The 274,820-nt window shown below is 33.0% G+C and overlaps 1 protein-coding gene, 1 long non-coding RNA gene and 1 pseudogene across 7 annotated transcripts; 1 reads left to right on the forward strand and 2 right to left on the reverse strand.

Moving 5' to 3' along the window:
* Nucleotides 1-19,826: 19,826 nt before the first annotated feature.
* COL11A1 (collagen type XI alpha 1 chain) lies at nt 19,827-219,543 on the reverse strand. Of its 6 annotated transcripts, none has more exons than XM_074318650.2 (67): nt 219,404-219,543; nt 197,523-197,690; nt 191,508-191,721; nt 188,645-188,807; nt 157,895-158,023; nt 151,568-151,720; nt 151,286-151,378; nt 149,073-149,327; nt 148,235-148,297; nt 146,746-146,787; nt 145,708-145,770; nt 140,231-140,305; nt 139,074-139,157; nt 136,953-137,009; nt 133,556-133,609; nt 130,929-130,982; nt 130,757-130,810; nt 130,524-130,577; nt 129,403-129,456; nt 129,238-129,282; nt 127,944-127,997; nt 127,494-127,538; nt 127,221-127,274; nt 126,527-126,571; nt 122,524-122,577; nt 121,318-121,362; nt 119,954-120,007; nt 119,829-119,873; nt 115,941-115,994; nt 114,225-114,332; nt 110,851-110,904; nt 105,837-105,890; nt 105,669-105,713; nt 105,465-105,518; nt 105,287-105,331; nt 101,821-101,874; nt 95,998-96,051; nt 89,302-89,355; nt 86,485-86,592; nt 86,029-86,118; nt 85,732-85,785; nt 72,886-72,993; nt 66,942-67,049; nt 65,995-66,048; nt 64,863-64,916; nt 64,252-64,359; nt 60,643-60,696; nt 58,999-59,052; nt 57,624-57,677; nt 53,481-53,534; nt 52,754-52,861; nt 52,412-52,465; nt 51,725-51,778; nt 50,657-50,710; nt 40,328-40,381; nt 40,089-40,196; nt 39,547-39,600; nt 33,051-33,104; nt 32,038-32,145; nt 31,492-31,545; nt 31,354-31,389; nt 31,218-31,271; nt 29,393-29,642; nt 26,381-26,493; nt 24,873-24,941; nt 22,761-22,994; nt 19,827-21,543 (listed from the first exon to the last, which is right to left on the reverse strand). In XM_074318650.2, the coding sequence occupies exons 1-67, from the start codon at nt 219,507-219,509 to the stop codon at nt 21,397-21,399; spliced, it is 5,457 nt and encodes a 1,818-aa protein (XP_074174751.2). In that variant the 5' UTR covers nt 219,510-219,543; the 3' UTR covers nt 19,827-21,396. The 6 variants fall into 6 exon arrangements, with proteins under 6 accessions (XP_074174751.2, XP_074174747.2, XP_074174748.2 ...); XM_074318646.2 differs by lacking the exon at nt 151,568-151,720 and adding an exon at nt 151,985-152,101; XM_074318647.2 differs by lacking the exon at nt 151,568-151,720.
* On the reverse strand, nt 211,570-213,080 carry LOC109459337 (superoxide dismutase [Mn], mitochondrial pseudogene; annotated as a pseudogene).
* Nucleotides 219,445-222,519, forward strand: LOC141568505 (uncharacterized). Its single transcript, XR_012491659.2, has 2 exons — nt 219,445-219,584; nt 222,200-222,519. It is a non-coding gene; the product is annotated as an uncharacterized LOC141568505 (long non-coding RNA).
* The last annotated feature ends 52,301 nt before the right edge of the window (nt 222,520-274,820 follow it).

Here is a 274,820-nt window from a genome sequence, read left to right on the forward strand (position 1 = left end):
GCCCATTCTAGAGAAAAAGGGATAAAAACTCCAAGTCCTTGCCAGTCAGGCCCTTTTTTGAGCCTAGGCTCTTGGTCCTTTGGGCCTTTTTACTTTCTGAGTCTCTTCTTTTGTTCCACTTTGAGCCCTTGAACCTTTTTGCCTTTGAGCTCTACTGCTCGGATCCACTTGTATTTCTCTGAAGTGTACCTTTTCTTCTAATAAACTGCTTTTTTTCCACTTTATCTCGGTATGTTGTTCAACTCTTTGCTCTAGAAGCCAAGAACCTGGACACTGCACCGAGAAGAGCCCACCCTCCCATAACAGTAAGATATAACATGAACATGTTCTTTAAATATGATCCCTTGTCTCTCCCAAAATATGGAAGTGAGATGAAATACAGGAAATACTGGAAAGATTACAGCAGTTATACAGATACACACACACATACACACACACACATTGAAGGCCTTGTATGTAAAGAGTGCCTAAGGAGGGTAAGGTGAGCATAAGGAGGATAAGATGAGCACTAGGGCTGCTTAGATAACTTGGGAGGTTTCTAGTAAAGTCAAGGTAGAGGTATCAGAACAAATGGTAGGATGATTGATCTAGGGCTGGTGAGTGGTCTGCAGGCTTTGTTCATAGTTCAAAAACAGTGGTGAGCAGTTATCTTGGTATCTCTACTGAAGTAACTGAAGGTCCGTAACTATCTGTCCAGGTAATTGAATCAGATCTTTGATTTCTTATCACTTAAAGAAATCAACAGCAACTCATTTTGGCTCAGAGTAACTTTTCTTTGTGCACGATTTTAAATTAATATGGCTATTACTACACACTCACACACACACATAACCTTGATTATTTAATGAAGTTTAAACTTAACAAACATTGTTGACCAAATCACCCCCTGGAAATTACAATTTGTATTTGTTCTAAAAAAATATTTTAAAGAAAAATCTCCCTTATTGAAATTACATTGAGAAAGATGACTACTTTGGACTATATTCATGTCTTCCAATATGTACTAATGAAGTAAAATGTATTGAATTTTCTTCTACAAAATTGAACACAATAATGTCATTTAAATTAAGAGTCGAAAATATTAAATATCCAAAATACCAAATGTTCCCCCGCCCCCCAAAAAATTATCTTTAAACTCAGGTTTTTCTTTAATAGAAATGTGTGTTTCTGAAAATAGATAAAATGGAATAAAACATTAAAATTCTAACCTCATTCCCCAATTCCTCAAGGTTCCTGAAAATCAGCTCTTTAACTAATAATAGAAAGAATATAAGTTATAGTCTTAGTCTTTTTTATGTATGTAAGTCATAAAAAAGTCATAGTCTCCTTTATGCATGTAAGTCTTTAAAATGAAAATCATGTTTTAAAATGGGACAACTGAAAAAAGGCTGACAATTTTTAAGAATAAACTCTTAACAAAACCTTACTTCCAAGGTCACTAAAAATTACATCACAGGAAGTTAACCATTTTTTAACTCTGAAGAAATGTTAGAGCAGATTCTTGTCATCTTTAATTCTATGAAGCTGCAGTGCCCCCAGTACTATTTCAGCCACCATTTCTGGCCAGCCTTTTAAGGCATTTTGGGTCTCTGATCACTCTATGAAATACTCTTAATCCTGCATACCAGAGAAGCTTCCTTAAATCAAACATGCTACATTGGAATGAACCCATTTGGATTGTGAATGTTTTAAAAGTTGGCAGTTGTTTAATCATTATAACGTTATAGCTCTCAATTGCTGGTTTATTGCATTTCTATTGTCACCCATTTTTTACTTATTGTTTTGCAGATAGTTGGCTTTAAGTTTTGGATTTCATCAGAAAGACAATTGTTTCCCACTACTTATAATTTCCATATTGATAAACACGGATTATTGTAGATTTTGGACACAACTAAAGGCCTGCTAGTTGTCAGAATAATTCATTTCTTATTTTACTTTAAGCACCTTTCTATATTCCTAGAACACAAGAAAAATCAACATCGCAAACCAGGGCTCATGATAATGAGAAAATTTATCACTTTTAAAAGCTGTACATTAAAATAGCTGTGTTGCCAAACAAAAATAATACAATAAGTCCTCCCATAAAGCCAACAAATAAAAAGGAGACCATTAATATGAATGACATTTTAAAGGACAGAATTTTAAATTAATAGGGATAACCAGAAAGATTATTTGAAAATGTGCAAATAAATTCATCATATTTTCCATAAAGAAAGAATGAGATTGGACAAGAAAGATATCAGATCTGTTCATTTGATGTGGTTCATTTGTGTTCATTTGTCACGTTAAATACAATATTGCTCATTTATTAACATCTCAATAGGAAGGATAGGAGAAAGATCATTTTAGTAGACCTTAGGAAAACAAAGACAAAATAAAGAATCCATGCAATCTGAAAACTATTCTCTCCACTGTCACACACACACACACACACACACACACACACACACACACACACACAGAATAAACTTAAAAGGCAGAATTCAATAAATGACAGACAAAGGTGGATTGCAGATCACTGTTTCAGACACCTACTTGAAATCTGAAATGTTCCTTTCTGAAAATGTGTATCCTAGTAAGTCAATATTACCTCTATATTTCCCTTTTGATTTGAAATCATAAAAAATAATAGGTCAAAGTTGTTTTCAAAAGTATAAAAACAGCTCTACCTTTACTACCATCCTTTTAAGATCTTAGTAACTTTAATATTAGTTTCTACAACAATTTAAACAAAGGATATGTGCTGTTATAAAATCACCCCATTTCCAGTCATGAAACAAACAAGTGAACCAAAATCCTAGTCAGTGGACCGTTCTCCAACTTAATAACTTAATCCTACTGGAACTTGTAAATCCTGTATTGAAATATCTGCAATTAATCCATACCCAATGACATCGATTAGAAATATGAATGTAAACAGCAAACATGTATCCTAAATTAATTATCTATAGAATAGCAGATAACAAAGTGAAAGATCCTACAATGAAATAATTAAATACACACGAAATGATGCATTACAAATAGAGAAACTATGACTTCTCTGTATAAGTTGGAGAAATCTAAATTGAATTTTATAAATAAATTTCACTGTGGACATTGAGCATATTCAAAAAGAAAACTTCCTACTTGAAACATCAATCAATTAATATTCAAGCACTATTCCTGAATGTTGCATTTTCCTCCAGGGCTTCCTTCAGATGAAAAGGCAGTTGTTAAACAAAAATGCTAACAAAGTGTTATGATAAACCCATCTGTGAGAATTCCTCAGTTGCTAGTACAAGAACAATTAGAAGAGCTCATGTGAGCCCTCTGCGTCATTTCTTGGCTTCAACACGCAGCCGTGCATTCAGTGTTTCAACAATATCCTCAAAGGGAGTGATTTCAGAAACAACTGGGAAATACTCACCAAAGATGAAAAGTCTGGCAAAAAAGTACTCTGACTCCGGAAGTTGTTGCTTTGGACTCTGAGGCATAAAACATTTTCAGGACTTGTTGGACACTATCACAGCAATAAAAAGTGGCGGTAGGCTCGTGCATTCGTGATGTCATTCATGTCTCCAATTAATTTATTCTTCCCGTTTACGTTGGAAATTATTTTTAAATGCATTCATAGAATAAGAGGTGAATAGTTAATAAGTTGCTTTCCCCCCAAATCAATCTCAAACTGTGAAATAGATTATGCAGAGCTGTGGTATGCTTAGGAACAACGGATGATGAAAGTGTAATGAAGTGAATAAAACAGCTTTTACAAATGAAATATGTTTATGAGATGATGGGGTGTAAAGAAATTAATGTTTTTTCTTCATCTGAAATGGTTCTGCTGATTTTTAAAACTGCCAATATGGTAGCTCCTCACACCCCCACCCCATCCTGTAGGCCTCTCCTCTGGAATTTGAAATTTACTAGAATCAGGAATATCATCACCCTAATCATAAGGTGAAAGTAATTTTATTTCACAAAGCACAGGAATCTATTTCATAGAGGATAAAGTACAGGGTCAGTTTTGTATTATATCATGAAGAGAAAAATTGATAAACTCACATCATTTGAGATTGAAGGTCAAAGCCAGTGTAAATGAGCAAAACTGAAGGTGCTATAATGAGTTCTGAGGTGATTGGGAATATTAGGTTTGCCAAATTTTTCTACCTCAGTTTTTAAAAATGATATGGCAATAAAGCCAGTCTTTTATATAATAGCTTATAAGCATCACACTCAGTAGATGATTAACAGGAGCCCAACTATTTAGGTCAAGATTATATTCAATTCTCTTGATGTTTAATAACTCTTAGTCAATAACCTGTATTATAGATAAGGCAATAGCAAATTTTAAAAGTTATGGATCTTTCCATAATGAATCTTGTGTGGCTGTCTTCCTGAAATATTCTCTATAAAATGGTACATTTGTTTTCCCTTGGAAAGTTCATTTAGATTAAATTTTACTCTTTATTTGCATTTTTTCATTTCCATGATAACCTCTTCTGTTTATGTTTTGTCTCCTTGGCCTCTGCGCCACTCTTCACTCTCCCTGATCTCCTTTGACAGTGGATTAAGGGAGCCCACATTCTAGCTAACAGCAGTAAGTGCTAATGGCACTTGAGTGCAACTTCAAATGAAGATGGATCACTTGAAGCAAATTCAATGTCTATATAATCTGCAAAGCAAAAGACTGTCCTAATGTTTCAAAGTGAAATGAGAGAAAGCATAGATAATTTTTCTGCAATCAAACCTAGGTGGTACTGATTGACTCATCTTAGTGTTTGCTGAAGGTACCATATTATTATCATTTCGGTTAAGACGACATCTTAAAGGCTGACTGCATACAATATCCCTAACTGGCACTCATGCTCATAAAACATAATTTTATCTCTCGGTAATTAATTTAGTTAAATTTATTTCCTGCGGCATATGGTCAGCAAGGAAAATACATATATTACACATTTGGCTTATAAGTACTTTTGACTCAAATTAGATCTCTCAAAACTACTATAAAAAACATATCAGCTAGATCATGAATAAATAGTTCACACAATTATTTTCAGTATGATATATTTTAATATTTTTATTAAATCAAAATGGAATTTTAATTTAGCATACGTTCATCAGTTTTACTACTTAAAACAACAGTAATTCAACCCATCAATAAAAGAGCCAAAAGATTTGAAAAAAGTATGACTTTGGTTTATGTTAGTTTTTTTCTCCAAAGTTTATTGTGTAGATATGCTGTAAAAGCAATAGCTGGAGGCAACGGCTCTGCCAATCTACAGGGTAGGAAATTAAGAGCAAAACATTTGGCTACTACTTAGCAGTATGATATCTGGGGACAGAAGTAAGAAGAATTTGCAGTAGAGATTACCACCTTAACAAAGATTTAAAATATAACATAACTTTAAAGAAAAAGAAAAATTCCAACAGTAAAAATATTGATGCATTGCTTTCTTTGAATTTTGTTATGATTAAACTACTCAAAAGTAAAATAATTGATCACAACTATTAAGTATTTTGGAATATGTAATATCACCCTATTATAATGGCTAATGGTAGTAATTTTTTAAAAGTATGTTGCTGGAGAGATATTATATTCTGTGAAGATAAAGAGAATCAATTTTGCAGACTTATTTTTCAAAGTTTATCAGTAAATATTATTGTATATCTCATTTCATTTGTTGGATATGATAAGGACCTGGTCAACAGTCAGTTATAGTTCTTCAGGAATTAGGAGATTAACCAGATTTCCGTAGAGGTAGAAAAACAAGGTGCAGTCATACAGCTAAGATACAAAAAAAGTATGTTATAAAATATTTAAAGAAAATCAGGAAGGCAGGAATATTATTTGAAATTTCAAAAAAAAAATTCTGTAACTATGTATGTTTACGAATATTAACTAGACTTACTGTGGTGATTATTTCATAATATACACAAATATCGAATCATTATGTTGCACACCTGAAACCAATATTACTATAATATTGTGTGTTAATTATATCTCAATTTAACAAAAGTTAAGTGTGAGGATCTTGTTGAGGAGGATGAGTAGAACTAAATTTTACACAATCTTTTGAAATCATTTTTCAGAATATAGTTTCTAAATGTGGGTTAACTGGATCTAGCCTGCATTATGTACAATTCTTTTGGGAAAGGGCTAAAAGTTTTGAAGCTACTTTATGTGCATTCTAGGATTAAGAAAATAAACAAATACTTTGTGGCTCTGAGAGCCAGGATTCTCAGTGTTAGAAAACATAGTCACAAGTATGGAAGGAATAAAAGGCTAGAATAGATATTGTCCGGTTGAGTACATAATCCCTTTCCAATCAAAGAAAAAGGACACACAGTGGAAGTGAGCTAGGAGAGGATCCCATTGGTCAATTCTGGGGAATCAGAGCAACAAAAATAAATCATTATAATTATAATGGTATATTATAATCCATAGAATGAAATAAGTACGTATGAGTTTATATTGTTATAAAAAATAATGGAGGATAGGGAAAGCCCTTGTAGGAAGCATGATGGAAACAGAAAATAGCAATTTGGAATCCACCAAGGAAATAAATAATTGTTCAGATGAGAATCACCAATGGAAGCTAAAATTAGTGGGTAAAGGTATGATGAAAATGGAATATTTCTGTTGTTTCAAAGTATCTCCCCACAAGATGCTTATTGATAAAGGGAGAACAGAAATTCTAAATTGGAGACAGAGGGCAGACACCAACTTAAGAAAGAGATTACATTTAACATTACCAGTGATGGAGCAAATTGACACAATGTGTTTCCTGACATGATGTACTAGAAAGAACACTGCATCACTTCTGTGGGAATCCTGGCAAATATGCCTAACTTAAATATAATTATAAGGAACCATCAAACACAAGCAAATTTCATGGTAGTCTACAAAATAACTGCCTTGAATTCTTCCAAAGTATAAGATTATGAAATATAAAGATATGTAGAGGAATTATTGCAGATTAAAGAGACTAAAGAGACAAGACAACTAATGTGATCCTGGAATAATTGGTGATACTTTAATAAGGCCTGTGAATTATATAATAGTACTGTATCATTATTAATTGCCTGATTTTTGTGATTTCACTGTTGTCATGTAAGAGAATATCTTTGTTCTTTAGGAAATCAAATTGAAATATTTAGAGGTAAATGTGTTTGAAACTTACTTTAAACTGTTTTAGAAAAAGAAGCCTAGTATATCTAATGAGAGAGAATGAGTGATAAAACAAGTGTGATGCTCTTGGCAAATTTGGGTGAAAAGAATTCGTACATTATTTATGTTATTTTTATAAATTGAAAATAGTGAAAAAGCTACTATTCTGGGAGACTGAAATTGGTATACCGTGGACCATGTTCTCTTGGCAGGATTACGACATGGTTGTGGGAAGACCTGAACTGCCAGTGTCCACAGTGCTATGTGGAATGAGGAAGGAGTGGTTCCTGATGAGATGTACAAGAGCTATTTTCAATGGGTGGAGCCACTGATATTTCTCAGGCCAAAGGGCAGATGTCTGTCACAGAGAAGGTTTCTTGATTTCAGGTACTAATAAACATTGCCAAGATATTTATCTTGTGGACAACATGTTTACAAACCACAAGTATACGAGGTCGGACAACTAAGTTCGCGAACTCATCCTAGAAAAAGTGCTACATACCTCATTGCTGAATATCACTATGGTCACCTTCGAAGTACTCCCCTTGGGAAGCTGTGCACCAATGCCAGTGCCTAGTCCACCCTTCAAAGCAATTTTGGAACTGTTTTTCTGGAATGGCCATCGGATTTGTCATCGTCCTGAATGTCATCAAAATGTCTCCCTTTCAATATTTCCTTTATCTTCGAGTAAAGAAAGAAGTCATTGGGGGCCAGATCAGGTGAGTAGGGAGGGTGTTCCGATACAGTTATTTCTTTACTGGTTAAAAACTCCCTCACAGACAGTGCTGTCTGAGCGGGTGCATTGTTGTGATGGAAGAGCCATGCATTGTTAGTGAAAAGTTCAAGTCGTCTAACTTTTTCATGCAGCCATTTCAGCACTTCCACATAGTAAACTTGATTAACTGTCCAGTTGGTACAAATTCATAATGAATAATCCCTCTGATGTCAAAAAAAGGTTAGCAACATTGTTGCAGCAAGTTTGGGAACTTGTTAGACCTTTGTATATCTATAATTTACTAAAAATTGAGTTGTAAAGTGTGTTTCTTAGAGTAGTTTTTAATCTAAATTGAGTCTAAATTCAGAGACTGATTCATGTGCTGTGGCCAAAACTCTGAGTTAATACAGAGGTGTTCCAACATTTTTACAATTTTGAAGTCCAGAATGAAGACGTGGCCATCACAGCAGCTCCTGATGAAAGTTTGGTTGAGGTAACTAATATCTTTGATGACATGACAAATCTGAAAGGCTCAGAAGGTTGAAATTGTTGGATAAAATATATAACTGACTATGATAATAGAGATAAATATAATTATTGTTTCTAGATTCAACATAAGAATGAAGTAAATACAGAAAGAGGGATACAAACAAGACCCTGATACAAAGATGACTAAGGGAGGGAGAAAAGGTTTTGTAGAGGTTAAATACCTAAACAGCACACTTTATAATAAACAACTAAGAAAAAATGCGTTTCTCTTGATTTCCCTTAAGTACATTCATACCCTCTTAGGTTTCTGAAAGAGCTCAAGGAAAGACAAAACCAACTTGGCTTACAAATGTGAGAAGACCATTAATCTTCGCATTTTTGCTCATGGAAAAAAGGTATTTCAGAATGGCTGTTTGTATCTGAGTTCAGATCCTGTGTTTCCCCGAAAATAAGACTGGCTCTTATGTTAATTTTTGCTCCAAAAGACACATTAGGGCTTATGTTCAGGGGACGTCATCCTGAAAAATCATGCTAGGGCTTTTTTTCCAGTTAGGTCTTATTTTGGGGAAACACGGTAGTACAAACAGAACTCTCAGTTCTATTTTCCTTCACCTTTCATGGAACTGCTCATGTGAGAGCTTCTGTCACTCTGGCTGTCAAAACAAGAGACTATATATTTGGATGCAAGATACAACCTAGGAAACAGGTTATGTAATTTTATGCTTCCCACCTCATTGCTTGTCCTTAGCCCAGGTATCTCCAAAGCTCGTAAATATTTCTAAGGCAGAAAGGATGAATGTGAAGTGAACTTCAGAAGAGGTACCTTTCAGATATTAGTTTGGAGGAATTATTGATGACTACACAGCTCTCAGCAGCACCACTCAGAAGATCAAGGAATGCAGGCCTGTCCCCCATCAAATGGAGCTGGGGAGCTGGTTTGGCATGGGGACTTCACCATGTGGACACTGATTTCTTCATCTCAGAAACGGAGTGAGCTAGTCAGATAGGATAGCTTGTAACTTCTCTAAACTTCACAGTATCTTTGTAGTATCTGAGTAAATCTGACCACATACCTAGGAAATCTGTATATACTCAACTATCAAACACTCAACTTGCTCAAATTGATATAATTCTAATGCAAATGATTGGATTATATGTTTCTCATCTAGGAGACATAATAACATCTTCAAGGGAGAGTTCAAACCAAACACGATTCCCCCTAAGTTTGTAAAAATCGAAGGGTTAAAGATAGAGCTGTGCGGCTTGAAGATAGTCAATGACTACAAAGCTTTTGACTTGAAACTGGATATTCAGTACAGTCAGTCTCACTAGATTTCAATATTTTTCTGCTAAGCCTTTTCATATATACCAGATGATGTTTACACACACACACACACACACACACACACACACGCACGCACACACACATTGCAGGGTTAGCCCTAGAGAACTCTGTACAAAGGAAATTTTTGCTCTATCTCACTAAGACCAGGCATCTCGCATGCTGCCCCAGGCCTTTTCACAGGCAAAAAATTCTGCTGCAGGATTTAACTACTGGAACTAGTCTGCAGGATCAGCTTTTAGTAGCAAGTCACTGTCAACGTAATTTAACCATTTGGGAAATATGTTATTACTTCTTACTCTTTTTTTCTTCTTCAATGACAATTCTACCAACTGAAACTTGTATTAAAATTTATATATATCCTCACACCAGGGAATGTTATTTGCTAACCTCGTGTTTATTAGATATTCACATTAGAATGAAGGAGAAAAGTGTCTCACTCCTTAGCCCATATAAAACTAAATTATTTCTATTTTGTAGAAATGGGACCTGTTAGAGTCTTCCATGCTCTAATATCCTGGCAAGTATTCACCAATGACCAGACCTGCAGGCATCCTGGTAATGTTCACTAATTGTCATTCTGAATGTCTTCCAGTTAGGTCTTATTTTGTAAGCCCTAGGCTAATTTTAATTGTTTTGTATGTCCTAAAAATAAGATATTCTCCTTCCTCTTTTTTCTTGGTTCTCCTATTTCCAATTTCACTGAGAAACACAAATTCTAACAACCTCTTTGTTCCTCTTTCACTGAGGAAGTGTTAAAAATGAAAGAATATGACTCATTAAAAGTAAACATTTAAGAGCTTGGTAAAGCAGTTTTCTATTTTTTCACAAAAGTTGTTTCATGTAGATGTATTAATTAAATATACAGCAGCCCCATGGAGCGCCTCTTTCAAAGATCAATAGTGTACAGCACATTTGGTGACCTTCTCCTTGAGTCCTGCCAAACATCAATAGAGATGGAACATTGAGCATTGTCTAGCGGGGACAATTGGAAAGGGCATAGATAATAATTAATGCCACTGTAATCATTCTATCTTAAGCTAAGAACCTGTCAGATTACTGAGTATTGCTAATTCTTTGAATGTTCAGATTCTCTCTCTGTTCAAGTACAGAGTTAATTGACACAACAGACTGCTATCCAATAAATAAGATGGAAATCTATCATCTGACCACTTAAAGACATTAACATTTTGTGAGATGTTTAAAATTTAAGAAATAAATGTTAGATTTAGATCTAAAAAGAGCTCACCTAATTTATGGAAGTTCTCATATCTCAAGCTTTGACACCCATTTGTATACCTAGAAGCTAATTAATGGAAATAAGATAAATGAGTCCAAGAAAAATGACACTATTTTAATCTAATGCAATACAGAAGTCCACTCAAATATATTAGAAAAATTTCCACCCTGCAAAATTACATCCAATGATGTAAACAAAATTTGATGAGAAATACTTCTGAAATTATGTAACAATATATTCTTGTTTTGCTTGTAAATAAAAGAAAGCATAGCACAGTTGATGCTTGTTTAAACTTTGCATACAAATATACATGATGCCAACTGGATTCAATTTATTTTGTCTTAATTTGAATTAACTTGATGGATCTTTTGACACATGCTGAACAGACTAATTGTTGCTTATTTGGGTGCACTGAATCAGTGAACGTGGCAATCAGAATCCAAGCAGATGTTCAGAGCTTCTGTGATTGCCCTGAGCCTGAGGGTGGAAAAAGAGGGAGAATTATTTTGCTGATTTACTTTTGTTAGTATCTGTCAGGGCATGGGCTGCATTACAAATACAACTGTTGCAATAAGCAGACTCTGCTAAAGAGTTGTGAAGAACAGATTGAATACTAATTATAATTTTACCTTTTGACACATTTGAACTTACATAGTTCCTGTAATCAGAGTTTGGCAGTGGTAAAATTGCAACAGCACATTTATCTTCTAGTCTTATTTTTTTCAGTATCTTTATTTTTAAAATGTTATTAATTTATTATAATTAGTTTCAAGAATACTGAAAACTGTAGAGTAATAAAGCAAACAGAAGTGCATGTACTACCCTTACTATCCACTTTGTCAAATCTTGTATTATGTATGCACTGTTTACTACATTACTTTTAAGAACGGGAACATTACTGATGCCATTAAATCTTCCTGTGAATAAATGGGACTAATAACAACAGTTCAATCAACTCCACACATTCTTCAAACTTTTGTTACATAGTTTTGAGTGTTATCAATTTGAAGTAAAATTTGTTGCATAAATTAAAAAATAATAACGAATTATATTAACAGAGTGAAAGAAGCCAAGAGTTAAATAGTTCAGAAGTTATAAAGTGATTTCACACAATTGTAAGGAATCCATTCTTTCCCATATTTCTTGTTCAACGGTAATTTTTCTTTTTATTTTCTAACTATTGCCACTATATAAACTGCAATATTTTTGTATATTATTTTGTATGCAATAGCCTATTATAATATTTTACTGTGAATTTATATGGATATCTAAGGATAAGATTGTATCACTTGTGATAATAAAATTTATATTTTACATATTGTTCTTTGTCTATTTGTTCATTTTATCAATTATTCTTTAATTTGTCTTTGCTGCTTTGCTGAGGAATCCCAGTACAAGAACAAATTGTATTGTATATGTTTTGACAGTTTAAGCAACATCCATTCCATTTTTATTTTGCAGTAAATAATTATTACTAGATATTGAATTTACACAAAATGAGTTTTTATTCCTCAGTTGAGGAAATCATATGGGTTTCACCTTTAATATGCTAATGGTGTTGATGCATTAATTGATTCTGGATATTAATACAAAGTTGGATTGATGAAATATTATAATATATAATTTACCGTATAATATATGTTTGGTGTGCTAACATTTTATTCAGGATTTTGAATTCATATTTTTAAGTAAGATTGACTTGTAATTTTCTTTTTAAATGATTTTTGTTGCATTGTGGTATCAAAATGTATGCTAACAATTTTTAGAATTATTACTTTCATATAAATTTGGAAGTTTTGGCTGAATATTTTGATTCAATTTAATTTATTTGTTATTTGACTGTTCTCATTTTATATTCTTTACTGAGTTAAATGTGTCATTCATTTCTATTTTGGAATGGATTTATTTCAAAATTTAAAATTAATTGACAATATAGTCCATAATATTCTATTATTGAATACCTGAAGCATCAATAATTTTTGCCCCCCTTTCTCTTTTCTACTGTTGATTATCTGGGGCTTCTTTCATTTACTTGGTAAAAGCAATGATGTAGTAATTGCTAAACTTTGTGCATCATTTCAAAGAACTTTCATTAAGTGTGAAATATTAATAATTGCAAAAACATTGGTCTCTGCCGCCAATTTCCAACACAGAGCTCTTAAAGATTTTGTAATTTCTTAAATGATGGTGTCTAACACAGAACTCCTAAATCCGTTGGACTTCTTGGTGATAAGGGATCCTTTTGTTCTAGTGAAGCAATATTCTTGGTGGTCTATTGGATGAGGGTTGGTCACCAGAAAGACCAAGCCATGAGTAGAAGAATCTTGGAACTTTCAGCCCCACCTCCTGTTTTCTGGAGAGGGGAGAGTGGCTGGAGTCAAGTTAAGTCATTCCTTTGTGATGAAACTTCCAAGAAAATCCCAAAAGTATGGGGTTCTGACAGCTTCTAGATTGGTGAACACATCCATATGCCTGGAGGGTAGAGCGCCCCAACTCCACAGGGACAGAAGCTCCAGAGCTCAGGACCCTTTTGAACCTCACCCTATGTATCTCTTCATGGGGCTTTCATCCTATCCTTTATTATATTATTGAAGTCATGAACGTGGGACCCTCCTGGTGAGATTAGTGCTCTTAAAAGAGACAGCAGAGTGCTTGCTGTCTGTCTCTCTCCACCATCTGAGGGCACCGTGAGAAGGCAGCAGGCCAGAAAGAGGGCGCTCACCAGGGACCAACCCTGGGGGCATCCTGATCTTGGATGTCTCGCATCCAGAACTGTGACAAAATAAAAGTCAGTTGTTTAAGCCAGGCAGTTTATGGTACTGTACACAGACTTACTCTGATGGGATCTTTCTGGGTTCTTGGATACCTTCACTATTTGGGTTAAAAGAGTATAAAACATCCCATAATGTAACCTCTTTTATCTCCTTGCTTTGTCTCTTACCTTTCATGAGATCTGACTCCCTTTCCTTGGTATGTGGGTAATCTTTCCAATTTCTTCTGAATTGATTAATATAATCACTATCATTAATACAAAAAGTCCTTTGCTTTTTTTCTGGACAATGAATTTCCTCTCTGATCAATATTTCCTGATCTCCATTCTCCTTTGTCTCTTCTTATTCAAGATGTAAATCCTGGGTTTAAGACTCAAATGCCTAGAAGGGCCAAGCCACAGCAAGCAAGCCCAATACAGGCAAAACAACGGGAGTGCTTGAGGGCCCAGCAAATTGGAGAACACATGCCTCCCAGAAAAGATGCAGTGAGCACTTATTACATTGTGTTAGATCCTCCAAATTTTCAAGAGAAGCCAGAAATTCAAGTTATTAAAGGTTAGCAACTAATTTAAAAATATTTTAAAAGGATGTGTATGAGCCAGCATTATTCAGACCAAACAACATTCATCTGAGAGCCAGAGTTGGCCCTTTGATCTCCAATTTAGGACTCTCACCATAATCTCCTTAATGATTTCTTCCAGGGGCACTAGGGGTTATTATGCAAATAGTTCTCCTGGTGGTTCATATTAATATGCCTTAGATGGCTTTGGAGATCATGCCAATTTAAGGCCGGTTTATGGTGGAATCACGTCTCATGTCTGTTTTCAGCTCCGTCTGGCAAACAGCTTCCCGTGGCTCAAAGAACCACTGCCCAGCTGACGGCTGGCAGTAGAGTGGGGCTCCCCAATGAGCAGACCATGGGCTAATTGCCCAAATGGCTCCGTCCTGGGGATGAGTTTGTCTATATTAATAGTTTATGATGCCACAAGCTGGTTATAGCTCTGCAGCCTCCTCTGCTGTGGCAGCCGGGTGCGTCTGTCATGCAGAATGCAGACATCAATACTATTGTTATCTTAGGCGCTAGGATTTTATTTTCCTCAATATTTATTTACTTCAATGAACAATATTGAATTTTCTTCTGCCTGAGGTGGGCTGTGAGACTAAATCATCAGCAGGGGCTTTAAATCCATCCTGCTCTTGATGATTGCTTGTTTCTATTTCTGGTATCGTTTTATCTCTGAAGTTCTGCTTTGGATTTTCAATTTGGGTGGTCAGACCTGTGTTTTCCTTCACTGCAGAAGTTTAAACAAGTCTCTGAGGCATGTCTTACTATTTTATTCCTTGTTTCTAATGTGTCAGTCCAGGTTGGGCAGCAGCCTGAGGGAACTGCAGCCTGTTTCACAAAGTTTCAAAACTGCACCAGAGAATTTGTTGGTGTGGCAAGAAAAGGAAGAAAAATTAAAAAACAAAAACAAAAACAACAAACAAACAAAACAACTTTTTTAACCATACTTCAAAACTAAAGAATAATGCTCAGTCTTTTTTTAATTCCGATATCTTTTTTTTTTTTTGCCCAGCTTTATATAATTATTATCTTTCCTTTACTTAACACACTTTCTCCCTTTCGCTGTTATTGAGATGGAAAACTTCAGTCTTTGGGTCTCATACCAAAAATCATTTACTCACAGATACTCTCCTGGGTTCCTAATCAAGTTTAGAATCCCTGCCACAGATTGCCTAAACTCCCTATATTTTGCCTATCACAAAATTATTTATTGTTATTATCAATATTATTATCCATTTTTATTTTGTTAATATATGGCATACCTTTAAAGTATCAAAGTTGAGGGGTTTAGTCTGTCTCATTCACCACTATATCCCCAGGAGAAGAAATAAGTATGTCTCAGCTAAATCTATTATGCTTTTATATGCCCTTACTCATCTTCAATTTTCAATTCCACGCGCTTCATTAATATTTAGCCTCTTTTTGCCAGCTACTATTTTGTAGTTACACAGAGCAAAACAGCCCACTTTACGTTTCAAATGCATACTTGTTGGTCATCTTTTCTCTTTCCATCTATATTAGCTTCTTCTCAGATAAGGTAGATATAATTAGTTTTCTGGTTAATAATTTAATAGTTGATGATAAACACTGGAAGAAAAATCCCCTATTTTATATATTGTGAATATGTGATCCAGAAATTTTCAGTTCCTAGCAATTCAGTCAAAATTTCTCTCATCTAAGAACACAGAATTATTAGTTTATACTGAGTCATCTATTCAATTAATCAAAACAATACATATTTGATACCTAATATTTGTTTGCTAAGGGTGTCCTAACAAAGCACCACAAACTCCGTGGTTTAAATAACAGAAGTTTATTGTCTCACTGTTCTGGAAGCTATTACAGAAGTCTCAGATCAAGCTGGTGGTTTCTTCTGAGAACTATGGGTGAACAACTTGTTCTAGACCTCTTTTTTTGGCTAGTAGATGGACATCTTCTCCCTGTGTCCCTTCATATTGTCTTCTCTCTATATTTGTGCCCAAATCTCTCTTTTGTTGGGTAGAAACCTGTCCTCGTCATAGTGCCAAATCATATACTTGGTCATTATTAATTAACAAACAAATGACCACCAAGTTTTCTATTTTCTGGCACAAGTGTTCCATGAGTCAGTGATTCAAAACCACTTGGCTTTATCTTGAGAAAAGATTTACTTAAAAATTCTGCCCACCCATGCCCTGCCCACTGCAGAGCTCTTCACCCCCGCTCCTTGTTCTCGCCCCTGCTCTTTCCTTTCCTGGGTTGGGGTGGGGATGGGATGGTGGACCAGGAGGCAGGGTAGGTCTCCTGCACAGAGAAAAACATTCTGATGAGACTGTTAACTATTTCATCAAAAATCTAAGATAAAAAATTTACTTACTTAGTCATTTCACTTTCCTACTTTTAGTTAAATAGTTCCATTAGCATTTTCCTTGTTGTTATTCTCTCTTTTCCCACTCTTATTTCTATGTAGAAACAGCTAGGTAATATTGTCACCTAAAATATGAACTCTGTTTCTTTCTATATAGCCAAGAATCTTTAGTTACATAAAAATGCAATTTGGGGTTTTTAAAATACATTTTACCTTATAGAATGGTAGCTATAATAATTTTTACTCAGTAATTTCAGTTTCTTGAAACAGATAAGATGCCCAAACCTGTATTATTAAGGAATTGTTTACACAGGCCTTTCCACCAGGCTGACCCGAGGAATCTGCTGATCAGTGTCTTTCTTAGAGGACTTGTTTGGTCCATTAAATTCAGTCTGGCCAAAGCCACATAGGCTTGAGCACAGAAGTGCACGTCATGTCAGGTGAAACTGTCTTTGTGTCTTAGAAATAATCATTTCTCTCAGTCCCCAAAGAGCTGGTGAACATTTTATTTACACCAGAGACCCTGATGTGATGGTGAATTAAGCTAGGTGACTCATTAGCTTACTTTTGCCCGAGGTTGTCACTGGAATAAGATCTGCTCTTAGGACATAGGGTTTGCTTTTCAATTTTTACAAAAAGCAAGTCTGCCATTATGGAAAGAGGCCTGCTTCTCCCTTTCTTTATAGACACATAGAGGTAATTTAAAAATAGGTATCAGTGTATTTGTGTAACTTTATGTGAGTAGTACTGTAAGCAGAAATGCCATTATAAGGTTATATAAAATAAATCCTAGTACCATGAAACATTTCTGAAATTACTTCAATTTACATTTTTGGAAGGAAATAGTTAACAGTGAGTCTGTATCTCTTTTCTTCCTCTGTTTGACCCTGACCAATCTCCTTACAAATATTGAGTGATGGATTTACTAGATAATAAATGAGGAGACTGTAGGGGTTGCTGTGTACTGATTACTGAACCTGCAACACTTTTAGCAGGAAATATTTCAGAAATATTTTAAATTGTGAATAATCCTGCCATCTCTAGATATCTGGGCTGCAACTGCACTGAGGAATCATTAATTATATTACACTACAGAGATACGGGGCTAGCAAAGTATTAAATTTGAGACCCTAAAACTTACTGAACTCATCCTTCCGGAGAGCAAAACACCTCTTGGTGAAAGGAGACTTGAGATGTTGTGTCTGATGAATTTGAGATTCCTGGATATTTGCATAGCTGATGCTACTGCTCCTTTTTTGTATATTTTGTGACTCATTCATAAACTTGTATTTTATGAGTCTGTTTGCTGATTTGGGCCTCTGATCATACAATTTGTATAAATTAAATCTTTATAAAATTCTGTGAGGTAGGTAGCACACGTGTTATTGCATTTTAGAAAGGAATTTACGCTATGGTGATGACAGCAGTAGTAGGAAATTAGAGCAATAAATACTGGCAAGTATTTATTTAGCTCTTAGTATATGTCAATATAATAATTTATTTTGCAATTATCCAGCATGCAGAGTATTATTTACTGTGAAACTAATAAAGTTTAACTTCAGTTTCCTTCTTTCATGAGCCCCGTCTAAAACCTTCAAAGAGCTCTTAGGAATATGTTCACATAGTCATGCTGTTAGTATAATTTACCAAGGTAAGATTCTTTAACTATGATTAGTTAAGAACATTATCTTTTCACATCAACTTCTCTTTGGCATTTTCTTGTGTTACGTGGTGTGGAAGGATCCAGCAAGCAGGAAATTTGATTTATTTATTGGGGGTTTGTGGAATATATTTTCATGGTGGGATACAATTATATGGCTTGCAGTTAATTAATGCCACTAATCCTAGTATAGAAATGACTTTCTAGAATAATCCTATCACCACCAGTTTTATGATAATGAAAAATGTATGGCAACAGAAGCTGTACTATAACATGCATGTGTCTTGTGGTGCCCAGAACTTGTAATCTGATAGTGGAGGAGAAGCAAGATATAAAAGATACAGAATTATGTTAGTCTGTGGAGAATTCTCACAAATGTATAGTGAAAATATGAAAGAAATGTAACCGCTTCTCCTAAATTTAAAATAACCTAAAAAACTAAAAAAATACTTACCATTAAGATGTGACTCTGAAACATCTCTAAGGTATTGATAACAAAAAAAGTATTTTTTAATCTAATGTGCTAGAGAAACTTACTCTTTCTATAGAAAATTAAATGATACAATTCTCATATGAAGAAGCAGAGATTACAGCCAAAAAATAAATACGTAGGATAAAAGTATTACAGAAGTACGTCACAAAATTCATAAAAACATTGATATTTTTGGATAATTCTGCTCTGGGACCATTGTTTAAATTAGTAAGTTGCTGTAATATCTTTATTTATTCTAAATAGCAATGTCTGTATTTTTTTTTTTTTTGTATTGATAATTTTACATTATTTTTCTTAAGGTGAGACCAACTTTTATGTGTATCAGGCCCAGGATCCACCCATGCCTGCAAGGTCAATATTATTCTCCTTAGTTTGCACATGAATAACTTATATATGTGGGCCAGGACTACAACATAACACGCTTTTTCCATTCCACTAAGCTTCCTTTCATCCAGATTAAATCAATTATAAGGGAGAGAAAAAAATATGACACTATGCAAAAGAGTATATCCATACATAAAAGGAATAGAAGAGGCGATTCAGTTATTTATTCATTAATTCTGTTGAAGTGCCAAATTTGAGGTTATTTTGTTAAAATGGACAAATAATGAAGCTTCCCCAATGCAGATCAATATGAAAAATAGTCTCTCTTATTGATATAAATTTATTAAAATAAATTGTCTGATGTATGGGCCCCTTCTTGATACCAATATTATTTTATGTATGATTTAGAGACTATAATTCAAATAAAAGTTCTGGAAATGCTTCTAATGCTGGAATTATGAACATATGTTTCAGAGTTTGTAAAATGTTTAATTATGAAAATATCTTTTTGAAACTTTAAATATAACCTACCTTTATTTTGTAAACAGAGTATTACCATGTGGTGATTTATTTTAGACATGTGGAGAATTTAGACAACTTATCTTGGAAGGATAATATTCTTTTTCAAAAATGTAAAACTATTCTAATCTGGATGGTCAAGAAATAAAATCAAAAGCCTTTTCTGTAGTAGAGAGTATTTTGGAACCTATTTAAGAAAGAGAATGACCAATCCAGGTAGACAAGACTTGAGTTTATTTATACGATTCATATCTCCCTTCTTAAAAGGACATTTACAAACTTGATTTCAAAAATAAAAGAACTTCTGAATGACAAATGTTCACGTTTTAATTTCAATATTACAGGTATGCTCTTTTGTGATAAATTATCAGTTGAAAATGTTCCAGTGAAATCTGGTATCAATTAATTTAACACTTCATATAAGAAATAATAAAACATTTATATTCAAGTCTTACATATATTACTTAAAATAGATACAAAGTTCAATTTGTTACTTTTAAATTTTACTATTTCAAGCTACCTGAAAGAAAATACCTTAGTGGAAAAAAAAATGTTTTGATTGTTTTTAATAAGTATGACTTTTAAAACAAGCTCTGTTAGTAACAGTCCACCCATATGTTATTTAGCAATTAAGTAGGTCAAATAATATATGATATTATCTTCAAAGGAAAGAAATAATATAAGTTGGGCAGGTGCAGGTAAAATAATTTTTGGAGACTATTATAATATGCAACTTAGAATCAAATTCAAGAAGTTGATTGATTGAAAAGTATTAACAGTAAACATATTCATAAATAATTGCTTAGTTTCCAACTTTTAAAATTAACCTGCATGAATGAAGCACACTGAAAACCAGAGATGAGATAAGGTAGTAAAGAATTGTACATCTGATTGTTTGCTTGACGGAGGCATCAAGCTATTTGTTAAAATAGCTTCTCATACACATTTTCTTGTCCAAAAACAGAAATTTGCTTATTTTCCATATATACAAGTATCCTGTGAAATCCTGGATGCTGAAAAGAAAAAGGTTGAGGTATAGCACTGAGTGAAGCATCAAAATGCATTTTTTTTGGCAGAAATTCATCAAAGTTACTGTCAGCAAAGAGTTGATTGGAGTGTGCTTCCGAAAGTCTTCCACGTTTTGCCCTCTGAGAAATTTGTTTGCGACATCGAATAATTGAACTCTTCAACATCAATATATACAAAGGCATTTTATTATTAATCAAAGAAAGGGAATTAGAGTCATCAGAAATTACAACTTTATTTTTTCATAATACATATATTTATTGCCATCATAGTTCTGCAATTGTCATAAAATTAGAGTCAGATGGAATTCAAAGGCACGTGCAAGTTTTGGAAATGGACACATAGATAACAGTATAGAACTGTACATAAAATAATTACAATTTATTAAACACACTGTTTTAGCACATTCTTCATGGATGGAAATGAGCACCATATCTTTTATGAATATATATTTTTCTCTGTTTTTTTCTACAGCACCAAAGAAATCCAAATAGGAAAAGGAGAGATGAAATTGGGAATCAAGAATAAGGCCTGTTTCCATCTCAGCCACACTATCTTATTGTTTTTAATGATTTTCAAAACTTTTGTCATGTGATTCTGCCCCCACAAGGGCATCAGTATTTCCTAACTGGTACATATATACATAACAAGTTGTTTTCTGTACCATCCTTATTCAAAACTTGCATGTGGCATAAAATGGGTTGGTGGCACCAAGATATATTTTCTGCTGATTTCATATGGTCTTTGTCCTAATCTTAGCCAAGGAAACAAACAGGACCGACTTCAAATCCAAACTTCTGATTCTGATCACCAAAGTCATTAATCATTACATCAACAATAGGTACTTGATCAATTTTCGGTGTATTGATTTCAATCACAGTCTTTTCATAGCCTTTTCTGGACTGTAAAGTTAAGCAGAAATAAAAACAAAGTTATACAATCATTTCATATTTTTAACACATATGTTATTTTTTTCTTAAGCCTCTAAATGGAGGTAAGAAAGAAGAGAGTAGAAAAATAACTTCCATTATTGATGTAGTAATTAACTTTTCTTATTATCACTGACGTCATATGTGGCTTTAAATTTTGAATGTTGACAACCACATTTAATATTTAGCTGTTAATTACCCAACTATAATACTCTAATATACTGCACAGTTGAAGAGAATCTTATTGAATTGGTTAATACAGTTTAATATGAAAACTGATGTTGGCATTGGATCATACCCCTACATAAATAATGTATCCTTACCATGCTAATCATAATGAAGATATATATTGTCAAATTTTCTTAAGAAAAACTTGAATACAATATAGGAATTATAATGCAAGAGGTCAAAAGTCAAAATATTTCTGCTGGTATATATTAATTTTGTGAAAAATTATCAATACATTGCTATTGGGAAATCTAAAACATTTGCTCCATTTCATATGATTTATTTTCTGGTCTTTATGTGTACTCCGTTTATTTTATTGAAGGCATAGGTCTGTTTATTTGTAATTGTGACTTCTCTTTAGTCATCCACTAAAACAATGAGCTTTTCAGGGTGTTCTATGGGTCATTTCCTTATATGAAATCCCCATACATGTGAAAAAGACAGTTCCAGAGGTTAAAAATAACAATGATAGTAGTTCTCTAAACTGGTTTCACAGAATACCAATCAACTAGCTCTTATAAACAAAATACAGGGGAAGAATTATCTATGGTATAAATACTATAAAGGTGATTCTTTTATCTATCATTTTAGAATCATGGATTAAGGGAGACAAATGAAATAAGGTTTTTTATTTTATTTTTATTTCAAGAATAACTAACTGTAATAGTATTCAAATATCAGGAATAATTCCATAAAAATAACACATGATCCAATATTACCTTTTGTTATGGCTTTAAAAATGTGTCTATATTATGTTTCAGAGTTCCCATGTTTGTGTGTGTGTGTGTGTGTGTGTGAATATTAGTAGTTTCTAATACACTGTATTTTAATATGTCAGTGTTAAGCATCAAATTTTAATAACTGACATCTATTTCATGAGACAAATCTGATTTAGGGCCAAACTGGTGGTTACATGCTGTCTCGCACCTTTGTGAAGGAAGGCAAGTAGAGATTATACTCACCGCACAGCCATCATACAGTGCTTTGATGTAAGGGTTGTTGTCATAGGACATCTCCTCATCATTTGATCCCAGGAACCGAAGTGCTTTGTCATATCTTCCTGATGACATATCATACCAGGCTGCTGACTGATGACAGTGGTATGTGAAATTTTGCCGAGCAGAAGCAGTCAGCAGTTTCAGGAATGTCATTTGCACCATATTAATCGAATTGCCTTCAACATCTAAATATGAAAGCTGGGGATAAAAAAATAAAAAGACACATAAAGACTCTTCTCTTTTATTTTACAAAAGAATAAAATCACTGTCGAAGGTGGAGTGTAATTCCAGAAGCATGTGGATGAATCAACAGACCCATTTTTACTTAATGAAAGAAAGTGTGCATTGAGGGTCAGAAGACCCAGGACAGGATTTTATGAAATCAAGACTGTATTCCCACCTGCGTTAATATAAGCACTACTTATCTTTGAGAAAAAAAAAATCGCTTTATTTCTATGCATCAGTTTTTTAATCAGTAAAAATTGCAGAAAAAAACAAAATGTTTTTGTTTCCAAGAAATCTTTCATTGTTTGTGTATCCTTTTAAATAACAGAGTGGTTAAATAGTGAAATAATGAAAACTGAGCAATTTCAGTGCAATGTAAATTAACTATTTTTATGTTCTTTGATTTCACTTACTCCTTTAAAAACTTCATAGTATATCTACTTGACCCAAATATTTAAACATGTTCCTGCTTTTTTCATTTTGGGGCCACAGTCTTCTGAGGCATTTGTGGTCTTCTAATTTTCAGCACAGACCTGCCTGTTTGTTCATTCTTAGATGATGCACTTAGTCTTCATTTTATCACCAGCACCAAACATAATGCCAAGACAATGAAAGAGAATGTGTGTTGAGTCAGTAAATATTTACTTCATATGTAGGGCAGGAAAATAGTCTTAACTGCAAATTATTAAAAATTCTCTTTTATCAAATTCATAAATTGTTTTATGAGGTATAATTTAAATATATGGGAATCAGCTAAAACATATAAGCTTAGTTTTAAAAAAATTAAGAGATTCATTCAGATTATAGATTAAGTCAGTGTAAAAGGCAGTTTTCTGTGTCTTTCTTCCTTATGCTGATTTTACCTCATCTTTACTGATGATGAGATTCCTTGTGAGATTGGAGAAAAAGCTATTTGGGAAATGAACTATAAGAAAAACAAAACGAAACAAGAAAAAATAAAACCACACAAACAGCTCTGTGCATGTATTTTTAACTCATAAACAGATGAGAATGTAACATAGCTATTTAATGTGTAATTTGAAGCGTGAACTAGAGAATTATGTCAAGTGAAGAACTTCACTAAAAGTTGCTAATTAATGTGTAGATTTGCATAGGATAATAACTGTATAAATAGTCATCAATGGAAAATAATAGCTTTTTAAAAGAACATGAAACAACTGAATATTTACCTGGATAAGTGAGAAACTTTAATTTGAATATATTCTAATTAACATTTAACATATATTTATTTATTTATTTAAACAACTTTTAAAAACAAATTTAGTTTTGTCATCTAACCTTAAAATCTCTCTAGAAAATTAACAATGGACTGGTAATTGTATGGAAATATCCAAGTAAACTTGTGCTGTAGTACAAATAAAAGGTCAGGTCAGTCAGTTCATTTTAATTTCAAATGTAACAACCAGAAAAACCAAAACAAAAACACATTCCAAAAGTTCTTATCAAATAGAGAACAAAAAATAAATTAGGTTTCAAGCAGAAAGAAAATGAAATAGTTGGAGTCAGAGATACTAAATAGATATTATATTCTCTATACATGATTTTTCTAACATAATCCACTTTTATGATGTCTATCTCAGGTACTCAATGAGATGCATACTTTATTTGATCATATATATTTAGTAAATTTAGTATATTTCCATTTATTATGATATAGAAATTTTAGATTTCTCACACTGATCTAAGAGATATAGGTAGAGCAATGTAAGGAACACACTGAATCCTGTTTAGCATAATTTAGATTTTCACAGTCAGGATCCAGAAATATGTAATTTGAGCTTCACTTATGAAATTCAAGATAAACCATTTTATATTGAGATAACAACATACCAGTTTTCCTCTCTTAAATTCGCTAAACCAGCTTCCTGGTTTCTCTTTTGGCCATGATGAAATTCTTACCTGTTGCAAAGGAACCGGAAAATTAGAAAATAACTAAAAATTATGACTAGTAATACATATATATATATATATATATATATATATATATATATATACACACACACACACACACACACACACACACACACACACACACACACACACATACTAAGAGCTTTTCAAATGGTCCACCCTGGATTACACAAAATGAGATAAAGAGCATAATTTGAGATAAATGGTGTGAATTCCCATTTAGTGAAGACTGAGTCATTTTCTTCCTGTTTTCTTTAATTGTTCAAAAAGAAGGGGGGGAAATAACCTGGAAAATGCATACTAAGGGCTGTAACATAGGTGGAATTCTTAAGTAACCCCTTTGCAAAGGAAACATTCATAATGCCAGCTGGCATGAGCCATCAAGACAGGTACTATTAGCATTCCACAGCCAAGGGAGGCATCCTGAAAGTATCTGGCCAGTACCTAAGGGTGGGATGCTATGGAAAGAAGTCATTGGCAAGAACACTAGTCATTCCCCACTGGGAAGAATATTTAGAATTCTTTATAGATCTGCATTTATTGTTTTGCTTTGCAAAGATCAGGAAAATATAAGGGTATATAAGGCCTCACTATAGGGAAATTGAGTAATCAGTGTAAGAGGAGGCATTTTACATTTTCCTACATGTCTTTGGGAGCTAGAGGAGTTTTACTGAGTGTGGTTGGGAAACGGAAGTTGTTTTGTCTCCTGCCCATACTCCCCACACTTTTCTTTTAAACTTACTTCTCTCCTAAAGAGATTAGCCATACACATAAAGCTATTTGTGCCTCTGTATGTCCGCACCATTTACTAAGAATGTGATTTATTCAAAGAATACAAATAAAAGCAAAATTTCCCACCTATATAATATTTGGAGAATATAATTATGTTAGTGAAAAATCTTTCCTTATATTACTAATTTGCCTTTAGCTTAAAGATAGACCTCAAATATATTAATACTGCTAGGTGAAAATCAAGAAATGTGTTTGAAGAGACTCAACATTTAAAAAGTACACAAGTACAGAGAATACTCTTATTTTATGCAAAAAATAATTCTTTATAAAATTGTATATTTTCAGCATAATAAACAGCTGTGAGTTCTACCACATGGTAATTGAAATGAAAAATACTATACATGCACTAAAATTTGAGAATCAGCTATGCTGTGTCATGGAAAGCCATAGAGTTTTAGAGAGCAAGCAGGTGCAAAAATAATACATCTGGGTAAAAAATAAAGGAGAGAAGTATTTGTTAACTCCATGCATCACTTTGTGCCTTATTCATATTTATGCAAATGAAATGCTCTAATTACCCTGTAAGAAAAGCAGATAAGTGAAAATATGACAGTATAATTTTCCTGTTTAGTTCAATATTGCAAAAACATGGCAGGAACTGTCAACAGTCACCACCAAAACAGATTGTTACTTACTCCCTCAGATTTTCTGTCTGGATAAATGCACGTCTCACCACCAGACGTGAAATTACAGTAAACTTTGAAGGAATCTCCTGAGCAACCTTGGTTAGGATCAATCCAATATTCACCTAGAAGTAGAAAAAATATGTCATAGACAAATACATTTATATCACAAATCAAATGCATTATACATCAAATTTTATTAGAAAGAGAAATAAAGTAAAATAAATATTCATAGATCTTTTTCCTCAGGCATTCCTTTTATGGTTTTGGTTATCTTGGAGTATATGTTTGAGTAGTTAAAGACTGACACTTTGTCTTATCTTACTCAAAGCTGTGCAAATGTCCCCAGACAGTCTGCCTGGAAAAACTTTTTTTATTTTAGCATGCCTATTACTTTTAGGTTTCAACTTCAATATCACCTCCTCAAATGTTACCATTCTGTTTATCCATGTATAATGAATTGCATGCACATTGGAATCAGATATAGTGGACCAACCCTCTATCCCATGTGTGTTATTTACTATTTGTCATCTGAGAATAATGGCCAAATATTTTATCTTGTTTTATTCATTTGAAACAATGAAAGTGATAGTATCTACTTAGTCTCAAGGACCACTCTTTTGTATTACTCTACAGCAAAAATTTGTTGCAGTAAATGTAGTCCCCCTTTCAATGAATGGGATACTAAGAACAAGGTCAATTTCCTATATTTAAATGCAGTTTGCTACTAATGCCATTATCTAAATGATGCAAAACAAATTTTATCATGTGAATGACCATGACTACTAATTTGGTGTTAGGTGAGTAAAACTGGTAAAGGAGAAACGTAAGGTTATTCTTTAAATAATTGGCAATGTGGTTTTCGTTAAGAGTTATTGGGAGTCAGAATTGATACATGTGATGATTACTTTGCTTCCCTCCTACCATTTTTCACACTGCTATTTCATTTCAAATATTAATTTGAACTATGTTAACCCTCTGGTTACAAACTTTTAACATTTTAAGAGCTCCCACTGCTTAGCTTAGTACAGAAATATATTATTTAACAAAAACATTTACAATTTTTCTGTTCACATCATTAACAAATTTACATCTGGAACAAACTGAAATTCTCAGGAAAAAAAATATACTAGGAAATAAAAAGAATCCAAGATTATAACTAGGATAACCACTCTTAATCTTTGATATTTCTTATGGTTTTTAGAAATATGTAATTCTGAATTGTATGTTAAGAATTATTTTTATCTTTTATTCAGTTAATATTGTCATTAAGTGTTCTTTCAAGTAACATTAATAGATTAATTACTAAGATACCTTTGTTCAATAAATTCAGTATATTATAGACACTATGTTCAAAATATCTCTAATTTATTCATCTCTTATTTCTACCGTCACATCCCTAAAACAGGCCACCATAATCTCTTGCCTAGATTAGTTTAACAGCTTCTTAACTAGTCTCTTTTGATTCCATCTTGCTTCCTTCCATAATACTTCAAGTCTTTTCCCATTTTGCTCACTATTGTTCAGCCAGAGACTTTTCAGTTTCTTGAAGACACCAAGACCTCGTTATCTTCAAAGCTTTGCAAATGTCCCATATCCTCTGCCAGGAATACCCCTTTGATTCTTTGCATGACTGGCTATCTCTTTAAAGTTTCAGCTTAAATGTCACCTTCTTTAATATTAACATTCTATTTATCCAAAAATGGAATAATCCTTTAGTTATCTAAATACTCATTTTTTCATACTATCAATCATAATACGCTATTATTAATACGTAGAGTTTTCTCATTGTTCCTTCTGCTTATCTGTTAATCTCTGCATGAAGAATAGCGCCTGACACCACTAAACAAATAAATACATAAATGAATATAATAATAATAATAATAAACACATTAAAGAATTAATAAAGTAGTTATTCTATGGAAAATACAGGGAATTATAGTCCAGAGTGAGCTTTCCATTCCCCCAATTTTTTCTTGATTGCTCAGGTTCTAATTAATCATACGTTTTTTTATGTGATCTTCTCCATTTGATTTTCAATTATATATGATTACCTTAGTCAGCTAGATCAGAAGTCTGAGCTATTTTCCTTATGAAGCACTGAATTAATATTGAACTAAACATATATCTCTTTTGAACAAACATTATGAATTTTAAGACCCTGGATATCAGGTTGTATAGAACCATCAATAATTACTTGTGCTTTCATTTTAATGTAGAGTAAGATAGCAGGATTTAACAACATTCTTCCCTTATGGTGGTAGCTGTTTCTGAATCGCATTCAACTTTTCTATCTGTACTGAAAAGATTGACAAGGTATTTCCACATAAAGTGGGAAATTTAAAATGAGATAAATATCTGCCTCTTATTAGTTTGGTAATTGTGTGAATTTAGTCAACTAAGAATAGTTGAAACTGTTTCCTTCTTAGAATGGGTATGTAAAGGTTTTGTCAAAAGTAGGTATGACAAATTATCCTGATTATTATTACAAATACATTGTTCATAATTGTTCTGGTTATTTGTGGATCAATAAAATAAATTTTTACTCCAAGCTAGCCTAATTCTCTAATATTCTGTTCATACAATCATTGCTAAACTAATGGGTCAAATATGATTCAGTTATGCTCTTTAATATGTTAACTTTACTCATATTAATGTAAACTAAGTTGGGATATAGGGTATAAATACTGGTATATAATAATACACACGTATGTGTGCATACATAAAACCCATTCTACGATAGTTATTACAAGGAAAAATGCATTTTTGTTATCTGTAATCAGCCAAAATGATCTTGTCATAATTTAATGAAACTTTATATAACAAACACGGATTTTCCAAAGTAGACCTTGCATTATGCAATGTAAATGACTTTTTCTATCTACAAGTTTGGAATTAACAATTGTTTGCTGCGGTTTTATTTGGAGACTATATTAAACATTTAACTAGAATTAATGAGCTGACAGTGCACCTCAGTAACTTAGAGGCTCGGTACATTTGCTTTGTCATGTATTATTAACATACCATCTGGGAAGTCAGGATGGCTAAGTTGCAGATCTTTGCAAGTTCGGGCTGGGTTGGTCTGAGTGCCCATTGGAAACTTCATATGCTCAATGTCTTGTTTCAGGGAATTGAGGGAACCAAATATTTCTTCCATTCCATCTGAGTAATCAAGAATATTATCACCTGCATCTGCTTGCATACTTTCAGTATGTCTTCTTGTTTTTTTGGGTGACAGGATTGGTAAAGGCTGAATGACTTCACCAGGTGGACCCTGTAAAAGAGATGATATGCATATAATTGTTTCCTAAGGTAAAATATTCCGCAGATTTTATTACTGGTTATGTCATAAGAAATTATAGTTGGTTTAGCTTTTCAATGTTTTCCCTATTTTCAGTGTTTTCTGTAATTACTACTACAATATATATATATATCTATACATAAATATATATAGATACATATAGATATATATATTATAAAATTTGTAAATTCTTTTTAAAAATCTAGTGGAGATACTGGGGTAGGCACACAAATCAGATGATTTCTGGACCTTTTTCTGTATAACTAATGTACAGATTTGTGTAGACATGTTATATGCATTGCTTTCTTATTTATTAATTAGTCCTCATTAATTAGTCCTTAAATTCACAACTAGATTTTAGTCTCCAAAGATTAAAACACTATTTTAAGATTCTTGTGTTTTCTAATGAGCTGTCTACTATGCTTGATAATAATTTGTATTCTGATACATTCAACTTTTAAAAATACACATTAGCTTATTTCAAATATTTATAACTTAAGTCTTTATAAATTAACAAACTTAAAGAAATGTAACCAGACTAGAATTTACATATGTGTAAGAGTAGAATTATACTAGATAGATAATCCATGCAATTACGGGTTGAAGTGTGTCCCACAAAACCTCACATGCAGAAGTCCAAAGCCCTAGTACCTCAGATTAACACCTTATTTGTAAACGGGGTCCCTGAAGATATAATTAATTAAGTAAATATGAGGGTATTGAGGTGGGCCTATTCCAATATGACTGGTGTCTTTATAAAAAGGAAAATGTAGGCACAGAGACATGCATAGACAGAAGATGATGTGAAGACACACAGGAGAAGAGAGCCATACACAAGCCAAGAAGACTCGTCTCAAATGTATCTTCCCACCCCCGCCCGCCCCCCCCCCGCCCTCAGAAGGAACCAATGCTGCTGACACTTTCAATTATGGGTTTCATCCAGGCTTCTAGAACTGTTAGACAATAAATTTCTGCTGTTTAAACCACCTGGTTTTTGGTACTTCGTTTCGGCAGCCCTAGCACACTAATACACAAAAAGTTTGAAAACAAGCTCAAGACAGGAGACTAAAGCTTTTTTCACGTGGATCTATCACTTAATAGTTCTGGGAAGCCTGGAAAATGTCAGCATTAATAAGTAGTAGTTATTAGTATTGCTTTTATTATTATCATTATATGAAGTAGGAAAAAATGCCTAGCATCTGAACTCTTTCTTTATTCCTAGTGTCAGATATAAATGTATCTTTGTGGCATACAATCAGTTGCTTTCACGAAAATGTGATATAAAAAATATATGACTTTCTTGAAAAACTAACAAGAACAAGTTATCATAATATATAATTAAGGTATCTTTATATTCAAAGAGTGAAACCGAGTAAAAGACGTGTCTCGGCATGCAGACCTGAGTACTTAATTAATGTAGTTGCTAGTTCCTGGAAAATCAGCACTTTGACAGAAGTGTCTTTTCATCCTTCTTATAAATTCAGGGAAGTCACTGGCCATCTCAGAACGCTCATTGCCAGAACATCACTCTTGTGACTGTGCACTTACCGGAGGCCCAGGAGGCCCTGGAAGACCGCTGTCACCCTTCTGGCCAGCAGGTCCCTGTTAAAGAGAAAAAGGAGCAAGATAAATAGAGAACAAGGCTTCCCTGAAAAATTAAAATGCCAAAGGGAAAGGTACTTACAGTAGAGCCTTTGTTACCCTTTGGACCTTGAGGACCCTAGAAAATACAAAATCAAATTACAGATAAAAATATGGAGAATTTGTCTCTTCGGTATATTTATAAGTTTACTTTATAACAATTCTTTTTTATTGTACTTACTGGCAAGCCTGGGGGACCAGGTGGACCTATGGGACCAGCAGGACCTGTAATTCCCTATGGAGAAAATCATTCAAATCAAAGAGTTGTTCTCAGCAATTCCATTTTCATGTTTTTAAGAACAACATACGCTGCAAAATTTAGAGAATATAAAAATATATGAGAATAGCCTAAAATTTTCCATTGTGAATCTTAAGAAATACCTTTGCAAGATTATCTGTTTGTTTGTTTTTTTTCAATTTTGCGCCAATGTCTATATACCTTTATATTCCTGCAACCTTCAGCATAATGATATGTATGCGTTAGGGATTCAAAAAAATGTTTGTATAATTAACTAGTGAATAGTACTTTTTGTGATTTTAACTTAAATCATGCATTTTTAATTTATTTAGTCTAAGGTTATGTAAATTTCTTTTTGAAACTATGACTGACTTAAGGAGATTAAAATAAAGAGGCTATAAATCACTTCCTTGGTCAGTTTAAGGGAATGTGTGCAGGTATCTGTGTGTGTCCAATCGGGAAGGAGTAGAAAAATAGATCTTTCCTTACCCCATCACCCTTTGCTCCGGGAGATCCTTGAGTTCCAGGGAGTCCTCTGTCACCCTTCTCACCTTGTTCTCCTGGAGGACCAATCAGGCCTATTAAACCAGGATGTCCCTTTGGAAGGCAGAAAAAATATATATCACTATATAAATTACAGCCATATATTAAATTATAGTCATAACAGAATTGCACATTAAATTTATAAAACATAAAAGTAAAAAACTTAGATTAAAAAACTAACCTTTCTGAATAGAATATAGGATTAAGAACCTCTTTCATGTCACCTAACAGGATCATTTACTGCTTATGTTAAGTGAGATCTTTATTAGGGTTGGGAGTATTATGGAACAAAATGCTTTCTAAAAATACCATCTGCAGTGTTCCATTTATTTAAAGGGAATTCCCTCACCTTAAAGACCAGTAATGACCATTTGTAATATTAGTAAAATAAACAACTTAAAATTCATTATTTTAATAAGCATCTTATTTTATATGAAATAATTTCTATTTTTCAGGGAACATGCAGATTTTAAGAGACATTTGGAGGCTTAAAAATAATCCAAAAAACTTAATGCCATTCTAAAAAAAGGTTTATTTTCTTTAAATATTTGATGCAACTCAATATACATTGTGGGAAATCAAATTACTATTTGAAAGATATTCTAGTTTAAATTCTTTTATTTTCATGTTTAAAAACACTTTTTATAAAAATAGGCATTTTGTTATTCCCTGTTTATTTTCTGAATGGTTATTTTGGTATAAACATATGCTTTCTCCATTAGGTTCCTACAGCGGACAATGAAAAAATATAACACTGGTTCTGGTACATTTTTCACTATTACTATGTATAATTTATCTTTTCTAAATTCATCTGGGAAGCTAAAGAATGACATCTTTTTCCTTGGTTAGAACGACAGACATTCTATGAAATTTCCTTTTGAGTGATTTTAATCTGCAAAATTATTGCCTCTGCTGTTAAGTTTTACCAAAATTGTAATAACACAATCTTTTATTCTCACCTTCTCTCCCTTGGAGCCGGGGTCACCTTTGAGACCAGGTAATCCAGGAGGTCCCTAAATAATGAGAAATAATAAACATAAATAAAGTAGGTATGGATTACAGAATCATATTACTATACACAAGGCAAGTTTGGTTTTGATAATATGATAAAGTTAAAAAATAATAAGTAATGATCAAGATTCTCAATAATTTTGTGTGTTTAAAGCTACATGGTTTATTATTTAACCGTAATAATAAAATACAGTGATAATTTTGATTAAATGAATATGAAGTCAGAAATATAACATGATTTTTCAGTTGAGAAGAAATGATAAAATTTTAAATACACTAATTTTAGAAGAAGGGGTTTCCAAATTATATATCCAGTCAATCAAATGCTGTGGTACTAAATTCAAATTCAAAGGTTAAAATTTTTCCAGTGAAATTTTAAAAAAAGCCTCAATACACTTTTGATAGTCAACTGACCTTTGATAACTACTTCTCCTAAGTAAATGCCCAAGATAACACACACACACACACACACACACACACTCACACACACACACACACACACATATATTTAATTATTCATTTTTTTTCAGCTACAGTTGATGTTCAATATTATTTTACATTAGTTTCAGGTGTACAGAATACGAGTTAGACATTTAAATAATTTATGCAGTGACTACCCCGATTAATCTAGTACCCACCTGCATTATAAATAGTTGTTGCAACATTATGGACTATATTCTCTATGCTGTACTTTACATCCCCATGATGATTTTGTAACTACCAATTTGTATCGCTTGATCCTTTCATCTTTTCCACCCAGCTCCCAAAGCTCCTCCCCTCTGGCAACCATCAGTTTGTTCTCTGTGTCTGAGTCTGTTTCTGTTTTGTTTGTTAATTTATTTTGTTCTTTAGATTCCACATATAAATGAGATCATATGGTATTTGTCTTTCTCAGTCTGATTTCTTTCATTTAGCATAATACCCTCTAGGTCTACTATGTTGTTGTAAATGGTTAAGATTTCATTCTTTTATATGGCTGAGTAATATTCCATTGTGTATATATACCACATCTTCTTTATCTAGTTGTCTATTGATGAGCACTTGGGTTGCTTCTATACCAAGATAATATTTTTAGCTGTAATTACTGAGTTAAATCTCTTATCTAAATGATTTGTAAATTTAATAATAAGGTAATTTATTTTTTTCATAAAATTCTATCTTTTAATAATTTAACCTTTTTCATAGTCCAAGGTTAAAAATACCATTAATACTAAATTATATTTTCATGAAAACTGGGGCATGACTTTAGCAACTCTTAGTCCTGACTTCTATCCATGGACTTCTACCCATGGATTTTTATATAAAAATCTGTGTATTCCAGGTTGAAGGCAATGCAGAATAAGATCCTTGTTCTGAAATTACAAGTGAAGCTTTGCAGGCAACAGATTCTGTCAGAAATCTAACTGACACTAAAAGATGGTTTGTAAGTATGTGATTGATGAAACGGGGCCAAGATAATGCTACAAAAAGGAGATCACTACTCCCTGTAGCAAAGTAAGGCATTAAGAAACAAAGACAAAATATCCATATGGTTTCTCTATGAGTTTGAATTATTTAAATTGAACTGAATTATTTGAATTATAATTTAAATAATTATTTTTAACATGTCACTTGGAACAGACATTGTTTAACTTTTACCCAGCTATATTATCGTGAGTCTTCACTACTGTATCTTCTACAAGGCTACCATGAGTAATGATTTTCCCCTTCCACCTAGATACTTTAAGTCTTCAGTCTGAAAGAGCATATTAAGTCCCAGTCCATCATTTTGTGAATTTGAAGTATTAAGGGCCATGGTTCTGATCCAAGCAGCATGATGTAATATGAAAAGGATGGGTTCAGAATAGAATAGACTTGAAATAGAAGCCGGCCTCTCTTAGTGGCAATTTAAGTTAGCTAATAAAAGAGCTTTGGTTTTCTCATCTATACACCGTGGATTATAATTCCTATTTCAGGGGATTACTGTGAGATTGAGTAGATGAACCCTTTCCATTCCATTCTTAAATCTCTAATCTACTTCTCAAACTAAATTCCTGAACATCAGCGGAAAGTAAGAATAGTAACACCGTTCTTGTGTTAGTATTGTGTAATGACAGTACTTAGGGCTATAATTAGATATATTTATATTTGTTTCAATTAATGAATGAATTTGAAACTTTGTAAGTAATGATATAAAAGTGGACAATTTCCCCATATCTTTCTATTAAGAATAGATAAAAATTATTTTCATAAAAGGTATGTACAATTTTAAATGTAAACACACCTAATAATATGCTTCTAATAAGGAGAAAATTATTAATTCTCAGATGTAAACTTATGTCAATCAGTTTAGATTATCTTTTGCATAAAAATAAACAATCATGCACTTTGTTAAATCTCTGACAGACAAAAAGGAGACGACAAAGAAATTACCAAGTTCACTTTCAGGTATATGCTAAGGCTGGGTTTTAACTCTAAACTTTCATCTAGTTTATTAATACCCTGACATAGTAGAGCTCAAAGTGTGGTCCTCAGACCAGCAGCATTAGAATCATCTGTGAATTTATTAGTGAAGCAAATTCTTAGGCTTCATCCAGAAAACTGTATCTGAAATTCTGGAGTTAGAGATTAGCAATCTGTTTTATAGGTTCGATACTCATTAAGGTTTGAGAAACATGGCTCTGTGGCATTAGGTCCCAAATCCAGTTAAATCAATATGTAAAATCAGAATAGCATAAAGGATCTCATTTATGTTAAAAAGTTACTTATTTAGTCGTACTAGTTTAATCACTTTAAAATTAAGAGAATATATTTTGTATCTACTTTTTTTTTTATCTCATCAGATAGGCCTGGTGAACCATCAGTTAGGAAAACGACATTGCCCAATAACACATTTAAAAAGAAATAATATAAATGAGTGATGGAAACAAATAATTTCTTGAGGTCATGTCACCATCAGGATAGATGCCAAATATTTTATGTTAGAACAAGATGGAGTAAAAAAGCATGAAAAAGTAGTTCTAATAAAAATGTAATTGCATGAAAGAACCATGTGCTTGAAACAGTAGCAGAAACCACTTAAGAATATTGGTTAAAATTGAAACATGTCAGTTAAAAGTAAATACATTCTTTAGATTGAAAATACAAAACTCTTTAAAGAGGCCAGATTGTTTTCTTCCTTCACTTCTCACATTCTATTCAAACTCTTTCAGAAATGTGATATAGTTTATAGAAATTTGGCTGTATGTGGGAAAATGGATAGGGACATCTCTTCCTGGGCATTAATATTTTAATCACTACTTCATTCAGTCTCAAATCTACCACACATTAGTTGGGTAATGTTTGATCTATTACTTATTATCTCTGAGCTTTGTTTATAAAAGTATTCTAATAATAACAACTGTGTCATAGTATTGTGATAATGAAAGAAAAAACAAGCTTACAGAAACATTGCATAAACACTGAACTTAATGTTAATGTTAATCATTATCATTTGTTTTTGAAATGCTAGACGGCTATTAATCAGCTTTCTCATCACATTCTAAAAGTACAAGCTAAAATGGCAAAAAAAAAGAAAAGAAATACTAGGAATTCTAATTGCTCAGGCTTAATGAGAAACATGCTAGACGTTATTTGTGTTTCTAATGAATTTTAAATTATTTCTATAAATATTATTCATGAACGAGTTAGAGGAAATGATGATTAATTCCTCTATGCTACTAATCTCTTAAAAAATTACGAACTATTCCTAAGGAGAAATTTGCCAAGTAAAATCAGGTTCTTATCATTTTCATAAGTTGGAAATAGAAAGTGGTAAAGTGATGATATTAATAGTAGTTATAAATAACCTTCTGAACCTGGAACATATCAAAAATATTAACTCTGCATATAAAAATGTTATTCCAAGTATACATATTTTCTATTCCCCCTTTCGGATACTGTAAATTGAAAAACCCTAGGGAAATACATAATTCATAAGTAATAAAGTGAAAAGGAAAGCAGGGATGATACATTCTTAAGTGTCCAGAATACACAATTGAACATTTTCCCCTGCAGAATTATGCTTTACAGAATATTTGCTTTGATATACATCTCAAAACTCTAATGCATTAAAGTTTAAAGAAACTGCAGATCCTACACTTTATTCAGAACGCAATATTGTGGAATAATATTTAATTTGGTGAAAAGCAAATGCTTTGTTGTTTAAACCTGCTTAATCATTATGGGTTGCTACCTATCTCAACATTGTTTACAGATAGTTTAAATGTCGCATTAAAAAAATCAAACTGCAATGTGGTAATGCATCCTACCATTTACTCAGGTATTTATGGTTTGAAAAATAAATCTATCAGATCTTTTATTTATCAGTATATGAAAAGAAGGAATGTATGATAATACTAAGGTAAACTTGTCCAAAGATAAATAGTGAACAATTTTTTGTCTACATTGGAACAGATTCCTAATATGAGAGAATATAAAACAAAGCAAAATACAAGCTTAAAACTAAAATAGAGGCTAAACCTGTCTTCAAAAAGGAAAACAAATTAATTCATTTAAACTGCATGGCATCCCATAGCAGATGTTATTAATGTTCTTATATTACACATGAGGAACCTAAAGCTTAAAAAAATTGAGTAACTTTCCAAAAGTCATTCAGGGTGCTTGTTTTTGAAATCAGGGAGCTTGGCTTGAGAGTCAATGACCTTAACCAGAGAGCATGATATACTACTTCTTGCTCTGCTCTCAAATTATCTACTAAAATACATTTTCTTAGCTGAGTTTAAATTGCCATAAATGACATCTTGAAGATGATTTTTCCACCCATCCTCACCTCATGAGGACCAAGTAGCAGTTTCGTTAAAATTACGTATCATAGTCAAATTATTTGACACTATGGAAAAGCTACAATACGTACTTAAAACAAGCAGCCAGAGAAAGGAATGGCCCCCATGCTGCTCAATTCTGATCCTTTTCACTTCACTCTACTTAAAAGGCTTGTTCAGCCCCTCACTTGCTCTGTAAACACATTTACCTAAGAGTCAGAAATATAAACTTTTGCAAGTCGGAATCAGGTGGTATGTCTGATGGTTTTATTTTTAATATTAGTCCAAGGAAATCTCCAGCATGATGTTTTTTATTTCGTCTGGAGAAAGGTCAGAATACTTATTGGAAAATCTGAAGTAACACGAAAAAAAATCTCTGGCAAATTTTAGAGTGACATTAAGGCAAAGTACTTTGTTTTTCCAGGCTCTGACTCGGTGCAGTTAGGAGTTTACCATATTTACAGAGAATATTCTCTAAACAGTGGTACAGACGTCGAGCTGCGCCTGCTTTAGCCAGGCCATGGTTCCTGTGATGATGGGCTCATGTGCAGATTTGATAATCTCCTGTTGGAAGTCACTCAAAATTTGATAACTTTTATCCAGTTACTAAAAAATGATCTTTAACTTTTCAGTGAAAGGTAAAAAAAAATAATCTCTGTAACACTTACGAAATATTTGGTATGTTAGAGAAAATTTTTGTGACATTTTTACTAAAAGGAATGACCAAAATTACTCTTGAATAATTAAGATTGTGAAGCCCAGTTTTGATGGCTTTCTGAGTACAGCTATATCTCTGATATAATTAATATATTCATGATAAGCAGTATTTTTACAAAATTTAAGTTACTGTACAGGGGAACTTAACTATTTAAATCACTATGAATCACATAGAATAGTGCTTTGTTTGCTGCTTGGAATAATTCCTTTATACATAACTATTTTTGGACAATGAAGTTCAAATGAAGTTTAAAAATATGTCACCGAGTAAGCAATAATTTTAAAGGTGAGACTTGGATTCTCCCTTTCTGCCCAAATGTTGTAGTGAGGATAGCCTTGGCTTCTACAATGAACTCCATCTATGACCATTATGCTGGTCGGCTACATGCTTTGTTGCATTTGTCAAGCATGTTGTTTGCACACAGTGTATGATGGTAACCAAGATTCACTGATGTAATAATTATGTCTTTCTTCACTAATGGGGGGCGGGGGGTTAATATTTTATCTTTCAGCCTGCGTGACTCATGAAGAGAACAATTTATTTGGTGAACGAATCACTGTAGGCCTGTGCCAACGTTATTCTTTTAAATGAAGTGCCAGGAAACTAAGTGCAATTGCATGCACTTGGGGGAACTATCCACATTTGGAAAAGAGCTGGCTGGGCCATTAGTGGCATTTTGTTCAGAGTGGAAATATATTTTTCATCCAAAGGACATAAGAAAGATCTTCTGATCAAGAGGGATATTTTCCAAATAACCTATCAGTTAGGATTACTTTCCTCTTTTTAGGTCTGAGTAATACACTTCCTTGAACATTGTACAAAATATAAACCAATTTGTAAGATAAAATTTCAGGAATTCTAGCCTATAAACAATTTTGTTCCTGGAATTCTCCCTTTCTAAACAACAGAAAAGATGCTACTCACCAGAGGACCAGGTGGCCCATCCTGACCTGCAGCTCCAGGGAGCCCTTGTTCTCCCTGTGGAAAATAAACATGATTAATGTTTTTAAATTAATGAAAGAATGCATATTTCTTTTTATTTTAATTTTGGAAATATAAATAGAAAGAAAGCAAACATCATCTGTGAATTTCATAACATGGGAAATATCTACAAATATTGCAAGCAATTTTGAGTACTTTTACTTTGTATTTGTCTATATGCACATACATACACATATATGGATGGATGGATTTGTGTATAAACATTTTACATCTTTGAAATTTTATGGTTTAATATTCTATTTTGCCATTATAAGTGAGAATTTCACTATGAACTTGTTAAATAAATGACATAACTTAGATATTTTAAGACTTTAATTATTATATAATATTTCGTGAATTCCTATGAAACATCAACACTATAATTTATGAAATGATACTGACATAAACATTTTCATTTATAATTTTTTTAGAAATAAAAAGTTATTTTCACAATGGCCTTTTCTTTTCCTAGCACAGATGCTCACCACAGGGCCAGGGATTCCCCGAAGACCCTCTGGACCAGGCTTTCCGGAAGGTCCCTGAGGACCAATTGGGCCAGTTTTTCCAGGTGGACCTTCAGCCCCTGCTTCTCCCTGTTATAAGACACAACATGTGCATACTTTGGTAATGAAGAAAGACATTTTATTACCTTATAGACAGTATTAATATAGAGGTGCAATGTATGCATGAGCTTTTCACACAATACCTATAAAATATGTTTTACCTTAGCACCTTTTTCACCTTGTCTTCCTTCAGCACCTGCAGCCCCAGGAGGACCCTATAAACATAAAACCACATTTAAAATATATATCACATATTAAAGTAAGGTAACTGAAGACTTATTTACAAATGCTCCAGTTTAATTTGTAATAGATCTTAATAAAGGGTGGCTTTCTGCAGCTATGAAGTTTAAAACACAATGAGAAAAATCAAAACCCTTTTTATACAGAAACTTTGAGTTAAAATATTAAAAATAAATAAAGTGAAGATTGAATAGAATACAGATAATTACATAATATCAATGTAAAGAAACAGTAAAGGTAACATTTTTAAAGAAATACTGATTGTCATCCTTAGCATATTAAACACTTAAATATCATTTATTATGTTTTACAATTAGGAATTAATTGAATGTATCAGATTTCACTTTCATCTTTATATACTTTAAGCCTGGCTCCTTTCTTAATCTTAGAACATCCATGTTACACGTTCTCAGCGGATCATGTTTGACCAGCGCAGCACACCATTTAAAACCTTGACGATCAACAGACTGTATTTTCATTTTCTAGAAATATGTAATTCACACAAATAAGTGGTATAAAAAAATAGTATCACTTTTGAAAACCTAGTATTAGAACAAAGGAAGAAAAAAACATGTCATCCAAAAGGTTAAGAGGATATTCCAGCATTTGCATGACTTTTGTTTAGGTGCATGGATTGCGATGGAGAAATACTAATGTGTATATAATACATACATATATATATATATATATATATATATATATATATATATATATGTATTTATTTATATATTTATATATACTTATATATAATAACATTACATATAAATATATATATGTAAAAGCTATTCATAATATTATTCCTTGTATGTATGTATGTGTGTGTGTGTGTATCTACTATGTATATTTCTAGACTATATGCTTATTTCTATCTTTGTAGGGTATCCATTTACCTAATTTCCTTTTTTTATTAGCTGTGTGACTTTTCCCATAAACTTCAGTTCTTTTTTCCATAAAACATTACCAATAAGAATTTTCTTGCTATAGACTTGCTAAATTTAAATAACATACACATGCGTAAAAGTATTTTGGGAACTATCTCGTATAGCAGAATCAAATACAGGTATGAAATCTGGTGCTTAAGAACATAAAGCCTGGACTCAGACTGCCTGGCTTCCCATCCTGGCTCTGCCACTAATTAGAACTGTGATCTTTGGCAAGTTACACACCCTGTCAGTGCTTCAGTTTACTTTTCTGCAAAATATGAATAGTAACAGCAGCTATCTCCCTGAGTCGTCATGAGAAGCCAACGCATTGACAAATGTAAATGGACATAAACACTGCAAATATTAGCTATTGTTATTATCATTACTAAAATTATCATTCTATATTGAAGTATTTTACCTATGCTTTTCACCATATTGGCAACCTAAGAGTCAGTTGCAACAAAAGAGACTTTCAAAATACATTTGTAGACACCATGTCAAAAAATTAATTATTCCATCCATGCTGTTTATAATATCTGAAAAGTATAAATGCCATGTTTGAAATTGTTTTAACTAGAAAATTTAAAGTTGGCGAAAAATTATTATATAATGTGATCCTGTAATATATAATCAGATCTCGAAATATGATATTCAGATTTCCTTCTTACATTTACAGTCACGTGTGAAATATAAAACTTCACATTTTTAAACCTTGTAGCAAAATGAAGTAGCAAAGAGTAACTTATATTACATATATATAACATATGATATTCAAGTTGTCAAAGAAAATAATTTTTCAAGCTAGAAATAAGATGTTATAATACCTGTTATATTTAAATTTTGTTCCTAATAATTATACTCGGTCCTTGATATCTTCGCTTTTGGCATTTCATAGAAACTTGTCAAACCAACATAAACAGGGTACTGGGTTTGCTAACCCACTAAGTGTGCTTTTAGTCTATAGAGCTACACAATATATATTCATAATAAACTCATTATAATACATATAAAATTTATAATTTTATTATAAAATATTAATGCAGTTCCAGTAATTGAATTTTTACAATTACTAAACAAACATTAAGATTCAATCCGATGCTGATAAATTTTCTGCACAAATTCAGACACAAGTACAGAAAGTTTAAAAAGGAAACTTAGTGATCTCTAGGAAATTGCATTCATTTCTCCCCAGACTCTCGTTTTCCATTTGTTTACTTCAATTTTTGCAATGAATTGTGCTCAAAATTATGAACTGAGATTGAGGTTGGGGGTCGGGGAGAGTAGTGGAGATGGTGTTAATTGGTGAGAATAAGGCAAGGCAGGAAGATGACTTTCTTTCAGATGCATTATTAATATTCCAATAGTGAGTACAGGCTAGTTTTTCATATGGTCTTTTAAATCCACATTTAAAATGAGTATCAAGCACTTCATCAAACTCAGACAGTGCCGTGAACTCATTTATCTCTGAGAGAGTCAATGAATATATATCATTAGTATTTATTTTCTCAATATCATCGCTGTGACCCTATATATTATTAGGCATTCATTGTGCCTCAACCCAAAGATAAGAAATGTATAGATTCTGCAGTCCCTTGAAGCAACAGCAATAAGTTAACAGTAATATATGCATTTAAACTTAAGTGCGTCTTTTGAATTTCATTTTATCAATGCAAGAGGGTTTCTGTATAGAAGCAAAAGCTCCAAATATTTCCTCATGTTAACATGCTGAGTCATAAATTATTGTGGTGTGATATTGAAAAGATCAACCTATGCAAAGTGGATAAAACAACCATAATGAATACAATTTGGGGGATAGAAATTATGAGATTCAACTGAATAGTGGGCTTTTCCTTATTCTCTGAAGGTTTTCCTCTACACTAGTGACATAAAGGCATGGGGTCTTAAACTCAAAAGATTGCACTTATACACGTGAACTTTATAGTATAGAAGATTTATAAATATCTGGCTTTAAAAAAAAGCAAGGCATCAACAGTCTAAAATCATAACAAAAACACTGCTTTTACTGCAATGGAGAAAAGAAAATCCAAGTTTAAAGAGCCTAGAGAATTTAAACAAAACTAAACTACAGTAGTCATAAATTTGTGATTCAAATAAAGGGTTTCTCCATCCCCAAAAGATTTCTTTTCTCTTTGAGTGAATGTCTGATGTCTGTCATAGTGGCAATGTATGTTAAGTGGCTTTGGTCTGTTCTTTTTCTCCCCCCCCCCACCCCATTTTCATTTATTCCTTATATTTTTTTCCAAATGGCACAAAAGTTTTAAGAAAAATTCAAATGAAAAGAGATAACACACTTTTTTTTTTGGTAGGAGACTAGAAAGTTTCCTTTGGGAAAAAGAAAAACTAATAATGCCTATGGACAAATTCTTGTCTTAGTCATTTATTTCTCATATATCTGTATACACAGAGGGTCAAGGACTTAATCTAGTGAACTACTTGTTGTGCTTTCATGAAGTAAAGAGTGTTCTGATTGAAAAATTCCTCATAAATCATGACATACTATAACGAACTTCAGTTACTTCTCTATAGTAGTGACTGTCACACGGAATTTTCCTCCCTATGAGAAATATACTCTATATAAAATACACACATCCTCTCTTCAAAACTTATACTTTACAATACTATTCTATAATATACCCATTCTCCCATTATGTCTCAATAATTGATGTCTTCCTTATGTGTCAGAAATGGGCCATGCATGGAGTATACAAAAAAATAAAAGTGAAAACCTAAGGAGTTCACAAAGTTTAGTTATGAAGCTAAACATCAAAATTAACATATCCAATACACTATAAAATGTACAAAAACGAAATAGTTGGACAAAATAGGTACATTGATCTAGTTTGGCAGTAAGGAAGGCTTTCCTAAGAACTCAACCTCTGATTCTGAATCTTAGTGTGGGTAGATGTGGGAAGGGTGTTTCCTTCTAACACTTTACCTTCTCATCATTCACATTCGTGCATAAAGGCATAGGGATCTGAGAATATATTAATATATTTTATATGGATATATTCATATATATGTATATATCACACATATATACATACACACAGACACTATCAGTATATATGGATATATATAGTAAGTTAAGCTTTCCTAACTCTCAATAAAAAACATCAGTTATTGTTTTAATTTTTATTGTGAACTTTTGTTTGGCAATATGAGCTGGATGCTTTAAAATTCCATTTAATAAGTGCATTTTCCAGTTATAATGTTTAAATTATTTTAGTCAGCTCTAAAATTTTTTTCAATATAAAGGCATGGCTCTTGGTTTCAAACAACTATAATGATAACTTGAGTATTAAAATTTCATGGCTTATTTACACAAACTGTACAATCTTCTAGTGCCCGAAGGAAATATACATTTATTCTCAAGTATTACAAATGCATGACAGAATGTACATGTACTACAAATGACAACTTAATTTTCCTACTTGTTCAATAACTGTCAAAATGTTGTTTCTTGGCATCAACACCACTTGCAACATTCTGATCAATATTCTATTAGGAAGGTTTGTTTGTAAGATTCAGTCATGGAAAAAAGTGTAATACTTTTGAACACATTTCTAGTCATTGTTACTTCTGCAATGAGATGTTGTAGCAAAATTCTTATTGGAACACATCTTTAGTCATTGTTACTGCTACAATGGGACATTATAGCAAAATTCTTGTTGGTCTACCCATCTGTGTCTCCAATATGGTGAAACTAAGGATAGGAGAAATGTTAACTTCCTCAAAATATATACAAAGCTTACTTAAGATTACCTGTTGTAGATAGACTAAAGGGAACTAGATGGTAAGGCAATTCTGTATTCAATCAAATAATAAGTGTGTAGATCAGGTATTATAATTATTGCACAGGAATATGTTTTTGTTTTTTTTTCTTTTTTCACAACAGTGATATTAAATTGTCTGTTGCATGAAAATACATTGCTGCCTCCTGACTAAACACAAAGTTTCAGTTCACAAAATTCACTCTGCACCGTATCCCCTCAGGCTCCAGGGTTGTGTGTTCACCTAGTGTATAAACAGAGTGACCTCACATGTGTGCAGTACATATAAATTCTTAAGTACTTCTGTCTCAATTGACTCAGTTTAATCACATTATTTCTCAAACTAGTTTTAAATCCTTGTTGTTTGGCAAACCCATATTATTAAAATTATATGTGCTCATCATGAAATTAATGCTCCGTTTTTTTGGCAGTCCTTCTCATCAGAAATTATTTTACAATACGTCTTACAAGATTTTACATGAGTTTATACCAAAGAATAGATAATACAAATATGTATAATTTCAACAGAATCACAGTGTACTGTACTTTAAAAATGTAATTAATTAATATTTTACAGACTTTTGTACGTGTCACCCAGTTATTTCAGTATTGAGCACTGAAAAACTTTAATGGCACAGCAAATTCAACATTAAACAAAACTAAGTTTACTATGAAGTTACAATGAATTTATTGCTAATAAACTTTCATTTTAATTTATATAACTCAGAATTAGAAACAATGTTTTAACCTTTTTTTACCGATATACTTATGTTTATTTCACTTATAAATGATGCCATAATTAGAAACCTGTATTTAATTCCTTAAAATAAAGGCATCTGTTGCTTGAGCTGCTGAGAAATCCAGATATTAGACTAGGTGTTTTATATATACATTTTATTAATTTAATTTAGTCTTATCTGTAACATTGAAAATTAGATACTATGCCCAATTTATAAATGAGAAACCTGAGACTCAAAGTAATTAACTTAACCCAAGTGATATTTCTAGGTAGTAAAACAAGAATTTGAAACCAGGTCTGTTTGATTCTAGTGCAAGAGCATTTGGGCTACTTTGTGCAGAGAATAAGCTATAAAGAATACCAGTTTATAGGATGAGAAAGACCTAAGTAAATAATTTGTATTTTTTCAGCTAAGTCACATATCTTCTTAGGTTAAGATAGATCTCTTACCTAAATTAACTAGTTTGGTTGGTTATAATTTAAAAGAATGCTAGTGTTAAATCAGAGCAAATGATAATTTGTTTTTAATTTGGGGAGGACATTGGTTGATAAAACTATATAGGTTTCAAGTGTACAATTCTATAATACATCACCTGTATATTGCATCATGTGTTCACCACCCAAAGTCAAATCGCCTTCAATTACCACATGTTAGACTCCCTTTTAATAAGATTGTTGACACTAGAGTGATCATTAAAAATATATTTTACTCTGGTGAAAAAAATAAATTATTGTATAAAATAAGGCCAATTAGGCCTGATAGTTTACCCAAACCTAATACAGGACACTATTGAACACATTTTGTTAAATGTCTTTTGGGTTAGAGGTAGTAATGCCACATGTTAAAAAAGGAAAACCTGGAAAATACTGTTCAGTTGAGCTGACCTAAGGTTGATTTTTCTGCCCTATCAAAATGGATGTAAACAACTTTATAAGCAATGCATAGTCATCACCATTCTTATGTCCTTAATAAAAAGCCTTCTAATCTTGTTAGCAAAAGTTACTAGAATGGATTAAAAATAGCTCATCATATTTGTATAAATTGTTATTTAAAATGGGAACCTAGAACATTCCTAAATTTTTTGGTGAGATTATTTTTAAATAATTCATCAAAAATCAAAAAGGGAGAGCTCCACTAAAGAACTTTCTAACAACGCTAAAGAAAAATATAACACAAGGAGTATCTCTGTATTTTAATATCTTCGTATTTAAATATCTTAGTCTCTTAACATATAAATATATTACTAACTACATGTCACTTGCAAATATTGCAACCGTCTTTCTCTCAGAGAAATAACTACCATCCTACATTTTGATTAGTGATTGCCTTAATTTTCTTTATCATGTCTACCACTTGTATTTGAATATTAAACATGTTTTTAAAATTTGTTTTGCATATTATATAAATATTATCTATCTTTTCCAGCTCAACATTATGTATATTTATTATATATATTTTCTTCTTAACACCAGTTATTTGAGATCCATCCACATTGATTCATGCATCTGCAATACATTCATTTCTTTTGCCATATAATATTTTAGCTTATGAATATATCTCAATGCACTTATCTTTTCTATATGTGTCTCTTGGATAAGATGTGTCAGGTATCATCTAGGACATGTACCTAGGAATTTACATTTACAAGACGGTAGGAAAAGGACATGTTAAATTTTTACTGGGTAACATGGAACAATTTTCCTAAAGCAGTTGTACCAGTTAACTCGCAATAGCTGTATACAATAATCCCCATTATTACTATTATTTTAAATGTTTCCAACATTTGGTGTGTCAGACTTAAAATTTTGTCAATACATGGATGTGGGTGGTATCTCAATGCCAATTTGAACACACATTTGCCTGACTTCTACACATCTTTACATGTGTTTGTCAAGCATTTGTGTCACATACCTTTTCATGCCTTTTGCTGATTTATTCTATTTGTTCTTTGTGGTTTTCTTCTTAATTTGTAGGGCATACTTAGAAACCTGGAAAACTTTGCTCTGCAAGTTTTCTATATGTTACAAGTATTTTCTCCTATTTGAATCTTTTATTTTCAATGTCTTTTCAGTATTTTTATATAAACAGAAACATTATTTTCCCCCAGGAACGTCTATTTGTAAAATATTTCATACATCATACATGATTCCATTCTGACACACCAATGTGACCAGAATTTATGACTAAGGTTATAAATTTAAACTCCATTAAATTTTGAAAATATTTCAAGGTTTTCTTTTTCACATTTAATATTTTAACTCAACTAGAATTAATTTTTTGTAAGTGGAGATAAAGTCCAATTTTATTTTTTCCAAGTAGATATTCAACTGCCCCAGCATAATTTATTAATAGTCTATCCTTTATCCAATGATCTACAATGTCTAATTTGATCTTATTCTCATTATAAAGAGAAAGGAATTAAGAATCAGAGATTAATTGTTCTTATGTTATACCTCACTTAAGTAGTAAATGCAGATATTCAACTCAAGTGTCAGTGAATAAGAAGGCAAATACATGGGTTTTCCACTACACAAAACGGTCTTGGTGTTGTAGAATAGAGTATAATCTAAACCTCTGTATATGGGCAGACTTTTCTAGGACATTTCCTCAATTCTTGAATTAAGTAGCGGTTTTTCTAGAAGCTTAATCATTAAAATTATGATTGTTAGTAATTACACATCCTAAAGTATTCAGTACAAATGTTTTTAAAAATTTGTTATAATAAACAGAAGATTTTGTTACATTGTATTAACAAGATTTAAAAATTAGTGAATATGAATGGATATTTTGAAAGTATATAATAGTATCAATATTAACTACTATACTGAGATAGTTTCATATATCGCTGAATAGATTTAAAATGTATTTTTAATTATGTTATTTTTATTTTGCATGCTCCCATTCATACTCGCTAGGAAATTATTTTTATTAATTACACTTTTATATTTCAAAATCAGTTGTTTTCAAAATTAGTAATTCATGTGATCAACTACCGTATAGCTAAAGAAACTAATTCATTTTATAACTCTGTCACCATATTAGGAAAATTCATCCCAAATACCAAATCGTACTTATTAGTTGAATTTTTCAAAGATGGCAAATAATTTGTTTGACATATTTAAAAATGAAATTAAACTGTATAGCACTTGCTGTTTGAATAACAGAATAAACTGAGAAGCTGCCAATATATACACTAATATATTCAAAGTAGATTTTGATACAGTCTCTCCTTCTTTAGTGGCTACCACACTTTGAAAGGAGGTTTAATTCCCTCTGTATCAAAAGCCTTATAATTTATACCTATAAGATGATAACTTTTTTGTGCTCATATTCAGTGACTTTCATTACGAGGGGCTAACAGTTATTATGTGAACATATATTATTATTTTGTATTATATAAGTTATCTTATGTAGTAAGCGCTCTCTGAAAAACAGGATAAGGAACTTGCTCAAGGTAATACAGGAAATAAATGCAGAGCTCAGTTAAGTCAGGTCGTCTGATTCCATTGCCTTCTGAGCCACTACATTAAAGAGCATCCCATCAGTTGAGGCTGGGAGAAAGAAAACATAATTTCATATTTTCTCAGAAGAGATTTCTCAAAGACATTTTATACAATTGTTCTTCTAAAAGGTCTGAAATGACAGAATAGTTATCAATCTGGAAAGTTTTAAGGGCATTCAGACTGCTGGCAGAAATAGAGAATAGATTTCAAAATCATTTTATACTTTGTAATTACTTTGGAAGAATAATAGTCCAGTGATTGTTTTGGAATACATTTTTTCTACCAAGACCATGCTTTGGGGCTCTGACATAAAAATATAATAATAATAATAATAATAATAATAACAACAACAACAACAACAAAGGTAAAAAAGGCAATTAGTTAATGAAGAGAAAATTTTATTCAGGGAAGATACTTACTATAAATTCATTTCTGTCAACGAAAAATGTTTGTAAATATTTACTCAAATTCATATTACTGAGAGACAAAATTAAAACCTGTTTACGTTCTATGAATATGAGGATGTATAGTGTTAAAATACCCCTATAATAAAGCTAGTATTGATAAACAACAGTGGTCACAGTCGCTTTATACCTAAGAAATATACTTGTGTGTGTAACACAAATTTTGTTCATGAATAGGTTGGAAAACAGGCGAAAGGAGGCGTAGGAGAACTCAGCGTATGGATGTAAGTGCTGTAGGAGGCAGGTCAACAGAGATTACTTTATTATAAAAGCAGTACACTAGTAAGAAAAAGACAGTAAAGTCAAGCTCCTAGCATCTGCTGTAGCCAGTATTTTGAAGATCTACTTATTTATATTTTACTATAGTCCTTTGTTAAAATTCTGCCATCATTTCCAAATCAGAGAAGTTTGACAGTATAAAGCAATCTGACATTATTTGCTGATTCCTGAGCTCATTCGTTGATCCTGCATTCTGGTTTTGAGAATTTTTTCAGGCAGCACTGGACTTTTGACATTCCATCTCCCTGTAGCACACTAGGAACCAAAGTTCAGGGAACCATCAGTCTTTTATAACATGTGTACAGAGGGGAGACCGAAGCACAGAAGTGGGAAACTACCTTTCATTGTGACAGATTAAACCTGTCAGTTAAAATGTGATCTATTTTAATAAGTATTTCGACAAATTTAAGAAATTACCCTATTCTCTAGGACTTATATATTTTTTAGCATCATTAGAATGTGCTGCCTACAACGTAACATAAATTATATGAATGTATACACATACTGGATAATGAGTGGATGTTTCAAACAAAGAATTTTAAACACTTACTCTTTTTCCAGGAGGGCCTGGTGGGCCAGCCTCACCAGATGGGCCAGGAGGACCCTATAAAACGTGAAAAATACTTTTTAAGCAATTGAGTGTTATTTATGGCCCAAGCATTTTTCAAAATCTAGACTGCAGCCAGTCTTTCTTCATTTCCCCACATCTATCTTTCCTGGAAAAACTCAGCCCTATTTCAGACAACTAACCTTTCTCTAGATATCTATACTTAGAACTGCTAAATTCATATTGAAAATTTCATAGCTGGAAGAAAGTGAATCAAATTCCGTCTACTTAAAACTGTTCTTTAAAAAGTGCTGATTTATATTTGACAGGTATCCAACAGACATACTAATTAATAAAATCATTGTTAATAATTCTACTCATATCATACACATTTGTGAAACCATAAAACTATTACCTTTAAATTTCTTCTTGTGCAACACTAGCATTTTTATGTCAAGGAGTATGAAACATGCTGGGATATGACCCGCACGTCTTATAAGCACAGAATAAGCCTATATCTCTCCAGCTGCAAAATTCCCAGTGGGGATGGCTCTATAGACAAAGTTATGATAGGGGTGTGGTTTGTCTTTGTCTCCTAATTATTAATAAGTTAGTGATCTCCCTAAATACCCCCAGGTGGCCAAAGTCCACTACTGTGTCATTACCAAACTGGGGGGAAAAATGCCAATACAACCTGAGTTCATTTAGGTTAGTAACTGAAGTAATTCATGTTAATGATACGTAGCTTGATAACCTGGCTTTCTTCGTTTCAGTCTTATTTGTGATTTAAAAATATTTTTTTATTTAACAGAAATGGATAAATATTTTAATACGATATAGTCTGACAAAATCATTAGTGTGATATGACTACATTTATTTTTTATTATGAAGGCTTTGCTTATATTTCTTAATCACATCAAATAAAAAACAGTCCACGTAAATTTGACTTTGAACTGGAATTCAAATATATTTTCTTTCAGAAAAATGTGCACATACTTTGCTATGCTTTTGAAAGGTTTATTATTTCCGGTTTTGTAAAAAAGATTAAATAAAAATAGTGTGCTTCCTTACCGGTTGACCAGGATCTCCATCTTCACCCTTGTCACCACCAATACCATCTTGACCCTGTAACGGGCAACAAAAAATGAACTGAGGTATTTCTCACTATTCATTCACTTTTATAAGAAAAAAGATACAATATATTATCTTAGTCCTTGAAGTAAATTATTACCAGATGGACAAATAAAGTAGCATTGTATTCGTTCAGTTGTTCTTTTAAGGATTGTGGTATCTCTCAGTCTTTCCATAGAGATTTGTGAAATTGCTACCACATCAAATTTAAAATACAGTAAACTCTTAATATAAGGAATAGAAGAGGATATGATCAGTATACAAGGCCAGTGCATCCTTTCACCATGAACAAATAGGGTGCAGTTTGAGACAGGATTTGCATTACACAAGAGGCTGAGACCAAAGCAAAGATCCTGTAACTTTGAAATAACAGTAATGCTGCTACTTAGATAATTCGTTTGTACAACCCAGCAAAGTCTGAAAAACTAACCCAAATGAAGAGAATTATCGTGCAACATAGGGCTAATAGCCTCCAACTACATGGATTTTATTGCTACAGTTGTGATTGCAGTTTGTTTTCTATTTCTACTTCTTGAGGGTTCACTTAACTAAGACTTTTCTTTAATTATTAACAATAGGCCTTGGGAACACCCCCACCAAAATAATTTATTTATCCATGATACTTACTGCAGGGCCAGGTTCCCCAGGAGGACCAGGATCTCCAGGAAAGCCAACAGGACCCTAGAGTGATGTTTTTAAAGGAAAAGAAATAAATGAAAAATATTTTTTATAGAGTCATGATACTCTGAAGTTTAAGAAGTAAAAGTCATAATAAAACCATATGAGATTATTTCACTTCTGCTGTGAAATTTTAAAAAGTGAAATCAATTGATAATGCTTATGAATATATGAAATGATTAAAAATCAGTCTCATCAGCTATGGGACAGAGTCTCATGATTTCTCATATATGAAAACTTCCAAAGTGGCTTTGATGTAGGTGCCACTTGAAAGAGGACAAGCTGACTTACCGGGTTGCCCTTAGGACCGTCGTCACCTGGTGGTCCCTTAGCACCGGCAGGTCCAGCAGCACCAGGTGGACCAGCTTCTCCTTTCTCTCCTCTTTCTCCTTTGGGACCCTAAGAGACATAAGAAAAAGAATGATTAACATACAAACTTTAGATCAGAGTTTCTTAACCTTGGTATATTGGGTCAGACAATACTTCTCTGCAGGGGGCTGTCCTATGCCTTGCAAGATGTTTAATAGCACCACTACTTTCTACTAATTAGATGCCAACAGCTACCATTCTTCCAAGTGTGACAACCGAAAAATGTCTCTAGATTGACAAACGTTCTCTGGGGGTCAAATTCACTCCTGGTTTAAACCAGTATAAATTAGAATAATACAATCCTAATACAACTCTTTTTTTGTTTGTTTGTTTGTTTGTTTGTTTGTTTCTGTAGCAGGGTTTGTTTGTGTCTTTCTGTGGACAGTCCACCAAAAAAATGTATACAATAAACAGCCAAGCTTTAATGCTCTAACTTATGCAAGTGGGATTTTTGCAAGTTCTATGTTAATCAAAATATGCAGAGGATATGTAAAATGATTAAACAAAAGGTTCTGCATTTGTGATTATTCTTAATAGGTTGGAAAGACAAAGCAAATAACTAGGAATTATAGCTAGGACTTGTTACATGTGTAAAATGCCCTAAAAGAAAATTCGGAACCCCCTACATTGCCAATAAGACAGCACTTACTCCTGTGCCTGCTTCCCCAGGAGGCCCTGGGTTTCCTGCTTCTCCAGGTTCACCCTGTAAAGAAATCAAATGAGTATCAGAACACAGAAATGATGTCTTACATTTGTAAAAGTGCCTTCAATGATGACCATGGAATTTTAGGCTCGCTCTTAAATCGTTATGTGTTTAAAAGGCAGTGAAAAACTTTAATAAGAGGGAGGAACTTCTCCTATTGCTAATCTCAATATTGTTATTTCTCTGATACGGAGACAAAACTGGATTGGCTGAATGCTATGATTCTCATTAGTTAGTTAATGGCAGGAGCATTAACCAAAATTACCATCAAAACACACGAAACAGACAGCTGCATGTTTCCTAACAAATTGTGTATCTGTGCTGCATCAATATTCATATCATAATTTCAATCAGTTTATTGAGTAAACAATTTCAATTGTTTTTGTACCAAATTATAAATTCAACTTATCATGATTATAACAAATAAGCAAATAATTTGATAGTATTTTAATAATACTATAAAAATATGTGCAGTCTCAAAGTAAAAAAGGGTAAGGCTAGTATGTATAAATAAAATTTTAGTTTGAGACTATGGACATATTTTTATTTCTTGAATAATCTGCATAATGATGGATAATATCAAGTGTTTCTAGAAATTTATTAGTATTATTGTGTGCAAATTATTTTTTCTCTTGAGTACCAAATATCTTGTTATCTTTGTCAAACCTTATGAGTAATATATTGCATTTACATTGTTTACAAAGCAATGACACCTTCAGCATCTGAGAATGATATATGTGATATTTTTGTCATTATTTACATCTTTAAAATAAAACTTGTCATTTGTCATTCATATCAACTGTAAAATGTCCATGTTAAGTGCTGTATATATAGGGAATATATACAGTATACTACATGATCTTGCTTAGATGTGAGTTTTAAAGTAGCCAAATTCATTCAAGCAGAGAGTGGAATGGTGGTCATTAGGGGCTGAGGTTGGGGGGGTGGACATAGGGAGATGTTGGCCAAAGGGTACAAAATTTCAGACACACAAGATGAATAAGTTACTGAGATCTAATACACAGCAATGTGACTATAGGTAACAACACTGTACTGGATGCTTGAATTTTGCTAAGATAGTAGATTTTATATATATATTCTCACCACACATTCAAAAACAGATAACCACGTGAGTTAATGAATATGTTAATTAGCTTAAGTGTGCATATTATTTCACAATGTGTATGAATATCAAAACATAAAGTTGTACACCTTAAATATATATAATTTTTATTTGTCAATAATACAAATTGAAATTTCGTGATGTCACACATTGCTTCTGGTATGGAAATTTCTGTCAAATAAAAATATTATGGTGTGTCCTCATCTTATTCACCAGATCTGGCACCGTGCAACTTCTGGCTCTTCCCCAAAGTCAAAATGACCATAAAAGGTAAACCTTTTAATTGATTCAGGACATCCAAGCAGCCACGACAGTGCAACTAAAGACAGTCACAAAAGAGGACTTCGAGAACTGCTTCAAAAACTGGCAAGAACAATGGAATAAGTGTTTTTTAAGTGAGGGTAAGTACATTGAGGGGGGTTAATGGCAATGTTTCTTTTACTGTAATATATTTTTTTATTTAAACATTCACCATATATTTTCATCACACCTCATGTAACACACTTGTTCAGGCTAAGCTCCCTTCAGAAGGGACAGCAAATTACTCTGTATGCCTAAAGTCATAAAATATGCATTAAATCTTGAGGTACTGTTCTGATATATATATCTGTGTTTTGAGGTGATGATTGAAGTGAAGAATCTATAGTAAATATATATTATATGGAAAACGGGTTAAACATATTTAAGCAAAATACATCATAACTAAAGGATATTAGCCTCTCTCTCTCTCTCTCTCTCTCTCTCTCTCTCTCTCTCTCTCTCTCTCTCTCTCTCTGTCTCTGTGTGTGTGTCTCCCTATCTCTTTTCATTAAATTAGTGACTCGCAATAAATGTTCCAAAATAGAATTCGGGAAGTATTCAGCTAGAATTAAAGTTGATTTCAGAAATCTGTAATATACAGCAAATTATATTACCCCAGATTCTGAAGTAAAAAAACATATATTAGAGTTGTATTTCTATCCTGCATGTCATGTAGAATTTTACTATAGAGAAAAATGAAACTTTAATTTTTAATGTAATAAATTTAGAATCTGCTACATTTTAATTATAAAAAGTCGAATCACCATCCTGATTTACTGAATCATTCTCTTGAGATTCAGAGTTGGCAAGGTGTTTCCAGATAGGGTTTAAATAAATGGAATCAATATGGAAAGGGAGTTTCCCAAAACTCCAAGCATCTGGCATCCATGTTTATCCAAGAATTACACAGAAGATAAAACGATAAAAGATATAACTAAAGTACTTAAAACTGTTTCTACTGTACCCAAAAGCTTTAGGAAACCAGTAAGGAAGCTGAAAAGGCTGTTAAATGGTTTTAGAATTTGCTACGTTGGTAAAACTAAAACTAGAGACTAGTTTTCACAACTGTGTAGTCAGCATTAGAGCCAAAGGGGGCTGATGCAAAGATAGAAAGAGGAAAGGTGTGAGGCTGTCTTCACCTGTCTAACACAGTGACACCATCAGTTCACTGTTCTTTTTTGCTGTTCTTCGTATTACAACTGAACTCAATGAAAAATGTTCTTTCAATTCCATCCCCCATCTCATCTGCATCTTTTCAACACAAAACTTTGAATTTAAGAATATAAACAAAGAGCTCATCAATCAAAAACCTAGGCAATGCTAGAAGAATTAGATAACTTTAAAATGTTTCAAATTTAGTAATTACGAAACTATTTGAATAATCATTCGTCAATCAAAATACCAAACTGTGGGTATTGAGCAGAAATAAACATCAAGATACTATATTCTAATCCTATTACATTGCTTTCTCTGAGTGCTGAATTCTTTAATTAAATGAATTTAAATACAAGATATTATATGGTAAATACTTTTGAGAACAGAACTTTTTTTAAAATTAAAGTTTATTGGGGTGACAATTGTTAATAAAGTTACATAGATTTCAGGTGTAAAATTCTGTAATACATCAGCTATATTCTCACATTATGTGTTCACCACCCAGAGTCAGTTCGCCTTCCATCACCATATGTTTGACCCCATTTACCCTCTTTTAGAACTCCCCTCCCCCCTTACCCTCTGCTAACCACTAAACTATTATAACAGACCTTTTTATGACTACAATAAGTTTATACTTCTGATATCATTTAATTAATAACCAGTAAATTCCGGAAATTTCTACATTGTTTATGCTATATAATATTTTATGGTTTGAAATTTAATTTTCATCCCTCAAAACTGGCAATTGGCAAGTATTTTATTTTTTAAGTAAAGCAAATATTAATGTCAATTTTCTCGAAAAGTCTGTTAAGAAATAAATAATAAATCAGGCAATCATTTTGACATTTTCATAAAAAAGAAGAGCAGATATTTGAAATGAAATCATGTTCATAAGAAATCATAAGAAAAGGAAGCTATTCTGAGCCCAAATGTTATGGCACATGCCAACCATTTTGAAAAGTGCCAAAGACAGGTCATACTATTAGCAGTAAAAACATAACTCCAAATATGACAAAATGAGTTATTCATTATTTTGTAATTGGAAGGATTCCTTTCCCTTTTTTAGTTACATCAACCAATCTTTTCTATTTTCAGTAATGAATATTATTAGAGACATTTAGTCTACTCAGACATACATTGGCTGGAGTAGATCTTGACTTAGTCACTTTCTAATGACAAAACCTTGATGCAATTACTGAAATTCTATAACTTCAGCCCTGTCAACTGTAAAATGCTGGTAATAACAATACCATCATCACAAGGTGGGTGTGTTGATTAAAAGAAATAATCCATGTACATCACTCTGCACAATACTTGGCAATCAAAAACGATATCTCAAAATCATTTTACCTCTAATTGCTTAATTATTAGAGCTGATGAGTTGCAATCCATATAATTATGTGTAAAACACTTAGAAAGATAGTACTATTAGAAGCACTTAAAATATTAGCCAATATTATCAAAGCCCTCAATTCTTGTTGTTTCAAGCTGTATATCACTACATTCCTTACCTTTTCTCCAACACCACCAACTGAACCAATGGATCCTGGGGGTCCTTGTGGTCCCTACATTATAGGAAAAGAAACATAGTTATCCTTGTTCTCGTAATAAAATAATAAATTCATAAGTGTATATATATATATATATATATATATACATATATATATATATATATATATATATATATATATATATATAGTTGTTCTCAAAGAGAGAGAAATATATGCAAGAATACCCCAAGTCATTTGAAGGATGAAACAAAATGGTGCCCTTTATTGTTATCAAATTAATTGGATAGCATATAATTTAATTATATTAAATCAATTTTCATATTCACCAGTATTTTGAAGATAAGGTAGGAGAATTTCCAACTCTAGTCATGAGAGTTCATGCTCAGAACATAAATTCAATCTTTCTGACCATTGAACATGTCATAGTTAGAGGATGATTTCGTACATTTTTGTAGACAAAATATGACCCTGATTAAGAATTATGTAATCCATGCAAAACACAACATAAACCATCTCTTAGCCCATAAATTACTTAAGAGGGATTAAACACTAACAGCTCTTTTAGTACATCTGCTTCTAATCTATTTTATCCAGCTCTGACCTGCTAGAATTAAAAGCAGGCATAACAGAAGAGCAATAACGACAAGAATAAATGTCTTGCTTATTGTAAACAGGTGAAGTCAAAAGAAGAGATCACATCAAAGTCTATAAATCTGTTAATAGTAACAACAAGATAAATATGGCATTACATTTCAAAATCCTGTAATATTGGAACAGTGAGTTAATTACCAACCTTGGGGGAGACCATCTTTGTACAATAGAGAGGAAACGTTTTACATGGTAAGAAATGCACATATTATCATGCTAACATATTTTATAGAGTTAAAATACAAAATGTACAACCTTCAGATAAAAGTTACTGATTATAGATGTATACATAAAGAATGTTTGGAGTACAGACCTGGGCCAGTACAACCAAAGCCAATTACAAACCATCTCCTTATGCAATTGTAAGAGATAAAGGTTAAATTTGAAATAATTCAGTAGCATTGAACAGTTATTATATGCAAGTCACAGTCTAAGTATGATGAACTGAACAAACGTGGTTATTATAGCTAATATTTCTCACTTATCAATAAATATATACTTAGTGTGAACTTTGTATTTATTTTATACTTGTGATTAGTTCCCTATTAAAGCCTGTTTCTTTTCCTGTAAAATGAAATGAAGTGAGAAGATGATCCTTGAGCTCTTGTACACATAAACATTTAACAATAGTGTAACTATCTCTATTATATTTTAGATACCAACTGCCATTCACTGATGCCGACACCCACATAACTTCAAAATAATTAACATATTTCACAGTTCTTACATCAGCTCCACTGGGACCTTGAGGACCTCTTGGGCCTGGAGGACCAGGTGGACCCTGTAAGAGATGAAAATTAAGGGTTATGAGGACCAGACTCAAATGCATTTCTGATATTTTCATTTTTTTATTAAGAAAACTAAGAGAAGTTTCAGCCTGTAAAATCATAGCCAGTGAAGCATATCAGGGTTATAAGACATTCTTGATGGATATAACATCACATTAGCAAATTATTTTTTACACATAGCTACCAGGAAATTAGGACTGCAGGGAAAAGTTTTGATTAAGAATTAGAAAAGTCTATGTGCTATAATGAATTCATAATAGAACCAGAAATATTTTATGCTAGAATATGCTAGAATGCTAGAGTATAAAAGGAACATAAAGTTGGAACAAGAAATAGTACATGAGAAGATTTAGAATTCATTAATTGTATAGAGAATTTTTTATTTGTATATTTTTGGGGTTTTTTGGTGTGTGTGTGTGTCAGCTCTCATGTTCTATGTTAGAATTGAAATAAGGTTAACTATTCAGTTGTCTTCCTAAAAACAATGGTTTTTCTCTCCTTGTAGTGCATTATCAATGCCTTGGGCATTTTTCATAAAATACTGACGGCCACAACCCCTTACCTCAAGGTTGTGATTAGTCTGTAGTCAATACGAGGGCATTATTATTTTTTAAAGGTCACAGTTCATTTTAATGTCATACTTGAAGGCTTGTCTACTATTAGCTATTATCATAGGTCAAGGAGAATGTATTAATTAATAGTTAGTAAACATAGCAATCACATCTAAAAAAAAAGCTTGCTATGTACCTGATGCTGCTTCGAGTATTAACCAGTTATGAATCAGTAACGTTTACTATGTTCCTTGTTTTTAAGTTTATTGTGATAAGCATCGTATCTTATTTGAAGAAAATAAAACCTAACATGCAACTGTAAAAATATCAAATGTATTTTGAGGAAGTAAAAATGAGGCAATGTTTATTGAAAGAAAGAAGCAATTAGGAAATGTATTAATTACATTTCATTATTAATTTCAATTACCTTGCCTAATTGTTTCCTTACCCAATGTAGTGCTTAATAAAGAAATACATGTATTTCAAATTTTCAGTTGAACTATTAGACTTAGAGCAGGAAGCCAGAGTCAATTAATGGAAATTATCATGTCACAACATTCTAATAAAGACAGAATTCTTTATTAAATTAAGACTTTGTTTCAAAATACAATCAATTTTTAATATTGTGTTAACATTTGCTTATTATCCAAATCCTTAGTGACTATTATCTATTCTTTAGTTGCTCCACATCAAGGTCCAGAGCTAAGTACTAACAAATAACTGAAGTGTGGCCATTCATACATACCTCAATAATATACACACATAGAAATGAAAAAATATGTATTACAATATATCAACTAACAAATACAATATGTGTATATAAAATGACTCCAAAGAAAGAAAGAAAAGAAAAGAAAGATTCAAGATGATGAGAGACTTCAATGGTAGAAGATGGGTGGAGGAAAGGGGAGGCATCAATCTGAAAAATCATAGCCTTTAGGACTATTTTGTTCATATTAATGAATCTTAAGAAAGGTATTAATAATGTAGAAATTCATAATATCTATCAAGTACTTAAAAATAAAAACTTACCATAGGACCGACATCCCCATTTTCACCTTTTTCACCAGGTGGGCCTGGCAGACCCTACGAAAATACAATTAAAAAATAATAATAAAAGTCACTCCTATTTAAAAAGAAACTCTTGACCAATTTGTAATGTAAAACTAGAACTATACATAAAGTTAAGTCTGAAATTAAAATTAACATGGAAATTAAGATTCAGAAACTATCATATGTCAAAATACTTATAATGCAAGTAAGTACTGACTGCATATGAAAAGATCTCATACTAAATTTACCAAAAAAAATGTATACTTTGCATACCATTATACTGTTTGGTTTTAGTTACAAGTACTAAATATATAATTTAGTCCAGGAATTTATGAACACTTAATCATTTGCTCCATCTTTTATGAGTAATAGATAGGACTGCCATTTTAAAGATTTTCTGAAAAATCTTGTCCCAAATTATTTTAGAACATCCTATACAGGTGAGGTTTTTACAGTTAGATACCAATTTGACAAAACTCTTTTGAAAATAAGTATTCCAATACATTTCCAGGGTGATAAATATCTTCTGAATTTCTGACCTGTTAATTCCACTTCTGAATCTTAAAAATCCACAAGGCCATAAAGCCTGATTATTATACTTCCTTTATTCTCTCAAATCCATTTCCTTTGATATTCAATTGCATATAATTGCTTAGGAGAGGTTCTATGTTATAGTAATAAATACATTCGATTTATTATTCCCTAAACCTACCCATGCAAAATAGTTGAAACATGAGTTTTAAAAAGTAATACTTATTTTTAGTACATAGTACATACATCTTTGACGTTTATTCTATTTTACTTATCCTCTTATATTTCAATTTTTCAATCATGGTAATAACCCACTAAACTGTTTTTATGACCTACCAATTCCACATGACTCTCAGCGTGGAAAGAGGGTGATTTACCAGGTATATTTATAAACCTTTTTTTTAAATTTGGCATATATTCATTTTGCCAAATTAATGACTGGAAATTTTAATTACTGATTAATAATGAGCAACATATACCAGGATTTCATTTTTTTCTTCTCAAATGTCAGCTAGATATCTAGGAAAATTGTCTATCATACCTACTTCTCAGACAGTTGCTATCATCTGATGGTAGTTTCTAGAATTACTAGAGAAGTTCCTATGAGGAAATAGCCAGGCAGTGTTTCAGATTTTAGTCTGCTTAAAAATTACCTGGACAGATTGATAAGATTTTAGATTCCAAGGTCCACAACCTCAGAGGTTCTAATTCTTTGATGAAGCACACAAATTTAAATTCTTAAACATGCAAGTAAATTTTAACACAGATGAACTAAATATTTCATTTTAAGTCCATTTTGTTTAGTAGTATGAATTGCAACTTAGACATAATTAAGTTCTTGTAAACACCATATTAATTAACAATCACATTCCCTATATTTTATCCAGATTTTCACCTCTTTAGTAGAGACTGCATCTAATTTGGGATCCCTAAATTGAATGGTATATAAATAACAGTTCTCAGTTTTCTTTTATTGCTACACCAGGCCCAGCTTTGCATCGCCATCTTTTCTTTATGCATAAGATTATTCCTAATATTAGCTCAATAGGAACCTCCCAACAGAAAAATATATTGAAATAGTCATTGGTTTTTGATGAAGTTTGATTATAGTTTGAGTTGATTAAGACAGAACGTTCTTATTACTAAAATTATTGGAGACATAATGAGACAAATTCTCTTGTTGTGGAGAATTAAACATTATCAATTAAACACTAAATGGCACTCCAGTGTTAATCAGTTTTCATATCTCCTAACTTTCTCCTAGGGAGTAATTTATACACGAAGAGTCTCTTTTAAGGTCTGTTAATTTAAAATAATTTGCCACTTAAGTGATAAAATAAAAGAACGAATTTAGGCCAAGAACTCTCATTCTGTGTGTCTCCTTCCTATGTAGACAAATAGTAAACATCAAACTGAAAATCAAGTCATTTAAACAAAATATTAGATTATTATTATTTATATCTATTATGATTGTTAATACCTATTCTTCCATGAAGACTCAATTAAAGGATGTAGATCAATTGTGAATATATTAATTACATTAGCATTTTTCAGATTCCCGATTTAAAAAGGTAGCTGTGGAAAAATATAATCAATTTCTTAGTGAACTGATTTCTCGAGTCATCATCAAAGAGCACATTTCTTATGTTCTGGAAATGAAGATAATTTTTATTTAAAATCTTATAAATATAAGCTACAAGGCATCTTCTTTAAGCGTGAAAAGTAAATTCTAATTTACAAACTTATAGAATTCAGAGTAATCAGCTAAATGAAAAAGCAGAAAATGAATGGTAACATATCCATTGGTGATACAATTTTTAATGCCTTGTTGTTTTCAAATATGTGTTTCTCACACATCTTAATATGTAGTACCAATAAGTATAAAAGAGTTAAACATAAATATGAAAATGAAGTTTTTTCATTTTCCAAGTCTAACGGGAATTATTTTGGTATTAAAAGAAAAGCAGAAAATGATAATACTAGATGTTCACTAGTAGACACCCATTGAGTGTTATAACAATAATAGTTATGAAAATATAATTAATTGTATTGTTTGCAATGTAATTTGTCTAATTATATATACATATATAAGCTATTTAATATTAAAATCAGTTTCTGGGACTTTATGGAAACAAACATAAAAAATTAAATTTATACAAATGAAACTTCTACATACTTTGCTACAGCCTCAGAAATTTTTAAGTACAGTGAACTAGATGATTTAATTTGAACATTTCCAAAATTTCTAATGTGGCATAACATATCCATATGGTACCCAAATATTACCTAAAAGTTTATAATCTTTTACATAATCACTAGGTAGGTATAGGATGAGCACGTAGAAAAGGAAAACTAACTGTTTTCAAAGTTTGTAGGAAGCCGTGAACATCACATGGAAGGATGGAAAACAACCTAGAATTGATACCTATTGTTCAGTGTTTTGCCTGAGAGTCCAGTTGTAGCACATATTTGAATGAAAATTTCTTAGCCTACAATGTTTTACAACTTTACATTTCCTCTCTTGAATGTGCTTTATAAAATGCAAATTACAATTTTAAATAAGTTACTTTAAATGATCATTTTACTGTTAATGTGTATATTTGACCTATTATTGTTTAACATTTACTGTTGGCAATTTCTGTTCATACGTCGTTGCAGCTGGGAGTTCGTTATTTCTCAAAATGCTTTCACTTTTTGCTAGCCATCTGAAGTACTAATTTTTCTCTTAATGGACCTGTGAAAGTCCATCTTACTTCTATTAGACTTAAATAAGGTTGTAGTTCTTTTTTTAAAACAAAATAAGAATAAGGAAAGGAAATGCAATACCTAAGGTGGGGTTAATCCAGGGCTGATACAGGTTCAGAAAAATTAATAAAAACTGATAAAAAGCAGTTGAAGTTTAGATATACATTTAAGTAAAACAGTCCTTATGGTTAAAAGTTGTGTCAAAGCTCCTACATAGAAAAAAAGAGTGCTGCTTTATTTTACATCCACCAGAAAACCTGGTATGAGAAGTAGGTGGAAATAACAAAGTACACAATGCAGAGAGCATCTTACCTGAAGACCTATGGGACCAGGAGGTCCTGGGAATCCTCTGGCACCTTCATCACCTTTTTGTCCAAACATCCCCTGCTGACCTCTGGGACCCGGCTCACCATCACCTCCCTAGAGGAGAGCAATGAAAATAGACACAAACTGCAAGATCATGGTTTTGACACAAATCATCATAGAAGCATAGTCATTTTTAATTGAACCAAAGCTGGTCCATTTACGAGTCACCAAGTAAAAAAAGTCAATTAAATTTCCATTATCTGCTACAAATATACCATTGCTTGTTTCTGCTTACATTCTTTGTTTCATGATTATGACTGATTTTGATTTTCTTATGTATACCAAGTGAAGTAAAAGCTGTCTAATAGGAAAAGATAATGTTCAGAATTTATCACAAATTACGTACTTCTCAACTGGTTAATAATCTACTTTGAAATGAAGTCACAATATTTTTTGTTTATAAATGTCAGCCTGTTTAGCTATATTAGATAATTTAAATTTCATTCAATGTTAAGCATACAAACAAACTTATCACCATATGAAATCAACTGGTTATGTGACAGTTGATCAATTTAATCAGCTAACTGTAGATTTGTTTAATCAAGAGGAATACTTACAGCAAGTCCAGGGGCACCAACTGGACCTTGAAGACCTGGGGGACCAGGAGGACCCTGCAGTGAGACAAAAATTAATCATTTTGAAATGGAAGCCAGAAGAGCCTCAGCTATACAGTGCAGAATATTTGGCTGATCAAAATCTATTAAGCATCTCTACACTTCTTTGGAAAAAACATTCTTTTCCACTTAGTGCAGTCAACCATTACTTATTTTACTCCTTGAGACTCAGACTTGCATATTTGTAATCAATTTTAAATTGGCAGTTATTGAAAGCACTCAGATCTGCAATGTTGAAAAAATTTAAAAATTGAGTTCTATGCAAACATAAATCATGTTGAAGTTTCACATTTGAAAAGTTTCAAAATACCAAATTTCTTTAATGAGATATGTATGAGTCAGAAAAAGTACATGAAAAGTTTATCTATATGCTATCATCTAAACGAATATTAGGATGCAGGGGATGCTATACATACAGAATGTAGTGATACATTAAGAATTTTCCTCATATATATATGCATGTAAATTGAGTGTTGTCTATTAAGTATACCCGAACTTCTTAATTTGTGTAATAGATTTTAATAGGTTTATGAGTCTTACATGCATAAGTATTTCTTGTTAACTATCTTTTTCATGTAAATAACTGATCAGGCACTATAAAATAGCCAGGTAATAGAGAAAAAGAGTCATTGAATTATATTGTTCCTATCATAACTACCACATGTTAGGAAAAGTACTTACAGCAAAGGTTCAAAAAGTGTGGTCCATGGACCACTGGGTACCTGACATCCTTTCAAGTTTCCAGGAGGTCAAAATTATTTTCATAACAATACTAAGATTTTATTTGTCTTTAAGCCATACGAAAATTTGAACTAATGATGCAGGGTAAAATTGCGCGTGTGTTCATCTCATTCTGAACTTTAAGTGTTGGGATTACTGCATATCTTTGAATGCACATAATTTGAAAAGAGGTTTTATTAGAATTGATGGAATCCCGAACAGTTACCACACAGATAGTACAGTACTGATATTATAATCTTTGGACAGGTAAGTTATACTAATGAAAAATATCCATGGTTAATAGCAAAAGAAGGGAAATGAATAATATGCACTCAATAAAAAGTAGAAAACTTACATTTTCTCCTTTGTCACCCTTGCTGCCTTTTTGTCCTGGTTCACCAATTTCACCCTGTATTTAAAATTTTGAGATAAAGTTTATCTCTAATATGTCATAACTGCCACCGCATTGTCATTGCTATCATTTCATTATTACATTTTACATTAATATAATTACATGGTGGCATTTAATGTCACTGTTTAAACTGTAAAAGCCTGGGTTCCCTCTGATTCTCACTTTCTAGTATTGACTAATACATAGACAAACAGAAGTTAACTGAACTTTGAGGAATACTGAAACTGGAGTTTTAATTCACCAAATCAATTTTGTCTGAAATGTCACCTCTATAAACTCATAATGAAATTACATTTATTTATACAAAAATATAATTGCACATTAACCAAAAATTACTTCATTTTTTTCTCCTAGTTTTCTAAATGTTAAATTGTTGCACATTATTAGAGTACTGGTTCACAAATTTTGTCATAGCATTTCACAATCATATTAGAAAATACACTAAATTCAAACATTTAACAACGCATCTATTCACTCAGAATCAAGACCTTAGATCTTTACTTACATATTAGTAAAAGATAGAAACATACAGGATTACCAAATACACATGCAGCTCATTCTTAAGTCTTACTCTGCCATATCCAAGACACAAGGGCTAATATATACAAGCAATTCATTAGATTAATTTCACATTTATTTCAGAAGCATATATATTTAAAAACAAATAAGCAATTTTGTCATCTTCTATTTTTCTTGCTATCACTTCTCTTGTGCATGCACCCTTTTCTTGTTGACATCCTACATATTTCATGGGAGAGATGCTAATTCTCAACCTCTAAAATAAAACTTCGGAGCACATGGAAGATGTATGAAACTTTGAAACAAAAGATAGGATTCTTGAAAAAATCATTTTTTCCCAGGAGGTACTAACATGAATAAAGAACACCAACCTTGTCTCCATCTTCTCCAGGGGACCCAGCAGGCCCAGCAGGCCCCGGGAGGCCTACAGGGCCTTGTACGCCATCTCTCCCAGCGGGGCCTTGTGGACCTTTTTCTCCCTGTATTGAAAATCCAACAGACAATTATTTTATTGTAAGAAACCTACAGATTTTCTATTTGTTACAATTTTTAAAGTACTGCTCTAACAGTCATATTCTGTCTTCTATGGTTGACAAGGCAATTGGTTAATATTCCCAAGAAAAAAATATTTTCAAGTAGTAAATGATGATATAAAAGATTCCTACATGCTTTTCTGACCAAGAATACTATCGCTGTCAACAATTTATGAATCTCAAGCTAAGGTCCACAAAAATAATTAAGACTCATTTTAGAATTTTTCTTTCAAACACACATTTTCTAATCAAGTATTATGTATTGATAAATGGGGTGCTTGATCTCGCTGAGACCTACTCTTCAGTGGTGCGTAAAACAGCAGGGTAGTGGCTATTAGGACTGAAAAATCATAAAAATCCCTTTGCTCATTTTCCAACTTTACAACTGGCTTTAAGTGGAGGCATTTTATATTTTAACAAATATTTCATGATTTACCTAAATTTTCATATTTTAATTCATTGCAGCTTTCAGTGATTCAAAATGACAAGGCTGTTAGCTTTTTCTGGTTGTTTATTTTTTGACGAAGGTATTATTTTCCTGTTTTAAAATTTACCTATATTGTGTAATTAAAAAGAATAATACCTTGATAATGAAGACAAGCTCTATTTTCCGTTTAAAAAATCCTTTCAGAGTTTAAAATAAACTACTCTCTAAAATTCACTGATTTCATCAGTTTTTCACAAGGTCTGTTCCTGATTTTATTTAGTGATTCTATCTTTCCTCTTACACATGCTGGGATCCACAAGTCATTAGCTCCTCTTGCCTTTACACCGTGTTTCCCTGAAAATAAGACCTAGCCAGACAATCAGTTCTAAGCATCTTTTGGAGCAAAAATTATTATAAGACCCGGCCTTATTTTACTATACTATAAGACTGGGTCTTATATAATTAATATAATATAATATAATATAATATAATATAATATAATATAATAAATATAATACCGGGTCTTCTGTTAATTTTTGCTCCAAAAGATGCATTAGAGCATTACCCTGCTCCCCAACCCCCTTCCCTCACCACCTCCTGTTCCTTTACAATGACTAAGTTTTATCTGTTCTATTTCTTGAATATATTTACTTCATTTATCTCCACCATTAACACCTTATCCCCAAATACTAACAGCCTTCTTTTGAACTACTGAAACTCCTTCCTTCCTCCATTACATCTATTCTCACTTCCAAACTCTTTACTGTGCTGTAACCAGACAATCAGATCATCTTACCAATATTCTATAGTCAGTTTACGTTTTTAACATTCCTAAGGTAAATACCAAGCTGTTAGTATGGCCTTCCCTCATCTGGCTCCTACTTCCTGCCCAGCTGCATCTAGCCTTCCCTTGCCCTTGCTTTCTGCCCTCTAGACCTTACTGCAGGTAACCCAGATTTCATGCCCCCCCCCCCATCATTGGCCTGAGAACATGTTGTTCCCTTGGCCCAGAATAATGCTCCTAGGAAGACCCTTCACCTAGCTAATTCCTCCTCATCTTTTACATTCCACCATGAATGTCCTGTCCAAGGAAAGGCCGATTCCAGCTTAGGTCCTCCTGTTATAAGCTGACATAAACCAGCACAATTTCCCTCCTATCAGTAACGTTTATAATTACTCACGTACTTAGTGATTCTTTGCTTATATCTAATTGCCCCTTCAGACAATAAATTGTGTGAGGGTGGGAACTATCTGATTTTGCATTCCATTGCATCTCTCTGGCCTGTGGCCCAGACTAGCCACTTAAGGAATATTTGTTGAGTGAGTTAATCACTTAATGACAACAAAAATAACAAAATACCTATAAAAAAAGTTAACTTCTTAACTCTGATTTATTATTAAATAAGATCATATGGGTTCCATATGATCTTATTTTTCAAAACTATGCCATAATTATAATTTAAAATATACCCCTGATGTCACCCTAATGTCACCTTTTATTTCCTTCAAATGAAATATTACAATTTCTTAAACCTATCTATACTCATAAAATGTGCTGTGCTATTTACAGTGAACTTCACTATTTTAAACACCTCAGCTGATTCAGATATTTCTCCTTTATTTAGATTTCCTTGTGAGCCTGAACCCCAAAAATCAATTCTTTTATACAAGAGTATCTATAAATAAGACAGATTAATTCTTATCTGCCTTCATTTTAGTACACATAATCTCCAGCCAGGAATCACCTGCCATTTATTTCCTCTGATCTTGGTCTGTGTGGAGTCAGGAAAAATCTTTCAACTGATCTACACCACTCTAAATTTAGATTCTTCATATACAACTCCACAAGATGACAAACTCTTCCTTCATTATATATCTCTTGGCCCTCAACACACAGTACTACCAGAAACATCACCCATCTCTCCTTAAGCAGTCTTTATTTCATCACTTCTACAGACCCCTTCATTAATATTAATATTTATTAATAGCTGAATCTTACCTTGTAACATTGATAGAATTAGCTACTCATTTCTACCATGTTTCTCTGAAAATAAGACCTACCCCCAAAATAAGCCCCAGTTAAGATCGTCAGCCAGACGGACGTATTTAGTACATTATGGTGATGTTCCAGAAGAAGATGACATGACTGTATTTGAATAAATATAGATTGTTGTACATGAAAAAATAAGACATCTCCTGAAAATATGCCCTAATGTGTCTTTTGGAGCAAAAATTAATAGAAGACCCAGTATTATTTTCGGGTAAACACAGTATGTCCTATGTTTGACTTGGCATGATTTTATATTTAGCCTATATCCATACCCTCAACTTTTATTACAATTCACAGAATTCATCCCTCTTTATTCAAAAGCCAATTTATGCACTTATTTTCCGGTTATTAATTCATCTTTTTTTAATGACAACTCTGGTTCACACTATGATAATGATAATAATCATTCACTGAACAATTATTATCAAAGTTTTTCAAAGTGATACAGAACTCCAATTTCATCTAATCCTCACAAAATACTGTGATTATCTTTTCACAGATGAGGAAACAGAAGTTCTTAGATGTTAAGTAAATTAGCCAAAATCATGAACTAAATAATGATAGAACTGAGTTCCCAACCCAGCTCTGACACACTTAACTTCCTTACTTTTCACTAATTCTTTTCTTATTAGTGGTTAATTCTATAAACATATGTGCATTACAATAATAATGAGACAATGCATTCAATTCTGCTAGCAGTTCCCCTTACTGCCCTACTATTCTTTTAATCCTATGGCTTACTTGAGATGCTCTACACATACCTATTCCACCTTTATTATCCGTCTTCTTTTTGAATCCCACTAGTTACCCTAAAACCATGAATGCCCAGCTGGCCAAATACTGGTCCTCTTTGTTTTTTCTCAGCTTTCAGTATTTTTGATCTTTTACAATATTCAACAAAGGCGGCTCTTTCCTCTCGTGGCCAGGGGCACGACGGTGTGCCCCTGGATATATTTTCTATCCCTAATGGACTCTTTTACTCTCTCTCCCTCTTAATGGATCGTTTATAAACTCTCACTATTATGATTCTCCCTAAAGGGTGAGTCCAAATCTTCACTCTCCCTCAACACTGCATCACATGGGAATTTAATAATATAATTCCTAACATCATTCTTATTCTAAACGACTCCTGGCATTATAGTCTTGGCACTGATCATTCTCTCTGCATTGTACACACGTGTTCTTGAAACTGTAAATATTTTTAGTATCCCCAACTACTACTGCCTAGTTCACTTATGGTTAATACATTGCCTTCACTGAGTTTTGATCTAGTATTTTTTCCCCATTTCTACAATTGTCTCTTAAATAAATACATTAGCAACATAGCTTCCTATCTATAATCCTTGAATTCAGTACCTCCCTACTACAATTAATACTTTTCTTTAACTATTCTCCCCATCGAAATATGTCTATCAAAACATTAAGTTAGAAAAGATTTTAGCTGCATTCCCCTCACCTTCTTCCCAGGACACCCATCCTCAGAGTTTCTAATCTGAGTTTCTAATCTGAGTGCCTATTAGGCCTCAGCTATTGCCTTAAGTAGGTCACATGGCTATTTATGGCTCTTATTTTCCACTTTCTTTCTTCTAAGGAGCTGGGTTGGTGGATAAGTGGACCGAGGGCTTGCCTTCCACAGATCCCCACCGTGTCTTTTTTTAATGCAAGCTTTAACCTGCTGATAATCACATTGCACTTATAACTCAAGCTGCTCAGAGGAGTTGAAATGCAACATTTATATTTGGGTTGAGGAAAAGGTTAAAGGCTGTCCTTCACATCTTAGCCAATGTTTCCATCAGTTTTTATAAAAGCTCTGCATGGAGATCTATGAGTACTTTCACCCAAGGATTTTATAACCATTTTATGCTACTATCCCTAAATAGACCCCTTCTTAAAAAATACTACCTAATACAGTGTCTAGTACTTAGTTGCTCTCAATAACTATTTATTGGGTAAAAGAAACAATAGAATGGACATCTTGGAATCTTTGGCGGTGGTGGGAATAATGGAGAGAGAGCAGATGGGCAGAGCATTGCCTTGTCCCTTCCTCACCATAATGTCATCAATCACCATCAAAACTGGGCCCGAACCTTTGCTCTTACAAGGGCTTCAGTCAATTATTTCTCCTCTATGTCAGCAAGTTTATTTGTTACTATCCCTTTCAGTTCTTTTCCATATTCTTTTCTGTGTTTCAATATTTCACTTCTTCACAAAGTCAAGGTATTTAACCACTTTAAAACAGTATCTAAATTTTCAACAAATTTACTCAGCTAGAAATATATTACTTAAAAAAATTCTCAGTAAGAAAATGTGTTTTTTCTATCACTCAAAAATCCTATCCATAGGTGGCATGGCCTCATTTTAATATTTTAAATGTTTCTGATAGGTAATGGATTACAGAAAGCAATCATTTTAATTTGGAAACACTTGAGTAATATCACAAACAGTTAAGAGAGAAAATGCTTGTACAATGAAACTAACTTGCTCAATCTGAATCAACTTGCAAAAACTAAAGTCTTAGTGATAAAAAAAAGGTATTTTGAAATTCATAGGCTTAAATTAGATTATATATATCAAGACCTACATGTATACCAAAATATTAAACTCATATTTTTGTGTATGCTGGTTGATAATTTTTATCTATATTTACTGAATGAATTGGTGTTTTAATATTGGAAGATGAGATAATGCTTTTTTTCAAGAAAATTAACTTGATTAAATCAAAAGCAGGAACAAAAATAGGGAAGAAATTTTGACAAAGAAACGTAAACCTAAGGAATATTGTCCATGATTATTTAAATATAAAATTTTAAAGTCCTATAAATATAAGATAAAATAATTTGTTAGATATTTTCCATCTCATTTACTGTAGATCAAAACTCAAATTACATGAGAAGAACAACTACTTTTTATGGGCTTCATTTATAGACTAAGAAAATGATTGGAAATAAAGTTATATTAGAAGAAGAGTTAAAAGTGCACAATTTTCTAATATAAAGCATCAAGGTATGGTTCTAATCAAAATTTCAATTTTATTTTTTTAAAGGAGCAAAATCAGAAGCTTTTTACATTAATAATATCCAACTCCCTCACAGGTATTAGGGTTTCATAAAGGGTGGAAAAATGTCACCTCATTTAATTGAATTTGAAATTTTCTCGATTATAGATATAAAAAGAAGTGTGTTTATATGCCAGGCACATATGCAGTAAGAATGCAGTAGAGTATGAAGAGCTAATATCCTTGAATAAAAAGTAATAACTTGTGCAGGGTGGCAATAAAATATATACATATTTTTTAAATTACTTACAGGAGCACCTTTCTCTCCTGCTGGACCAGGAGGACCCTGAGGCCCTGGACGCCCTGGCAACCCAATCGGGCCAGCTGTACCTGCTGATCCACGTTCTCCTGGTGAGCCCTGGTACATGGGAAAAAAAGCATTTTGTTATTAATGATGGAAAAGTGAGATTGACTTGGGAATCACTTACTTAATAGTGGAAACTTATGGTATGGTAAATAATGTAAAAGCTACTTTTAGACAATTTTAAGATCTCAAACAAAAACAGTGGTACTCATTATTTGAAAGACTAATTTCTAGTCCAATATTAAACACAGATATTGAAGTTAGGAAATATTGATAAAAATTTTTCAAAATTATATATCTTTAATATTATACAGATGTCATCTTTTTTCATTTGTATTCACAATTGTTCACAAGGCTTTATAAGGCATTAATCCAAAAAATAACTTTCTATACTATTTTCTCCTGTGTTATTATGGATTGGCTGAATATACCTTCTAGACTTGTATTTTCTCAAAGTGATTTCTGGGCTTCACCTCAAACTTGATGAATCACAATTTTAAAGTCCTAAAAATGACTTCAGAAATTGTCATTGCATTAGGCTACAAATATAATTTTTTACATAATAAGTTTGGTAATCACTATCTCAGAGATTGGACTTTTTCCCAGAAAATAAGTCCTTAAATTTATTTTGGAGTCCTATAGGGACCTGTAGGTTTTATTTTGAACACTGACAAGGTAATTCATATTTGATTAGGCAGATCCAGTTGAGTTTCAAGGAAATGGCATATATTTTCTCCTAATTTGCTTTGAAATATACCTAATGTGTGAAATTTAAAATATGTGGATACTGCCTTCATATTTATTACCTTTATCAACTATTTAAGAAAATACTATTTAAAGCAACAACAAATGTAAACATATATTTACTTAGTCCTGAAAAGCTGAAGTATAACCCATTATTTCCAATTTTATTTCATAAAACATAAAAAGGATGTTGTCTTTGGATTAGATTCTTAAATGGGTCATTAAATTATAATTTGTCATTTTCTTTCATAATTGAATTAAATTATAAATATTAGAAGATATGATTATTACTTTTCCTTAATAATTAAGATATTTAGATAATAATATCATTACAAAACTCATAGAAGAAATGATTTATAAAAGCTGGAAAATATAACATTTTAACATTTATTTTCTAATATTATACTTCCTGTATTTTGGAAACTATTTTATTATTTGTTCTCTGTAATGAAGCCATCAATGAAACCACTTAACTGGAATTTCTTTAAATTTAGTACCTATTCAATTTTATTGAAATATTCAATGATTACAAAAAATTATAAGAATATTTGGTATTTAATACATATTTAAAAACAAATCCAGGAAATGTTGCTCATATTGAATAATAACTCATCAAGAATGTGTGGAAATTAAATTTCTACCAATCACTATTTTAAGCACTAAAGAATAAATAATTACAAAGAAAAATTAAGTATTTTTTAGACCATAAACATCTATCCCCTGCCAAAATGTTCTTTTTAATTTTATAACATTAGATATTTTTATTAAAAAAGAGTCCACCACAAGTGGTATAAGTGTTAAATAGGTGGCAATGGATGAATGATCCCCGAGGCCAGTGCAGAAGAGAAAACTGAGAGTCGAGTCTGATGAATGTCTGACATTCAAGATGTACAGCCCTAAAGGTTAAAGGAATGTAAAGATCTGTCTCTACTTATTAGAGAGAGAGATGTCAGAGGGAAGGTTGCAGGAGGAGAAAGAGGGCAAAGGAAAGGGAGGGAAGGAGAGCTTGTGAGAGAAAGAGAAAGAAGGAAAAGAAGGTGGGGGAGATAGAGAGAGATAGGAGGAGGAGGAAGAGGAGCAGGAAGACAAGGGGAACAGAACAAGGCCTCTGAAATTGAGAGGAAGGAGGAATGCAAAGGTATTCCTTGAGTTACAAAAAAGAGAAAAAGAAAAAGTTCAGCTTGAAAGCATTCTTCTTTTGGTAATAGAAAAATATCAACAGAAGATGATATGTGACATGACTAGGACGATCCTGTTTTCTTCAGGCTAACACTAACATTTCTAAAGATACATCTCTATTTATCAAGGGTCAGTGAGCACGCAAGATGACTGTGTTACACTTTGGTTTAAACATTTGAGAAAAGGATCACTACCCATTAGTGTTATCAAATAGAAACTCAGCATCCAATTTAAGTGCTGAGATAATTTATTTATAATTGACTATACAAAAAAAAAGATGCAATTTTTATTTGTCAGGCCATGAAATCTTTCTCTTTAATCCTGTTTTAAATTTAAACCTCAACTCTTCAAAGATTATCCGAGGAAGATATCACAATAGACTGTTTTGAGGTTGACAGCTATGAGACTAGAATGTTAAAAAGGAGAGTTTCAGTAGAAAGCAGACACTTAGAGTAAGAGAATTTATTTTCCAATTATTGAGCCTACTAAACAATTATTGTGCTTAAGTACTTTGCATATGTAATATATTGGCATTCTTGTATGATTTCCTTATGTTTCAGGTCAAGGCCAGAAGGTTAGCTGATAGGCTCTAATCAACAGTTTTTTTCTACAATACCAAGTACTTTATCAATGGTGAAAAAAACAACAACCCAATTGTTTGTTCTACTACAATACATACATATTTTGCTAAATTTTAATAAGTAGAAGAAATGCAGGCACTTAAGACCAAATGTAGGCACTTGGGTGAACCAAGCACATATTGGTTGAACTCTCTCTAACCTGAGAAAACTTAAAATAATTGATGGCAATGTTTATTTCCTTTGCCCAAATAGTCATTCTCTGTCATTCAAATAGTTCATTTGAATTTTGCTATATAATTCATTAGAATGGTTGCCCTTTGCCACCATCGTTTACATGTTCATTGTTAATTTTCAACAACAAAGAATTGTTTAAAACTTAAGTATTTGTTTCTTATATGTAGAACTCTAAAATTGTTTGGGTTAATGTATCTTTTTGAGAGTATATTTATCCTTGATTTTCCCAGTAAAATATTCATATACATATACTCAGAGTTTAGTGTGGGGGCGGGGGTTGCTTTATATTTTAGTATTGTAATGTGAAAATTATTTTCTTCTAAACATCTCTCTAAATATCCCTCTAACACAATACTCCCATTTTACCTCTGAATGTTTGGTCACACTTATCTCCTACTTTGAAAAGTCTTTGGTCCATTCCCATACTATTAAAATCCCAGCCACTCTTTAGGCCCATGATATCAACAACCTTTCCCAAAAGTAGTACTATTATGAGAATTTAAAGCATAAGACACCCTTCTAAATATTCCTCACACAGCCTACATAATACTCTAGATTTCCTACCATTATTTTCTGCAGGACTTAATGTAGCATTTGTCATACTGAATTTTATCCTGTAAATAACTCTATGATTTCTTCATTAATATTTCAAAACATGAAATATTTAGTGTATGCATTAAATAAGTATAAATAATAGTAATGCATATAAGAACACTATAAAATTAGAAATATGCATTAGTCTTTTTATAGAGCGTGTGAACATAATGGATTTGTTAAAAATATAGGATCTAACTGTACGCATGTAATCAAATAAATATTTTCATGTACATCAAGTAGAGAAACAATGAATATTTGAATAAATGAAAATGTGTATAGTTTTTAGATATTACATACTATTTTACATCATACAAAGCTTAACTATTTTAATGACTCTCTTGGAGCATTGATATGATTACATTTCAGATTGCCATCTTGCTTGTGGAAGCTGCATTAAAATTAACAATAAAACATAGTACCTTCCTGTAGTTAAAATATCGTTCATGATATTGTCTCAGCTTATTAACTTCAAAACAATGAATGAAAACAAGGAAAGACTTTATGGTGTATGTTTGTTCTCTTAAGTACAGCTGCAATTTCCTTTTCCGTTGGTCATTTCCAACATTCTATAAGTCTAGGTATTTTTAATAACAGCATGCTTTCCAATGATTTTATTTTATATATCTATAAATGAAAAGTGAAAATTTCTGATGATACCTACTAATTAAGACAATGATATTACAAACTTGCAAATCTTATTGAAATATCCCCAGGCCAACTTTGAAAAAAAATAAGCCTATGAATCCTCTAATCCCAAGTGAATCTAAAGAAGTCCCATTTAAAGAAAAAAAAATGAAAATTTAAACCCAATATTAAAAAGAGAACCCATTTACACATTCAACAAAAACAGTGAGAATCTGAGTCTTGCAACATTGACTGTGAGTACAAATTGTGTTATGGTAGATTATCAGCCTTGAGGAACTCACACTGCAAATGCATCTTTTTTTCCATAAAGGGATAGATATTATTTCATTATTCTATAACTGGTTGGAGTAAAGAAAAGAGGGCTTTATAAATGTCAGATAAATAATTACATCTAAAACAAATATGTTTGGGTTTAAACATAGGTTAAATAGATAATGATAAGCTCCTAGGATGTTTCCTTTTGTATGTTTCACTGTTCTCCCACAATTTGAGTAGTTACTAGCACTTACCAGGCCCTAAGTAAATGTGTCAATTGTATGTGTGAACTTTTCCTTTCCAGAACTGGAACCATTGGGTTTGCCATCTTGAGCAAACTGATTAACCTCTCTATGGATCACTTTTCTTGCCAGAAATAGTGTGTCATCATGATTTTGTGATTTTAATGTGGTTCTACATCTACAATGTCTGTCTTAAAGTATGAATGCAACAGATGTTAAAGAACTATGCATAAACAACATGTTTCAAAAACAGATATACAATCTCAAATGATTGTAGAAGTGAAATTTTATAGAAGAGAAAATTAAGATCCAGAACGTTATGTGGCATATCTAAAGTCATATTATTAAAAGAAGGGTAGAGCTTTCCCCACAGCTTTAATCCTAAATTACACGGCTTGTCACAAGTTTAAACAGGGTGGTCAAAAGTATAAAGAAAAAAATAATTAAAAAAATAAAGTCCCTATCAGCTGTTTCAGCTTTTCACCTAATGGTCTTAGTAGTTACTAATGATCATTGACTATATCTATGAAAAAAAAAGAAACCAATGAAGGAATAAACTTGAAAGATATAAATTAATGGTATAAAATAGAGGAATTCAAATATTGTTCTTGACAAGTCACCAGTAACCTAAGTGAGAGCAACTGGAACAGTAATTGGGACATTAGCCACATGAGTGATATATGGAAATATTATTACATATAAATTAATGAAGTATAAATTATTAAGTTATTTATTAAGTATAAATTTCCAACATTTAAAAATACAGTGGTAATAATTAAGCTATAGCAACATTAAATAAGAAGAAATCCTGTCATATCAACCTTATTTACATACAGTCCTCGATAAACTATCTGTATACTCATCTCTCTGTAGGAATGATGAATAGTTTACACATCCAAAGTGTGTAACTGGAAAGAACTCACAGAAAGAAGGGCTAAAAACTACGGAAATATCATTATCTGAATTTGTGATTTATGTACCAATGGACACATGACAAATTAAAAGTTTTCCAAAGGCAATAGTATGGGTTGAATGACATGAATTATAACAATCAGATCATAAAGTATCCTGTTATTTAGTACTAAACATAAACCACTACAGGTCAGTTGTTTTCAACTGAAAGGTGGATATTTACCTGCTTTTGAAAGGGAGGAATTTACATTTATCTATTCAGTTACCTTTCTTTAACTTTATGTTAGCTTTATCTCCTTCTGTAGCTCCTTTCCCTAAATCTTAACAATAGTAATGAAACCAGAAGCAGTAGCATCATTTCATGTTTTTAGACTGCAGAAAAAAGTGGTTGTTTCTCTGACTCGTCACACAAAGGAGGACATCCAGATAAAATTTTTCTCAGTTATTTTCATTGAGTGCTTCATATTCTGAGGAGCATTTGTAAAGTAAATGAGAGTGGTAAATAGAGACATCATCTCATCAGCATTCAGTTAAAAGGCAGCCCACTAGGGAAAAGAATAGCAACATAAATACAAAAAGTTCTTATGTATTTATACAGCTATATAGTAAGTGAAGGCAAAAAAATAAATAAATAAATAAAAAATAATCTGCCTCTTTCTTTTTAAGGTCAAATTGACCTTCATGCAAAATTAGTACAAGATAATTCCCACTCTCCAGGTACCAAGTATTTTAGATCAGATAACCTAAAAATTCAGAAAAAATATCAATCATTACCAGAATTTAAAGCACAAATTCTGAATGACTAACTCAAAGTCTTACAATATCTTAATCTTTGGTCATTGATCGCCACCATCTCTACACTTTGGTCATCCTGGTTGGATGTCATAATAACCAGCTGAGATCTACCTGGGTTCCAGTAGAGAAAATGTGCTTTATCTGAAAAAGCGTAGCATATGACTCAATTAGTCAGTAGTTGTAATCCTTGTAAAAACTTGTCACCCCTTGTTTGAGGAATAAGTAAAAGGGAGTGAAAAGAAGATTCTCTGGAATGGGATATAGAAAAAAAAAAGAATTAATAGGAATTATGATAGAACGGGTTTATCCTCTGAAGGAAGAGAGGACAAGATGTGCTGTTAATTTCAACAACACATAAAGAGGAAAAGAGAATCATCAGAATTATCAGGGGACAGTCATGAAATAGGAGTCACAGAAAAGGGATAGAGACAGATGCATTATACAATTACTATAGGTATTTTATCTTTTAGCTGCTGTGTCTGGCCCGCTCTGCTCTAATATCTCCATATTAACTCCCACTCCTCCCAGGTAAAAAAAGAAATGTGGCTGTAAGAATGGAAGGCTTTCTTAAGCACACTATTATATTTCTTTTAAATGCCTCAGTTTTAGAGAAATAACTGTTGGCAATGAGAGGATTTCCTATCAGAAAGAAAAATATACAGAGGAGAGGTTATTTATTGAACATTTTCCTTGATTTTGCTGTATGAAAACATAGATGGTAAAAGCAATCTGAGAATTTGCTTGCATAATATATTTGTCTACATTGTGTGTTTACATAACTATAAAACTTGTACTCAGTTTCTGTTGAACATGAGAAAACTGCTGCACTGCCTTCGTCTCTCTTCGCTCAGTCCCTCGTTGCTTCCATTTTGTGTGTGTGTATCAAGGTGAGCACTTAGTGGGTGAACCCCCTGAGATCAGAAAACACGCCTGTGCTTTGACTGGTATCCATTACCAGCTCTTGGGCACAACATCACACGTACAGTAAACACTTGGTTTCTGCCAGATTTTAAAAGGCCAAAGTCCCAGCACCCTGTTGGGATAATGTTGTTTGTCTTAAGTGGGATCATTTAGCAAATGGTTCTCAATATACATTCACTCCTAGTAGCAAAAGCTTTAGAGAACCATGACATAGTAATTCTTTGCTAAGATGATTAAAAAGGTGATGAGCACTTCAAGACTATATTTAGCACTCAGAAAAATTGCATTTCAGAAGATAAAACTGGTTTTATTTATAGCTCCAACTCCAACATAATTCCTTTAGGCAAAAATCATTTTTCTCACCTGTCTTCTTTGTTCTATCTTTTAATATATCACTTATTATTTGTTATTTCATCTATTTCATAACTGTCTTCATCAGTAAACCATAAGCTCTTTGCAGGAAATGTCCATTTAATTAATTTATATAACTCCAGTTTATTAGATTGTGTCCATTCAGATATTTATTTAATTGTAGTTTTTCCATATGAAAGACTTATAGCAGCTTACAGATATAAAATATAAAAAAATAATTAAGAAAAATAGATATGCAAGAAACTTTTTATTGGCAAAAAATAGAACCAATAATATTTGTAATCTAAAAATGCATACTGTAGACCAAGGTTTTTCTCAACTGCAGGTCATGATCCATTTATGGGTCTTGTATAGCATTTTGAAATATTAAATAGAAAAAATATATAATGGATAATATTAAAGTACATCACATGAACTGTTTTTTTATAGTGAGTTGTATTTAAAAAGTTTCAGTCATAAAGCAAAGGGTTATCTTCTCTATTATGTCTCAATTTTGGCTCTATGATTTCTGTAAGCCAAAGAAAAAAGAGAAGTCTAATTTTCATGATTTATGAAGCTATAAACCAGGTAACTGATCAAGAAGTTACAAACATTTCTGAAGCTATGGTTAGGTAGTGATTTCTTCTGAGGATGTTCAGAACGAGGGCCCTGCATGAAGTGTTCCCCCTTGTCCTCAAACAGATCCTTTGGTTGATGCAATTCTATGTATCCTAGTTCCTCTAAACGTAAGCCAATAGCATCACAGTTAGATCTAGCAGAGGTCAGTAAACCCACTTCTATAGGTGTCATAGCAATGTGATACAAATAGCCTGTCTATGTTTCTGACCGAACAGGTTATAAATAAAGAAAACGGATGCCAAAGGATTCAACTTGCTTATTTGTTTAAGGAGTTTAAACTCTGCTTCATTCAAATCAAGCAACTGTTACAAAGAGCTCGTATAGGGATATTAAAGCCCAGTGAACCATAATATTAGCTCTTCTACCTCTCTTCCTTTTGACAAAATTGTTCCCAGGGGTAAAGAAGGATCAAGAGGACTTGGAAAAATGAAATCTAAAGAGAGAAGGGGGTAGGGGAGAATTTAATTAAGCAGATGTTTACAGTGTGAGATGTGATTACTGAAAATGAGTCTATGTAATGTGTGTTATGGATTTTTGTCTTCAAAGGACTGTAAACTTGGGCAAGTTATTTACCTTCTCTAAGCCTCAGATCTCTTGTCTTTAAAAATGGAATGATAATACCTACCTGGTCAGGTTGCAAAAATCAAATAAGATAATGATTATAAAGTTCTTAGTATTAAGAATTAAAAGGATAAACACTTTTAATATTATTTCATTTTCTATTTCCTATACCCTTCATATTCTTTATTCACATTCATCCCCCGAGAATTCATTACTTTAATTTTTTCCTTCATATGAATAACTGCAAAATCTCCATCATTCTCTACTCCTGTGAATCTTAGTCCTGACTTACCATTACTTAGTCAAAATCCCAAAGGTAACATTAATATGAGATTGATAAAAACTCAGATTGATCTATTATAGAATCAAGGAGTTCTACAGGATATTCTTATGCCTTTATCAGTTATGGCTTACAATTTCATTCTCTCTCACCAACTGCCAAGTTATTTCCTTCTGATATTTTGATGTCACATTTTTTATCAACATTGCAAAATAGAACCTGTTATCTTTCTTGCCAAAGCAGTCACTGCTCCTGATTCTTTGTTTTCAATATCAATTTTAAGATAACCCATAGCAAGTCTTGAACCTCAAAAAATGAGAATTAGCATGAATAAATATTCTGCATAAGTTATCTTTCATATCCAGAAACTAAACAGTTTTTTGTTGAATAAGTGTTAATTCCAAGTAAATAAACTCACAGTGAGCATCTGTAAAGCATTTCTAATAGCAAAGTATAAAGGCATTTTAAAAATCTTTTGTGACTGCTAAGAGGTTTTGGATTTTCCTATGAGAGTGTTTTGGCTTTGTTGTGGTTCCTGACCAGGTAAATTTGCTCCAAGCCTGGAAGGCATCACTAAACTGTCATTCCACAAGGACACAGATCCAATCTCAGTAATGAATCCTACTGTCCTGCCTTCCTAGGATTTGGTACGTCTGCACTGGTCTTAGACTTCCCACTGCCCTAGTCATCGGTTCACTCTTACGTTACGACTTTGATCACTGAACTTTTATGCTCATCAAGTCTCTGTCATCTGTGTTACGTATTACACACTAATGATGACTTTTTCTTAAAGTTTTATTTAAGTGTCTCACTCCAAAAAAACTTTATTTTACTCCACTTACTCCAAAACTTCAAATGTTCAAATACTGCAATTTACCATTTTAGAGCTTCAATAATCATATGCCATATTAAATAAGGGCTTTAGCTTTACATTATGTAAATACATAGCAGAGTGTGTGAATCCTAGCAAGAATTCATCAAATTTTAGTCTTTCTCCCAAGGTACTCCACTTTGGTAAGACTGAATAACCCCTAAATACCTTATCTCTTTCCTAATATAATTTTCTTGATCTTAAATGATTCTGTAATCCTCTGCTCTCTGTGAAGCCAAGTTCAAGGGCCCCTGCCTGTATGACCCTTCTGCGGATTTCTCTTCTCTTTCCCCTGTCCTTGCATAATTAACATGTATTGTTTGTATGTCATTAGTCATTTAATCATTGACTGTCTTATAGTGCTGTTTAGTCTTTAGTGTGTTCCTTTTCAAAATTGTTTACCTTATGTTAAATCTCTTAAAGGGGTATCTTCTGTGGAGCTTAACTATAAACAGGGAAGTCATTAATAAACCATTGTTGGAGCCAAATACATAGATAAAATATTAGATTTTTATATGATGTTTAATATGTGGCTCTATGTGCATGTAACTGAAAAATTGTTGATTAATATCTTGCTAAATTATATCTCATGGGTATATTATACAGCCTACAAAAACATTCATTTCAATTGTTTCAAAGACCTGGAATACTATTATTCATTTGGGACCTAAAAATAACTTGAAACATTTAATCCTTGTAGTTTTGATTCAGGTTTCACAGATACAATAACCACTGATCAAAAAAAAAAAAAAGTATATATATTCCAGAAATAAAACCACTTTAGAACCTGAGGTCTGGTTAAATGGATTGTGTTGTACTAAAACTTTTTAAGATTCTATGCTCAAATAAGAACTTTTGTCTTATTCAACTGTTGTTTCTGCTAGTACTACCACCACTTCTTTATGAAGATATTTTAAAATGTTCTACATAATTTTATACGTTTTTCAAATACGGAATGTCACATATAGTGACTGAAATATTTTTATTTAAAAAATAATTTTACCAGATACCCATATTCACCTTTACCACTGTAATATGACATTTGTATAATCTACAGATTAAATAAAAAGTTAATCAATCAAGATTATATTACTGTGTTCTCGGTATTAGTTATGCTGTATAAACTTTACTCCAATATCAAGCTTTGTGATAATTCAAATAGACAGATATGGAATGAGTACTGTGTGTCAGGCACTGTATAGGGTACTCAGTCTAGTGAGAAAGACAGCCAATTATATTCCAATGTAATTTCTACAATACAAATCATAACTAAGAACACTGAGGGTGAAGAAACTTCACTAATAAATGAAATGGAGGCAAACTGTCCAACGATGACTTTATAGAGATTTAACATTTAAACTTGATTTCTATGTGTGAATAGAATTTTTGTCAGATAGAGAAAGGAAACATGAAGTTTTCTAGAAGAAGGAGAAAAGTATAAAGTACTCTCCCTGCAAGGTATAAAAGATCATGGTAGTCTGAGAAGGAAAAAGTTCAGTGCATTAAATTGGGTAGAATTAGAGGGTAGGCACTAATGAAAATAAAATAGACAATGGTGATTGGAATCAAATTCTGAAGATAACTTGGTGGTCATAAGGAGTTTGGTTTTTGAAAGTAGCGTGGGACGGTGAGAGACGTATAAGCAGAGCAATGGCAGAGTTAAAGATGTATATTAAACTGAAATTTTAGAATCCGTGGGCATAATTGACTGAAGGGGGTAAGGAAAATGGAGTCAAGGAGATACGTTAAGACACTATTAAGCAAGGAGAGAAAGGAAGAGTCTGAAGAAAGGTGGTGATTATGGAAATAAAAAAAAGGGGACAAATTAAAGAGACATTTTGAAGGTAGAACTAATTTGAACTTCAACAAATGTGTAAGGAAGTTGAGAGACAATTTAAAGCAACTTTCCGCTTTTTAGATTGGTGAAATAAAACAAAGAATGAGAAGAGGCCACTAAAATTGGCAGTTTGGTTGTTATTGGTAACATTTCAGAGTATAGATAAGAACTAAGGTGAACTTATGGAAAAAATGAAGGCTGTATTTAATTGCATTCCTAGGAATTGATATGAATCTCACAAAAACAAAAGTGAGGTAAGAATCTGATATTTACTCCTTTGCCAATTTTTTTTCATAAGGTTACATTAAACAAATAAAGCAATTTGGATAATATATAAATGAATTGAAATAAGTCAGAAAAAGATGGACAAATACCATGTGATTTCACTGATATTTGGAATCTAAAAAAAATAAAATAAAGGTGCAAACAAAACGGAAACAAACTCATAGACACAGAGAATAAACTGATGGTTGCCAGATGAGGGGATTGGGGGGGGGGGGTTGTGTGAAAAAGATGAAGGGATTAAGAAGAACAAATTGACAATTACAAAATACACATAGGGATGTAAAGTACAGCCTAGAGAACATAGTCAATAACATTGTAATAACTCTATATGGTGTCAGGTGGGCGCAAGACTTACTAGGAGGATCACTTTGTAAGTTATGTAAATGTCTAACCACTATGCTGTACACCTGAAACATAATATTGAATGACAATTGTAATTATAAAATTTTATATATATATATATATATATTTCATAGATATAAATTTTATATATATATGAATATATATCTTTCATACTTATGTGTTTTGTTTTGTTTTTCTTTTAAAACAGTGATAAAATTCAAGTCTCATCAAGTACTTAGAATCAGAAAAGTTAAGACTTATTTTGGGGAGTATTGTAAGAGGCAAGGTAGCTCCTTTTACATCCTGAGAGCAGTGGTGGAGTAAATATTTTTAATCAACTAAAGTTCTGTTTCTGCACTCATTTGTGCATGCAATTAGTAGAAACCAGGCATTGACTAACTTGATTGACATGTGTTTATTTTCTTCTCCACACACTGTAGAATCACAACATGAGAATAATGAAAGAAGAGCTGTAATTTGCAACCATAAATAGCATTGCTATTTATTATAATCATACTTACAACTGGCCCTGGTGGGCCCTGGGGACCTTCTCCTCCTTTCAGTCCGGCTGCACCCTGGGCAAAGTAAAAACAAGCAAAGAAAATAAATCAGTGTGAACTAAATATAAATAGAAGGAGATGTACGATTGATAAAATGAGGATGTTAGGAAGTACTTCTAGACAGAAATACATATTGCTATATAGATTATGATAATTAATGCAGATGCTTACATATTTCCCCTTAATAACTAAAGACTTTTTATTTAGGTAACTAATAATCAATTTCATTCACATGCTTTATCTATATGTTGATTATACCTGAGCTCCAGGAAGACCTCTTTCACCTGGGAAACCACGTAGTCCTGCTGGTCCATCTTTCCCTGAGATACCTTGAGGACCTGGGTCGCCCTAAGGAATATAATATACACTCATCATACAGAGTAATCACTGTGCATGTTTCCACAAACAAAATTATGATCACCTCTAGTCTACTGTAAGTAAAACCTGAATATCATTTAATGATGGGGATATTATGTGGATGCCACATACATTAAAATAAACCACTACCTGTATCTAAGAGTACATGTAAATGGATGGTTTTATGGCCAGTCGTGCTTTGAAGTACAATAAACTGAATATTTTACTGACCTATCTTTCTGACATTCTTTCAAATACTATGCCAACATTTAGAGAATCTATGGACAAGTGATAAGAAGCTACAGGGAAAAGTAAAGAGATGTTTTCAGCCAAGAACATTCCTTGAGCATGTTGTACCTTTGCACCTTCTTTCCCTGCAGCACCAGGAAGACCTTGTTCACCAGGGGGCCCCGGGGGACCAGGATGTCCACGTTCACCTATTGGACCAGTCTCACCAGTGGGCCCCTAAATTGGAAAAGTGAAACCTCATTAAATTGCTTCTTAAAAATATTTAGCAAAGATAACAGAAACCCAAAATAAATATGACTTCCTTTCACAAAAGTTTATCATTCTCAGTTATTTTCATGATGTCCTACATAAAGCTCTGAAAGTAGCATATCTGGTAGGAGTATGAAAAAAATTAATTTTAGTTAGAATCTGAGTGTACAAGTGAAATATATAGAAATTCAAAAGGCTGTTTTCTTTGTTTAATACCAGAATTGCTTCAGAGTGAGGTCTGTCCAAGAATTGTTAAAAACTGTTTTTAACTATAGTTTTGTCCCCTTCCTGTTTTTTTATGTAAGGTATCAAATGAATTTAGGAGCAAAAGAGGCATTGGTACCACTCAATGAATCACAGCTTGATAATAAATGGGGTTCCCTGAAACCCAAACAACCAAAGTGGTTCTCCTTGGGATTTCCCTGATAGGATACTTCCCTATTGTTAATCTATACTCCTCTGACAAAGTCTAGAGAATGTGGCAGGGGATCCCAAAGGCCATGAGTTTGGGTGGGCAGTTCCTTCCGGCCGAAGGCTGTAACAAATAACCCATTGCTTTAAATAGCTGAAAATGCCAAAGTAAAAAATGTCAGGTCATTTATGTGTCCCCTGAGTGGTGCTGTTTTGTGGTGCTAGAGTTTAATGAGTTTTCAAGTGTAAATAGAGAATGGAGACCAGTTGTTCTCTGTCTCCACTTTAGAATAAAGCCAAATGAGGGATTTAAATTAAAGACATACATTTCAGATCTAAAGTTGTTAATCAGTGGAATGTATTATTGAAGTTGCTTATGGAATATCATTCCCTGTTATTTTTCTAAAAATGCAACAGAGACCGAAAATATTTTTTGGTCTCGGATAAAGAACCATCTTCCCCAAATTTGAGTATATATTTCAAGGTTTGAATTCCTTTAATTATGTATTGTTGAAAGTCTTCAGGTTATCATTAATGTGCAAATATTTCCCCCAAAATGAAATTTTCCTTGAATGTTTAATTGGAATTTCAATAGTAAGAAATGTAAAATTGATCCTAATTTCATGGCTATGACCACAGAGACAAAAATAAGCAGTGATTCACATGACTGTACATAAAAAGTCAATGTCAAGTATTACAATCAATTTGCCCCTATTAAATCACTCCCTTTGTCCTAATATGAAAATATGATTAAATTTGAAATAGGCAATTTGATTTTCTTTCTTAAAAGGACCAATAAAAAATAATCCAGTGAAGATGCATACTCAGCAAAACACCTGCTACTTTTATATCTTAAAGAAGGGAGACAAAAAAGAACACAGGTCTCAGAAACTAGCTGTCTGCATTACATAAAGATGAATTTTCAAAAAGTGTGAGGTCCTGAAATATTCAGTTAAGCCTCATGATGTTACATTATAGTTTAATTCCATTTTTGTTCATGGGTATGTAACGTAATAGAAATCATTCTTTCAGTCAATTATTTTTTTCCACAGAAAATTGTCAAGTTATTTGAATTTTTTAAAAAAAGTATTTTTGGAAGAAGTTAATTATTAAGGGAGCATTTCTTTTTTAATTAAAACTGATAAGCAGTTAAAAAGAGGCTTTCAGCTCACAGAAAACAATATACAAAAAAAAGTAACATGCGTACTGTGTTTTCTTTAATAAAGAAGCATTTCCCTTGGTTCAGGATTAATCTCTGAAATAAAATGATCAAGCAATCTAAGAATTTCTCATTTTGCTTCTAATCACACATATTGTTAGAAAGAAGATGCAGCTTTTTGTTTCTTTGGGGGATGTGTGTTTGGATATGTCTGCGTGTGTGTGTGTGTGTGTGTGTGTGTGTGTGTGTGTGTTGTGTATTACAAAGTATTAAGAACTAATTATAGGCTGAGAAAAGACTATTACTTAAAAATTAAACAAACAGGTATTCAACTGCTTTTGCTCTTTTGCTATAATTTGTTATTACCAGGGATAAAATTCCATCTGAGTAAACTAAATGTGAACTGTCCATTCAATACTTTTTGCAAGAATAAAAATACTACTTTCTATTCCCATGAATTATTCTCTAGATATTTAATACTATAACTCAGGATACTCCATTAACTTTTGAGATTCTTTCTGTCTCTTATCTTGCAAAAGCTATTTGTCTTTCCTATTAATTAGATGTATTCAAAAACTACAAATTAATACTTTATTGCTGATGGAAATCATTTTTATGAAGATAAAAATCTTAAGAAATATGTAATATGTAACAATTATTAAAATTTTAGAATAAAATTATGTTCAAAGGTTTATATTACATTACTAATATATTGTACTTGTAAACCTAATTTATACCAAAAAAAAATAAAGTAATTTTGTATAATAATTTGAAATTCTGGGAAAAGATGATAGCCAACCTATTTAATAAAGGATTTTGGTTTTTTAGCAGATACCATGGTCAGGCTTTTGCGTTAACTTCTCTGTGAATTTTCTGACTTATTTTTAATTATTTATTTTATTCCTCTCAGTTCAATTGAAAACTTAAGTAATAGTTTGCTGAAGTTTATTTGATATAGACAAGTTGCATATGCAAATATGCTATCCAAAATTTTTAATCACATCATTTTCAATAATAATAAAATGGGCAAATTTCAACAACGTAGGAGAGTGAAAATATAAACAGAAAAATAAATATTTTGGGGGAAATAAAGTAACAGAACGTACCTGTGGTCCAACAACACCCCCTGGCCCAGGAGGGCCGGTCTTGCCTTGAAAGCCCTAAGGAAAGAGCATAATCCATCAAAGATATACAGGACACAAAACATAAAGGAAAATTCTCTGAAATAATTGAATAACTCACATTAAAAGAAAGTCCTCTTTTGGCTAAAATACTTATTTTTAAATGCTTGTGAGTTATTATTTTCCAGTTCTCTTTAAAATTCAAAATTTACCATCTTCATTATTTCACATTATAGTCCAATGATTACTTTCAATAAGCTTCAAACATAAAATAATGGGATAAAGCTGGAGCACAAAAATATTCTTAGCCCTGTTCCACAGGGTCAAATAACACAGAAAGCTTTAACCTAGTACTGCTTATGGATGAAATAAATGGTGATTTAGACATTCTTTGAAACAGTCCACAGATTCTGTACACAGAGCTATATCTACAGTTTATGATATTAATGCACTTCTCCTTTCTGCCTTCCAACAATCTCATAAAATAAACACAAAGTAAAAATAAATTTATAAAAAAAACACTTTGCATGATTAGTATTCATTTCAGCATTTTATCAGTGTTCATTCTTTAAACCCAAAAGAATATATTTACAAATGTACTTTGCATATACCACAGTCATTAAAATAAAATTCGGTAGATGTCAGCAGCATGTACTACTTAAACAAAGCCTTTGGGCATATATTCTGGTATCTATATTTCTCTAGACTTGTTGGTTATTCATTCTGCATGACTGTATTATGATTGGCAAATTTCTTTCTCAGGTAAGTTAACTTACATTTAACAGTTAGATTCAGAATACTGAGAAGAAAAACTTTCCAAAAAAATGAATTAAAGCATATAGTATTTGCAAAAGTTTTATTCACTACAACATCAGACTGGAAAAAACAAGGTTAGAAAGCAAAGGGCAGAAACTAGTAGCCCCATATTTGTACCCCAACCTTCCAGACCCAATGAAAATGTAACTCTTATTCTGATCATCTCTAAGTCTATGTTACATGCTGTTGAGTCGGCTCCAACTTCTGGTGACCCTATGAATGAGTGAGGTACACAGTCTCATCCTCAACAGCCCTGCTCAGCTCCTGCAGATTCATGTTTGGCTTTTTTATGGAGTCAATCCATCTCATATTTGGTCTTCCTCTTTTTCTGTGCCTTCTATTTTTGTCAGCATCATGTTGCTTTGCAAAGAGCCCCACCATCTCATAAAGTGCCCTAAGTAGGATAGCTTCAGTTTTGTTACTTTTACTTCCAGAGATGTTTTAGGCTTAATATGCTCTAGGACCCACTTGTTTGTCTTTCTGCTGATCTGGGTATTGGTAGAGTTCTCCTCCAGCGCTATATTTCAAACAAATCATTTTTTCCCCTTCAGCCTTCTTCACTGTTCAACTTTCTCATCTGTACGTAGTAATAGGGAATACAATACTGTAGATGATGTAAGCCTTAGTCTTCAATGACATATCTTTGCTCTTGAGGATCTTTTCTAATTTTTCTATTGCTGCCCTCTGAGTCTCAGCCTTCTCTTAATTTCTTGGCTGCCATCTCCACTTGAATTAATGACTGAGCCAAGGTAAGCAAAATCTTTAACAATTTCAATGTCTTCACTGTCTAAGTTAGAATCAATATGGGATTTGGCACTGTGTTTCTGAGACAAGTTTGTGTTGTTTCAGTATAATACAAACTATTTTTAATTATTCCTTCTGGTGTTAAGAAGCTTTGAATTTTAAGATGTCAGAACAAACCTTTAATTAGAGGTTTCTGAATGAGGACAAATTTCAAATATAATAAAAGAGTACCTTTAAAAAAAATAATAAGGTAACACATATATAGCAAAACACAGCTGCTCTAGATTCTGACTCTTGTACAAGGCAATCTTTTGAATCCCAGTCAGCACAGAACAAGGTGAGAAAGAAAGTTCTTGGTTTTAGGGTTATTCTCTATTGCTGTTAAAAGTGGATTTGAAATCAGGAATACAATTTTCCAGATATGATTCTAACCTTTGTCTATGAGAAGCCACTAGATGAGAACATCCATCCCAGTCGTTAGTTAATATGCTATTTTTCCTTTTTACTTAAATTTAAATGTTATATAAACTATGGATACTTTGGATAGAAGCAGAAACTGTTACTTAATTGAAGACAAAAGGGATTTTATAATGGAAATTCTCTAAGTATCCCTTCCTTAAAAGCCATTTTGGAAATATTCTAGAGTTATTGCCGTGAAGCTACCATTGCTTAGTTAAAAACGATTGACTGCAAGATTTAAATGAGAATGCATTTGAAAATTTGAGTGTGGATTCTCCTTTAGAGAATTCATTTTATGCTCCTCAAGCAACTGTCATTCCCAGGAGAAAACCCAAGCAGTTTTACTCTTTAGTCTCACTAAATCATTCTTGATTCTATTGTTGAAATCCAAGACTTGAAAGTTTACAATCTGACTAAGAGTAAGAAGTTGTCACATTAAGAACTGTCGCTTGGTGAGCAAAACAGGAATTGGGTTGCTGCTGATAGATTGTTTCTCCTACACAGAAAATCATCATGTTTTCAGATTTGTTATTGTGTACTGCAGTGCAACTCCCAATATGTCTTCATGCTGGCAGAATGCCCTAAAATGATTTGGAGTAACATATTCAAAGGTAGTCTGTGTTGCAGTCTCCTTCAGAAATCTGGATAAAATTAATCAACAGTGAGAACCAAAAATTGATTCCAAGGAAACATGCTAATCCATGAAAACTTCTGATTAGATTATATCCCACTGGAATAGCCAGACACATGGTTTTGTAACAGTCACAGAATAAACAAACCCACCAGAATCCTTAAACTATAGTTGAGCTGCTAGCTTTGTTTCCCCTCTGCCCAAGTATTGTTATATGCATAAGTTTTTCCAGACAGTTTATTTAATGTTATATTCCTCATAATTTAAAAAATAAAATTCAGTTACATGTTTCCATTTACATTTTCCTACTGAGACAAGAGGATGCATTTGACATACTTCCAGAACAATTATAGCCTTATGTTTCCAACATCAGAAAATATTTCACCCCTGAGGAACTGAATTGTCTGGCTTCAGTGTGAGGGCTAGAAGGACAGCTTTCTCCAAGACAGAAGATCTGGCCAACGCTATTGTTTCTTTGTTGAGCTCTCCCTGCTCACTGAATATAGACACAGGTGGCTGCCATATCTGAGTCTACATCAGCCTAGGTAACTTAGTTTGTCTGCCCTACCCTGGTGATTTGTGAGACCTTGACCAACTTTTGGACATACCCAAGCCACTTTTAGTTGGTTTTCCATACAAATTCCCTGTCTTGGCTCATGATGCAGAATTTCCTAAAATCTCTCAAAATTTCACAAAACCCAAACAAGCAGCATGTAGCTTTGGCATGTTCCATACCACTGGTTGAGCAGCCCTAAGCCCAGCACAGGTGTTGCCAGCCTCGGTTCCTGGCTTGGCCTTTCAAGGTACCTCCAAGCCCAGTGCAAGTGGTGACTATCTGTGGATTGCTTTGTGGCTCATACCACATGACCCAGGTCAGGGCACAAGCTGGAGCTGAACTCGGCCTATAGCAGGTACCTTCCTACGAGGTCTTGGGCCTGGCACACCAGCTTCAAACCAAGCCGGAGAATTACCCAGCCACCTTCAGGGGCAATACACCCAAAGGGCAGACTGAGCAGGCATGAGAACCCTTCTAAAGTATAAGTTCAGTCCCTATACCACAGCTCCTCCACTGTAATCACAGCCAGTCCTCACAACCAATCAGCCTGAGGGTCAATCCCTCCTATTGATGTGCAAACATCAACAGAGGTTCAACTACAATAAAAGGGCACACACAACCCACACAAGGGACATACCTTGGCACCGTGCTCTGTGGCCAGGGAGACTATGCCACTGGGCCCCACAGGACACCTACTACATAAGGCCACTCTACTAAAACTGGGACACTTAGAAGCTCTATCTAATACATATAAACAAACACAGGGAGGGAGGCAACAAAGGGAGACAAAAAAACATCTCCCAAATGAAACAACAGAACAAAGCTCCAGAAAGAGAACTCAACAAAATGGAGACAAGCAATCTACCAGATGCAGAGTTCCAAACACTGTTTATAAGGATGCTCAATGATCTCAGTGACAACTTAAGCAAAGAGATAGGAAACATAAAAAAAAAAAAAACCAATAGAAAACATAAAAAAGAAGCAGTCAGAAATAAAGACTATGCTAACCGAAATGAAGAATACATTGAAGGGAATCAGCAACAGATTAGATGAAATAAAGGATGGAATAAACAATTTAGAGGATAAGATAGCAGAAAACTCCCAAACAGAACAGAAAAAAGAAAAAAGAATCCAAGAAAATGAGGATAGCTTAAGGGGCCTCTGGGACAAAATCAAGCATACCCCAACATTCGCATCATAGGGGTACCAGAAGGAGAAGAGAGAGCAAGGCATTGAAAACCTACTTGAAGAAATAATGACAGAAAACGTAACTAAACTGATAAAGGAAATAGATATACAAGCCCAGGAAGTACAGAGAGGCCCAAACAAGATGAACCCAAACAGGCCCATACCAAGAGATATCAGAATTAAAATGCCAAAAGTTAAAGACAAAGAGAGAATCTTATAAGCAGCAAGAGAAAAGCAGTTAGTTACCTATAAGGCAGCTCCCATAAGACAATCAGTTGATTTCTCAACAGAAACCTTGCAGGCCAGAAGGGATTGGCAGGAAATATTGAAAGTGATGAAAAGCAAGGACCTACAAGCAAGATTACTCTACCCAGCAAAGCTATCATTTAGAATCAAAGAACAGACAAAGAGCTTCCCAGATAAGAAAAAGATAAAGGGGTTCATCACCACAAAACCAGTATTACAAGAAATGTTAGAGAGACTTCTTTAAAATTAAAGAACAAAAAATAAAATATGAATAATAAAATGACAATCACTGCATATCTATTAACAACTACTTTAAAAATAAATGGATTACATGCCCCAATAAAAAGGTAGGGTGGCTGTGGATAAGAAAACAAGACCCTTACATATACGGTCTGAAAGAGACTCACTTCAGATCAAAAGACACACACAGACTGAAAGGGATGGGAAAAAGATATTTCATCAAAATGGAAATAAAAAAACAAGCTGGGGTAGCAACACTTATACTAGACAAAATATGCTTTAAAACAAAGACTATAACACAAGACAAAGAAGAACCCAATAATCCCATTTCTGGGTATTTATCCAAAGAAAACCCAAAACGCTACTTCGAGGGCACCTGTGCATCTACATGTTCATTGCAGCATTGTTTACAATGGCCAAGATGTGGAGGCAGCCTGGGTGACTGTTGATGGATGAATGAATAAAGATGAGGGGGTATGTATGTACAATGGGATATTGCTTGACCATGGAGGGGAATGGGTTCTTGACATATGTGGCAGCACAGATGGACCTGGAAGGTATTGTGCTAAACGGAGTATGTCAGAAAGAGAAAGACACATGCAATGCTTACATGTGGAATCTAAAGAACAAAATAATTAAACAAATTCATAGATACAGAGAACATTTTGATCGTTGCCAGATGGGAGGGGTTTGAGGGTAGGTGAAAAAGGGGAGGAATTATAAGTACAACTTGGCCGTTACACAGTAGTTGGGGATGTAGGGTATAACATAAGGAATATAGTCAATAATATTATAATAACTACCTATGGTGTCAGATGGGTACTAGATTTATTGGGGTTATAGGTAGTAGGGGATTGGGAGTAGGGGGGAAAGATGAAGGGTTTAAGAAGTACAAATGGGTAGTTACAAGATAGTCATGGGGATGTAAAGTAAAGCATAGAGAATATACTTAATGATATGCCAATATCTATGTGTAATGCTAGGTGGGTACTAAACTAGTTAGGGGGATCACTTCTCAAATTATATGCTATACTATGCTGTATACCTAAGATTAATATAAAATAATATTGAATGTCACCTGTATTGAAAAATTAAAAAGGGGAGAAAAGGTGAATGGGAATAAGAGGTTAAAATTTCTAGGTATAAAACAAATAAGTCATGAGTGTGTAATGTACCACATAGAAAATATAGTTAAAAATATTGTGATAGTGTGGTACAGTGTCTGATGGTTGATGGACTTATGGTGATCACTTCTTTAGGTATATAAATGTTGAACAACTATGGTGTACACCTGAAACTAATATAATATTGCATGTTAGCTAAAATATATTAGCTATAATAAAAAAAAAGAAAGCATTTCACCCCTTAACTCTCCATAGAAGAAAGTATTATCTGTATGGCTTATTTTAATGTGTTTCCTTTAGAGAATAGAAGGGTGATATCATAGGCAGGAATACATCTGTAAACAAAGACTTAAGTGAAAGAGTGAAGGCTGACAACCTCGTAGATTTATCCAAAAGATAATAGTGTCTTATCCATCAGCTCATCCCTAAAATGCTATTATTGACAGTAAGAACAGTCAAATCAACTAACATCCCATATCTTCAAGTATATTCATTTAAGTGTTTAGATACAAACACAAGCTATTTATGTATTTTAACAAATATTTAAATAAAAGTTTCAATGGAATTAATGTTTCCATTATCCTTAACCTGGTAATTGAACTGTTAATAATAAAGTAGCATTCTGTGATGAGATACTAGAGATGGAAAATATCAGTCAGAGTGGTTGGCTCACTTACAGTCTCTCCACGTTGCCCAGGGTGTCCCGGAAGGCCATCCTTTCCAGGTGGTCCCTGAAATCACAAATATTAAACATCACACGTTATAAATAGTTCTTAAAGTGTTTTATGATCTAAATGTATATATTAGATCATTTTCTTATCATATTTTCATTAGATAATCATATTTTGATATTTGTTGATTTTATATATGGTAGTATGTTGATATTTCTTTTTAGATTAATTTTATCTGTAACCGAAACTAAGAAAATTGTACACTCTATTCTGAACATTTTACATTTAAATTATTTTATTAGCATCAATCTTTTTATTTGTATTTTTGCAAAAATGTTAATTCTTCAGTACTTGACAAATAAACATTTTCCCATCTTTTTGGTGATCTATTCCTAATTCAATTTCCAGTGCGAGACATGGATAACAGAGAAAGATAGTGTCCTCTAGTGGTGCTCTGAGATTCTAACTGACAAGAATGAAAAGAAATACAAACTCTTAGAAACAAATGACACGTAACATCTCAGTTGCTTCAAGTAAAGGAAACAAGGTGTTATGCTCAATCTAGGACCAATTTTTCCCAGTAGGTTTTCTTATACTGTATCCTCTTGGAAGCATAATATTTATTAAGCACTGAAGAGTAAATCTACTATGCTATCGGTTTTTATAAGGGATGCTGTCTTTTTCATGACCAAAGAAATATATGAAGCAATTAACTAACTACTTAAAGTAAATAACTCTGTGCAGTTCCTATGTTTTAGATACTTAGTAGAAATAGATTGTTTTTTTAGACTGCATTATGAATTATTCATCTTACTCAGAAATCATTAAGTATCGAGTTCAAATTTCAAAACATGTTTAATAGGTATAGGCAGAAATATTCTCACCCTTCTGGATGAATGAAGAAAAATGATCATTTTAATATCAACATTTTAATGATAACAGCTATACCTCTTATGGTATGCTAATAATTTAAATAAAGTTACTTAATTACTTAAAATATTATTTACATACATCTATTTTCAAATATAATTTTTTTATATTGAGTCAGAATACAAGATGTGTTTCAGAATAAGCTCATTTTTCACAGTAGCTTTCTTCTACTGGAGTGAGCCTGTTTCTCGGTTGGCTGCAACACTTCAGGAGAAAGTCTTCCTGCCCTTGCCTGTAACAGCTCTGCTCCCTGATCTCATCTTTATTGACACATTGGTTGCCATTTGAATTAACAGCTCTAATTAAAGACTGTCACTGTGATATTTCACAAGATCATTGCTTGCTCAGTGATTTGCTCATGGTTTCCAGGACCACCTCAGTGATTCTAGTGCCATGGTCTCCAAAGACCAAAACTGGAATGTTTTTAAATAAGGCCCCCAAACATCCTTAGATGTCATTTAACCATTCCTTCTTTGAAAAACATATATTATAAATCTATGCATTAGGCACTAGGTGTGTAGTAATAGAAGATATAGCTCTGCCCTCAGCTTAGCGATGAAACAAATAAGTAGTTAATTGCTAGTACAGTTCATGTAAGTTCAGTATTTCAAAATAGTAGTTAAAAACAAATCCTACATTTTATTACTAGATATATACATATGTCTCTATATATATGTCTATATATATAGACACACATAGTTACATATACGTATACATAAATATTCATATATGCGGGGGGTGCCAAAAAAATGTATACAAGTGGACACTCTGGTCAACATTGCTCAAGCAGCAGTTTGCCATAAGCAGAAGTGTCTGGACACTGATGGTAACCACTTTGAGCACCTCTTGTAACTGCAGAAGTCAAACGTGACTTGTATTCATCTTTTGTTATCGGTATATATTATTACAATTTTAACAGTTTTTCCTTTTTTAAAGTGTATATACTTTTTTTTTAAAGTGTATACACTTTTTTTTCTGTAGATATGAATAAATGTGCTACCAATTGGGGGCAGTAGTAAAAGTTTTAACTAAAACATGGAGGGTAATAAATATGCGTCAGGCTTTTTCCCCCACCATACTAAAATGTCTCTCAAATGTGTTTTGTCATCAGCATAAATCACACACATATTTTCTAACAAATCAGTAAAAATAAAAGTTAAATATGTCAATATATTTGCTGGTGTAAGAAGTATAGGTTCTATTTTTATTACGAAATATCATAACCCTTTAAAACAGTGATCTTAGATCTAAACGACGTCACCCTGGGATGAATGCAGCATGGTTTTTAAAGTCTTTCCTAGATATCTTGAGGAAGCAGTATTAACAAGTTACATAAAGAATTCATACCACTATCATTTTTCTTGACTTAGGTATGTATTCTTAATATTAAGTGATTAATCCTACAAATTATAATGGTTCTACACTACTATGCAATAAAATAAAGCAGATTAATTACCAAATAATTTTATGGTATTATTTTAAAAATAACACTTATTGATCAAAATTGGCTGCCCCTTTGATGTAGTTGGTGAAGTCAGTGGCAACAAATTTATCCAAATGAGGGTGTGCATATATAGCATGGAAAGGCACTTATAAATAAACGTGAAGGATGCTTTTTCACTTCCCCTTGGCACTGAGTTTTGACTTTTCCTCTTCTATAAATAAAATATGTCTTATAACAGTCATGTTATAAATCTTCATCATCTCAAGTTAAATTTTTTTTTTTTTTTTCAAACAGGGCCTAATTGGGGAACAGTGTGCACTTCCAGGACTTTTTTCCAAGTCAAGTTGTCCTTTCAATCTTAGTTGTGGAGGGTGCCGTTCAGCTTCACGTTGTTGTCCTTTCAGTCTTAGTTGTGGAGGGCGCAGCTCAGCTCCAGGTCCAGTTGCTGTTGTAATTGCAGGGGGCACAGCCCACCATCCCTAGCGGGAGTTGAACAAGCAACCTTGTGTTTGAGAGGACAGGCTCCAACCAACTGAGCCATCTGGGAGCTCAGTGGCAGCTCAGCTCAAAGTGCTGTGTTCAATCTTAGTTGCAGGGGGCAGAGCCCACCATCCCTTGCGGGACTCGAGGAATTGAACTGGCAACCTTGTGGTTGAGAGCCCACTGGCCCATGGGGGAATCGAAACGGCAGCCTTCGGAGTTAGGAGCACAGAGCTCCAACTGCCTGAGCCACAGGCCGGGCCCTCAAGTTAAAATTTTTCTTAAACAAGGTAACTATATGCTGACATTGGCATGAGATTAACAGACTCCAAACGTGAACATTCCAAGCACTCGGTCCATATTCCATATGGGTACAGTGTCTGTGTACACTGTGTATATATGTATACATGTATATATATATATATATATATATATATATATATATATATATATATATATATATATGTATATACACAGTATATATTGCCTGATTACAATGAACATGAACCAATTAATCTGCAGGAGGAAGAGATTGTCTCTATCCTACCCGAATTTCTTTCTTCTGTATCCAAAGAGTGAAAGTATTTCTTTTCTAAACATATAAAACTGCATACCAGAGAAATGATAGGTATTTTTGTTTCATGCTCTAATGTTTCACTTGTCAGAGAAACAGAGTATAAAAATCATTTTGTTTAGCAGTGAAATCAATGTTCCTTAGCAGTGTCATGCCTCTCCAACTTGACGCAGTCTTCTCAAGTGTAGACATTTTTTATACTTCTAATACTTCTAAGAGACAACATGCATGCATGGTCAATGGCTCAAAACTTGTTGAAAGATACATAAAAGAATGGACTAAAAAAGTCTCAGGAAAAATGGGTCAAACGGCTTTCTTTGACAATAAAATTACATTACATGAGGGAAACAATTCCTATCAATATGTACAAACATAAATGGGATGAAAATGTTGAAGTTACACATATCACTAGTTTTTATGTTGCTAAACAATGATCCATGCACGCAACTTCAAAATACTCCTGAAAAGAAAGTTATGTGGCGACTTCAAAATACTCCTGAAAAGAAAGTTATGTGTACAATCATTTTGGAACTGTATTTCCACTTCTCTTTATGGAAACTTTGCATGATTTAATATTACATTTGGACAAAAACTGAGATAGTGGGTAAACAATACTATATGCAAGTAGTATTGATATTATCTTATATTTAATACTAGCTATTTATATTAATCATTGTACAATACTATAATATAGATAATAATCCACTCTTGCTATGTTTGCAGTAATAAAGCAAAATTGTTTGTGTGAAAGAAAATGTTTTAAATACAGTGTCTAAAAATTATTGCAAAAAGGGATTGCCTTAACATTTAACATTTAAGTCAGTGTTTCACAATAAATAATTTATTTTCAAAAGATTGAGCTAAAGTCACATTTGAAAGTAACAGTGAAATAGAGGGTTATTCAACTCAATAAAAAAATGGAGAATATTTATTTATTTATATATTATTTTCAACATGTTGAAAAATATAATGTAGTCAGATATAACATTTATTTACAATTTTAATATCCTAATTTAAAACTTTCTGACCTTTATGCAAGACTATTTTTGAATCCACCAAGACCTACTGAATCAAAATCTACATTTTCAGCAAGATACCAATATGATTTGTATGCACATTAAATTCTAGACTAGAACAGTGGTTAACAAACTTTAGCATGCATCAGAACTACCTGGAGAGTTTGTGAAAACACAGACTGGGCCCTTCCCCTAGAGTTCTGATTAGGTGGGTGAGGTGGGGAAAAAGCTGCATTTCTAGCAAATCCCAGATACTGCTGATGCTGTGCTCCAGGGACCACACTTCTGAACCACTTCCTTAGACAGGTGTTGTGGTCTGAAAGTTTGTGTCACCCAAATTCATGTTAAAATTCTAACCCTCAAAGGTGACATTACTAGCCGGTGGGAACTTTGGAAGGTGCTTAAGTCATGAAGGTAGAACACTCATAAATGAGATTAGTGACTTATAAAGAAGAAGCTCTAGAGAACTCCCTCACCAGTCCTGCTGTGTAAGGATACAATAAAAAGTCTGCAACCTGAAAGAGGGCCCTAACCAGACCATGCTGGCACACTGATCTCAAACTTCAAGACTCCAGAACTGTGTGAGATACATGTTTGTTCTTTATAAGCTACCCTTTCTGTTTTTTCAATATAACAGCCCAAAGGGACTAAGACAGTGGATAAGTTGATTCTAATGCTCATAAATAAACTGAATAGGTTGCCAAAAATTAAAAAGAAGAACTGATCACTGAGCATGTCCTGTATTCCCATAAATAGTTAACTATAAAAATAAGGAATTTTAAATAACTTTGTGAAGATCTTTATGAAGCTATTCAAAAGAGTGTTGCTCTAAACAAATTTTATAAAAGAGACATGATTCAGGAAGGACTACCATTACATTTTCTAAGAAGAATGTACTACAGAGACAAAAATCATAAACACAAACAAATAAATCTTAATGTGATATAAATTATATCAAAATGTTTGAGGGTGTTTAGGAAGTGATATTTTTTAAAAAGACCAATTTTATGATGAAAGATAAAAAGGAAATCCTGACATACCAAATATTTAAGATTTGGTAACAATTTTTAATGCTATCATTAATACTAACTGGAGTGGTTAGTATTAATACTAAAGGAGTAGTTGAGAGAATAATATTCATGCTCTTCTAGTCATTGATACACTTTGAAAGAATATTATAACAAGATATATTTAAATTATATTCGAAATTCAATAAATTTCATGAATTTAAAACATCTATATTCTTTGACATTATTAATTGCAATTTATTTTTATAGGAATTTTTAATCAATATTTTTATCTAAAAATGATTTAAAATATTAGCTATGACTCTCAACATTTAAAAACATTGTCAAATGAAGGAAGAGAAAAACTGTGACACTCACAGGAGGGCCTTTTGGTCCAGGGAATCCAACTGGACCCTGAGGTCCTTGAGGGCCCTGAAAATAAAATTCAGTGGAGAAATGTAAGAATATGCCTTAAAAAACACATCTTCATATGTTTCAGTTATTTTCCACAGGTAAAACACAATATAGCATACAGCTTCTTCACAAATGACAGAACTATGGCAATACAGCAAGATAATCTGTGCTAATCTAAGACAAAATGGGTGATTTTTCATACTATTCAGGGCTCAAAACAGCACAGCACATCAATGATCTTAACACTGCAAAGATCTAGAAATTGTATTAAAAGCAAATAAAACACAGATGTATCAAGAAGTTCCACAGTGTCTCTAGTTTTAACATTGGCTGGAAACATCCATAGGAGGAGGATATTTCAATTCCTAAGCCACCCAAAAGAACAATTATTTTAAAAAATCAACTTTATAAATATTTTGGCTCTAGTCATACAAAACTAACAGGAAAAATAAGTGATTATCTCAAAAAGACCATAGAGTATGCCTTTCACTAATCTCTCTATTTAAAATACATATATCTATTTATGAAGATGTCAATATTTCATTTTATGTATGTAAAATTTCCTTTATAGATAAGATAAAAAGAACTTTATTGTACAATTATTCTCATTAGCATTCAATCCAAACATACATTTAAATATCATTCCTGACTTGATGCTTAACTATATTTTTTTGTTCAACACTCATACTGACGTATCTTTAAAGTGTTAAAGCAGATCATATTACAGTGATTGTGTTGGTGGCAGCAAAAGGATTGGTGATAGATAATCCTTTATATGCTAAGAATATAATAATCATATTTCTAAAAGGAATATATATGTATATTATATATATATAATAGAAGATAATAGAAATAAAATATCAACTAATACAGTTAAGGTAGGATTTATTTATATTTAAATGAAGAATAAAGTTTACAAAAGTTGGTATTTAATACCATTTACTCTTTTCAGTTTATCAATTTAGCATTCCCAGGGGAAATTTCATTACCATTCTTAATCCAATGTTAGTTCAGAAATCAGCACAAATTATTGCTATTACTAGAATATTATAATAAAATTGAAAAGAAACTTCAAAGTTATGTAAGTGTTTTAAAAAACAGATATCAAATACAATTATCCAAAACACTGGGCAAATTTTCAGAACTTAAAAGTTTTGGTACTCCCATTAATGTATGAAACTATCATTCTTTAATACCTATCATAATAGCTTAAACAATTAAACGAAAAATTCATTTTAAATAAAAAATTTGAAAATAGTACTCATTTAGGTTATATAGCAAGCTTTACTTCCTAATTTCTTAAAAAAAATTTTTTTTGCTTTCTAAATTTTTTTGTTTTCTAAATTTTTGCTGCTTTTTAAATAAAATTTTATTTGTGTATATTATTTTAAATTAATTTGAAATAATTTAATTTCCTTTAATAAAGTTTTCAAAAATCACTTCTTCAGAGAAAATAAAGAAAAAGTGAGTCTTTCTTTATATGATTCCACAAAAATAACGTTGATACGTTCTCTCTGTATTAATTAAAATACTTTCAAGATGAGGTAGAAAATACATAAAAACTCACTGTAAAGATAGTGTTGGATCCCATTAGGGTTGACACATAAAATACCCAGTGTCTAGTGAAATTTGAGTTTTAGGTAAATAATGGATAATTTTAATATGTCCCAAATATTGCAAAAGACATTCTTATGCCACAAATTATTCATTGTCTATGTAAAACTCAAATTTAATTGAGTGTCTTAGTTCTTGTTTATTTTTATTTTGTTTTGTTTTTGCTAAATCTGGTTATCTTAGACCTAACCGAAAGCTATATTAACTAAGTCTTTAACAATAGGCATCCATGATCTGCAAATCATGAGTATGAAGGCTATATTTAACTTTTAGGATATTCTATATTATATTTTTGTGATGTTACTTATCATTCTTCAACTGTGTGCCTAAGATATAATTAAATAGCTAATGATACTTAAAATTCCTTGAAGAAAATAAGGATACATACTAGGCAAAAAATGTCTCATCAACTACACAGAACACAGGAAATATGTTCTGTATATTTAAAGTATGTATAAACATTTATTGAAAATGATTTCCAGCTTACTTAAAAACAATTTTTTTTATCAACCTTTACTTTTATCCTCAAAATATACTATTCTTACTCTCAAAATGTTTTTACAGCTACTAGTGGGTCACACTGTTGAGTTCCAAAATAAAATTGTAAAGATATATATTGTTGATCATGAAATTTTGGAATGCATAAGCGAAATATGTAAAGAGAGAATAGTTTGTGCTTTAAAGACAAAACTTGTTGTGCTATAATTTTTTGAATGGTTCTAGTCCATTTAATGATTCAGCCATTTTAATTAATTTAACTGTATCTTCTTATTAAGATGACTTTGGCCAAAAATTATTTCAAATGTGTGCTTTCTTTTTGAACTCGATACATACAGAATGGACTTAATTTGGGGATAGTTCATCCAGAGTGAGAGACGTTAAATAGAAAGTTCAATTTAATTATATATAAACCAAAGCTTGAAACGACTGTAACTAAATGTTTATTCTTATATCTCATCTACTAACATTTCTGCCACGAATAATAATTCTATTCCAAAAAAATTACTTATTCTCAGTTTTAAGTTACACATCATATGGTGTTTGTTTTTCATTTTGTGAAACATCAATTGATTTCAAATACTAATATAAATAATATAAATAAGTTTCAAATAATATACAAAATATATTAATATAACTGCATACTACTAAAAATTATTATGTAATATTAAGAAATGAGTCTAATATCTTTGACAGTAATACAGATTGAATATATAAAATTCTTTCAAAGGTATAGCTTTCAAAATATCTGGCTACAAATATGCTATATTTTGCCAAAATAAATAAATAAATAAAAGGCATGCTTACTCATGGGTATTTAGTTTTATTTTACATCAATTGAAAATCAATTTACTAAATAGTTTTTCCATTTACTGGAATAGATGTTTTATCTTGATTTGAATGCATATTGATTGTGACTTAATGGCTACTGGTAGCTTGCATTTTACCAGCATAATGCAGCTGCCAGCTCCATGGATAAAATGAGCACTGATATGGAAAGTAAGAAGAGTGAAGGAGAAGGCATAGGTATTATATGCATATTTAACTTAAAAAAAATTTTGGCTTGAGTTTAAGAGTGACATCGTAGGCTAATTACACACATTATTTCTCTCATTTCTGAAACAAAATTAGTGGCATATAACCAATTAAGCTTTTTATTTCAGAAGAGTAAATTAAAAAATAGGAATTTTTAAACTCTGACTATATTTTGTGGATGACTGTGTATATGTGTTGCACACACATGTACTTTATCTCAGAAATTTTAATACTTGCAAAATATTAATATTTATTTTATATTATGTGACTGTATCATACTTACTCTTTCACCGGGAGGTCCAGGGGGGCCATCACCGCCTGAAGTGCCCTACCAACAAGAAAAAAAAGAAAAAAGAAAAAAAGAAATAAATGAAAAATCAGTTTTGATTCTTTCTTGTAGCATCTGTCCTCTGGAAGAGAAGTTTACAGCAAAGCCAGAATGGAACAAGTGCTGATAATACCTTTGGACCAGGTTTCCCAGTTGGACCTCTTGCACCCCTTGAACCTCGAGGACCCTGCATATGAGAGGAAAAGATGAAATTGTTCTAATGCCAAGCAAATCCAAACGCATAGAATCAATTTTTTTTATTTTTGAAGAAAATTATCTTGAAAAATTAAATCCAAAATGAGAACTGAAAATCATTATTTTAAAACAAGGCACCCACCGTTGGACCACGCTGACCCCGAGGGCCTGGTTTGCCAGCCACACCCTGCCAAAGACAGTTCCGTTTCAATAATTAGCATATCACAGTAATTTATGTCTGGTGCTGATAGGTACTCATGCAAGAATATTGTGATTAGCTATTGCAGAACAATATACTTATATATCATACCCGTGCGCCTTTCTCTCCATTGGCACCTGGAAACCCAGGAAATCCAGTGGAACCCTGTAAAAATGGAAATAGTAAATGATGAACATGGTAACTAACATTTTTAGCCACAAGCTGTAAGTGTTTGGGGACATAATGATTCTCACAAACTGATAATATTTAAATGAAAAATATAATTTTTATATTTATATATACCATACCACCTCCATTCATGTACTTAAAAATGAACTTACATTGACATCTGAAATCCTGAAAGCATTGAAAACATGAATTGATAAAACATATTTTAGCTTTCAACTTTAAGTAAAATAATTATTCAAACATATCATTTCTCATATTAGAAAACAGCAATTAAAATGTATTCTATATAAATTTAATCTTAGACACAATTTTTCATGCTTGCTTCAATTCTGAAGGAAAATTCTATTTTTCCAAATATGAATAATCAAATTCTTTTTACAGAAATAACTCTGAATTTATTCTGATTTATTCAATGATAGCAAAGCACTCATAAACTTCAGAAATTTGTCATAAAAAAAAATTACTTGGAGCACATTTCCCAACTGATTGTGACTTATAGACACACTAGTGTATCATGATGTGAAAAGCTTCTTCAGTGTCAGGTATGACACATATTGATTCTGTCTATTCATGTTCTCTTATATCCACTTTTTCCACCACCATGTCATTTAGTGTTTTCATATTTGTCACTGAAATTGGTTTTTCCCTGACTACAAATTCTCCTTTACCAAACCTACAATTATAGCAACCCCTTTTAACTGAAGAAAAAATATTCATTTTTCAATATTTAGTATGTCCCTTCATGGACTGTTCGTTGCAATTTTTCAAAGAACCTAGGTTTCCCATGGGCAGGCATTAATAAAGGCATCAATATCCCTTTTTTTGGGAATAATCAAATATTAAAATAGGAATTTTATAAAATATTTTTCCTGAATTTACATTATTATATTAGTATACTTATCAGTTTTTAGTTGAATATGTTTATGCCTTTAGAACTGGATCAAGTCATGAAGACTGAAAATTTCCCTTCACCTTTTCTGTTTGATGTTTGAATGTGGTTAAATCTGAGTCTATGTCAGACAGTTCAACATTAAAATCCTGTTAATGGAAATCCAAAGACATAAATTCAAGACTTATGCTTGTCATGCATTCATATAAATAAGTTGGGTGCATTACTTATTCTCTTACATTACTTATTCTCTCACACATTTTTTCTTCTGCAAAATGAGGTCAACTACATGTTGCAGGTACTATGAAATTTGTGAGAAAATGGAATAAAGGATGGCAAGGTGTAAAAATGATAATGATAGCAATAAATAATGGTACTTAAAGATGTAATAACACAGTAAAAACATTGTCATTTCATCCACAGCCATATCTTACAGATGGAATATAATGTAATTCCCCCATTTCACTTTGTACATATGAGTATGTCCAGATTTTCATCTGCTTCAAGATTCCTTTGAGCAAAACTATGATTGGTTTGCCTCATTGTATCATAAAATAGAGAAGATTAGGGTTCAAAGCCTTGCTCCTCTATTTGCTAATTATGAGACCCTGGAGGGTAGGGGCTTCCAACTACTCACTTTTTCTGTTTAGACTATTGTATGGATTAAATGCAATATTGGTGAAATATGTATCAAAGAGGAGTAGATATTCAGATTTTACACTCTTCCCCATGCATTAAGGGAACTATAACAAAGCTTTGTTTCACTTGAATACATTTCTTGCTCTTTGTTTACCACTCATTTGGATTGAATTACCCCTTAAAATCATGTTTCTCCTAGTGATAAATGCCTCTTCTGTATCAAAATAATCTGGAGTGATTGATAAAAATACGGATCGTCTAGTTCCACTACAGACCTTCTGAGACAGACTCTCTAGTAGTAGAATGCAGGAATCTGCATTTCTAACAATTTCTCCAGGTGATACATACAGAATGGATGCTATCACTTTATATTTCTTCCACAAGTCAGGAAAATTGGATGTGAAGACTTATGGGAGCGAATGGTGAAAATGATAATCTGAAATATGCACTGCTAAGCTTCCTTTTATGACCCATTCCCAATACATCTACTTTATGCTTACAGAGGAGATAACTATGTTCTACCTGAGGACCACTGTTAGGACACATAATATTCACATAATAGGGGAGATGTCTGCAAATTACATTTTTGAAGAGCTTTCAAAGACTTGCCTCTTTCTCTACAGAGAATTAGATAGTTCTATCTGGTAGAGTATTAACTATGTGACTACTCTAGGATTTTGACAAGTGAGTGTAATCCAATATGAAAATAATTTATTTCTATCAAATTTTATTTGGAAACAAATATTCCATCCGCAGTAGAATAGAATAGAATAGATAACTAACACTTATTAAAACTCCATTTAAAAAGTACTCTTATGTATCAATTTTATTTTTAATAAATTTATTTTCTTATGTAGTTTTTGCTCTAAGAAATGTATGGGAAAAAGACATAATTGTCCAATCCAACCCACCAAATAAATAGTTTTTAACATACGGGTATATCATGCTTCTTTTCAAACATAAGGAATTATCACCAAAATATACAATTTCCATGAAAAGGCATTATCTGCTTTTAAATGGAGAAAACAAACAGCAAACAAAAGGCCAATCAATAGTCAAAGGTTAATGGCGAAATAAGTGTGAAAATATAAAAACATTATTTTAAATGATGTTTTAAATATAAATGAATCCTATCTTAAAATATATTTTATTTTTTGAAATAGCTATCATTTTACAATACACATAGAGGTGCATTTTTAAATACCTACTATGGTTTATATTGTCAGTGAGATATTGGATAAATTATAATGCCTAATTATAGTCTTTAAACTGCTCGAGAGAGATTAGCAGCCAAATTTCACTTTTAGTACAAAAAAAATTTAAATGTATTCAAAATTCACTGGCTTCCACATCAGAAAAAAAATGTGAAGCTCTCTTTGATCGTTGATGTGCCAATCATTTTTTATTTTAGAACTGAAAAACGTTAATGGGTTTTGGTCATAGGAAAACAGTTAAGTTACGAAGAAAAGTTATACAAAAAAGACCAAAATTTCAGACATTTAAGTTAATGGGTAAAGGAAAATGTTTGATTCCTACTAGTCATTCTGGTGCCTTTTATTAATTAAAACAAAACTAAAAAAAAAAAAAAAAAAAACCCACAAAACTATTGAACAGAGAATTGACTTAGAAAAATAGAAAAAGATAAAAATGTCAAATAAACTCAAAAGAAAATCATACTCATTCAGCTATCATGACAGTTTTGTTGTTTAGTCAAAATACCACTATAATTACAATTCAGCTTAGTAATTAGATAAAGAATGGATCAAGTAATCTATAGCTTAAGTTTGAAGGTTATGCAGTGAATATCTTGTCTTACAATACTTGTGAAGATGCTTGACATTTGAAAAGAGGGTAAGTAGGAGACATGGCATTGTATTAGACACAATATTTAGAAGGTAAAAGTTACTAATCAATGTTCTAAATGTATCCAGAAACACTTAAATGATGCTTGTATTATTTTTAAATCATAGACTCTTATTTTAGAAGGGCTCAAAGCATTATGTTTACCTCCTAATATGCAAGGAAATATATAATATGTATTTTATATATAACATGTATTTTCTAGAAAATAGTTTTTCTAGAAAACTTACAAGACAAAACCACATGTCAAGCCTAAAATACTGTCATCATATGATGATTAGTGCTTCCCAGTGCATACAGTTCACATTTATCAGGAGGAAGGACAGTTTTCTCTCCCACTGATTATTTGTGAAACTAATTAATAAATAAATGTTTGGGGATTATTACATAACCAGAATTTATTCCTTTGTGTTATATCTGTCAAGCCCCAATGGGTCAAACAGGATAGATAGATAGATAGATAGATAGATAGATAGATAGATAGATAGATAGATAGATAATCTCATGTGCATATAACCAACTTAATAATAACCAAAATTTATATATTAATTCACTTAACGACTCTACTGTAACTAGTCAATGCATCAAGTGCAACCTTAACAACATTTTATGAAGAGGTTGAGAAAAATTAGTACACCAAGGTAAAATGTATTTTTAAAACCATCTATTTTTATGCATAAAATATGTATATTTTAAGTAGTCAAATACAGAACTTGAGAGTTGTAGGGGGTTGAATGGGGACCACCCAAAAGATATATCCAATATTCAAATCTCTGAAACCTGTGAAAGTTAACCTTAGTTGAGTCTTAGCAGATAATTAAATTATGGAACTTGAAATGAGATCATCCTGGAATACCCAGGTGCTACTTAAATCCAATGACAAGTGTCTTTTTAAGAGACAGGAGAAGATAACATACAGACACAGTGAAAAAGACTATGTGAAGATGGTGGCAGGGACAAAGACAGATTTCCCCTGGAGACTTTGGAGAGAGCGGGGCCCTGCTGACACCTCGATTTTAGTCTTCTGGTCACCAGAAATGTAAAAAAGTAAATTTCTATTGTTTTAAGTCACCAAGTTTGTGGAGATATATTACGAGAGTCTTATGAGACAAATACTGTGAAAAATAGGGAAAATAATGATCGTGAAGGATGTATTATAATTATTTAAAAAAATCAAGTGGTAATTCAAACCATTGGGTACTAGAAATGAAATCAAAAGCTTTTATCCATAACCTGTCATCTACTTCGTAACTTCTAGATATACTAGTAAACTGCCTTGGAATAGTCCTTATTCCAGTTATAGAGAGGTTGCTAAGTAATCCTTCCTTTTATGACCCTGTCTCCTAAAACACTCCAATCTATAACCACCTAGGCTTTCTGAGCGCCCTGCACTCGAGGCATCCACACACCCTATGAGCTGTGAAATTACATTTTAAGGACTCACCATCTCTATGTAACAAGCTAAAAAGTAACCTGAGATGATTAATTTTAAGCATTTCTACAAAATGCTGATAAATAAACCATAAAAAATCAAGCTAATTGTTTTACCTTTGGACCTTGTCTTCCTGGATATCCTGGTAATCCTGGAACACCAAGCTTCCCCTAAAGTTAAAATAATAATAAAATAATAATAATGATAATAATAATAAATTCTAAGTTGAATTAAGTTTAAATGTTGATTTAGTAAATTTTCTAGAAATTAGAACCATATATTTTCACACCCAAAAGGAAGATTTACAAATTTTTAGCATCCTTTATTTTTATTACATTTCTTTATTTGAATAAGGAAAAAAATGTTGCTTTAGATATATTTCTAATAATACAATGTTCATTAATTTAACCTCTTGTTTCAGCGATAGTGTCCTCTTTAGGGACATAGAACCCTGAGCTAAAGAGAATTCTAGGCCTCTGAACTCTTAAGCGTGACTAAAGAAAATACCTAAGCTTTTCAACATTAACTACTACTTAAAGTTAGTTGATGTAGTTACAACTACATTTGGATCTTATGATTCCAACTAAAGTTAATCTTTTTGGTAAAATTATTTTATTTCTCACTGCAAATATAAAGCAAGCCATCATAAGTTACTTAATTTTTTTTTCATTGAGTAAGTAAAGTTATATAACTATACTAAGAAATTCTGACCTAATTTTTAGCACTTTCTTGATTTTTTCAAATATCTGGGTTAATAAATACACCAGATGTTGAAAGCGATAGCTAAGTAATGATTTTTGTGCAGTGTTAATTCCTGCAGGTGGCCACCTGTATGTACAACTATTTTGTTCCAGTGCAATGAAATTCCATCTCACTCTGAAAGTGCTAAACTAAATGATAAATTACAGTGAAGTCCAAAATTGTATTACAAATATTAAGAGGTTGAAAATGCTATACTAACAAAATTGACCACCTGAAAAAGCATTAATTTAAAAATATAGGTGGAGAGGAAATTCAGATAAATGCATAAAGTATTTTTGTGGAATTTTACACTGATTCATTTTCTTTAAAATCTTATGAAGGCATACTTTTTATATATATTATTTATCAAAATCTTAAACATTAGCAAGCATATAGTACCATTATTTCCCATGTACATTTAAACAAACAAACAAAACACAAAAACAAGTCTAAGTTACTATATACAATGTTAAAAGATGAGCAGTACTTTATGAACAAAAGTAAATATTTTACTGGATGTAGCAAGGCAAAAAATTACAAATAGAGTTTATGACCTTGTCACTATAGATTGAACTAAAGAGTTTTCTGATTCAAGATCACCCATGCATAGGTAAGCAATCTTCAAATGGAAAATATGCAAACAAGCTCTAAGAAGCATCCTAATAATGATGTCCCCTTAGAGACATTAAGTCATCATAGCTTATTTTACGCCACTGATTTCCAGGTTAATGAAATTCTCTACTTATGATCACAAAGCTTTTGTGTTCTATGTTAAATACTACACTAGAATATAAATACTTTTATTTATTTTAGAGTCATATTAAAATAAGTCCAGACAGAAAAATTATTTGTATTTTCAGTATGGTGATAGGCAATTTCAAAAAAGGAAAAAATACCAATGATATGTTAAGGAAGAATTGTGAAGTAAAGTCCTGATGCTTCAGAATAGATTGTGGTAGCATTTACACAGAATAGAGTGGGTCTAAGAAGAGAGGCAAGTCCCAGAAGAGCCTTAAACTATTGGCAAGTGAGCATTTTACCTGGAGAGGTCATAGGACCCTTAAGCCCTTGTTTCCCTGTCCTTTTCCTTCCTTTCCCTAAACATGATGACATTACTCATCAGTTCACAAATGGCATCTGGGAGTGTGAAACTGTAGAAAACCACTACAGGACATGATTCATAATGCCATGAAGAAATGTTGTTGTATTTGTCTAGTCACAATCCCTGTATAATCCTTATATAATGTATTTTCTTTCTTGGACAAGATGGTAAGGGAGGAGATTGCAATTTTCTTAATTAGCATGGAATTTCCATATTTTATAGGATAATGGCATGCTCATTATAGAAAATATGGAGAATAAACATACATACAAAAAGAAAGGAAATCATCTGCATTATACCAAGAGGTAATTATTATTTATATTTTCCTTTAGTGTACATAATAGGATAAAACTTGTCATAGACATTTCTATTTTTCTTAATTTAACATCATAGTACATTATAAGATAGTCACCAAATCACCATATCACCAAGCACCTTATGAAGGCATAATTTTAATGTTGCCTTACATTACACATAAATGTTAATGTAATGGTTGCAAATATTTTTGACCTAATACATATTAATGAATACTAGAATTATCTGGGGATGTTTTAAAACATAGTGATGATTAAATTAACCACAGATTAAAAATAAAATCCCTTAAAGCTGGGTCTAAACATCAGTATTTTTTAAAACACTTATCCTGTGAAAATATATGTTATGTGAAAAAAAAAATAGAAAATCTACATTGTGGTTTGAGGGGCAAAGATAATCTACTTATTCCAAAACAAGTAGACCAACGTTCATTAATTCTTTCATCCTTCGTTAATCATACTCAAATTCTAAGCCTCTAATGTGGAAGAGTTTTAAGAGAGGCTGAGCCCGCATAGCCAAGGAAAGCAGAGGGAAGGAGAAAAGAAAGAAGACTGAAAAGGATAAACGTGACCATTTCATGATGATACTTCTAAATAGTACAATCATCTCTGCATAAGAACCTTTTGGTCAATGATAAACTGCATATATGACTGTGGTCCCATAGGATTATAATTGAGCTGAAAAATTCCTGTCACCTCGTGACATTGCAGCTGTTATACTATTGTAGGACAATGCATTACACACATGTTTGTGGTGACACTGGTGTAAACAAACCTACTGCACTGTCAGTGGTAAAAAAATACAGCACATAAAATTATGTACAGTAGATAACACTTGATAATGATAATAAATGACTATATTTCTAGTTTATGTATTTTCTATGTTATACTTTTGAATCATTAAAGTGTACTTTTTCTACTTATAAAAAAAGAAGTTTGCTGTAAAACAGCATGCCATGTTACGCCAGCAGCAGTCTCATACAGCTCATGTTTACTGCATCCCTTGATTGCATCATTTTCTCTTGTGATTGATTTAACCTTCTGTTGTTTTGTATAGTAACATGCTGTGCAGGTATGAAGCCTAGGAACCACAGGCTGTACCATGTAGCCTAGGCGTGCAGGAGGCTGTACCATCTAGGTGTGTGTAAGTGCACTCGATGACGTTCGCCTGACAGTGAAACTGCCTAATGACACATTTCTGTCGTTAAGTGGCACATGACTATATAGGGATATGCATGCAATGTAATTTTGACATGGATAATTTTAAATGTTTTTAAGTGACCATGAAGCATCATCTGTAAGAGCACTTGTAAATTTAAAGTTGTTTACTGACCTTCTCTCCTGCTTGACCAGAAGGACCAGGGTCTCCAGTTGGGCCTGCTCGACCTTTGGGGCCTTCAGGGCCATCTTCTCCTCTTGGACCTACTTGACCCACTTCTCCCTGAAACACAGGGTAACAACATTTTGTAACTTAAAATATATTGAAGATTGAACGACAGAGATTATAGTCTACCAGAAAGTCACATTCTTCAACTCTTGCTCCGTTTACTTATGTTGTATTTATGACAAGGAGGCTTGAAATCAATCGTTCCATTAATAAACAAACAACTGAATATAATTTGACATTTGTCAATCTACAGAAGCTTGATACTACCATGTGTCATATTAAATTAATTTTAAAGCATCTGTGTTGCAGAGAGAAAGGAAAAATAAGAATCACAATTAGATAATGTAAGGTGCAGAACATGCCACCCCAAAATATGCCACTTTGGCATAGAGATTATTTTGAGCTAAAGGCAAGCAAAGTTCTCCGCCCACCGCTATTTGCCTAAAAACAGGACATAAATTTGCAGAGGTGTTCTTCCTCATATTTCTACCAGAAAGGACAAAAGTTAATCATGAGAGCCAACTCCAACTAGACCCTGATCAGTCTGGAGTCAGAAGCAGACACTAAGGAATCTGTAACAAACTAGGTAGAACTAGGTAGTAAAGTAACAAACTTTACTACCTAGACTTCACGTACCATTAGTTTTCCTTCTATCTGCCTCCCACAATTTGCAGCCCTAGAAACTCAGTCTTTTTCCTTTCTCTTGTCACTTTTCTAAAAATGTGTTCCTTTTGTAAAATGCTGTATAAGCCAAAATTCTAACCACCCCTCGAGTTACTCATCACGAAGTGTACCCCTGTGTAAACATGACGCACAAGCTAGAGAACTTCTGTTTGCTTTTCTCTAGTTAATCTCTCTTTTGTCAGTCTAATCTCACAGGGCCCTAGGCTGAGAACCAAACAGGGTGCTAGGAAAAAGAATTTTTCCTTTCTGACAATAACTACTTTGGAAACCACTGTTGGGTACACACAAAAATAACGTCTCCAATTTAGACTTGGTTTTCTTCTACATTATGTACCGAAATATGCAAGGTGTTGCCCTCCTCCTGGACACAGGCTTTATGGGCATTTTAGGGAAACAAAAATGTTCTACAGTAGTCTTCGTGGTTAGCTTTATTAGGTACTATTATGTTAGTTATAAAAAAAAAAATCTTCCCAATAAAATGTTTAATTAGTTGACTCACATTTTTGTTTGTTTTCTAGACAGTCATTATCAGAAAAAAAGTGTATTATAGTCAAAAGTTCAAGAATACTATGTAATAAAACTTCATGAAATTGGCAGCTATATAGTTTTCAGGAAGCATAGCTCAAAAATATGATGAACAAAATTCATATGAAACCTGTCATATTACTTCTTTTCAGCAATTCGATCATTTTTTGAAAATGGCTGCAATCGATAGTATTTAATGTGTGTGTGTGTGTGTGTATATGTGTGTGTGTTATGGAGCATATGGAAATTTAACATGACTCAAAGACAATTGATACTATTATCTCCACAGAAATGAAAATACCTCATCTTCATACAAAAACCAAAGTGAGCAAAGTTTCAGGTAGTACAAACATTTTTATTTATCCTGTGCCTGTGTTTGCTATATTTAAATATAAGAATACACACACACATACACCCACCATTGTATGTGCTAGTACAAAATTTTTTACTTACTCTGTCACCTTTAAGACCCATATCACCTTTGAATCCTGGAAAACCATCTTCACCCTAAAAAATATAAGTAATAAAATAAGTGTTTAATCAGGTTTTTTTAATAAATCTAAAATATAGCTATATACAATATGAATACTGATAATTAAGGAAAATTGTTCTGAGAAATGTAAATTCTAGTTGTGAAACCTCTCCCTCCCTATTCTAAACCCTATTCTTATATCCTCCCAATTTCCGTAATTAATAAAGTAATAAAATGAAATGCTTTTTTAAATTAATAAAATAAATAAAATACTTTTAAAATTAAGAAATATTTTAACAAATGTGTCCATTGAATTTTCTCTATCTTATAGGGAAAATAACTATTCTCTGATAACAACATGTACTCTATGCTATTTGAACAAAAAAGGTAAATTTTTAAATAATTATAATTTTAACTTCACATTCTAAGAAATTTGCACTACCAAGTTAAATGTTTTTACTTGTAATTTACTAAATTATACCCAAGAATTTTATATGTATTTTGTAGTACGTGCTTTAGATAAATGCTTTCTACCTCATCTTGTTCTCTATATTATAATTTCTTTTCAGGTAAAGAAAATTAATATTTTCCTTTATATGTTAACAGGGATTGCTCATTGTCACACCATACACACAGATCAGAGATGCTGAAAACTGGGCATTCTTCAGCAAAAAAAGGAGAAATTTTGAATATTAAAATATTTCTTATCATTCTTACTGAAATCTAAGCTTTTAAAAAGTAAGCTTCACAAACAACCTTACTATCTCTTAATTTCAACAAATTATTTAAATTCCTAAGAAATGATATTTCATAGATTTAATAGCATTAATTGAGCAATTACTCTATTCAAAGTACTGTGGAGTATTTTGTGGATTTTGTTTTACAAATATAAACTGAAGGTAGAACATCTGCATTAATTTAAGTACAGATGGAGTAGAGTGGGTGTTAAAAGAGATGATGATGATGATAATGATGATGATGGTGATGGTGATGGTGGTGGTGACGGTGGTGGTGACGGTGGTGGTGGTGGTGCTGGTGCTAGTTGAGATGGTGTTGAAGTAAGAAGTGAAGTGGAGAAGGTCTGATGGGAAAGCAGGTATCTTAATTAGTAGTTAGAGAATGGATATGACTTGCAGAGTTTGTGGAAAGGACATTTCAGGCCCATATAGGAACAGAACTAGAAAGATTGGCACACATACTTCCATATCCAGAAAATATCAGGTAATTATGGGTATATGAGACCTAACCTTGGAAAAGGGATCCAAACTGGTATCTTACCTAAACCTAAGAATTCTGATTGGTATAGAAGTTTCCTTTAAGACAAAAACAGATGTTTTCAACATCCAGGCCATAAGTAGCCTTATGGAATTAAGAGTCTCGCTGCACTGAATGCACTTGGGCAATAGCAGAGACTTAAAAGCTGCAAATGCCCACTTAACTTCCTATTGACTACTGTCTTCATTACTTTCTCCCTAGAGAGAAAGGTAATTACACAGTTGCCAAGTTTAGTTTAGAAAACTGCACACTATGTCTAAAAATCGGTAAGTTTTTATTCTTTTCAGGCAGACTTTTGTTTTTGTTTTTTAAGAGGAAACATAGTTAAATAGTTGCTATTTCTGTCACACCTTTGTTTTCAATACATTCATAATTAAAGAAATAAATTAGATGACCTAAATTATTAGGTATGTCCTTACGATACATTACTTTTTTTTAAAACAAATGACACTATCAAATTCTAAGCATTCTAGTCCTGAAGTTATCAGATCTATATTAATGTTAAACAAAACAAAACAAACAAAACAGTTTTAGAATATGTGTAAAGGAGGAATTCACCTCTGCTACTTGGTGTAATGGGCTATGTTACTTGAAGTCTAAGGCAAGAATCTGAGTCTAAACAATGGAGAATTTTAATACTAGTTAGGGTACTAATTTGCTATTTCACCTTCAGTTAATAATTAGTGTTGTTACATGTAAAAAGAAAATAGTTTTAACATTCTTCTTTATCTCTTATGAGATAAATGGTTGATTATATTACACACTCAGAAACAAACAAATAAATAATGTACATTAAAATTCATTAGAATTTAATTATTCTTTACAGAGTTTAAATATGGGAAGAATTCTTATGATTATAAAAAAAGTTTCCGTTGAAACATATGTAAAATTTTTTGAATCTAGATAAGAAATATACTACTAGATTAATGTATGGTATGGAATAAAAGGTATAGCTGAAAAATACCTTACAGAATTTGTAGGACAATGTTTCATTTTACTTAAAATAAGGCACTGGAAAAGTAAACAATCAAAGTTTACATGTCTAGTTAATGTAAGTAGACTCAGAACTCAGAACTTTTCACTCCCAATTTAAAATATTAATTCTTTCTCTATGTGTCTACTTATTTCTTGACACCATACACCACTCAAAACAACCAACAATCTCAAATTGTTGTTCTTTCCTACATATATGCAATATACATCTATTATTTTTTCCTGAGTGGGTTTCTTTTCACATATATCTCATCATCAATAATTTTATTTACCTCTGTCATTTAGCAAGCACCCTGTCTTTCCAAGAAGTTCACAACTTCCCCACCCCAATTAAATGCCTTCCGTTTAAACACTACCTTCCCTAAAAATCCTTGGCAGGCACTAATTCCAGAAAAAAATTTGATTGACACTTAAATGTCTTAAGAAAAATTCCAAACTGAGACAGTATTTTGTTACTGCACGGGCAAAGTACAGATAATTACAAGTTCAACACTGTTCGAACTATCACTAAGATGTTGCCAACTAAGACATTATACCCTGAAGCTCATCTATAATGATCAAGATGAATTGGGATTCAAATCCAAGTAGCTGAGCTAATTTAAAATGCATAACACTTCATACAGTAGAACTGACAATATAGTTGCAAACCTTGACAATGTCTCAGTATGTTACCTTTTTTATTTTTTCCACAAAATAAATTGTCATCGATATCATAAGTCCATCCCTTCTTGTTATCTATTCCTTATTGATATCAAATCCCCTTAGTGTTTTCGATACAATTATGACTAAAGGAATAAAGTTATCCTTGAAATCAAAATTTATATTCCATATATTTCTCACCCAATCTACCAACATTTTATATAAAATCCTATTTTTTAAATGTTAACATTTAGTAAAGATTAATCCAATACTAATTCTGAGAAATGCCATTTGATTTCAACATAAATGAAGGATTTGCAGATTCTACAGTTATATTAAACATTTACATGAAAAAAATGTTAAGTTCTTTGCCCAAAGGCAATTAAACTATAAATGCTCCATAAGAGTCCACATTCTTTCACTCACCTCTGCCTGGTTTTAATCTTTATTATTTACTTCTTGTTAATACTTTGGTTCTGCATGCAGTATCACAGAGGAAGATTTCCTCTTCCCCCAACTGATTTATGGTGCTTCTAAATTTAGTATTTTGCACTGCATTTCAATTTATGACTTTAGGGAAATTTAGTAGAGAAAAAGAAGGGAATAAACACTCTTTTTTTATGCATATCACTGGATATTGAACATACCCTGAAGCAAATCTATTTTCTTAAGGCCAACCCTATGATTTATGAAAGTTAAATACAGGTAAGAAAAAAGTGATGCTAGATTAATTCTGTTGATAACATACCTTGCTTCTGTTCTATAATTTAGTTCTCACTCCAGGCTATAAGAATATACTTTTTTAAAGTGTCCAGGATTCAGAGTACAAAATTAGATTTGCATTGCCTGGTATATAAGTAATCATTTACTATACTTTGGAAATGGAGTATCTGTTAAGTTGAAAATTTGGACATAATAGATATATTTAGTAATTAAAATTACCTAAATAAATTATATTTTACCTTTTCACCTTTAGAGCCCTTGAGACCTCTGACACCATCTGCTCCCTATGGAATAAATTAGAAAGATTAAAAGACCATAATACTTTACATTGAAATTACATAATGTGGAAAAAAATAACATTTACCTTTACTCCTCTGGGACCAGGATAGCCAATTGGACCCTGTGGACCAGGAGGACCCTGAAACACACCCATTTCAATTTAAATACAGAATACTTTGCAAGTGCTACTCATTTACAGTCTGTAATTTTACCAAATAATCTACAAGAATATGCTATTTTTTTTTTTACTATTGGTAAAGATTTCTTAGGAAGTTTATCATTTGTTTCTAAAGTCATATATGATGAACAAACCATGCTACTAGCCCTATGTATTCCAAACTCCCCGTATCATATGTTCATGCTAAAAATAAGATATGCTTACATAAAATAATGTAAATAATTATGTAATTAATAACTTAAAACTTTTTTTAAACCTGAAAAATTCTGATGTGTTCAATGTCTGCAACAGACAATTACAGATTAACCAAGAAGATCCATAATTTGTAACCAAAATTGGTTTAGATTTGTAGCATTCACATCACCAAGAATATGATCAAAATTATATATTTTCCACAGCTGGCTTCATGTCACTAGTCTCACTAAAGGAAATAATATATCATCTGTAATACACAATTTCTGCAGTAATTCTATTTTATTAGGTTGATGCAAAAGTAATTGTGGCTTTTGCAATTATTTTTAACCTGTTAAATCACAATTACTTTTACACAAACCATAATAAGAATCCAGCTCTAGTGGTGAACACACAATGTGATATATAGATGATGTATTACAGAATTGTACACCTATGTAACTTTACTAACAATTGTCACCCCAATAAATTTAATTTAAAAAAAGAATCCAACTCTAAATAAAAATGATTCTACCACTGCTACTGTAATCCAAAATAGTATTAATGTTGAATAAGATTTTATTTAGATATTTTGATAATTGTTGCTCTTAAAATTCAGTGTCTTCTTATTTAAAGGTTACCAGAAAGTATATTAAGTAAAAATAAAATTCAAGTGACATAAATAGTTTCATGATATTTAATAGTTCTTGTACAATTTCATTATTATAATTTATGGTCATTCATTCCACATATACTATATATGCATAATGTGGATTTATTTCTAATCATAAGAATATTTTTAAAAAACAGAGAAAGCAGTCTGATTTATAAAATTGCTAATACACAACTAGTTATCTAAGACATGTTTATTATATTGTAAAAAAAATAATTCTAGGTACATGATTTATATTTAAGTGTTAGAAAATTTATTTTAAAAGTAAAGACAGGTGGAGATGAATTATTTTCTGGGATTTATTTTCTAATAGTCATATCACTAAATGATCATAGAAAAATATATGTATCATAGAGATGATCACAGTAAAGCATTTTCTCTAGGAGATAAGGTGACAGAACATTTAAATGGATACTTTGTAACATACCAGAGCACCCTTATCTCCAGACTGGCCTTCTTTTCCAGGATGACCCTATATTTAACAAAAATACATACTGGTAAGATGAAATATTGATGACAGTTTATAATACTATTAAACTATTCCTTCTTTTTTCAAAACATTGAGATCTTACTCCTTATGTTTTACAACAAATTGAACATTTTGCATCACGTACATGGTTTTAAGCAACATTGGAAACTGTGGCATTTAGAAGGAAAAACAATAAGTTTATATTGGATGGATGTAAATTTTATCCACTACCTAATGTATTTGAGAGAGCTCGGGAAAAGCACATAATACATATTAATATTCATCAACAATTCAATCTCAATCGCAATTAGACTCTTACATAAGATATTTCAATCTGACTTTTATTTGGCATATTGATCAAATAACCATACATGCATCTTCAATAGGGAATCAAAGTATGTGGACGGGACATTTGAAAATATAGCAAGATCATTAATGCTGTTAATAAAAAAGTTATTGGGAGTCAATAAAAAAATGGGCAGCTCCATAACAATTAATAATAAAGACAGGTAGAGGCAGAATGAAAAATTTTGTATCCTAGTTCTGAGTAAGTAATTTAAAGAGGAAAAAAAGAAGCATAAATACCAATTTTTTGAAAAAAACAACTGTAAATAATAACAATTTTCAAAAATAATTATGTGAAGATTACATAATTACAATATTAATTACTGTGTGATAGAATATAATGAGCATTGCTGTATTTCTAGAAAAGGAGAAAATCCCTGAGGGCTTAGGAATTTTCATGGAAGATGGCTGAGGAAATTTACGACTAGTGAGGAATATCATCTGGACTCTCAAGAAACAAGTACTTTGAAACGGAAGAGAGGATGGAAAAATACTTTCTACGTAAAGAAAAGGACATAAGGAAAGGCGTAACAATGAAAAAGTTTAGAGTATGCTGAGGACAAAGTGAGTGGTAGGAAAATAGGAGATTCTGGCTTAGAGCGTCAGGATGAGTTTATCCAAAGACCACTGTGAGCTTGTTAAAGATTTTGCAATTATGGATGTGACATGACGAAATGGTATTTTAGAGAGTTCAATGTTTAATTACTGGCTTAATTTGCTTTTATTACTGAATTCATAAAATCACTTCTAAAACACATGCAAAATCTATATCCGAAGATAATACATAAAAATTTTAATGACCAGATAACTGTTACTTACAGGAGGCCCATCAGCACCAGAAAGTCCAGCAAGCCCTGGTTTACCTTGTGGTCCCTAACCAAATAGAGAAAGAGAATAGTTTCGTTAAAAGAAATGAAAAATATGAAAGTGACTTTGTACATAGGAATATGTACAAATATTATGCATATACTATTAATATACTACTAATAAAATTATTGAGTCACTTTCTTTTATATATGAGTCACAAACATTTACTTTTAAACGTTTTATGTAGAAGAAATGGTATAGAGAGACAAATGAAAACCAAATTTAACATAGGTCAAAAACATGCTCATTGTTAGCCTGCTTATTAATAGCCCTAAATGTGTCTTTTTAAATTAACAAATTAGTTTTTGTGTACCACAATAAACTAGAGTTTACAGAATAAAAAGGAAAACAATATAGGTCAGAAATACATTGATTTATATCAGAGAAGAAGCAAACATTGGATATGTCCATCAGTGATATTAAGTGCCAATTCAAATAATTACATAGTAACACTGATGAAACATAAATAATTATTAAAATATTTTAAGAAATATAAGTTACAGTATGATAGTTATTCATAGGACATGAACAAAATAAATTTAATATTTTGATTCAAAAATGACATCACCGAATATGCAACTAACAAATAGTAACAAAGGAAATATCCAACAGATTACTCAAAATCCTTTTTAACCACAGAGAGTTTAAAATCTCATTTAATTTGACCATTGCTGAGATTGGAACATGGTAAGAATGACTATTGCAAAAGTACACCCTTATTTGGGAGAAAAATAGTCATTCTTATGAGAATAATTTCATCAAAGCCCAAGGCATTATTGCTTACTGGTCAAGCTATTAGCCAGGACTTAGAGAAAATTGAAAGGGTAAGGATAGAGCAGCAATCCTAGATTATGGACATAGTTTAGGGTTTTTCCATTCTTAGAGTGTTTAGGAAAATCATTAATTTAATGTACACTGATAGTACAGAGTTCTACAGGAAAGCCTTACTTAAATCACCATAGAACAACACAAAATAAAGAACCTTTAACTTGAACAATTTAGATTTTATAACTGAGGTTAGTTGCATCTTATTTAAAGGATTTAAAAGTTTTAATCCCCTTCACCACTCTGCAAAGTGATATTTAGTCAAATAATCTAACACTAAATATTTAATGGAACTAAATTTGGGCACTAAAACACTAATTATGGTGTTTATAATTCAAATAGTTAAATGGTTAAAATTTATTGTTTTATGTATTATATTAAGCAATATACATTGAAATGGATCATGTGTGTATATATATGCGTATATATATATACATATATATATATATATATATATATATATATATATATATACACACACACACACTATTTTCACATTTTAAGTCAAGCAATTCCATGAAATATTATTGTTATCTAAGAGTGGGTAAATTAAGCATTAATATGTGACACAGTTGCAATATGAATGAACCCTGATACATATCTTGTCTTTAAAGTCCTTGCCTTTAATATTTATTTTGTGTCTTGCTATTTCATGCTTAGCTCATAGAGTTATACAATACCATTTGTTTTTCTAAAGCAATGAATATGAGTTATGTAAATTCTGAAAGCATAAATTAAATCACAGGAAATATTCAGTATATTTGTTATCAAAATGTCAAAAATATATAGTTATGTTATCCATTTTAGTTAACAAACTAAAATATTTTATCACAAATATAATTTTTAGTACAGGCTATCATGACCTAGGACAAAATATATAAATTATTGAGAATTAAAAATACATGCCATTAGTGAAATTATATTTAATTATTAGATTATACCATGATCCAATTGAAAACCTTATTCACCAAGTCTGAAAGACAGGCTCTTCAGCCAGAAAAAATAGATCACAGTATATCATAAAGAAAATAAAAGTAATATAGGTACAATATAAAATATATACCATATATGCAATAAAAATAATATATATTTCCCTTTCTCTTTTAACTGGAAAGAGACTGTCTTTAAACTCACAAGCTGGGTATGTTCAGAGCAGAGAAAGAAGCAAATTGTGTTTAAAATAGCTCTTCTTACCACAAGAAGTGCAGTGAATCAGGGCCCATATTTTACCTTTGGCTCAAGAAAGGGAATTCAGTAATATCAATTTTCCTTAAGAGCAAATTCCTCTTAGGAATCCAATGCATAGATGATAAAATCATGGAAAGAAAATTTAATAGGCACCATGCACTAGAGAGTGCAATTCATTATGAATATAGTATAGTTATGATGAGCTAATCTAAAATATGAGTGGCCCAGATTAAAATCTCTGATCTAAAAAGAGATTTCAAATCACCTATGGGACCTATCACCTTAAGTTCACAAGCCATTTTCCAATAGCACTCTAATACTGTGATCATATAGAAAACATACACAGAAAAAAAAATATTTTAAAGACCACTTGAGTTTGGTATGTTATTTCTTACAACTTAATAATACGACAAATAACAATTGGAATGTTACCAAAAGATTTGAATATATATTTTGGAAAGATATAGAAAAAAATATATACAAGTGGCCGACAAGCACATGAAAAGGTGTGCAGCATTACTAGTGATTAAAGGAACGCAAATTAATACCACAAGGAGATACCATTTAACACCAACAAAAATGACCATGATCAGAAAGGGAAATAATAACAAGTATTGATGAAGATCTGGAGAAACTAGAATCCTCATACATTGCTATTAGGAAGGAAATAGGGTACAACCATTTTGAAAACAATTTGGAAGCTTCTTAAAATGTTAAACATAAATTCACCACGTAACCCACCAATTCTATCTACTTCTAAATAGCTACTAAAAAGAAATGAAAACATGTCTACACAAAGATTTGTATGCAAATATTCATAGCAGTGCTATTCATAATAGCTAAAATATATAAACAACTCACATGTCTATCAACTGCTGAATAAGTGAACAAAATGTGGTATATTCAATCAATGAAATACACTTGGCAATAAAAAGGAACAAAGTACTGATATATTCTACAACATATATAAACCTGAAAAACATTAAGCCAATGAAAGGAGCCAGACATGAAGATCACATAATATATTCATTCATATGATTATATATATATGATAAATTCATTCATATATTTCACTGATAAGAAATGTTAAGAAAAGGCAAATTTAGAGACAGAAAACAGATTAGTGGTTGTCTGGGTCTGTGGGGGAAATGGGGAGTGGAGACTGACACAAGGTTTCTTTCTACGGTGGTATAAATATGCTAAAAATTTGATTGTGGCAAAACTCTGTAACTATACTAAAAATCATTAACTTGTACACTTAAAAATGAATGAAATTTTATGGTATGAAACTGCGCTCCCATTAAAATGGTTAACTTTTTAAAAAATTACTTGTCCCTAGAAATCAAAACTAAGAAAAAAAATAGAAAGAATCAGCTAACATTGTGATGTAGCTACAGGGTATAGGAAATATTACTTAGGGAATCTGATAGAAAAGTCCAGGGTTAAAAAAAGACATCACTTTAATTAAAGATGTATTCTTCTTTTGATCCAGACACTGGATTATTAACAAGAACATCATTTGTCATCTAAATGTAAGATATGGTGGCAAGGATAACTTCACAATTTCCCTTAATCAGATCTTGCTACAGACCCTTGGTCAAAAGCAAATCTAATGACATTTTCTTTTTTTTTAATAACGAGAAAGAAAAGGAGAAAAGAGAAAACATTCACTTATACCAGTACCTTTCTGAGATTAATATAGCTAAGAATGTCACATTTGGAAGCTACCCAAATGGCAACTGAGAAATTTTATAATTTACACTTCAGAGATGTATGAATGACTTCTTATGTTGTACTCGCATGGTTTAATAACTCCAGATTAATTCCTTATGTGCTGAGCCATCTAGATATCTTATCAAAAACAGAGAGCAGGCCTATACCTGCCTAAGGTTGATAGCCAAACTTATTCACCAGGCATGAGTAGAACAACAGAGTAACTTACTTTTTCACCAGGAGGACCAATTGGACCTTGTGGACCAGGAAGACCCTATAGTAAAAGAATTTATTTCATACGTCAGGAATCACATCACAAGAATACACTTTTAGAATAGTCAATTATTAGCCTCTATTTCATATGAAATGAGTTATGTGAGATAGATACATACATATACACACACATATATGTATATATGTATGTATACATATGCGTGTGTATATATGTGTGTGTACATATGTATATATACATATATACATATATGTGTGTGTGTATATATGTGTGTGTATATATGTATATATACACATATATACATATATGTGTGTGTGTGTGTGTGTGTGTGTGTGTGTGTGTGTGTGTATCCCCTGCACTCCAGAAGGTTTTGGAACATGGTGAGCAGTTTTACACAGCTACTCTTTTGGCAATGGGGCTGTAATGTGATCCTATTCAGAACCTTCCTGCAGGTGTGGCTGTTCGTCCGGGCATTCCATGAACACTGAATGACTCATTTTTCTCTTGGAAGAAGGAAGCCTTAGGACATTTGCTCATTTTTTTTCAAAGGAAAAAAAATAAAGAATTGCCTTCCTACTTTCACATTGCAAACGTTTTTAGTTCTATGGAGAAAATTCTGAGGCTGTCAGTTTGCTGTAGAGATACCTCCTTACCCCCTGATCACAGGGGAGCTGCGATGGCTTAGACTTACTTGAGTTCCTGGATTCCCTTGTTGACCTGGAGGTCCAGGCTCTCCTTGGGGACCCTGCCATAGGAAAATACAGAGTCTTTAATAGAGCTATTTCACATAACAGGTTTTTTTCTTCTCAATTGAAAAATAATCTCCACACTAGTTTCCTCTATAGAAAATCTGGAAAATCTTGCAAAAAATTAATGATAGCAGAAGCTAATACTGAGCAATGACAGCAGTTTGATAGTACCCAGATTGCAGAAATGAGTTATTTTATGGATAGTTTCTACATACCATGTTCCCTTTGGGTCCTGGGGGGCCATCTACACCTGCAATACCCTACAATAAACAAAAATATATGTATGGATGTTAATAAGTTTAGATGCTACAACAGAAAATCAAAAAGATTAACCTCATAATATCATGACATCTATTAGCCTAGGATGACAAAATCATTTTAGGATTTAATGAAAATCAGGAAAAAAGGCAAAATCCAAACTCTAATCTATGTCCACATTGGAGACAGCGTTTTCCACTGTGTGCTAGGAATTTGATACGAAGCATTAAAATAGATAAACTAAAAGGAAGAGATCAGTTAAACTGACAGGCAACATCATTAGGTCTTAAAATATAACAGTTCAGTGAACACTTGGCTGTCTACAGAAAACTTTCACAGCCTCCGGGCTTTAAAGAATCTGGCAACAAGCTTTCCCTAGAAAATCCTAAATATTCAGCAATACTTACAGGCTGCCCTGTAGGTCCTGGAGTTCCTCTTGGTCCCAGCAAACCTCGAGGACCCTAGAAGAAAAAAAAAAAAAAAAAAAAAAAGAAGAAGAAAGAAAGAAAAGAAAAAGCATGTCCTAATAAGAAATACCCTCAAAATATGCCTCTTCCTCTAAAAAAAACCCAAAAAACCTTTAGTGTAATGTTTAGAGTAAAAATATCAGTACATCATCTCTTAACACACTGAGAGTGGTGTTTAAAATACCACTTCTGTGTAATGCAAATATCTAGTGTTTATACTGATCAAAAGCCAGTAAGTTGTTAGTACACAAATTGTGCACCTTCGATTCTATAAATTTACCCATGAATCACTTGGGAAATTTTAAAAACAGGAAATAGTTTAATTCTTTAAATATGCTACTTTTGTATCATTTCTGATTTGAATAGCAACACTGAAACTTACTAAATCTTGTTATTCAATCAGATAGACTATGCCCTGATTCTCATTTGTTTTACATTTCAGTTACTTCCATTTTGAGAGAATATTGACTGAGGGAAAGAAACAAACAGCTGGATAACTATGTACTCAGATTTAGAAACCATTTTCTTGAGAAAAGATTTTTTAAAGCTTATTTTTGTTTAAACTTAATCAAATTGTCTCCTGTTCTTTTTTGCCCTCCTCCATCTGCTCTGCTTTCTTTTCCTTTAGAAAAGTCAATACAAGAAGTTACTGTCTCTCATATTTGCTTGAGATACTATTTTTATGCCTTTGAGTTGACAGGCTCTATAGTGTGGCAAACTAGGACTGAAATTAGGAAGCCTATTTCTGATTTGATGCTTTGATTAACTACATTGGGTAAACCTTCCCAATTCAGTTTTCTCAGTTTTAAAATTCAGTGGAAAAGAATAATACAATCTAGCACACTTTATCCTATATCTAGCATACTGAGCACTTCATTTTTTGTTTCTTTTGGTAATAAGATTCATTTATCTTAAATACATAAATTGATTCTGGAGCTATTGCTGATATAAAAAAATGAAACAAAACCCAGAAATAGCAACAAAAACTAGATAAGGATTTTTGCCTGACAAGATGTTATGTTTTAAATATCTTTTCTCTCAATTGTCTAAGACTTCCTCTATAACACAAGGAAAGCTCTATGTATTCTTTCAATTTTTACTTTTTACATAACAATTGCCTGGTTAACTTAGGTAAGACTGCAAGAGTCACCTGAGTTTATTATTGACTTTATATGTGTAACACCAGTCACTATTCCTCCAAAACAGGGTATAATTTAAAAAGAGAGTTGCTTACAGCTTCACCTGGAAGACCCCTGGGTCCTATTTCTCCATCTTCTCCCTGTCATTTCAAAATGAATGGGAGGGTAACGTAATTAAAGACCGTATCATTTCAACATGATTCTGTTCTCTTTTGTTTTAATTTTAAAGATTTCTTTTAAAAAAATTAAGTTTAATATACCCTCATTCCATCTTCGCCAGGAGGGCCGGGAGGACCTGGGGGACCTTTTTCACCCTATTAAATAAATAAAATATGATTAGAATATCAAATAAAGTAAAATGTTTATAAGTCTACTCTCTAGCTTTCCTACCAAATATAACAGAACATTTGACAGGAAAAACATATGCTTTATTTGCTGTCCTCAGAGCATTTCATAGATAAATCATAATTTTACATTAACCAGCTCTACATCTTCGTAGGCTAGGAAAATATTCAATTTTAAAAACAAAAAGGTTTAAATTAAATTGCTAAAATAATTCTCAGACATTGAATTATTATAAGCTAAACCATTAAAAAACATTTTGCTGAAGACTGTTTTAAACATGAAAACTACACTTTGGTGATTTTAATTTAATTTTTTTCTGCTTCTAAAATAATTCATATTAAATCAGCACAACTCTAGAAGACTAAAGGAATTATTTTTTTTGTTTTACAGCAAGCTTATATATTTGTCTTGACATGTAGTAGGCATACATTAAATAGCTTGCTGGACATCTGTAGGATTCTCTTTTCTTTTTCTTTCTTTTTTGTTTTTAATATTCTCCACTTTACCTAAAAGTTATCCTACCTTTATTCTTTATTTTGCTTGTGGTATCTCTAATTTTGTATAATAAATCGTCTAATATAGTATAATAAAATACAGTGCCCAGTATATTGTTATAGCAATGATAGATTGCCCACAGATGTCTTTGTTTGCATATATTTCTACAAACATAAAATATAAGAGAGAAATTGAGTTAATTATCAAAAAATTGAGGTAATTATCAAAAAATGAAATCTCCATACTTGTTCTGTAATTATATTCGCCACACATATGTACATTAAGTTTTCGCCTTAACTTGTTTGCATAAAATGAGTATTTTAATATCTAAAACTAATGAAAGAACTTATATTGATATCACTTATATAATTTTACTTATCTTTCTTTGAGTATCTAGTAGATGTACTAATTTACTAAATGGATTCACAAATATTTAAATTAACTTTCTTCTTCTGATTTTCTAAAGTGTATCAATTCTAAAATATTTCATAATAATCTTGTATGATCCCTGTGTAAAGAGTAACAGAATGGTGTATCTTACCCTGTGACCTTTATCACCTGGCAATCCTGGAAGTCCATCAAATCCTCGATCCCCCTGTAAAATCATCATCATCATCATCATCATCAGTATCCTCATCACATTTCCAGTCTTACTCTATACTGTAATATGAATGTGACGTATTTTTTCATGTCAAGACACTATTTTAAAATATATAAGTTCCAGGGGTGAACTGACATACAAGATCTGAATATATAAACATATGAGCTCCTGACCTTTGCCCCAGGCTCTCCTGGCATTCCTCTTCCTCCATCCGCACCTGGACGACCCTGATAATGCCAAGAACATGACTGAACAAAAGGGATTCCTGCTAACACAGAGTAAAAGAAAACAAAGTAACCGTTGGCTTCAGATGCCTTCAAAATACATAACGAAAAGCAAACATACCCTTTTTCCAGGTTTTCCTGTTAGTCCAGGTGGACCTTGGACACCACGAGGGCCCTACATCAAAATACCAGAATTAATTCGTTTTGGAGAATTCTTGATCAATAAACTCAGTCACATTGAGAGAGATGGTTTTAGCTTTACCTTAATCATTTTAAAACAAGAAAATTATTTCTTATGTTAAAGTCCAGATAAAACAGAAAGCGAGAGAATCAATTTTTCTAAATGGCTTCTTGCAAAAAAAACTCATATTATTTTTGAAGTTTTTATAGACATGTGGTTTTCATTTAAACAAAAAGAATACAAAGCACTATTATAAACTTTAAAAAATCCTCAATTACTCATTTTATTCTCAAAATTTTGAGGTTTTATATTTCCATTGACTGAAAAAACCCTTAACTCATCCATCTCATCCTCTTCTGTTTCTAAAACTTTATCTTTCATCTTTCCATTCATATTTTGGAGATCTTCTCTTAGAGATTTATTCTTTTATTTCATTTATCATGTTAGATTATAATTGCCTTTTTTTCACAGTTGAATCTCCCTTTAAAGTGTTAACTATTGCAGTTTTGGACTAACTCTGTCTTTTTCTCCATTATTACTCCTACCATTTAATAAAGTGCCTGGTACACGTTTCTTCAATCATCTACAAAACACTGGAGGATGACTTGACAATCCTGGAAGTCCATCAAATCCTTGATCTCTAATGTAAATTATTGACGATCCCTAACATAAATTATTGACTGGCATCTTGCCATGTCAGATTACAAGTTAAAAATTCTCAATGTTTCTCTCTTGAATCAATATAATACAATGTTATATTAACATATAGTATCTTCTGTGTAGATTGATACACATATTTTTTAATAAAATTACACAGATAATAATAGATAAAATATATTTCCAGTATAAATATTACATTGGCCTTTATATTGAATTAACTATACCCTTTTTAAAGTTAATTTAAATAATATGCATACAATGAGTGTGGTAGAAAATATAACACACATCTGAAACTACAAATATTTTTTATGATCATTGTAAAATGTTGATTATAGAAATAATGAAATTAAGGTTGTCTAATAATTATTAGTTAAAAGAAAATATCTTTATAATATATAATATATATATAGTAGCAAAAGGACACTACCCTGTACTCCATATGTTAAGGGACAATTAATAATAGGACAAATCTTATTAGTTTTTAATGAAAATGATTCTTCATTTGATATTGCATCTCTTCAGCATTAAGAAGTCAAGGAAAACTGCAAAATCCATGAAAACTACTACAGCATGTTTTTAGATTTATCTATTTTGTAAAGAGGTGAGTTTGATCAAAAAGTTCTTAATCTTTGCAAAACATTAAAGTCCTTACATTTTCACGTAGTGTCATTTCAACATTTTATGAAATTCTCAGTTAAGCTGCAAATGCTTTTGATCATTTTATGGCAATATTAACCAAGCACAAAAAAGCAGGCCATCACTTTCCGAATTACCCAAATGTTTCTCGCTGTTCTTTGATTTTTTTTTTTTCCTTTCAAAGTAAACTGTGGTGCATCCATACAAGGAAAAACTACTCAGCAATAAAAGGGAACAAACTATTACACTCATCAACTATGAGGAATCTCAAAGACATTACGCTGAGTGAAAGAAGCCAGAATCAAAGGTTACATAATGAATGATTTCATTTGTTTTGTATTCTTGAAAAGATAAAATTGTAGAGATGAAGAACAGATCAGTGGCTGTCAGGAATTCAGGTTGGGGAGAGGATACGATTGTAAAGTGGTGACACCAAGAAATTTTAGGGGTTATAGAACTGTTCTCTATCCTGATGGTTGTGGTGGTGACTACAAAGAATATGCAGCGGTGTTAGAATACAATTTTACCCTAAAATACTTTTAAATGAAAATATTTTAAAAAGAAGAAAAATATTAGTGGATGGTCAACTTGAGAGCTCCTGTACTCCAATCTGAATTTATATTTACTGAGCGTATCAGGAAGTATTTTCATTTAAAATGAATGCATTTTCAAAGTACATCACATTTTGTTTTTTGTTTTTTATAATAAGTATATTTCATAATATGCATATATTAAATGGCTCTATTTACTTATTATCATTAAAGGAAAAATAATACTTTAAATTTGGCACCATGTAAATGTAATCTAAGACCTTTTTAAAATTTTCAGCTCTGACGTTTTCAATTCCTCTGAATTTCCTTAGCTTTACAAAGTGTTTGAAGTTAGCTTCTCTGAAGTAGGTTAAGTATCCTTTCTGAGAGAATATACTAGATTTAGTCTCCACAGAAAACATCCTGGGCTGGAGGTAAGGCCACTATAAGTACAACTGTAATAGTTCTACTTTGCTTTGTACAATCTCAAACCAATTTAACATTCTATTAAGCTTTTTCCCATCCTAGTTTACCGTCTTTTAATATTGTTTAAATTAATCAAGTTATTGGCAGTCAACTGGTTACTAGGGATTTTTCAGCGAAAAGAGTTGACGTGAGCTTAAAAGTAATGTAAGTAATTTTTTTACTCATATAACAAATGGCAGATACTTCAATTACCCTACTTGATAAAATAAAGTAAAAATAAAATAAGTGATATAATTTTTTTTTTTTCTTTTTTACCTGAGGGCCAGGATCACCACTCTCACCTTTGGCCCCAGATGAACCAGGTCCCCCCTGTAGAGAAAAAGTGAGGATATAATCATTTAATTTAGCAATTCACTAATTACTTTTATCCTACCATTGTCACTTGAAATAACTAAACATCATTCAAAATATACTTCATCAAAATAGTATGATTTTATTAATACAATAAAATTTTCAAGTCTTAATTGAAATTTCAAGTCTTATCAAACTTTGATTGTATTCCAGTGTGTGAGCTCTATTTAAAAGACTAGTTTATACATAACTAGACAGAAGCCAATTTCATGAAATCACATTGGAATTTCCTTTAATGTGTGTACCTTCAGAGAGCACTTATGATTATACAAGGCACTATTTACCATTACACTGTGGTAGAGTACTAGAGGCAACATATTTTTACTGAATCAGGTACAAACTGCATGCATTTATACAGCAAAGACTTGATGAAATGATATTGCTTTTATACTCAGATATTTACTTGACACTGAATGCTATAGCAATAAAATGTCAAGAAAAGATGCTATTGCTATCATTATAATTGCCCTGAATAATGTTAAAGCATTTTCCCCATAATGATGTGTGTTTTCTAAGAGAATAAGTCCTTATGACAAACACCTCTTATGAACATTTCAATACTTCAAAACATTCAACAAAAACCTGGCACATTAAATGAAAAAAAAATCATTTTATAAAGGTGTGAGTTTTAAAAATAAATACTAGGTCATTCATCCCTCTATAATGATTTAGAACATTATAACTAAACATGGTGATAATAGTTACCTCATGCCACAGAAATATACTGTGTGTGTTCAAGAAGTCACTGATTTATTTAAATCAATTCTTATTCAATTAAATATGCATTCAATTAAAGTACAAAAAAATTAAAATCACACTGACTGAAAATGTTAGATATCTACAGCCTCCTGGTGGCTCCAAAGTAAAATAACTATTGATATGACTCCCAAGAAACACAGCAAGTCAATAACTTCAATATTCTAATCTTGAAAATTATAAGAATGATGACTTTCTAACTTCTAATTAAGAATTCTTGCAATTAAATTTCTTCAAGAGAAAAACTGGGGTTCTACATCAAATTTGATTATTAATCATCAAATTAAATGCAATTATAGGACAGTTTATTTTTAATTAATTTACTGCATTATATTCTCTGTATATAAGCACTACCTACTCAATAGATTATAATTACTTTGCTCAAACACTTATTCTAAAAATTGACATGCAATAATTGACAGTAATAAAATATAAAATATTTCTACATTTCTTGCATATTTTATAATCTAAACCTCCATTTGTCTATAAAAGCAATTGGAAAAAAAATTGAATATAAGAATTTTTCATTGGAAGAATATAGGTATTTATATTTTAAAATATTCATGTAGGCTTCATTTATTTTAAAAATCTTAGTGTATAAAATACTTTTTAGACTCTAGCATTAACAGATATTTGAAAGTTTGTAATAATTTGATGTTTGGAGCAAAGGATAATAGAAAGGAAAATGGTGAAAAGAAACAATATGATTTTTTTTCTCTCAATCCTTAACTTTAATATTTAAGGAAGCTAATACTTTCCATAACAAAGACTTAAGAAGTAAAATTAATTAATCTTGTATATAACATTGAGAACGTGTACATGGTTGCTAATGTTTTCTCTTTGCCAACATGATATGAATGACTGACCTTAATGATTATTTAGTGAAAACAGGAAGTGCTAATTTTATATGCTCTCATTGGTTCTGCTCATCACTGCCCTTACCCTCGGTGCTTGTGTTTGTCAGGATGATAGGTAGGAAAATTCTTATGGTAAATACAGATTTAGAATTAGAGATCCTAGATTAATATTTTAAAATTAAGTAATATATGCCAGTGTTTCCCAAACATTCTTGACCGTTAGAATGAGCCTGGTGAACTCATTAAAAGTAGTTTGCCAGTTCTGACTCTGAACCTACATCATCAGAGTCTCAACTTCAGGGCCCCCGGAATTTTTATTTTTAGTAAAATATATAGGTAATTCTTCTGCCCCCAGATTTGCAAAGCACTAGCATACTGCTGACTTTCCTTAGTCACGTAAATTTGAATGATCGCTAACAAGCAATTAGATATTAACTATTTCTTCCTTTGATATGGGATCTCCCATATTCCTTATTGTATTTTGAAAGGCAGAACAGTAAAAATACATGATAACACTTGATAATGCATTTAGAATCATGTATACTTTAAATTCTATTGAACATATTGCCAGAACATATGTCCCACATGAGCTCATATGATTGAGTGTATAGACCTTCAAAATATACAAAATGTTATGAAATTTCAAGATTAAATTAAGATAACTATACATTTATGTAAAACTATATAACAATCTCTTGAATAAAATACATATTTCTCATACTAAGAGTAAAACAGATTACTTAGAAGATCAGTTAGTTGATTCAAATTTGAATAAAATAGTTTTGCTATAAGTGTCTACTAAGTAAATCAAAGATAAGATTTTGATGTTCAGAGTAATGATTTCTATAAATACCATTATTTCAATAAAACATATTGAAAACATATAAAGTCATATGAAAGCATAGTAGAAACACCTTTTTATACTGAAAAATAATACTTATAAGATAAATTATTTATTCCATTAATTCTAAAATCAATAAGAACCTATGTTGGGATCCTACAGTGTGCTTAAAAAAAATAAGTGATTTGAAAAACATCTTGGTGTTTTTTGTCAATTGCTGCACAGCTTAACATTTGGTAAGTTTCAAAAGATTTGAAGATATTGTAAAAAACTATTTAGCAAGCTTGTTTAGCAAATTTGTTAGCAAGCTTATAAGAAAAATTAAAAACACTTATTTTCCAAGAGTCTCTAAAAGAGAAAATAATTTCTCTAATATCTGGAGCACTTTGTGGAATACTGCAGGCAGCCTGAAGTTTAAGCCAAGTATCCTGTTTTCTCCTAAAATAGTGGAATAACTTTTACTGACTTCAAACATATTTTTACTGAAAATTCTGTTTGACATAAAGTTAGGTCTCAAGAATTTAATGTATAATTGAATTTTAGTAACTCTAAATATTATGCAAATAAATTATATTTATAGTCTGAGAAATTAGTATTTGGATATATGACTCAATTATGTTTTTCATTGTATTTATTTGATTTGACAACTTTTCACTGAAACTTTTCCATCAAAATTTACTGAGGACTAAATTGAAATAGATTTTTAAAATGGAAACAAAATCAAGTATAAGTAGGTATATGTACCCTAGTTTCAGCAGCTAGAGATATGAACAATGCTTGGTCAAAATTGCACAAGAAACAGATATTACAGGAATTTAAACATGCATTATCTTATTGGGTAACCTACCACAGGACCTGGTCTTCCAGTTAGACCCATTGGGCCAGGTGGACCTCTCAGAGCAATCTAGAAAATAAAATATATCAAACTCAGGAATGCTTTACTAGACTAGCATATTAAACCACAATGTTCATTTGTATAAGCTACCCTTAAGAACAGATGATCCAAACAGGTATAATAGCTACATGCTAGAAAGAGTGCCTCATTTACTGAAGAACTGCAAGTTTCTAGAATGACAAATAACCTAAATAAGTATCAGACATCTTTTTAAATTGTTGTAACTTATGTACAATCTTATACCATATATTATTAAGATTTATTAAATGATAAAAGTTAAAATAATTTTAGAATAATAACTCTAATATCTGATTTTTATTTCTACTCTGAAGTGTACTTCAGAATAATGTTTAGACCTCCCTCAAATACAGTTACAATTCTCATTGAAAATACTTTTAGAGGTGAACAATTTGAGGTGCTTAAAATAAAATTTTTCTAGCAATATTTTAAGAAAAGTGATGATAATTAAAGTCAGATAGCAAAAAGCAAAGTTGATCAGAAAGTGCTATGACAAGACACTTTGTTTGACAAATCTCAAATTTAATGCTCTATAGAAAAATGCATTTATTTTGTGTAATCGTAGGCTGATAATAGACTGATTACATGCACTATTGATATTGAATATTAGAAATGTGAAATTAGCATACTTGAAAAGCTGGAACAAGTAGAATACAAAGGATAAAATTTGATAGATGTTAAATTAGTATGGTGTGCTATTTTTGAATATTAGTGATTCCAAAGATGAGTACTTAGGTTATAAAAACATATATCAAAAATAATATTGTAATAAAAATAATATGTAAAATTGTATTAGAAAAATGCACAAGATGAAAACAGTAGAATCTCCAAAGTTCCACTACTGACTCACCATGAGATTTTTGACAATACACTTCTTAATCCTTGAGATTAAATATCTGAAAAATTGGAATTATAATGCTTGCTACCTATTTCCAAGTAGGTTAAAGGACTAATAAAATGAGGAATTCAATGCCTTCATAAAAGATTTAAGCTCAAATAATTACTTTAAATTTGTTCAAAGTAATATAATTTATAAGATAAACTGTAGGAATCATTAGTAAATTATTTTAAGTATTTTTAGATTTTTATATGCCAAGGTCTAGTAAACAAATATTTAAATTTTTAATTGTCTTTATACATGATGTAACCAAATAATGGCATCTTTCCAGATTAATAGATTTAGTAAATATATAAACACATATTGATAGTGAATTTAAACTTCACTTATGTTTTCAGATATTTTATACACTAATAAATTTATGATGAATAAAAAGTTATCACAGAAATTATTTACATCATATCAACTGTAAGACCTTTATTTCCTTTTTCCTTAAAAATAACAAAATAACTATACTATGAATAAAAGTATTACATCAGTTTCAAGTCTTTATTGGTCCTTCTTTTGATTTCCTTATGTGCATTTTAATTGCAATAAATGTATTTAAAAATAAAGATAATTGTGTGCTTTGCTAAGTATCAGATAATGGAAGCTTTTAGCTGACAAAGAATTATAAACTGAATGAATTTTGCAAAAATATTACAGATTATAATGATTAGATACTAGAATACATATTTAAAGGTTTCTTGCCTATACAAACATTCCTAAGAAACTTAATTTTCTGGATTATTTGGGATATCCTAAATAATCTAAAAGATTAGGAGGAAAAATTATTTCAACTTTATTCTCTTTATTAATTAATCGTTGACGTATGCCTTAATAGGAAAAAAAAACTGGACGTGAAAGATAGAGTGCTAGAAATGAATCCATCAGTACTCTTTGAAATAGTTCAGAAAATGTGTGTGCTATGGTTTGTGCGTTTTTGCTAGAATTATACATGGCAATACCTCAAGGGTTAGTCATTTAACTTTAATAATCAATTAAAGAAAATAATCCTACTGGATAAATAAATATAATCTTAACATCTTTTCCATCTAAATTTAATATACTATTCAGAATTAAGGATTTTGTTCATAATAGTAGCACCCCCCTCCCATGCACGCGTTGTGCGCACGCGCAATTTGACATAGACTCAGATTATAGGAATCCTTTCTTACCCGAGCTTGCTGAAGAATTGCCTGGGCCTGAGCTTCCTGAGCAGAGATGGTGGGTCCTTTGGCACCATCGCTACTGTAACGAAACTAAAGAAAGATAACATAAAGAAACTCAAATCAGCCTTTGCCAAACAGGTACCTTAATTACTAGATAAACACTTACTTAAAATGGTGGGATTTTACGAAAGTCTAAGGCAACTCCATTATGAATCATGATACTTAGATCTTTTTTCTTTTTTAATTCTCCTTCTGCCATTATGCAAGTCCTCTGGACCATGTTATACCATTTGTAAAAGAAACTAGAGACTCTTTTCCTATTTTAAATTCCATCATTTCTGAAAAACTCTGTAATAAGCAATCATGCTTTTTTTTTTTTTTAATCTGCACATATGCTACCCATTCTATTCAATCATTTGTAAAAATTCCAAACGTACTAAGTTCAGTGGTGGTTACATATCAATTCCTATTTTGTTAAGCAAAACTTTTGGAATCTCTGTAAACACAGAGGAAACCTTCCTTGAGATATATTAATTTTGTATAGCTTTTTTTAAGTGATTACACTAACAAATCTGATCCTCACTGTATCCCTCCATAAATTTCCAAAGCGTCTTTAAATTTAACTCAAGATGCAGCATGAGCCAATTTCTCATTCTACATAATTATTACTTGAAATTTTATTACATTTATATAGATTTTTTTTTTCCCCAGAGAACTAGGGCAACTTAAAAAAGAAACCTTATGGCAAAGCAAATAATTTTTGAGCAATGAATAATGACGCTATAGATATATCGTCTTTAAAAAAGTATCAACCTATTGTCTATAGGGTGATAAACAGTAAATTAATGTTAACACATGAAATGCATGTTAATCACATAAATTAGGATAAAGGACAAGATTAGAAATATTAAGAAAAAACTCAAGGTTTGTTGTCAAAAGTGTAATCAAATAATCAAAGTTTAATTCTAAAGCAGAGATTCATATTTACTAAAATTTTATTTTAGTAAAATTTCTCTTAATTTCCAAAGGCTGCTTGATTTCAAGTATCTTTAACTCATGCAATGGTTTTTGGTTCATTTATCTGTAACATGGTTCAATTATATTTTTCAGCAATAAGATGACAAAATATCAAGTCATCTTTATGACAATAAGAAAAAACATACCGGTAACATTAACATGGTACCAGGAGGACCAGGTAGACCATCAGCCCCTGGTAAGCCAGGACGTCCTGGGGGACCCTAAGATAGTAAATAAAATCATCAAAATTAATAAATAAATAAAATAATCAAATTTGTTAGAAATCAAATGACGTTTAATAATTCTACATTATCTAATTTGCATGTGTCCTCTCCTTGTTTAATCTCCTTTTAGTAAAGTATACCTAGGAAGGGTTGTATTTCACTGTACTAGTTTTACATTATTTTAATAATTCACAAAATTATTGGCTACACAAAGATGGGCCAAAAAAGGGGGGAAAGGAAATTTACAAGAAGAGTTCAAGAGACTTAACACAAATGCTCTTTTCACCCGGGTAGTGATATTCAAATTAGAATTCAGGCTTATTTAATTCTATCAGCATCCAAATAAACAGCCATGGAAGTTCCTAGAAAATATGTCTTAATTCAAACTGAAGAACTGAAACTAAAATAACAGGTTCATATCAACATGGAAACTGATTGCAAATAAAAGTTTTCTTAATAATTATCACATAGATTAAAATCCATATTCTTCATATTCCTTCTTTACCCTCACTTTTTTTATATTTTTCTAATTATTTACATATATATATATTTCAGTTACAATTGGCATTCAATATTATTTTATATTAGTTTCAGGTGTACAGCATACTGTTTAGAAATTTACATAATTCATGCAATGATTCCACCAATTAGTCTAGTACCCACGTGGCAGGCACCATAAATAGTTGTTGCAACATTATTGGTTATGTTTTCTATGCTGTACTTTACATTCCTGTGACTGTTTTGTAACTAATTTATATTTCATAATCCCTTCACCTTTTCACCCATCTCCACAACCCCCCTTTCCTCTGACAACCATCAATTTGTTCTCTGTATCTATGAGTCTATTTCTGTTTCGTTTGTTCATTTATTTTGTTCTTTAGATTCCACATATAATTGAGATCATATGGTATTTATCTTTCTTGGTCTGACTTATTTCACTTAGCATAATACCCTCTAGGTTGATTGCTGTAATTGCAATTGGTAAGATTTCATTTTTATTATGACCCAGTAGTCTTTGATTGTATATATGTACCATCTCTTCTTTTTTTTAATTAACTACTTTATTTAATTTGGACATTCAATACTATTTTATATTAATTTCAGGTATGCAGCATAATGGTTAGACATTTATATAATTTAAGAAGTGATCCCACTGACTAGTCTAGTACCCACTTGGCACTATACATAGTTATTACCATAATATTGACTATATTCTCTATGATTTACTATACATCCCCATGACTATTTTGTAACTACCAATTTATACTTCTTAATCCCTTCCCCTTTTTCACTCACCCCCAAGCCTGATTTCCATCCATCATCCTGATGAAGGTAGTACCCATCTGATGCCATACATAGTTATTACAATATTATTAACTGTATTCCTTATGCTATCTATACCTTACATCCCCATGACTACTGTGTAACAACCAATTTGTACTTCTTAATTCCTTCCCCTTTTGCACTTACCACCCCCAACACTCCTCCCATCTGGCAACTATCCAAAATGTTCTCTGTATCTATAAGTTTGTTTCGGTTTTGTTTGGTTGTTTATTTTGTTCTTTAGATTTCACATATAGGCAAAATCACATTACATCTGTCTTTCTCTGTCTGACGTACTTCACTCAGAACAATATCGTCTGGGTCCATTCATGCTGTCACAGATAACAACCCATTCACCTCCATAACCAAGCAATATTCCTTTGTGTATACACACACACACACACACACACACATATATATGTAAATATATATATGTATATATACATATATACATATATATATATATATATATATATATATATATATATGCACACACATAAAACATACTCTTATCCATTCATCCAATGACAGACACCCAGGCTGCCTCTACATCTTGGCCATTGTAAACAGTGCTGCAATGAACAGTGCTGTATGGAGACACCCATCTCCTCAAACTAGCATTTTGGGTTTCCTTGGATAAATCCCCAGAAGTAGAAGTACTGGGTCCTTCTTTCTCTCTTGTTATAGCCTTTGTTTTAAAATCTGTTTTGTCTGGTATCAGTATTGCTATGCCAGTTTTTTTTTTCTTTTTTTTTCCTTCTGCTTGTTATTTCCATTGTCATTAAATATCCTTTTCCCACCTCTTTTCTTTCAATCCATGCGTGCCTTTCAACCTGAAGTGAGTCTCTTTTAGGTACCATATGTAAGGATCTTGTTTTCTTACCCATTCAACCACCCTATCACTTGACTGGATCATTTAATCCATTTACATTCAAAGTAATTGCTTATACATAATAATTGCCATTTTATTAGTCATATTTCTTATCTTCCTTTGTTTTTGTTTTTTTCTGTCTTAAAGAAATCCCTCTAACATTTCTTGTAACGCTGGTTTGGTGGTTATGAACTCCTTTAGCTTTTTTTCGTCTGGAAAGCTCTTTATCCATCCTTCGATTCTAAATATCTTTGCTGGGTAATCTTGATTATAGCTTTTTGCTTTTCATCACTTTGAATATTTCATACTAATTCCTTCTAGGCTGCAAAGCTTCTGTTGAGAAATAGCTGACAGTCTCATGGGAGCCGCCTTGTAGGTAACTAATTGCTTTTCTCTTGCTGCTTTTAAGATTTTCTCTTTGTATTTAACATTTGCCATTTTATTTATAATGTGTCTTGCTGTGGGCCTCTTTGGGTTCATCTTATTTGGGATGCTCTGCACTTCTTGGGTTTGTATATCTATGTCCTTCATCAGTTTGAGAAGTTTTCCATCACTATTTCATCAAATAGAATTTCAATCCCTTGCACACTCTCTTCTTGTACCCCAATGATGAGAATGTTGTTACACTTGATGTTGTCCCAGAAGCCCCTTAAACTATCCATATTTTCTTTTCTTTTTGCTGTTCTGATTGGGTGTTTTCTGTTACTTTATCATCTAAATTGCTGATTTGATCCTTTGCTTCATCTAATCTACTGTTGATTTCTTTGAATGTATTTTTCATTTTAGTTATTGTTTTCTTTATTTTTGGTGGTACTTTTTTATGTTTCTATGTCCATATTTATGTTTCTTATCTCTCCGTTGAACTTCTCATGAGATTACTGAGCATCCTTATAGCCAGGGCTTGGAACTCTGTGTCTGGTAGATTGCTTGTCTCCATTTTGTTTAGTTCTTTTTCTGGAGCTTTGTTCTGTTATGTGGGACATGTTTCTTTGTCTCCCCATATTGGCTGCCTCCCTGCATTTGTTTCTATGTATTAGGTAGAGCTTCTAAGTGTCCCAATTTTAGTAGAGTGGCCTTATGTAGCAGGTGTCCTGTGGGGCCCCGTGATGTAGTCTCCCTGGTCACCAGAGCCAGGTGCTCCAGGTGTGACACTTGTGTGGGTTGTGTGTGCTCTCCTATTGTAGTTCAGCTTAGTTGTTGTTTGCAGATCAATGGAAGGGATTGACCCTCAGGCTCATTGGTTGTGAGGACTGGCTGTCACTACAGTGGAGGAGCTGTGGTGCAAGGTTGACCTTACAGAGCAAGATTCTCTTTAGTGGGGCTCTGGTGCCTGCCCAGTCTGCCCTTTGGTTGTGTCATCCTTGGAAGTGGCTGGGTGATGTTCTGGCTTGGAAAGAAGCTGGCCACCATGTGTGCCTGCCCTGGAGCCTCTGGGAGGGAACCTACAGCCAGCCAAGTTTAGCCACAGCATGTGCTCTGCCCTTTGCCACCTGGTATAAACCACAAAGCAATCCTCAGATGGCTGCCACCCACACTGGGCTTAGAGGTGCCTCAGGAAGACAATCTGCAAATGAAGGCAAGCTGTCACTAATGTGGGGCTCAGGATTGCTAAGACAGAAGTATGGTTACATGCTGAAGCCAGATGCTGCTTGTTTGGATTTTGTGAACCTTTCAGAGATTTTATGAAATTCCCCAGCATGAGCTAAGACAGGTTGTTTGTACATAAAAGCCACTGGAAGCGACGTGGGTGTGCCTGAAAGTTGGGTGGGGTGGGGTCTCTGGAAATCAGTAGGGTTGGACAGATGGAAGGTAATAGCTAGTTTGCTGGTGTCTCTGTGAATCTGCACGCAGGTAGGGGGAGGGCTCAACAAAGAAACAATGTTTTTTTCCAGCTCCTCCCTCCAGGAGAAAGTTGCCCTTCCAGCCGTTGTTCTGAAGCCAGACAACTCAATTCCTCCCCGAATGTCCCTGGCACCTTTCAAGCTGCTGCCCCAGCACTGGAGCTCAGAGTGAATGAGTCCATCAACAAGTACGTCCATGTGTGGTTCCTTTAAGAGGAATGCCTGGGACTGCAGCCACCCTCCGTCTCACTCATCCACGATCTCTGTTGGTTTTCACAGTCAGAAGTTGTGTGGACTTCTCTCCCCAGCACTGGAACCCTGAACTAGGGAGCCTGGTGTGGTGCTGAGACACCCTCACTCCTCTGGGGGAGATCTCCACAGCTGAGAAACCCCTTCCGACTTTTAATGGTCACACATGGGTAGGGAACCAGCCCATTCTGTGTCTCTGCCCCTCCTACCAATCTAGAGGTGGCTTCTTCTGCATGTCCATAGTTGTATGGCTTTGGTTCATCTAGAATTCAGGTGATTCTCAATGACGGTTGTTCTGTAATTTAGTTGTAACTGATATGGTCGTGAGAGGAGGTGAGCACAGCATTTACCTGTGCTGCCATCTTGACCAGAAATCTGTACCATGTCTTTTTTATCCAATCATCTGTTGATGGGCACTTGGGCTGCTTCCATATCTTGGCTATTGTAAATTGTGCTGTAGTGAAAATAGGGGTGCATGAATCTTTTCGAATTAGTGTTTTGGGTTTCTTCAGAACAATATCAAGAATTGAAATTGCTGGGTCATAAGATAGTTCTATTTTCAATTTTTGAGCAACCTCCAAACCATTTTCCATAATTACATCAATTTTCAATTCTACCAATTGTATACAATGGTTCCCTTTTCTCCGCATCCTCGACAACACTTGTTTGTTGATTTATTGATGATGGCCATCCTGATAGGAGTCAGGTGATACCTCATTGGGTTTTAATTTGCATTTCTCTGATGATTAGTGATGTTGAGCATATTGTCTATTGGCCATATGCATATCTTCCTAGGAGAAATATTATTCCGGTCATCTGTCCATTTTTTATTGGACTGTTTGTTTGTTTTGGTGTTGAATTGTATGAGTTCTTTATAAATTTTGGATATTAACCCCTTATCAGATATTTCCCAATTACACATCTGATAAGGGGTTAATATCTTTATCCTCACTTTTAAAATCACAGTTAGAAAAATTAACCAAAATGTTGCACAACACTAAATTTATAGACTCCCCCCACCCACAATGAGAAGGATAACATGTTGAACTTGCAGAATATATTTTAATTTTTAATCTATGTTACATTTTTTTGTTATGAGGAGTACCTTCACTTACCCTCTCGCCAGGGTCACCAGGAGGTCCAGAGGGGCCTTGTAGACCTGGAGGACCCATAAGACCCTACAGAGAAATAAACCATGATCTGAGTCAGATTCCTGATCTCATTAGTATTCAGGGAAATTCATCCTCCCCAAATCAAAGTAGAGCTCATTTATATTTCATAAATATACAACTGTCTCCCAAACAATTGCCCTATTTATCTTCCTATGAAAAGACAACATATAGGGACTGCTTTGTAGCTATCTCAACTCCTTCTCTATGAATCTGCTCTCAGAGTGGAGGTAGACATTCCAAGGAAAAACAGGAAAGGAGAACTCGCCAACGTAAAGTCCCTGAGGTAGAAGTTGGTTCCCAGTTCTAACTGAAAAAATGGTAGACTCATACAATTAGATCTCAAAAATGTGAGAACAGAGTTGAAATGTAGAAAACATTTAGCTTAGAGGCATTTTTATATTTTCTTTTATGGGTAAAAGTATTTAAAGGCATCAGTATCACATATTTATTTCAGATGACAAGAATTTAATTAATTCCACAAAAGACAGAGAATTTCTTACAAAGCCAGATCAGTAAAAGTACCTGAGAAGAAAGACACACTGACTGACATCAGCCTTCCTAGGAAAGGACAATAGAAGCTGATAATCACTCCATTCAGAAATACAGATAATTCTACTTAGAACTCTCAGCTATATTCATTGAGATATAGCTATACCTCTTTAATAAATATTAGGATGGCTTTTTTTTGTCACTTTCATAACTTTCAGGTAGAAAGTTGGAAATGAAGTTAGAAGATACAGAGATATTTAAACAACAAAACTATTCAAAACAAAATTTAATTCCACTGCTCTCAAAAGAATATTATTTGGATAAGCAAATCAGAAAGCAACTGATGGTCACCAGGTTCTATGAACAAATTTTTGCCTCTATAATTCAACACTCAAATTAGTATAAAATGCATAAATTCAATAATGTAATAAAATTCTTATATTTGATTATTAAAAACATCAAGACAAAAATAATCTGAAAACATTTACATACCGCAGGTCCTGCTGGCCCTGGTGGTCCTTCAATAAGCATACCCTGTAATTTAAAAAATGATAGCGAATCATTCATAAGGAAATGTAACCCCTAACCTCTTACCTAAGTGGCTCTAAGAAAGCACCACATCATGGCACTTTAAAAAGTGAATTCTCTCCTCCTACCAGATAAAACCAACTACAAACATTTTTACATACAGAAGGGAGGACATTCGAAATAATAGAAGACATAGGCCCTGTCCTCAGAGAATCTGTGAACTAATTAGATAGGTAATCAATATTCAGATAAGTAATATTACAAGAAGAATATGCTAAGTGCTCCGAAGAAGGACAAATGAGACATTTGATAAAGTTTTCCCTAGCACTCAAATAATGCCGGGCACAATGCAGGAACTTAATAAATATTGGCTGCACAAATGAAAGAATGGAAGTGGCACCTAAGCACTTTAATTCAGAAAAGGAGAGAAAAGTTCAGACAAAAGAATCAGGGATAAACATGAGATAAATTCTTACATAGAGAAGAGAATATAATACTATTTCAAGATAAGAACCCAGTTTAAAAATGTTTATGAGTCTACTGCTAAAAATTGTTTTATTATTTAAACATTGGTTGTAAATTTTCAAAACAAGGGCATATTTATTCTGAAAAAAATTTTTAAAGCCTTTGGTGAGCATGTGGTATACTTTCTCAGATTTTGGAGTAATGTAGCAGATATCCAACAATGTTCTTATAGGCATTATCTTCCTAATTTTTATCTCCCCTCCCCTTTTTCTTTTTGAATTATTATGTCCTTGTGCTTTCTGAAATGACTTTCATGACCTTGAAGTAAACATTTAAACATACTATGTTAGGATAATGCAATCGTTTTTTTCATGTTACTCATTAGAGAGAATAGTAAAATTGTTTTCCAGTAAGAATTTGCTTCTTAAAAATATCATGAGTGGTGAGAACATTAATATAAATTTTAAAAATCACTCTTATAGTATATTGGAGCTCTTTGAAGATAAGTAAATAAATTTTTAAAATAATGTTTTCACATTATGACATGATTTTATTTGACTGTGAAACAAACAATATGTCAAATAATATATTTCTAATGGTGTCAAGTCATAGAAACGACAGGACAAATCATTGGATTATAAACTACAAGAACCCAAGTCTGGTTGTACCTCAACCACCAGACATTTAAATATCAGGAAAGTTACTTAAACCTTTTAAATCTCAGGTTCTTTCATTGTAAAATGAGAGAATTATACTAGACAAATTTCAGCTACTTTCAAATTCCCAAATTCCTTATTTTATATTTTTTGGGTTATTGAAATTCCACTTGCCAGAAATGGCCTTATAACTCATTTATTTGTGGCAAATTATAAACATGTGGACATTAGGATTTTCAATGGAATACATGAACATACATAATAATCAGGATGATGACTTGTAAGTTAAATAATTGTACCGACCTTTACAATGTATTCACATTAGTACTTACAGGTTCAACTACTGCTGGTTCTCCTTTCTGTCCCTTTTCTCCATATGCACCATGGCCATTTATCTGTTGAGTGAAAAATTCAAGCAGCCTGTCTTTAAGTAAATAAGGCCATTTAAGTATTTTTTAATAAGGGAATTTAATCATCTAAGTGCATTTAGAACAACCTATTAAAATGTCTTTTTAAATAGAAACTTATTAAGAGTTTGAATACTTAAAATATAAAAAGGAAAGTATAATGAACATTAATACTGAGTCCTGAATGAGACTTGAGAAATTGCTTCTTAAAGATATCTTAAAGAAAGATTAAAACATTTGTAGACATCAGTTATTATTCCACAGTATTAGCAAAAAAGTGTCATCAAATTAAATTTAATAAAACAGAGGAGAGAGTACAGGGTGGGAGATATAGGTGAAGGCAGACAAAAGTTAAAATAATAATAATAATAGTAATAGTAATAATAATAATAAATACAGCGCATTACTGAGCATCACCAAAAACTACACATTTAAAAAACATATAAAATAGTCTAAAAATCAGAAATTAGATGGACTACTTAGAATAATAATGACTATATTTTAATCATATCAATGAAAAGAATATTTGGATACAATTCTATTCAAGATTATACTTTCAAACAAAGACTCCAGTAGTGTGGCTGGAGATAACAACGGCTGAAATCCCCATGAAGAAGAATCTATGAAGGTGTCCTAGGTGATAAGTATTCATAATTTATATAAGAACACAACCTGTATTTTAAACCTGAAAAGACATCAAGATGAACATGAAAATACTCCAAGAATAAGACACGCAATGACACAGAGCGTAATACTGACTTACGCTTGTTTCTGTGATATCTGTTTCTGCTGGAACACCTGGACCAAATTCTTCATTAGTGGGGCTTGTCGGTTTATCTTCATATTCTTTATATTCATAAAAATCATATTCGCCTAAATCTCCATCTACCAGAAGATCAGAGTCCCTGCCGTCTATTTCTTTGTTTTCATACAGTGTATCCTCGGAATTTTTCCTCTGGGAATCATAATCCTCTCCAGTTAGATATTCTTCAGTAAATACTTCTTCAACTGGATTTGGCTATTAATGTAAGTTGCAAGGATTTGGAGAACACGAAGTTTACTGTTAGTAAAGCAAGGTAAGCATTTGCAATTACAGTTTGATGGAATGTGATGGGAAGCAATTTAAATGCTATTCAAGCAAGTCTGAAGGCTGGGAAAAATATCCTCTTAGTATCATTGAAAGAAATAGTTTTGTACATTGGTATGTACAAGGATATATTGCTTTCAAAACACTTTTCCCAATAAACTGCAAATATTCACATGGATTTAGCATGTGTATTTGCTTGTTTCATTGAAAAAAACTTGTTAGTCCATTTCATATTTACTTTATAGTTTAAGATTTGAATAATAAAATATGCATTTAGTTAAAGCTTTGTTTAATTTTCAAATCTCATATAACATCATTATGAAATACAGTTGCTACCAGAAAAGCCATGTAACTTTGACTCTCAATCCCAAAAATAAAATATTAATTCCAATATTGAGATTTATCATTGCAATATTTACATAGAGTATCTGGCACGTAGGGAAATATTATATCATCAAACAGTTCTTCAAAGCAAATAAAATATAAATTGTAGTCCTCAAAATTTAAGACAATGAAATAAAATATATCACTGTACAATCTCATAAAGAGTAGAGAATAAATATTCACTTAAAAGTAAAAATTATATCAATAATACTCAGAGACATAGAAAAACAAACTTAATATAGTTTTCTTTTTCTCATAAATTCCGTATTAATTGCATAAATCTGAATCATATTTATTATGCAATTATTATCCATATTATGAGTTTGATGAGGTTCAAATTAAATAATTTATCTTGCTACTTTTTCAAGTTCATTTTTAATTGTTTTCTATGACATAGTGAAACTAGATGATAAAGTGATATTGAATAAATGAGTAGTAATACACAAAATCATGTGAATAAGAATGTCATTAAATGATTATTTTAGCAATTGTTAACTAAAGTAAAATGTCCAATGACCATAATAGTTTTGTATTCTTAGACAAGGAGGATATACTATCTACAGTGGATGCATATTCTCAAGGACTGGAATTTTACTGTGTTCATAGCTTTCAACTAAAAAGCTGGATGTAAATAAACATCTTGAAACAAGATACTTATTTTTGGAAAATTATTAATTTGGACTAGATGAAACTTAAAATCTGTTCTCACACTAAAATGTTATTATTCTAGATTATGCATTTGCGTATAATGCACAACTGGGTTTATTTGCCTACTGAGACACATGCTATACAAATTTTCTAATAACTAAATGACTCAGGTATTCTTCATGCCAGATATGACAAGTATTTAACAAAGTTAACTGAATTGTATACAATTTTTTAATGATCAGAATATGTGCATAATATAAAATTCAGGAAGACTGATTTATGCCTATAAGTATTTAAACATTTTCATAGAAGAGAATGAAAAATGTTAAGATGTATTATCTTAACCATAATTAACATCACACTTCTAACAAGCATGAAAATGTAAATAACTATTAAAATACATTAAGACTGCATTTTCTCAGATTGTTTACTGTCATAAAAATGCATGATTACTGGTCAGATGGAATAAATTCTAATTGTATCATTTGATGATACAATTTTCACTTTAGCGGATTCTCCTCCTCAAGGAAGGATCATGTTGTGAGTACCCTTCATCACAACATGTTGAGAAGCTTGCTCAGTCCCAGGAGCCATTAAGGAAATGATAGCAGCCAATTCAGTTGGATCTATTTAGCATTTGCATGAAGCAGAGTCATGCAAAACATGAATTGACATTGATTTTAAATGAAATGCTTTTAATAATAGTAAACTAATATGAGGGTTTCTTTTATCTCAGTAAAAGGATAAAAACATCAAACTATCAGAGGTTATAGATTCTTCCAGAGTGAGGTATATCAAGAAATATCACACATTTTTTAAATGCTGGACTGTGATTTAATACTACTCATGAGCATTACCTCATTTGTTCCAGATACACGCCTCGGCGCTTCTGTCTGGTAAGTTTCCACTGTTCCATAGTTGTATTCTTGAAAATCATCAACAATATTTGCCTAATAATAAATAAACAGAAAAGCAATTAACAAAAATGTAAGGTAATCCCAAATCTTTGCAAATCATGACTTAATTGGGTTATAGTATTAGCCAAATGAGGATTTATCTAGTTGGGTTAGGACAATGACTCATCATCAGAGATCTTCCAGCTTATCTAGGAGAGATCTTGATTGCTTTTTCTTTGCTACCTGTACCCCTAGTTTGGTTTTTGCCGCTGCTTGATAATTTTTCTTCTTCTTGGATGCAAATTTTTCAGATTTAGGGGGTGTAAACTTTTTGGACTTTTCCTTTGAGTTAGTGGCCACTGTCCTCATCTTCTTTTTGAAATTGGATTTCTTTTTCTGTAAAATGTGGTGAAAGATGGAATGGAAAACATAAATAAAGTGAAAAGGAAATAAAGAGCATGGGTGAAAAGAAGAATAAGCAAAGCAAAATGAGCATCATTCCCTCAGGACAGCTACTGTCAAATAAAAACAACAGTTTTGGTTCATAGAAATCAGATGAATGACAGGTTTATGATAAGCTTGAGGAACAGTGGACATAAGAAACCACAGGATGACGAACAGTAGGACGCCATATACAAATACGCTATACTTTGTTTTTACCTCGGTTTGTGCTATTGTCTCCTCAGCTACAGTGGGTCTCTCTGATACACTTTCAGCCTCTTTATATTCTGCTTCCCCATACTCATAGTCATATTCCATTATATCCTCAGGTGCATACTACATTGCAAAGGAAAAAATATTAAGCAATTTTGTTAGTTGTGAGTAACACTATTAATAAAGTAGGAATCATCTTCTTAACTTTTACTTAGAGTAAACAGTTAAGACACAAGGAAAAATTGTTATTTAAATGTTATTTTGTATTACATAGATGCATTATACTGTCTTATACAGAGTATAATAACATAGGAGTGACAAAGCAGGGTTTCTGAGAGCATAATAGTGGTTAGGATTGTGAGGAAACTAAAAGTTTTGAATAATAATTCAAACTTTTAATTAATGAATATTAATTGAAACATAGCAATTATGTATTTGGACATAGTTGCTAAATATTCACGTTAATTTTGGTTTGTAAATATTACTACACAAGGCTTCTTTATAAGAGTTTTACAGTAATTTCAATGGGTACGTTTTATTCATTAAACTACATATTTAAAAATAAAAATATGGAGGCTAGTCTTCCCAAGCAAGAAAGGGTCTTCATGTCTATCATGAGACGGAAAGGGAAGGAGGGAAAAGGACAAGGTACATGAAATGAGTCTGTATTCTATTTGGAATACATGAACCAATGAAAAAGTAAAATTTTAAATTTATTCGGAAATCTCTAATTTGCTATAGATTTAAGATCCAAATAAGCACAGAATTTTTGTGAAGTATTAAAAAATTCAAAATCACACCTGCATATATTTAATATTATTTAAATTTTTAAATATACTGCCTTTTTATCTACTAAAAAAGAGCATATCACTTACACTACTAAAACTAAACTCACATTGGAAAATACTATTTTATACTAGATTTCTCTGTATTAAAATAATTGAGTTGTGAAGAGGTATGTTTCTTAATAGAAGGATATGCAAGACATTCTTATTGAATGATGAGGAAAATAATGTGTCAACCTTCAAAGCCAAATACCTCTATCAAAATTTTAAGTTTTAAACAAAAATATAGATATTGTGAAACATATATTAATAATGTTATTTAATTAAAGTTAAATACACTAAGGTCATATATAGTATAAAATATTAAACAGCAAACTCAAACACAGTATATATATATTTTAAATTCTAAAGGCAAGCTATTTGAAATTTCTTAATTATTATATGTAGTAAAAATTCAATTGTGTTCCACTGAACCTCTCTTGGCATTTCAACTAATCCCTTTTAGTATGCCAGCAAAATAACTATTGACCACAACAAGTCTTCTAGAGAGTTGTGGTTACTTTGCTTTCAAGTAATTTCTACAAGCTACAGCAATGCAAATGAGTACCAATTTTACAAAGACATGTAATGAGACACATCCAAAATGAATCACTGGCAATATTATATATGTGGTCCTCAATGAAGTGAGTGAACTTTTCTAGGTGGCTCAGCTGAAGGTCATATCAAAATATAAAAGTAGACATGCCTTTAGCATTCCTTATTTACAGTTGTCGAATCTCCAATTTGATTAAATTAATTGAAACAGATTCATAATTGTATTTACAGCAGTAGTTTTATTTTCAATGAATATACATTTAAGGCACTTTAACAAAACTTTATTCTAATTAGAATTTGTATAGAAAAATATTCTAATATAGAATTTGTATAGAATTTGTAAAATAGAAAAATGCATGTATATAACACTTTAAACATTTTTGTTTCTTCATGCCTCTCTAGCAAGATATAATGCCAACTATTTCTAGTGAAGTTAATGTAAGCATTATTAATAACATCATTGAGTTAATAAAACAATTAAATGCCGAATTTAGTTACATATTCAATAGACATTAATGGAGACTGAATATTATCTAATGAGTAATGTTTCTATAGTCACCCATGTTAAAATAAGAAATATTGGGTTTCGATAATTACTAGCTACCGGCTAGAACTAGAACAACATAAAAATATTTGCCAGTTCATTAAAATTAAGTATTTTAGAATACTTTTTAGAATCAGGTGCATCTATAATGAATTATACAACAAAAAGCAATAAAAGGCATAAAGGGACAATTTAAATGCATCATAAAGCCTGGTATTCAGGAATATCTACATATAGACATATATATTATGCCTATATATTTATGTTATATATATATATATATATATATATATATATATATATATATATATATATATAATATCTATTTATATATAAAGAGAAATCTATAAAGCGGTGCCAAAGTAGCCAAATATCTATGTATCATGTTTTTCTCTTGCAGGAAGAAACCTCTTCTAACCTCCATAATTCTCTCCTCTATTTAAACTCTTTCCAAATGGAGAACAACCAGACTGACTGTGGAAAAATGGAGGAAATAACCCACTCACCACCTTAGGCATGAAAGTGCATCTTTTTCATAGAGTTATTCAGGACTCAGTAAAAAGAATCACTGCTTTTGTTCTCCTTATTTTTATCTGCACAACATCCCCTTTTTGGTGGCACGAAGTGTTTTTATCTGCACAACATCCCCCTTTTGCTGGTCTACATGAAGCGCTACAATGTAGTTTTTAGAGATGATTCTCCCTTCTCACTATGGAAATTTGAGGATGCCTTAAAGACAGGTAAAGAAATCAGGTGAATATATGCAAAAAGACAAGCAGCGATGGAATGATTTCTACTTTGACCTCTGAGTAGTCTAGCGTAAATGATAGTATGTGAGGAGAAACGGTCGTCTAGAAATGTCATAAAATCTATTGTTAGTTAATTTGTTAGAAAATAGTGAAATCGGTAAATATCGGTGCACTTACGAGAACTAGAATATATGATACATATTAAGTGATAAGAAGATTAAGGTGATATATTTAGGGAAGTAGATTTTTTAAAATTTCTTTCTAAGCGATGGTTTATGATTTGCTTTATTTTCTTTTTTATCTTTTATAAATAAGAATACCAATTGTCTACTAAATATAAGGCATTTATAGCCTGTGCAATACATTGAGAAAGGACCATATATATATTTAACATCTAATTTCTTATAGGTTGGAGGATAATCTAATGATATGAAAATCCAAAAAAGTCATAATTTTAATATCAATTACTTTTCCATATAAATGTTATTGTGTAGGTTTAAATAGAATTATTAAAGTTTGATGATGTTATCACTAAATTTAAATTTGTCTACATTATGCATTTTCCACTCTATGATGATGATGTACTATTGTGTCACACATAAAAAATTGCATCCTAAGAATGAATTAGAATATGTTATTTAGAGGATCATAACTAGACCAAATTACAAATTGGAAAAAGCACACTTCAGTTAATTTATAAGAGACTAACATATTAATTAGTCTAAATTAGAATAACAAATATGCAATGTCACAAATTTATTAATTTAAAATTAACCAATATAAAGTACAACATGTATGCTTGAGGTTCTGTATTGCACTCAATATCTATTCACTGGCAAATAACATTTCATTTCTCTTTTGTGTAGGAGGAACATCTGTACATCAATTTTTAGAATGCACATTTGTAATCAAATGACATATTAATAGCTATAGTTCAAAATTAACATATGGATTGCTTACAAATTTGGTTAACGAGTTTTTTTTACATACTAGTATAGAATGATTAGAGAATGAAGTATCAATGTAATTTAGAACTAGGACAAATATGTGAGAGCTGATTTTTTTTTTAAAAGAGTTTTCATTGTGGCATATTCAATATAGAAACTGGTACGTAAGGAATGCTGTCTAACACTATATCACCCAACTAGATGTTCCTGAAGCTTTTATTATACAGTATGCAGTTTTTCTCATCAATTGCTTTTTGTAAAAACAAGTTTGACATATCAAAATGTTAAATATATGTATCAACAACTAAAATAGAAAAACGCAAGTTTACTTTTAAATAAACTTATAAAAAATAGATTAAAAATTATTTTAATGTAAAATAACTCTGCTTACCTGGCTAATAGTATTAAAACATAGGAATAAAACACCTCAAGGTAATACCGGGGGTGCCAAAAAAATGTATACAAGTGGACGCTTTGGTCAGCATTGCTCAAGCAGTAGTTCATCGTAATCAGAAGTGTCTGGACGCTGATGGTAACCACTTTGAGCACCTCTTGTAATTGCATAAGTCAAACACAACTTGTAACATCTTTTGTTGTTGGTATATATTGAGTATAACAATTTTTTTTTTTTTTTGAGTATAACAATTTTAATACAGTTTTCCTTTCTTAAAATATGTGTACATATTTTTGGCACTCTCTGTATATTAACAATGCATAACTTTATTCTTTCAAAAATCAGAGCCATATCTGTTGCTAAAAGAAAACAAGACTTATTTTTCTTAAAACAGAAGCAAAATAAATTTCATCAGTGTTGAACATGTATACTAGATGTCATAAATTTTGATATTGAATTACCACATAATCTCTACGATATAAAAGCACTAAACCTGATGGTTATTTTTACCTATCTTCTTGGAATTCACAGAAATCTGTTTTAATAAATCATGAGGGAATAAAAAGAACGAAGCACTTGAGAACTGAAACAAGCAAACACAAATATCCAAGTAATTTTTCTTTTCTTTCTCATATTTGCTTTCCTGTCAGCTTCTTAAGACTTTATCCTGTTTTAAAGAAAACATTAATATTAAGTCATGGAAAGGATCAGTGTAATAAAATTCAGTATCATACCCTAAAAAGTAATGTTCAAACATACATATTTCAAGTATTTAAATGGTAATATCCAAATTAAATTAATATACAAAATAATAATAAAATTAAAAGATAGATCTTATCTTGTTCTAAAGAATAAAACTCAAAAGTCAACACCTAAAAATAGTATATTTAGAAGGTAAGAAAAATGCTATTTGAGCTATTTTCAAACATAAGGACAGTCTTGATATTTTCAAACTTCTACCTTCTCTTCTAAAATTTAACATTTTCATCTTGAGAAAAAATAATCTAAATATATAGTTTTGCTACCAACTAAAGAGTAAATTCCCTCCAGTTTGCTTACTTTTTAATTTCCAGAAAATTCACACCAAAGGATTTTACGTAAAAATTTGGATAAGGTGTACAATGCACTATATTTTTTGTTCTTTGGGATAGTCAAGTCTGAAAACATTTCTATGACTATACTAACTTAGATATACATATGTTTGGTCTGAAAGAGAATAGAAATAGAGTCAAATTTCATTGTGGTGAATTTTCTCACAAAAATAACCTGAAACAATAGTTTCACACCTGAATTTCAAATAAAGTGACATAACAATCAAAGTATATGATTAGTTTTAATTATTGCAATCAGTTCATACTGCTTTCCATTTCATTGCTGTTTATATAAAATTTTGTGCAAGAAAAAATATATCAATATAGCATAGCCCCATAAGAAATAGAAAAAAAATCACTCTAAATATTCAACACAGCCTGAAAATTTTAAGATAGCTATAATATCACTTTCTCATCGTCATGAATCTCCAAAGGCCTGGGGAAATAGCAAATACCTCAGAAAGATATGTCACCCTTATCTTGAAGCTGTATTAATTATTTAAGTGGTAAGGGCAAAAATATAGCTTTTAGAAATTACCTTTTTCTCCCCCTCCAAAGACTCAAATATGCTCATATATACAGTATACAAATGAGGCATGTCTATTTTTAAGAAATTTAAGTTTAAAAATACTTAAACAAGAGGTGAAAAACAAACACCAAAAATCATCTTCAAGTCACTTCTTCCCAGGAATATTAGAACACTGGTGAATACAAAGTATATCTCTATTAAAATTGAATATAAGCCTTCGAACTGCATGATTATGTCTGTACCATTGAAATGAGAAAACCTGCCCTGGTCTTACGGTCCTCACCTCATCGGTCTGAGGTTCTTGAGCCTGAGCGGCCTTAGGCACTGAAGAGTCACAGTCTGGACTGTAATGCTCACAGTAGTCATACGCTGCTTTAGGGTCACCTGTGATCAACAACTGCTGGATATCCCCCTGCCAAGAAACAAACATGGACGTAGTGAGCATATTCAAACGCACATATATCTAGAGCAAGACTTAACCAAGACAATGTGTAGTTGATTTTGTAAGTATCTGAAGATGAAAAATCACTGATATTTCATTGTTAAAAATAGTCTTACAGGATGGAGAGAGAAACTCACACCTGTTTAACAAATCATCTGTTAATACAGTGACCTTTGAACAACACTGATACACAGATTTCTTTTTAAATTAAAGTTTATTGAGGTGACAATGGTTAGTAAAGTTACATAGGTTTCAAGTATACAATTCTGTAATACATCATGCATATATCACATTGTGTGTTCACCACCCAGAGTCACAGATTTTTTTCAATAAATATGTTGGAAAATTTTTTGGAGATTTGAAACAATTTTTAAAAACCCACTGATGAATCTTATGATTTCTTAGTAAATTTTCTTTTCTCTAGCTTTCTTTATTGAAAGAGTATTATACATAATACATATAACATACAAAATATGTGTTAACCGATTGTTTGTGCTATCAGTAAGGATACTTTTCAACAACAAACTATTAGTACCGTGTTTCCCCAAAAACAAGATCTCGCCGGACAGTCAGCTCTAATGCATCTTTTAGAGCAACAATATAAGACCCGGTCTTATTTTACTATAATATATAAGACCGGGTCTTATATAGTATAGTATAAGACCAGGTATAATATAATATAATATAATATAATAATATAATATAATATAATATAATATAATATATAATACCGTATAATATAATATAATATAATGTAATATAACATAATACAATACAATATAATGTAGCATAATACAATATAAGACTAGGTATAATATAATATAATATAATTTAATATAATATAATTTAATATAATATAATACCGGGTCTTATATTAAGTTTTGCTCCAAAAGACGCATTAGAGCTGATTTTCTGGCTAAGTCTTATTTTCTGGGAAACACAGTAGTTTTTGAGGAGTCAGTTATATGCAGAGTTTTGACTGCACAGAGGTTTGGCACCTCTAACCCTCATGTTGTTCAAGCGTCAACTGCATTCTGCTCTTGAAGCAATGTGACTATTTCCACATGGGTCTAATTAAACATAAAACTAGTTTGATATAAATCTAGAGGTCATGACCACATTAATCCAGAATTATACTCGGGGCCAGATGAATGGCTGGTTTAATATCCCTGTGACTTGGAGATTCAAGGCCCTATAGCTTTGAACACATGAATCTGATTCACAGAACTCCTGATGTTATCTTGAATAATTTCAAAGTTTTACAGTTTTCTGTGCATTTTATTAACAGATGTTATTTAGGGGCTGATGAAAATATAGACATTAAAATTTTAAAGTCTGTAACACTGAGTACTAAGAAATAATCTTTTGTCTCCTTGGATTTGCCTATGGTTCACCATACTTTGCTTGTCCCGAATTACAAGTCCTCTGCTTTCTGAGTAAACTCATTTGGGCTAAAGACCTTATTATTTCATTTTTAAGGTTGACAACACTAACTGATCAATTTAGACTACTGAATAGCAACAACTGAATTATTATAAATAAATAAACATAAATCAGGAAGAGAAATTTTAATACAGAATTCTTCATTAAACTGTTGAAAAAAAAATAATGAGGCATCATTGAGTATATCACTGAATACTAGTCTCATTAAGGGTTTCAGTTAGAAATTCTTATTCCTGAATTTTATCCCAGCTTTGCCATTAACTACTTGCAATTATGCAAGTGACTTATCTTGATTCATCATTTGTAAAATGCATGCATTCAGAGATCACATGTAAGGTCCTCTCCAAGACTAAAAATTCTATAATTCTAAACTTACAAGTAATATAATGAGCCAAATGAAGCTATTGCTGAAACACCTAAAAGTTGCCATCTTATATGCACATGGTTATTTTAAAATAGTATATTTTTGAGAAGAATTATGGTTTCCTATGTGCTTACTATTCTAGTTAAGGTACTTGACTTCATTAAATGGAATCCTGCCAATCTTTCCACTATAAATTCTTATTTCAGGTGTTAAATATTCAGTCATAAAATATACTACTGGAAAGAAACTGGAAAATTCAGTTAAAAATCTACAGTACTATTTTTCCCAGAAGGCGTCTTACAACGTTTTATGTTAATCATACGACATGTTGTGAGAGAATATATAGATCAACAAAAGCACCGGGACACATTGAATGAACTATAAATATTTAGATTCAGTAGTCATAAAAATTACAACAGCTGGAAATGGGTGAAGTTACCAAGTAAAATTGGCATCTGTAGCAAACAAGGTATAAAAAAGGCCTCCTCCTCCTGTAATGATCTATTATGCAAAGCTAAGATTAGAGTTGCTGCAATTACCTTTTACAGCTGCGTCAACTAGGTCTATATCATAGTATGTAGTACTCATCCTATAAATAGGATAAGTCCAGAGGAGGGAAGCAAAGCATATGTAAGAAAACCTAATAGAACCTATCTATACAGATGAGATTCTTCTAAACATCGCATGCATTGCAAATGGTTCCTGTCACATTTTTATTAGCCCAATTATGTAAGTAATACCATAGCATATCCTCCTTTCAAAACTGAAATATAATGCACATACTCTAACAATTTTTGTTTGGCTTGTTTTTTTATTTTTTGTTTTATATTCATACGTAATAACTCTCTATAAGGTCTAGCTATTTCTCTTTTCTGTGCCTAGAATGTAATTACATCATGCTCTATGAAATACACATGTTAAAACAAATGCAGCTGTTTTTGCATGTGTAAGAAATCACACATGTAATTGTGTGATTTTAAGGCCACATGTCAATGTGTCAATGTCAAGTGTCTGAATTTTTGATTCAACTCCTCCTCCTATGTGAAGCCATGCCCATGAGTGGTTGAAGTAAGTTCCCAAGTTGAGTGTCCATTGAATTGTACAACACAGCAGCTCATTCCTAAGAATGAGCTATGGAAAACCAGGCTCTGAACAGATGTAGTGTTCAATACCATGTGATCAAGTAATGTGACTTGTGAATGGATTATGGCTTAAGAATAGCAGAGGAAGCTAAGATATAACCAAAACAGCTAATGCAGAGACTGGATCAATGTTCAATATAACTGTTCAAATAAACAGCTTATTTTTAAACAGTTTATTTACAAATATTCTCTCCTGAATGGCAATCTAGCACCTAGTAAATGTACAATCCCATAAGGCATTCAATTGTACTCTGAATCTTAAAGAGTTAAACTTTTAATATTAAAATTTGGATGTTATATTCTAACAGAATAATTTACTTTTGGCAAGAGGTGGAAAAGAAAACTAAATATTACCTATTGACGATGTAATTTCACAAATTTCTAGAATTAGAAATAATCATCTCCCCTAATGCTAGAATAAATAACACTGCTGCAATTTCATTCTATAAAATCATCTAGTCTTCAGACTTATTAGGGGAAAAAAAATCCGTGCAAGTTGGAGACTGAGTAGAAGCTGATGATGGAGTGAGATGGAATGGCATGGAGAGATGGAGGAAAGTACACTAGAAGTGCAAGGGGACTGTGTAGTTTCTGGAGTGAGCAATGGTAGGATGGCAAAGCCACTTAGTTAAGAAAGAAAAAAGAAGGAAAAAACTAGGATTCAATCTCTTAGGTCTATGAGGTGAAATGATAATTAATGATTGCTTCTAGAATACAGTCAGTTGTTCCTTTAAGAAAATTGCCTTCATTTACTTTTGAATTATGTCCCTCCTTTACCTGCAGACTGTTAGGCTGCATCACTAAAGCCAAACTGAGTTACAAAAATCAATAAGAATCAGCAGAAAAATTTTGCTTTAATCTGACAGTCCATACTTCTTTCTAGAGTAATTTTTATACCCATTTTTCACCTATAATCACAGACAAAATGAACTTCCCTAGACTTAATGTTATATGATGAATTGTGTCCCTTTACCCCTACTCTGCTCCCAATTCATGAGTTTAAGACCTAACATCAGATAGAAGAGAGGACCTATAAATAGATAATTAAGGTTAAATGAAGTCATTAAGACAGTCCCTAGTCCAATATAAAAAGAGATTAGGACACACACACAACAAAAGGAAGACCATGTGAAGACACAGGAGAAGATGGCCATCTATAAAGCCAAAGTGAAATGCCTCAGATGAAATCAACCCTTCTGACACTCTGATCTCAGATTTCTAGTCTCCAGAACCGTAAAAAAAAAAAAAAAATTGCTTTTGTTTAAGACACTCAGTCTGTGGTATTTTGTTACTGTCATAACAATAGCACAGAAAACTAATGCAGACTGAGTTAAATAATACTAGTTTATTTTTATCTTGCAAGTGTTGTCTTTATAACAGAATAATGAGAGCACATCAAAAAATATTTTTATTTATTTGTAACAGGGGTAATATCTGATTGTTCACAAACAGGTATTAAGTAGATGCTGAAAAATATTGGCTGATTTAATTTGGGGAATGGCTAGAACTCAGGATAATCAAAGGTTATAATACACCTAATGGTATCACCATTTGTAAATATCCCTCAGTACATTGGAAGTAAGGAAGATAAGAAAGTATTTGATTCAGAGTATAAATAAAGCATTTGAAGGGAACAAGTTAAATAAACTTATCAAATGTTTAAAAAACTTCATCAAATTAAATTACACTACAGTTCATACTGAGTTTAAATATTCATTGATGTGACTTTTTAAATGCATTTTTATTATGCTAGTAAAAGGTAAAATAATTCCTGGTTGTATCATTAACAACATATTAATGAAATTAAATTCGAATTCTACTTCATGTCAACAGTAAAAAAGAAAATAGAACAAAAATGTATTATATCAGAATTATACATATGTATTTGTATGTATCAGAATGGTATCTTTTTTCATTTCTGTTATTTCATCTTATTTGTCAGTACTAATGTAAATCAAAAGTAAAGCACACTTAGCTCTTTCTTGATTTAAGAAAACGTAAAAATTTAAATTACAAATCTAAAAAATAGTGAGATGCTTCTCAGATTACAAAAGGAGTCATTTCAAAATTTCATTAAATAATGAATATTTAAAATACGTATCACCACAATTTGATCCCTGTCCCAAAATAAATTCATCTGATACTTTTTACAAACATCTATTGTCCAAATTAATATAACTAAAAATAACATTTTAACATCTAAAAAGAGAATTTTGAAACAAAATGGAAATCACTTTGAAACTTTATTTTTAAAAATTAACTTGAGAATAAAAATATCATTTGTATGAAAGGAAACAACAGGTATAATTTCATGTTTCTAATTTGTATTTTAACACAGACACAAAGGAGAAATTCATATAACTAGTATGAGCATAAAGGTCAAATATGGCCTTTGTATGGACTTTCACTGCCTGTCACCCAAATAGTAGACTTTGATATTTACTTTATATTTCACGGCCTTTGACTGGGCACTAAAATTCGGATTTATTTTTAAAGTAATTATCATCTTTTGAATATGAAAAAGAAGACAATTATTATAATTTCATTAAGAGTTTAACAGTTGAAGTGGCACATTTACTCCTCCAACCCAAGCAAGTAAAGCAGATATTTGGGGATCTTTTTTTTTTTTTAATGTATAATTTCATCTTTTCTATTCTTATTTTTAATTCTAGATAAAATGTCAATCAGTGGATAAAAAGAAATCGTTCATAGTAGCATTTCTATACATTTATTATTCTAGTTCTACATACAATGAAACTGCCCCAGAAATAGCAGGTGTTTAAACATATTTCCTTATTTCTTCCCTGCTGCACTTCTTTATTATGCAACAATGAATGATACATTTCCTTTAGTGAATTGAAGTTTTAGTCAATCAAAATTGGACATTTTATGAAATATATAAGCCTAAAGAATTTTAGAAGTATGCATGTAAAGGAATTGATACATCTTTTCCAATTTTTTTTCATTTTGAAAAAAAAAAATGTTTCTGTACCATTGATGTGAAAACTTCTTTGCTCACTACAGAATATAGACAGTCCATACATATCTCTATTGAACAGTGAAAGATGGAGGGGCATGCTCTCAAAATTGAAAGCCAGAATTCCCTTTTGAAATGGGAATATTTGGAAAAAAACATACATATTTTTTTTCTTGAATGAAAAGCAAACCTGCTACACAACATTGCTAATTTTAGGAAATACTTTATAATTTTAGAACCAGCTACATTTTTTCCCAAGCAAAATATTTTTCTTTTTTATACACTAGTGCAAGGAATAATTTTTACTAAATATCTTTTAATTGTAACTTACACAGAAATTTAACAGCCAGATTTCTTTCAAAACCTTTTTCCCTGGCTGTTCACCAATTATTCATCTATCCATTCAATCAACAAACATTTATTAATATTAAGACAAAGTAACATGCTGACACTTTGGAGAGGAGGAAGAGGAACAAAGAGGGAAATCAGACCCAGATCCTATTCTCAGATACTTTAAAGCCTGGTAAGGGAGATTAATTATACACAAAAACATAAATATAAAAAACATTTCTTTAGTACGTACTGTATTTCAATTATGAAGAATAAAGAAATTGAGGTGGAAGGGGTAGGGGGATAGACACCTTTCATCTGGGAAAATCAAAGGAAGAATCCTGAAGGGCCTGGTATAAATGAGAATAATTAAAGAGAAAGTGTTTAGTTTTGATTTTCAATATTAAGATACTTGTGATTCTTCGTGGGTCACCAAATCCTAAATATTCACACTTCGTTCTTTCACTCTGTACCCAGAGAATCTGCATCATCGAGATTGTCTTGAAGGTTGGTTTTCAATACAGACAACATAAGTTAGTTACCACCAGGAGTTTGGAAGGTGGGAAGAGAAGGAGGCTGGGTAATTTTCTCCCACACTTTCAGAAAGCACTTCTACAGGGCTCCTGCTTTCAATGAGCTCTGTACCTCTATATCCACCCCTTGTACCTTCAGCTCCTGGGAAAGTAATGCTCATTACCAAGTTCCTAGGCCTCCATGTTCACATCTCTGAAATCTCTGAGTAGAATTCTGGTTCCTGCTGGAAACCAGAGTGAACTCACAGAGACTGTGAGAAGTTAGAGAAAGAATGCATACTTGAAGGCCCTATACTAACGGGCAGCTTCCTTTTTGCATATACCAAGTTTAAGGATTCAAATAATCAGTACATGTCACTTGGCCAGGAAAGTATGCTGTCTCTGACAAAAGACACAGTTTATAGTCTGGGATCCTCTATTTTATCGACCAATACACATTATTCAATAAAATTTACTAGAATAGAAACTTCACAAGAGCAAGGGGTTGTCTGTTTTGTTCTCTAAGCGATCCACAGTTCCTGGAATAGGCCTGCACATAGTGAGTACACAATAAATGTTTGTTCAGTAAATGGATCTTGGGCATTAATTTATTCACCATTACAAGCCTCTGTTTCAACATCTGAAATTAAGAATACTATTATTAGTCTTGTATTTCCGAGAGATTCTTTAAAATAATATTTACTTAAGCAGTTTTTAAACTGTAGAGTGTACCCAAATATAAGGTAGAATTATTACAGTATTTGAGAGCAATTAAGGAATCCACCTTTGAATCGCAAATTTCTAGACGACGTGTATATATGGACACTGTAAATTTTAAGAAATGCTGCTGGAGAATATATTTGTGATTGTTCTAAAAATAAATTCCAAAACAGTTGAGGTTCAGGAGCTTTAAAGTCATTATTCTATAAGTAAAGCCTATCAGGAAAAAAATATAATAGAAGAGAAAGAAAACTACATTTAGCTAAGCAGTTTCCAGCACATACTGCTGTAAAAGCAATAGTTTAACAAAATTTTAAAGTATTTCCATAAGGTACCCACTAGACATAAAACTTCTGTTCACCTTTGTTAAAAGTATGGTGGGTCTTGGTAGAGGTTTTGTTTTTATATTCAGGAATAAGACTGACATTAATTCTTATCCATGGCATAAAATTCCCAAGAAGTAACTACCACTATCAGAAGATTAATTGGAAACCTAGGCTTCCTGTGTACTCAGACTTCTGACTTCACCAAGGCATTAGCTCTCATCACAGTTTTTTTGTTTTTTTTTTTCCGAACATTCCATATAGTTAATAACTGTTTTGTGTGGAAAAGGAAAGCTGCCAAAATGCTAAGAATTTTAGTTCAACTGAAAAATGCGTCACAGATTGCATTGAATGAGGAAAACCACACAGAGACAGAACTGCTACGCTCACAACCTTAATATTTTACAGTTTCCCAAAATCGGGTTAAGAAATCAAGTTTAAGAAAATAGTAGTGTTCCTGTGACTTGAATGTACTTCTAACTCAACAACTATTTACCAAGTATTACAGAAAATGCCTAAAATTGAAATAAACACTACCACACAAAGTGCACATTTATCTCATACTTTCTGTCAAGGCTTCTTACTGAAAAACAACTACTAATGCTCTATTCCACCAAGTTAATTAATTAATTAAACAGACAAATAAATGAATACAATGTTTTTTTAAAAAGGTAGCAGACCTTGCCTCCTGTTTTTCCTTGTTTGCCATAGATGATCTATACCCCTTGAATTAGTCAGTGCTAAAAGTATGTTGATTCATTCATTTAAACAATAATAAGTTTCAGGCACTATTCTCAACACTGCGGTACAACACAAAGACCCTGCCCTCTTGGAGCTTACATTCCAGACGGGGGAAGTGAAATAAGCAAAATGTTGTATAAAACATGATAAGGGAGATGTACCAGAAGGTAGCATGCTATATTGCCAAATGTGATCACGAAAAGTTTCCCTGATAAAGTGACATTGAGACAGAGATATCCAAGGAAATGAAGAAGTAAAAAATGCAGATATTTAGGGGAGAGCCATCCAGGCAGTAGGACCAGTGCATGCTTAGGTCCCAAGGCAAGAGCACGCTTGACGTGTTCAAGGAAGAGACACCGTATGGATTATAGGGAACAAGGGAGAGAGGATCCAAGGACGAGGTCAGAGAAATGGGACAGAGGCTGCAGTGGGGTCACATGGGAGCCTGCAGAATACTGAAAGAACTTTAACATGTACTCTAAATGACATGAAATGTCACTATAAGATTATACCCAAAGAGGTGACATTGTTCACTTACTCATGAATTCTTTCAGCCAAGTGCTATCTGACAGAAATAAGCTAGCTGTTCCAGGCTTGCTGCTTAGACAACAGACTGATGGGAAGAACAGTAGCAGGGAAGTCAACTAAAAGGCTCTTACAATTATCCAAGGAACAGATAACGCTAATGATTATAATAACAGATAAAAACTAAGGCAGCACTTACTATACACCTGCCATTCTTTTAAGAACTTTAAATGGTCATATTGTAAACAGAAATGAATGAGGTCATGCCTTAAAAAGATCTAGTTAAAAAAAAAAAAAAACTTAAACAACACTTTACATAATCCATCACATTCTTATTATACTCCTTTAAGCTAATAATAATTTCGCATTAACTGCGTGTTTACTATAAAACTCAGTAAGCAAAGAAATATTATTTTGTTGAAGATAATCCTATGGTCTTTTAGCCAATTTAAAGTTTTGTTAGATGCTCATTAAAAATGCATTTTAAAAGAGACAATTAAAGCCTTGTAAACTTAAGTAAAAATCCAAACCCTTCACGTTTAGAAGAAGGAAACATCACCTATTTACTACTTATATATTAGTGCTAGAAGTCTAAAGTATCAAGTTTCTCTCTCCCTAAACTCCACATATCCAATCAGTCCCCAAGATCTGTCATATATACCCCACCAAGCATCCTGAAGCAAGTCCCTTTTTTCTGTTTCTTCTGCCATGGCCTTGCCTCTACTGAAACTACCTTTTATTTTAACTAATGTGTCAAAATATCAGGTTGTGTTGTGTTTTTTTTTTTCTTTTCCACTAGGTTCTCGTGATTCTAGACCAGGGGTGTCCAAACTTTTTTCAACGTTTTTTTACCAAGGGCCATATGCGTAAAATACACAAACAGCCGGGCCACTCACTCGAGGTGAAGTACATATTGCCTCACCTGGTTTATTTAAATAAACTAAATATATTTTTGGAATTTGCTGCGGGCCAATTAACAATGGATCATGGGCCGCAGTTGGCCCGCAGGCAGCAGTTTGGACACCCCTGTTCTAGACTAACTCCTCTCTGCCTCAAGAAGAATTTTTTTTTTTTTAATATGAATTTTTCTTTCCTCTACTAAAAGAAAATTCTTATGGTCTATGGTTTAAACCCCATCAGCATGCTGTAAAAGGCGATCCATACACAAGCCCTAACACACCCAACCGGGTCTCTTCTCAAACACCCCCAAAATGAAATTACATTTCTCAGATCTGCTGTGTCTATTACAAACTTTCATCTTTTGCACAAGTGTCCTCATCTTTAAATGTCCTCTTATGTTTCATCATTTTGGAGACAGCTGTCATTCCTTCATAGTCATATCCTATTACAACTATTATTTGTGTTTCTATATTAATTATTTAAGCAAATGTTGGGCACATAATGTTTATTCTGCTTCAACAGGGAATGGCTTAATAAACATCTAACTTTCAAATGACATGTGCTATCCTATAGTTATCCCTCCTCTTTGTGCTCCCCTCTGACACTTCTAACAAAGCCTTAACCACTTCCAGGTGCAGCACTCATTCATTCTGTTACTACTCTTCATTGGCTATAAACACATGTGCCAAACTTTGTGCTTGATACTGCATTGGATTATCTAAATTAATAGGATATAAGTCCTGCTCTTGAGGAATTCAGAGTTTAATGAGAAAACTCGACATTAATAGATAATTATAGAACATCATGATAATAAAGGTATGACAACAAGAATGCAATGCAAAATGGTTTCTTCTTTGAGAAGTTAAAAAATTGCTACAGACTAACAACCTTGAAAAGGGAAAAAATAAAGTATCACCTTTCACTAGCATAATCTTTACAGATGTAAATTTATAAAAGGAAAAAAAAAATATGTGACACTTTCTTGTGTACTGTTAGCATAATCCAGCAGTGCACTAATCAAAAAGTAGAGAACTGAATCAAAAAGAGCAAAGTTCCTTATAGAGAACAAGCAATACCTTGTATACATTAGTACTTTGAGCTCTGAAATCTGAATCCACCTCAAATGCAACCTGGAGTTACATTCTTGAAACATTTCCAGCCATACATCCTACTAAATATGAAATGACACTGAAGTACCAATAAAGTCCTAAAATATGGCCCATTATCTGCATACGAGGAATGACAATTAAGTTTCAGAACTTGTTACAATGATGTTGCTAACATTTTTTGATATCAGAGATTACTCATTATGAATTTGTACCAACTGGACAGTTAACCAGGTTTACTATTTGGAAGTGCTGAAAAGGCACCCAAAAAAAAGTTAGACGACCTGAACTTTTCACCAACAATTCATGACTCTTGCATCACGACAATGCACAAGATCACACGGCACTGTCTGTGAGGGATTTTTTAGCCAGTAAACGAATAACTGTATTGGAACACCTTCCCTACTCACCTGATCTGGCCCCCAATGACTTCTTTCTTTACCCAAAGATAAAGGAAATATTGAAAGGAAGATATTGTGATGACATTCAGGACATCAAGGGTAATACGATGACAGCTCTGATGGCCATTTCAGAAAAAGTGTTCCAAAATTGCTTTGAAGGGTGGACTAGGCACTGACATTGGTACAAAGCTTTCCAAGGGGAGTACTTCGAAGGAAACCATAGTGATATTCAGCAATGAGGTATGTAGCACTTTTTCTAGGATGAGTTCACAAACATAATTGTCTGACCTCATATTGCACTACAATGGTGTAGATAAGATCACAGTCTGAATGGCAACCAAATGCCACACATCTGTTGTATAACAAAGTACAGTGATGTCCAGAAAGGAGAACTGTGGGAAGCATCACTGCAGCTTGGTCATAAATAACGTGGCACATTTTTCTGTGTTGACCTTCACCACACTTGTCATACCAACTCACTTTACAACAATAAGTAATATAATTACATATCAAACAGCTAAAAGCAGATGTTCCTTTCAGACTTGGCTGAAGGTAACTCTCAAAAAAACACATTAAACCAATGTTGTAGTTTGAGCTAGTGGTACATGTATTGTAAATACCTCCTAAATACAGAAAAATCAAAAGAGGGAAAACTTATTTTACATCACATCTCTTTAAATAATTGATCTTTAGCACCGAGTCTAAATAAAATCTGACAATTTCTAAACTATTACAGTAAGAAAAAATTGTTTTATAAAATTACTCAGATACTGTTATGTTGCTACATGGGACTATTTATGTATGAAAGCCATAAGATTTACCTTCAAAAATAACTGTATGTATATATAACTGTATGTATATATATATACACACACATACGGTTATGTGTATACAGTTATGTGTATACAGTTATATATACACACATATATATACATATATACATTTATGTGTGTATATATGTACACACACACACACACACACACACACACACGCATTCAGAATGGATCAAAAAAACAAGTCCCAAAGAGACTGTCACAGTGAATCAAAAAATAAGGCCCAAGTATATGTTGTATACAAGAAATCTACTTTATATATAAAGACACATATAGATTAAAAGTAAAGGAATGGAGGAATTCCGGCCAAGATAGTGCAGCAGATAAATGCTGTGCTTAGCTTCACTCATGACCACATCAAAATCACAACTAACCTACAAAATAACCATCATTGAGAATCACCTGAAATCTTGCTGAACTGAGGACATGCAGAAGAAACCACCTTGAGACTGGTAGGTGGGGCAGAGAAAAGGAACAGGCTGGTCACACACTTGCATGTGACCATTAAAAACTGGGAGGGATATTTTGGATGCTGGGGTCTCCCCCAGAGGAACAAGTGTCCCAGCCCCTACTCAGTCCAGAGATCCAGTGCTGGAAAGAGTAGTCCCTGTAATTTCTGGTTGTGAAAACCAGCAGAAATTGTGAATGAGTAAAACGGAGAGCAACCAGAGTCCCAGGCACTCCTATTAAAGGGACTGCACATGGACTTACTCACCTATGGAATCATTGGCTCTGTGCTCCAGCACTAAGGCAGCAGCTGGAGAGGTAACAGGGATATATGGTGGGAAAATGAGTTGTGTGGCTTCAGGAGAGAAGCTGGAGGGGAAGCTTTCTCCTTGATGGAGGAGAGGCCATTGTTTCTTTTGTTGAGGCATCCCTCTTCCCAGCATGCAGATACAGGCAGCCGCCATATCTGAGTCACAATCAAGCTGGCTAACACCATTTGTTGGCCACACACTGGTGATTTGAGACCCTGCCCCACCCAACTTTCAGGCACACCCAAGTCGCTTCCAGTGGCTCTGCTGCAGACTTTTCTAGGGTCTGTCAAAGGTTTGCAGAACCCAGACAAGCAATGTCTGACTTGAGAGTGCACTGTACCTCTGGCTGAGCAGCCCTAACACCTGCACTAGCAACAGCCAGCCTTGGCTCGTGGCTTGGCCTCTCAAAGCACTTTCAAGCACAGCACGGGCAGTGGGCATCTTCAGATTACTTTGTGGCCCTTGCTGGGTGACCCCAGGTTGGACACAGAACTGCACCTGTACTTGATCTTCTGCAGGTCACATCCCAGGTGGCCCTGGGGCTGGTGCCCATAGTGGCCAGCTTCAAAACAAGTTGCAGCATCACCCAGCTCCCTCCAAGGAAGACATACCCAAGGGGTGGATTGGGCAGGCATTAGAGCCATGCTGAGGCAGATCCTACACCATAATTACTCCACTATAGTCACAGCCAGTCCTCAAAACCAATCAGCCCAAGGGTCAATCCCTTCCACTGATGTGCAAATAGCAACCACGGCTCAACTATAAGAGGAGGGCACACAAAACCCACACAAGGGACACACCTGGATTTTTACAGTACAAGTGACCACGAAGACTCACCATGGAGCCCCGCAGCACACCTATTACATGAGGCCACTCTACTAAGACTGGGACACATAGCAGCCCTTCCTATAACACAAAAACAAATACAGGGAGACAGCCTAAATGGGGAGACAAAGAAACATGCCCCAAATAAAAGCTCCAGAAAAAGAACTAAATAAAATGGTGACAAGCTATGTACCAGACGCATAGTTCCAAACACTGGTTATAAGTATGCTCACTGATCTCAGGGAGAACTTCAACAAAAAGATAGGAAACATAGAAATGGAGATAGGAAACATAAAGAAGAACCAGTCAGAAATAAAGAATACAATAACAGTAATAAAGAATACATTCCAGGGAATCAACAATAGATTAGATGAAGCAGAGGATCAAAACAGTGATTTAGAAGATCAGGTAGCAGAAAACACCCAATCAGAACAGCAAAAAGAAAAACAAAATCCACAAAAATGAGAATTTAAGGGGCCTCTGGGACAACATCCAGCACACCAACATTCACATAATAGGGGTACCAGAGGGAGAAGATAGAGAGCAGGGAATTTAAAAACTACTTGAAGAAATAATGACAGAAAACTTCCCTAACCTGGCAAAGGAAATAGATATACAAGCCCAGGGAAGCACAGAGAGTCCTAAACAAGATGAAACCAAAGAGGCCCACACCAGAAACATCATAATTAAAATACCAAAGGTTAAAGACAAAGAGAGAATCTTAAAAGCATCAAGAGAAAAGCAGTTAGTTATCTACAAGGGAGCTCCCATAAGACTGTCAGCTGATTTCTCAACAGAAACTTTGCAGGCCAGAAGGGATTGGCGGGAAATTTTCAAAATGATGAAAGCAAGCACCTACAGCCAAGATTACTCTATCAGCAAAATTATCATTTAGAATCAAAGGACAGATAAAGAGCTTCCCAGATAAGAAAAAACTAACATAGTTCATTAGCATCAAACCTGTATTAGAAGGAATTCTAAAGGGACTTCTTTAAGATGAAAAAAAAAAAAAAAAAAAAAATATATATATATATATATATATATATATATATATATATATATGAATAATAAAATGGCAATAACTGCATACCTCTCAACAATTACATTCAATATAAATGGATTAAATGTTCCAATCAAAAAATAAGGTGGGGCTGAATGGATAAGAAAACAAGATCCTTACATATGCTTACTATAAGAGACTCACTTCAGATTGAAAGACACGCACAGACTGAAAGTAAAGGGATGGAAAATAATATTTCATGAAAATGGAAGCAAACAAATAAAAATCCAGGGTAGCTATACTTACACGACAAAATAGACTTTAAAACAAAGACTATAATAAGAGACAAAAAAGTACCTAGTAATCCTATTTCTGGGTATTTATCCAAAGAAACCCAAAATGCTATTTCAAAGGGACATGCTCATCCAAATGTTCATTGCAGCATTATTTACAATAGCCAAGATATGAAGGCAACCTTGGTGTCCCTGAATGGATGAATGGATAAAGAAGAGGTGGTACGTATATAGAATAGAATATTACTCATCCATAAAAAATAATGAAACCTTGTCATCTGCAACAACAGAAATGGACCTAGAGGGTATTGTGCTGAGTGAAGTAATTCAGACAGTGAAAGACAAATATCATATGATTTCACTTATAAGTGAATCTAAAAAACAAAATAAAGAAACAAACAAAACAGTAACAAATTCACAGATACAGAGAACATTTTGATGTTTGCCAGATGGGAGCGGGTTGGGGGTTTTGAAAAGGGAGGAGGGATTAAGAAGTACAAATTGGTAGTTACAAAACAGTCATGGAGGTATAAAGTATAGGAAATATAATCAATAATATGGTAATAACTATGTACAGTGCCAGGTGGGTACTAGTCAGGGTGGTCACTTCCTAAATTATATAAATGTTTAACCACTATGCTGTACACCTGAAACTAATATAAAATAATATTGAATGTCAACCATAATTGAAAATTTTTTAAAAAGGAGGAAAAGTTAAAGAAAAATAAAGATTCAAAGTTCCAGGTATAAAACAAATAACTTTTGGAGATGTAATATACAGCATAGGAAATATAGTCAATGATACTGTGGTAGTGTGGTACAGGGTCAGATGGGCATTGGATTTATCATGATGATCACTTCTTTTGCATAGGGAATATAATCAATAATGTGGTAATAACTTGGTATAGTGCCAGGTGGGTACTGCTGAATAACTGTGAGGTACACCTGAAACTAATATAATGTTGTATGTTAGCTATATTTTAATACAGATCTTTTTAAAAAGTGAAGGGATGGAGAAAGATACACCATGCTATCACTAAACAAAAGAAAGCAAGAGTAGCCACATTAATTTTAGACAAGAGTAGACTTCAGAGCACAAAAATGTTACTCAGGATAAACGTAGATATTACATAGTGATAAAAGAGTAAATTGACCAAGAAGAAATAGCAACCCTTAATGAATATGTGCTAACAATGGAATATCAAAATATATGAGGCAAAAACAAGCCCAAGAAGAACTAGGTTAATTCAATATTTTTGTTGGAGATATTAACAATCTTCTGCAAGAAATGGACAGATCAAACTGCAGAAAATTAGTAAGTACATAGTTGAACTTAACAACACTGTCAATCAATTGGATATAAATGACTTCTACAGACTACGTCATCCAACGACAGAACATTACACATTCTTCTCAAGCTCACATGGAACATTTACCAAGATAGACCACATTCTGGGCCAAAAACATACCTTAAGAAGTTTAAGAGGATAAAATCATATATTATGTGCTCGTAGAACACAGAGAAATTGAACTAAAAATCAATAACAGGAACATATCTGGGAAGTTCCAAAATACTTGGAGAATAAACAGCATACTTCTAAAAAACACATGAGTCAAAGCTAATATCTCAAAGAAAATTTAAAATATTTTGAAATGAAAATTAAAACACAACTTATACAAATGTGTGGGATGCAGCAAAAGAGGTTATTTAAAGAAAATTTTAATATGCATTGAATACATATGTTAGAAAAGAAGAAAAATCAAAAATCAATCATGGAGGCTTCTACCTTAGGAAACTAGAAAAAGAAGAGTAAATTACATCCAAAGTAAGCTGAGGAAAAGAAATACAAAAAATAGAGTAGAAACTAGTGAAATTGAAAACAGGAAAAATAATACAGAAAATCAACACAATCAAAAGCTGGTCCTTTGAAAACATCAACAAAATTAATAAGCCTCTAGACAGGTTAACTAAGAAAAAAAAGAGAAAAGATACAAATTAATAATATCATAAGTGGAAGGAGGGAACTATCACTACAGAATCCATGTACATTAAAAAGATACTACAGGAATATTATGAACAACTCTATGCTCACAAATTTGATAAACTAGATTAAGTGAACCAATTACTTGAAAAATACAATTTGCAAAAACTTAATACATAATCTGTATAGGCCTATGTCTATTAAAGAAATTGAATCAATAATCAATAACCTTCCAAAACAGAAAGCACCAGGCCCACAATGTTTCAGTGATGAATTCTACCAAACATTTATGGAAGATTTATACAAATCTTCTACATTCTCTTTCAGAAGATAGAAACAAAGGGACTATTTCCCAAGTTATTCAATGAGGTCAGTTTTTCCTAATAACAAAACCAGACAGAGACATTACAAGAAAAGCAAACTATAGACCAATATCTCTCATGAACACATATATAAAAATCCTCAGCAAAATATTAGCAAATTGAGCCCCACAATGTATAAAAAGAATTATACACCATGACCAAGTGGAATTTATCCCAGGTATGTAAGGCTGGTTCAACATTTGAAAATCAAATAATATAATCTATCACACCAACAAGCTGAAAAAGAAAAACCACATCATTGTAACAATAGAAGCCAAAAAACATCTGACAAAAATCCCACATCTATTCATGATTTAAAAAAAAAAAATTCTCAGCAAAAAGGGAATAGAGGAAAACTTCCTCAGCTTGATAAAAAACATCTACAAAAAAATCTAACCTAACATCATACTTATTGATGAGACGAGACTTGATGTTTTCCCACTATGATAAGGCACAAGGCAAGGATGTCCTTTCATTAGTGCTTTTCAACACTGTACTGGGAATCTTAGCTAATTCAGTAAGACAAAAAATAAAAATAAATGATGAAGACATGGAAGGAAGAAATAAAACTGTCATTGTTCACAGATGACATGATTGTCCATGTAGAAAATCTGTAAGAATAGACAAAAACAAACAAACAAAAAATCTCCTGGAACTAATCAGCGATTATAACAAGGTTGCAGGATACAAGGTTAATACACAAAAGCCAACTGCTCCTCTATATGTCAGCAATGAACAAGTAAATTAGAAATTAAAAACAATACCATTTGCATTAGCACTTGAAAAATAAAATAGTTTAAATCTAATAAGATATGTACAACATCAACATGAAGAACACTACAAAACTTTGATGAAAAATAGCAAAGAAGAACTAAATAATAAGACATATTCCATGTTCCTGGATAGGAAGACTCAATATTATCAGTATGTCAGTTATTCCAGCTTAATGTATAGATTCAATGCTCCCAGTCAAAATCCCAGGAAATTATTGTATGGATATTATAAAACTGATTTCATAGTTTAAAATAAGAGGCAAAAGACATAGAATAGCCAAATCAATATTGGATGCATAGAACAAAGTCAGAGGACTGATACTACCCAACTCCATGACTTATGATAAAGCTACAGTAATTAAGACATTGTGGTACTGGTGAAAGAAAAGACAAACAGATCAATGGCACAGTATAGGGAGCCCATAAGTAGACCCATGTAAGTACAGTCAACTGATCTTTGACAAAGAAGCAAAGGCAATACAATGAAGCAAAGATAGTTTTTTTTTTTTTTTTAACAAATGGTACTGGAAAAACTGGACACCCACATGCAAAAAAAATAAAAAAATAAAAAGAGAGAATCTAAACACAAACCTGACACCCTACACAAAAATTAACACAAAATCTATTAGTGATATAAGCTTAAAATTCAAAACTACAAAATTTCTAGAAAATAACACAGGAGAAGACCTATATGATCTTAGGTATGGCATGACTCTTTATATACAACATCAAAGGCGTCATGCATAAAAGATACAATTGATAAGCTGGATTTCATTTAAAAAACACACACACAAAAAACAAGAACAAAAACAAAAAAACAAAAACAAAAAACTTCTGCTCTGTGAAAGACAATTTCAAGAGAATGAGAAGACAAGCCAGATTGGGAAAAACTATTTGCAACAGACATATCTGATTGAAGACTGTTATGCAAAATATATAAAAAGAACACTTAAAACTCAACAATAAGAGAACAAACTACCTGATAAATGGGTGAAAGACTTTAACCGACACCTCACCAAAGAAGATATACAGAAGGCAAGTAAGTATTTGGAAAGATGTCCAACATGTCATTAGGAAAATACAAACTAAAACAATAATGATATACTAGCACACACCTATTAGAATGGCCAACATCTAAATGATGTCAAAAATGTGGTTAAACAGGAACTCTCATTTATTGCAGTTGGGAATGCAAAATGGCACGGCCCCTTTGGAAGACAGTTTGGCAGCTTCTTACAAAACGAAACATAATTTTACCATGTGATCCAGCAATCATGCTTCTTGTTATTTACTCAAAGAATTTGAAAACTTATGTCACACAAAAACCTGCACACAGATATTTATAGCAGCTTTATTTACAGTTATCAAAATGTGTAAGCAACCAAGATGTTCTTCAGTACATTAATAGATCAATTAACTATGTGATACATCCAGACAATGGAATATTATTTATCACTAAAATGAAACGAGCTATTAAGCCATGAAGGACATGGAGGCAACAAATTCATAATACTGAAAGAAGTCAATAATGAAAGAAGTCAATCTGGAAAGAATACAAAGTGCATGATTCCAACTATATGATATCTTGGAAAAGTCAAAACTATGGAGACAGTAAAAAGTTTAGTGGTTACCAGAGTTTAGGGGTGAGGGAGGAATGAATAGTTGGAACATAGAGGATTTTTAGAGCATGAAACTATTTCATAAGACACAACAGTGGTGAATACATGTAATTACACATTTGCCAAAACCCATAGAATGTATAATGCCAAAGTGAACCCTTATGTAAACTATGGAATGTGGCTGATAATGACACGTCAAACTAGTTTTAGCCATTGCAGTAAATGTACCACTATGGTGGGGATGTTGATAGTGTGGGAGGCTGTGTGTGTGTGTGTGTGTGTGCGTGCACGTGTGTGCGTGCACACGCAAGAGTATATGAAAACTATACTTTCTGCTCAATTTTGCTGTGAACCAAAAACCAGCTCTAAAAAAGGAACTGTATTAATAATTTTAAAAAGACAATAAACAGGATTTCAGGTCAAGATAGCAGAGTGGGTAAATGCTGTGTTTGCATCCTCTCACAACCACAGCAAAATTACTATGAAACTACAGAACAATCATCGAGAATCACTTGAAGTCAAGAAGAACAGAAGTCCTGTAACTAAGGACATACAGAAGCCACATCAAGACTGGTAGTAGGATGCAGACAGCAAATGAGCTGGTCACACACCCATATTAAAAATTGGAAGGAATATCTTGTTGCAGAGGTCCCCCCTGAAAAGTGAGAGGTCCCAGCCCCACACTAGGCTCCCCAGCTCAGGATTCCAGTGCCAGGGAGAGAAGTCCCCACAACGTCTGGCTGTGAAAACAGATGGAGATTGTGGTGGAGTGAGACGGAGGGCAGAAACAGAACCAGATGTTCCTCCTAAAGGACTGGTGCACAGACTTACTCTCTGACGGACTCACTTGCTCTGAGCTCCAGCACAGGGGCAGCAGCTCAAAAAGTGCTAGGGACATACAGGGAAGAAATGAGTTGTCTGTTTTCAAGGCGAGAGCTGGAGGGGCAGCTTTCTACCAGACAGAAGTGAAGGTAGAAGCCATTGTTTCTTTGTTGAGCCCTTCCCCTGCCACCGTGAAAAGAGAAAGCTGCCATATCTGTGTCTTCATCAACCTAGATGACACCATTTGCTCTACCCTGGGGATTCCCTGAGACCCCCACCTAACCCTGCCAACTTGTGGACCCACCCAAGCTGCTTCCACCAGCTTTTCCATACAAATGGCCTGTCTTGGCTCATGTTGCAAACTTCCCTAAAATTTTTAAGGTTCACAAACCCAAAACAAGCAGCACATAGCCTCAGCATGCTGCATACCTCTTGCTAAGCAACCAAACCCCAGCACTAGCAGCAGCCAGCCTCAGTTTGTGGCTTGGCTTCTTGAGGCAACTCCAAGCACAGCACGGGTGGACGACATTTAAAGATCACTTTGTGGCTCATGCCTGCTGGCCATAGGCAGGGCAAAGGCAATGGTATAATTTGACCTGTGACAGGGCTCCTCAAAGAAAGCCCACCTGAGGCTTGTTTTGAATCTCATCGGAGAACAACCAGGTCAACTTTACAGATGACACATCCAAAGGGAAGACAGGCAAAGCTCAAGAGCCCCGCTAAAGCAAATCCTGCTCTGAAAAATTGGCGCTTGGACAACAGCTTCTCCGCTGTAGTCACAACCAGTCCTCACAACCTATCAACCTGAGGGTCAATCCCTCCCACTGATGTACAAATAGCAACCATGGCTAAACTGCAACAGAAGGGTACACACAACCTACACAAGCAACACGCCTGGAGCACCCATCTCTGGTGACTAAGAAGACTGTGCCACTGCACCCCACAGCACACCTACTACATAAGGCCACTCAAGTAAGACCAGGAGACATAGCAGCCCTATTTAATACATAAAAATAAATACAGGGAGGCAGCCAAAATGGGGAGACCAAGAAATATATGCAGTGTGCTCAAACAATATGGTGAATGTTTAAATTAAAAAAAATTCATTACAGTAAAAGACACATTGCCATTAATCCCCCTCAAAATACTACACTTTGCTTTGAACACACATATCCCATCATTCTTGCCGCTTTTTGCAACAGTTCTGGAAGTTCTCTTTCATGAGTGTCTTTATTTGCAGTGCTGTGGCTGCATTGATATCCTGTATTGATTCAAAACGTTTACCTTTCAAGGTCATTTTGACTTTGTGGAAAAGCCAGAAGTTGCATGGTGCCAGATCCAGTGAATAAGGTAGATGAGGACACATGGTAATGATGTTTTTATTTGACAGAAATTGCGATACCAGAAGTGATGTGTGACACAGAGCCTTTTGTTGTGACCACAAAATACGGTAAATGCTGGTGCCGAGTGCCATCCAATGGAAATCAGGGATCCTCAATACAGGAAGTGGTTCATCAAACATTAGTAACAGTGTGTGACAAGTTTCAACTTGCTCAGTGCAGTCAGTTGGGTGTGAGCTATGGTTGAGAGAAGGTGTGTTTTAAAGTGTGCCATAAATCATCCTCAACATGCCACCGTTCCATGTCACACATTGCTTCTGGTATACAGCAATTTCTGTCAAATAAAAACATTATGGTGTGTCCTCATCTACCTTATTCACTGGATCTGATACCATGTGACTTCTAGTTCTTCCCCAAAGTCAAAATGATTCAGGACATTGAGGCAGCCATGACAGCACAACTAGACATTCACGAAAGACGACTTCCAGAACTGCTTCAGAAATTGGCAAAAGTGATGGGATAAGTGTGTTTGAAGAGAGTGAGAGTATTTTGATGGGGGTTAATGATAACATGTCTTTTACAGTAATAACTTTTTTTATTTAAACATGCACTGTATTGTTTGATCACATCTCATATGTACTCCGATGTTCATTGAAGCATTTTTTATGACAGTATTTTATCTTTTCTTATGGCAGAGTAGTATTCCATTGTGTATCAATACCACATCTTCTTTATCCAATCATCTATTGAAGGACACTTTGGTTGTTTCCATAAGACAACATGGATGGATCTTGAAATTATTATGCTAAGCAAAATAAGTCAGAAAAAAAAAAACATATGACTTCATTCATATGTGGGATATAAAGTTGAAAGCTACAAGGGAACAACACAAACAAAAAAAGAAACAAAAACTCATAAACACAGACAACAGTTTTAGTAGTTACCAGAGCATGGAGGGAAAAGGGAGGTGGTAGAAAAGGGTAAAAGAATCAAATGTATGATGATGGAAGCAGAACTGACTCTGGGTGGTGAGCACACAATGTGATATATAGATTATGTATTTTGGAGTTGTACACTTGAAACCTATGTAATGTCACTAATCATTGTCACTCCAAGAAATGTAATTTAAAAAAATAAAATATTCTGAAAAAGAAAAAAGAATCCAAAAGTAATGAAAATAGTTTAACAGGCCTCTGGGACAATATCAAGCACACTAATGTTCACATCAGAGGAATACAGAAAAGAAGAAAAAGAGGAAGGAATTGAAAACCTATTTGAAGAAATTATGATGAAAAACTTTCCTAACTTGGGAAAGGAAATAGTCATATAAGCTCAACAAGTGCAGAGAGTCCCAGACAAGGTGAACCCAATGAGGCTCATACCAAGACACATCATAATTAAAATGCCAAAGGTTAAAGACAAAGAGAGAATCTGAAAAGCATCAAGAGAAAAGTAGTTTCTCTGCCAAAGGGAGCTCCCATAAGGCTGTCAGCTAATTTCTCAACAGAAGTTTTGCAGGCTAAAAGGGATTGGCATGAAATATTCAAAATGATGAAAAGCAAGGACCATCATTTCTCTGCCCTGTAATGCTATCATTTAAAATTGAAGGAGACATAAGAAGTTTTCCCAGACAAAAAGCTAAAGGTGTTCATAACCACCAAACCAGTATTAAAAGGAATGTTAAGGGGACTTCCTTAAGGAGAAAAGGAAAAAAAAAAAGATAAAAACGATGAATAATAAAAAGGCAATAACTACAATATTGTAAATTTATTACATGCTCCAAACAAAAGACATAAGGTAGCTGAATGAGTAAGAAAATAAAACCCTTACATATGCTGCCTACAAGCGACTTACTTCAGATTGAAAAACACACTCAGACTGAAAGTAAGGGGATGGAAAAATATATTTCATGAAAATGGAAATTAAAAAAAAAAAAAAAAAAGTTGTGGTAGCCATACTTGTACCAGACAAAATAGACTTCAAAACAAGAGGCAAAGAAGTACCCAGTAATCCCATTTCTGATTATTTAGCCGAAGAAACCCAAAATGCTATCTTGAAGGGAACATGAGTATCCATATATTCATTGCAGCATTATTTACAATAGTCAAGATATGGAAGCAACCTGGGAGTCCATTGGTGGATGAATGGATAAAGAAAATGTACATATAAGGGAATATTACTCAGCCATAAAAAGGAATGAAATCTTGCCATCTGCAACAATATAGATGGACCTAGAGGGTATTGTGCTGAGTGGAGTCAGACAGAGAAAGACAAATGTCCTATAATTGCACTTATAAGTAGAATCTAAAGAACAAAATAAACAAACAAATGAAACAGAAACAAATTCATAGACACAGAGAACATTTTGATGGTTGCCAGGTGGGAGAGGGGTTGGAAGGATGGGTGAAAAAAGTGAAGGAATTAAGAAGTACAAATTGGTAGCTACAAAATAATAATGGGGATGTAGGTATAGCATAAAATATATAGTCAATTAGTCAATAACATTGTAACAACAATGTATGGAGTCAGATGGGTACTAGATTTATTGGAGTGATCACTTCATAAGTTACACAAAGTCTGATAACTATGATATACACCTGAAACTAATATAATATTGTATGTCAAGAAAAAAATTACTAATAAAAGACAATAAACATGCCATCTCTGAGATTTTTGACATAGTAGTCGTGGCAATCTACTGCATGAAAGGAAAGCCTTTTAAATAAAGCATGTCAAATGAACTGAATAGCTTTACATAAAAACAATCACCACTGACCTGTACCTCACCCCATACATTAATATTAAGTGAAAATAAGACAAAACCTACATGTAAAACCTAAAACTACAACATTTCTGATAGCTGGCAAAAATCTTTGTGATCTTGGTATAGGTAGTTGTTCCTCAGAACACAAAAAGTATGAAACATAAAAACAAAATTCTTAAATAAAACTTTATCAAAAGGAAAAGCACCCAGACTTTGACACTATTAAGAAAGAAAGAAAAAGCCACATTCTGGAAAATTTATTTGCATATAGGTATGAAAGTGTATGAAGACTACATAAAGAACTCTTAAAATGCCTAAATCAGAATATATCAGCCATTTTTCTTTTTTTTTTTACATGGGCAAAAGACACGTCACACACACACACAAAAAGATGCATAAATGGCCAATAAGCACCTGGGAAAATGCTTGACATCATCAGTCATGAGGGAAATGCAAGTCAAACCACAATAAAACACTAGTGTACAACTATTTAGAATGGGTACCATTTAAAAGGACTGTTCATATCAAGGGTTGGCAAGGATGCAAAACAACTGGAACTCTCGTTCATTGCTGAATGGAGGGTAAAATGATTAATGACACTTTGGAAAATAGTTGGACAGTTTTTGTTGTTGCTGCTGTTGTTTTAAAGTTAAACATGTACCTACCAAAAGACCTAGGCATTTTACTTCTAGGTATTTAACTAAGACAAACAAAAATTGCCCAAACAAAATTTATCCATGAATATTTACAGCATCTTTACATGCAGTAGCCAAAATCTGCAAACAATCCAAAGTGCTCTAAGAAAGTGAAGGGATGAACAAATTGTGGTTTATTCATAAGTTAGAATACTACTTAGCAATTAAAACAAAAAGCCAAATAATGATACATATGAAAACAGGGATAAATCTCAAAATCATTATGCTGAGTGAAAAAAGTCAAGGTATAAGGAGTACATTCAGTATGATTCCATTTATACAAATTCTAGAAATGATAAATAGGCTATAGTGATAAAAAGCAAATTAGTGATTACCTGGGGTTAGGGTGAAAAAAGAGACGGGGTGTAAAAGGGTAGGAAGAAACTTTTGGGTGTGATGGTGTTCATTTTTTTGATTATCATGATGGTTTTGGAGGTCTATATATCTATATGTCACAATTTTTCAAATAGTACAATTTTAATATTTGTAGCTTCAATTATGACTCAGTAAATAGAAAAAAAAAATATCTCAAGGGCTATAAACTAAATGCATTTAAACTGGGAAAGATAGATAAATGGGGAAGCTATCTCTATCCTAGTATGCTGTTCTATACTACATCTACTAACATAAAAAAAAAAAAAAAGCACGTGCATTGGAAAATATATGCACTAAAAAGCTACACAGACATCACAAAGCAGTAATCAATTTCTTAATGGAATATTTGAGATGGTTATTATTACTTTAAGGTAAGTTTTCAGGTCTTGTAGAACTACTGAAATAGTTTATCTTTTATACTGTGTAATTCATTGATTTCTCAAAAAAAATTGAATGTAAAAGTCTTTCCTGTTTCCCGAGAAGTTTGAAAAAATGAAAAATTTCATCAACAAGCTTTTTAACTCAGAAGCCCTTTGCCATCATAGTCCCCTCATTTCTTTAAAAGAAAGAATCGGTCCAAAGATAGATCATTGGTAAAAATATAAAAGACTTGTAATAAACTGTTTCTTCAAAAAGAAAACACATTGAAATAGCAATACTTTGAAAATTTGAGTTATAATGGCTACAACTTGATATTTAAAAATACATATCTTGTTTGAAGACTCTAAAAGTAATTATATTGATAATGAATACAGGCATGTGGTTCCTCTAATTTAGTTTTTCTTCACATCTTTGAATTGTATTATCAACCTAAAATAAACTAAGATTGTCGATTAGGGTTGGTTGGATATTTTGTGTCTGCAGAAACGTATATTCATCCACTCAGACCAAGGTCCACTCACTAAAATGATATCCAGGCGCTACCTCTGTCTAGAGAGAGCAACTTTAGCTACGGTCCCTTGTGAACAAGCATTAGTCCAGGAAAGAAGTACTTTACTTACAAGACAGGGACAACTTAGGACTTTTAAGTGATATATGGGTCACTGTTGCTCACTCATATAAAAAATGTATAACAATATTCGAAATATCATAGTTGTAAGATGATTAAAAAAACAGAAATTATAACAATGATTAAGAAAACTACATATCAATGCATATATTAATATATACCATATAACCATATATATGGAGATATATATTTGATACTAGAGATAGATATATACATATGTAGATACATAGATATATAGAGATACAAATAGATATACAGCGATATAAGTAAATATATATATATATGTATATATCTCCAGTATTTTAAGCACTTTGCATACATAAACTCATTTGTAAAATAAATACTTACAAGGAAAGTTACATTACTATTCCCCTTTGAAGAATGAGAAATTAAAACTTACATAAAGAAATTACACAGAGAAACGTGATTAAGTTAGATACTGAGATTCAAAATCAGATTTTTCTCTTTCCAGAATCAATTCTTATAGTCACTCTGCTATACTGAAAATATATAGTCAGAATCATGGTTCTATATATTCATTTTTGCATCTTCATATAAACTAATTTGTCATACTTTAAAAACCATTTTCAGTTTTACTCTTATCTGTTTAATGTTGAATTCTTAAAAGTCTTCAGATTGCAAATCAAATAGGTCCATGTTTAGCATTTTTTGCCATAATAGTTCCATTCCATAAATGTAAGGTAGATTATAGACAAAATTATATACACTAAACAAATTTTCATCTAAATTGGAATGACAACTATTTCCAAGGAAGTGACATTTCCCATTTTCAGACTAATGAATCACTGGTTTTTACATCATCTTCATCATTACAACTATTTATCAAATACATGTATAGATGTATAGATATATACATCTAAAACGATGTATACATAGTACCATTCCTATCTACTGTCATTTTTAGTTTAATTTCTACTCATTCAGTTGCAAAGAATCAAAAATTAAATAGGTACCATAGCGTAAAACAAAGTGAATGAAAAAATATTTGAGTAAATTTTCAGAGAAAGATATAAGATCATATTCAGATAAAATGAACTAATTTCACAAAAAGAGTCAGAAGTGCTTATTCTGATTTAAAAACCTGTATGTTTGAATAATTTATTTTCTTCATATTCTTTATTCAAGTGGGAAAACGAAATTAATTTAAAATTTTGACATGCCCATACAATAATACAATTTAGGAAATGAGACCTAAATTTTATATATGATGATTGTTTGGATTTGTGAATTAGATAAATACAAAATTTCATCCAATTCAAAGATTCTTGTTCCAAAGCCTTCTCAATATTTTATTAAAAAAAAAAAAGTTTTCGTATTTTTTGGTCAAAGGTAGTACAAGATAAAACTGTTAATGAAAGTGCTGTGTTAATTTACTTGTTCAAAAAGTAATTAAATTTCATATTAAATAAATGCCTTATTTAAAGATCCATAAGGTTTCACGAAACTGCAAGATGCAAAGCAGCTTAATAAATTTACTTTTATTACTCACTGTCATACTCACTAAAGGTTTCATTAAGAAGTCTTTAAATGATTATTTTTCTTAATGATTTAACAGTTTTTCCAAATAAATGTGGAGTTACTCCAAGATTTAGAATGGGTATATGGTATTAGAAAGTTAAGAATTAATCAAAGGAAATAATAATAATCTTTGCTTCCAGTACCTCTGTCTGGTAATTTAGTAGACGCCTCTTGGCCAGAGGTGTTTTGGTTAGCAATAGTTGAAAACACATGGAAATATTTTAGGAAAATAATTTGTACATATTCTAGGCGTTGACACTGTAATCAGCCTATGAAACACAGAGGTTTTTATTACATATTTTTTAATATGCAACATCAGGTTCAATTATTTGTTTTAGAAAATTACCTTACCATGATAGTCTGAAATCACACTTCAAAAACTTTACTGGACCCCAGTGAGCAGGAGAGTAGTGTATGGGAAAGAAGGCGGAGTATACAACCGAGGGGGAGTGGAATGAAAAAAAAAATTAAATGATATTATCCTAGAAGTAAGTTCAGGTAAAAATAAAAGTGTTGATGCTATGAAACTGTATGAAAAAGAAATCTAATCAATATGTACATATATCAAATATCTTTCAGGGCCTGTACACTTTAAGAATTCATTGTTCCTTCATTCATACTAATTAATGTATTCATAGTTTTTCCTCTTCTTATTTCCTCTTTATATATTCTAATTATTTATGGTGAATAAATTCTACTCTTAATTTCCAGTGTTTAACTTCCACAGGCTCTGTCACTATATATAGCAATAGATTAATTATGAAACGAAACCATCCACTGATACTAGTTCTTCCATATTACTCCTTTATGCTCCTGGAAAATAAGGTTGCACGTGTTACAAAAATAAATTTAGCCTGTGAAACTGATGTATATAAATAGTTTAAATTTAAAATAAAACTTTGCAAGACTAGAAATTAACTTGTTTAAAATATTGATCATCTAATAAATATTTACTATCCTTTATGTGCAATCAATGCATGATACTGGAAGATCTGAGAGTATATTATTATACACTGCTTGAATGAGTTTATGACTTACTAGGTATGACATAATATGCTAAAATACTTTGTTTAGAGTCAAAGGCTTGGGTAAACATTAGTGGAAAAAATCAAAAGCAAATAGAATCCCAAACAAATAATCTAAAAATGTCACAAATGTAAATTATTATTAAAATTATGCCATAGGTTATGTGTATAAGTACAGGAATGTAATACTCTACTGACACTCTTAATTTTATTTTATTTTTATGAAAATAATACTATCTGTGTGTATGTATGGATATATATGTGTGTGTACATATATGGGATATATATGCATAGTATATTCACACATCAACAAAATACAGCAAATCTACCATGTAAAACTTGTCTATTAATCTGTAATATCATATACAACTTTACTTTGTTACACTTTGAAAAATAAATTACTCAGAAATTGTACCAAAAAATATCAGAGTAATAAATAATTTCTCAGCAGTGCATTTCTTTATGAGGTCAGGATCCAGGTCTGTTGTTCTGTTGATAATTGACTAAATAAAAATTAAAGCATGAGTTACCAGGTCCAATGATGGAAGGATTAAAAGAAAGAATGTGATTATCATAATTTGGGAATTAAAATTGGAACAAAGCTTTTTACTATGACTTGATTCAATCTACTTAAAAAAAAGTGATTTTTAAAACTTAAAATTCATCTTTGCAATATGATCTCCATTTTACCTTGGAAACATTCACAAAAAAACAGAGAAAGACAGCTATGTGACTTGTACATTTCTCTAAATTAATCTCCCAGAGAAGGAAGTGAAGAAAATGTTCTTTTCTCTAAAGAAAATAATGCAAACTACGAAGTGTAAAGTCATTTGCCCTTCCCAGGAGAATAGCATGCCTGTGTTCAAATCAACCAATCTCTGTAAACGTTTCCCAGGCGTTACAGTCACCATTGTCTACTCATTCTCTTACTGAACAATAGAAAACATCACCGCTACACCCACAGGGAAAGAAAGTAGGTCACCCTTTAGAGTTCTAAACTTTGCTTTTAGCATATATTGATTGTTACTGTTACTAACTCAGTTCATCTGATTTAACAGTGTTCTGCTTCAAATAAAGTTTGATTTGTTTTTACCTCAAAAACTTCCTCATCCAAAATCCTTGTTCCAAAAACCGTGATTCCGTTGGTGTCAACAACTGCTCTCTCACTTCTATCAAGTGGTTTTGTGGTCTTTTTCTTACAATCAACAATCATTGTCACAGTTTTCTTCTCTACGCTGATTGCTACCCGATGCCACCTGAAAAAGCCAAGTAATTCTTTTGTAAGTTTCAAACACATTGTTGCCAAACCATTACCCACATTAAAATAGAACGTATTTTAAATTGTGAAAGTGAGCTGAAATTGTATAAAATGTAGGCTCATTTATTAGTCAGTTGACAGGTGACTGCTGTTTACCCAGAACAGTGCTAGGTACTCAAAAGGACGCAAGTCCTGTAAGATGCTCAATAGGATTGGCTGTCTATGCTGATAAGGAAGTGCCCATCTTTTGCTTCACTTTGTGTTGTTGCAACAAAAGCTAATCTCACCATGTCCTGATGAGGGTATTTGTTAGAGATTAGGGGTGGGATATGGGGTAAGCAATAGTTTCTATGTACGTAAATGCTTTCTTCCTAAGTGAAATTCCACTTTTAAAAAAATTCGGCTCTAGAGATCCCCTGAGATTGACTATAAAAGGGTATGTCTACTAATTGAATGACTGCTCCATCTGGAGCAACTGAACGTTCTAATTGTAAAACACAATGTGCTTCTCTGTCTTTATTCACATTTACTTCAAGTGCTTTCGTTTTATTTTTCCACTTTAATTTCAAGACAGTTATAGATCACTACTGTGGGCAGGATCCAAGACTGAGACACAATATCTCTCCTTCTTTCCAGGGTTGGCAGGAAGTGGGAACACTGAAAGAAACCATAGTCGATGCATGTGTGGAGTGAGAGTCTCAATTCACTCTGAAGCTACTGCTGCAGCTAATTCAGGGCAGTGATGACAGGCTTAAGGGGGAGATATGGCCAGCCCTTTGGAAACATACATACCCTAATCATACTGTAAAATGGCGGGTTTTATTAAGAGTATCTAGTGCTAACATAAATACTAAGTGAAGCTCGCTTGGATTTTGCAAGCCACTCTGATTTATATATTTTTTTTCCAAATGAAAAGTACTAGATTAATATTCCAGATTTGTCTAGGACTAGATCCATAAAATAAAGTACCCAAAGAGTTTCAGGAGCTTTCCTAAAATGTCTGTTTCATGTGACTTGGCATGACTACTGATGAGGACCAAGTATATTTCCATATACACTTAATCTTTGGTCTTTCCACAGCACATTCAACCAGCATAGGCATCTGCTTGGTTTGAACTGAGCAAAGATTTATATTAGGAACCACTTAATACTGTGAGGGTAAAATTTACACATATCTCTGCCAAGAAGCCTGTGTCTTAACTTAAACCATTCTCATTATTGTAGGTATGTGCTTTCCATTAACAGAAAATAAAAATGATTTCAATTGTTAAAAGCTCATTAGGACTCTAAAATTGCTATTTTTGTTGAATTAATTTAAACTCTGCTAATAATGTGTTAAAACTATGCTATAATATATAATATTCACAATACTAAGTTAACACTTAGTTTTGGAGTCACTCATAGTTATTTTCTTTCTCTCATACTATATGTTTTATGTTATCATCAGAAAATCCTATCAGTTCTTATATTCAAAGTACAGGTAGAATCCAATGTCTCTTAACTTAGTCCAAGCTGCCATCTCTCTCACCTGGACCCTGAGAAAAAGTTTTCTCCATATCCCTGACAAAGGTACACTGAGTGTGGATTTTGTTTTGTTTTGTTTTTTTAAATCTGCACTGCTATTTCCTTTTTATGTCTATAACCAAATGTTGTATCTTGGATAAATCTATTTTGAGAACTCTAAATTCAGCAATTAAATGACAAGTAAATTTAATAAGTATTTATTTGTGTTTAGCTGCTCCCTAAATGAAAGACAGTGTTCACAATACAATTCAGAATTCGGCATGATTTTCAGAAGAAAGTAGTGGTTATTGGAGAGTCTGACTACTTGAGTTCAAAAACTATCTTGGCCACTTTCTAAAGATGTGAGCTGTGTCTGCTACTTTCCAAATGTATGACTTCAGGCAAGTTACCTAAACTCTCTGTGACTCATTTGCCTTATCTATAAAATGGGTTATTAACATTACTTTCTTCAAAAAGTTGTGAAAAATTAAATGAGTTAACTATGTGTCAAGTATCTAGAAAAGTTTGTAGCGCATACCAAGTATTATATAAGGCTCCCTTATGCTCATCAATATTAATATGATTGGTAAAAAAAGAAGTGAAATCAGATCATCCTTCTCAAAAAGCCTACAGGGACTTCCCATTTCACTCAGAACAGAACCCAAAGTGCTTACAATCACCTACAATGTGCTACACCATCTGGCCTCCCACTGCTTCTCCACCCCTGTCATGCCCCTCTGCTCCTGCCATTGCTGGCACCCTTGACATTGCTTAGACCAAATCAGCCACACCCAGAATCAGAGGTTTTTCATTTACTTGCCCTCCTCCTGGAATAGTATGCTTTTGTCATGCACACCACCTCCTTCACATGCTACCTTCTTAGTGAGGTTTTCCCTCCACTCACTCCCTAAAATTGCACCCCTCACCACCACTCCCTTTCCTCTTCACTGCCCTAGTTTTCTCTCTCACGTATCTCCCACCACCTGATACACTATTTATTAGTATTTCTTATTGTTCATTGTTTGCCTATCCTGACTGGAAACTATGGAAGTGTAGCAATGTTATTGTTTTGTTCATTTCTATATCACCAGTCCCTAAAAAAAATCTGCGTCACACTTCGTAAATATTTGTTGAATGGTAAAATAAAAGAACTGCTTTCAGCATAGCTGAAACACTGGATTATTGCGTTACTTACTTCCCATCGGCGATGTTAACAGTTCTGAAGAGGGGATAGTCTTCTGGGGCAGGTTTTCCCGTGTGGTCTTCAAACAGGAAAACCGGTGATCTCCCAACTTCAACACCAATTTGCTGAATGCCATGCTCATTATATATAGATAAAAGGAAAGACTGAATTCCTTTTTTGGGTTTTACTGTAAATAATATTGAAAAATCTTCTGGAAAAGTTCCTCCTGAGAAGAGAAGGCCAAAGAGTCAGAAATTCCAAATTTCCAAATTATTCCTGGATCACTGTATTATTTCTGAACTTTCCATGTGGCCTTAATATATCATCTAAGTTCAAATAGTATTATAATAACAATGCTGATGTAAAAATAAATGTGGAGAAAACTCTATTAAGCTTTCCATGTAGCAATTGTTCAAGCTTTATTCAAACTTTAAAGCCACTCACTTAAACCACAATGATTATGTGAATTTCAAAGTTAGGAAACATGATCACGGTGCCAGTACAATACCAAAGACATAGTAAGCACTTTTAAAACACTTAAGTACCATTTTTGGTGTAAGATATGTATTTTCTGCCTCCTTCCAGTCTGTGACCATATATCCCCTCTTTTAAGAGGCATTGTAAGGACACAATTTATGAAGGTATTCATTCTTTTAGTCATCCCTTCAAAAGCTAGAGTTTCTGATCAGTTTTTCCTGTAACAATACAATTTTACTAATAAAAAAAGCGTACGGCATTGTGAATCAAAGCTATTAGATACTTGGTTAATTTGATTGTACATTCAGGAGAGCGGACTGTTTTTTTTTTGTTTTTTTTGCCCCCTCTAACCATCATATCCCAAATACCCAGCAGGGGGGCAGATGTACATAAGTGCTTAGTAAGCATTTATTAAATAAATATTTACTTAAATGAACAGTATAAATATATCTCAGGTAGTTAAATAAAGACTACCTGTATGTTTTTATATAAACACTACATATTAAAGTATGGGTTATGTTTTTCAAAAATAGTTATATATATATATACATATATATGTATATATATATATATACACATATATATACATATATATATATATATATATATATATATATCTTATTTTATCCTCTTACTATCCTGAGATATAAGTAAAGCAGGAATTATATTTGAAGGATGTGGTTACTTCAGTTAAAATGTTGTTCACATGCAAAACTGGGGTTTGTGTAATCAATGATATCTCGGCCAACACCAAGAGCTTCCATATTCGATCAGTTCATTCCAAATTCTATTATACATTATAGTATTAAATAATAAAATTTTTATGACTATGACTGCCATGGATTCAAATTCCAAAAACTATAGGAGACCATCAATTTCACTTCTTAGAATTTATCAAGGTTGGAGGGTGCTTACATGTAAGAATATTATGTTAAGTGAATTCATCAGAATACTATAATCAGAAAATATTAAAATTTCCAACGGTTGGGACTGGTTAAATAAATACAAAATATCTATATAGTGAAATTCTATGCAGCACTTAAAATAAGGTAGTGGAAAGATGTTTTATGAAATGGAAATTATTTAAAACGTTGTGAAAATTAAATAAAAGTATGTCATAAACCAGTCAATTAGTTTACTACTCAGTTCTAATCCATCTATCTATATCTACATTTACATAGATAAATAGATAAAATCAATAGATAGATATCTCAAAACTAAAAAGTGTTTATTTAAAATTCTCAATTTTAGCTTTTGAAATAATGTACCAATACAATTTCGCTACCGTGTTTCCCTGAAAATAAGACCGGATCTTATATTAATTTTTGCTCCAAAAGATGCATTAGGGCTTATGTTCAGGGGATATCATCCTGAAAAATCATGCTGGGGCTTATTTCCTGTTAGGTCTTATTTTTAGGGAAACATGATATATCGCAAGTAGGTCATAAGAGCTTTGCTATTACAATAGAAAAATAAATATGTGTACATGTTTTATATTTTTAATTTGTCACAGAGACATTCAATTTTATATTTATAAAAATCAATAAAAAAATAATCTTGTGAATAAAATGGAAAGGTAACAAAACACATCAATTAATAAAACACAATTTGTTTATACAAAAATCTAGGTAATTTATTGAAGAAGCTCCATTGTATATAAACTTTTTCTTTGAACGAGTAGCCCAGAATGTTGAGAATCACAGAAATTCTTTCCCTAAATGTACCTCAATTTTTAAAATATCTCAAACATTGAAAAAAACAAAAGATGCTAAAATATTATGAGCTAGGGAGAACATTTTTTTTTCATTTTTCCCAAAACATTATGAAATAATGTCTACATTTAGGAAAAGAGGAATTTCAGAAAATAACCTGCTCATATAAGATTAAATGAATTACAACAAATTTTAATTAATCATCCAATATCTACAGCGCAGCTTTTGAATACTGCCAACTTCTAACTACACTAATGAGTAACATCTTTCAATTATGAAAGTATTTCCCAATTTAAAATTAAGCAATCACATTTTAATTATAATATTTAAGCTATGATACTTAGAAAAAGAAATTTAGTTATCAAAAAAATCAGGACTTAATGTCAGTCTAACCTAGGCACCCCACCATAGTTTCCTCCCTATAAGATGTTCATCAAAGCTGTTCATAACTGCCTAATGTGTCAGAGAGAATTCACTGTATTAGTTCAACAACAGAAATGCAACCACCTAACATGTGAAATTTTATCTAAAATAGCAGTGATCAGTATATATAATACAGATTAAATGTGGAATTTTTCAACTTAAATAATAGATGGTTTGAAATGTATATATACAGCTAAGAATAAAGTATCCTCTCTGTTAAATGGCTGCTGTTAAAGAAAGAAATGCTATGACTACCTGCAGTATATGTATATACATAAATCATATATATATAAAATAATAATCATAATTCACTCTGACTACATCAGATTCAATAGTGGTTCTTATATGGGCTTCTAACATTAATAGATATTGTATACATGAATAAATTACATATATAAAAGGCACTTTGTTATTTGAATTTAATTTTTTAATTTGTGGTCAATATATTCAATGCTGAATATGTCTCCCTTTAACTAAAATATTCTTCTGATGTAGTTTAGTGGTCAGTAGGATTTTTTAAATGAGGGGGAAAGGCCATTTGCATAGCGGGAAAAGCCCACTTTACTCTAAAAAAGACAAGGACTGTCATCTTCATATCATTTGCTGGTTCTGTGATTATATTTAAATACTTCACATTTCTAATTCCTAATCCATAATTTGGGTTTAAATATTCCCCTTTCCAGATGGTTATGAAGATAAAGATCAAAATAATTTTTTTTTTCAAAGTATCTGTCCCACAGCAGGTGTTCTAAAAAGGGCACACAGAATTTGCAAATCACAAATTCTATTCAGTTCACATGCACAGAGTTCTCAGACATTTAAATTAAAGGTCTCAAAATGGAACTTTGGAGGACATATACCTTAATTCTATAGACTATTACAATGACTACCTGATAAGCCCCAAGCCCCACACCAATGGTGAAGTTTCCAATACTACTGCTTACTTTATTCATTAGAAAAAAGTTGCTATTATGTCTTCCTATAATGGAAGAAAGAACATTCCAAATTACTTTTCAAAGATATTTTTAATTTATTTTATAAAGAATAATATTCATGAAATAAGTTAGACAGAAAAAGTCAAGAACCATATGATTTCACTGATATGTGGTATATAAAATTGAAAGCAATAAAGGAACAAGACAAAGAAAGAAAGTATCAAAAACTCATAGACACAGACAATTGTTTAGTGGTAAGCAGAGGGTAGGGGGAAGGGATGTGGTAGATGAGAGTAAAAGGGATCAAATATATGGTGATGACTCTGGGTGGTGAACACACAATGTGATATATAGATGATGTATTACAGAATTGTACACCTGAAACTTACGTAAGTTTACTAACAACTGTCACCCCAATAAACTTTAATCGAAAGAAAAAAGAATAATATTCACATATTCACTGTTTGTGTTTTTTAATGAAGCAATATCTTTTATTGGTGAGTGTTATAAAAGCTGAATAGCAAGCTGTATTTTTATTAATTTTTATTAAATTTATTGAGGTGACATTGGTTAGTAAAATTATATAGGTTTCAAGTGTACAATTCTGTAATACGTCATCTATATATTGCATTGTGTATTCACTGCCCAGTCATTTTTAACCGTAAATATGTCATTGGTAATTTTTATTAATTGCCGTTTTGCATTATTTGGCAGGAAGCTCTACCTTACGAAAAGGCAAGCTTATAAAAAAATAATTTTCTTGGGGGAAAAAGTGAGGTATATATCATAGGTGTCTCTTCCTATCTGAAATACTCATTATTAGAATCATATGTTTAAGACAAAATTCACAAGGGAAAGAAAAACTTTGATATAAATGAATTCTGTCAAGTGGCATGGAAGGAGATCCTAGGGGTATGCATTATATTCTTTTTCCATGAGTAACACAACATAAATGATCAATTAATCAAATTAACTACCACACTGGAAAGCAGACAAACTCACCCGGAGATGATGAGCCAAAATATAAAAAATTATAAACTAACTTCTTGAGTATTTATAACGCTTTTCTATTAATCCATTATTCTTTGTTCTCTCTTGAAAATTCATTGCCCTTTCCTATTTTTGCAGTAGTGTGCAGAAAAATAGAAAAGCAACTTAACTTTCACTGTTTAAAACTTTTAAATTTGATTTTAAAAATATTTTATGGATTTAATAACTATTTTTTTTTCGAAGTCAGAAAAATTGTGCTTTGACATTCTTTCAATTTGTAGTTTACTACTTTTGTCCACTACAAATTAATGCAAAACAGGAAATATCTTGGAAGAAACAATAATTTATCAAAATACATGTACTTTTAAATGTCCTTCCATGGAAAATATACTATCTTGTTTTATAATTTTCAGTCCCTTTATTTATAATTATTCTATTGTTAGAAAACACTTTAATGCGTGAAAATAGAGAACTCAATTTCCTTCAGGTGGAGACAGTAGAAGATGAAGAATTTAAATGATAAATTGGTTCTGAGAGGATCTCAAAGCACCAAAAGGGAATACTTGGTAATATAGACAATATCAGCGTGGGCAACAGACAAGACCTGGATTAAATATTGACCCCATGTAATTTGGACAAGTCAGAGGACCTCAGTGAAACTTAATTTCCTCTTCTGTTGAATAAGGATGAGGATACTCAACTTAGTAAAGTTAAAAGGAAAAATAATTGTCTATAAAATAGCAAGCAAGTACTTGTAACAAGTTACCCACTCAGAAAATGTGATGCTCAGAAATTGTCATTCACCACTCAACTCTCTTTTCCTACATTATCATGATTCTAGATAACTCATGTTATTAGGTCAATTAATGCCAGCATGGAAAGACAGAAAATATTCAGCATATATTTTTCAACACTATTATATAAACTTTCCAGGTAAAGACTGACAAAATCTCTTGTCCCAGATCTCCCTGTGATTTGTGACTAACTTTTATTATATTTGAGACACAAACAGGATCCAAAAATAATACAGAATAATGTGTTCTATAACATCTGCTGAAGAAGTATTTCTTTCAGCAGAAGTGTACATTAGTTTTAGAAAGACACTCATTAAGCATGTGCAAATCCACATGCCCATTAAATCAACCTGGGTAGTCATTGAGGGTGAAGTTCCCACATTCTCCCTAGTGAATAAATTCTACGCAATTATATGCAAAAATGAGTTAGACATAACGTTGTCTTTAAGTTTTGCCATCTTAAAATAAAATGAATTATTAAGTTTTTGAATTAGCATACCTTCTGTGATTGTGCTGAATTAAAATTGACAATTATTATTTTCATTAAGTCACCTTGAAGGCCACAATCTACTTGCCTGATGTATAAAAATATCTCATTAACTCCCCCCCCCCATAATTATGCATTACATAGCATGGTAAGTAGAAATAATAATAATTAACAAAATAATAGTAGTTGTAGTAATAAAGTGAACGTACCTGAAAATAACTGTTTTGTTGGGGCACTGAGTTGTGCTTGCTTTGAAACTCTGTAAGCAGTATCTGAACCTTTTGAATTCTTTCTGTTTGTGCAAAAGCCCGTTGTTTTTGATATTCCCTCTGGAGAATTGTGAAAATCTAGAGCTTTTAGTACATCAACTGGAGCAGCTAAAAAATAAGTTAAAAATAAGAAAAACACAATTGAACAAATAATCTAATACAAAAACAAGTATTTTTAACAAAGGAAATAGTTTGTTGTTCCACTTCTCAAATCTATCACTTGCCATGCTTCCTTAACATTTGTGTGGGGGGCTAAGGAATAGGACAGCAAGTAAAATATAAACGATAACATTCTCAAATACAAAATATCTCAAATCAGGAATCAAATTGTAGAAAGGCAAAACAGACTTGTGTACATGTATTTATGCGTGAGTAGTGTGTGTATATGTAGATTTGGAAATTAACATAACCTACATATGAATTCACAAAATTTCTGATGCATCTGAATTCCAGTTTATAAAATCTTTAATCATCCTAAGTAATGGCATTATTTGGAATTAAAATGAAAGCTAGAATCTGTACATATTCCATTAATTTCTAATAGATTTACTATTCAACTATTCATAATCTAAACAAAGGTGAATTTAAAGATTCAAACTCAGTGAATGTTATCGCATAAATATTGAAATGTGCAGTTACTAAGCCATATTGTATAAACAAAGAGAAGTTAAAAGATGTTAGAAAGAATGCCCTTGTTTTGAGTGCTTTCCTGTGTTAGTTATTTAAAAAGTGTATATGAGTATATTCGTGTGTGAATGTGTATATGTGTCTAGGTATAATTTTTACCCTCTAAATTTGCCAGAGTAACTTCATGGACATTGCTTTAGGCTTCATAATTTAGATTGAAAGTCCCTAGAAATGAGTAATTGTGTCTTTTTTTCCCCTTTTCTGTAGCCTTGCGGTGTCCAACACAGGCTTGTTTGTTGGCTAAAGCATACATTTCCCAAATCCAACCCATTCCAGCTACCTCCTGTTACCATGAAGTGGTCAATATAAAATGAGTGTGAAACCTTTAACTTCCCCTTTGTAAGTGTAATGTTTTTAGATAAACTTGATGTTTTAAACAGTTTTGTTTGAATATAGTTCATATAATTTGCAATTCACCCATTTAAAGTATACAATTCACTGGTTTGGGTATATTATACTATTCATTTTTTTAATTGTGATAAAATATACATACATAATTAAATTTGCCATTTTAAACATTTTAAAGTGTACAATTTAGTAGTACAATTACATTTCACAGTGTTATGTAACCATCACCACTATATATTAATTGTTCCAAAACTTTTTCATCAACCCCAACAGAAACTCTATAACCATTAAGTAATATCAGCTCATTGACCTTCTCTACTCAGGCTCTGGTAACCATTAATCTATTTTCTGACGCTATGAAGTTGCCTATTCTATAAATTTCTTATAAGTGAAACCATACAATATTCCTCAAAACACTAAACATAGAATTACCATATGACCAAGCAATTCCACTCTTAGGTCTATATCCAAAATAATTGAAAGCCGGGACTTAAACAGATACCTATATACCAATGTTCACTGCAACATTTTTCACAATAGCCAAAAGGTCGAAACAGCCAACGTTTTGATCAATACATGAACAGAATGTGATATATACATACAATGGAATATAATTCAGCCATGAAAAGGAATGAAGTTCTGATACATGTTACGATATGGACGAAACTTCAAACATGACACTACATGAAATAAACCAGACAGAAAAGGACAAATTAAATTTTTTAGGCCCTTAACTTCCCTCATCCACAACTAAATATCTATTTAATTCACTAAGCAAATCAAAAATTAATCGTGAGGTAAGCACTGTTATAAAAACAGACTTTGGAATCCATATTACTCAATATATTTATATTCTATTGGCTTTTTATCTTTTTTCAAAAGTAGAAATATTAAGAGTAGGCCAGGTGTTGGCCAATATATCACTGAGCATGTCTGAGACATGGCCATTACCACAAGTACTTAGATTCTAATTAAAAAGGCACATTTATACCCCAATAAGTACTATGTAGGAGGAAGTATCTGTATTGATATAGATATACACAGCACTATTTTGTTCAGAGGAAAAGAGATCACTTCTGGCCTAAAGTGAAAACAAAAATTATTGATTTGAAAAGTTTCAATGGTTAGTTTAAAAATAGAATTGCTATCAAATTTCAAAATACATTGGGTTTTATAAATATACTGTTTCTGGGAGGATCTGATGAGAATGAAAATGAGACTGATTTTAGAATCAGGAAATACCATCACCACAATGTACCACACTACACAAAGTAGAGTGACCTGCAATAGTGTTGTTCTTTGAAAACTACAATTTCGACTAACATTTTTTTCCAGTAACTATCAGTTTGTATACTTTGAAAGTATAACATGAATGAATGATTAAATGAGTGCTCATGAGCAATGTGCATCTATCTGGTCATTTCCTTAGTTAATTAAATTTTAGGTGTACTGGCTTCAATGTATACAAAGATATGTGAATGAAATGTTATGTAATTTGCCTTTCAAAATATAACAAATGCACTTTCCTTTAATAATAAAGGTTCTGTCTACTTATTTCATCAAGCTTCTGAATGAAAATCAACATGTCGTCCAAATTATTAAAAAGGAAAAAATCTTTTCTTTATGGAAATCAGACATTTTAACGAGATCACTAACTCTTTCAAATATGATAGTTTTTAGTTCAGGAATATTTAAGAGAATAATAATAGCACTCAAGAACATTTTTTATAGTAGCCCTGCTTGTAATCGTCAATTTTTTTTTAGGTCAATTGGACACCTGACTATTCTAACTTTCATTTCTGTTAACATAAAACTAAGACAATAATAACTATAATAGCTGCCATGTCCAGATTGCCTAGTATGTTCCAATCACAGGGCAGTTCTTCACAGGCTTTAACTCTCACAAACCATGCAAGGCCTATGTTCTTATCCCCACCATGCAGGTGAAGGAATTGAGAACCAGAAATCAAGCTAAGGACATGCCTAAAGTCTGTGCAAATATCAAATCTTGGCTTCTTCTACTCCACCACCCTCACTGCTATACCCTACGAAAAAAGAAACAAACAAACCAAAAATAGACTCAGTGATATAGGGGCAAAAAAAACACAAAAAAACTGGTGGTTGCTACATGAGAGGGGGGTTGGGGGAGAATGTAAAGGGATTAGAAAGCACAAATTAATGGTCACAGTATTGTCACAGGGATGCGAAACACAATTTGGGGAATATAATCAATAATGTTGTAAAGATTACGTAGGGTGCAGATGTGCATTGGACTTATCAGGGAGACAACTTCATAAACTGTAGATGCCTGACCAATGAAGCTGAAGCTGACTAATATTGAATGTCAACTATAATTAAGTATATATATGTGTATATATGTATATATACATTTACATGTATATATATGTATATATATACATGTGTGTATATGTATATATACATGTGTGTATATGTATATATACATGTGTGTATATGTATATATACATATACATACATATATACATAGAGAGAGAGAGAGAGCGAGACTCACGGGATGTAGAGTACAGCTTAGGGAATAGAGTCAATGGAATTGTTAAGTGCTACATACAATGTCAGAGGGATAGTAGACTGGGGGAGGGGTTATCACTTTGTGAGGGGTGTAAATGTCTAACTATTACATTGTTTTGTACACCTGAAACTAATAAAAAAGAAAAAGAAAAAAGAAAAACCCTGCAAAAGGAAACTTAAAACTTAAATATAATATACTAAAATTATCTTGATCCAGTTAATTGATTCCTGATGTTTATATTGGCTTTAAATTAAACTCAATTCATGCTTCAGGTTATATTACTCTATTACTCTGAGGGAGACTGTTTCTAACAGCCATAGCATCTTATCTGTTTATTTTATCTTATCTTCTTTCTCTGAATCCATTAGGAAAAGTACATCTGAATAGGGTCAAGACTCCAGGATAGACATGAACACAGCTATAAATGCTGTAATTATTCTGAGAAGAAAAGGATGCAGCCTCATGGTCATGGTCCCAACTGCATAGATAAATGCTATTTAAAGTGAACCACAACTTTTTTTCTCTCCAAACTATCTTTTAACAGGATGACCTTTTCCAAGGGCACAGGTTTTGTCACATTCGTTCTTCCTACTGTGAAAGTAATGTGATGAAAACACTCTCCTACAGAATTCAAAATAGGGCTCTATTTTTAAAGCCTCACAAAGTCCTTTGTAGAGACACATGGTGTGGAATAATTAGTCACTCTTTGAAAAACAATTAAAAATAGGGACATCTAATAAATATTTCAACTAGTTTTTTAAAAGGCATATCAAGTTACAAAAATGTAAAACTCAGTTTATCAGGTCTTAAAGTTTTTTCATTTCAAATAAATAAATATTTAACAACTTCTTACAATATGAATTCTATGGTTTTATACACAACACACACATGCCTGCAGGAAAACTATTTCTCATATTTTATTATGGATGTGCAAGTGTTTAAAGATTAAATCAATATAATAGCTTAACTATAGCTTAAATGTATCATAGCTTAACTCGATACATCTAAAAAAGAAATTTCCATATTCAAAGCAATTCATTAATATTTTAGTTATTTCTGTGTTATCAATACTGATGGCTCAGATCATGATTAGCATTTCAGATGTATGCAATCAGCACAATATTTTGTTCAATAAAATTTTTCCTGGCTTTTATTGTATACTTTTATTGTTTATTTAGTGGGACAATAGGATACCAGAGCCCAGTGCATTACTACAATAGCCATTTAAGTGTATTGCATGGTTTTTCTTATTAATCTGCCTACCACAGCTTGAGTGAGCTTCCAAAACTCCATGCTTCATGTTAACTTGCTGCTTAAATTCCTTCAGAGAACCCCACTAACTTGCAGATGATATGTGCATACCTTGCATATAAATTCTTGATGAGCTGGACATACCCACTTATCCTCCCAGGTCCACCCTACTGTATCTCCATCCTTTTATCTCCTTACCCCTTACCCCCTCACACTTTCCTCACTCAGTGCTCTAGCCATACTGGACTCAGACTTCCGAGAACCCACCATATTCTTTTTCCTGACTCTGGGCCCTTATAAATACTATTCTCCCTGTCTGCAACACTTAGCTCCACCCCACATGAGGATAAGTAGGCTATAACTGATGTGTAATCTTCTCCAGACAGCATTCCTTATCTCCCAATGCTGGGTTACATATATTCATCTCTATCATAACACTTTTCACTCTTGGTTTTAATTATTTGCCTACTTCCCTTTTTTTCAAAATTAGAAGACATCAGGTATGTACACATACACACATACCTCCCACCACACACACACACACACACACACACACACGCTATATGAAATACTGATGGAATGTGAAACAAAATAATGTGAAAATATATAGAAGCAACTTCCTCTGAAGTCCATAGGGCTCTCTCGTCTTTAAACAAAAATATCTGAGGGCCTAATACATCTCATCTATTGTCTTCTGCTGATCTCTTGAATGCCCCCATTCATTCATTGATTAGTCAGTACCATGTCTTTCATTCTTTCTCTCCTGTTACCGCCAGCATCGAAGTGGATTACTGATCTAATGTCTCACATTGTTTTGACTGTTTCATCTCCTCTCAACTACTTCACACACTCCCATGGCCAGTGAATAGTAAAGGGTAGCAATATATAGTGTTGACAAGCCAGAATGGTTCTAAATCCCACCTCTGGCACTTGACATCTGTGTGATTTGGACACATTACTTAACTGCTTTGTGCCTCAGTTTCCACATCTATAAAATGAGAATAACAAAAATATTTACCTAAAAGAATTTTGTGAAAACTGAGTTATAATAGTATTTGTAGCAATGCCTTAGAACAGTGGCTGAGAAAACTACCCCTATGGGCTAAGACCTTCTTGCTGCCAATTTTTGTATGGTACACAAGATAAGAATAGTTGAAAAAAAGGAAAAGGAGTATAATATTTTGTGACACATGAAAAGTATAGAAAATTTAGATGTCAGCATGTACAAATAAGATTTTTATTAGGATACAGTCACACCCATTTATTTATATCTTGTCCATAGCTGCTTTTACACTATGACAGAGTTATGTAGCTGTGATAGAGAATGCACGGCCCACAAAAGTAAAAACATCTATGGAGAGGAGGGCAATAGAAATATGGCAGCACAGATATAAGAGAGCACAGAGTTTAGGAAATAAAAATAGTCATAGTTGCCTGACAAGACATCAACACTGAATATATTTAGATGTCCAAATTCTCCTCAGCACTATAGCTGCTGAGGAACTCTTGAGAAAAATCATATCTCCTCCATGAATATTCACAGCCATAAACTCCAAGTGAGGCACCTACACTAATTCCTATTCACTTCTCCAACCCCAAATTTTATGCTCCACCTGTAGCAAATTTCTTTCAGTTTATAAAAATGTACTATATTCCCTTTATTGGGGATTCTTTTTTCAATTCTCCCACAATTGGCTAAAGATGGTTGATTTCTTTTCATCTCCTGGAAACTTTTAAAACACATGAATGCCTGGGTCCTACTCCAAAACTAATAATTAGAATGACTGGGGTGGGGCCCAGGCATTCATATGTTTTTAAAGTTTCCCAGATGAGTCTAATGGGTAGCCAGGGTTGAAACCTGGTGGACTCAGACTCAATCAACCTTTTAATCCCAATCTAAGCATGACTTCCTTCAGGAAATCATTACTTATGTATCCCAGGTTGTTATGTGACCCTCTCAAATGATTCCAACTGCCCTGTATTCCCCTTGGATAACTCCACACTCTATTCTGTTTTCATGATTAATTATTTCATTTTCACTATAGGCTGTATGTTCCCAGGCGTGGTGTATGTCTAAATTATGGTCATGATTTCCCTGTTACACACTTACACCACCTCATATTCTTTCTCTCTCTCTGTCCCTCCCTCTTTCTCTTTTTCCCTTCCTCCTTCCCTCTCTCTTTCCTTCCCTCCTAAGCTTGTAATCTATTATTTAATGTTTGCCTCCCCTAACAGATTGTAAACCCTCTGACAGCAAACATCAGCACTCCTGATATTCACTGTAGTATTCATAAACATCACGGGCTGACATAGTAAATAATCTATAAATGTATTTTTAATGAATTAATGAATAAATGAGTGAACAAGTTGTTACATCCTGCCTCAGAGTTAAAGTTTAATTCTCGCCAGTCTGAGAAGGAAAATAAAGAGGGTTGGAAGTGGCCTTTACAAATAGCACCTTGAAGAGATTTCCAAATCTGGTCATTTCCATTAGATTCAGGTATGGCAAAAACACAGGTCTGAAGAGGTCTTTCTAAAGTAGATGCTTTTCTCACTTCTAGGGAGTCACCTATCCTTACATCACAGGCAATACATGAAGCATATCATTATAGAGAGAAATAAAAATAAAATAAAACACAAAGAGTTATAAACCATCTCCCACCCAGTCCCGAAATGCTTTGCTACTCTAGGTAAAGTATCAAAACCAGGAGTGCTACATTTACGTGGTAATAGGATGTAGGACTGACAAAAGACTAAAATGAAATAGAAATGAGCATTTATTATAATTTAACTACTACCAATACCCTGCTATATTTCAAAATCACAAGAGCTCAGTAAAAAGTCTGAAGTGTAGGATATGACAAGTGAACAGACAAAAATTAGTAATTCAGTTTCTGCAGCTGGAACTTCTCAACTTCTAACGTAAATTCAGCATTTATTATCTGTATAACATTGGGTAAGCCACTTACCCCTCTAAGATTTAGTTATTCAATTGAACCTCCTTTAGAGAATTAAATGAGATAAAGCATTTTAATCCTCGAGGATAGTTAGTGCCTAACACATAGTAAGCACTCAATGAAACTAATATCTAAAAGCATTTTTCCTCAAAATTTCAACCATTTCAAACATCTCTACTAGTTCCAATGAGTGCCACCCATGTTTCCCCAGTTATAATTCACTTGATTTCGGTTATTCCTTTCCTCTGGTGACCCTGAGAAATCTGTTTACAGTGGAGTAGAAGACTGAACAGTTTTGTATCTCTAAAGGTCTGTTACATATCATCCATGAAAGTTGTGTAATGCTTATCAATCTTCCCAGCATGTTTTTAAATTATCCTAGGTAGTTACAACCTCAAGAGGTTTCCTGGAACTTCGACACCTTAAGCAACCAAATGAGTCTCAAATCTTTATTTTCACGTTCAATGCTCTATTACCACCCTGCAGCACAACTTGACATTAATTCACTGATGTCATTAGCATTTTCCTCTTTTAATAATTTTTCTTTGTATTGCACAGACATTAATATAGCTATAGCTTAAACACAGTAACCCTGATGTGAGTTATTTATTAAAAGGCTTTAAAAAAATATTGCAAAAATGGGTAAAAAGATTTTAAAAAAATAATATTTTAGTGTCTTTCTTCTGGTACTCTTCCTTCCTTTATTTCAAACACACATCTGCTATATTCCAACCTTGTATTATAAACTAACATCAAGTATTAGAAAATAAAACATATTGACCTCAATTCTCCCATATTTAAAAAGATATAGAAGTTCATCTTTAAATAACTATGTGGCACAAATAATGTCAGTAGAAATCACATAAATTTCCTATGTTCCAACACAACTTTTTTTAGCTGAAATTATCAGTCTTTTCGCATGTGTTTTGTAATCTAATCTTTGTATTTTATAAAAAGTACAAAATGGGAGAAGTAAACTGCTGGAATACATTAGTAAATTTTAAGTATATAAGATTATATAAAGTGTAAACTTGTACAGTTTACATTAAGTACTCTTGGGCATGGCAAGTGTTTAGAGTTTATTTTCCTCCAAGGGGTTCCATGATAAAATTAAATGTTTTACTATTTTAAGCCTATATAGAGAGAATATATTTCCCTACAGAAAAAAAAAATAGAATAAACTAAATATAATCATTTAAAGCCTCAAGTTTTTGATGGGCATCTTAGAAAAAAAAAATGGTTTTTTGATAATCAAAGAAAAGCATCAAATTGAAAATGACCATGGATAAAGACAAAATAAAACAGTATCCTGGAGTTTTAGGGATTTCATTGTTAATTTCATCAAACCAAGCACTTAACAACCTATTGGTCCTAGAATTTTAGAAAATTTTAGAAAATAGAAATCCAATTATCAAATGTAAACTTACATTTCTTTATAATTACATTCCTTACAATTCTGTGCAAATACCAGTTTAAAAAAAAAAAATAGTTACACAGTAAAATTCAAAACTGGAAAGGTTAGAGAAAAAAATATATAGTGAAATATTCTGAAGTAGAACTAATGGAAAATGTGTGACTCCCATCAAAATCAATTGTATTCACCTCCCATTGTTGACAGTTTTCTAATTATGCTCTATACAGTGGTAGGGAGAAATCCATAAAACATAGGATTTTAGATTTAGTGTTGATAGGGAACAATAAATGAATTTGTTTTGAATATGAGCGTGTATAGGCACATTTTCTTGACAGTATCTAATCTATAACTGCTTTCTAGGTCTTCAGCTGGGAGTATCTCCCATCTGCTTTCTAGATAACACACATTATTGCTCTGTTAAACTGCAAAACAAAGTCTAAATTCCTATTACAATATTTACACAACTATAACCTCCTAAAACAACTGAATCTATGTGCATGGTGTCTATCAAATAAGTCAAGTGTTTTACTATGTGGAATCTGGCTGTCATATTTACTATGTCTAAATATGTAAAATAAAATGAAAAACTATGGGAACTATTTGGATAAATATGCCCAAATAACTTAAGGCAATATTTGTACTACAAAATTATCTAATTCCACATTTTATTTAAATTTAAATAGGTTATTACTTTTTTATAAATAACAAATATGTGATTAGTACTAAGGTGAAACCAAATCAGTAAATAAGTATAGGGAGCACTGAGGAGGCATGGGTATCAAATAAGAAGGACAGTTAAGGCCTCAATTAGAAGATGATGTTTGAGCATAGTTTAGAAAGGCATAAGAGGCTCCTCTATCCTGATATTTTTACAGAATGGCATTCTAAGCAGAAGGAACAGCAAGTGCAAAGAACCTGAGGTAGGAGTTGGCCCCAGATGTTGGAGGAACTGAAAAGAGACAAATCCACCTCCAACAAAGGAAATAAAGTAGGTATACAAAATGAGGTCAGAGAAGTAAGGGTGCGGGCATGTTGAAGGCAGATTGTATAGGTCCTATGGGATCTGCAAGGAGTTAGAATTTTATTCCAAGTGACATGGAAAACCATTCAAAGCTAAAGGGAGAGGAGTAACATGAGCCAACCAATTTTTCAGACCACTATGGCTACTGTGTTGAGAACAGTCTATAGGGGCACGGGGGTGCAATCAGAGAGCAGAGAGGGAGGAACTGCAATCCTCTAGGTGGAAAATTCTGTTAATTTTGTTATCTTGACTGAAAGATGAAGTACTCAGTCAAACTGTAGATACATTCTGGAGACAGAGCAGGAGTTGTTGATAGGTTGGATGTGAAGTATGAGAAAAAAAGGAGTCAAAGCTGACTCCAAGACTTTTAGGTTGAATATCATGACTGATTATGTTGTCATCACCTGAGAGAGAGAAAATTGTGAGATTGGTTTTCAGGAGGGGAGTTCTGCAATTCAGTTTTGGTCAGGCTAATTTTGAGATGACTTAATAACTGCCATTGGAAATGACTGAATAGGCAGTTGAATATCTGAGTCTGAAATTCAGGAGAAAGATCTGGGGTAGGAATAAAACTTTGGGAGTTGATAGCCCATCAATGTTATTTAAAGCTATAGTTAATTAAAGATATGGTTATTTTTAAACTTTATGTGATATAATTTTCCCTGAAAGAAATCATTATGACTTAAAAACACTTATAATAAATACTTTATTCTCTCCAATAATCAAAATAGAAATATTGGTCCAATATATTAATCCTCAGAAATAAAAATCAGTATTTATCATTTATGTTCTAAATCATACTATAGTTTGGGTAATAAAAAGAAGAGTCACATTTTAAAATTTAAAAGCTGTTAGGCTACTTTTTTGTCTTATAACAGGTTTCATAATTATGTACACACGTTTGCCAAACATACTCCCCTATAAAATAGGAAGATTATTCATTCACATAGTTTTCAAGCCTGTGATAGCCATAATTCTATATGAAGTGTGACTGAAATGTACTAAATATCACCGAGAAGTGCAGATGACTTTACAGTGGGTTGGCTATTCCAGAAAAAGCAGCATGGTCCCAGTTCCCTGGTTATTTGTCAGAGGACCCGATGGTTGCAATCAACTGAAACCAGTTGGTGGGATAGATATCAAAGTATGCACTGACCCTGACAGCCTCCCTGCAACTTTTCATTAGTCACATGATTTCATGCTATGCATAAAAATATATCCATATGGTCTTGTGTTACCCTGTTTCCCGGAAAATAAGGCCTAGCCGGACAATCAGCTCTAATGCGTCTTTTGGAGCAAAAATTAATATAAGACCCGGTCTTATTTTACTATAACATAAGACCGGGTTTTTAATATAATATAATATGATATGATATTATGATATCATATCATAAAACTGGTGTATATTATATCATATCATATCATATCATAAAACTGGTATATATTATATCATATCATACCATATCATGTCATTTCATGTCATATCATATTATTATATTATATTAAAGACCCGGTCTTATATTATAGTAAAATAAGACTGGGTCTTATATTAATTTTTGCTCCAAAAGATGCATTAGAGCTGATGGTCTGGCTAGGTCTTATTTTCGGGGAAACACAGTATGTGGCTCCTGATCACTTCCCTAACCCCAGCATTCTTCTAAAAAGACACATACTCCATGAGAATAGTTTGGCATACTTTCTTTGTAGTAACGGTACCTAACACAGAGCATAGAAGAGAACCATTTAATTTTCATGGTTATTGAACCGCCTCAATCCTGAAATTTCTCATATGATAAACACTTACATGAATTGAAAGTTGAAAGCAGAAATAATATCAGAACTCTGAGGATGGAGGAGGAAAGAACCCGGTTGAGAATGTGATATTTGAAAAGTATGGCATTTCTGATTTATAAGTGGCCAAAGCTATTAAAATATATTTACTATAAAACTAAAATTATTTTCAGTACAACCATTTGGCTTCAATGTTGAAAAAAGTGATACTCATTGATATTTAGTTTATTACATGCTGTGTAGAGAAGGATTAAAAGCAAGCATTATCTATATCATAATCAGTTGACCTACCTACATCAGTTTTTGCAGAGCCACTGCTGATTGGCAATAGGGTATTTATCAAATGACTTGCACATAGCAGATAAATAACCTTTCACTTGACTTCCAGTTCTGTGTTATACAAACTAGGCACATTCCTGTTTTTGTGTATATTTATTTTCCGTTACAGAAAGTTTGTAAAGCCTTGATTGTGCACCAAAATTATCTGCAGAGCTTTATGAAATACCTATGCTTGGATTCCATACAAAACCTACTCAATCAAAATCCACAGTGATGGACTGAAATTAATTGCAATGTCAAGCCAGGGCTGATTACCTCTGTCCTCTTGACGTGTCTTTTAGTGAAAATTCCTTGTGTATGAGTTCATTAATTCATTCAATAAATATTTATTGGCCATCTGTTATACTCCAGGTATGTTGCTAGATGCCAGAATTTCTTATATAGATGAAAAAGATGCATTCCTTGCTTTCATTTTAGCATGGTACTTTAGGATGTTATGCAAGGTCAACTACCCAGTCTTCAATTTTGAAGAGAGATATTCCTAGAGGAGATAATATCTAAATACTGAGTAAAAAGTAATGGTAAGCAGATTGAGAGAGTGTTCAAGGTAGAACTCATAGCTTGCCTGGAGGCAAACATAGACTGACATTTACAGGAAATCACAATAATATCAGCAAATCTGTTCAGTATACTTCTGTAGACACTGGAAATAATTGATATACATCACCTTACACCACATGTCAGGTTGTTAGTTAGATTATGGAAGAGCAGTTCGTTAGAGCTGCAATACCTGCACTTCATTCAACAAAGATTTATCAAATGCTTACCATGTGACAGGCTCTGTTCTATGTACTTGGGACATATTAAATAAAACAGATAAAGATACCTATCCTAGTATTTTATTGTAACTAAAATTGCAACGGATAGGAATAAAGTATATAACTTTTTTCCAAGAAAATTCTATAGCTACTGTCTATTAATCGTATTAAGCACTTCAAACTTTATATACTCCTTGCTTAAAGATGGTACTTCATAATATAATTATATTAATAATATACAAATTAGTTTCTAACCTGAATAATCATAAAGCAATAAATATAGATACACTACTCTTTCTGATAATTATTCAGCAAAATCAGGCAATCTCTAATAGCATACAAAACTGAGATAAAAGATTCAAAGATAACAGAATTTTCCCAATTATTACTTTTACAGATTGATATCACTCTTAGATTAAACTTTCTTGTTCACCAGTTGACAAGTAAAATGATGATTTATGTTGCTGTGAAAGCAAAAACATCACTTCATATAGTGTTTTTCCTCTACCAGATTACTATGTTAAAGCAACCTATAGTTTTCAAGGGACCACAGTCAATCAGTAACTTTAAATGTTTAGAGGCATTTTTGGGGAGAATGTGCAAAAGTGTTTTCCAGATAAAGAAAGCTACAGAGAAATCCCAATTCATTCGCTTTCAGAGAATCAGTAAAGAAAAAGGGAGTGAGGATCTAATTACTGCTAAGGATATGGCATGAAGAGGTCTCTTCACACCATTCCAAGTTAACTGGATTTTAACCTCGTTCCAGTCTGCTGGGCAAAGTAAGAAGGTAATTAATAATCTAAATAGTGACTATGTACATCGTATACTGTGCGTATACATCATATACATCTTGGTAGAAACTGGGGACAGAAATAAAATGAAATCACATTCATTACCCCCCAGCAATTCATAGAGGAAAACTAGCATAAAAATAAGTAATTTTTAAAATAATGATATATATATATTTTTTTTTAAAACAACGATATATATATAGATATATATAGATATATATAGATATATATATATTTTTTTCCAATCCATGCATCTTCCAGTTATAGACTCCCAGTAGATTACATCCCAGACAGCTTTTAGATCATCAGATCTCACACTTTTATACTGAAGGTTATAAGCATGCGCCCATACAGCAATCCCCCAAAGTGGAATAAAGCCTGCTGTTTCCTGTAATGGATCCTGATTACGCAGCAATGTGTGAGTGCTTAATGAAACCAAGCCAACCCTAATCTGAACCTTGAAAGCCAACAGATACAGCTGTCAACTTCTCCTTAACTTAGTCAAAGGAAACAAAGTAACATCTACTGGCTTCTAGTAATTTCTCTTTGGGTTTTCCACCATCATTAGGACTTAGGTGTGTACATAAAATGGTAAGAGTGACACGGCCTCCACCTGAACTTTAGTGCCGGCTGAAGAGCTACCTGTATTCTAACGTCAGCTTTTACCAGGACCTCTTTATGTATCTCCTTGGAGGCATTCAAGTTATTCACACAAATCACATGCTGTTTACTGTGTTGCAGCTGCATGATCTGTGCACTAATATGGGATCCCAGGGAGCCATAATCATAAGGTAAGTCAGGGAGGCTGTGTAGAAGCATTAAAACCACCATAAAATAAACATGGACAGTGATGAAAATCAAGAGCTCAGGAGATTGTCTGGGTTCAGATCCTGGGTCTATCACATAGCAGCTGTGTGCCTTAGACGAGATAACTAACTTCTCTGTTTTTCGATTTCCTCATGGGTAAAGTGAAGATTTTAACATCAGCTTACGTCCAGGGCAATTGTCCGAATAAAGTGAGATTCCATATGAAATCATGTTCACAACAGGAGCTGGTACATAATAAGTGTGCATTCAGTGTTGGATCTTACTATTATTTCTGCCTGGAGATTTGAAGCGTGAGCTCAGTCTTGAAGTACGGAAAGGTAATTGCTAAATGGATGAGTAGGGAACAGGTATCTCAGGAAAAGAGAAGAGTATTAAAGACAGGGGATGCTCCACACATGAAGTTTAACATGGCCGAAGAGCAGGGTAAATGAGAGTGGAGTTGCAGCAGGTGAAATGGCTGGTCACGAGGGGGTCACATCCTGAAGGGCATTCTACGTCATGCTCAGCCATTTGGACAATACATTTATCCTCAAAACCAGTGAAGAATGTTGAAGACTCATCAGCAATCAAAAGGAAGAGTGACAGCAAGTACCTACTAGGCTGTGCTCCACTGTTAAGTCTAAAGAGAGAAGTCAGGGAAATGCTACTTTAATGTTTATGGCTCTTTTTCTCTGCAGAGCTATCTAAGAGCACAAAGTACAGAAGTGCACTAGAACTTATTAGCTTTGTCAGGAATGGCAACTACTGCTCTTTCTGGCAGTCATCCTTTCGGGAAGGGAGTGAGGAAGGAAAGCCAACTACCTCATACAGTCTAAGGTTCACTCCTTTAAGCCCGGATGTCAGTTTACCAGTTAGACAGAGGAAGGAAGCTTCCACTGACACTCTATGCGCTCAAGTTCTATGAATAGAGACCTTCATTTGCCTGTACAGTACAGGGCCATTCAAGAGCAATTAAATTTGGTTAAAATAAGAAAGAAATGCTTTTTAAGGAAAAAAAGAAGGTTTGAGGGGATTGCAAAAGTTGATTGTGCTAAAGCACTTTTACACAGGTTTGTTTTAGTTCTCAATTGTCAAGTCGTATTTAAGCTGGTCTCTTACTCTGAAATATGATAACCTTTCTTTTCTCTGAGTTCTTTCTCTTAAATTAATAGCACTGTCTCTAATTCCATGCGCAGCAAGCAAAGAGTTTATTTTACCAGATAACAGTAGGTCTGGTGATCAGCCAATGTCTAAAGAACCACTAGCCAAGTCAGTAGTAGGCCAAAGACTGCAACTGATAAATAGATATTACTCACTAAATCACTTTAACATTGACTTTCATCTTCTCTACCAGCTAATATTATTCATGTTTAATTCTAACATAACTGAAAGTAGGAGGGAAAAACAAAACAAAACAAAAAAAACACTAATCTATAAAATCATGTTAGGATTTTGAAAGGAGAAATAAATTGGATGCATTATAATATAAAAAGCAGTTTAAAATGAAAAAAAAAGACAAAAAACTTTAGGTTCTGAATTAAATTGCAAGAGAAATGAGAAGAGAAAAGTCCAAATGTAGGGAAGTCATCATAGTATACTAAAAGCTACACTGAAACCTGCATTTAAAGTTGACTCTTCAGTAAGAGGACTTAGAGAACACTACAACATTTTATAGCATCTGTGTATACCTCCTTTCTTCTTTGCTAAGGAACAAAACTTCAATGGTCAAAAAAAAAAAAAAAAGAACAGTTTGGTTTCCTCTCACCACTCCCTGCTCAGGTCACATTTCCCCTGTATTAAGTGAGGGAAGTAGAGGAGTAAAAGCAGAAATGCAGATCAGCTCTCAACTCCCACTTTTCAGTTGCCTTGAATTCCTAATGATTACACCAACTGCCCTTAATTGTGTCTTCAAAGGTAGGAGGGAAGAAAAGTATATTTAGGATACAACAGAATTCAAGCTTTTAAATACCAAAATGTAATCAGTAAAATTACATAAAATGATGGGGATGGCTCAGTATTTATAAACCATATGTTTATATGAATTGTTAGAATTAATTATGAGTATAAATATTAGCTTCCACAGTATCTTTTTCAGGACCCTAAAACATGTACTGCTTTTCCCTAAATACAGGAAAACTCTTCATTTGGTAGAAATATTAGCTCTACCATAGTGTTGCCAGCATAACAAATATCATGGTAGCCCATTAAGAGTGAATACTTCCCTATAAATAACTATCCAGTTATTCCTGAGGTAAAAGGGGTTGAGTAGTTGCAGATGCTTTTTGACAATCCAAAAGAAAAATTTTAATTACAATTTGCATTACTAAGTGCTCTCCTATTTTTTCCAAAGTTGATCACTTGTTTAAAAAAAAGATTAACTATTAAACAAATAACCCATATTAAGTAATAATTCATTATCTGACTTATCAATAAAAGCCATATAATTATATATATAACAATCAATCTAAAAATCAACATGAAAATCATAGAAATGTCCTATTGTTTGCTTTATCTGAAATAAATATGTAATTTTTCAGCTTCTTAAAAATTCAAAGTTGTGCATGGTCCTCCATTAACAACTTTAAAGAGGATAAAAAACTACGTTCTGAATCCAGCCACAAATGTATCAAAAAATATTTTACAAACTATTATGCTTTCTATTCTGATACAGATAATTTTATAGAATCACATAATTAGGTATATTAACAATACAACTAATCAAAAATTATTTTTCTCAACTAATCAAAAATGCATTTTTTAATGCATTCTATAACTCTATTTCCTATCTGATTTTCTTTAAATCAGACATTTTCACTTAACCCATCTTCTCACCAATCGTTCCAGCACATACATTTAAGTAATACTTGTTCGTTCCATATTTCATAAATACATATACTTTTAAATAATATTTGATCATTCCATAAAGTCTTTGACTACTATTATTTAAAGTTATTTTTATCACTATTGCAGATTTTCAGCCTATTCATTTAGAAAAACCTTGACTATTATAAGTATGTTTTTATAAGAAAGAGTATTCAGCTAACTTTTCTATGCCTTAGTTTCCTCATTAATAAATACAGAGTTTCCTCAGTAGTACAGAGGAGCAATTTTTATAATTTCTGTCTAACATTCTTTAAAAAAAAAAATCTAAACACCTTTTCCTCCTTTGAAAAATTCAGCTTATTATTACACAGCCACTCTCAACCAAGCTTGATTTGAGTCCATATGTTATCATTAAATATGCTTCGCTTCAGTAAATTAACCAAAGTTAAAAGAATCTCCCAGAAAAGAAGCAAATTTTTAGAAAGAAAGGTGAGTACTTAGATTTTTTTTTTTGGTCAGAAATCCTGCCCGTAAATATCAAAAGGGGTTCATGTTTGCCTTAATATATTTTAGGGATAACTTAACTTGAATAATGTGCTCCTTCTAGTTTAGTCACAAAATGAGGCAAAAACAGAACCTACAAAATTAATAAAGAAATTGTAAGCAATTATATTATCTAGGTATATACATTTTTCATTTTGCAACTTTATAATTTTGTCTACAACTATTACCATTTTACTCTTACCATTTAGAGAGTAATTTTTATAAAGTAGATGGTTAAGCATAAATTATGAAGTAGATTGTCACCTTAAGATATCAATAAACTTAATTCAAAACTTATAGACAATTTTGTGAAAATGTCTATAATTAACTAAATGAATATATATGCACTACCTAAACTGAGGCTCCCTGTATAAAATTTGCAGGAAGATGCTTCTAATAAAGTACCTATTTTTCTTTATTGTTTCTCTATTAGAGACTTTGTCAATTTTGACATGAAAAATAAGTGGAAAGACAATATTAATAACCCTAGTGGACACTGCATTTCTTATCAAAAGTGTATCTGATCTTTTAACTGATTTCTGATTAAGTAACCACAGGGACAAACTTGATCTCTTTGCAAAGATGGATTAGCACATACTCTGGAAGCCAGCACCATTTCACCTGCTGATCCCGGGCACTCAGAACAACACTCCAGCAGGGCTCACTACCAATTGCTGACAAGCTTTGAAAGTTTCTCATAAAATTAATCAACTTTTTGCAAGAACAATATTGGTTTAGCCACCAAAGGTTGAATAACATTTTAATTAGTAAAAAATAATTCAATTAGATATTTTTCTCAGTACTCAAGTACAGCTTAACTCATTTTTAAAACTCTTAAAATCATCTATCTTAACACAATCACAGAATAGAATCCAGGTAAATCTTAGCTCATGATAATAAATAATGAGCTAATGGAGAGAAATCCATAAATTTCTGAGGTAAAACATTTATGTTAACCATAGGCAACTATATGAAACATAAAATTTAAGTTAATGCAAATAAATATATTATAAAAATAACACTCTTTTATGCTAAATCGTAATAAATACTAATAATTTTGAATAAGTATGTTAAAGATTACCAAATTATAGAGTTTAGATTTGTGAAGTAAAATAATATGACTGTGTGAGATCATAAATTTTCTTTTAATCCATTCACTCCAAGAACTTTTCTCTCTAAGGTTAGATGCTTAAGGATCCTAACTATACTTTCTTTAGAGTCTAATGTATTATGAACTCATAACTTTTTAAGGCTTTAATATTTTTAATCCCAGAAATATAAATTATAGATGAAAATAAGCTGTGTTAAATTATCTTTGGGTATAGCAATCAAATCACACCACTGCATCTCAATTAAATCAATACATTATAGCATAATGCTAATATATAACACCTTTACCTAGAAACTGGAATAAAATCTTACGCATTGTTTTTTCCAAATCTAAAGGCTAGCATGAGAACTAGACACTGGGTTCATTTCTCCCTTGTGTGATGATCCAGGCCAGTGTTCCTTTTAAGCATTAATATACCTTTATTTCCTTTCAGAAGTTTGTTAAGTCATAAAAATGCCTACAAGTAGGTTTAAGTAAATATCAAGCTTCCCACTAAGCAACAAGCACCTAGGAACTTGTTGAACGAATACCAAATCTTACAATATCACTATCTAAACAATCATAGAACTTTCAAGACATTTTATCAGAAAGGGCAAACAGAAACAACATGTGGTCCTTAACACATTGCTGTTTCTCACATTATTTGGCTTTATAATAACAGAGAAGGTTCTTTTTCCATCATTTATTTGATGCAGTGCTAGGATATTTGTTTAAAAGTGGTTAAGGTATGTAGCTAAATTGAAAAGAGAAAATTATACCTTACAAGGGTAGAAGTTTGATCTTTCTTAGATATCCTTAGAACTTTAAGAAAAAGAAACATAACTCTCTTCAGTGAAGTTATCCCTGAATGCCTGCAATGTGTCTCTTCAGTTAACATTTTATCTTTCATTGAAGAAAGTCTGAGTTTCTATATTTCAAAACAAATAGCTGCCACTATGATACTTTTGTCCACATATGTGTGTGGCATGCGGAAAAAGAAATGGTATATCTGTTCCACCGTAAATGAATGTCCTTTTTCCAGCATCACTGTAGTTAAGATTTTAAGAGGCCTCATTTGCTAAGGCTGATAACTTGGATTCCAAAGAATCAACAAAACCAGCAGAGGGCAGAACTGCTGACAGAATTGACCAATCCAGCTGGTGACCAGGTACCAAAGGTAAAATGCAAACTTTTGATGGATTCCGCTTTCAAAAAGACTACTATTTATCCTTTAAAATGTAGAAATGAATGAATCGACATAATTAGCATGACTTATTTCAAAATTCAAATATAGTCCTCATGAGGCTGTTTTCACCAGAAAAAGTCACCCAGAGGAATGATCCAGCGCGGCCTGCTACTCAGGAAGGTGAAGGCCAGTGAGTGTGGGGAAGGAATACAGACCTGGTTTCGCAGAGTTCGGCCTCCGGGAGCGCTAACTCCCATTAGGGAGAACTCAGATCTTGGCATCTACCAGGGCCAGACTCAGGTTTCTGCTAAAGCCTGCGCATTTGGAGTTGAAAATTTCTTTCTACCTCATCCAATCCTCGCCACCCTCCTTCTTACCCCCACTGCTCTGTGCACTTTTAACAAAGCTTGCTTTTCTACTCTGAGCTGTTTGGGCTCCCTTAACTCCAAAGTCGTTCTCCCGCCAGCCGTGTCTACAGCACCTAACGGACCGCTCCAGCCAGATGCCTTTGCGGGAAAGGGCGGGGGTAGGGGAGGGAGGAGGCGGAGGGAGGAGTGCAGTCGCTCTCCCTCCATGGGTACTGACAGGGCTGCAGTCTTCCGAACAGGTCTGGTCATTGAATATTTGGTGGTGCCACGTAGGAACTTTTCCTTACCTCTCTCCTCCCACCCCACCCCGGCCCCCTCCCCTTCCCTTCCAATCCCTATTCCTCCTCTCCCACCTCATTTGCTTGGCCAGTTTCATCATTCTCCGTGAGAACTGCACGTCCAACCTGCAAGAAGGTGGGGGGCGGGGGTCATAGTGGGGCGGAGGGAACTGAAATGCAGGGAAAAGTGTTTCCCCTATCTTCAACCCGGGCCTTACAACCTGCCAAGTTTTTTCCACTTAAAATCTCTTCAAAATGCCACACAAAGTGTTCTCAGTCTTCTAGATTCATCCCCCCTGCTTTCTCTTATATCCCTAAAAGTAAAACAGCCTGTTTCTCACTTTATTCCAGACAAAGAACTTTATCAAGGTTCATTTTATACCCTTTCTCTATATTTTCTCCTCAGTTCACCCTTAAAAAAGATATTTCCATTAGCTAGAATCAGAAGAAACGAGAAAATGTGTTAAAGGGCAGGCTAAGGACTGATCCTCAAACAAAAGCTTTGTACAACTGCCCTTGTGTTCAAGGTAATATTTTTCCTCTTTTCAAAGACGCTTGAAAGTGGTGAGGGACATTTCAGCAGGCTCTGTGCCTGACAGATCTTTTTTCCTGCCACCTCTTCTCCCATTACTGTCCCGCCTACATCCATCTCTCTCTCCAGTCTTCACTTCCAACCTGGTGGCAGCTGCAATCTGGATTTTATTTAAGATAATTGTTGTTGTTGTTTTCTTTTTCTGGCGGGGGGGGGCATGAGGGGGAGGGGCACCGAATTAGAAAGAAGGACGGCAATCTCCCACCTCCCCAAGTCCATTTTTTCTTACCTCCTCTGACCTCTTTAGCCTGGAAGAGGAAAGTCAATGCGAGGGTTGTTACGGTGAGATCCCAGAGCCACCGTTTCGTTTTCCACCTAGAGGACCACCGCTCCATCTCCGAGCCCCGCACTCACAACTGTGAACTCAACCCACGAAATTGCGATGGCAGACCAACTTCGTCCCTTCCAAGGTATCGTCGGGGATGTTTGCTACACAGCCATTGCGGAAGGAGGGGGGTAAAAAATCAAATGGCTTTTTCTTTTAAATTTGATGGTTTGCTTCCTTCCTGTCTCTCGCCCCCTCCTCTCCCTCTCGGTTGGCCCCGCCGTCCGGGACCCTCCGATCCGTCCTCTGTGGGGCCCTGCCTTCAGACTGAAGGCAGATGAGGGGCTTCAACCAAAAATCTGAGAGGACTGCGTGCTCCTAAAGGCTTCATGCCATCAGTGGGCCGGACGAGAGGCTCTGGGCAGCCCCCTCCCCCGCCCACTCCCCTCCCGCGCCCCCCTTCCCCGGGGCGAAACTGACAAGCCGGCTGAGGGTCAGACCCAATCACACGCCTCGCGGGCGGCCCCGAGCCCGCCCCCCTTTCCCTCTGCCCAAGAATCAGGACTTCGGGCAAGCCCAGCCCACCTACCAGCCCCCATCTCCCCACTCCTCTCCTCCCTCTTTTCCAACCCCAATACGCGAGAAGAAATGGGAGGGAGTTACGGGGGACGCGTGCTTGGCTCCTGCACTTTGGGAATGAAAGGAATTGCAGGAGAGCTCCGGAGCCCACAAAGTTTTCAAGGAGCTTCTGTATTGAATAAAAACGGCTACTTGTCTACTTGCACCGGTCTGTTAGCCACTCGTTCGTCGGCGGGGGAGGGGAGGATCCCAGCGACTGATCCGCCACACCGCTGGAGTCCTGGGCTGGCAGCCGTAACCTTATCCTTCTGCAAAAATCTGCTTCTTATAGCAGAAGTGGAAACAGCGGACTCATTGCTCTGCTTGCTCCGAAAAGCATTTTTTTTTTTTTAAACCGGGAATTAGAAGAAAGGGATAAAGGTGAGATGGAGGGACCCAAAAGGTCAACACCTATGGTTTTATAGAGAAGCTCTCCTTTGAGATCTGAAGCTGACAGGTTTTTCTCTTAAATGTTTAAATGTTGCATTAGTGTCATTGAGAGTCTCATCTCTTAGAGCTGAACTGTACTCTGAGGCAGAAGGATTAAGAAATGCATAGGAGCTGACATTAAAGGGATGAGTAATTTAATTTTCCAGCTGATTCTGTCCTAATCCCGGATGAGAGGGTACAGTCAGTGGGAGGAGAAAAGACAAGGAAAGCAACTAGCAGAGATCTCCAAGCGTCTGTAGGCCCACAGCTCATAAAGGGCCTCAAGAGCTGAAAACATGGTCCACGCCACAGTGAAAATAACGAGCGGCAGGTTCAACTCCTTCTATACCCTTCCTCAGAATAATCCACTTACACGTGGAATACAGATTCCCTGGTCACTTTTTCCACGTTTGAATCATTCCCTCCTGTTGGCTCCTTTTCATTTCTTAATATTTCCTTTGGTGTCTCTCTCAAAAATGTTCAGAGAAGGACAGAGCCCAGCAAGGTGCCAGGACACATCAGATGCCCAACAGAGATGTGTTGAATGAATGAATACATTTTCCTGTTGACCAAGACTGGAAGCTTTAGCCAGGACCTATGCTGAGTAATTAAGATATTTCAGTACTTAAGAGTTCTCAGTTAAGTTTATGATGTGCACATGTCCACCAATCTTTAGGAACCCAATTGTCTATTAGTTATACAATTATACCTCATGACCCATCAGATTAATTAGATACTCTATTTCTGTAGTTTAAGCGTTGGAAGGTGTCAGAGACTAGATTGAGGCCAAAGATGGAATTGTTTAACAACATATATGAGAAGCATATAAAATGAGGAAAGCAACTAAAAATACCTTCAACATGATCCATCACTCTCTGTGACAAAGAACCATTCCCATATTAATCTTATATTTTAGGTAACAGGTAAAAAGTATACTTCATGTTAGCAATGCTGCTGGCAGAATGTTTGAGACACCTATATATCACCTACAGAGAAGTATCACCAACCAGCTTTTCAGATGACAACCTCAGGTTGTTAATAAAATTTGATAAAATAATTCAGTATATTGTGTTTTAACATGGAATGTACAACTACAAATTAAGAACTTTATGGAGAAAATATAGGTCAATTTACCATCTTCATTATCCTTCATATTTTCAAAATGAAAAACCACTTTTTTTCAGTTACCACACTTTTTTGAAACCTGATTTTTCTGTCCAATTCTTTGTATATTTTTAAAGTTATTCTATAGGTCACCTCTTAAATGTAAAATAGTGAAATTAATACAAAGTTTAGAAATACGTATTTGCGAGGCTTCCAGAATCCTAGACCAATGCAATACCTAGAGAGAGTTACAGCGCTTCCAGAAACATATAAAAATGGTATTCCAAATTATTTCTCAATAGCTCTCATGATTTATTGAGAATTTCATGACCTGATACTGTTCTAGAAGGTGAGAAATGATGCAGTCAGTCTAGCAAGCCCCACCTTCTAGTCACATCTCAGGCCTTCTCACTGCGGTGAAAGGGTCCTTTCAGGCAGTGTCTTGGGTAAGTAGAGTTATTACTACCTTTTGCTCTCTGTACTCTGCGGTCTGAATTCCTCTGGCCACCGCCCAGCTAGGCATAACCTGGGTCTGAATTAATGCCTCTGGAAGGAAATATAGTAGATTCATAGTAAGCGATGTTAATGTCTAACCCCTCTGTCTTGTAGCTAGCAGCCAGATCTACAGCCTCCGAGGAACCCACCCATGCAATTACAGGAGGTGAATTTAGTGAAAGGACGGATACTACTAAATGATACACTGAGCACAAGGAAGCCAGAAGAGACCTCACAACCATTGACTTTGCATGGAATAACTTCCAGGGGCATTGTTTCTACACTATCTGTCCGCCAGTCCTTGCTAACTGTTTATACATAAATTCAAAACACAAAAGTATGTGATATTTTTCTTGACATAGTCTTTAATTCGAAGCACAATTAGCTATATGGCATTTCTTATCATGTCACATTAAAAACAATGTTTAAAGATATTTGTTCAGCTTTGGAGAATTTGTTCTGATTGCAATCCTTTCAAAAACAAGATGGAAACAGTTTATAGGACAAAATAATCACTTTCTTGGTAGCAGTATTTTAAATTGAGTTGTCCACATTGGCTTGTCAGAGAAACTGAGGTAATAATTTGATAATTGATCGGGAGGTCAGTGTAGGGAAACTTAAATGTTCTGGACAATCTGTAGAGTTCATAAAGCTTTATTAAACATTGTGAAAACCTCATGGATCTCCCTTCGCTCATCTCTAGAAATTGGGGGATACAGAATCTGAAGCAATGTTTTAAATAGTGAGACCTCGATGAGACTCAAACCAAACTGAGACTAAAGAAACTTTGTCCATAGTTAGATGCCCCTAATACAAAGATTAACAGAGTATTGGAGCCAGAGAGAACTCTATAATAAGACATAAATTACTACAGGTATCATTAGGGGAAAGAAAAAAATAGATTTAGATAGATGAATCACCTTTTAAATCATTTGGCATTTATTTCTCTTTTCTCATATTTTATGTATCATCTCTGAGTTGGCTCCTTCAACACATTAACAGACCAAACTTTTCATCTAAAGATTCTGTTTATACGTTATTTTTGTATGTTATATATAGACATTTTCTTCAAACACTTGACTATAGTATGACTAAACCATTGCATTAAATTTGACGTATTGAATAAGAAATAGTTATGGGGGTGGGGAACTCTTACACACATCAGAAATACTTAAAATAGTTCAAAGAAAATTGCTGTTGAATGTAATCCCTCTGTTACTGGGCCTAATGGTTTGTCTTTCTTGCCCTTTTCTGAACTTAGGTCAATTATTTTAAAAATGAAATGACTAAGCAGTTTGACAGTTATTTTACAGTTTTTCTAATACATCAGTGGCTAGAAATTAGTTTCTGTTTAAAAGGGAGTTAGTCTTTCTTACCTCACAAATGGACCATTGTATTGTAGAAATTGGGGGTAAGGAAGGGGCAGAGAAACTTATTTCCATAGTTTACCCTAGCCCACAAGTTACTCCACAGTGATGATTAGATATTTTTTGCACCTTTACTGTGAAACAACATACAGAACTTCAGAGGAATCCAAATTTAGACCAATTTCCATGATAAAACAGAATTCTTAGATGGGAAGTTTGGTCTGTTGAAGTGTTGAAGGAGCCATCTCAGAGATGCCAGACCCTTACGTTTAAAAGAGCCTAAAGTAAAATCAAGACTAAATGAACCCCAAACCAGCAAGGAATATGACCTTGTACACTCAGGTACATCTCTCTTAAAAATACCCTTTAATTAGCTATACTTACAGGAGGCTATCATAGACTTTTCTACTAATTGTCCAAAGATGGAAGGGAGGAAGAGAACAGAATAATTCAGGGTAAAATCTTAGATATTTTTTGGATTTTGGTCAAGACATTTTTACTCTCTGTATCATTTGTTCTCCTTAATTGAGTAGATTTGCATTTACTAAGCTCCTTTGTGTCGGCAAAAATATAACAAGACTTTTTACAAATTGGTATAGAACAGCATCAACATCTTTATCAGTAGAAGTAGAAGATGGAATTTTAAACATTTTGGTGAACCGCATGTCATGGCCAAAAGAAAAACCACATCAATAATAGATCCCAGTGATGTTTCACTGCATATGACATCCCAACTATAATTTGAGTAGTAATTGTCTTAATTCACACTGGCTGTTACTAATAAAATAAGCTTGCAGAAGGTAAGTATTTTAGCTACTTTATTAGCCACTTTAAAGGGATTATTTACTCTTAAGAAGTTACTCATAACAATTTTACAAAATTTTAAAAATTGATTTTGGTAGTTAAATGATAGTATGCAAATAGTTTTTCTTTGACACTTTTTATTTCATAATATAACTAATAAAAGGAAACAAAATGACTAATATCCTTGCACTTTCTAAAATAAGTAGAATCCTCTTTTCTACATTTACCATATCTTCACAGATTGACCTACCCCAATGGCACTGGTCAGTATTCTTGACTTAAAATAAATATTATTTCCAGACAACCATATGTAATCTGTTTTGTGCCTCTGCCATTGGTACCAATTCATTTAATTCTGAAACCAAATGCTTGTGCTTCAAAAATCTGAAGACTCACACAAAACAGATTTCTGAATTATATGCAATATTTCTGTTATTTTTATATAACAGTCTTATACATTCTCTTGATGCCACAACAAATACAAAATATAAAAGTTAAGGCTGGTGAATATGGTTAAATATCAAGATAGATCTGATTTCTAAAACATCTGGAATGAATAACTCCAACTTAATTTGTTTTGCAGATTCTCAGTGTTTAATAACCTTCCCAATATTATATTTTCTGCCAGTACCGGTATGGTCAAATTATTGCACATTTAAATGCTGAATAAACAATAGATCCTATTTCAAAAGCTTTTACAATCTAATCTATAAAAACTGGAAAATCACATATGGATTTAAATGGTTGCAAAAGAAACAATATTTAATATGAGCATATACTTTTAATCGTAAAATAATTTTGTCACTATAATAAGACCTTTTTTATTTAAAATACTTACTGGGTTTGTTTTGTTAGTCTTCATAACATCTTCATGAGGTAAGAATGTGGTAATTTTAATAGTTTCATTTTAAGGATGAGTTTAGGGGCACTCAAACTTCAAACTAGGAATACAGAAACAGAATATGTGAGAAACATTTGATTTTCACATTTTTGCTCTCATTATTAATTCTTTATAAGTAATGAGATTTTAGAATTTTTTTTGTATTTTATAGTAAGCACATTTCTTTATAGATTAATTATTAAAATGAATGAGATCCCCAGTACAAGCAATCTTAAACTAAGGAAAGGTAATGTCAGTGACTATATTTATAGCCTTTAAAAATTCTATAAATCTAATTAAAGAATTACATCTTTGAATACATTTCTAAGAAATTTTTAAAAACCTGTTTTTAAAGATAAATAAATGAAGATGTATTATTTTTATCCCAATGCCAACCTTCAGGTTTCACCCTATTCTGGGATTTTGAGATTATTTTTAATTTTATATGCTTCTGCAAAAAGAAAATACTGCTGAAGTTAATCTCAACTCAGTCATTTTATGCTTCCCAAGAAGAAAAAGAAAAAAAAAAGGCATTCAATATGTTAAAGAGAAGAAATATAATCGTAATTATATCAATATTTTTCCATACTATCCAAAATATTTCTTTTTATAAAGACTGTTAAATATAAACAACATTTGCTAAATCATATGAAAAGTGAATTAAAGAGTACAAGTAGAGATATTAATATTTATATAACAAATATTAGAACCATTAAATTATTACTCCTCTCTACATAATTGAACTATGACAGTAGAATTCAGAGAAAATTTTACTACACTGGCAAATTTGATACAAATTGTTATTTTACTCTCCAAAGCGGCATTTTAGGGATGATATACAGCTGTATGACATAGATATACCAATATATGCCTGTCTGTCACTAACAAAAGAAGTAATAACAAGCCAAGCTTAGCCACTTTTTATTTACAAATATAAGAGGCAAGGATAACTTCAAATGGGACAACAATAATCTGCTTTGGTTTTATTGATAAGGAATTAAGATAATTTTGAAAGAAAAAAATATTTATTAGTCTGTTTAGGTTGGTACAATAAAAATACCATAGACTGGGTGCCTTTTAAATGACAGAAATGTATTTCTCACTGCTCTGGAGGTTGGAAAGTCTAAAATCAAGGTGCCAGCAGATTCGGAATCTGCTGAGGGTCCACTTCCTAGTTCATAGACAGTTGTCTTTTAACAAAGAGAAACCTGGGTTGAGAGTCTTCGTTATAGGAGACCTGTTCTTGACTGTATGGCTGGCTTGAGGTGCATCACTTTGAATTATAACACACTCATTGGTGACCTCAGGGCAAGTGCTTTTGCAGGATCTCTTAGTGAGGATTTACGATTTAGTGAGGATGCAAGGCAGAAGGGGCGAGGTAGTTCTCTGGAGACTCATAAAAGGACTCTAATCCCGTGATTAATTGCAGGGTTTTAAAAATAGTTTAGAAAAGGTACTAAACAAATAGCCTTCAATAAACAAAATCCTGAGGAGGGTAAAAATCTTATTTACAGAGTTGCTGCTTTACAATATACAAAATTTCCAATTTTCAACTAATCCCATGATTAGTGCCCTTATAAACAGGCTCCACCTTCATGACCTAATCACCTCACAAAGACCCCACCTCCAAATACCATCACATTGGGGATTAGGTTTAAATATATAAATTTTGAGGAAACACAATATTCAGTTTATAGCTAATGTCATTTACTACACCTAACAGATAGCACAGTAAACTAGTCAGATTTTGGTTTATGTAAAATATCCTGTAGCACATGTATCAAGCAAATTAATTGAAATCCATATTTACTGCTTTTGAATGGTGAGCCTTACTAATGACAATCTTAAAGCTATTTCAATTTTCTAGGCGTGGTAAATTAATTCCTCCATTATTGGAAGAAAAATCTCAGTTTTGTGAATGATATTTAACTTCTAAACTACTTTTAACATTTCAAGTTTAATAGTTAAAGACAAAAACTCAAAGATCAGAGGATGTCAGCAAAAATGGCAGAGGAGGCAGATTGAAGCATGGGTCTTTCTACAGAAATACAGAAAAATCAAGCAAAATGGTTAGAATTAACTTTGTTAAAACTGTGAAAACTAAGGTTTACAGAAAAAAGAGAACACTGAATCAAGAAAATGGTGACATAAGATGGTAGGAAAGATTTATGGCATTTTTATTTGCCTTTGTCCCACCCTCCCCTTGCTGGTCTCAAAGACCACAAGCTACATTCCCATTATGTGATCCTGGTGTCAGGCCGAAAGAGCAAAGCAGACTTTATTCTCAAAGAATTCTTATTTGTCTAGGAGCTAACTGAAAGGCTAATGAAAGGTACTTGTTTTCATTTTGATTAACTCAGAACTCACACTGGTCAGAAAAGCAGCAGACATTCCTGAACCACATTGCAAGGCAAAATAACAACCTGAAGATTCCTGGGGCAAAAGTTTAAGGTTGAGGCACACAACAGACTGCCGAAAGCCTGAGAGGAAAATCTGAGGAAAGAGTCTCTTTGGGACATTAGGACTTTCAAAAGCATATTTGTATATGGCAGAAATTTGAAAGCCAATGCACATGCTCAGGGCAAGACACATGCTCAGTAAATACCTGAGAAGACTCTTATAATTAACCTCTAGCTGATCTCTAGGCTTGGTGCAAGCAGGAAGTGAAAGCTAAGGTAGAGCATTAATGGTCAGGCTAAGCAGTGAAGACAGAGCAAGCATAGACACAATCTGTAAAGCCTGGCACAGGTGGCTTTTACAAATTACATTTTTCCCTTCTTTCTCTCTTTCCCTCTGGTGATCGCTCTTTCTCTTTCCCCCACCCCCTCCATTTCTGGCTTTTCAGGAAATCCCTGTTGAAACACTAGGTGAACACATGCTAAACAGAGACTTAAGAGACCACACACGGAAAAGTTGCAGAGTTTTAAAAATAGTTTTCAAAATGCACTAAAGAAATAGCTAAAATTTTTCAGAAATAAAAACCCTGAGAAGTGTAAAAAATATGATTTACAGAGTTGCCACATCATAATATACAAAATTTCCAATTTTCAACAAGAATTATAAAGCATGCCAAGTAACAAAAAGGTATGTGTCAGTCACAGAGGAAATAAACAGAAACTGTGACTGAGGAAGCACTGACATGGCACTTATTAGACAAAGACTTGAAATCAATTTTAATACGTGAATGAAATGTCTTAATTATGCAAGAAGAGCTAAAGGAAACTATAGAGAACAACTAACAGAAATCAGAATAGTGATGATGAAAAAGTAGAGAATATGAACAGAGATAGAAATTTAAAAAAAAATAACCAAACAGAGATTCTAAAGCTGAAAGGCACAATAACTGTAATGAAAAACTTACTAGAGCATTTCATTATCATATTTGTGCAGGCAGGAAAAAGGATCCATGAAGTTGAAGATAGGTTAGTTGAACTTATCCAGTTTCAGCAACAAAAAGAATGAAGAAAGATGAACAGAACATAAGACAATTTTGGGACACGATCAAGTGTGGCAATGAATGCATAATGGAAATTCTAGTAGGAAAGAGAGAGAAAAAGATGAGAAAAATATTTGAAGAAATAATGGGTGGAAGCTCCCTAAATTTCATAAAATGCATGAATCTGCACATTCAAGAAATTCAACAAACTACAAGAACACAGGCAAAAAGATCAACAGTGAACCTTATAATAAAACAGTTGAAAACTGAAGACAAATAGAAATTCTTAAATGCATCAAGAGGCAAGTGGCCTGTCATACACAAGGGATCCTTAATAAGATCAACAGCATATTTCTCATCTGAAACCATGAAGACTAGCTGGGAGTGGGGCTATACATACATATATACATACATACATACATACATACATACATACATACATGTAATCCCCATAACCAACATTGATTTCTCACGTTCTCACAGTTCTGGAAGCTGGAAAGTTTAAGAGCAAGGTTGCAGGTCTGATGTCTGCTGAGATCTTATATCCTTGTGTGCAGCTAGCCATCTTCTTGTTGCATCCTTGCATGGCAGAGAGGGGAAAAAAATGTCCTTGTGTTCTCTTCTTATAACAGCACTAATCCCATTCTAGAGGGCTCCACACTCATGACCTAATTACTTCCTAAAGGTCCCACCTCCTATTATTATCACATTGGGGGCTGGGAGTTCAACATATGAAAACTGGGGGGGTGATACACATTCAGTCCATAACTGATGGGGAAAGGACATTACATGAAAACAGTAACCAAAAGAGAGATGGAATGGCTCTACTATTACCAGACACAATAAACTATAAGCCAAAAAATGTTGCAAGAGACAAAGGAAAATATTATGTTGACAAAATGGTCAATTCATCAAGAAGATATAATACTTACATACATACAAACCAAACAGCAGAGCCTCAACACACATGATACTAATAGTGACATAATTGAAGGAAGAAATAGACAATCCTGCAATAATAGATGGAGACCTCAATAACCCATTTTTAATAATAGATTGAACAACTAGACAAAGGATCAAAATGAAATAGAGGGCTTGACCAACATTATAAACCCACTAGGTCTAACAGACATATATAGAACACTACTCAGCAAAAGAAGATACATTTTCAAATGTACATGGAGCATTCTCCAGGATAAACCATTTTTTAGGCCACAAAGCAAGTCTCAATAAATTTTAAAAGACCAACAACATACAAAGTACAAAGTATCTTCTTTGACCACAACGGAATGAAGCTAGAAATCAGCAAAAAAAGGAAAACGGAAAATTCACAAATGTGTGGAAATTGAACAACACATTCTTAAACAACCATTGAATCAAAGACAAAATCACAGGGAAATTAGAAAATATCCCTTATGAATATAGATGCAAAATTTCTCAACAAAATACCAGCAAACTTAATCCCATAGTATATTGAAAAATTTATGCACAATAATCCACTGGATTTATCCTTACAATATGAGTGTGGCTAACTTAAATACATCAATTAAATGTAATAAACCATATTAGTAGATTAAAAGAAAAAATATCTCTTGATTATCTCAATTGACAGAAAAAGCATTTAACAAAATTCATAATTTTATTATAAAAACACTCAGAAAACTGGGAATAAAGGGGAACTTCTTAAACCTGATTAAGGGCATGTATGGAAAACACACAGCAAACAGCATATTAAATGGTGAAAGACTAAAAGATTTCTCTCTAACATCAGGAACAAAACAAGAATGTCTGCTTTCACTGAAGCTATACAACATTTTATAGGAATTTAAATGTTACCAGAGCAACTAGGCAATAAAATATGATATAAAGTAAAATAAAAGACATCCAAATTGGAAAGAAAGAAGTAAAAGTATTTTTCTTCACAGATAATTCTATACATAAAAAAATCCTAAAGAATCTACAAAGAAACTATGAGAACTACAAATGAATTCAATAAATTTTCAGGGTCCAAGATCAACAAATATAAATCAGTTGTGATTCTGTACTCCAGCCATGAACAATCCAAAAAGGAAATAAATAAAAAAATTCAATTACAATGACATCCAAAGAATTAAATACCTAAGAATAATTTTAACTAAGGAGATGATAAAGAGTTGAATACTAAAAACTACAATATTTTGTACTTTTCTAAAAGGAATTAAAGAAAATATACATAAATATAAAGATATACAATGTCAAGGACAGGAATACAATATTTTCAAGATAAAAATGTTATCCAAAGTAATCTATAGATTTACTGTAATCCTTATCAAAAGTCCAATGACCCTTTTTGTAGAAATGGAGAAGTTGGTCCTCAAATTCATATAGAATTGCAAGGGACTTATATAACCAAAACAATATTATAAAAGCAGAGTTGGATGACTCATACTTCTTAATTTCAAAACTTACTACAAAACTACAGTTAGTCAAAACAATGTGATACTTGTAAAATCATAGACATGTTGACCAATGGAGTAAAATTGAAGTCCAGAAATAAACTCATATGTCTATGGCAAATTGATTTTGACAAAGGTGTCCAGACCCTTCAATGGGGAGAAAACAGTCTCTTCAACAAATGGTGCTCGAACAACTAAACATCCAGATGTGAAATAATAATAATAATAATAATAATAATAATAATAATTACTTTGGACCCCTACCTCATACCATATACAAATATTAGCTCAAATGGATCAACTAAATATGAGATCTAAAATCGTATAAATCTCTTAGATGAAAACAAGGGTAAATATTCATGATTTGGCCAATGGATTTTTAGCTATGACACCAAAAGAGTGAACAACAAAAGAAAAAATAGATAAATTAGATTTCATAAAACAAAAGTTTTATCCCTCAAAAGACACATTATAAAGAAAGTAAAAAGACAACCTGCAGAATGAAATAAAATATCTTCAAACATTTATATGATAAGGGCCTGGTATAGAATATACAAAGATCTCTTACACCTCAACAACAAAGACAAAAAAAAAAAAAATTAAAAATGGAAAAACAATTTAAGTAGCCATTTCTTCCAAGAATATATACAAATGGCCAACAAGCACATGAACAGTGCTTAACATCATCAGTCATTAAGGAAATGCAAGTCAAAACTATAATGAATATTGCTTCACAACTACTAGAATGGTATGATAATAAAAACAAAAAACAACAAGTGTTGGTGACAATGTGGGGTAATTGGACGAACCCTTATATTTTGCTGGTGGGAATGTTAACTTTTTTAGCTACTGTGGAAAATAGTAGCTAAACTATAGTAGTTTAACACAGGGTTCCCACATGATCCTGCAAGTCCATGCAAAAGATTTGAAACAAGTGCTATGACAAATACATGTACACATATGTTTATAGCAGCACAGTAGCCAAATGGTAGAAATAACCTAAATGTCTATCAACAGATAAATGGATAAACAAATTGTGATATATATGTAAAATGGAATTTTATTCAGCTGTACAAAGGAATGGATTACTGATATATAACAGCAATATAGATGAATTTTAGAAACATGCTAAGTGAAAGAAAATAAATGTAAAAGTTCTCATATTGTGTAATTAAATTATATGATATACCTAGAATAGTTAAATCAATAGAGCCAGAAACATATTTATGGTTGTCATGGGCTTGGGAGAAAGAAGAATGAGGAATAACTGCTTAAGGAATATGGGATGCCCTTTTGGGGTGAGGAAAATAGTTTGGAGCTATATAGAAGTGCTGGTTGCACAATAGTGTGATTGTACTAAATGCCACTGAATTGTTCAGTTTAAAATGGTTCATTCTATATTGTATAAATATTGCTTCAATTTAAAACAATTTCATACCACTGGATAAATTTTTTTTTCTTCTTGCAATAGCAAAAATGGCTCTAATTATACTAGTAAAACAATATGGCACAAAGCTAAAGTGTACTTATTTAGCAGCAAGTACTTTAGATGAAACAGAAAATATTGCCAAAGATTTGGAGATCAAAATTCAAACAAATTGCATACCACCAGAGGATTTCTGTTGAAAAAAAGTACAGATGTTTCTAACATTTCTCAGGTTATGATTTTGGTAGAATCTGCTTCAATAATAAAACAAAAAATACTATTTTTGTGTGTGTGGTCAATAAAAGAAAGATGTACTAGAGATGATGTAAAATAATCCTTTATAAAACTAGTGTTTCTTGGAAACACATTGTAAGTATAAACCATTTTAAGTGTGCCTGCTTTGAAAACAATAAAAATGATTTTGAAGTTAGGTTCAGTGATATTACTACATGAAATACTTGTTTCCAAAAAGTATTGATAGAGAAACCACTGCAGTTAAGCAGTTGTAGATAAAAAGTCACAAAGATGTCATCAGTGGGGGTAATTTCATTTAATAGACTTAAAATACAGTGGACTGCAGAATATGCATCTTGTCCTCTCCTTTGCTTGCGATGTATGCAAAGCAAATGTTTTGACTCGTCTAAGCACAGAGGGTAAGAAAACAATAGATCACCTCTTTTTATAAATAAAGTTTTATTAGAACACACAAAAACATATTGAATTTTTATACTTAATGATGCAATTAGGAAGGATCATGAAAAATATCTGGTGGCAAAATATTTAAGAGAGTAGAAAATACAATTAAAATTATACGTTTTTCTTTTATCTTCCCACAAAAAATTTTTCTAAATTTACTGAACTTTTTTGATGATAAGTGACAGTATTGATCAATCTAGTAAATAATTTAATCAATATTTGTACACTGAAATATCCATTCAAGTTAAAGATGACATTTTAGCAATGACAAAGAAAGCAATAGCTTTTGAAAAGAAAATTGTGCTACTAAGAGTGTTTTGAAAGTGTTTCTGTCGTTATACAATTAATGCCGAAAACCACCGGTGCTACCTACAAAACTTTCATGCCTGCACTTATCAAAAATGAAAACTTTTTTTAGTTGTCTAAAACCTTTTAAGTAAAAGTTTTCAGTGAATTTGGAACCACTATTAAAAATATAGACATGCAACACTTTCTGAAATTTGCAAGAACATTGCTGAGTTCAAGAAAAATAATTACCTAAGTTTAGAATTGAAGGGTAAATATCATTATTTATTGCTGAGAGTAGATTCTTTCCACTTACAGCATTAGAAATAAAGCATCAAGATAAATTAAATATAGAACCACATCTTTTATGTTTTATACAGCAACTTTTGATTGTAAAGTCAAGATTTTTAAAAACAATGAATCCTTTCCTATCATATGTCTCTCACTGACAATCTTTAAATAAATCCATTCCTATCATATGTCTCTCACTGACAATTTTTTTTCACATTTTCATGTTAAAGAGACCAAATATCAATATAATCAAAGGAAGAAAATAAATCTTCAGTAACTGACCCAAAATAAATCTCTAGTAACTGGCCCAAAAGAAATGGAGATTTGTAAATTACCTGATAAACAATTCAAATGAATTGCCTAAAAGAAGCTCAGTGAGTTATAAGAGAATACTGATAGACAAGTGAAATCAGACAAATAATACCTGAGCAAAATGAGAATATCAACAGAGACATAAACAATAATAAAGAACCAAACACAAATCTTGGAACTGAAAAATACAATTAAAACAAAAAACTTTACTATAGGAGTTCAACAATGGACTGGAACAAGCAGAAGAAAATATCAGCAGGCTTGAAAGCAGGTCATTTAAAATTATCTAGTCAGAGGAACAAAAGAAGAAAAAAGGATAGAAAAGAGTTAAGAACCTAAAGGATTTATGAGATTGATCAAGTGAACTTATATACACATTATAGTATTCCCAGAAGGATAAGAGAGAAATATAAAGGGAGAGTAATTTTATTTAAGGGAACAATAGATTTTTAAAAATCCCTAAATCTGGGGAGAGAAATAGACATCCAGATTCATGAAGCTCAAGTAGACCAAATTTAGAGTTCTACACTGAAATACATTAAATCAAATTGTCAAAAATCAGAGAGGGGGGGCAGCTGGATGGCTTAGTTGTTTAGAGTGCAAGCTCTCAACAACAAGGTTGCTGGTTCAATTCCCACATGGGATGATGGGCTGCACTTCCTGAAACTAAAGATTGAAAGCGGTGACTGGACTTGGAGCTGAGCTGTGCCCTCCACAACTAGATTGAAGGACAATGACTTGGAGCTGACGGGCCCTGGAGAAATGCACTGTTTCCCAATATTCCCCAATTAAAAAAAAAAATAAATCACAGAGAGAGAATTTTTAAAGCAGCAAGAAAAATGTGACTCAGTATGTACAAAGGAACCCTTATAAGCCTGTTCATAGTTTTCTCAGCAGAAACCTTTCTGGCCAGCAGAGTTGAATTATATATTTACAGTGTTGAAAGAAAAAAACTGCCAACCAAAGTTACTATACCTGGCAAAGCTGTTCTTCAGCAATGAAGAAATAAATACTCTCAGACAAACAAAAGCTGACGGAGTTCATCACCACTAGACCTGCCTTACATGAAATGCTAAAGGAAGTTCTTCAAGTTGAAACAAAAGGACGCTAATTATTAACATGAAAACATCTGAAAGTATAAACTCACCAGTAAAGGCAAGTATATGTATCATCAACTCAGAATGCTCCAATACTTTAATGGTGTTGCTTAAGTCACTCTAGTATAAAAGATAAAAAATATAAAATGATTAGGATAATTATAGCAACAAAAGTTACTTAATGGATATACAATATAAGGATAAATAACATCAATGACATAATGTTTGTAATTTTGGAGAGTAAAAGTGCAGTTTTTGTATGCGAGTATAGTTAAGTTGTCATTGGCTTAAAGGAGTGTTATAAACATGAGATGATTTATTTAACTCCCATGCGTGATATTGTGATTTATAATAACTATATATTTGGTTTTCATCCCTGTTTCAGGCACAGACTTCCTAAAACCTTTGGAATTTCCCAGTGATGAGCCCATAAATGTCTTTTGGTATGTTAATGAGGCGACTATGGGAATTCCCCTAAGAATGAGGGCTGCTTGTCAGAAGCAAACTATGTGATTAGAGGATTGGAATTATAGGATTCCACCCCCGCTTCCACCACACCCCCATCTATCGAGAGAAAGACTGAAGATTGAGTTCAGACGTCGAAAGGGTAGATCTCATATTTTGTTCTTAAAACAAAAACAAAAAAGCAAAGGGACACAAGAAATATTTTGGAGGTCATGGATACATTAAACGTGTAAATTTTTGTATATTAAGTATGCCTTAACAAAGCTGAAAAAGTATAATATGAAGGAAATTTACATTATGAAATAAGAAAATAAAATTTGTGTAGCCTACATTTAGTCCATTTTTCTAAATTTATTTTGTATATATTTTAATATGTTTATATAGAATACATAAATATATAGTCTTAAGATTTATGTATGTATATACGAGGTCAGACAATTAAGTTCACGAACTTTCCACCGTGCACTTACGTATACTAATACAGCTCAGCAAAGATCAATTTCTAAGGCAGTCACTCAGCTGAGAACACTCCCAACAACTTGGAGAATGAGCGTCTCAATCCTAAAGGAATCACTCACATGACACACTATTGTATCTTCTACAACCCATCTCTTGAGCAACTTGAATGTTCTTTTTTTCATATAAGTTCCAAAAAGAGCTGCTCCAGCATCTTAGCCAGTATGTTTTAGAAGGGAAAACTGCTATGCTACATCTCAAGGTTGGAACTCATTTTCTTCTTCCTTTACTGCCAATTTTGATGGACTAGGTGGCATACCCAGTACCATAATTTAGACACTCGTCTCTGTGGGTTCTGATCCCCTCATCACCATGCCCTTTTTAGGCCATAATTGATGCACTTGTCTATTTATAATAAAGATAGAGCAAAGTGGTACCAAGAGACTGTCTAGTGGCTCACCTGATGTCAAATATAGTCTCTCTTGCTCCACTGCATAGCAGCAGCCCTACCTTCTCTTGGTAAGTAGAATCAATTTATTTCTGACAAAATGGTAACCCTTTTCTAAGCTTTCTACTCTCTCAGAAGGAGGAGGCAGAAGTAATGGGGCAGCAGCCATAGATTATTTATGACACTTTTATTCCACCTCTTGTTGGGAGCAGCGTGTATTTGAAAACTAGGATATCTCGTCTTAGAGCTCCGGCTTATTGAGCCAAGGAGCACAAATTCCCCACATGAGTCCCTGTGTGGTAAGTTGTAATTGGAGTGGTAATGGCAAGTGGAGGCCCTCCTACTTTTGACCTTAGTTTCCCCTCCATACCCAGGTACTCTACTTACCAGTGACAGAATCATATGCTAGTTGTTGACTTACTGTGTATAACGTATTCTGAAATGTATTCTGCATTCTCAATCCATGCAGATAGCATCCCCAAGTTGGTGCCTCAGTTGTTACCCTCACAAGACTATTTCATTACTCTCTCAGGCCAGCAACTTCAATGCAATATGTGATAGAACTAGTGGATTTCATTACCATTTGTTCATTGTTAAACTCCGTTTGCTGATATAAAGTGGATTTCTTGGTGTGAGATAATGTTATGTACACTGTGTTGGCAGATCAAACATGCCATAAACTGGCTGAGGCCACATAGGCAGGAAAGATAAACTCATACCGATGAATATGAATCTGTCCACAGAATGTCCTTAGGTGTGATAATACTAAATATTGTAGCATGTGAAAAAGAACAATTTATGCTGCGTTTCTTAGAAATGAAAATGACATTTTCACTGGAAGAACATGGTACTGTCATTCCAAATTTTTGAAGAGCTCTTCCAGAGACTTGTATAATAGAATAGAAACTGTGGTACTCAGGAAAGCTTCCTGCTTAAGTGAATGCCAATATTTATTTATGTTTTTCATGTATTCATATTAACATTCAAATATAATAATAGTATATAATCTATAATAATTTATTTAATATGTGTGTTTAATATGTACATGTAAGATTTATATGTATATCTATGTCATGTCTCCCCAATGGAATAAATGCTCCCTAATTAAAGGAAATGCACATAACCCAAACAACCTAAAATTACTAAGTACCATGTACTATAGAAGTGATCATTAAGTCTTTGTAGATATGATAATAATTCTTCCAAATTATAAAGCAGACACTTAGTTAACTTATGATTTTCAGATGACTATTACTTAAGAAGTAGCTGTGATCAGTCTGCCACTTTGAATACGGGGTAACAAGAAACACCCTCCGAGTAAATCAGCTCTGACATTTCAGGTGAACTATTTTCCCTAAAAAGGAAATTGAAGGATTCCAAAAAAAATGAGTGCAAAAGTTGGTCAGGCTAATTTAACACATTGAACAAACTTGAGTTTAGCAAAATACTGACTTCTTTTCAACAGACAGGAATCTGAATAAAGGGCTTTATTTTATTTTACCATTTACTCAAACACATGAAAATGTTTTAAATGAAGATTTACAATGGAAACATTTCTCATCATTATAAACTCTTAATGTGCTCCAATGATCTGAGAATCTTAGGACTATTTTACTAACAGCCACTAATGTTCAATTTCTTAAGGAACAATGATGTTTTTTCCCTTGTGACAAAACTCACACCACCACAAAATCAAACAAACAAAACAAAGCAAAACAAACAAACAAACAAACAAACAAAAACAAAACTCAATTTCCCCTTGTGTAAAACATTCAAGAGCCCTTATTACTTTATAGTCAAGGAAAGTAATTTGACTACTTATGATCTCTTCTTTTGCACTGTATCAGAATCATATCCACTTTTGATTGTGTTGTTATTCAGCTGTCCCAGCACCTACCCTAAATCTCATTTAACATAACATTTTACTGATTACAAAATAAATGTTATTTATCATAGAGAATACAAAAAATGCACACAATAAAATAAAAATCACCTATAATTCTACTCTGTATACTATTAAGTTTTTAGTGTATTCCTTAGTATTCTGTTTCTATTCATGTTTGTATATCAAGCTGTAACTTGTTTTTAGATAAATTTTGAAAAATGCTGTACATACTGTGATAATGTATTTTCTGACTTATCAAAATAATGTTTTCTCATGACATAGCAAATTTTCCTTCAATAACATTTTAATTACTGCATATTGTTCTGTCATTCTAAAATGTCAGGATTTATTCAGTAATGGTTATTTTTTTGATTTTATAAAATATTATTAAAAATGTTCTTCTATAATTGAAAGTCCTAGGTCAACAGGTAAGATAATTAAACAGCATTTTGTTACATTATTACCAAAGTGTCCTCCAGACACACACAAAAAGGGGCACTACCACCAGGTATGTAAGAGAGAATCCAGTTCATAGTACCCATAGCAAACGTGGCTACCGCCAAGCTTCTAACAAGATCATTTACCATATTTTGGTGGTATAAAAAACGTAACTCATTATTTTTCTAATTAAAAAATCTTTGGTTAGCAATAGATTTGACAAACACTGGTGCTTACATATTTATCATCTGTATTTTGAATTTGGAAATTTTTCCTATTGCATTTATTGCCCAGTTTTCTTTGAGGCACTGGATCTTTCTATTAATTCACAAGAAGTTTTTATACATGAAAGTTATTAATCCTTATTCTTCCCTAAATACTTATAACATTTTTCCAGTCTGTCATTTGTTATTAATTTTGCCCATGATGTTCCTCATGGACTAAAATTTTAAACTTTTATAAACCAAATCTGTCCATTATATTTTTGTCTGTGGTTTTGCCCAAAAAGGACTACCTCATCCCAAGATCAATGTTCACATATATTAACTTTTCCAGTGATTTAATTAAATGTTTTTCTCTTTAATTTATTAGACTTAACAGATGATCTAACTAAATTGTTTTTGAACTAATTAATTGATTATTTAAATTCTTTTTATTACTTAATTTGTCCTCGGTTTGAAATACAACCTTTGTCATATATTCATAACAAATATATTTGGGTGATTTGAGGTGTTAAATTGTGTTTTATTATTTTCTGTCTGTTTTTCTCCCTTAATTGCTCACTTTTTATTTTTAAAGGTTTATTTATTTATTCTACAAATACAAATTAAATACCTACTGTGTAACAAGCACTATTCAAGAAGCTTGAGATACATCAATGAGTAAAGGAACAAAATTTTCTAACCCTTGGAGAATTTTCATTCTAGTTTTATAAAATAGTAGAAAATCTGTTAATGTTTAAGTCTTAATAATGTTGGTAACCTATACTACATCATTCCTAATTTTTAACCTATAGGTAATGATATAAACAATGGTATATAAATATAAATCAACAGATTATCCTAAACACAATTCATCAGGATTCATAAGCTAGATGAATATTATGTATACACAAATAAGAAAGTAATTGCTAAATGATAAGTATTTAGTCTGTGAATAAAAAAAGAATGTCAACAGAAACCCACTTGATATAATCTAGTCAGTAAAATATAACCATCTAAAGAATTAAGTGGTTTATGGAACAATTTTATCAATGTTGGTGATCAATTGTTCTGTAACCTCACAACATACAAGATGAAGCAAAAGATTTCCATTTTATATAAGTTGTGAAGCACTAGAACACATACAAAAGATATAAAGTGTTTCCAAGAGATCATTAAGTGTTGGTTTAACAAATATATACTTGAAATTATTTGGACATTGAATATAAAGAATGCAAATTAACGGACTACAGCTCTTTTAATATCCAAGTTATTATTTTAGTTACTTTCAATGTTTACTTTCTTTTAATTTTTGTGATAGACTCCAATTAGTAGTTGTTGAGTATTATAAACTCTCCATAACTACCTACCATTCAGCTAACCATATTTATAACCTAATAAGGAAAGTTTGGATAGATAAATTTATTTACAGTTTTGTTGATAGGGATGTTTTCTTACTTAAGGAAAAAAACAATAAAGATCAAGTTTAGTTTTGAAAGTCAGTTCCCCTACTTATGTTAAGATGGCAGAGTAGTTAAACACTGTACTTGCCTTCTGTCATGACCACATCAAAATTACAACTAAACTACAAAACAACCATCATTGAGAATTGCCTAAAGTCTTGCTGAACTGAAACCCTACAATTAAGGACATACAAAAGGAGCAACCTAAGACTGGTAGGAGGGGTAGAGATGTGGAACAGGCTGGTCCCACACCCGTGTGTTACCATTGAAAATTGGGAGGGATATCTCTGCTAAGGAGGTCCTCCCCAAAGGAGTGAGAGGTCCCAGTACCACACCAGTGAGAGAAGTCCTCATAACTTCTGCCTGTAAAATCCCATGGAGATTGTGGCTGTGTGGAATGGAGGATCACTACACTCCAAGGCACTTCCCTTGGAGGGACTGCACACAGACTTACTCACTGACAGACTCACTCACTCTGAGCTCCAGCACTGGGGCAGCAGCTTGAAAGGGAAAAAGGTCATACAGGGAGGAATTGAGTTGTCTGACTACACGGACAGATTTCTCCTAGACGAAGGAACTGGATGAAGCCATAATTTATTTGTTGAGCCTCCCCCTTCCCAGTGTGTAGATGCAAGTAGCCACCATGTATACATCTCCATCAACAGGCTAATACAGTTCATTTGCCCAGCCCTGGTGATTCTGAGAACTACACCCCACCCAACTTTCAGGTACACCCAAGCCGCTTCCAGTGGCATTTTTATACAAACCACCTGCCTTGACTCATGCTAAAGAATTTACTAAAGTCTCTGAAAGGCTCACAAAACCCAGTCAAGCAGCGTCTGGCTTTGGAATGTCCCATAATTCTGGCTGAGCAGCCCTAAGCCTGGCACTAGTGGCAGCTGGCCTTATGGCACTAGTGGCAGTTCATGGCTTGGCCTCTCAAGGTACCTCCAAGCACAGTGCAGGTGGTGGCCATATGCAGATTGCTTTGCAGCTCATACCAGGTGGCCTCAGGCAGGGCACAGTCTGTGGCTGAAATTAGCCTGCAGTGGGGCCCCTCCAAGGTGGCCCTGGGGCTGGCACACCCTCGGCCATTTTGAAACCAAGCTAGAGTATCACCCAGCTGCCAAGGACAATATATGCAAAAGGCACACTGAGTATGCACCAGAGTCCTGCTAAAGACAATCCTGCTCCATAGGGTCAGCCCCTCCACAGCACTCCTTCTCTGTAGTCATAGCCAATCCTCACAACCAAAGAGTCCAAGGGACAATCCCTCCTACAGACATGCAAACAGCAACCAAGTCTCAACTATAATAGGATGGCACATGCAATGCACATAAGGGGCACACCTGGAGCACCCGGCTCTAGTGATCAGGGACACTGTGCCACTGGGTTCCACATGACACTTGCTACATGAAGACATTCTACTAAGACTGGGAGACATAGCTTCCCTGACTAATATATGGAAACAAACACAGGGAGCCAGACGAAATGGGGAGACAAAGAAAAATATCCCAAATAAAAGAACAGAACAAAGTTCCAGAAAAAGAACAAAACAAAATGAAGAAAAGCAACCTACCAGGTGCAGAGTTCCAAACACTGGTTATAGGATGCTGAATGATCTCAGGGAGAACTTCAACAAAGAGATAGGAAACATAAAAATGGAGATAGAAAGCATAAAAAAGAACCAGTCAGAAGCAATAGCTGAAATGAAAGTATATTACAGGGAATCAAGAGTTGATTAGATGAAGCAGAGGATTGAACCAGTGATTTAGAAGATGAGGTAGCAGAAAACACTCAAACAAACAGCAAAAAGAAAAAAAAAAATCCAAAAAGATGAGGATGGTTTAAGGGGCCTCTGGGACAATATCAAGTGTACCAATATTTGCATGATAGGGGTATCAGAATAAGAAGAGAGAGAACAAAGAATTGAAAACCTATTTGAATAAATGATGATGAAAATCTTCCCCAACCTGGTGAAGGAAATGGATATTCAAGCCCAGGAATCACAGAGACTCCCAAACAAGATGAACCCAAAGAGGTCCACAGCAAGACACATTATAATTAAAATGCCAAAGATTAAAGGTAAAGAGAGAATCTCAAAAGCAGCAAGAGAAAAGCAGTTAGTTACCTACAAGGGATCTCCCATAAGAGTGTCAGTTTCTCAACAGAAACTTTGCAGGCCAGAAGGGATTGGCACAAAATATTCAAAGTGATGAAAACCGGGGACCTACAACCAAGGTTACTCTACCCAGCAAAGCTATCATAAAGACAGATAAAGAGTTTTCCAGACAAGAAAACACTAAAGGAGTTCATCACCACCAAACCAGTATTACAAGGAAAATTAGAGGGTCTTATTTAAGATGAAAAAAAAAAGAAGATTAAAAATATGAATAAAATGAAAATAACTACATATCTATCAATAATTACTTTAAATGTAAATGGATTACAAGCTCCAGTCAAAAGATAGGAGGGTTGAATGGATAAGGAAACAAGACCCTTACATATGCTACCTACATGAGACTCACATCAGATCAAAAGACACACACAGACTGAAAGCGAAGGGATGGAAAAATATATTTCTTGAAAATGGAAACAAAACAAACAAAAAGAAAGCTAGAGTAGCACTACTTATATCAGACAAAATAGACTTTAAAACAAAGTCTATAACAAGAGACAAAGAAGGATCCAGTAATCCCACTTCTGGGTATTTATCCAAAGAAACCCAAGATGTTACTTTGAAGGGATGTGCTCATCCATACATTCATTGCAGCATTATTTACAATAGCCAAGATATGAAGGCAACTTGGGTGTCCCTGAATTGATGAATTGATAAAGAAGAGGTGGTTCATATGTACAATGGAATATTATTTAGACATTAGAAAGAATGAAATCTTGCTATCTGCAACAACATGGATGGACCTAGAGGTTATTGTGCTGAGTATAGTAAGTGAGACAGCAAAAGACAAATGTCATATGATTTCACTTATAAGTGAAATCTAAAGAATAAAATAAACAAACAAAACAGAAACAAATTCATAGATACAAAGAACATTTTGATGTTTGCCAGGTGGGAAGGGGGTTGCAGCCAGGGTGAAAAGGTGAAGGGTTTAAGAAACACAAATTGGAAGTTACAAAATAGTCAATGGAATGTAAAGTGAAGCATAGGGAATATAATTAATAATACGATAATAACTATGTATAGTGCCAGGTGGGTACTAGCATAGTCAGGGTGATCTCTTTGTAAATTATATAACTGTCTAACTAATGTGCTGTACACCTGATGTAATATATAACATAGGGAATATAGTCAATAATTTTGTGATAGTGTGGTACAGTGTCAGATGATTACTGGGTTTATCATGGTGATCACTTCTTTAGGTATATAAATGTCGATAACTATGGTGTACACCTGAAACTAATATAATATTGTATGTTAGCTATATTTCAATAAAAATCTAAAACAAAGAAAGTCAAGGCCTCCTAAACATAATTTAGATTGAAGAATGTCAGACAGGGTTAAATTGGTCTCCTTACTAAATCCACAGAGATGAGTAGTAGGTCTTTCTTGGTTATCTGTCGGGTACAAAATTAGGGCTGGAGTTGACATCTGAAAAGAGAAGAAAGTGTGGAGCCCTCAGCAACATAATGGCATGCAGGGAATTATTCAAGAACTTTAAATAGACACGGATACCTAATACTAAATTTTGATTTGAAAAACCTAATATTCCATAGAAAACTGCTGATCATAACAGGCAATCAGGTAGTATCTGTGTGGGGAAATAAGGTAGATAGGAGGAAAAAGTCACAGGACTAAGAGTACTGATGAGAATATAGGAAATTTCAGAAAAGAAGTTGAGAATGGACTAACTGGTTAAATAAAATGCCCCACCCACATTCCACCCCTATCCATTCCAAAGGTATTGGAGAATGGTCTTACCTTTCCATTGTATGTGCAGGAAAGATGGTAGTACTTGTTTTTGCATATTTAAATATAAGGTCATCACTGGAAGACTTGAGAATTTGGGGTTATCATGTCATCTTGATTATGCTAAGCTTCAAGTATAATAAAACAAGATTATTATGTATATCTCTGAAGGTCTATAATAAAAAAAATAAAAACTATTAATAAGAACTTCTTAACTACTTGTGTTAGAATGTAGTAATTACAACTTAAATGAGGAGCTGTGAGTACACATGAAAGAATTCTGACTCCTCTGGATAAATCAACACTACCAAACACCTTTTAAAATGCTGACTATGATATTAAAACACATAGACAATTACATATTAACTAAATAATACATTTAAACTGAAAAACTTAAATTTTTTAGAAAATTAATACTTGGAAGGGTTGAATCCCATCTAATCCTTCAGGGGAGAAACAGAATGAAATTATGTTTACAGGATATTCAAAAAACTCACTCAAAGTCAAGTTTTTCCAGATAGTTTCAGACTAAGGGAAGTACAGTTTCTTGGATAATAATAAATTTGGGAAATGTTAATCATATTTTTCAGAAAAGCACTACTTCTTTACATGAGTATATTTGGTAAGATTGACTGTATACCTATGGTATAATTTGAGGGCATCTTTTTCCTGTTGGTCAGATATTTCACCATGTTAATGACTGATGTTTGTACTTCGTAACTACATTTAAGGAAAATCATAAGTTAACCTGTGTACAGTGACATTATGGGTTTCTCCTGCTAATATTTGATGCAGAAATTGAAAACAAGCTGTGGCAGAGACAGGTAGGGAGAGACATGGTATATGCTCATGCACGTAGCTGGAGCTACCAATATCATAGTTACCTTTTAATGAGATTAAGGAATAAAGATGACTTTCTAGTATTTGCCTTGGCAAGTTTACAGATGTATCTTGGACTGAAATATTGACAAACACTGATTTACAGACATGGGGAAAATATGATTTAACTAAAAGTAACTATATTTCTTTAAAGTTTTTGTTCTCATAAAGTCACTAGGGAAATACAATTTAAGTGGAAGGAATTTATTTAACTATTTTTCTTATAAATATGTATGTGTGTGTTTGAGATAATTTTGTATTTGCTTTGCTAGACTGAATGAAAGGGAAGCATTTTTCCCGTTGTAAAAAGTATGCTAACATGGTTTTAAAGAGATGTGGATTCTAAACCAAGTTCATCAACATATGTTGCTATGTAAGTGAATTCAGGTAACAGCATTAACCAATTTGTACTCAGTCCCTCATTTATAAAATAGGTTGGTTGAATTTTTAAAATCTTCATTTTTCCTTTAAGGTTGATATTCTGTGAAACAATATTAAATGAAGAGCATTTTAAAAAAACGCAGTCTTTTTCAACACTAGAATAAATTTTGTTGGCATGTGAATTTTTTTGTTAAAATTTACTATTCTGTAAAAATTTAAATTCTTTTATGTTTCCAGTATTAACCAGCACAATGACGGTCAAATGCTACCATTTCAAAAATATTTATTTAAAAAAAATTATAGAAACTTTTTTTTGATTTATTACTCATTCATGTGTTCAGCAAATCTTGACTACAGACTTACTATACACATGGAATTACCTCCTAGAGATAAAAAGAGTGGGAAAGTAAATTTGTTAATGTTTGTCATTAATGAGTTCACAGCTTCTTGATATCCTGCTTGGCAAATTAATTTTACTATTTTTAGAAAATTTTTGTCAAAATAAGTCACAGAGGAAAATATAAAATCATAAATTGCAATGGAAAAAAGTATTCAATCTGAAGATGAAATGTATCCTTATGAATGGGTAATAATTAAAATTAATAAATATAGAAGTTGTTACTGAAAATTGTAGAATTTAAGTATGTAAAGGGATATGGAAAATTCCACCCAGGATAAAGTGAGTTTAGAAATCCAGTTTTATTGCTTCAAAGATCACTTATTAAGGGACAACCTAAATATGGAGGGAAAAATCTGATCATGAAACCAAACTGAATCTTTTTTTTTTGTGACTAATACTCTATTTATGGAAAATATGCATTTCAAAGCACCATGAAGAGCTGAAATTATGAAAGAGGGATTCAAAGGTTTCAAAGTTCAGCTGGTTTGAGGTGAGGAAAAGAATGTGGGGTTTGAAATACCAAAGTAAATTACTCTAGGCATGAACTCGGAGAAAACAAGGGCCATACCCTAAAACGACCCTCTTTAGGTTCAGGATTTACTGAATATTACTACTTATGACTGTTAAACTTAAATTTTGTATCTTTATACTTTAATCAAAATTTTTTCTCTTCTATACTAAATCATTTTTTTGGATGAAAATATTTAGTTTGAAATTACTTCATTATTTTTTTCAAAAAGTGAAATTATTACAATTTGCTATTAACAAAACTCTTGATTAGTATCAGCATAAGCCTACTTGCATTTTAAGAATAAAGGCAGCAATATGCAATGAAGAGCATTTTAAACTATCAGTCTCTTTGAACATCAAAATGAATTTTGTTGGTATGCTGGTATTTTTGTTGAAATTTAAATCTATGTATTTAGTCACTTGTTTTTCACCAAAGAATTAAAAATGTGATAAATATATGACCATAGAGAATTTTATTGTGAATGCATAGCTTTCATTCAGACAACTATTTTCAATCAGTTTCCAGGAGTCAAATCGCCTAATTTACATCAGTGTCATTAAAGCTATCATCTCTGTCAGGAAAAAAATTAGTTAGCACATCTGCAAGGCAACACAGCCGGCCAAGTCCCGCTGTCTGCAGGCAGGCTGCCCAAACAAACAAAAAATAAATAAATAAAGTAATTAATGTCACTTTTAGCCATTTGTGCTGAAGCACAGTATTACTCTTTGCTTGAATGGTGCTAGTGGAAGGAGTTCAAAAACAGGAAATGGAAGGAGAAAAAAGAGGTTCTTTCATGAATTACTGAATCTCTAGACACCAAACTGCCTTTACCTCTGAATTCTCTTCTTGTAAAAATGATAATTTACCTTTGCTCTGAAAAAATAAAAAAAATCTAATACAAATTAATGGTCTGATATAACTTAAAATGCAAAAGTTAGTTTCATCTTTTTGATAACCTTTTCTCATCCAAGTTTGTCTAGTTAGAGAATCTGAAGAAAATAGATCCTTATTAACAATCCCTCTCTAAAAGATGCTAATTCTCAAAGACATGAATAATCTAATTTCATGTACAGATGAAAATTTTCCACACTTATTTTTTAAGAGCTTCATTGTAAAAAACAACAACAACCAACCAAACAAACAAAAACAATACAACTGGTAGTGAAAAACTACATTTTTGGGTTACTCATTTCCATGAAATTTCTTAAATTATTATTTTTTTGTTTAGTTTTAAGGTTCTTAAATAGAAGGAAAAAATGCATTTTTAGTGCATGGCCTGTTTTTAATTTTTTCCACCCTACTTCAGTTGACTACAAGCATGAAAAGAAACCAAAAAACCATTTCACACTAAATGTACTGTAGGAAGGGAGTGGTGCTAGTGGTTAGCGAGTGGGACTTGTAGCTCAATTTTTTAAATTCTATTCCTGGTTTAATCCCTGGCAAACCCTGTGGTTTTGTGACAGTTGCATAAATGGCCATATATGGATTTGTCTATCTGAGAACTGGGTGTTGTGAATTCTCTATACTTCTAAGAAAGTAATGTTAAATAAAGACTTCTATCCAATTCCCTACACCACTTGAACTAAGCTTATATTTCAAATTTGTCACCTGACCCCACCTCTTGTGATATAACCCTTAAAATGTTTTATGTCAGATTTGTTCTCATAGCGTTCTCTTGTACCTACCATGTCTAATACCCATCAGATATTGAAATATGCCCATTCTTCTATGGATGCCCATTCTTCCACCCAAGCTGTATCTTCCTGTGTCCTAATTACTAAAGGTCATTTGATTATGAGAAATAGGAATCTCCTCTGGCTAACTTAGGCCACAAAGAAAATTATTTGAAAGTTTTCATCAGTATCTCTCTGAACTCAAGAAGAAATTGATCAACCAAGCATGGAATATAGGAATTAGAGTAGATTCTGGTCCTTAGCAGAAAAAAATCATGAATTGTTCCACTGAGGAACTGTCAATACTATGATTCTGGTTCCATGAGTTGATATGTTCTTTTCTCTCAGTTTAGTATTCCAAATGCTCTTGGAAAGACTGTGATAGCTATAGTAATATGGAGAGCTCCATCTCTGAATCAGTCTTTTGCGGTCTGGGATTGAGACACTTATTTTTTTTAGAATGACTTTCACAGTGGCCACGTATGTATGAGAACAAAGACAATTCCCCAGTCATTTTTGGGCAGAAAAAAAAAAAAAAAGGTTTCCACCACATTTACCATTCATTCATTATTCAACATACATATTGACTTCTTACCATGTAGCTGATACTGTGAGAAGGGCTTAAAATATACAAACTTAAATATAATGGCATTTCTGCCTTCAAGGAATACCCAGTCTATGTGGTAGGAAGACAAACACCAATACATTGTACAAATACCACAAGATAGGCATAGGGAAAAAATGGAAAATTCCAGGAATAATCAATTTATAAATTTTAAATTATACACTGTTCTGAGAAGTGTGATGAAACCTCATGCTATTCAGTTCTATCTGCCCCTCCGCAGGATGTTAATCATCCCTTTGTCCAGTGTATTCACACTGTACATGCTAACTACCCATTAGTCAGTTAGTTGCTCTTACTTTCAGATCAGTTATCTGAGAGACCACATTCACATAATTTGTGTTATAGTACATATTGTTATAATTGTTTATTGTATTATTAGTTATTGTTGTTAATCTCTTTTGTGCCTGATTTATAAATTAAACTTTATCATAGGTATGTATGAATAACAAAAAAAATAGTACCAGGTGTGCCAAAAAAATGTATACACATTTTAAGCGATGTTATCTATGTATTAATTTTTGAAGTTGAACTGAATTACAGCAGCAACGTGCAGTATGACATTCACTCTCAAAAGATGATGCTAATCAAATGAATGCTGGCGTCCTCAGGTGATCGGCAGGACAGTCAAAGAAAATGGCGGACGCATGGTTGTCATTTGAGGAGTGCAAAACCGTTTAAAGTGGTATTTGAAATTTGAGGACGTTGTGGAAGTACAGTGATAATGGAGGCATGAGTATGCAATAGAACATCCAACATGCCTATGTAACAACTGCACACATTTGTGATAAGTTTGAGACACATGGTACTGTGTGTGATGTGTATAAGGGAAGATCTGGGAGACCTCGCACAGCAACTAGTCAAGCAGCAGATTTCTGTAATCAGAAGTGTTTGGATGCTGATGGGAAGCACTTTGAGCACCTCTCGTAATTGCAGAAGTCAAATGTGACTTGTATTCATCTTTTGATATCAGTATATATTAAGTAGTACAACTTTAATATACTTTTTTCCTTTCTTAAAGTGTGAATACATTGTTTTTGGCACCCTCTGTATATATAGGGTCCAGTATTACTCTCTGTTTCAGGCATCCACTGAGGGTCTTGGATTGTATTCCTCATGGATAAAAGGAAGACTACTGTATGCCAATCAAGGCCAACAAGTGCAAAGTCCCTGAGGCAAGAACATGTATCACAGGTTAGAGAAAGAGCAAAGAAACTACTGTGGTTGGTGTGGAGAGAACCATAAAACCTTGAGGGTTATAAGAATTATTTTGATTTTTAATCTAGTCAGGGTGAATGCCATAGAGAATTTTGAAGAGGGCAGTGACATATTTGTCTTATGTTTTAATAAAATTACTTTGCTACTTTGTTGGGAATAGACAGCCAGGAGGCCAAGGATGGAAACAGAGAAAACTATTAGGCGGCTATTGTAAAAATCCAGGTGAGAGATGATGGAAACTTAGACTAGGATGATGGCAATGGAATGGAAGAAGTGGTCAAACAACAAAACATTTTGAAGGTAGACAGGATTCTTCAGACCAAAGATTCTAAAATTATTACAATATGATACTAGATAATGTTACTTTAATGTGTTTCTCTAATTTAATTAACATTAGTGTGATAGTTCATTTGAAACCCCATTTTATATAAATACTAAAACAATAATACTATATTTCTTTTGATAATTGTAATGCCTGAGTTTAACAGATTCATTGATTTTTATTAGGTTTGAAGAATAAACATCTATTTATTTTTGAACAAATGAGCCCTCACTTTTCACATGGAGAAAACACTTAGAGAAAATATTCATGTGTTTCTATAAAACAGGAAAAGAAAAATCACACTAAATCTGCAGTGCTGTAACATCAATTCATGTTTTCTTCCAATTTTTCATTACAATTAATGTATAACCTAAGTGAGTATTCTGAAAATTTCTCCCATTTATTAAGTTTTTTTTTGTGTGTGTATATTAGTAATTGCTGGTATCGTGCGGGAGACCCTACTCGCTGCGCCATTTGTCAGGCGGGGCGGCCTGTGGGGTCTCTGCTCCTGCTCCCCACACAAGAACGCAGGATATGGTGAGGCCAAAAAGGAACACCCACGGAACCATAGGTAGGGGAGTCATACCACTATAGTCTCACTGGAGGCTGGGCCCACCGGACGCCGACCTGCCGTCCGCCTTTCCTCCAACTGACCGGCGACTCTCCTCCACTCTCCTCGACTCTGTTCCTCTCCTCTCTTCCACTCTCCTCAGCTCCTCGGCAATCCTCGGCAATCCTCGGCTCTCCTGCATGGCCGCAGCAGTTATACCAGCGGCCAATCGGCTAACCGGCCACAGCCGACGGCCAATCAGCCACAGCCGACAGCCATCCACCACCCGAGCCAGCACCTTTCCACGTGAGGCCGAGAGCCTGTAAACTACTTTCTGGGGCTCTGTCCCCACACTGGAGTAAAGCTAAAACAGAAAATGTGAATAATTCCAAGTTAGATCACACCAAGCCTAAACCAGTTATATTCATGCATTCCTTTACTTTGAGGAAAGTAGAAAATGAAGCTGCCTATCCCAAATATTAAATCCATTCTCCATTCCTATTCTCTGATCACATGCTTGAATAAATAACAAGTATAAATAACAACAACAATTAAAAATAACATTCTTTATATGGTGGAAAATCTTAATCCAGACTTGTGAAAGATAAATAAAGCATATTTCTCTATTTGTGCAGGTCATAATTTTGGAAAAATAATATACCCAATTTGCACTTAAAAACAGAATACTATATGAAATCTAAATGTGGTACGTTAGCACTTTCAGAACTTGCAAGTAATCGGTAGTTGCCTTCTGTTTGCATAAGAAACGTAGGGTTTTCCATGCTCTGAGTACACTAAATGTTGGAATTATAATTTTAGCTAACTCTCCAGTACAATAACCAGCTCATGGAGTTTGAGTCAGGGCCTCTAAAAGAAGTTACTCCTGGGAGAAATCCCCTACATTGTTTTTTCTGTAACCTCAAAGATTTCAGAAATCGCTTGTTAGATGTCAAAAGTCAAAAACTTATACTACATAGAATTAGAGAGGACCTTTCAAACATTGTCAAGCAATAGCCAAATGATAAGTGTCACTTTCATGAGGCTGGAATCAGTGTATTAACAAGGAATATTAATATTCGCCAGCAATCAAATAGTTCCTACTCTGTACACTCAGCCAGGCTATAGGTGTCCACCAATTTGCAAAGGAGACACTGTCAGTGCCCTCGTGGAGCTTACAGTCTGTTAGAGAAGAGAGATCATCCTAAAATTACCACTCAATAAACGTAAACTTGTTGATATATTGAGTGCTATGCAAGAGATGTGGCTGTAGCGATGAAAGCTAAAAATGGTGACATTTAAACTGGCCAGGGTAGGTTTTCTTAGGAAGTGATATTTGATATTAGACAAAATGAACAAAGAAGAGAATTAAGTGCCTGGAGGGAATCAATGACTGAAAGAAGACTGGCATATCTCTAATGGAAAGGAAAAGAAGGAGTGTGGGGGCAATATAGCTTTTTGCTACCGTGGGGCTGAACTATATGAAATCCCTTGATCAAGATATTTTAAGAGCAATGGGAAGCCAATAAAATATTTAGGCAAGGTATCATATTTGCATTTCAGAGACTTTGCCTTTGATGTGCTATGGAGAACAGATTGGAAGTGTATCAATGTGAATGTCTGAAGACCATTTAGGAGCAATGGAAGTATCCATGCCAGACATAACGTGAGCTTGAATGTAAGTAGTGGCAAAAATGACTAGCATATACTCGAGAGATGTTTTGAAAGCAAAATTGACAGCTTTATCTTATTTTTTATTCCTAAATTAGTGAGGCTATTGACAGAACAGTTGCACATATAATTTAATCTCAAAGAGTGAGTCTTTGCAGGAATACGTATTTCCCAGAATATCTTGATTTCAGTACTTTACGGGGAATGGAGGATTTTAGGTATGAAATTTGGGACTAATGCAGAGTGTATCCAAGAACAAATTCATATGCAATCTGTGAAACATGTCAAAAAATACATGGAAAAATGAAAAGAGGAGATTTTGTAATGTAGTTAAAAATATATATTAAAAAGCAAGGGATTTAATTTCAGAGGACTGAGAATCAAGTTTTTTCTGTTTCCATTGCTCTTAAATTAGGACCAGTCCCTTAATACCTGGATCATCACCCTGGCACCGCAGGGCAGAGATTGAGGACATGAAGTCAGGGAGTCTGGGTTCAATTTCTTACCCCAATAATGTTTAGCGAGTAGAATGTAAAAGAAAATCTTATTTAAAGCTATTTATTGTGAATAATGATACGGACAGTATATTGGTCTCAGCAAATTGTCCTATCTGATTTTAAGATTTTGAGATTGATGAGAGATTGAGTGCTTTTCAGGAAAGATCCAACTGGTCTAAATAAGCACAGATATTAGTATTTTTAGAGCATAATGTTTAAGAATACAGGTTCAAAAACAAGTCTGATTTGTTTTAAATTCCATACTTACTACTTATTGTCTAGATAATCTTGGAGGAGTTACATAAACTCTCTTGGCCTCAGTTGATTCATCTACAAAATGAAAAAAGTAATACTATCTCATATGGCTGCTGTAAGAATTGTTAGTTAATAGATATAAAGCACTTACAAGACTGCTTCAGCAGATTGGGACTCAATAAATCTTAACCCTTACCTATTATTGTTCTTGGTTTCTTTACCTGCAAAATTGATGTAATATACCTACTCATAGGTATGGTGATGTTAACTGATGTCATGTATTTACAATCTTTAAAGGGCCAAGAATTCCTTGCTTAGGATGTATGACTTGCAAGTATCGTTGTTAATTATTGCTAATATTCAACCTGTAACTTATTATGGAGCTTGACCCTTTATAAATGGATTGCTGATTTTTAGTCATGGGTCTCTTAAGAAATAATTACCTCTTATCCACTCTGGAAACATAAATGTTGCTTGGGAATTCCCTGGCTAAATTGGTCTCATTCCAAAAAATTGCTGAATAATTGCAGTTGAATATTTTTTATTTTTGGATGAGCATACCTATCTCAGATTTATCTAAAGCGTTTATTTCTGATTGAGCATTTCTATCCCAAGTTTATTTAACATAAACTTCTGTGAAATTCTCTATCTATATCTTTAATGCCATAAGCCATTGCAAAGGACATAGATAACATCTAGGTGTTTTTTTTTTAGATCATATTTGACACAGATATTAACGTTGTTTAAAATGTGTCAGAAAAGTTATGCTTGATTTTAGAGATACAATCTGAGTGTAAAGAATATTGTACATTATGAGTATTCAAGAAAAAAGTGAATTGGACATGAGAAAAAAAGAAGGGAAAAAGGCTTTGGACAAGAAATACTCCGTAAGTTAAAAATTGCACATGAGAGATCAAACAATAACAATAATTAAGATGTTTTCTTGGGAACACCTCCCAACTCCAATTTGCCATTGCTACTCTGAGTTTGTGTACTTTTTGAAATTTATTTTGTAAGTGATACATGATTATCTCCATTACAAATTCTGATACATTTGTGTTATACTATCTGTGAATATAATTTATTTTCATTAGAAGAATACATATCTTTCTAAGAGGCTCTATATTTTTAAAGTGTAAAATGGGCTTACGTAACACACACACACACACACACACACACACACACACACAATCATGTCCAATACATTTATTACTAAGCACAACAGCATTCGAGTGATTAGAGTGCATCCTCTGTTTTCAAAAGGTAATTTGTTATGCTTCTCTTGATTTTTGCAAAGTGATTGATCCAAAGATTGTTCACTGCTATGTTTGAATTTTATATAGCATACAATGAAACTCTTTCAAGGACATAGCTATTTTAACATTAGTTGGACACCGGTTGCTGCAAAATAAACCATCCCAAAATTTAGTGGCATAAAACAATAAACATTTTATAATGCTTACAGCTTTGTGGGTCAGACATCCAGACTGGACACAGCTTAGATGGCTTGTCTCTGCTCCCTAATGTCTAGGGTCACAAATGAGAAGATTAAAATGCCTGGAGGTAACTTGATTGCCCTGGAACTGGAATCATTTGGACACATTTTCACTCATTTGTCATGTGCCAGGGCTGGGATGACTCAAATTGGGCTTAACTGGAACTCTCAACCAGAATGTCTTTATGTGGCCTTTCTGTGTAACATGGGCCTCGTTGTGGCATGGCAACCTCAGGGTAGCATGACTTCTTACATGATGACTTAGGACTCCAAGAAGTGTTCCAGATAACAAGATGAAGCTCTAGGGCCTTTTATGAACTAGTCTTAGAGTCACATACCATCATTTGCACTATATTCGATTGCTTGAAGCCGTCACAAGCTTACCCAGATGCAAAGAGAGGTAACATGGGCCCCAAGGCATGATGGGAAAAGTGTCAAAGAATTTGTGACCCTGTTTAAAAATGGTCACAGACATGAACAGTAACAATGAAAGAGTATCCTTATGGCTTTTGAGGTTTAGTATGTTTACAGTCCTAAAGCTATTGTGAAACATCTCAGAACACTTTTGGAATTTAGATTTTGATTTACTCAGTGACTCAGTTCCATCCATTCTACATTCTAGATTCATGTCCTTTTGAACTGCCCATGCTTTTGACCTTCTCAATTATCCTCTTAGCAACATTGCAGCCGGTAGTCTTAAAAGTGCACACAAGCATATATTTTAATCTAAAGTAATAATTAAAAGTATAGACTATTAGATAACAATTTTTATTCTCTTCAAGTAAGCTTAAAGGACAAGGTTTACATTTAAAATATCACTAGGTAGACAGGGATTCCTGAATACGTCTTGTGAACAGAATTTTTCATTTAATACCGATTGCTGTATCCAAGTCAGTGAAGTAGTACTTGAACTGTCATCTTCCCTTTTCCTGTGTTTTGGAACTTGGAAATATTCCCTTTTGGAGAGCTGGACATTTCAATGGTATTTGTTAAAATGGAATTCCACATACACTTCAAAAGCTGACACAATACTGGACATGGCAACATGTTAATGGAATGAAAAAGGAGAACAGTGTATTTGGCATTGTTAAGTTACTTTTAAAGGTCCTACATCAGGATGGAACTTCATATTTTACAAAGACTATCAAGAAATTGGAGAGTATACAAAGAAAGCAACCCAAATAATGATTTGGAAAAAAAAAAAGAAACTGTTGTTAAGTTTAAATTCTGTAGAATACATACCTTTAAATAATCTCTTACATTTATGTAATATTATTTTTGCTGTGGTCAAATCATTTTAATATGTATAATTGCACTGAATCTTCACAAAAGCATTGAGATTTCTTACATATTGGGGAAATGAAATCAAAAGGGTAGGGCAGCCAAGTAGGAGAAAAGTCAAGACAAGAATCTTACACAAGATCACATGACATTAACATTAACTTCACCCTGAAGATTAAATAATTATGATCCTTTCAAGAATTTGGAAAAATTGTGTTTGTGTCACAATGTCTCCACAGCAAAATAAGTAACATGTATATATATGTATATGTATATGTATATGTATATGTATATAATATTATATATTATGTTATATATAGTATATATTATATTATATATAGTATGTATTATATTATATATAGTGTATATATGTAATATATTTATATAATATATATGTATGTATTTACCTCTAGGGAAGAAAAATAAAGTTAAGGAAAAATAATTAAATGCCATAGAACCATTTATGATAGGTTTGTATACAAAAACTAATAACTTGGAACTTGAAAAAGTACACAACACTTATAATATCTCAGCACACAGGCTTCTAAAAACATGCTTACAGGAATTTTTTATTAAGCTGTTCTTCCTCCTAAAAATGGATTTAAATGAGAGTGAAGGGAACATAATAGGCATAAACGTACAAAGACAAAGAAAAAGGGAGTAGATATAATAAGCATGCCATGTCTGTGAAATTCTAGAAGCAGAAAAAGAATGGAAAGTAGTGCTTGATTTAGAAGACGGGGGTAAAATAAAACCTAGCTCTGCAGGGCGGAAGCCGATAAGTAAGTTTTTCATGCCACAGAATCACTGGGCTCAGAGCTAATGGCATCAGGTACATTTGGACAAGAGATGCTGGTCAGTTTGGAAGTCTATAAGAAATATTTAGACCCTCTGAGCCTCACCAGTGTTTGAAGAAACAGGTAAATGCTGTATTCAGAGATAAAAGCAAAAATGAAGTGAGCATGAAGCACTGTTCTCTAAATACAATAAATAAAATCCTGGATAATTATGTCAATATAAAAGTCCCTTCCACCACCAGAGTCTCAAAAACCCCCACTGCCCTGTTTTGTGTGAACAGAGTCTTGGGAAAAGGGCCCAGAAGGATTATTGTCTGGCTACTGTCATTGCTGTAAGTAATAAACTGTGCTTTTTCTCTAACCCAGTAGTTATGTGTCTCTGCCAGCATCCATGAAAATGAGGCATGCTAAAGTGTTAGTTTGCAATTAGGGTAAAATGTCAGTCCCTTCACAGTTCTTGGAAATCACCAAATACAAATCAGAAAATGAGGCTCAGTGAGGTGAGGGGACATGCTCAAGGCCACACAACTAGTACAGAGCAAAGCCTGGTTATGAACTGACTATGGGACTCTAACTTCAAGAATAGAGATGCTATTTGAGTTGACCCTTTAGAGAAGGGAAACCTGGTAAAAAGGATGGAGAGGCAGGAGACTATCTGTGTATTGTGGGATATACTAGTTTTAGGTGGCATGGCTATTAAGAATTATCTGTAAATTCTTCAGAAGAGTAAGGTTTACTTTCCTTTGAAGCAAGTGAAACTCTAAGAACAGTCTTCTTTAAAATTAGGAACAGACCCTCAAACTGTAAACTTTTCCTAAGTACCATTTCAATACACTCCTTCCTCGGAGAGATTTCTGGATGGCATTAATTACAACAATGAGTTGTTATTAAAGCACTGTGATATTAAGGAACACTGGCCTTTATAATCCCTAGATTTACAATGAGAGTGGCAAGTGTTTAGGCCAAACAGACAATAAAAATCAAACTGGAAAAAAAAAAACAGAAAAAAACCACAACATGATTTCAAACATGTGAAGCTGCTGCTGCCGGCTAATGGTTAGCCCTGACCAACATCTGTCTTTCCCACTTCTCTGATTGTCTTCCAACTATGGGAACCACAGGAATTGACTCCAGGCAAACAAAGCCCTACACTCGGGATGGTAATCTTTGCCACAATATAAATGAGTTGGTCTGGAAAACCTCACCTTCCCAAGGACACTCTCACTTTTTGCTTATATATTGTCATCTTTTCCTGAGATACCTGCTCAGCAGAACTCAGTGAGGTTGTGCAGTGGGGTGAAAAAGAGAGGAGATGTGTGATATTTCCTAAAAAGTCTAGAAAACCATATTCAGCTGAATAATCTTTTTTTTCTTTTAACCTCTTAACACACTGCTAACGAAAGGTTTAGCTATACAAAAAAAAAAAAAAAAATTATCATAAAAATTCAAATCTATCTTGAAACCTCAAATTCTGCTAATCTCTCCTAACCTCTCAGAGCACTTGAGGGGGTCTGGCAGCCCCGGGAGATTGGTTGGAGCACAGCAGGGACACTGTCATGCTGGTCTCTCCTCAGCCTTTCGGACTGTTTTGCACATGGAAACTGAGGCTCTAGACATTTGAGTATCAAGATATGCAAGTAATAAATTGCAGAATCCAGGTTCAAATCCAGCAGGCCGTGACCCTCAAACTGCAATATTTTTATTTCTTTATGCTGGCCACCCATTGGAAAAAACCTTAATGAGAAATGAGGACAAAGAGGACTAAAATAAACACCACCAAAACCCAAATTTTCCTGATTTTGGAGTTTTCCATGGTTGACCCCTTACAGTATCAAAGACTCAAAAGAATAATAAAAGATAAATAGAAATTACAGATTTTTAAAGAGCAAATTAGGGACAACTCAAAGACTTCAATGCAATCTTTTTAGCTGAGTTCTTCAATTATATTTTTCTCACAGGAAAAGCACTATGCAAATGAATTTAAGAATTATGACCATCCATGTCTATTAATATGTAAGCACCATGAGACCAGGTATTTGTTATTTACTGGTATATTCCCAGTGTCTGTAATGGTATCATTCATCTAGTAAATTATCACTAGATATAAATAAAATGTGTGAATAAATAAATAATGATTTATTCATCATTATAATTATTTATCTTCAACTTCAGGTAATTTTATCCATAGATTTATTTCCATCAAACTAGGTGGGTTAACCCAAATTATACCTGGAGATATATTAGAAACTCCATCTTTACCAGAGGGTAAGGTCTAGAATTAATCTTGTGGCTTTATCTGCATGCCCCAGAAACATATGCTTTGCTTTTAAGCCACCCTGAGCCAGATAAGCAACAAGTTTCTACTTTAACCTCCACTGGGTAAATCAGGCCTATTTGAATACATCTATACTAGGATCAGAGATCTGTCCTGCTGAATAAAGCTCATCTCCAGTTGAGCCCTATCTTCAAAAGCTGGATTGACTCTGTGTCCCACCACCTGATTGGTTTGCTACTTTGCTAGAGACACCAACTACCACACCTCCTCCATCATACCAAATATGTTAGATAACATGCAATGATTTATATTACTTAACATACAAGGTATGACAATTAAATTTGCAAACCTGTTGCCACACTGTTGTTAACCTTTGTTGATATCAGAGGGATTATTCATTATGAATTTGGACAAATAGTTAACCAAGTTTACTGTTTGGAAGTCCTGAAAAGGCTGCATGAAAAAGTTAGACGACCTGAACTTTTCACCAACAATTCACAGCTCTTGCATCATGACAATGCACCAGCTCACACGACACTCTTTATGAGGGAGTTTTTAGCCAGTAAACAAATAACTGTATTGGAACACCCTCCCTACTGACCTGTGTTTACTGGACAGATTAGGAATCTTCCAAAAAAGTGTGTTTTATTAATCAAGGAGTCAACAGGAAATAGGTTGAAGAGAATTTAATAAAAGGATTGTTTACAGGAATGTGAAGGTTCAAGAAACCAAGTGCTGGTGAACCAAGCAGGGACTAGCAACAATGGAAAGCTGTTACCACCTCTAGACTTGACGTCCAAGCAGAGCGCTGGCATGCTATTACTGTTAGCAGAATCCAGAGAAATGTACCTTGGAAGGGGGTCTTGAGATAAAGTCACAACCATAGAACAATGAAGCTGCTGGCAAAATCATTACTCGGTAGGTGCTAGAGTAGCTTTCAGTACACAAACTGCTTCCTCTGGTTAATCCAGGGCTTCTCAACAGGAGCACTTTTGCTCTCCTCTTCAGTGCATTTGACAATGTTTGGAGACACTTCTGAGTGCCATGATGACGGGAGGAGGTGATATTGGTATTTAGTGGCTAGAGGACAGTGGTGCTGCTGAGCAGCCTAAAATGCACAAGACACACCACCCACAACAAGAAATGATCCAGCCCCGAAAGTCAGTAGTGTCCTGGTTGAGCAACGCTATTGAAATAACCAAATCTAATGGAAAGCCAAAGGTGAGGGGGCTGAGTGATACGGCCCATTGACATCAGCCTCTTGAGACACAGAGTAGTGCAGAACAGGGCAGAGAAAAGATCCAGGGCTATAGGGCTTTCAGAGAATATTGAGCAACTATATTCAATTTTTCTATATATTTCTTTTCAAAATACTCAGCTAGTTAGATGGTCATTTGATAAAAAAAAAAAATCCATTAAAAAAACCTTTGCTGTAGTAAACAACATGCCATTTGTTGCAACATCTTGTAATTTCACATATTGATTTTAAAAGAGAATTCATTTAAATAGGTGATTTATCTTTAAAATAGCAAAAGCCTTAATCCTGTAGTCAGGGCAAAATAAGAGGAAACCACCACAAAATATATTTATTTCCTTATGAAAATGGGTCAATAACTTATTGGATTGTTTCAACTTAGAAAATTCATTTAACATATTTAATTATTTAATTTAATTTTACATTGAAAATGAATGTGATATTTAAAAACCTGATACTTTTCTTTCAAATAGCATACTTAGCTAAATATAAAGGAACATATATATAAATATACAGGAAGATGAAGTTAGGTTTCCAACCAAATAAGAGTGGCTTAGAGCAGTCCAGGAAAGGTCTTGAGTCTCCAGCTTTTACTACAACATGGTTCACACATTCTTTCCTATCATTACTTAAATCAAAATTATATGATGGTCTTTTGTTAAGAGATTTTTTTTATTTTCCTAGGTTGTGTCCAACTGATACTATTATGAAATGAAACATCAATTATCTTCACTTTTTCACAACAAATATTTGGAACACATCTGGATATATTGCAGCATGCATCATCGATCAACAGATTCTGTTTATTTATAGATATTTGGAATCATGTATACAGTCATTGTGTGACTAGAATGTCATCAGAATCCAAGTTTTTAACTAGCATATAAAGAAGTAATAGCATAATTTCCAAGACTGCACGTTAAAATTTAGGTCACAGGCTCAATATTGCACTGGCAGGTGATTGTTGCAAAATACAACTTTTGAAACAAGAGAACTGTTGTGTAGCTAAAAAAAGGAGTTTCATAGGTTAAGGCTAATCAACTTTATAATATATATATACAGTTCACACTGCTTTACAGACAGTAATTCTTTCACATATATTTAATTTCCAGAAGGCTGCTTGCTTACGCCTTCACCTCAGCTGCTCTGATAACTAAAACAGGTGGTGCTGAGCCCAGCAATTCAGTCATTACAGCCCTGAAATGATTTATTTTATACCCTCAAAACAAACCCTTCCAGCTCCTCAATTGTGGTTCACCATGTGTGAATGCAGACCTGTCAATGACGAGTGACTACATAATTTATGTGCAAAAGAATAACCATTATGGCATGTAGATCCTTATCATTATGTTGCATTTCCTGTGCTCATTTTGAAGTAGCTGGGAGACATGCTGTTAATAACAGCTCATCCAAATAAACCTTCAAAAGTATCAATTCAAAGCCTACATGTTCGGTTTTGTATGTGAAGATTTTAGAAGTTTATTATAAATCCTTAGCTTGTTGCAAGTAACATATAGGGCCAGTTTTATGTACAGTTGTTAATTAGACAAAATATACCTTCAATGTCCCAATATTACACTGGCAGCTCATTTTTCTCCTGTCTCAACATTCCAGAAGAAATATATTTGCTTGCATACCCTGTAAAACTTTTTGAAATACTATGCACTCTCTTGTTCATTTTAAATTTGATATAAAAAATGACTGATTTAAATAATGTGTTTCCCGAAAAATGAGATCTAGCTGGACAATCAGCTCTAATGCATCTTTTGGAGCAAAACTTAACATAAGACCCGGTCTTATATAATAATATAATATAATATAATACCAGTCTTATATTAATTTTGCTCCAAAAGATGTATGAGAGCTAATTGTCCAGCTAGGTCTTATTTTTGGGGAAACAGCTGGTAATGAAGGATATTTTTTTTCTATATATTATATATTATAAACTATATTGCTTTAATTGTATTTTATTATAATCTCAGAATAACACATTTAGCTCATTCAATTCATAGAAAAATGTCACCATATAATCCAATTGGCAGAGTCAGTCTTTGTTGTCAAATCAATTAGCTAAATCAATTTTGCTTTCTGTCAAAGAGTCAGACTTTATTTTTAAATTATCTATCTATCTATCTATCTATCTATCTATCTATCTATCTATCTATCTACCTATCTAACTATTTTACACACACACACGTATGCACACGCGTGCGAGGTCTGGCAATTATGTTCTTGAACTCATCCTAGAAAAAGTTCTACATAACTCATTGCTGAATTCTACAGACGGTCACCTTGGAAGCACTCCCCTTGGGAAGCTATGTACTGACCCCAGTGCCTAATCCACCCTTCAAAGCAATTTTGGAACTCTTTTTCTGGAATGGCCATCACAGCTGTCATTCTATTACCCTTGATGTCCTGAATGTCATCAAAATGTCCTCCTTTCAGTATTTCCTTTATCTTCAGGTAAAAAAAAGAAGTCATCGTGGGCCAGATCAGGTGAGTAGGGAGGGTGTTCCAATACAGTTATTTGTTTACTGGCTAAAAACTCCCTCACAGACAGTGCCGTGTGAGCTGGTGCATTGTCGTGATGCAAGAGCAGTGAATTGTTGGTGAAAAGTTCAGGTTGTCTAATTTTTTCATGCAGCCTTTTCAGCACTTCCAAATAGTAAACTTGGTTAACTGTTTGTCCAGTTGGTACAGATTCATAATGAATAATCCCTCTGATATAAAAAAAGCTTAGCAACATCGTTCTGATTTGGACTGGCAAAACTTTTTTGGTAATGGGGAATTAGCTGACTTCCATTGTACACTTTGATGCTTTGTTTCAGGGTCGTATTGGTACATCAATGTTTCATCACCAGTGATAACACAGCCCAAAACATCATCTTGCCTCTCCAAAAGGCCTTGGCAAACTTCGACTCTCCTTTGCTTTTGTTCATCAGTGAGCTCCTTCAGGACTATTTTTGCACACACCTTTTTCATGCCAAGATTGTCAGTTAAGATTTTCCTAACTGTTTCTCTATTGATGTTTACTTATTCTGCTATGCTTCTCACAGTCAGCCGACAATTTTGATGCACAATTCAACAATATTTTGTAATGTTTTCATCAGTTCTGCTCATTACTGGCCTCCCTGACCTCTCTTCTTCAGTGACACATTCTCTCCCCTCAGAGAAACGTTTAATCCATTTGTACACTGCCGTTTTCTTCATGGCATTATCTCCATAAACTTGGACTAACATGTCGCTGATTTCACTTCCACTCCTGCCAAGTTTAACAAGAAATTTAATGTTTGCTTATTGCTCAAATTCAAGCTCAAACATTTGCATAACAACACACAAAAACACACAACAATAATGAAGGCCACCCAGCAAGACACCGCCACACATCCACATGAACACAGCTGTGAGACACTGATATCCCAAGGTAATGAAACCTTACAGAGCTGTTGTACAGTGCTGCCGACGTAAGCGTACGGTGGCAAGTTTGCAAACTTAAGTGTCAAAACTCATATGTAGATGAGTAGTTCATAGTTGCGCCTTTTATACAAATAAAATGGTCAATGAAAGCACACATTAGCAAGAGGTCTCTCAGTGTAAGGTGTGAAAGAAAATCAGTGTTATAATATTATAATTTTTTGAGACTTTGTACAGATTTAACTATAGTGATATTATTTTCTTTATACTTTTAGCACATATATGTGTTCCACAACAATATGCAGCTTAGTTTACTAACTTTATTTAAATCATATCAGAAAGTACGTATTCTGCTGTAACTTGTTTCTTACACATTTTATAAGACCAGCTCTGTTGATGTATTACGTAAATGAGGCTCTTTTTTTTTTCTCCTATGAAGGTTGGATACAACTGACATTTTTCACTTCTTAGAATATTTGACATAATAATCGAATCTCTTGACTCCAGATTTCGATAAAGGCAATCAAGCAACTAAAATCAATAATTTTGCTTTCAGCCAAAACACACTATAAATCAGTGAAATTTGCAGCTACAGATATAATACAAAACTGAAATATCACATAATTTTAATGGTCACTTGGTTTGTGCCAGAACTATGGAAATAAAATCAAATTTTATATTTTAGTTTTTAAATTGTATGTGTAATGAAAATTGGATCATCATTCATTCCAACTGCATCCAATAATCCATTATTTAATGTAGAATTTCGGTGCAAAATACTGTGTAAACTAAGTTCACTCATATAACACATGGATTATCTACTTTTACCTGAAACTTAAGAATTTTAATAGAAAGTAGATTCAAAGTACAATGAAACATTTTTCCATTAATGAAAATACTATTTTAAACAAAGGAATGGAACTGTACATTATATCTAAGCTCTTCATGCCTAAGTTTATTATATATTCTAAATCACATCAAAAATTTTAAGCATTTAGTAGGTCAATCTCAGAACTCACGTATGTTTAATAAAACCCTCTATTTTATGTTTGCAGTTGTTTATGTGGCCTCTTCATATGGTCAGCAGCTGGGAATCATGCAACATCAAGACCATGAAATGTTGCTGTACATAATTGCCAATGCTATCCTTATGCAAAATGTTAACAATAACAGAGTTATGCATTTGAGCCTTAGGTAAATAACACATTTTAATGCATTCTAAAAGAAATGACCAGAGTGTTTTACGATAATACCAAAACACCTGAGGTATTCACAAAGGCTCTAAAACAGAGTGAATGAAAGTCCAAGAATTGGTGCAAAGGGATATGGGATGCCAACTGACACTGTAGGCTTTACACTGAAAAACATACATTTTGAAAACAGCCCCAAGTTTGTGTCTTAACTCTTACTGGCTGTGCAGTTCATTTTAATCTGTAAAATAGGACAGTTAATCCTAGTCTAGGTTAGACTGTAGTAACAAACAACCAAAAATCTGAGTAGCTTATAAAGAGAAAGGTTCTTTCTTACTGAGGCTATGTATCTATCATGAATTGACAGACCCCATTGTACCTGCTCTTCATCATAGCTCCTCACTCTGCGGCACAGTCTGCTAGAGAAACCACTACCTCAAAAGTTGTGATTAGCTGAACCAGAGGGAAAGAGTTAGTTCCAACACATAAATAATTCAGTCCAGAAGTGACACGTGTCACTTCCACTCATGATGCATTGGCTAGCATTCATTATATTGTCCCACCCATCTGAAGTGAAGTCTAAAAGAACATTCCTGCCATGAACCTGGAAAGCAAAGATCCAGAAGGACTAGACGTAGCATGAAAGATTACCACAAGATTGTAAAGAATCACAAATAATCTGCATAGCGTTTCAAGCACAGTGTTTATGAAATATAATGGTAGATATCTGGAAGCATTCTTGAGGGTTGTTATTGAGCATACAACATTGGCTTTAGGAAGAAAGGAAGAAATGATATCCATTAGCAGAATTTGTTTATACTTTATAGTCCATCTTATGCTAAGTTTCTTTGGTGAATATATTTTTAAACTATAACAAATATATCCTTTTTCAGTTTAAAATATTTAAAATGGCATTACCATTGTCACAGTTATCCAGGTAATATGAAATCTAAAATTTAGTCAGACAATTAAAGAACTTATGTTTCCAGATACTCTTTGAATCTTTTACAAATTTATTAAATATGAGAGGTTTTTTTATATATATAGCAAAGTTTTAATTAATGATTCAAATGAAGAGAATCAAAGAATAATGTTAGGGTTCAATCTTTTAAATTTTTTTGAGGAAACTACCGTAGACCCAGAAAAATAATTTTTTTCCCTAAGCATATGCAATTATTTGCTGGTGGGATTGGGGGAAAGGTCTTTTCCATGTCTTCTCTCTTCATTGTTGGTAGGACAGAAAATTGCCACAAACACGTTCTGATTTCTAAAAGTTCTGTGCTTTCTAGGTTGTTCCACACAATCTATTATGTGTAATATTAAAATTCATATAATGAGCAACGAAATTTCCTGCTATGTATAATTCTAAATTTGTAGGATTATCAAAAACACATTTTAATTCCATTTGTATTCATTGAATATTTGTCATAAGTTAAAGAAATGTATGTTCATCTGAAAGTAAAAGTCTTGAACGAAAACAAGACAAGGAGAAAATTCTATAATTACATGTGGAAAAAAAAGTCTTGAGAAAAGATTTTGTGTTCCAATTTTGACCTCCAGGTAGCATAATCCAAAAAAGATAATTACATATTATCTAGAAGGTATTTAGATCACAGATTTGTATTATCATACATCAGATATTATATCCCAATTCTAAGTTAGCAAACTTCCTCACAAATGTATTTATTTGTTTGTTTGTTTGTTTGTTTTAATCATCATGCTGTATATTACATCTCTACAACATATTTATCTTATAATTGGAAGTTTTTACGTTAGACTTTTAAAAATATACCTTAAAACTATAAAAACAAAAAGAGCAAAGTTAATACATCTTTTTAAGGTATTTTATTTAGAACCAAGGAATAACATTAGCTAAGAGCTGAGAAGGGATTTTAAAATGATAACCACATATGATACATACGCAATGAGATGATTTGCTTATGACTTACCTAAATCATACATATCTCTGTAAACTGAAGATGAACATTGGTAACATAATTTTAAAAACTGAAAACACATATCTACAGATTATCTAATAAAATTATAAATCTAATACATGTTAGGGGATTGCAAACAACAAATATATACACACAATAAATATATATAAAGTACTTTGGAAATCTTTTTAGGGCATAACAATTTTCATTCACATTACAAGAAGAAACACAGAATGGAGTTTCTTTTTCAAAGGTAAAAGTTATATTTTCTATTCTCCTATCCTTCAGGCTTGGATAACCGACCAAAGTTGGGTCAAATATATTACATTCCAACCCTTGTCATACGATATAACTCTGGCAAGGTCAACAGTCACAAATTTTCTCAGGATCAGAAACTGATTCTTAATCTGTCTTAAGAGATAAAGCTGGGTGATATAAATTGTGAGGTAAATACAGACAGATTGACTCTGTGGTCAACACTCTTAACCCCTTTACTTTACTGACACTCAGTTGAAACTAAGGCACTAAGTATCGGAAACAGATGAAACTTCAAGCTTTATCAGGAGGCAGGTGAGTGTTTATTATCCTGACATCTGAAATCTAGGAATACGAATTCTTAACATTTTGTTATAAAACATATGTAAGGCTACTTACAGTAACATAATAATCAATAATTAAAAACTAAATTTAAAAAAGAAAAACAATAATCTACAGCTAACCTCACACATAATTGTGAAAGACTGTGTATTTCTCATACAATGAGGAATAAGCAAGGATGTCAGCTCTCATAACTCTTAACATAGCACTGGAACTCCTAGACACTTTATGAGGAAAGAAAAGGAAATAAAAAGCATACAAATGAGAGAAGAAGATATGAAAGTTTCTCTATTTCAGATGACATTATAATCTACATAGAAAATCCCAGGAATATGCCAAATAAACAAACAAAAACTCTTAGAACTAATAGTGAGTTCAACAAGGTCTCAGGATACAAGATCAACATACAAAACTGTATTATATTTTTATATAGCAGCAATATACACATGGAAACTAAAATTAAAAATAATACTATCTATTATGTATTACTTAAAAATAAAATACATAGGTATAAATCTAAGAAAACGTACAGTGCTTGAATACTGAAAAATTACAAAATATTGATGAAAGGAAGCAAAGCAAATCTAAATAAAGAGTCATAATTATTTTCATGATTTGAAAAACTCATCATAATAAGGATGTTGATTCTCCCCAAATTAATCTAGGTTTAATGCAAATTCCTATCAAAACTCCACCAACATATTTTGTAAATATTAAAAAGACTACTCTAAAAATTATATGGAAAGCCAAGGGAATTAGAACAGCTAAAGCAGTTTTGAAAAAGAGGAATAAATAGAATGGGTCTCTACCCAATTTTAAAACTTACTATATTTAGCTACAGCAATCAGACTGTGTGGTACTGACAGAGGATAGATCCACAGACCAACGAGACTGAACAGAGCAGACAGAAACACAAAAATGCAGCCAATTGATTGTTAAACAAGGCACAAAAGCTATTCAATTGAGGGAGAGTAGTCTCAAGAAATTGCTGGAGCAATTAGATAAACATATGCAAAAAAGAAACTACCCCCCCCCCACAAACACACAAAATAAATAACAAGCTAACCTAAACCTCACACCTTACACAAATATTAACTCTAAATGGATCAAAAATTTAAATGTAGAAAATAAAACTGTGCAACTTATAGAAGAAAATATTGGAGAAAATGTTTAGGACCTAGTGTTAGGTGAAAAATTCTTAAACATGAAAAGAAAAGCAAAATAAACTTTAAAATGATAAATATTATTTAATTAAAATTTAAAATCCTGTTAAGTTGATAAAAAGGCAATTAGAATAGGATAAAATATTTCCAAATCACATATTTGAAAAAGGATTCACATAACACAGTAAACACATAAACATACACACACACATCCACACAAAAAATTCAATTAGAAATTGGGCAAAAGACATTAAACAGACATTTCACTTAAGAAGATATACAGATGGCAAATAAGCACATAAACATATGAAAAGATACTCAGCATCATCAACCATTCGGGAAATGCAACTTAAAACTATGATGAGATATTACTATACCAGTATTACGAGTTAAAAAAATAGTGACAATACCAAATCTGGTGAGGAAGTGGAGAAACTGCATCATTCAGAGATTGCCAGTGGGAATGTAATACAAATGGTATGGCCACTCCGGAAAATACTTTGAGAATTTTATTAAAATAATTTCATTCAACCCAACAATCCCATTCTTGGTCATTTATCCCAGAGAAATGAAAACTTATGTCTATACAAAAATGCACCATAAAGGTTCACAGCAGATTTATTTGTAATAACCCCAAATTGGAAACAACATAAATGTCCTTCAAACAAACTGTGGCACAGCGACATGGAATGTGATATACCATGAAATACTACTCATTAATAAAAAAATAAATGAATCAGTCATATACACAAGAACTTGGATGGATCTCAACGGAATTACATTGAGTGAAAAAGGCCCACATCAAAAGGTTACATAATATTCTTGAAATAACAAAACGATAGTTTCAGAAAACAGATTAGTGATGACCTGATGCTAGGGACATGGGAGAGGGTATGGAGATGGATGCCTGTAATTAATGAAAGGGTAGCTTGAGGGAACTTTTTGTGGTGATGGACTAGTTCTGTATCTTTATTATGGTAGTGGTTACACAAATGTACATATGTGATAAATTGGCATAGACATATACACACACAAAACGAGTGCATGTAAAACTGGTGAAATCTGAATAAGGTCTAGGGATTGTATCAATGTTAATTTCCTGGTTTTGATACTGCACTACAGCTATGTTGATGTTGCCATCAGGGGAAACCAGATGAAGTATACATGGGACTTCTCTACAATTTTTGTAACTTTCAGTGCATTTATAATTATTTTTAAATAAGAGGTTAAAAATAATCTACATAAGAATAAAAAGAAAAATATCAATAAAGTTAATATGGAAGTATATACCGTGTTTTCCCGAAAATAAGACCTAACTGGAAAAATCAGCCCTCGCACGATTTTTTAGGATGACATCCCCTGTACATACATGCGTCTTTTGGAGAAAAAATGAATATAAGACCCGGTCTTATTTTCGGGGAAACATGGTACATGCAAAACTCATGCCAGGCAGTGTAGGCTGGCTATATTACTGTAGGCAGAAAGAATAGGGCCTCAGGGAGACAGTCAGGGGCAGGGTGTGAGTGTGTGTGTGTGTGGGGGGGTGTAGGAAAGGAAGGAGGAGATGAGATCATCCTTAAGAAAAAGGACAGCTACCAAGACCAGCCAGTACCAGATTTTAGTGACTCTGGATGCCATCTGCCCCTCAAGGTGAACTTCTAATTGTAATGAATTATAATACTATTAGCATTGTACAGGGAAAAATCTCCACCCCCTGTGTCATCATGACAGTTCCAACAGGGCTAAGTAAGAACAAGGGAATCCCACCTCCCTATAGGAAGGAGTAGCAGTCAGCAACGACTCGCCTTGGGAACGCCTATAACACCACCCCTAAATCTTGAATATTTCACGCCCTCATTCTAATAAGATACTAAGCCTCTTTGTTCTTTGGGGCAGTTGCTCTTTTCCTGGCCTGGCCACACTACTTTGGGAGTGTACTATCTTCTTTTCTTTTACTAACTCCACTGGTTGCTTGGATTTACTCTCTTGGCTTATTTGGTGCGCCCTTGAATTTTTTCCTTTGGTGACACCAAGAACCCATGTCTGGCAACAGCTAGAGGTGCACAGGAAATGTGACTGTAGGATACTTTGAAACCAGTACAAAGAGGATAACATAAACAAATGTAGTTTTTATGGGGCCATAAGATTAAAGAAACGATTTAAAACAAAATAATTCTGAAATTAACAGAGATTTGTTTCCCCTGGAAAAGAAACATCACGAGCATATCAAATCTGCCCTGTACATGTGGCAGTCAATTTAATACCAACTCAGGAAAAATAACAAACTTCAGATATTCTTTTTTTTGAAGGCATAGTTCTTAATAATGTATTTACAATATAAAAAGCATATACACATATACCCTCCTTTAGATGGTCTCATAGTTCACAAGGGTTTATGATATATTAAGTCTCATTAATCCTATCAAAGTTTGAAAGATGCCTTTACTACACACACTGAAGAGTAAATTGGAGTTCACACATTTAGTAAATGGAAAAATTATAACCCAAATTTTCTGGCTCTAATTTCAGAATTTCCCTATTGCAACACGAGTCTGTCTCTTAACAATTGTTTTTATTTACAATGAAAAATTTTACAATTGTATTACATTGTAGTAAAGATGAAATTATTTACAATGAATTATGTACAATTGCTTACAATGAGTATTTCTATATTTACACATACTTTGGGTTTGATTTGTAAGGTTTAGTTTTCAAAACTATAAGTGCATGAGAAAGTATAATCTTTAATGGAACCTAGGGTGAATTACTTTGTAACCAAAGAATGCTCACATTTGAGAACCTTGAAAGCCTTGTACATCTGCATTTGTAGTCTGGGATCCCAAAGTCACAGAATATAGCATAACATTTTATTTAATATAAGTAAAACCATATAAAACATAAAAGTGGGCAACTTATGTTATTCTACTTAAGCGAAAACATCATAAAGGAGCAACAGATGTGATGATGGACAGCCTCTCCAAGGCAAATAAAAGAAAGTGAAATATTCAGAAAACCTTTGTCAATTCTAAAATTATTCTCATCATTTTTTATATCAAATTGAATGTGGAGAACAGAATAGATTATCATGTGAAGGCAAGGAAACATTAAAAGATAAAATAAAATAAAGTGATAAGTTGTATTTTTACATAGAAATCAAACAAAAAAATTAAGGTGACCAAGAAAATGCTCCTCCTCAGATTGGTTAGTTTCCCTTGGTTGCTCCATTTCAGCTTCCACAAGACATTTTGCATTTTTTTATCTTGACACATTATGGTCTTAAACCTGTGACCTTCCAGGGAGTTTAGCAGAGTTAGCATTTATGCCACAAAGATAAGGAGATAATTCAGTTTTTCAAATACAGTTTAGAAAAATGTCAAGGCAACCTATTACCAACCTAAAATCTCAAATGGAGACCATCTTCAAAAAGTTCCACTTCAATGATATGAAAAAAAGACCACTTGCGATTGATACTGGATGAGTAAAATAATTTTTGTCTGAAATTTTTTTCTATTTATAAATTCCACAGTGTGAATTTAATTGAGATGTAAAAATGACTCAACTTTTCAAAATTCAAGCCTAGACAATTAGGAATTCATCACTGAGTGATTTTTGTTTGTTTGTTTACTTCCTAGTCCTTTCTACTGTTCTCAAAATGACTAGTTAATGGGAGGCAGCAAAAGAAAGTGCATTTATATTTACCTCTATAATCACAACTAGCTAGTGAATAAACACTAGCACCAAGAACTAAATTTGGTTCTAAAATTTAAAATAAATAATGAAGGAGGTTAGCAAGTAGAGGTAATGAATTATTACTAGTTGAGGTTCAGGTCACAGAGGTTAAAATTACACTCATACATTCTCCAATTTAAGTAGATCAGGATTAGTAGCTTGAGGACAGGGGCTTTGGAAAAAGAAATACCTGGGTTTCAATTTTGTATCTCTGCCATTCACTTGCCATGAAGATGAAAGTTTATCTTACATCTTCAACTCTTACTTTCATGAGCTGTAAAAGTGCATAATAAATAAGACCAAGTTCATAGAGATATTTTCAGAATTAAGTGGCTTACTGTACTACAGCACTTTATAAAATATTTACCACAAAATAAAACCATACAATAAATGTTAGTTATTTTGAATTTTGAATACTCCCTAGGAAAATGGAAAAATATGAGATTCCCTGACAATAAATACCCGCTAGTTAGTCCATTTCTATACACAGACACCTAATCAGATGGTTTTTGGGAAAAAATAATTGGGACGAACAAAACATTGATGATTTTGTTAAGAAATTAACCGATTCACTTGCAAACCTGAGTTAATTGTTTCCAAAATGTTTGTTTACAGTTATATAGCTACAACATTATTGGTTTTTCTGTAAGCAAGTTTGTAGTGAAACTGAACATAGTATGGGATTAATGTTGATCTTGCTAAACAATAAAAATTATTATGGGCGTAATCAAATTATGAAAATTAGTAAATGCTTTTTGTGGAAAATTTGAGGTGCAGAAAGGAGAAAATTGGATTCATTTACTATAGTTTATGGCCAGCTGGTTTTTTTAATTAATTTTTTATGAGCATTTTCCCATGTCATTAAATCATTAACAAAATATTCATTCTTAATGGATGTATAATGAATGCAATTAATTCTGAAAACTATTTACAAGTTGCTTAGCCTCTTTGAATCTTAGTTTCCTTGTCTGCAGCATGGTGACGATAATAATAGCCACCCCAAAGGTTTATTGTGAAGACTAAATGAGGCAATTCTTGTGAAAAAGCCAGAATAGTAAACTAGAATGCATTATACAAATAGTTGCTACCATTAGCTGTTAAGCCAATAAGAAGGAGTAAAAAATGTGATGGGGTGGTATTGGCAGAAAAAAAAAAAAAAAGCTTTGACTGCTATTTTGTAGTGCTTTTCTGTTTGAAGAGGAACAGTATTTTTTTAACTTAAGAGTTAAGATTGCGACCATTAAATTAGAATAAACCCTCCAGAAATAATTGAGGGATGGTAGTACATGAACAGAGAAAACAACGTTGTTTTAACACATCACATTGTTTACATTCCATTTGAGGAAATTTGTCTTATAGAGGGCAAACATTTAGCAAACAATGAAACCTCACACATAGTTCATGAGTCAACAAGTATTTGTAGAGTGCCTAATAAGTAGCTAACCAACTGTTCAACTGTGTGGTCCAGAGGAGGACTGGTGGGAGTTTAGAGCAGAGTACCTACGTGATATACTATGCTTTCAAAGATTTTTGTTTTAAACAATATGCGCTCCTATGAAGAATGATTGGTATGTTCACCAGGAATCAAATCTGCAGCTGCTTTGAAGACAGCTAGGCTTCCAAAATGAAAACTAACAAACGCAAAGAACACAGGATGAAGCAAAAACAGAGATAATGAGTCTCATTAAATGAGAACTCACTCATTATCTGAATGAGTACGTGTACCTGAAGAACTATCCCACGGAGACAAATGTTAAATATGCTTTATTTAGAAAAGCCTCTGAGAAAGAGCAGCATTGGAGCGGGCCATCAATAACCTCATGCTCTTCAGAGCTACAAACTGCTACAATAATTTGGTGGGTTTTACCACATTCCTTTTATCCATTTCCAAATGATTTTTAAGCCATATGCTTATTACGTAAAAACAAATTAATTTTGTTGTGACTAGTTTTTGGATTCTCACACCCCTGAAATGTTCCATAGAGCAGAGTTGTTCCATTCATTGCTTTATTTTCAGCTCCTGGTATTTTATGAACATTAAATAAACTAACCTTGGGGTGATATAGAATGAATTAATCTTGGGGTGCTTTAGAACCCATGTTAGCAACAAGTGATTGATTGAAGTTGGTTGAGAAGGCCATCACTGATGTTGAGGGTTGAGAATTGCTCCCAGAGTTCTTCTTCCCTAGTGTTCAAGGTGACATGTGCTCTACGAAAAGCAGGAGCAGCCACCTTTATATGGACCAATAGAATCTTTGAGTTCCATCCTTCATCTTCTGACTCAAAACCCCCTCTTCCTACCAGGATTTTCTTG

This window comes from Rhinolophus sinicus, chromosome 7 (assembly GCF_057876585.1).
Source record: "Rhinolophus sinicus isolate RSI-liver-muscle chromosome 7, RSI-T2T, whole genome shotgun sequence".
In the NCBI taxonomy this organism is placed as follows: Eukaryota; Metazoa; Chordata; class Mammalia; order Chiroptera; family Rhinolophidae; genus Rhinolophus; species Rhinolophus sinicus.

Excerpts from the sequence above, each read along its gene's own strand:
- COL11A1 (XM_074318650.2), bottom strand. The coding sequence starts at position 219,509 with ATGGAGCGGTGGTCCTCTAGGTGGAAAACGAAACGGTGGCTCTGGGAT. Across the intron at positions 137,010-139,073 it reads CAATTCTTCAGCAAGCTCGG|ATTGCTCTGAGAGGTCCACC; the intron begins GTAAGAAAGGAT and ends TTTATTTTCTAG. Across the intron at positions 130,983-133,555 it reads GTGGTGATCCTGGCCCTCAG|GGCCCTCGTGGTGTCCAAGG; the intron begins GTAAAAAAGAAA and ends ATTTTGATGTAG.